A 243,793-nucleotide genomic window follows, 5' to 3' on the forward strand; every position below is an offset into this window, starting at 1 on the left:
TACTAATTTGCAACTATCTGCCTATCTGACTTACTGAACCTGAACTTTTAGTCTCCTGGACTTTACTGCCTGGGCTGGCTTTGAACCATGATCCCCAGATCTCACCCTCCTGAGTAGCTAGGATTATAGGCATGAGCCACTGTACTCAGCTTGGACTTCAGATTTTCGAGGACAGAATCTTGCTTACTTGCTCTCCTAGCACCTAGCATAGTCTCAGTCAAGGAGTATTTGTTGAATAAATAAGAGCCATCTGCTTTGCTCTAAGGAGACATGGACTCTCACATGGACTCTCAATTCCTTCCTTCATATCAATGCCTCTGAGTTGTCTTTTGATTTAGATGAACTTCGTGAACTCCTTCCCCTCCCCCAACTCCAAATGCCTATACGAAAGGGGGAATCACTTCTCTTGGCCTGTCCTGCACTGCCCTAAGCCTGGGCTGAAGCTTCCTGAGAGGGAAGGGATGCCCTAAAATGTCTCCATTCTTCACTCCCCACCCCATGTATGGCTGCCTGGTTACTACTGGGACCAGGAACCGGAAAGGGAAAATGTACAGGACAGCGTCAGAGCACAGCTGTCTCCGATTCTCCAGCCTGGGCTCTGTTCAGATTGTGACCTCCTCCTCCTGTAGAACCCCAGGGGACCCACAGTCTCCATACTTACAAAGATGATCATATTGAAGAGGGTCATCATGGTCTTGATGAAGCTGAAGCACTGCATGGTGGCTCCTGGGAGGCAGACATGTTCTAGTTAGGGTCCTGTGCCCCCCCACCAATCCTGGGCTGCCCCTCCCTCCCTTCTGGAGCCTGATTCACCAGGTTCTAGCATCCTGGCTCCATGTCTCACCAAGCTTTCCCTCCACCTGCACTCTGACACCTGAGGACTTTATCAGTTCACATCCTGTTATCTGTGCTCACCACTACAGCTCACACCCTCACTAGCACCTAACGCTCAGATCCTGACACCTGAGGTTCCTGCAGGGTACCCCAAGTCTGTCTCCCACACAACAGATTACTTCATGTCCTTCCCTAACACCTGTCTGTCCTGGGTTCCCTCTCTAGACCACCTCCATACCCTTCTTGTTACCTAAGCCCCTTTCTGGATAGATGTTGCTTTATAAGATCATCTCTATCCCATGCCATCACCTGTTCAGTCAAGACTCTTGGCAGAAAGTTCTGAGAAGAATCTGCTGAGGTTCCAGAAGGGACAAACGCTGCTCCAGGAAGCTGCCACTCAGTGGCCTGGCACAAGGACAGGCTGGCTCTCACACACCACTGCTTACCCCCAGGTAGGGCAGGAGCTTTACAAGCCAGCTTTGGCACGCCCAACCTGCTGGCCCCACCCATGACTGCCCGTCAGCCTCCCGTGGCCCCTGCTGCCCTCTACTGCCTGAAGATAGGTACCCACCACTACCACAGTAGGGCTCCACTGAGAGATGCCACCCCTGGGCTAGGTCTCTCCTGATATCAAGAAGGGGAAGAAGCACAGGGGTGGGACAAATACCCCCACAGAACTTCTGTGTGCCCTACGCAGGATAATGTACTTTGCTTCTGACTCTGTGTCTACTAAACCCTCCCCCATACCCTGTGTGCTTGCTGGTATATACATTTTCCCAGGCTGCCATTCATATATCCACACAGCAAATACACAGTAATATCTACAAACATCTACTCTTGCTCCTAAATGTATACATGCATGTACAAGCAAACACACACACACACACACACACACACACACACACACACACACACTTTGGAGGAAATAACTAGGTAAGCTTTAGCAGCAACTTCTGCTCTTACCTCTGAATCACAAAAGATTCCTAGTCCTCAACTTCCCCATTTTTGTCCTCCTTTCTTTCTTTCTTTTTTTTTTTTTTTTCAGGTAAGGGGTAGGTTTATTCATCCATCTGGCTGGCACCAGGCCATGTTGGCCCTCCACGTGGCTGGGAAAGGCCTGGGAAAGAGAGAGAGCTGGAAAAGAGAGAAAAGAGCTAGAAAAAAGAGCATCTGGGAAAGGTGGGAAAGAGAGAGCTGGGAAAGAGAAGAGAAGGAAAGAGCTGAGAAAGAGCTAGAAAAGAGCAGAGAGAGCCTCCCTCCTTTCTTTCTTGCTCTATCTTTTCCCCTTTCCACCTTTATTTTCCCCCTTAATGTCTCCTAACACTTACATACTTTCCCTTGCTGCCAGCAGGTGTCACCATGGTCCTACAAAGGAGTCACCTGTTCCAAGGCTGTATAATCCCCCATCACCATCAGTCCTGGTGTGTGTGTGTGTGTGTGTGTGTGTGTGTGTGTGTGTGTGTGTGTAATCCCCCATCACCATCAGTCCTGGTGTGTGTGTGTGTGTTCACGCACATGCTTGTTTCTGTAAGAAAGCCTCAACTTTCTAGCCACTCAGACCATATGCTCCTTTCCTGGTTTTGTCATTTCTCAGCTGTGTGATCCTAGGGACATAGACTTGTTTCTAAGTCTCTGTTGGTTGGTCTGTATAACAGAACAGTTATGGTTTTGTTTTTTGTGTTTATTTTTATTTTATTTTTTTTAGGGGGTGAAGGTGGTGATTGTGATGCTTGAACTGAGGCCTGGGTGCTATCGCTGAGCTTTTATGCTCAAGGCTAGTACCACTTGAGCCACAGCTCCACTTCCGGCTTTTTTGGTGGTTAATTGGTGATAAGAGTCTCACAGACTTTCCTGCCTGAGCTGGTTTCAAACCACAGTCCTCAAGATCTCAGCCTCTGAGTAGCTAGGATTACATGCATGAGTCACCAGCACCTGGCTGTTACAGAGTATTTTATTGAGATTTTTTTTTCCCCATTCTGTAACGTAAAGGATTGAGCTCAGAGCAAACACAGAAGGGAGCAACCATTGCTCAAGGGGCTGTAGGATGTAGAAGTGGATTTTAGAGCGTGTATGTGCATAGTATGCATGCTCGCCTGTATATGGTTGGAGATTGAGCCCTGGCCTATCACGTGCTAGGTGAATGCTCTACCACTGAGCCTTCTGCCTAGAGGAAGTAGAAGGTTTTTGTGTGTGTGTGTTTTAATTTTTTTATTATTATAAAAGTGATGTACAGAGAGATTCCAGTTACATAAGGAAGCAGATTTTTAAATATATATGTCATTTTTGTGTGGCAGGAGGCAGCTAAAAAGACACAAGAAGGGAGATAATATTAAAAACCATAAGCTAGGTACAGTAGTACATGGCTATAGTGCCAGTTATTTAAAGGCTGAGCCAAGAGGATCACTTGAGTTCATAACTTTAAGACCAATCTGGCCCCTATAGTGGTATACCATCTAAAAAGAAAAAAAGATTACAGATGATACTAATAGTACAAAGCATTTTTAAAGTCTTGTGTGTGTGTGTGTGTGATGACAATCTTTTGAAATAAACTTCCTTTGTAATCTTCATTTTAATAGTGAGGAAAGAGAGGCACAGAAAGGTGAAGACCATGTCACAATTCAGTCCATCAGTCTATCATGTCTACCGTGATGGAGGCTCTAAGAAGTCAGGTGGATCTGGCTCCTATAAATCACTGGGAGAGGGACCTGGTGAGAAACTGAGGAAGAAGAAAAGCAGGGGCAAGGACACTCGTGGGTATAGTGACTAAAGGTTGATAGGGGCAAAGTCATATATATATATATATATATATATATATTTTTTTTTTTTTCCCCCTGTTGTTTGTGGGTCCGAAATCTGGGCCTGGGCGCTGTCTCTCAGCTCTTCAGCTCAAGGCAAGCGCTCTACCACTTGAGCCACAGCGCCACCTCCAGCTTTTAAGGCTTATGTGGTGCTGAGGAATGCAACCCAGGGTTGTATGCATGCAAGGCAAGCACTCTACTACTCTACCACCTACCCAACTCTTTTTTTTGTTGTTGTTGTTGTCAGTCCTGGGGTTTGAACTCTGGATCTGGGCACTGTTCCTCAGCTCTTCAGCTCAAGGCAAGAGCTCTACCATTTGAGCCACAGTGCCACTTCCAGTTTTCTGGTGCTTTATTGGAGATAAGAGTCTCATGGACTAGGCTGGCTTTGAAATATTGTCCTTAGGGGGCTGGGAAGGTGGCTCAGTGGTAGAGCACTTGCCTTGCATGCCTGAGGCCCTGGGTTCGATTCCTCAGCACCACATAAGAAAAAAGAAAAAAGCTGGAAGTGGCACTGTGACTCAAGTGGTAGAGCGCTAGCCGTGAGCTGAAGAGCTGAGGGACAGTGCCCAGGCCCAGAGTTCAGGTCCCACGACCGGACCCAAAAAAAAAAAAAAGAAATATTGTCCTTAGATCTCAGCCTCTTAAGTAGCTAGGATTACAGACATGAGCCACCCAGAAAGGTCATATTTATTTATTTGTTTGTTTGTTTGTTTTATTGGTCATGGGACTTGAACTCTGGGCCTGGGTGCTGTCCCTGAGCTCTTCAGCTCAAGGAGAGCACTCTACCACTTGAGCCACAGCGCCACTTCCTGCAAGCTCATATTCTAAGACTGAGAATGGCAAGAGACTAGAGAAAAGAAGGGAGAGGTCTGCCAAGGGATGCTAAGGGTGCCCCATCTCCAGGAAACTCCTGAAGGATGGAAGGTGGGGGCTGTAAAGGGAACTGGAGGGAGAGGAAAAGAAGACTGAGATGCTTCAGGACAAAGGGCAAGTCCAAAGTTCATCAACTCAGTGCAGTAAAGACCAGAGCCCCTAAATCTCCCACCTCTACAAAGAAGGGAAAACCCCAGGGTTAGTCCTCCATCTGCATAACTTTCTCTTTCTTCTCAGAAAGAATGTGGACCAGATTACATTTATCTATGTCCCTGGTCCCCAGTGCATATAAAATTGGTAGCAAGCATCCTGAATAAACAAATGAACTAATGAATGAATGTAGGTAGAATAACAAGAGATAAATCCTCTGGGATTTGGACCTTGGCTATTATGGGTTGAAGCCCCATCTGCTTCTGTATGAAATCACTGAGCTTGTTTCTGTAGACAGTTGGTCCTCATTATTCATGGATTCCATATCTATAAATTCAACTACTCAGTAAAATTTATTTAGTTATTTTATAAAAGTGTATTTGTAGCATAAAAATCAATGCTTATGGCACTTTTGTAATTCATTATCCATGGATGTAAAAATTCATACACAGAAAGGTACAAGTTTGGAGGTACATAACATACATATTTTCAGTTGGGGTCTGTTGAACAGAGTACTCTGCCTTCTTCCAACTCTCTCTATATATACTGGTACTGGGCTTGAACTCAGGGATTGGCTGCTGTCTACCACTTGAACCACAGCTGCACTTCTGTTTGTACCTGTGTAAAACTGAAGATAAGCATGCTGGCTTCCAACTGTAATCCTCAGATCTCAGCCTCTTCAGTAGCTAGGATTACAGGCATGAGCCACCAGCACCCAGCCCAGATGTGCTTTGTTAGTTTATTTATGCCATATATTTTCAACATTTTTGTGTTTTTTATTGGTCTTACTGGCTCAAATGGCCCCCAGGAGTAATGCTGAGGTAATGTTTTGTGTTCCTAAGCACAAGAAGGCTGTAGGATTGCTTTAAAGGAAATGCATGTAGTTTAGAGAAAATGCATTTATTAGATAAACTTGCTTCAGGATAATACTGTTGGTCATGAGTCAATGTTAATGACTGAACCCTACATATTATACATGTCTCCACATATGAAACCACATTATGTGTTGATCAGCTGGCATAGTGTTGTGAACAGAGGATGACAGGAACTTGGGGAGTTCCCCTAAAAGTAATGGTGCAGTGTTTCTTTGTTTAAATAGTATTGGTACTGGGGCTTGAACTCAGGGTCTGGCACTCTCCTTTGGCATTTCCAGCTTTTTGCCTGATCACTGGAGATGAGTTTAGCAGAGGATGGTTTCAATCCATCAACCTCTGGGTTATGGGCCCAGCATGCTTCCGCTGCACCACTCTGCTCACTGGAGATGAGTTTCACAGCCTTTTCTGCCCAGAGTTGGTTTAGAACTGGGATCCTCAGATCTCAGTCTCTGAATAGTTAGGATTTTAGGCGTGAACCACCAAGACTCAGCTGGTTCAATATTTTGTGTGTATATGTGCAGGTACTGGGTCTTGAACTTAGGGCCTGGGTGCTGCTGTTCTTTTTTTTTGCTTAAAGCTAGCTCTCTACCACTTGAGCCACAGCTCCACTTCTGGCTTTTTTGCTGCTTAATTGGAGATAAGAATCTTGAAGACTTTCCTGCCTTGGCTGGCTTTGAACCAAGATCCTTAGATCTCAGGCCCCTGAGTAGCTAGAATTTTAAGTGTGAGCCACCAGCACCCAGCCCATATATATATATATAAATTATATATATATATATATATATATATATAATATATATAATATATGTATAATATATATAAAATTTGGGGGGAGGCATTCCTGTGGCTTGAACTCAGGGCCTGGGCACTGTTCCTGAGCTCCTTAGCTCAAGGTTAGCACTCTACACTTGAGCCACAGGATCATTTCTAGCCTTTTCTGTTTATGTAGAACTGAGGAATTGAACCTAGGGCTTCATGTATGCTAGGCAAGCACTCTACCACTAAGCCACATTCCCAGACCCCCAGCCAGTATTTTTTAATTAACATACATTACCTGTACAGGGAGATTGCATTGTGACATTTCCTGCATGTATACAATGTATTCCAGTAAATCTTTCCCCCTCTATCTGTCTTCTTCCTTATTACCTTTTTTGTTTTTGCCGGTCATGAGGTTTGAACTCTAGGCCTGGGCACTGTCCTTGAGCTGAAGAACTCAAGGAGAGCACTCTAGAACTTGAGCCACAGTGCCACTTCTGGCTTTCTGGTGGCGGTTAATGGAAATCAGAGTCTTACAGATTTGCCTGGCCTGGCTGGCTTTGAACTGCAATCTTCAAATCTGAACCTCCTGAGTAGCTAGGATTACAGACACAAGCCACCAGCACCCAGCTCTTATTCCCATCTTTGTTCAGTATTTTTTTGGGGGGTGGGGGGCCCTTGAACTCTGGACCTGGATGCTGTCCCTCAGCTCTTGATCTCTTCAGCTCAAGGTGAACGCTCTACCACTTGGGCCACAGTGCCACTTCCTGTTTTCTGGTGGTTAATTGGAGATGAGTCTCATAGACTTTCCTGCCTGCTTTGAACTTCAATCCTCAGATCTCAGCCTCTGGAGTAGCTAGGAATACAGGTGTAACCCACGGGCACCCGGCTTTTCAGTATTTTTTTTTAATTTAATATCTGTGGTGATTTTATAAAACATAACTCCTGGGAACCATGAGAACTGACTTATATAAAGAGGGATAATGGTAGAATCTCCTTGTAGGATTGTGGTGAGATCAAATAAAATACTATGTACAGTGTCTAGTTCATAGTAAGTGCTCAATAAACCTGTTAATCTTGTCAAAATAGCTGAGTGAAAAAAGGGATTTCTTTCCTAGGAGCCAGAGTCCCATTCTCAAGGGGCCAAACTGAGGTTGTGTGGCTCTTGGGCTCAACACAAAGGGAGCATTTTGAGGGGTCTTGACCTGGGTGTGTGTGTAGGGGCACCTGTAATAAAGGGCAGGCTCCTTATGTCACAGAGGCCTCACTGCCCTGACCAGCAGCATGCCTCAAGCACACTGCAGCAGCAGTTAACATTCATGGGGCCCTCTAGGCTTCTTCGTGCCCCTCGGCCCCGGGGCATGAGTTCCCCCTACCCCAGGCCTGGTATGGGCTGTCCTCGGCCCCGGGTCCCTAAGATGTTCAAGCGTAGCTACAGAACATACCAGCAGAAACCTCCAGCTCCAGCTACCACCAATCTTGCCACCATGTCCACAAACGTCAGGAATACCCGCACTGCTACCACCAGAGTGTGGATCCTCTCACCTAGAGGTTAGTGGAGGGGTAGAGGGGATGGAAAGTCCTGTGGCTCAAGGGGCAGGAGGTAGGGTGGGGTGGGACAGCAGAAATGTTGCTAAACAAAGCCACTGAAGTTTCCCCTGGTCCTGCTCAAGCCCTGTAAGGGGAAGTGTGGGAAATAGCACCCTAAAGGCATGAGATTGTTGGGGCTGGGAAGGTGGCTCAGTGGTAGAGCGCTTGCCTTGTATGCATGAGACCCTGGGTTTGATTCCTCAGCACCACATAAGCAGAAAAAGCCGGAAGTGGCGCCATGGCTCAAATGGTAGAGTGCTAGCCTTGAGCTGAATTGCTGAGGGATAGCGCCCAGGCCCCAAGTTCAGGCCCCACAACTGACAAAAACAAGCAAACAAAAAGGCATGGGATTGTTGAAGGTAGGTATCCTCAAATGCTTCAGCATTGAGGGAGGATGGGGTGGCTAGAAGCCGAAGGCTTGGGGAAGTGAGTGAATCCAAGGGGTAGTAGAGTTTCCAGAAACACTATTTCCTCATACACTTCTTTCTCTCCTTAGTTCTCAGATACCTCTGTCAACCTGGGAGCTTTCTGATCCTCTAGAAATGCTCAGAAGCTTGGCTTGCTTTGAACCTGCTGCTCCAATGGGCCTTGAGTGGTAAACCACAAATACAATCATTCTGTTCAAGCTACCTTGCTCCATCCTGAGGGGTTGGTTTCCAGCCAAATATTCAGGGAGTGAGGGCTGGGCTGGGGGTTGAATACTCCAAGGTAGAGGACTGAATGAGAGGAGCAGAGGACCACAGTCAGTCACTGCAAGCATAGGACAAGGTCAGCTAGTAACGTGCCATCTTTGGCTTCAGCTTGTGTATGTTTGTGTTTGTGTGTGTGCTAGTACTAGGGCCTAAGCACTGTCCCAGGCTTTTTTTGTTCAAGGCTAGTGCTATACCACTTTAAGCCACAGTAGCACTTCCAGTTTTCTGGTGGTTAATTGGAGATAAGAGTCTCCTGGACTTTCCTGTCTGTGCTGCCTTTGAACTGAAATCCTCAGATCTCAGCCTCCTGAGTATCTAGGAGTACAGGTGTGAGCCATTGGCACCTAACTGGCCTTAGTTCTTTATCTCCCCAGTGAGGTAGGGGCTCTTCTGTACCAAGAGAAGGCTCTTTATGGACATCTGGGGACGTATAGGGAGGCACAAAACAGAGGAGGATAGGATTAAGAAAACAACCCCAAACCTCAAGAAACTGGGCACCAGTGTCAAGCCTATCATCCTAGCTTCTCAAGAGGCTGAGATCATGGTTTGGAGCTAGCCACAACGGGAAAATCCCAGAGACTCCAGTCTCCCAGCCAATCAAGGGGCTTAAACTGAGGGCTTGGCACTGTCCCTGAGTTTTCTCACTCAAGGCTAGCACTCTATTACTTTGAACCACAGTGGTACTTCCTGTTTTCTGGTAGTTAATTGGAGATAAAAGTCTCACCAACTTTCCTGCCCAGGCTGGTTTCAAATTGTAATCCTCAGATCTCAGCCTCCTGAGTAACTAGGATTACAGGGATGAACCCAGGGTCTGGAGATTTTCATCTCCGATTAACTACCAAAACAGCCCGAAGTGGAACTGTGTCTCAAGGGGTAGAGCACTAGCCTTGAGCAAGCAAAGAAATTCAGGATAGTGTCTAGTCCCTGAGTTCAAGCCCTGGGACTGGCACAAAAACATAAACAAAACAAATAAACAACAAAAAAAACCTCTCATGCCGGTTGCCAGTGGCTCACTCCTGTAATCCTAGCTACACAGGAGGCTGAGATCTGAGGATCACGGTTCAAAGCCAGCCCAGGCAGGAAGGACTGTGAGACTTATCTTCAATTATCCACCAGAAACCCAGAAGTGGCGCTGTAGCTCAAGCGGTAGAGCACTTGCCTTCAGCTGAAGAGCTCAAGGACAGTGTCCAGGCCCAGAAATTCAAGCCCCACAACCGAACAACAACAATAAAAAAGAACAAACCCACAAAGCCCCTCATGAGTGTCCCAGCATAAGGTATGTCTCTGTTAGCCTGTGATGGAGATGCAGGTGTGGTTGCTGTGGTGTGTGTGTGTGTAACAAGAGAATGGGAGACAGATACAGATGACTGACTGTGCCTCTGTCACCCGCTGTGTATCAGGGATTGCTTGGGAGGGCACTGGCATCTGCACACCATAGCTTCCACTCTGCCAAGAAGAATGAAGGTCAGGAGGGGGAGGGGAGGAGCTCGGAGGAGGGGGTGGGCAGTACTGAATGGATAATTTCCAAAGAGGCTCTATCACCTTCAGCCCCCCAGCCATGCTTTGAGGTCAGTGTTTTCCAGGACTGGCAGCTGAGCTGGGGCTGCTCAGGGGTGGGGGTGGGGGGGCAAGACTGAGTTTGAGCCCAGAAAGTAGGGAGGGTGTGAAGCTCTCTGACCTGGGGATTTTCCATTTGGATTTCTGAGTGTGTGTCCATGTGTGCCCGGGTGTAACTGGGTTACTGTGGAGTGTCTGCATGGGACTAGGACTTACTGGCTGGGAATGTTGTGAGGGTCTCTCTGTCTTTAACAGGATGCTTTGTGCATGGGTCAGTGTGGAGTGAACTCTGACGCTTTGGTGGTCTGACCCCCCCCGGAGTTCCAGATGCTTGGCTAGTGTCCTGTGCAGGCTGTGAGAGAAAAATGAATAATGTTTCAGGGCAACCACTCCAAGGCTTGGCCCAGACTAGGACCCTGAGAGGAGGGGTGGAGTGGAGAATTCACTGAACTACCTGTGCCTGGACAATGCTGGGGTGGGGTGGGGGTGGGGCTCCCTGGGGCATGGGAAAAGGTGGCTCAACACTAGTCAGAGCTGGAAGGTGGCTGGGCCAGTGTGCACCGCTCACAAAAGGGTCTATACATACACAATCCACAATGCAGACACACAATGCAGCAAACACACACTTGCATGCAGACACCTGATGTAGACAGGAATGCACAGAGTCCCCTCAAACACCCCTTTCAGGATACATGTAACAATGCATGTGCATTCCTTCAAATGAGCAGACACAGACAAGCATGCACCCAGACACAAGTACACAAACACACACACACACACAAACACGTACTCACTCATGCAAACTCAGGCTCTCACACCACCACACATACTTACCAGACTTCCCTGCCCTTGCAGCCCTGGGACTCAGAGGTCCCTGAGAGTGTGTGTGTGTGTGTGTGTGTGTGTGTGTGTGTGTGTGTGTGTGTGTGTGTGTGTGTGTGTGTGTGTGTGTACTTGTGTCTGTATGCATTTGTCTTGGAGCCTGTGTGTGTGTGTGTGTGTGTGTGTGTATGTGTGTGTGTGTGTGTGCACGCGCGCGCAAGAGGGGGGTGCTAAGCTGTGGGAACTCGATGACATCATCTCTTTCAGCTATTTTTATCTCCATCTGCAAAGATGGTTCCTTCACGATCCCTCCCCCTCCAGGTTCCGAATTCTCCTTTCCCTCCAGACTCTCAGAGACAGACAGCAGCAGTCAGAGGGGACTTACTGCCACAGTTGAAGATGACTGCCCACACTCAGTCGCTCCCACCTTGCCAGAGTTCCTTGGAGCTGAGGACACAGGGTTCTCAGGCCCCAAGGGGAGCCTCAGGGCTCTCGAGCAGGAGCCTTGTGATGCCTCTGCCTTTCAGTCTGCAGCTTGCCTCACAAAGGTGCTAAGTGCTGGAGATAAGATAGACTGGTGAGCCAGACAATGGGAGTTCTTCCTTATGGAGCTTTCCAACTCTGAGGGAGACTAGACTTTAAACAATCACATAGGCAGTTCCCAAAACTGTGGGCTCTGAACACTGGTAATCAATCGTGTCTGGGGCATTAAGTCTGGGATGGTATTCCAATCGGGAAGCATACCCCCTTACCTTGCCCCCTTCATCCCAGCAACCACACCTCCAGATTTCTACAAGCACCCCTTCTGATCTCCAGGACACTACACCAACCCTCCAAGCCATTCATACTCTCATTTTCTTTGAACAGAAATCACCCCCCCTCCCAGTCTATTCAAGGGAAGGAGGCCACCTTCCTTCTACAGATGAGCTAACAGGCCTGGAGAGAAACACCACTCACTGGACCACACCTTATGGTGTTGGGAGGGGGCAGCCCAGGGGAGAGGGCAGGCAGGTGGAGGAGGAAGGGGTAGTGTGCTGGACTGCTGGAACAGGTGCAGGAAGCACAAACCTGGAGGCTGTGGAACCAGAAGGGGAGGGGGAGGAGAATGGTGGCCCAAGGGGTCCAATGCCAGGAAAGAGGGCTTCCTGCTTCAGCCAGCCACAGGCAGACACCGGAAAATCGGGTTTGGCAGCTTCAGCCACAACTGCAAGGCTGGAGGAAGGGGTTCAGACTACTCCTGGGAGGTGGCCTGGAACCAATCAAATCTTCTACCCTCACCTATATTTTATAATTCTGGGACTCTTTAGAATGTAGGAAAATCAATTCTGGGTTAGAGTGTGCCAGGATTCTACAGTTCCAGTTCCAGTTCTATCTCAACCCTCGGGTGTGATCCTTGGGGAAATTCTAGCCCCTTTCTTGGCCTCAGTCCAGGAAGGAATTCAGGTTCCCCACCCTGCAGCTCCTGCCCTCCAGTTTTTTGTTTTGTTGTGTTGTGTGTGTGTTTTTTTTTTTTCTGGGAGTCTGACTCAGGACAGACTGAGTCTGAACTGACTCTGAACACAGTCCCAGTCCCAGACCAGACAGTCCCTGGGGCGCCAGGCTGGAGGTCCCTTGTCACTAATAATGGGTCAATAACCGGAAGCCCAGCTCTAACTCTACAATGCAATACTGGTCACCCCACCCTTACTAGTGCCCTCACCCACAACCGCACTTCCGGCCTCTGTTCCTTCCTCACCTCTGAAGGAGGCAACTGCGCTCCCTAGGGATTCTCCAGGTCTCCTTCACTGGCTTCTTGCCCAGTGCTTAACCCTTCCTCCTGGGCTATGCCGCCATTCAGTCTCCCAGTACATTTTCTTCCCCTGGTTCCTGTGGCTGGCCAAGGAGGAATGACAGTAAAGGAGCCTGCTTTTTCTGCTACCTTCAGATACTGCAGCTCAAATGAGAGGGTAGATAAAGGTGGTGGTCTGAATGCTGGGGCTAGTATTGGATTGCCCTATAGCCCTAGAAAAAATGGGGGAACCCCTCTCTTACCTGGCCATTCTCTGCCTTTCTGAAACTCATAGACGAAGGATCAGAGCTGAGAAGTGCAACTTGTAGCAAATACAAAAACCCAGATGTGAATGCCATTGTTATCATGTTAACAAAATTAAACATAATTAAAAAAAAACAAGACATGAAATTCTAGATTCAGAGTCCACAGGCATCGAATCTTAGTATCACAGATCTCTAGTCTGGTGAAATCTGAAGTTTAGGAGTCCAGAATGGTAGCATCACCAAATCCCAGATTGAAAAGAGTTATCCTCAAACTGGAAGCCTTAAGAAGTCAAATAATGAAGCTGCGCGTGGGTGGTTCATGCCTGTAATCCTAGCTACTCAGGAGGCTGAGATCTGAGGAACAGTTCAAAGCCAGACCAGGCAGGAAAGTCTGTGAGACTATTATCTAACTGGAACAGGCCGCTGTGGCTCAAGTGGTAGAGTGTTAGCCTTGAACACAAAGAGACTCAGCACCCAGGCCCTGAGTTTAAGCCCTACAACCAACAATCAATCAATAAATAAAACAACCTAAAAAAGAATCACAGCCAGGCATGGTAATGGACTTAGGTGGTTGAAGATCATTTGAGATTGTGAGTTCATGACCAACTTGGGCAACATGAAGAAAAAGAATCTCCAAGTAGCTTATAGACCAGCCCTAACATCTGTAGCTTCTGGTGTTTGGGGTTAACATCTGCAAGTACATTTCTGAAGATTGGTGGGACTCCTCATTATATTGGAGAGCAACAATCTAGGTTTGGTTATGTTAAATACCTTGAGGTGAATAAGAAGAGCAGACACTGAGGGAAACCTTGTTGAGGGAACCTATCTGGGGTGATACCTTGGAGGAGACCAATGGTATTTAAGGAGGAGCCAACTTGGGACCTTGGGGTGTAGCTCAATGGTGGTAGAAGAGTTAGGGCTCTGAGTTCAATCCTCAGTACCACCATCAAAAAAAAAAAAAAAAACATAGAAGCAAAATTTGTATGGCAACCTTTGACTGATCTGGAGTTGGTTACTGGGAAAACAGTGGAGATGTTTACTTAAGAGTCTGGGAAACTACTACTGCAAATGCAGTAGTTCCAAAGAGAAGCAAATGCCAGGCCCTGCTGGGCATGGGAAATAGGGCAATGTCAGCTGAAGGTTCTCTTGCTTAGCTACCTGTCTCTGGATCCAGCTCTGCCTCTGCCCTAAACTCTTTTTGACTCTCTCTCTTCACTTGCCTGCTGTTCGATCTGCTTATACCTGCTGTGTGACCTTTGGCAAACCCTGTCCCCTCTCTGGGCCTCAAACCTTCTTTGCTCTCTTCTGAAGTCTATAATTGGGTCCTAAGGGCATCGTTTAGTGTCTTGCTCTCCAGGTTTTGTTCAAGAAGTTCTCGTATGTCTATACTTGTCTTTCAGAGAGGGTTAGGCAGCTTCCTTTTGGGCAGAGTGCAGGAAATAGAAATATTCACATTTGACACTTTTGATTTTAAAAAAATCTTATTTTTGTCAGTTGTGGGGCTTGAATTTGGAGCCTGGGCTGCTGATCCTGAGCTATTTTGCTCAAGGATAGCATGCTACCACTTTGAGCCACAGCACCACTTTTGGTTTTCTTGGGGTTAATTGGAGATAAGAGTCTCATGGACTTTCTGGCCCAGGCTGCTTTGAACCATGATCCTCAGATCTCAGCCTCCTAAGCAGCTTGGATTACAGGTGTGAGACACCTGCACCCAGCTTCAATTTTTTTTTTTTTTTTTTGGTTGGTTGTAGGGCTTGAATTCTGGGCTTGGGCACTGTCCCTGCGCTTTTCAGCTCAAGGCGAGCGCTCTACCACTTGAGCTACAGCACCACTTCCGTTTTTCTAGTGGTTTTTATTGGAGATAGGAGTCTCACGGACTTTCCTGCCCGGGCTGGCTTTGAACTGCAATCCTCAGATCTCAGCGTACTGAGTAGCTAGGATTACAGGAGTGAGCCACCAGCGCCCAGCTTCAGCTTCAACTTTTAAAATTTAATTTTTATTATTATCAAGGTGATATACAAAGGTGTTACAGTTATATAAGTCAAGTAAAGAGTACATTTCTTTTTGGACAATATCATTCCTTCCCTCACTCTCTTCCAGGTTTTCCCTCCCATCTGTTTTTGTTTTTAGTGCACTAGACCTTGGCCTGCATGCTGTCCCTGTGTTGTTGTTGTTGTTTTCCCTCTGTTGGTCATGGGGCTTGAACACAGAGCCTGGGCACTGTCCCTGAGCTTTTGTGCTCAAGGCTAGTGCTCTACTTCTTGAGCCACAGTTCTGTTCTAGCTTTTTTGGTGCTTAATTGGAGATAAGAATCTCACTTTCCTTCCCCAGGCTGGCTTCAAATTGTGGTCTTCAGAGCTCAGCCTCCTGACTAGCTTGGATTACATGCATGAGCTGTTGGAGCCCAGCTAATATATTCATAAATTTGTATAAAATGCCCATAACCACCACCACTGTCTGTCAACAGGCACCATCTGGGTAAAGGGGAACCAGCCCCTCCCAGACAGAAAGGGAGAGCCCCTTCCCAACAGATAGACAGATACTCTTTCTTCATGATTCTTATACATCATTATTTTATTGATTGATTGATGCTGGAGATCAAACCCGGTACTTCTCAAACATGCTAAATGTGCATTTTGCCAAGAAGCTACACCCTAATTCCTCCTGACTCTGAGTTGATAAATGAACTGAAGATCAGGGAGGGTAAATAACTTGCCTGAGGTTATCCAGCTCTGAAGTAACAGAACTGGAATGGCAAGCTGGTCTGTCTGTCTGAGGGTGGTTTCAAATTCATATTATTCCATGTGGCTTTATGGTAACATGAGTGCCCATGAATGGGAGTTTCAGCTTCAGGAAAAAGGTGGTTTATATGGGCAGACCCTGAGAGGTGGTGACTTCCATCCATTCGGGGTAGTGTGCAATGGGCACTGGTAGCTTCTTGTATTGTGAAAACCAAATCGACAAACTGAACTGATACTCCTGTAGGGGACTGCGTAGTCTCAGTCCACGTGGATGCTCACTGGGCTGGGTTGGAGTCCTGAGGTAGACAGGCTGCTGCTTCTGCTTGAGGACACAGTGTCTATCTTTTGGGAAGAGTATCTTTCTGTCTGGGAGGAGCTGGTTCCACTTCACCCAGTTAGTGCCTGTTGATGAGTCTTAGGTCTCATAAGCCTGGGGCGGTGGGACTTTCCCCTTGGGACAGAATCGTGATGAGTTGACCCTGGACACCGCTGCTTTCAGATTCCCAGCAACTTTGCACAATTGCCTCTATTAACTGATCCAAAAGAGGTAGGAGGATTTCAGATGTATTCCTGAACCCTGTCCAAGGTTGGGTCATCAGAGGAGGCTGGGAGATTCAGGAAGTTACTGGCTCACAGGACTGGAGGTAGCCCTGGGGGAGGAAGGGGGTTTCATCTTATCCAGATCTTTTACTCAAAGGGGTAAGGTTCAGAGTGGGAAATGGACTGGCCAAAGATCACACTACAGCCGCTACTGTGTCCATAATGGTGCCATACCTTCCTTGGCGCTGAGGACAGAGTTGAATCTCCTGCTCTTTGTTCTGGAAAGCTTGAAATCTAACAGAGAAAAGACAGTAGATGTCAAAGGCTAAAAATAGAACTTTAGACTTTGCAAGCTGGGAGCTTAGGGAGGAAGCATAGGTAGTTTTATTTTATTTTTTGTTGGTCATGGGGCTTGAACTCTGAGCCTGAACATTGTCCTTCAGCGCAAGGCTAGTGCTCTACCACTTGAGCCACTGCACCACTCCCGGTTTTCTGAGTGGTTTATTGGAGATAAGAGTCTCATGGAGGGCTGGGAAGTGGTAGAGAGCTTGCCTTGCATGCCTGAGGCCCTGGGTTTGATTCCTCAGCACCACATACGCAAAAAGAAAATGGCCGGAAGTGGTGCTATGGCTCAAGTGGTAGAGCGCTAGCCTTGAGCTGAAGAGCTGAGGGACAGTGCCCAGGCCCAGAGTTCAGGCCCCACAACCGGACCCAAAAAAAAAGAAAAGAAAAGAAAAGAGTCTCATGGACTTTCCTGCTTAGGCTGGCTTTGAATGTCGATCATCAGATCTTAGTCTCCTGAGTAGCTAGGATAACGGGTGGGTGTGAGGGCCTGGGAAGGTAGCTCAGAGGCAGAGTGCTTGCCTTGCATGCATGAGGCCCTGGGTTCAATTCCTCAGCACCACATAAAGCAGAAAAGCTGGAAGTGGCCCTGTGGATCAGCCTTGAGCTGAAGAGCTGAGGAACAGCACTCAGGCCCAGAGTTCAGGCTGCACAACCGACCAGGATTACAGGTGTGAGCCACCAGCGCCCAGCCTAGTTTTTGGTTTTGTTTTTGTTGGTCATGGGGCTTGAGCTCTGGGCCTGGGCACTGTCCCTGAGCTCTTCAGCTCAAGGCAAGTGCTCTACCACTTGAGCCACAGCACCACTTTCCCAGACTAGTTTTTAAAATATACTTTAAGAACTGGCAAAAGTTTAGCTAAATAGCCTGGTACTTGTAATCCTAGCTATTCTGGGGGCTTGGATCTTAGGATCTTGGTTCGTAGCCAGCCTTGGCAGCAAAGTCCATGAGATTCTATTTTCAATTAATCACTAAAAAGCAGGAAGTGGAGCTGTGGCTCAAATGGTAGAACACTAGCTTTGAACAAAAAACCCTAGCAATGGTGTGGGTGTGTGTGCGTGGGCGCGCGCGCGCGCCCACACACACACACACACACACACACTCACCTTAGCTAATGCCAGGGGGGAAAGGACTTTCCTGACAGAAGCAGCCAGAGTGGAGACCCAGAGACTGCACCCACTGGCTTGGGGGGGTGGGGCAGGGCGGGGGAAGTGAATGAATTTCCCTGCAAGGCTGACCTGTGGGGCTCAGAGTGGAAATCTGAAAGGTAATAGATGAGCCAGGGCCAAGATTTAAGGTCGGGCTGCCCGCACTTTTGAGAGCACAGGGTTCAGTGCAGACTCAGGGATAGGAGACCGTGGCTGTCACTGGGGGGGGGGGGGGAAGGAAAGGGGGGCGTTTACGGCTGGATGATGCTGAACGGACTCACCATTTCCCAGGCTGGCAATTTCCTTTCATTCAAGACCCACAGGCACCCGAAACCTCCATTCCCAGATCTCTTTGGGAGGACCCAACTTGAGATCTGGCCCAGGCAAAGACAAGGAGACTACCAGCTGCCACCCCATCCGACGTTTCCAGGCCAGTGTCTCGCCCCCGCCCCGCCCCCGCCCCCGGTCAGGCTGTCCGGCCTCCTCCTGGAGGTCGGGAAGGGATGGAGGTGGTCTGGGCTTCTGAGCTTTGGCGTCTGCTCGGCCTGCCCGGCCTTCTGTGATGCAAATCCGCTCTGGATCTATTCTCGTGCCCGCCCGCGCTCTTTCCGCGAAGCCCCGCGCGCCCGGCGCCGACGCCCGCGGGCTGGAAGTGACTCTCCCGGCGCTGGCCGGAGCTCCCGGGCCAGGATGCTGTTGGGGATCCCGTGGCCGCCAGGCATCAGGCTTTGGGGGTGGGATTGAAGGTGGGAATCCGGAGATGGGGCTGCAATGAACAAGAAGGCAGTGACGTTGGGAAGACCCGCCGGAGCCGACACCCCCTCCCCCAGGAGGGGTGGGGTGGGTTGGGGGGGGGCTCGGCGGGCATCTTGATCAGGCAAGGACCCTTGTTTTGAGGTCTGTGACTGAGGTTCTGGTACAGAGAGTTGAAGGCTTGGATCTGGTCGGTGGGCCGAGAGCTGACGAGGCGGTGCCGGAATGGAGCTCCCAGGCTGGGGTACTGGTGTGGTTCGGGCACCGAGGCCTCCAGGTGTCGGGAAACAGCTGCAGAACGTGAGCGGTGGTGTGTGCAGACGCCGTGCGCAGGGCGTGCCAGATCCGAGCACCACAGTGTTCACATGTAGTCCCAGCTGCTGGGAAGGCTAAAGCTGGGGGACGGCTGGAGCTTGAGTTTGCCAGTTTAGGCAAGAGTAAAACTTTGTTCTTGTTCGCTGCTTCCCTCCCTCCCTCCCTCCTTCCCTGTCTTTCTCTCCCTCCCTCTCCCCCTCCCATCTCCCTTCCTTTCTCTCTTTTCTTTTCTTTTTTTGGTCGGTTGTGGGGCTTGAACTCTGGGCCTGGGCACTGTCCCTCAGCTCTTCAGCTCAAGGCGAGTGCTCTACCACTTGAGCCACAGCGCCACTTCCGGTTTTCTGGTGGTTTATTGGAGATAGGAGTCTCACGGTCTCTCCTGCCCGGGCTGGCTTTGAACCGAGATCCTCAAATCTCAGCCTCCTGAGTAGCTAGGATTACAGGCGTGAGCCACCAGCGCCCGGCTACTTGTGGCTTTTTTCTGCTTATGTGGTACTGAGGAATCCAACCCAGGGCCTCTTGCATGCAAGGCAAGCACTCTACCACTGAGCCACCTTCCCCACCCCACCATAAAACTCTTAAAACAAAAACAAAACATGAGATAGACCCGAGTGTCAGCCCTGCTGAGCCATTATTTGGTCTTGGAAAACTTCCCCCAAGCCTCCATTTTCTTATCTGTAAAAGAAAAATAATAGGAATATCTAGGTATAGACTTTGTGGCAAAAATTGAGCCAGTTAAGGGCTGGGAATGTGGCTTAGTGGTCAGAGTGCTTGCCTAGCATGCTTGAAGCCCTGGGTTCGATTCCTCAGTATCACATAAACAGAAGTGGTTCTGTGGCTCAAGTGGTAGAGTGCTAGCCTTGAGCAAAAGAAGCTCAGGGACAGTGCCCAGGTTCTGAGTTCAAGTTCCAGGACTGGCAAAAAAAAAGAATCAGTTAAGACAATTAATGGTGGCTTGGCGCTGGGCTTATACCTGTAATCCTAGCTACTCAGGAGCAGTAACATCCCTTTCAAGGGTATGCCTGCAATCAGGCCCCATCTCTTCAAGTTTCTACCACCTCCCAATAGTGGCATAGGCTGAGGGCTAAACTTTCAACATATGGGTGTCTGGGATGGGAAGGCATTCAAAAGCAAAAGCTCCAGACAGAAGTATAGAGATGATATCTTTATTTCATTCTTATTTCCAGCTTAGGTACTCAGGTGGTGCTATTTGCTGAGACAGGAAACAGAAAGAGTAACACATTTAGGGGAAAGCTGAGTTCAGTTGGAACATACCTGTGACTGCACCTGTAGAACGATCCTTAATAACTCGGGGGGTCCAACCTGGCAGTTACTCTGTGCAAAGATGGAGAGTTATCATTAGTCACTCCTAGCTGGCTGTTCCCTGGCTTTGGCTGTTTGGAGGTCTGGGTAGGAAGGCTACTGCCACTGGGCAGGGCCTGGCATGCTGGGAATTTCTTTGGTCATAGTCATGTCATCTGAGTTTAAGGGTTGTATTACATAGCCAGACTGTTCCTAAAGGGAATCCTGGAGGTTTGGGGGGACAGATCTCTGTGCTGCTGAGACTGCCTTTTCCAACTTTATATGTGTGTGAAGAAAACTGAGGCTCAGGAATGGAGTGCCACAACAAGAGATGGGCAAAGGTCTGTGTGTGATGTAGTCTCCCAGTAACAGCCTCCCAGTACCAACTGCGCATCATCAATGGTGATCTTTTGTCTGAAAGGACAGGAAAAGTACCAAGACCAAAGCCACTCAGGGGAGCACTAAAGTCAGGAGGGGTAGTCAGGGAAAAAGACAGAAATCTTTCTGGAGTTAGCCATTTGTGTTGTCCTAGAAGTATAATCTTGTTTTCTCTCTCTCTAGTCAGCAATCATTGGCCATAAGCTCTTGCCTGTAGTGAAGGAGACCTTGCCATCTAAGGGTTGATAGGCAGAATGCACTCAGTCCCAAACGTAACAGGCTGGGATGCCTGCCCTCAGCTCCCACAGGCTTTAGTCTCTGGCACTGGGCAGCACGGGCACTGGCACTGTGTTACTAGACTGGCAGTGGAAAACTCAGTGCATAGTCATTTGCCAGAGTTCAGCACAAGTTCATGTTCTGTCCCCAGGTTTACTTAAAAAAGAAAAAAAAAGCATCATGTGATGAAGTGATAGATTCTGTCTAAAAAAGATCAGCAATAATAAGTAAAAATGATGTTTTTGGTGGATGATTGGAAAAAAGTTATAAGCCATAAAGCATGTTGAGAATCTTAGCCTGGCACTGGTGCTGCCTTGTGGTCCTAGCTACTATAGAAGGCTGAGGCAAGAGGATCATGAGTTCAAGGCCAGCCTGAATATATTTTTTCTTTTTTTTTGGGGGGGGGGTCCAGTCGTGGGGCCTGAACTCTGGGCCTGGGCACTGTCCCTCAGCTCTTCAGCTCAGGGCTAGCGCTCTACCACTTGAGCCACAGCGCCACTTCTGGCTTTTTTCTTTTTGCTTATGTGGTGTTGAGGAATCGAACCCAGGGCCTCAGGCATGCAAGGCAAGCACTCTACCACTGAGCCACCTTCCCAGCCCTCTGAATATATTTTTTAAATATTTATTTTTTTATTGTGAAAATACTGTACAGAGGGGTACAATTATATGGGCAAGATAATGAGTACATTTCTTATCAAGCATTGTAGCCTCCTCCTTTGTTTCCCCTTCCCATCCCTTCCCATCCTCCCCCACCAGCCTGAATATATTCAAAACCCATTTTAAAACAAAAATATTGCTAGCCCTCATCTGTCATCCACCAATGTTTTCCTCATATCCTAATGGCTTAGACAGACTGATATGGAAAGGGAGTGAATATATTCTTATTAACTAAGAAGGATAACTTTATACTTTTCTGTCCAGGCTGGCTTCAAAACTTTATTCTCCAAGTTTCAGCCTCTTGAGTATCTAGGATTACAGTTTGTGAGCCATCAGCACTTGGTGAACTTTCCTAACTTAAACATACTTCTGAAAAGTTTATGGCTGGGAATGTGGCTTAGTAGTAGAGTGCTTGCCTATCATGCATGAAGCCCTGGGTTTGATTCCTCAGTACCACATAAACAGAAAAAGCTGGAAGTGGCACTGTGGCTCAAGTGATAGAGTGCTAGCCTTGAGCAAAGGAGGCTGAGAGACAGTGTCCAGGCCTGAGTCCAAGCCCCAGGACTGGTTAAAAAAAAAAAAAAGAGTTTAAATGGTTTACATGGTATTCTACTATGTTATATTTGTTTCACCAAACTCTTATCATTAGTCATATAAGTTGTTTCTATTTTTGCTATGATGAAGAGGCAGTCATGGTGGCATATGCCAGTCTAAGGCAGGAGGCCTCAGGCATAGGGCCCAGGAAGTCTAGTGTCCAGGAGTTCAAGACCAGCCTTAGAAATATAGTTAAACCCATTAAAAAAAAAATCCCAATCTGGGTGCCAAAGACTCATGCCTGTAATACTAGATACTCAGGAAGCTGAGATCTGAGGACTGTGGTTTGAAGCCAGCCAAGTGAAGAAAGTTAGAGACTCTTATCCACAATTTGACTCTTATCTCCAATTAACCATCAAAAAAGTCAAAAGTGAAGCAGTAGCTCTCAAGTAAGAGAGCACCAGCCTTGAGTAAAAAAGTTATAGGAATGGCTGGGAAGATGGCTCAGTGGTAGAGCGCTTGCCTTGCATGCATGAGGCCCTGGGTTCGATTCCTCAACACCACATAAGCAAAATGAAAAAAGCCGGAAGTGGCGCTGTGGCTCAAGTGGTAGCGTGCTAGCCTTGAGCTGAAGAGCTGAGGGACAGTGCCCAGGCCCAGAGTTCAGGCCCCACGACTGGACCAAAAAAAAAAAAAAAGTTATAGGAAGCTGGGTGCCGCTGGCTCACACCTGTAATCCTAGCTACTAAGGAGGCTGAAATCTGAGGATCAAGGTTCAAAGCCAGCCTGGGCAGGAAAGGCCATGAGATTTATTTCCAATAAACCACTCAGAAAACTGGAAATGGCGCTGTGGCTCAAGTGGTAGAGTGCTAGCCTTGAACTGAAGAGCTGAGGGACAGTGACCAGGCCGAGTTCAAGCCCCAGGACCCACCAAAAAAAAAAAAAAAATAGCTAAAGGACAGTATTCAGGCTCTCAGTTCAAACTCCAAAACTAGTATGCACTTGTGGGTGCATGTGCAGACACACACACACACACACACACACACACACACACTACCTCTGTAAAAACCTTTGCACATATATCTTTGCCCAGATTTTTTTTTATTATTTCTTACAAATTTTTCTAGAAGTAAAATTACTGGCTCAGAGGATCAAAATATTTTTAAGGATCTTGATAATTATTGCCAAAATGCTTTCCAGAAAGGTTGTGCCAATTACACTCCACCACACTGCTATAAATGTAACTGTTTTACTGCAGAACACTGAGTATTAGTATTTCCAATTCATACTAATTTTGTATAGGGGAAAACAATCTCTTTTTCTATGCTGAGTAGTTTCTTGGAGATGCAAGAGACAGGGTTGATCAGGCTGGTGATTTAGCCTAATCTGACTGTGAATTCCTCTATTGATCTGGCTGTCTCTCTCAAGCAATGAATGTAGTCTGGGTAGCGTTGTTTTTTTTACCTGCTTGGAAATCTCAGTTTGCTATAGTCTCAATGCTTCTTTGAGGAATATCGGTTCCTCATTTTGGTTCAGGTGGTTCAAGAGGTCCCAAGTACACCCTGGGAAGTGAAATTCTGGCTTGGCCAGTCATTCCAGAGTTTAGTGGATTTTTCCAAGTGAGGTAAATGAGAAGCCTTTTCAGGAACAAATAGGACAGAGGTTCTGTTCTGATTCCGGTGCTGGGGCTAAGGGAGGGAAGGTGGAGATTGTGGTCCGGTGCCCGTTGGTGTGGTCTTCACCGCTTAAGGAAAGAACCAACCAAGACTGAAGTGAGCAATAGGTGAGGGTGCCGAGAAATGAAAATAAATAGCTGGACATTTCATTTGAGATCCTGGATTTAGTAGCCTGGGTTTTTCATTTTTTTTCTTTCTAGCTACATGAGGCACACATTCCCCTCTTTTGTTTAATGCAGCTTGAACTGGGTCTCTTATTGAAAGATTCCTATGATTTTGCATGGTGTTCAGAAAAGGCAAATGCACTTGATTTGTCACAGAACTACAGGTTCTAGAAATTTCAGGATCTCAACCACTGCTTATCCATGTTTATGGGGTTTTTTGGTCAGTTGTGGGGCTTGAACTCTGGGCCTGGGAGCTGTCCCTCAGCTCTTCAGCTCAAGGCTAGCGCTCTACCACTTGAGCCACAGTGTCACTTCCAGTTTTCTGAGTAGTTTATTGGAAATAAGAGTCTCACAAACTTTCTTGCCCTGGCTGACTTTGAACCATGATCTCAGATCTCAGCCTCCTGAGTAGCTAGGATTACAGGCATGAGCCACGGGCACCCGGCCCTTACCCATGTTTTTTTTTTTTTTGGTCCAGTCGTGGGGCCTGAACTCTGGGCTTGGGTGCTGTCCCTCAGCTCTTCAGTTCAACACTAGTGCTCTACCACTTAAGCCACAGTGCCACTTTTTTTTTTTTGCTTATGTGGTGCTGAGGAATCGAACCCAGGGCCTCATGCATGCAAGGCAAGTGCTCTACCAATGAGCCACCTTCCCAGCCTGTTACCCATGTTTTATCCATAAATTTGAATGCATTTTGGTCAGATATCAGTCCACTAACTCCTGACCTAATTCCAAGAATGAGGTCCCATCCCACCATTGGAGAGTCAGTGAAATGATGTTTTTCTCACAGGCTGGGAGAATGAAACTGCCCTCCATATGCAAGACTAGACAAAGGATGGCAACTGCCTCAGCTGATGATCCAAGTGCTTTAGTCAAGTCCTTAGCTATACACAGGGAGAGGTTGAAGAGCTAAGCTTTGGGTAAGACATAACTCAGCAGTTTGAATGAGTGGATGAGTGTTTCATTGATTTGGTTTTTGCTATTGAGAATTTAGGAGCCAGCGAATAGCCTAGAATAGTGATCCTGTCAAATTCAGCTTATCCAATAGCTATGATTACAGGTGTGAGCTACCACTCCTAGCTCTTATCTTGTTCTTAAGAGGCAGAACTCCAGTTAACAATAGGATTGTGCTTATATTAAAGCAAAATTCACCACCCTAATGCATTCCCTATGATCAAAAGGATTTGTTGTTGGTACTGAAGCCCAAGTTCACTCCCTTTGTCTCACATGAATATAACTTAATTATCTGGCTTTGGAGTCTGAGTTGGGTTTGAATCTGGGCATTGCCCTTGACTGGGGAATCGTGGATCTACTAGTAGGAAGAGACTAGAAATAAATACTTAGCATAACAGAGATAAATGCTATGGAGATAAATCAATAAGGGGAAGAGTGCCACCGAGATCATTTGCCATTTTGCATCAGGTGGACAGCAGAGGTTTAGAGACCTGCAGGTTTGTGAGAGGGAACAAGCCCTGTCTAATTTGCAGGAAAGATGTTTAGGCAGAGGTAAGACTCTGAAATTGTAGCATAGATGTATTAAAACCAACAAAGAAGCCAGGTGAGGAGAAACATGCTTATGATCCTAGCACTAAGGGAGATTGAGGCAGAAGAATACCAAGTTCAAAGCCAGTTTGGGCAATATATATATATATTTTTATTAATTTTTTTGGGTCCAATCACGGGGCCTGAACCCTGGGCCTGGGCGCTGTCCCTCAGCTCTTCAGATCAAGGCTAGCGCTCTACCACTTGAGCCACAGCGCCACTTCTGGCTTTTTTTCTTTTTGCTTATGTGATGCTGAGGAATCAAACCCAGGGCCTCAGGCATGCAAGGCAAGTGCTCTACCACTGAGCCACCTTCCCAGCCACCTAGGCAATATAGAGACATTGTATGGACTTTGTCTGTCTGTGATGGAGAACCATCAAACACTTTTAGGTGAGTCCAGCCTGTAATCCTAGCTATTCAGGAGGCCGAGATCTGAGGATCGCAGTTCAAAGTCAGCCTGAGCAGGAAAGTATGTGAGATTCTTTTTTTTTTTGGGTCCGGTTGTGGTGCCTAAACTCTGGGCCTGGGCACTGTCCCTCAGCTCTTCAGCTCAAGGCTAGCACTCTACCACTTGAGCCACAGCGCCACTTTGGCTTTTTTTTTTTCTTATGTGGTGCTGAGGAATCGAACCCAGGGCCTCGAGCATGCAAGGCAAGTGCTCTACCACTGAGCCACCTTCCCAGCCCAGTATGTGATTCTTTTTTTTTTTTTTTGTCGGTCGTGGGGCTTGAACTCTGGGCCTGGGCGCTGTCCCTCAGCTCTTCAGCTCAAAGCGAGCGCTCTACCACTTGAGCTACAGCGCCACTTCCGGTTTTTTCTGGTGGTTTATTGGAGATAGGAGTCTCACAGTCTTTCCTGCCCGGGCTGGCTTTGAACCGCGATCCTCAGATCTCGCCTCCTGAGTAGCTAGGATTACAGGCGTAAGCCACCAGCGCCTGGCTGTGAGATTCTTATCTCCAATTAACTACCAAAAAGCCAGAAATGGTGCTGTGGCTAAAAGTGATAAAGCACCTGCCTAGCACAAAAGTTCAAGGATGGTCAGGCAGTGGTAGCTCATGCCTGTAATCCTAGCTACTGAGGAGACTGAGATCTGAGGATTATGGTTCAAAGCCAGCCTGGGCAGGAAAGTCTGTGAGACTCCAGAAAACCAGAAGAGGCACTGTAGACCAAGTGGTAGAGCAATTGCCTTGAGCTGAAGAGCTGAGGAACAGCAGCCAGGCCCAGAGGAATGAGGCTTAGCGGTAGAGTGCTTGGCTAGCATGCATGAAGCCCTGGGTTCAATTCTTCAGTACCATATAAACAGAAAAAGCCGGGAGTGGCTCTGTGGCTCAAGCAGTAGAATACTAGCCTTGAGCAAAAAAGCTCAGGGACAGTGCCCAGGCTCTGAGTCCAAACCCCAGGACTGGCAAAAAAAAAAAAAAATCACAGTTATGTTTTAAAATGATTGCTCTACTGCAGTGGAGGAGAACTGAGTCAGCAGGTATGGGGAGGGGTTGGAGTGGGGTGAATAATCTAGGAGTCTGTAAGAGCTGGCCTCGACCTTAGGAATGGAAATTGGGAGGGAAGGATGACAGCAATGCAGGAAGAATCAGAAGATGTTCCAATTAATCCCTAAAGATTAGCAGGGAACATAGAAAAATTACCCAAATATGGCCACAATGAGACTATGCTGTAAAGCCTTCTGAAATTGTTCTTTGAGGTTAATTATTCTAAGTCCAACTCCATGGACATACCTTTTAGAGAGGAGAAATGGACAGGACAGGTGTCCAACCTGGACCCCCTGTATTGACATGTGACAGACTACATGAAACTTCAGCATCTTTGAGCAGGTTAGCCATCATTCTTCCCTTTGGAAATAAACAGCTTTTGAATGGTGATTCCTCAAGCTTCTGAAGAAACTTGGAAGAGGGAGGATTGAATGTTAGCTGGAGAAATATAAGGTTTAAGTCTCTGTAAACTTGCTGCAGGGGGCTGGGAAGGTGGCTCAGTGGTAGAGTGCTTGCCTTGCACATCTGAGGCCCTGGGTTTGATTTCTTAGCACCACATAAGCAGAAAAAAACAGAAGTGGTGCTGTGGCTCAAGTGGTAGAACACTAGCCTTGAGCTGAAGAGCTAAGGGACAGTGCCCAGGCTCAGAGTTCAGGCCCCAAGGCTGACCAAAAAAAAAAAAAAAGCAAACAAAACTTGGGGCAGATAAGGCTATTACACATACATAATCATTACAAAAGGATGTCTAACTGTAAATGATATAAGCACCTAAACAAAGAATCTAAGACCAGCTAACATATGATAATTTTTGGGAACTCTGGATCTGTTAAACTACCAGTTCTTTTCAAAGAAGAAAGCCAATCCAGATCGATCTCCCAAGCTTCTGGATTTATGAGTAGTTGACTAAACCCATAGCACCTGTACCAGGTGGCTGGAAGGCAGAGTGGCTCTAGCCTTGAACACTCATGGCCATTCAGTCACTTTCTATGTAGTTTTCTGATGGGCAGGAATCTCCTGGGTAGACTGTCAATGGAGGGAGTTGTAGGGCAGTGGTCCAGTAGCCTATTATTATAATACCCCAGCTGAGCATTTTTCAGCTTCAAGCATTTCTACCCACATTAGCTAATTAACTGACAGTTTGTTCAAGTGGAGATGAGGGATGGTAGGAGACAGCAAGCTCATGCCTGATCACGCTTCCAGGGTCTGGAGGGAACTGATAGTGTGACTGCAGTACCAGGACCAGAGTGTTTGTGTGTTTGGACAAGGGCTAATGGACAGGAGCTAATTGACAGGCTCTTGGGGCCCTGTGCATGATGGTCAGCTGGTTTGTCCTTGCCAGTGTGATAAATGGCCCATTCAGTCATGGCTCAGAGAGACCCTGTTACTGATCTGATGACAAGTGCGTGGGGTATTAACTGCTTCACCGCAGATGTCTCCTCTGGAGAGTGGGCTCTGTGGCTTAAGGACAACAATGAGATTCTTCATGTTCAGGAACGTTGCACGTGATTTTTTTTAATGCAGGAATTATTGAAACTCAGCAATGAATTCTTACTAGTCACTATCTTCTATAAGAAAAAAGCACAAAAGCTATACATTTATAGAAATCTATGAGTCAAGGCTATACTAAAGCTACCAGCACAACTATGTTTATCACAGCATTATTTACCATATGTAAGATATGGAACCAACCCAGATGCCCCTCAGTAGATAAATGGATCAAGAAAAAGTGGCACTTGCGCGCGCGCATGCGCGCGCACACACACACACACATACACACAATGGAATGCTATGCCTCCATCAGAAAGAATGACATTGTCCCATTTGTTAGGAAATGGAAAGACCTGGAAAAATTATATTAAGTGAAGTAAGCCAGGCCCAAAGAAACATAGGTCCCATGGTTTCCCTTACTTGCAATAACTAGTATAAGTCTAGGACAAGCAGAAAAGGTCAAAAGCTATGTACGTATGCCCATATAAAATAAGTGAAATGAACCCCAAGATAGATTTGTTCTTTCTTGCTATTGTTTTTTAACATATTTAAAATGTACTATGATTTTTTTGTTTCTTTTGTATGTTCTTCCCCCACAGTATAACCCCTGTTTTCACTGTATTTGACGTTGGTGCTCTGAATTTTGTATATACATTTTTTCTGATTTGGGGAGGGGAAGGGAAATAACAAAATGCTTAAATAAGGATACAGGTTGACCCATTGTAACAATGAGATGTACAAGACAATATGTTGAAAATGAACTTTACAACTTGGGGGGGGGAGGGAAGGGATGGTAGGGGAAAAACAAAGGAGGTACCAATGCTTGACAGGAAATGTACTCATTACCTTATGTAACTGTAACCCCTCTGTTTTTTTTTGGGGGGGGGTCCGGTCATGGGGCCTGAATTCTGGGCCTGGGCGCTGTCCCTCAGCTCTTCAGCTCAAGGCTAGCGCTCTACCACTTGAGCCACAGCACCACTTCCGGCTTTTTTCTTTTTGCTTATGTGGTGCTGAGGAATCGAACCCAGGGCCTCAGGCATGCAAGGCAAGCGCTCTACCACTGAGCCACCTTCCCAGCCCACTGTAACCCCTCTGTACAGTATTTCTACAATAAAAACATATATAAAAGAAATCTATGAGTCAATGTCGCTTATAATAGTATAACTATATAGGCATTTAAAGTTTGGTATTTTAAAATTTGCTTTTGGGCTGGAAAGGTGGCTCAGTGGTAGAGTGCATACATGAGGCCCTGGGTTCGATTTGTCAGCACCACATAAGCAGAAAAAGCTGGAAGTGGTGCTGTGGCTCAAGTGGTAGAGTGATAGCTTTGAGCTGAAGAGCTGAGGGACAGTGCCCAGGCCCAGAGTTCAGACCCCATGACCGACAAAAATAAAATAAAATAAAATTTGCTTTTTATTCACGTAAATTTTTGTGGATAAATAATATCTTTTCTTTTTTGTGTGTGTCAGTCTTGGGGCTTAACTCAAAAGAGTGGGTATGAGGGCTGGGAAGGTGGCTCAGTGGTAGAGAGCTTGCCTTGCATGCTTGAGACCCTGGGTTCGATTCCTCAGCACCACATAAGCAGAAGAAAAAAAGCCGGAAGTGGCGCTGTGGCTCAAGTGGTAGAGCACTAGCCTTGAGCTGAAGAGCTGAGGGACAGCGCCCAGGCCCAGAGTTCAGGCCCCATGACCGGACCCCAAAAAAACAAAAAAACAAAAAAAACCCCAAAAGAGTGGGTATGACCTTTTTTGCACAAGATTAGCACTCTACCACTTGAGCCACAGCTCCACTTTTTGGCTTTTTGGTGGTTAAGTTGGAGTTTCATGGACTTTCCTGCATAAGCAGGCTTTGAACCATGATCCTCAGAACTTAGCCTCCTGAATAGCTAGATTACAGGCCAGGATTGGGGCTGGGAACGTGGCTCAGTGGTAGAGCGCATGAGGATCTGGGTTCGATTCCTCAGCACCACATAAGCAAAAAGAAAAAAAGCCAGAAGTGGCACTGTGGCTCAAGTGGTAGAGTGCTAGCCTTGAGCTGAAGAGCCGAGGGACAGTGCCCAGGCCCAGAGTTCAGGCCCCATAACCAACCAAAAAAATAAAAATAAAAATAAAATTTACTGAGGCAGAAACTCATGAAAAAAACCTGTCTCCTTGCTTCCTAGGATCATTCAGGAAGGGAAGTCGAGGATTCAAAATACTGAGCATGGTCTAGAAAAGAGAGGTGAGGGGTTTGGGGGTCAGTAAGTTCCTTTGGCTCCATGGATTTCTCATCTTAAGAAGGTGGGCTCAGCAAGACTAGGTCTGGTGTTTTAGAAGGCAGAAGAGGATGCCGTCCAGAGGCCAGATCTGGTGATTAGCTTTCAGCTGGAAGAAAGACATGCTTCCTCAGGGGAGAAGGAAAGGAAGCAAGGGTAGGTACAGGTTTATAGGCTCTGAAGAGACAGAAAGGGTGCTGTGTCTGTTGGTCTCTGTGAAGTAAGCAGAGAGGTCGTGTGGACTGCCCTGAAGGTGGAAGGTAAGGATCTGAGAGAAGTGGAGAAGGTTTGGAATGCCAGAAGAAGCTAAGCCAGGGTGAGCCAAGGGAATTTCAGTTATGGTCAGAGACCAGCCCAGAGCTAAACTGGTTTTTTCTTTAACTAAGCCCAGCTGTCTGGGTGTAAGGCAGGAGATTATTGTTTGGGGATCCAATATGGCTTTGGCAAGGTGAATATTTTGGAAGGATGGGGGGGGGGAGGGGAAGGGGGGAGGGAGGGGGGGAAAGAGATTTTTTTTTGTCAGTCCTGGGGGCTGAACTCTGGGCCTGGGCGCTGTCCCTCAGCTCTTCAGCTGAAGGCTGAAGGCACCACTTCCAGCTTTTTTCTGCTTATGTGGTGCTGAGGAATCGAACCCAGAGCCTCATGCATGCGAGGCCAGCGCTATACCACTGAGCTAATTTCCCAGCCCCGAGATTTTTTTTTTTCTCTTTAAGAAAACTCGGGGGGTGGGGTGGGCTGGGAAGGTGGCTCAGTGGTAGAGCGCTTGCCTTGCATGCTCAAGACCCTGGGTTCGATTCCTCAGCACCATATAAGCAAAAAGAAAAAAGCCAGAAGTGGCGCTGTGGCTCAAGTGGTAGAGCACTAGCCTTGAGCTGAAGAGCTGAGGGACAGTGCCCAGGCCCAGAGTTCAGGCCCCACGACCGGACCCAAAAAAAAAAAAAAAGAAAAAAGCCGGAAGTGGTGCTGTGGCTCACGTGGTAGAGTGCTAGCGTTAAGCTGAAGAGCTGAGGGACAGCGCCCAGGCCCAGAGTTCAGGCCCTACGACTGGACCCAAAAATAAAATAAAATAAATAAAAAAATAAATAAATTAGCCGGGCACCAGTGGCTCATGCCTATAATCCTTGCTACTCAGGAGGCTGAGATCTGAGGATCTCTGTTCAAAGCCAGCCCCGGCAGAAAAGTCCGTGAGACTCTTATCTCCAATTAACCACCAGGAAACCAGAAGCGGCACTGTGGCTCAAATGGTAGAATGCTTGCCTTGAGCTGAGGAGCTCAGGGACGATGCTCAGGCCCAGACTTCAAGCCCCATGATTGACCAAAATAAATAAATTATAAGGAGCACACTACTTTTGTAGGGCTACTGCATAATTTTGGAGGGTAGAATTCCATAGTCAAGATGTTGGTGGCTAGGAATGTGAGTTAGTGCTAGAGTGTTTGCCTACCATTCATGAAGCCCTAGGTTCGATTCCTTAGTACCACATAAACAGAAAAAAACAGAAGTGGAGCTGTGGCTCAAGTGGTAGAGTGCTAGCCTTGAGTAAAAGCAGCTCAGGGACAGTTCCTAGACAGAGGATTCAAGCCCCAGGACTGGCACACACACACACACAAAATTCTGGCAGGATTGGTTCTAGAGACTTCTGTTACCTTCTGGTGATTACACATAATTCTTGAGACTCCTTGGCTTAGAGATGCACTTTCCCCCAATCTCTGTCATTGTCTCCAAAGTGCTTTCTGTGTCTGTGTTTTTAATCTCCCTCTACATTTCTCAAATGATACCTGTTCATCTACAGCCTACCTTAAGTCCAAAAAGGCCTCATTTTAAGATAATTATATCTTCCAAGGCCCTTTTCCTAAACTTAAGCTTACATTCAAAGCTCCTAATACTTGAAGCTAGGTGCTGGTAGCTCATGTCTCCTAGCTACTCAGGAAGCTGAGATCTGAGGATCAAGGTTTGAAACTAGCAGAAAAGTTCAAGAGAAATGAACTTTACATAAAACAGAAACAGAAAAGGCAGAAACAGAAAAAGGCAGAAGTAGCCGGGCGCTGGTGGCTCACGCCTGTAATCCTAGCTACTCAGGAGGCTGAGATCTGAGGATCGCAGTTCAAAGCCAGCCCGGGCAGGAGAGACCGTGAGACTCCTATCTCCAATAAACCACCAGAAAACCGGAAGTGGCGCTGTAGCTCAAGTGGTAGAGCACTCGCCTTGAGCTGAAGAGCTGAGGGACAGCGCCCAGGCCCAGAGTTCAAGCCCCATGACCGACAAAAAAAAAAAAAAAAAAAAAAAAAAAAAAAGAAAAAGGCAGAAGTGGAAGTGGTGCTGTGGCTCAAGCAGTAGAGTGCTAGCCTTGAACACAAAGAAGCTCAGGGACAGTGTGCAGGCCCTGAGTTCAAGCCCCAGAACTGGAAAAAAAAAAAAAAGAATACTGGACTCCATTCCTCCTTTGTCTTGCTAAAGAAGATAGGATCTGGGGCTAGGAAGGTGGCTCAGTGGTAAAGTGCTTGCCTTGCACGCATGAGACCCTGGGTTTGATTCCTCAACACTACGTAAGCAGAAAAAGCCGGAAGTGCTGCTATGGCTCAAGTGGTAGAGAACTAGCCTTGAGCTGAATTGTTCAGGGACAGTGCCCAGGCCCAGGCCCCACAACCAACAACAACAAAAAAAAGAGACAAGATCTGGCAGGTAAGTTTGAGTTGTGGTTAGGGAACATAGCCAGAACACAAGAACAAAATCATGTTAAGATTTAGCCATCCAGCAGGTCAGGAAGAAGCTGGGAGTCAGGCTTAAGGAAAGAAGAGGACTAACAAAGGATGGTATCTTGTCCTGATCTTAGGGTCTTAGGGAGAGTTCGTTTGAAGGTGTAGGGTCAGTGAAACTGTTATTGCTGTTCACTTAAGGCAAACTCAGCCAAAATGGTGTCTTCTGAGTGCTTATAACAACATCTGGCCCATGAATGGAACTTAGTTGAACTGAATGAAAAGAGTTATCAATTTCAGCTCTTCTCCCCTCATCATTAACGCTTAAAAAGTCCACTTTAAGAGTCTGGAAAGGTGGCTCAGTGGTGGAGTGTTTACCTCACATGCATGAAGCCCTGGGTTCTATTCCTTAGTACCACATAAGCAGAAAAAGCTGGAAGTGGTGCTGTGGCTCAAGTGAGTGCTAGCTAGAGCTAAATTGTTCAGGGACAGTGCCCAGGCCCAGAATTCAAGCTCCATGACCAACCAAAAAAAAAAAAAAGTCCACTTTAAGTTGAAAAATCATATTTCATATTTGATAGAAGTGATGACTAATTAAATTTGTTCACAATATGCAAATATATACTTTTGCATATTTAAATTTTGCCAGATTTCTTAATTAAATATAGGCTAACTAGTTTTTTTTTTGTGGTGGTGTTTGTTTTTTAAGGTATTAGAGTTTTGAACTTGAAGCTCCTTGCTTATTGTTAAGCAAATGCTCTCCTACGTAAACCATGCTTCCAATGCCTCCTACTTTAAAAAAAAAATTTCTTTATTGAGATTAAATAATTACATAAATTTCACAGTATTGTGGCATAGTGATACTTAGCTAAAGTCACTAACACATTTTAACCTTCACAATGCAAATTATCTTGATCTACAAAGCTTATGAATTCTACAGACTTTAACAATAAAACTATTTCTTCAAAATCAGGTGATCTTTTTTTTTTTTTTTTTTGGGTCCGGTCATGGGGCCTGAACTCTGGGCCTGGGCACTATCCCTCAGCTCTTCAGCTCAAGGCTAGCGCTCTACCACTTGAACCACAGCACCACTTCCGGCTTTTTTCTTTTTTCTTATGTGATGCTGAGGAATCGAACCCAGGGCCTCAGGCATGCAAGGCAAGCGTTCTACCACTGAGCCACCTCCCAGCCCCTAAAATCGGGTGATCTGTACATTTCTTTCCTTTTGCAGTGTGTCAGCTGTTTGCTCTCTCTCATTCGTCCCTCCCACCACCACCCTTGAGTTGCTTAGTTGATCGCTTTCATCAATGTCCAGTGCAGCTGATGAGCCTCTCTGCTGTATTTTTTTCACCTGTTTTCCTCTAGTTCTGTGCCCTCCTCCTAGCTTCCCTCAGTTGTGCATGTGTATACACATATTGGGTCAAGAACATAGAGTCATCTAGAAACTATATGACAAATTAAGAAGAAGTCCTTTGTTTCTTGGGTCCTGTTTACTTTGTCACATCTTGTTGCGTTTTGAAACTAACACCCACATATCAGGGAGACCATGTGCCATTTGTCTCTCTGATCTTGGCTTCTCTCTCTCAGCATGATTTGTTCTAGTTCCATCCATTCCCTGCAAATGCCTTTATTTTGTCCTTTCTAATGGCCGTGTAATTGTATATAGGTACCACGATTTTTGGATCCATTCATTTGTGGTGGGGCATCTGGGTTGTTTCTGTATTTTGGCTATTGTGAACAGTGCCAATACCTCCTACTTTTCTGAAAGAGAGTTTCACTATATAGTCCAAGCTGTCCTTGAACTCACAATCCTGCCTAAGCCACCTCAGTGCTAGGATTACAAGTGATTACCATCATGCCTGGCTCAGTTTATTGCTATTGAACATATACTCCTAGTAGCCTTACATTTATTTACTTCCTAGGGCTTGAACTCAGGGCACTGTCCTGGAGCTTCTTTTACTTAAGGCTAGCACTCTACCACCTGAGCCATAGTGCCATTTCCAGTTTTTTCCGCTTATGTGGTACTGAGGAATTGAACTCAGGGTTTCAGGAATGCTAGCTAAGCACCCTACCATTAAGCCACATTCTAGCCTTCACCTCAACTTTAAAAATGACATAATTACCTGGGGTGCCAGTGGCTCATGCTTATAATCCTAGCTACTCAGGAGGCTGAGATCTGAGGATCACAGTTCAAAGCCAGCTCAGATAGGAAAGTCCATGAGACTCTTATCTCCAATTAACCACCAGAAAACCGGAAGTGGCTCTGTAGCTCAAGTGGTAGAGAGCTCGCCTTGAGCTGAAGAGCTGAGGGACAGTGCTCAGGCCCAGTTCAAGCCCCATGACCAACAACAACAAAAAATAATTTCACACATTAGCCCTGAAAGGGGAGAAACAGGATTCTGAATGAAGTTTGGGAAATATAGTGATGTTTATTGAGTGTCTGTTTTGCAAAAAAAGGCTAAAGATGGATAAAAGACAAGTTTATCTCTATCCTTGAAAAGAATCACCGAGTATTATCACTTTTCTGTTGAATGTTAGCTCTAAAGAGCTAAGGCTTTTCTATTACATGCTTTTTTTTTTTTTTCCTTAAATGGTGGTCTTTCAATCCTACAAGCTACAGCATTTCCCCAGATCTCAAGGCTGATGCCTCTGCAGAGGTGTCTGGAGAGTCTAAGGCAGGAGGACTTAATATATGTACATATATATATATATATATATATATATATATGTATATATAACACTTCTAAATCATATTTGAGGTTTTATTAATTGCAAAGAAAGTCATTACTTTTTTCATTTCCCAACCATAATTGTTCACTCAGAGAACTGGACTAATTTTTATCTTTTAACATTGAAACATACAAAATAGATTTTAGATTTGAGAGCTTTGGAACTATGGAGTGATTATTCTAGAAAGGAACATAAACTTCAAATTGCTCAGAACTATTGAAATAATGACCACAGGAAATAAGCATAATTTAGAGCCCTATATGGTGTTACATTTCAGAAATGAGCCAGACAGAAAAAAATGAAACCAGTTCCTCTTGTAGCTGCTGAGTTTTTCCTGAATTTCCTACCAACTGCTTGGAATTTTGCAAACAATTCACAGCTGATAAAATACAAGGGCAGTGGAACTGAGTTTCTGTGCTGAAGACCCTAAAGACAGCAGCAAGAGGGAAGGTCACTGTCTGCCCCTTCTGGTTCCTGTAACCAAAGAACTGTACAGTTGTGTGTGTGTGTGTGTGTGTGTGTGTGTGTGTGTGTGTGTGTGTGTGTGTTCTTTTTGTCCTTTTAAATAAACTGAGTCAGCTGAGGATCTACAGAAGGGATTACTAGAGTAATCTGAATTTAGATTGCCCCAACAGCCTTCCTGGGAAGTATAACCTTTACTTATTCATTCAAAGCATATTCACCGGGCCATTCACTGTGTGCCAGGTCCTATGCTGGGCAAACTCTACCCATGAGGAACTTTGAGTGGTGTGAGAAATAGACCTAGCAATAGACATGTAGATGCACAGGGCTGTGCAGAGACCAGCAGAGGCGTGGTATGAGCTCATTCTGAGATCCTACGTAGAGAAATAGTAGCTTGTCACTTTAAATTGTAGTGTGTTGTGTAGAGGAGAAATTTCCCACTGTTTTGAGAACCATAAGTGTGTCAGTACAGCTAGTTCCCAGGCATGACAAGGGAAAACCTCAAGAAGAGACTAGAGAGGTAGACAAAGCCCTGAATACCAGGCTGGGAGACTTAATCCTTATCCTTAGGAAAGGAATGGCATGTTCAGATTATTTTTTCCAATCCTGGCAATGAACCTAGGATTTTGCACGTTAGGCAAGCACTTTACCATTAAGAATATATATATATATATATATATATATATATATATATATATATATATATAAAAATATATATATATATATATTTATTTATTTATTTATTTATTTCCTTCCTTCCTTCCTTTCCCTCCCTCCTTCCCTCTCTCTCTCTCTCTTTCCGTACAGCCATGACCTGGAGAAAGCAAGGCAGGATTAGGCCATGTGAATGAAGGGGAGAGAGCAACTGTGTAGTGTCATAGGATAGTTAGTGAACCTGCAGTGAAGACCTGGGGCTCTAGTCTTGGCTCTGTTACTAAGGAACTGCGTGACTTTGAACAAGTCCCGGCATTGCTTTGGGTCTCAGTTTCCTCATCTGTAAAATTAGAATAAAAATACAATCCTCCTCTTCAGGGTTATAGAGATTAAATGAGGTAAAAGAACTCACCAGCTGCTTACCCTGTTTGTGCCCTTTCTTCGTGAAACAGCCTGGACTATTGTTTGGATTTCATTTGCTCTCCTTGTGAGAGCCAAGCTGAAATCTGTTGCCTTGTTGGAAGGGAAGTTTGTGGCAGGTGGCCCCTGTGTGGCTAGGACAGACATCAAAAGAGGGCAGCATGTCAAGGAGAACTGCTTTTGTGACCCCCCCTAAAACTGGAGGACCCAAAGTGGGGAGAATGAAGCAGAACAGGTCCACATCATGTGCTGATGTGGAAGGCTTCTTTTAAAAAACCCCTAAATAATGCCCTCTGGCCCCAGGAATTTAGCAGCACCTGCAAATGCCTTATATGAAGCCCTCTCATTCTACCTCAGTGCCTTGGATTAATATTATTAACTGTATCATAAGTATGGGAGGTTCTCTTATGTGTATGTATATGTGACAGGACTGGGGCTTGAACTCAGGGACTTGTGTTCTCCCTTGGCATTTTTGCTCAAGGCTGGCAGTCTACCACTTGCTCCACATATCCACTTCTGGATTTCTTGCTGGTTAATTAGAAATAAAGAGTCTCATGGACTTTTCTTCCCAGGCTGACTTTGAACAGTGATTGCAGACTCCTGAGTAGCTAGAATTATAAGTAGGAGCAATATGTGCTTGGCTTTAGTATTTGAGTCTTAAGAAAGATGATAGGGGCTGATGGCTCATGCCTATAATCCTAGCCACTCGGGAGGCTGAGATCTGAGGATCACATTTCAAAACCAGCCCGGGCAGGAAAGTCCATGAGACTCTAATCTCCAATAACCACTTGAAATCCAGAAGTGGCATTCTGGCTCAATTGGTAGAATACTAGCCTTGAGCTGAAGAGCTGAGGGACAGTGCCTAGGCCCAGAGTTCAAGCCCCATGACCTACAAAAAAAAAAAAAAAGAAAGAAAGATGATAGGAAGGAAAATATAATGCCAAATATAATGAATGTTGTTCAGGAAAACAATGTTTTTTTTTAGGCAGTTATCTTAAGAAATGAATCTCACGGGGTTGGGAAGGTGGCTCAGTGGTAGAGCGCTTGCCTTGCATGCATGAGGCCCTGGGTTCAATTCCTCAGCACCACATAAGCAAAAGAAAAAAAGCCGAAAGTGGCACTGTGGTTCAAGTGGTAGAGCGTTAACCTTGAGTTGAAGAGCTGAGGGACAGCGCCCAGGCCCAGAGTTCAGGCCCCACGACCGGACCCCCCCCCCAAAAAAAAGAAAAAAAAGGAATGAATCTCACGTCCTAAGTAAAATGTCTTAGCAGAAGATGCACTAACAGCCTTTTTATACTATAAAGGCAGATTTTTCCATCAAACATAGTCTGAGGTTGCCTGGTATCTGCAAAAGATAATTTGTAGCTTTCTGGGATCCCATTTATTAAGTGAATTTATTTAGCTATGTTGACAAGTGGTCAATGGAAGATAATGAGAGGAGAAAAAGGGTATTGGAGCCAGTAGAATTCCTCCCCAAAGGTTAAAGTCAGTCCTGATGTTAAAACTAGAGACCTCAGAGAAAAGAGTATGTTTCCATTTTGCAAGCTTTTAAAAAAATATTGTGTGCTCAGATGGCACCTTTAATCACGAAGAACTTTTGGATGAGTTCCAGGCTGATTCTGCTGGCACAGAGAACTCTGAGATCATACCCTATATTCAGAGCACAGAAGACATATTGCATCCATCTCTGAAATAAAGAGGGGGAAATGGAGCATATTCAAACAGTTTCATAATAAAACCATACCTGAGTTTAAAAAAAGGCTATCTTATCTATTTGGAATTATAGAAAGGTACTACTCTAAATACTTAAATGACATTTTTTTTCATTCTCAATGTTATACAATAAGCTAAGTTACTTGCATAAATCCAAAGGCAATCTCCTATTTCACAGATATATAAATGAAGGCAGACAATTGTGTGATTTACCTAAGGCCAATTTAAATTAAAAAAAAAAAAAAAAAAAGGAGAGACACAAAGAAAAATAAGCACCTCTCAAAGTAGAAGGTTTTGACCCAGAAGTTTGAGCTGAATTTAATCCACACACAGGGAAATGGCTCAGGACACCAGAGCTGATATTTTCCTCCTTTGCTAAAGAGCCTGAAGCACCTTGATGACAAGTGATCAGAGCCTTACTTTTGTTCCTTTTTTTTTTGTGGTCATGGGCCTTGAACTCTGGGCTTGGGTGCTGACCCTAAACATTTAAGCTCAAGGTGAGCGGTCTACCACTTGAACCACAGTGCCACTTCCCTTTTTCTAGTGGTTTATTGGAGGTAAGAATCTCAGACTTTCCTGTCCTCGCTGGTTTTGAACAGTGATCCTCAGATCTCAGCCTCCTGAGTAGATAGGATTACAGGCATGAGCCACAGGCGCCCGGCTTGCTTTAGTTTCTTTTTTGTTGGCCATGGGGCCTGGGCACTGTCCCTCAGCTCTTCTACCACTTGAGCCTCAGCTCCACTTCCAGGTTTTTCTGCTTACGTGGTACTAAGGAATTGAACCCAGGGCCTCATGCATGCAAGGCAAACACTCTACCACTGAGCCACCTTTAGTTTCTTAACCAAAAGTAAGACCAGCATCATCCGACAGGTACTTTCCACATGGCAGGGCATGGATTCAAGCCTATCTGAAGGAAGTGTGTGTTCCCTTGACTCATCATGGCCTTTGGCATCACTGTTATTCTTTGGAGGTTTCCTATTTAAAGACCTATGTAAGTTGGAGAATTAGGTCATACAATTTTTAGGTGGCAAGGTTAAACTATCGTTTTATTCCACGTGTCAATCTTTTTTGTAGTTGTTGTTGGTTGTGGGGCCTGAATTCTGGGCCTGGGCACTGTCCCTCAGCTCTTTGGCTGAAGGCTAGCACTCTACCACTTGAGCCACAGTGCCACTTCTGGCTTTTTCTGCTTATGTGGTGCTGAGGAATCGAACCCAGGGCCTTATGCATGCAAAGCAAGCACTCTACCACTGAGCCAACTTCCCAGCCCCGCATGTGTCAGTCTTGAGCATTTGATTATATCTTGTATTTTCTTTTCCTTTTTTTTTTTTTTTTTTTTGGTTGCGGGGCTTGAACTCGGCGCTGTCCCTCAGCTCTTCAGCTCAAGGCAAGCGCTCTACTTGAGCCACAGTGTCACTTCCAGTTTTCTGGTGGTTAATGGGAGATAAGAGTTTCACACTTTTCCTGCCTAGGCTGGCTTTGAATTATGATCCTCAGATCTCAGCCTCCTGAGTAGCTAGGATTATAGGTGTGAGCCATGGGTGCCCAGCTTACTGTGTTACTTTCTCATTCCATTTCCTAAACTCTTAGGTGTGGAAAAGGCCTGGGTATAAAAGACTCTATATTAAAAATTGAAACCCCACTAGTAACTGATATAATCTAGGCAAAAGCTGCTGTAGAAATATGAAAGCCATTATCTCTCCTGCACTTTGTCTATTCACCCTCATTTTGTTTGGGAATGTACAGGGACACCAGTGAATAAAAATAAAACAACCTGCTATTGAATGATTGTTCTGCCTTTTGAGTTATCAACTGTGAGTTATTCTGGCTCCCAGATAGGATGAATTAAAGACTGCTGAGAAGCCAGACACAAATTAGAGTTGACTTTCTAGGACCTTCTACCTGAACAGTTCAGGAGACTAAAATTAATGAGCCCAGTCCCAAGTTGATCTAGGTTTTGAATTGTATTTGTACTTCAGAAATGTAAGAAAGCATTTCCAGGTAAAATCTTTTCTTTTTTCTTTCCTAGCTCAATCTTGTTCATCCATATTTTTTTTCCACTTCTTTTTATCCCGTTTGCCTACATTTTAACGGTTCCCAGGAATGGTCTTAAGTCCACTACCTTTAAGGAAGGCAGATCCACCATAGGAGGTAGAGAATGAGACGTGGCCACTCTTCCAGAGGCAAATCAATTAGCAGAGCTGCTCAGGGTAGGTTTTGCTAGGGCTTAAATCAGGTTGTCAACTCAAACACAATGGGCTTTGTTACTCCTGTATAAAGAGGAAATGGAGTAATTTTTGGCCTCCTCAGATTGTATTGTAGGACAGGATAACAATTCCAGGCACAAATCTGCTTTTCACTATTTAATGTTTCCCTGCAAGTTAATTAGATGTTTCTGAAATGCATGGAAATAGTTCATATTTTCATCCAGAAGCAGGTGGTACAGGCTTTAAGTCTGGGGTGGGGGAAGGACTGAGTGTGTGAGAAAGGGGGTTTGTCAGGAAAATAATTAGAGCCCTTTTAGCGATTCCAACACCTGGGGTTTATCTCAGAAATGACACCCGCACTGTAATTCCAAGACTTTTTTGGGGGGAGGGGAGGGGGGAGTTGAGTACTGAAATCAAGGGGCTGGCTGAATGAGGGGACTGACCTCAGGGTTCAGAAGTCCCAGGGTGGGAAGGAGAAGGCCGCCTTAAGAAATGCTTCAAAACTGCTCAAGGGCAGATGCAGGTGGGGCTCAGGTAGTGGCTGGAAAGGTAGGTGTGTGTGTGTGTGTGTGTGTGTGTGTGTGTGTGTGTGTGTGTGTGTGTGTGTGTGTGTGTGTGTGTGTGTGTGTGTGTGTGTGTGTGTGTGTGTGTGTGTGTGTGTGTGTGTGTGTGTGTGTGTGTCGAGCGGGCACGGGGCTTCACAGGGAAGGAACTGTCCTGCAGGTGGGTTTGGCGACCTTTGCTGTGTGTGTGTGTGTGTGTGTGTGTGTGTGTCGAGCGGGCACGGGGCTTCACAGGGAAGGAACTGTCCTGCAGGTGGGTTTGGCGACCTTTGCTGTATTTAATAACTTACAGCGGGGTGGGGAGGGAGGAGGGGGAGAGCAGTCTCAGCCCCGTGAGGAGGGGGGCGGGAAGGGACTCTGCCTGGATACCACGTAAGGACGAGAGAGCTCCGCCAAGTGACAGCACGACCCCCCCGCCATTTCCCTCTTCCCTCCCCTCCCCCGCGGCCAGTCTCCGGGCAGCGACGTCTTCTCGTCCCCCCCCCCCCCCACCTCCCGCTTGTTCCCCCCCCCCCCCGCTGCCCTCACTCCATTGGGCAGAGAGAGCCTCAGCGGGAACCTCGCCGGTCTCCGGGCAGCTGGACTCCACGAGTGTTCGCCCAGCCTGTCACTAACCGCCGTTTGCGCTTTCTTTCATTTCTTTTTCTTTCTTTCTTTCTTTTTTTCCTCCTTCCTCCTCTTCTTTTCTTTCCCTCTTCTGCCTTTGTCCCGCTTAGTAACTAGGTTCTGACCAATCGCCGGCTCACCGGCCGGCACCGGCTGTCTCCTGATTGGCTCGCGAGGGGCGCGCAGCCGTCTCCCGCTCCTCCGGTGGAGCAAGGCAGACAAAAGACGCAGGCTCCCGGCTCCGGCAACCGGGAGCAGCCAATCACCAACAGCTTGCCTCCCCCCGCCACCCCCCCCCCCCGCCTCCACTCCCTCCACCCCCTCTCTTTCTCCTCAATCCTCCCCCCCCCCCCCCCCAGCTTGGCTCACCAGCTCCAGGCACTGACTCCTGGCGAGCAGCCAGCGCCCGGACTGTACCATCCGGTTAAGGTTAGAAGGGGGAGAGGGAGAATGGCTGATGGAAGAAAGGAGCCGGGCAGAACGGTTGGGAGAGATAAAAGTCAAGGTGAAGGACGTCCTCTTCGTCGTGTTTGTGGACCCTGAGAATTCTCGTACACCGGGGTAGGATACAGCAGGAGGGACGGCGGTGATGCTGTCCCCCCCCCCCGCTCCGCACGGATGGGTGGCGCCCCAGCGGGGAGGCGTGGGGTGGGGTGTGTGGGGAGGAGGTCCCCTCCGCGCTGTTAAAATGGAACTCTAGTGGCTGGCGCGGGGCAGAGCGTGAGGGGCGCCGGTGCTGGTGGGCTGCTCTCCCCCGGCGGGAGCGCCCAGCCGAGCCCAGCTCCGGACTCCCCGTTTTCCGCGGGACGCCCCGTTTCGAGGCCGCGGCAGCTTGGTTTCCGAGCCCCACGGGAGCAGCTACGAGTCCCAGCCCCTGAGGGAATCTCTCAGCACACCAGTGGGACCCCGAAACTTGAACGCAATTCCCAACCCCCCTTTTTAAATCCTTTTCTTTGTCACTTCCCCAGCGTTCTCCCAACGCATTTTTTTTTTTTCCTTTTTCTTCTCCGCATTTCCTTCTCGCTCCGCGAAGGACATCGGAGTGGCTTCCGCGGGAAGATCGGAAGGCGCTGGGAGCTTTTCCCTTTGGAGAGAGATCGTGTGGAAAGGATCCGGGGGAAGCTGCCTCCCCCCCCCCCTTTTCCCTTTTTCTTTTTAGAAACACTTCTGCCCTCTGCCCCCCAGTCCTCTCTGTAACGCTTTGAGGATAAAACACCGTAGCTTGAAAGTTTGGGGGGCGTTTTTGTTGAGTGCTGGGAGAGCAGCGACCTAGGGAGGACCCCGGCCCTCGTCCTGGCTGTTGGCTGGACTTGTCCTGGCCGTTGGAAAACCAGAAGTACATTTTTGTGTGGAACTTTTACAGATATATACATAGATGATATATTCAGATTTTTTTTAGAAGAGCAGATTAAAAAAAAAAAGATCTATATGCTTTCTATATATTTCCTGACGCCCTGCCCCTGACAGCGCCATGTACAATACGGTGTGGAGTATGGACCGCGATGACGCAGACTGGAGGGAGGTGATGATGCCCTATTCGACAGAACTGATATTTTATATTGAAATGGATCCTCCAGGTATTTGGGAGAAAAAAAAAATCTTGTGATGGGTCTGATTTGTGCTTAACAAGACGTTGGTGATGGTATTCAGGGCATAAGTATTCGTGGGTGCGCTAGGTTTGGGATTAGGGGCAGGTTTGCAGTGAGGGTTGCAGTAAACCGGCTTCTGGTTTTACACGTTTAAAGTTTGCAGTTAGAACCTTGATTCCATTGTCCTGCGTAGGGGGGGTGGAAGCGGGAGGGGGGGAGAAAAGACCCTTTTTGGTTTTGCCATGTGGTTTTTGTGGGCCTTCCAGGTGTGTGTGTGTGTGTGTGTGTGTGTGTGTGTGTGTGTGTGTGTGTGTGTGTGTGTGTGTGTGTGTGTGTGTGTGTGTGTGTGTGTGTGCGCGCCTTCCAGGTGTGTGTGTGTGTGTGTGTGTGTGTGTGTGTGTTCATTTTCATTGAAAGATTTCTACCTGCAAGTGATGTTTTATAATTCACTCCTGAAGTCAGTCTTTCCTTTGAGGGGATTCTTTGAAACATTATTTCATACTTTTGTCTGATTTGGTTCGTTGTGTTTTACCTTGGTTAACTTAAGAAACTGAGTTGCCTATGTGTGATTATTCGTTTTTTTTTTAGGACTCCCTTTTTCTCTTATAGAAACCAAATGCTGGTTGGTGATTTTCAGGAATTGGGGGTTCTTTCTCAGTCATGGCCTTAGCCTGAGGTTTTCTTTCTCCGAATATAGTCACTGTGATGTACAGGCAATATTATATGTCTCTTTTTTGATTTAACTTAATTTATGGGATAGAGTTTGATTTAACATCAGCTCTTAGAGAACCTTCCTCTGAAGGCTATATGTACATGTATGTGATAGGTTCCTATATACATATGAAGTATGCATACACTGTATTTTTATTTTAGAGCTTTGTCTGAGGCCATTACAGACATTTTGTGTATCTTGTATAAAGGACAAGAAAGGAAAATGAAAAGTTTCTTGTTTTTCTTTCAAGTCTACCTTATCTTATGGTTATAAGCTGTCAGGTTTTCAAACCCTCTTTACAATTACAGTCAGTGCTTTATGTAATGATTTTCAGTAAGTACTAGGTCTTTGTGATTCCTTGCTTTTTGTTGAAGATGAATTTGGTAGCTCTTTTAAAAATGTATTATAGCCAAACCTACAGAATAAATCATGTGTCATTGGGGAAACCTCACTTATTGTAAGACTATGTATTTTTGGAGATGTTTGAAAGAAATGGAGCCTATGCAAGTGTAATGAGTATAAATGTCTTATAGGTATGCAGAAATTATTTCCTGTGCCTTTGTGAACAGTAAATTATAATTTTTTTCTTCAAATTAGTGATTGTGTTAAATGATGCTGTGTAAAAAAACTAACACCAATATTAAATGAATCTTTTTCACTTTTAATGATCACTAAAGATTTTTCCTTTTCCCTTTATTTTAGAGAGTTCTTGACTTGCTTTTATAATTGTGACTACAATCCAAATGCAGCTTTTCAGTGTTTCCTAAAGTTTCTAAGATATGCCATCCATCTATTGTGTGTGTTTCCCCCTTTGTTTCCCCCTAATGGTAAAGCATCATTTCTGTTAGATACATTTTGTCATTCATGTGTTCAAAATTTAGGATATCACTGGTACCCTTCTTGTACAAAGTAAGGATACTCATTCTACATTTCTGTAATGTAAGAATTATATATTCAAACTGCGTTAGAATCATATAACTGTATCCTATGGTATCTTGCCTTGCAGACATACAAAGGGAATTTGTTGGGCGGGGAGTTGCGCGTAGGGAGGAGGGGAGAAAATGAAGAAGGCACTAATGGTTGAAAAATACTGGCCTAATAGAAAAATATTGTCCAAGTTAAACTGAGTTGTCCAAAAATAATTTTAAGAAAAGTTGACTTAAATTATGTAAAGATGTGGGTCGTATAAGGTAGCATAGAAAATTATAATCTAAACTATTTTACATGGGGATAAACTTTTGAGTTTAAAATGTCATCATTAAATGAAATTTTATATATTGAGTTTCTACTCAGAATATTGAAAATATGTATAAGCTATTTTTTATTATCTTTCTATTCTTACTGCATAGAATATGATTAGTTAATAGCTTTTCAAAAAGAGACCACACTTGAATATGCTGAAGCATTGCTTATGAAATGAATTTTTTAAAATGGAAATAATGTGAATGCCAGCCTTTTCTTGTGTGATAAATTAGTCTGAAATCTTTAAAACAGTAAATTATCAGTGAAGTGGTTACAGCATGTTTTTTATCTAACTTTTCCCATCTCAAGCTTTTTATTGTCTTCTGCCTAGACTGGTGTAATAGTTCACTAAGTTTTCCTATTTCTGCTCTGTCCAGTCTACAGAAATGTTAAAGTACCGGGGCTAGGAAGGTGGCTCAGTGGTAGAGTGCTTGCCTTGCATGCCTGAGGCCCTGGGTTCGATTCCTCAGCACCACATAAGCAAAAAGAAAAAAGCCGGAAGTGGCATTGTGGCTCAAGTGGTAGAGTGCTAGCCTTGAGCTGAAGAGCTGAGGGACAGTGCCCAGGCCCAGAGTTCAGGCCCACGACTGGACCCCTCCCCCCCCCAAAATGTTAAAGTACCATTTGGTTATTTATCTTTCAATGGTAAAGCTTTTTTTTTTTTTTTTTTGCCAGTCAGTCCTGGGGCTTAACTCAGGGCCTGGGCACTCAAGGCTAGTGCTCTACCACTTTGAGCCAACACACTACTTTCAGTTTTCTGTAGGTTAATTGGAGATTAGAAAGTCTCATTTTCTTGTCCAGGGTGGCTTCCAAACAATCCTCAAATCTCAGCCTCCTGAGTAGCTAGGATTATAGGTATGAGCCACTGACATCTGACTTTCTCTTTCATTCTTTATTCCTCTTTCTCTCTCTCCCCTCTGTCTCTCTCTCTTTGTTGGTCATGGGGCTTGATCTCTGGGCCTGAATGCTGTCCCTCAGTTCTTCAGCTCAATGCTAGTGTTCTACCACTTGAGCCACAACACCACTTCCCATTTTCTGGTGGTTTATTGGAGATAAGAGTCTCACAGACTTTTCCTGCCTTGGCTGGCTTTGAACCTTGATCCTCAGATCTCAGCCTCCTGAGTAGCTAGAATTACAGGCGTGAGCCACCGGTACGTAGCTTCTCTCTCTCTCTTTTCTTTCTTTTTTGTGCTGTTACTGGGCCTTGAACTCAGGATATGGCACGTGTGTGTGCATGTGCGCACACACACTTTTTCTTTCTTTCTTTTTGGTTCTAGTCCTGGGGCTTGAACTCAGGCCTGGGCATTGTCCCTGAGCTTCTTTTGCTCAAGGCTAGCACTCTGGCTTTAATTGGAGATAAAAGTCTCATAGACTTAACCGTCCAGGTTGGCTTTGAACCACAATCCTTAGATCTCAGCCTCCAGAATAGCTAGGATTGTAAGTGTGAGACACTAACCCTCTGCTTACTTGATGCTTCTTAACTTTCTCATCAATGTTTTGAGGCTAAATACCTTATAATTTTTTCTTAGAATGTAGGTAGAAAAGATAGGACATGTTATGGTTGCCATAGGTGTGTAGAAAAGTAATTACAAATATGTCGATGTAATATGACATGATTTTGTATTAGTCTTAAAAGAGGAAGCAGCCTGAGTGAGTAGAAAGAACAAAAAACAGGTGATATGAAGCTGAGTATAGTGGTACACAGTTTTAGTCTCAGCACTCAGGAAATTGGGGCAGGAGGATCAAAACTATAAGGCCATCCTGAGCTATACATTGAGACCCTATCTCAAAAACAAAGCCAATAAAATCAAATAAAATGAAAGAAATAGATGATACAGGTTCTAATACTAGCTTTGCTTTTTCCATGCCCAAGATTATATGGCCAGTACCTAACTTCTTTGAGCATCTTTTCTTTTCAGTAAAATCAAGCTAATACCTGCCTTACAAATGTACTATGCCAGTAACTAGCAGAGTATTTGGCATAAGACATGTGCCTAATATATTGTCACCTACTTTAAAATTATTATTGATAACATATAATTATCTCATGTTTACCTCTCTGAGTATTAGTATTCTTACAGTCAAAACTTCTGTTTTTTTATTTTTTTGTCGGTCATGGGGCTTGTACTCTGGGCCTGGGCATTGTCCCTCAGCTCTTCAGCTCAAGGCTAGCATTCTGTCACTTGAGCCACAGTGCCACTTCTGGTTTTCTGGTAGTTTACTGGAGATAAGAGTCTCACAGCCTTTCCTGCCAGGCTGGCTTTGAACCCTGATCCTCAGCTCTCAGCCTCCTTAGTAGCTTAAGATTACAGGTGTGAGCCACTGGTGCCCTGCCAGTCAAAACTTTTGAGCTACTTTTATTCCATTGTTTTCTTAATTGCCAATTTTCAAACTTGGGGCTTTGCATTTTGTTTTTGTTAAGTGTTGCCTAGGACTTTTCCTATTTATTTCATGAGTTCATGGAGGTACCATTGAAAGTTGTCTTTCCTTCTAAGTTTCTGTTGCTCTTATTTAGTTCTTACCTCACATTTGAAATTATCTGTAATGAAGGTAATAGTCACTAATATTTGTTGAGTAATTATTACAGACCAACCACTGTGTTATATTTTCATATGCACTATTCCTTTGAGCTGCACAACCACCTTATAAAGTAGACACTATTATTATCTCACTTTTTAAGTAATGGTTCACAGCTAGCAAGTAGCAAAGTAGGGCTGATTGCCTGAATATAAAGCCCAGGCTTTTAGCCACTACTTCATGGGCTGCTGTGTTTTTTATTTTTTCTTTCTCTTCCCCATAGCTTTATCCTGAATTCTTCAGCCAGGCTAATCTCACTAAATTTTTGTTTCATTGTGTTACTGTCCTAATAAAAACGAATGAATATGTCTCTATTTCTTTTTTCTTTTTCTTTTTTTGTAGCCATCTTGGGGGCTTGAACTAAGGATCTAGGATCTAGGCACTATTTTGCTCAAGGCTAGCACTCTACCACTTGAACCACAGTGCCACTTCTGCCTTTTTACTGTTTATGTGGTACTGAGGAATCAAACCCAGGGCTTCATGCATGCTAGGCTAGCACTCTACCACTAAGCTACATTCCCAACCCCTCTCTGAGCTTTTTGGTCAAGACTAGTGCTCTACCACTTGAGCCATAGCTCTACCTCTGGCTTTTTTGCTGGTTAATTGGAGATGAGAGTCTCATGGATTTTCCTGCTCTTGCTGGGTTTAAACAGGGATCCTCAGATCACAGCCTTCTAAGTAGCTAGGATTACAGGTGTGAGCCACTGGATCCTGGCTCTCCATTTCTTTTAAGCAGAGGACACACTTGTGAGACACTAAAACATACTCCTAAACTTGGCATACATGATCTCTGGGGCACCAACTTACATTTATAACCATTACTAATCTTCTATTCACATTTCTCTTCTGGCCCAATTCCCTGTAACCCAATATCTTGAACTTTGCTTATTCCTCCTATCTCTAGGCTTTTTTTTTTTTTTTTTTTGTGGGTTGTGGGGCTTGAACCCTGGGCCTGGGCACTGTCCTTCAGCTCTTCAGCTCACAGTAAGTGCTCTACCATTTAAGCCACAGCAACACTTCTGGTTTCTGGTGGTTAATTGGAGATAAGAGTCTCACGGACTTTCCTGCCCAGGCTGGCTTTGAATCATGCTCCTCAGATCTCAGCCTCTTAAGTAGCTAGGATTACAGGCCTGAGCCATCGGTGCCCAGATAGGCTTTTGTTTTTATTGCTTCCTATGCAGCCAGCCTCTGTCTTCAAATTAGGATCCTGTGCTAATCCCCTTTCCATTTAAAACTTATCTACAAAGATTCTAGTACTGTACTACTGTCTATATACAACTGTTCTTTATTATTTTTACATGAAATCACATTATGGCATTTAATTATTTCATGAAAATTATTTATCTCTCCAATAAGATAAACTTTTTGAGGCCTAGTCACATTTTTTTCTTTTTGGCAGTTCTGGGGTTTGAACACTTAGGCTTTATGCTTGCTAGACAGGCACTCTACCACTTGAGCCATGTCCCTAGTCTTTTTATGTTACAGTTATTTTTCTGATAAAGTCTCTGGTTTTTGCCCTGAGCTGGGACTATCATAGTCCTATCTGTGCCTCTCCCACAGAGTTTTGATCACAAACACACAGCACTACACTCAACTTATCACTTGAGTTGAGTTCTTGCTTTTTGTTTGGGCTGGGTTGGAACTAATCTTGCTGATTTTTGTTTCCTTGGTTGGGATTATGGGGGTACACTACCCTGTCACATTTTTTAAATTGGTTCTGGGGTGTTGAATTCAGAGCCTTGTGATTGGTAGGCAGGTTCTCTGCCTCTGAGCCATGCCTCCAGCATTCACATTTCTTTTGCATTTTTCCCCCTCTTAAATGTCGAGTGCTGAAGTAGTTTGTTAAATTTTAGGTCTATAGAACCAACCAGTTTCATTTTGTGACTTAAAATGTTGATGTTAGCCGGGTGCCGGTGGCTCACGCCTGTAATCCTAGCTACTCAGGAGGCTGAGATCTGAGGATCTTGCTTCAAAGCCAGCCCTCAAAGCCAGCCCTAAAGTCCGTAAAACTCTTATCTCCAGTAAATCACCAGAAAACTGGAAGTGGCATTGTAGTTCAAGTGGTAGAGTGCTAGCCTTAAGCTGAAGAGCTGAGGGACAGTCCTAGGCCCAGAGTTCAAGCCCCATGACCGACAAAAAAAAAAAAAAAAAAAAAGCGTGTGCCAGTGGCTCATGCCTGTAATACTAGCTACTCAGGAGGCTGAGATCTGAGGATTGTGGTTCAAAGCCAGCTGGGGCAGGAAAGTCCGTGAGACTCTTATTTCCAATAAACCACTAGAAAACTGGAAGTGGTGCTATGGCTCCAGCAGTACAGCGCTCACCTTGAGCTGAAGAGTATAGGTACAGCACTCAAGCTCAGAGTTCAAGCCCCGTGACCAACCAAAAAAAAAGTTTTAGTTTAGATTTATAAAGCACAAGGTCAAATGGAAATGTAAGCTACCCAATGTATTATTAAACCATTTAACTTTAGAATAGGCAGAGCTTGACGTGATAACAAGGTAAAGTCAGATTAGTCTTATTGAAGATAAGTTTCCAAATTGCTTGCTCATATATGGCCTATTTATTGTTGTTCCATGTAAGTTCATCTAAAATAACAATCTCTGTCTTTCTCTCTCTTTTTTTTTTTGTCAGTCATGGTAGCCTGGGCACCATTCCTCAGATTTTTAGCTCAAGGCAAGCACTCTACCACTTGAGCCACAGCACCACTTCTGATTTTCTAAGTGGTTTATTGGAGATAAGAATCTCATAGCTGGGGCTGGGAAGGTGGCTCAGTGGTAGAGGGCTTGCCTTGCATGCATGAGGCCCCGGGTTCAATACCTCAGCACCACATAAGCAAAAAGAAAAAAAGCCAGAAGTGACGCTGTGGCTCAGGTGGTAGAGCGCTAGCCTTGAGCTGAAGAGCTGAGGGACAGCGCCCAGGCCCAGAGTTTAGGCCCCACGACCGGACCCCCCAAACCCCCCCCCAAAAAAAAGAATCTCATGGCCTTTCCTGCCCCGGCTGGCTTTGAACACCTCATTAGATTTCAGCCTCATGAGTAGCTAGGATTACAGGTGTGAGCCACCAGTGCCTGGCCTGGCTCTCTTTTTTTTTTTTTTTTGTCTATTGTGGGTCTTGAACTCGGGGCCTGGAGCTGTCCCTGAACTCTTCAGCTCAAGGTGAGTGCTCTCCCACTTGAGCCACAATACAACTTCCGGTTTTCTGGTGGTTAATTGGTGATAATAAAAGTCTTGTGGACATTCCTGCCCAGGCTGGCTTTGAGCTGCAATCCTCAGATCTCAGCCCCCTGAGTAGCTAGGATTACAAGCATGAGCCACCAGCGCCTGTCTAGTATCTCATTTTTTTTTGGGGGGGGGTGGTCCAGTTGTAGGGCCTGAACTCTGGGCCTGGGTGCTGTCCCTCAGCTCTTCAGCTTCAGCTCAAGGTTAGCACTCTACCACTTGAGACACAGAGCCACTTCCAGCTTTTTTCTTTTTGCTTATGTGGTGCTAAGGAATCAAACCCAGGGCCTCATGCATGCAAGGCAAGCACTCTACCACTGAGCCACCTTCCCAGCCCTAGTATCTCATTTTTTTTAAGACAGTAGTCTAGATCCAGCATGCCTGATCATATTCTGTGTGTGTGTGTGTGTGTGTGTGTGTGTGTGTGTGTGTGTGTGTGTGTGTGTGTGTGTGTGTGTGTGTGTGTGTACTGGTGGTGGGACATGACTCAAGGCTTCACACAAGAGTGTGCTTATTACCTTTTTCCACTCAAAGCTGGCATTCTATCACTTGAGCTATACCTCTACTTCCAGCTTTTTTGTTCATTAATTGGAGATAGTCTCTCAAATTTCTCTGTCCTGGCTGGCTTTCAACCGTGATCCTCAGATCTCAGCTTCCTGAGTAGCTAGGATTACTGGAGTGAGCCACCAGCACTTAATGAGATCATACTCTTTTGCACATACTGTGTCAAAGTGAAAGCTACCCTGTGAACTGATGTTGATGAACCAACACAAAGCCAGAGTCAATGTTATCTACTATTATGTAGCCTTGGGTATCTAGTATGAGTTTGTGTCCCAGAGGGCCTACTCTTCTCTGAGGGTACAGAGAAACAAAGTTCAGAGAATGTGACTGCATAATCTTAAACAGTTACAATTTTTGTTATTTAAGTTAAGAAAATGAGTGCAAGTGTAAAATCTGAATATAAATTATATAGAAAAAAGCCTTAATGAAAGGAATTATGCTAGAAATATGTTGCTTTAGAGTCTGTTCTTAGGCTTTCTGATTTTCAGTCTATAGCAGGGTCACTATAGCAGGTACCCTTACTGGGGCTTGAATTCAGGGCCTCACTTGGCATTTTTGCTTAAAGCTGGTACTCTACCATACCTTGAACCATACCTCCACTTCCAGATTTTTGCTGGTTATTTGGAGATAACAGTTTCATGGGCTTTTTTGCCCAGACTGGCTAGAAACCATGATCCTTAGATCTCATCCTCCTGAGTAGCTAGGATTACAGGTGGGAGCCACTGGTCCCCGGCTTATACTAAAGTTCCAATAAGCATTTATAGAACTAACCACAAAATTTTTTTCTGGTATTAGTTCTCGGATATGTTTCATTAAAAAAAAAAAAACAACGAAAAAAAAAACCTTATTTAGTATGTTTTCAGCTGCAAGCAGCAAAACTTAATTCAAAATGGCTTAAGAAATATGAATTCAAATAATTATTCAAAAATTTTTCTCATATAATAGGACTCTGTTGATTGATTCCAGTGGTACAACAATATCAGTTAAAGCTCATAAAAATGAGGTGTGTGCCAGTGGCTCATGTCTGTAATCCTAGCTATTTAGGAGACTGAGATCTGAGGATCAGGGATCACACTTTGAAGCCAGCCCAGCTAAGGAAGTCTATAAGACTCTTATGTCCAATTAAATCACAGAAAAAGTTGAAAGTGGCTCTGTGAGCTGGGAAGGTGGCTCAGTGGTAGAGTGCTTGCCTTGCATGCCTGAGGCCCTGGGTTCGATTCCTCAGCACCATATAAGAAAAAAGCCGGAAGTGGCGCTGTGGTTCAAGTGGTAGAGCGCTAGCCTTGAGCTGAAGAGCTGAGGGACAGTGCCCAGGCCCAGAGTTCAGGCCCCACGACTGGACCCCAAAAAAAAAGAAGAAAGTGGCTCTGTGGCTCAAGTGGTAGAGTGCTAGCCTTGAGCAAAAGGAGCTCAGAGGACACACACAAAAAAGGGGATGGGGAGGCGGGGGGAGGATGGGAAGGGATGGGAAGGGGAAACAAAGGAGGAGGCTACAATGCTTGATAAGAAATGTACTCATTATCTTGCCGATGTAATTGTAACCTCTCTGTACAGTATTTTCACAATAAAAAAATGTAAAAAAAAAAAAAAAAAGGGGGCTGCGGGACCCAGATCTATTTCTCTAATATATATATATATATATATATATATATACATACATATATATATATATATGTGTATATATATATATATAATTTAAAAGTTTCTTTTTCCTGGTTCTAGGGGTTGTACTCAGGGCCTCTCAGTGTTGCTAATCAGTTGGTGCTGGCTTCAAACTGAAGTCTTCCAGGTCTCATCTTTCTGAATTGCTAGGATTACAGGAGTGACATACGTGTGTCTGGCTGCTTTAATTCTTCCTTGTCTTCCTTACTAGAAAAAGAGGGCACTCCTTTTCTTGTTTTTACTTTTCTCATTGGAGGAATATTGGCACAAAATAGAGTATGTTAGTATACCAAGTAAGGAAATGTGAGAGAACATTTTGAAAAAATAAACTTTAAATTCTAAAGTTCAGTAAATTAAAAAACTTGAGAACTGTAGAATGATTTATAATTTGAGTACTAGCCTTAAGTATTAGGATACTACAGTTTAAAGGTGTGGCTCCAGCAGTAAGAAAACCTGCCTAACAAGTTGAGGCCCACAGTTGAAACCCCAATACTGTCAAAAAATTTAGGGTGATATAATAAAATAACCTAGAGATTATATCTTTCAATTAAAACATACAGTACCTAAATATTGATCTTTTTTTGTTGTTGGTGGTTGTGGGGCCTGAACTCTGGGGCCGGGTGCCGTCCCAGAGCTCTTCAGCTCAAGGCTAGAGCTCCAACACTTGAGCCACAGCGCTGCTTCTGGCTTTTTCTGCTTATGTGGTCTGAGGAATCGAACCCAGGGCCTCATACCTGCAAGGCAAGCACTCTACCACTGAGCCACTTTCGAAGTCCCCTAAATACTGATTTTTTATCTCACTATGTTGGAAGTCTAAAGACTCAATAGTGGTGTGGTTAAGATTGGGAATTCTGGCTAGGCACCAGTAGTTCATGCCACCAATCCTAGCTACTTAGGAGGCTAAGGTCTGAGAATCATAGTTGGGAGCCAGGTGGGGCAGGAAAGTCCATGAGATTCTTATCTCTAAATAATAAGCACAAAGCCAGAAGTGACAAAGTGCTATCAATGAGCAAAAAAACTGAGGAAGTGTGTGAGTTTAAGTCCTACTAGTGGGGGTTAGGGCCAAGAAGGAGTCTCAACTGCCTGAGTTCAGACTGTAGATCTGTCACTTCCTTTTTTTTTTTTTTTATTTTTTTTGTTACTTGTGGGGCTTGAATTTAGGGCCAGGGTGCTGTCTATGAGCTTCTCTGCTCAAGGCTAGCATTGTACCACTTTGAGCCACAGTTCCACTTCTGGTTTTCTGGTGGTTAATTGGAGATAAGAGTCTAGTGGGAGCCTGACTCTGTTGGTTCACGCCTGTAATCCTAGCTACTCAGGAGGCTGAGATCTGAGGATCTGGGTTCAAAGCCAGCCCTGGTAAGAAAGAAAGTCCAGGAGACTCTTATCTCTAATAAACCACTAGAAAACCAGAAGTGGCGCTGTGGCTCAAGCGGTAGAGTGCTTGCCTTGAGCTGAAGAACGCAGGGACAGCGCCCAAGCCCAGAGTTCAAGCCCCACGACTGACCAAAAAAAAAAGAAAAAAGAGTCTTCCTTAAGTAGGCTCCTTAGGATTACAGGTATGAGCCACAAGTACCTTGCAATCTATCACTTCTTAAGAGGTGTGTGTCCCTGGTCAATTTACTTAATCTTTCCTGTGTTGTGGTTTTCTCACTTAAAAACTGAGGTTATATTGATCCTCAGTAGGGTTCTGAGTGAATTAAGTCAGTAAAACAAAATTAATGTTTTGCTGCCAAACACTCTTCTAGGTATAGCAAACACTCTTCTAGGTGTAGCAGTGAACCAAACAGTAAAGCCTCTGCCTTCATGGAGTGTACATTTCTTTGTGAGTGATATGAGTAGAGAATACGCAAATTCATAAGTAAAATGCCTAATGATGGTGTTAAATGCTGTACAAAAAAAAGCAAGGATTAAGGGCGAGGCTCAAGTGGCAGGGGGTTTGTGTACCATGGATGAGGACCTGGGTTTAGGTCCTCATATATGGTGAATATGCTGAAGCTTAGCTATTCAGTAGGCTGAGATGTGAGGATCAAGGTTCAGAGCTAGTTAAGGCGGGAAGGTCTGTGAAACTTATCTCCAGTTAACCACTGGGTCAAGTGGTAGAACGCTAGCCTTGAACATAAAATCTCGGACATGGCTGGGAATGTAGCTTAGTGGTAGAGTGTTTGCCTAGCATGCATGAAGCCCTGGGTTTGATTTCTCAGTACTACATAAACAGAAAAAGCTGGAAGTGGCACTGTGGCTCAAGTTATAGAGTGCTATTCTTAAGCAAAAGAAGTTCAGGGACAGTGTCCAGGCCCAGAGTTCAAGCCCCAGGACTGTCAAAAGAAAAAGAAAAGTTCAGGGACAGTGCTCAGGTCCTGAGTTTAAGATCCAGGACAGTAGCCGGGCACCTGTGGCTCAAACCTGTAATCCTAGCTATTTAGGAGGCTGAGATCTGAGGATCACAGTTCAAAGCCAGCCAGGGAAGGAAAGTCCATGAGACTCTTATCTCCAATAAACCACCAGAAAACTGGAAGTGGCACTGTGGCTTAAGCACTAAAGTGCTAGCCTTGAGCTGAAGAGCTGAGGGACAGCACCCAGGCCCAGAATTCAAGTCCTAGGACTTGAACAACAACAAAAATGAACAGATAGCCAGAGAAGACTTAATCTAAAGGAAGTGCCAGAACAATCCATGTAGATATATGGCAGGTCTTAGGGCAGAGGGTACTACATAGATAGCATATTATTTGACTTAACCTGAGGTGGAACTATTTTTATGGTATATTCAGCTAGCAGTGCATGAAGCTTTGGTTGAAATAGGGAATGAGTAAGATATGAATACATATAAAGGTATGGGTGGAGGGGCTGGGAAGGTGGCTCAGTGGTAGAGCGCTTGCCTTGCATGCTTGAGGCCCTGGGTTTGATTCCTCGGCATCACATAAGCAAAAAAAAAAAAAAAAGCTGGAAGTGGCGTTGTGGCTCAAGTGGTAGAATGCTAGCCTTGAGCTGAAGAGCTGAGGGACAGGGCCCAGAGTTCAGGCCCCATGACTGGATTCCACCCCCCCAAAAAAAATAAATAAAGGTATGGGTGGTGTAGCTTTTGTACCCTGTGGGCCATTGTAATTCATTGTGAGAACTTAGGCTTTAAAACTTAGGTGAGATGAGAAGCCATCAAAATGCACTGAACAGGGTTGTACTAGGACTCTTGGCTTGAAAGAATCATCTACATAGAGAAACTGATTACAAGGCTATTGCATCCAACAAGCCCAGGGCTGGTGGTGGCTTGGACAAGGGTTTTTTTTTTGTCATCGGCCTTGAACTCTGGGCCTGAGTTCTGTCCCTGAGCTCTTTTTGTTCAAGGCTAGCATTCTACCACTTGAGCCATAGGACCACTTCTGGCTTTTGGTGATTAATGGGAGATTAGAGTCTCACAGACTTTCCTTACCAGGCTGGCTTTGAACTGTGATCCCCAGATCTCAGCCTCCTGAGTAGCTAGGATTACAAGTGTGAGCCACTGGTTCCTGGTTCATGACTTACTTTTATAACAAATTCTGTAAAACCTAGACTATATTATAATTTCAAAAGTAACTTTGAAAAGAAAAAAAAAATAAAGTTCTCAGTTTCTTTGGTGAGCCACGAGGGGAAAAGGTGTTAAAAAAACCATGTCAGGTGGCTGGGAAGGTGGCTCAGTGGTAGAGTGCTTGCCTTGCATGCATGAGGCCCTGAATTCGATTCCTCAGCACCACATAAGCAAAAAAATCCAGAAGTGGCACTGTGGCTTAAGTGGTAGAGCGCTAGCCTTGAGCTGAAGAGCCCAGAGAGAGTGCCAGCCCCAGAGTTCAGGCCCCACGACCGACCAAAAAACCAACACAATAACAACAAAAGAAACCATGTTATACAGGTGATAAAGTTGTTGGCATTAAAAAAATTACTATAGATTTATTTTTTTTGTGTGTGTATTTTTTGCAGTATAATGCAAGTATAGATACTGGTATAAAATGGAGTTGATATCTGTTGTTCAGTGTTTAATAATTCTAGACTTAAGTTGCTGAGGCTTTCAGTTCTATCACTGCCTTATTTCTAGTTTGGGACTCCTAAAACTGTATAGTAGGGATAAGAATATTAACCCAATTGTAGGCTTATTATGAAAATTATATGAATTAGCACATGTACTATTGAATAGTACACTTAGGGAAATCATCTCTTATTGTTATTTTCATTATTTTTTTTGTTAAATTTTTTGATTGATATTAGATGATTATATAAATTTCACATATTTCACAGTATTGTGGAATAGTGATACTTAGCTAAAGTCACAAACATATTTTAACCTTCACAAGGCAAATTGTCATTATCATGGTCTATAAAGTTTGTGAATTCAATGAGCTTTGACAATACAATTATTTCTTCCACATCAGGTAATATTTACATTTCTTTCCTTTTGGCTAATGTAAGCTGTTCCCTCTTTCCCTCTCATTCCTCCCTTCCCAGGCTCATGCCTGTAATCCTAGTTACTCAGGAGGCTGAGATCTGATGATTGAGATTCAAAGCTATCCTGGGCAGGAAAGTTCATGAGACTATCTATCTACAGTTATCTACAATTAACCACCAGAAAACCAGAAGTGGAACTGTGACTTGAAGTGGTAGAGCATTAGTCTTGAGCAAAAGAGTGCCCAGGCCTTGGGTTCAAGACCTATAACCAACCAGAAAGAAAAAGTATTTAAAATCTTTATTTCTTCCTCTAAAAAATGCCAAAGGGATTAGGCTCACAACATACTGCAATACATTTTATTTCTTTTCTTTTTTTTTTTTTTTGGGTCTGCTTGTGGGGCCTGAACTCTGGGCCTGGGCACTGTCCCTCAGCTCTTCAGCTCAAGGCTAGCACTCTACCACTTGAGCCACAGCGCCACTTCCGGCTTTTTTCTTTTTGCTTATGTGGTGCTGAGGAATCGAACCCAGGGCCTCAGGCATGCAAGGCAAGCACTCTACCACTGAGCCATCTTCCCAGCCCTACATTTTATTTCTTATCTTTGATAAGTGTCTTTGCTTGGTTAGTCCCAAACTTCCTTCTCTCTCCTAAAACTTGCCAATTTCTCTCATAATAAGTAGACTCATTATTATTATTATTTTTTGCTTCTTTTCTTTCTCAGCTGTTTGTTTCTTGTCTAGAAGCACCTGCCTTTCATTAAAATTTCTCTGTTGCCAATTTTATTTCTTTGATGTCCACAGTAAGAATGGGAACCAAGTATGGGTGGCTCATGCATGAATCCTAGCTATTCTGGAGGCTGAGATCTGATGCTCATGGTTCAGAGCCACTCTGTGTGGGCAAGTCTTGTGAGACTCTTATCTCTACTAATCTACCAAAAAAAGCTGGAAGTAGCTCTGTGGCTCAAGTGGCAGAGCACAAAAGCTCAGGGACAGTACCCAGCCCCTGCGGAGTTCAAGCCCCAAGACACACACACACACACACACACACACACACACACACACACACACACACACACACACACACACACACACACACACACACACACACACACACACACACACACACACACACACACACACACACACACACACACACACACACACACACACACACACACACACACACACACACCTATTTGACTGGCATGCTTTGACCAAGGCTGTCAGGTTTTGGCCCTGTTTTTTTTAGTTCTCTGAGATTTGCCCTTTAGAGACTTTTTTTTCTCAGTCTGGCTTTCCTGATGGTACAGAATGGCTACCATTGGCTCCTGCTCCATGTTTCCTTATGCTTAGGAGAGAAAGATGATGTTTCCTGTAAATATAACACACAAAAAAGCTGAGTTTGACAGTAATTCTACCATATCTATGTTCCAAAGGATCACTGCCTTAAAATCTGGGTATCTTTCTCTGTCTAGACCAATGGCTCTTAAACCTGAGTACAAGCCGGGTGCTGGTGGCTCATGCCTGTAATCCTAGCTGCTCAGGAGCCTGAGATCTGAGGATCACAGTTGAAAGCCAGCCTGAGGAAAGCACTAGAGACTCCTATCTCTAATTAACTACCAAAAAAACTGAAAGTGGTGAAGTGGCTCAAGTGGTAGAGTTCTTGCCTTCAGCTGAAGAGCTCAGGGACAGTGCCCAGGCTCAGAGTTCAAGCCCCACAAACAACAACAACAACAAAAAACCCCCAAAAACCTGAGTACACATTAGAGCTACTTTTAGGGGGCTGTTAAAAATGCAGATTGCTAGGCCTTACCCCCAAAGTTTCTCATTAAGAGGATCTGGGTTGAATTGCAGGATTTGGCAGCAGGGGCAGTGTTGAAGATACTGAATCTAGGGGCTTGTTTTTGCTAGAGAAGTACTTTACCATTGAGACACAGCTTAAGACAGTTTAGGCTGGTTTTGAACTCACTGTATGGCCAAGGCTGGCCTCAAACTTGAATCTAGGTGTGTACCTCCATGTTCAGCCAAGAATTTGTATTCATAACAAGTGCCCAGATTACTATGGCTTTGCAGTTACAAACCTTACTTGAGAAATACTGCTGTGTCAAATCAGGGCCTACTTCTGGAACATAGTCAATCTCATCTAAGTTCTTACCAGATTGGGAGGGAACAAGGTATGTTTTGGGGCAATAATGACAATGTCTGTTAAAATGAAGGCTAAAGAGAGGTCTCTAGGTTTTTTTGTTGTTGGTTTGTTGTTGTTTTTCCTTCCTTGTTTCCCTTTTATTTATTTAGGGAACAGCTTCTTGATTTTTTTTCCATTGGAGCAACTCTTCTACTTTCAATGTATGCGACTTGGGTACGGATGACATATCCCATTGGCTTACAGATGGGCACATGATCTAGGCCTGGTCAATAAGAGATCTTGCCTGGTCATAACAATTAGCCTATGGGTGATTAGGGCAGTGATCTTTGTGGTATAGTTAATGTACATTACTGTTTACTGATCTGACTCGTAATGTGATGACATAATCGCTGTCTTCAAGGAACTCAGACTATAATTAAGGAAGACACACATGTAAACAACTTCTTACAAGACTTCTCTTTATAATTCCCTCCCTTTCTCCTGGCTATCACTTAATACACATTTTTATTATACTACATACTGTATTACCTCCTTTATAATTCTTTACACTTATCATTAGTTCAGTCTCCAGCAAGATAAGGATTGAGTTCATAATTAATTGCTGGATCTCCAATACCTAACCCTGTCTCTGGCATGTAGAAAGTACTTAGTAAATATTGGTTAAATGAATGTTAAGAGTTGTAATAAAAGACGAGTGTATAAACAGAAGAGGGAATGATTGGTTTACTTAGGGTGTACAAGAAGAGTTGACAAACTCAGTAAATGCCCTTGCCTGAAGTGCTTTGAATTTTGTTGAAGGTAATATGTGATGTGGAAAGTAGTGTTAGGATTGGTAGGTAGGGTTCAAATCATGAAAGTCTCTGAATGCATTTAGGGGACTTTATCCCAATGGCTGTGGGTAGAACAATTTAACTGGTTTGTTTGTTTATTTGTTTCCATAGTGAGGCTTGATCTGAGTGCCTCCTGATCTCACTTGTTTTGTTTTTGCTCAATACCAGCCCTCTGCTACTTGAGGCACACCTCAGCTTCTGACATTTTTTTCTGGTTAATTGGAGATTAGAGTCTTAGGGACTCTCCAGTCTGGCTTTGAACTGTGATCTATAGATCTCAGCCTCTTGAGCCACCAGGGTTAAAGGCATGAGCCACCAGCACCTGACCAGTAGGGAAGAGAATACCTTGGCCTCAAGGTGAAAAATATGTGTAGGAGAGTAAGACTAAGAAAAAACCTCCACAAAATTAGTTAGGAAGTTACTTTAATATAGATAAAAGATGTTATGGGGGGGCTGGGAAGTTGGCTCAGTGGTAGAGTGCTTGCCTTGCATGCCTGAGGCCCTGGGTTCGATTCCTCAGCACCACATAAGAAAAAAGAAAAAAGCCGGAAGTGGCGCTGTGGCTTAAGTGGTAGGGCACTAGCCTTGAGCTGAAGAGCTGAGGGACAGCGCCCAGGCCCAGAGTTCAGGCCCCACAACCGGACCAAAAAAAAAAGATGTTATAGGGGCTGGGATGTAGCTCAGTGGCAAAGCGCTTGCCTAGCAAGTGCAACGTCCTGGATTCGATCCCCAGTACCAAAAAAGAAAAGACAAAAAAAAAGGTGCTATAAAAGCTAAAAGTTAATGTAGTAGGGGTGAGAATGAATTAAAAAATTATAAAAGATAGTTGATGGGACTACTTACTATTGGTGAGACTCTCAGTGATTTTCCTGAGGAATATGAAGGAATCTAGAATGACTTGTTTTTCTTTTCTTTTTTTTTTTTTTTTTTTTTTGGGTCCCATCATGGGGCTTGAACTCTGGGCCTGGGCGCTGTCCCTCAACTCTTCAGCTCAAGGCTAGCGCTCTACCACTTGAGCCACAGTGCCACTTCCAGCCTTTTTCTTTTTGCTTATGTGGTGCTGAGGAATAGAACCCAGGGCCTCATGCATGCAAGGCAAGCGCTCTACCACTGAGCCACCTTCCCAGCTCCGTCTTGTTTTCCTTGTTTGTGGAGATAGAGGCAATTTAAAAGGATGGACAAGGGGCTGGGAAGGTGGCTCAGTGGTAGAGTGCTTGCCTAGCATGCATGAGGTCCTGGGTTTGATTCTTCAGCACCACATAAGCAGAAAAAGCTGGAAGTGGCACTGTGGCTCAAGTGGTAGAGTGCTAGCCTTGAGCTGAAGAACTGAGGGACAGTGAGTGCCTAGGCCCAGAGTTCAGGCCCCATAACTGACAACAACAACAACAACAACAACAAAAGGAAGGACGAATTTGAATTATATGAATTCAAAAATGAAGCAGAGGGGAAGCGGTTCAGGTGTTTTTCCTTTTGGTGAGGTTCTTTTTTCTCTTAGGTTTTATTTGGAAAAAAGGGAAGAATAATTCCTACTATGTGGACATTTGGGAGTGAGAGTAAGTGGTAGGAAGTTGTATTAAGTAATAAGTTATAGTTCTGAGTTTCTGTGGATGAGGGCAACATTATAGTGGACCTGAATGCTTTTAGGTATTAGTTGTTTTTAGGTTTTATGTGTTTAAACTTTCTTGGCCTTTTCAAAGCAAGTATAAATTATAAGAAAAATTAAAGATTTATTAATTAGGTCCAGTACTGGTGATATGAGCTGCTGAATCCATTTTGGATAATTTGACCTTATCTACTAAAATTGCTTTTCAGGAAACCTGTAGAAATTAAAGTACTAGCAGGTATATGTATTAGGTATTTTTGTAATTTTTTTTTTGTCCTAGGGCTTGAACTCAGGGCCTATGAGCTGTCCCTGAGCTTCTTTTGCTTAAGGCTAGTGCTGTATCACTTGAGTCAGAGCTCTACTTCTGGCTTTTTAGTGACTAATTGGAGATAAGAGTCTCATAGATTTTCCTGCCTAGGTTGACTTTTGAACTGCAATCCTTAGATCTCAGCCTCCTGAATAGCTCAGGTTACAGGTGTGAGCCACCAGTGCTTGACTAGATCTCTTTTTTTGTTTTGTTTTTTTGTTGTTGTTTTTTGGCGGTCATGGGGCCTGAACTCTGGGCCAGGGCACTGTCCCTCAGCTCTTCAGTTCAAGGCTAGCGCTCTACCACTTGAGCCACAGCGCCACTTCCAGCTTTTTTTTTTCTGCTTATGTGGTGCTGAGGAATCGAACCCAGGGCCTCATGCATGCAAGGCAAGAGCTCTACCACTGAGCCACCTTCCCAGCCCCAAGATCTCATGTTTATAATACAAACAAAAACTATATTTTACAGGATAATATGAACATGAAGAAAGATGTATAGGTGAATTTTAGTTCAGGTACTCTTTCATTTTTTTTAATTTTTTTTATTTTGTTAGTCATGGGGTTCAGGTACTCTTTCAATGTAATATAATAGTGAGCATAGCTGAGCACCAGTGGCTGATGCCTATAATCCTAGCTACTCAGGAGGCTGAGATCTGAGGATCACGGTTCAAAGCCAGCCTGGGCAAGAAAGTCTGTATTTCCAATAAACCACCAGAAAACCGGAAGTGTTGCTGTGCCTAAACTGGTAGAATGCTCACCTTAAGCTGAAGAGCTGAGGGATAGCGAGCGCCCAAGCCCAGAGTTCAAGCCCCATGACCAACAAAACCAAAACAAAAAACACACAACAACCAAAAACAGTGAGCATAAGTCTTTGCCTTATATGGAAGGAAATTGGACACTACACACATTAAAGAAGCAAATATATATCATCATAGGTGGAAATAAATAATACAAAGAAAACTACTACAGGCCAAGGGAGATAGAGGGCAGAGAGGAATTGCTACCTTTTTTTTTTTTGCCAGTTCTGGGGCTTGAACTCAGGGCCTGGGTACTGTCCCTGAGCTTCTTTTGATCAAGGCTATAGTGTTCTACCACTTGAGCTACAGCACCACTTCCGGCCTTTTCTGTTTATGTGGTACTGAGGAATCAAACACAAGGCTTCATGCGTACTAGGCGAGCACTCTACCACTAAGCCACATTCACAGCCCACTACCTTATTTTGAATAGAGAAGGCTTATTGCTGTGGTTTTAACTGTATTGAAAAATAGAATACACACTGAAAGGTATATAAAACAAATGTATAGCTTACTCACTTCATATAAAGTGAACAACCATATAACCACCACCTAGATAAAGATGTGGAAGATAGTCTAGAAGCCCAAAAGCATACTCATTTCTAATTAAATCCTCCTCCTACTCCTCATCAGAGGTAACTATTAACTTGATCTTTTGTGATAATTACTTCCTTGTTTTTCTTTATAGTTGCATCCCTAAATGACATGTATTATTTTTGCCTTCTTTTGAGTTTAATATATGTGGAATTATGCAGTATATATATTGTGTTTTTTACTCAGCACTATATTATCTATTAACTTCATATAGCAGTTGGGAATTTCTCCTTCCCCCCCTTCCTCCTCCTTTTCCTTCCCCTTCCTTTCCTCTTTCTCCTTCCTTCCTTTCTTTTGCTTTTCCTTTTTTTTTTTTTTGTCCATCATGGGGCTTGAACTGTGGGCCTGGGCGCTGTCCCTCAGCTCTTCAGCTCAAGGCTAGTGCTCTACCACTTCTACAACGCCACTTCCAGTTTTTTGAGTGGTTTATTGGAGATAAGACTTTCCTGCTCTGGCTGGCTTTGAACTGCAATCCTCAGATCTCAGCCTCCTGAGTAGCTAGGATTACAGGCGTGAGCCACCAGCACCTGACTGTGCTTCCCTTTCTTTTGACAGGGTCTCACTATATAGTTTAGACTGGCCTTTGAACTCTCACTCCTCCTGCCTTGGACCCCTAAATGCAGAGGTTAGAGATAGGTGCTAGCATACCAGCTTTTTTTTTTTTTTTTTTTTGGTCCAGTTGTGGGGCCTGAACTCTGGGCCTGAGCACTGTCCCTCAGCTCTTCAGCTCAAGGCTAGTGCCCTACCACTTAAGCCACAGGCCACTTCCGTCTTTTTTCTTTTTGCTTATGTGGTGCTGAGGAATCGAACCCAGGGCCTCAGGCATGCAAGGCAAGCGCTCTACCACTGAGCCAACTTCCCAGCCCCAGCTTTTTTTTTTTTTTTTTGCCAGTCCTGAGGCTTGAACTCGGCCTGGGCACTGTCCCTGAGCTTCTTTTGCTCAAGGCTGGTACTCTACGACTTGAGCCACAGTGCCACTTCCATTTTTTTTTTTTTTTTTTTCTGTTTATGTGATACTGAGGAACTGAACCCAGGGCTTCATGCATACTAGGCAAGCGCTCTATCACTAAGCCACATTCCCAGCCCCCTAGCTTTTTTTTGAGACAGGATCTAACTATGTAGCTCAGGTTGGCTTGGAATTGGTCATCTTCCTGCCTCTGCCTCCTCTGTTTTTGGATTTACAGACATTCACTACTATACCCAGCCCATTTTAATAACTTTAATCACATAGGCAGAATCCTTTTTACTAGATGATAGAACATATTTATAGATTCCAGAAATCGGGGCATGTGTGCATACCAATTGTGCTGTCTACCCAAGACACTAAATTTGGAACTAAAACTTCAACCATCTTGTTTCTTAGGGTGGGATGAAATGGAGAATTGAAAGTATAAATAAAAGAGTATGTACCAGCATAGAAATATGCCTGTCAAGTATAAAACCTTTGAATGTTCTATGATATCTGTCATAAAGAGCTACTTTAGGGTTGATGTGAGAGGTGTTTGAAAACTCATACCTTTGTGTGTTTGCTGCCTTGAGAAGATGCCCAGCAAAATAATTTTTAAAAATTATAAAATGGGGCCAGGAAGGTGGCTCAGTGGTAGAGTGCTTGCCTTGCATGCATGAGGCCCTGGGTTCGATTCCTCAGCACCACATAAGCAAAAAGAAAAAAAGCCAGAAGTGGCACTGTGGCTCAAGTGGTAGAGCGCCAGCCTTGAGCTGAAAAGCTGAAGGACAGCGCCCAGGCCCAGAGTTCAGGCCCCACGACTGGCAAAAAAAAAAACCCTATAATCCTATTTGCTAGAGGCTAGTGGGCTATAAATGCATTTGACTCTAAGATCAGGAAAGGTAAAATTTTGGGGTAAGAGGAGCAATAGTTTATATTTGTAGAAAGTATGGCTGATCATTCTTTTTTCTTTCTTTTTTTTTTTGTCGGTCGTGGGGCTTGAACTCGGCCTGAGCACTGTCCCTGCTCTCTTCAGCTCAAGGTTAGCACTCTATGGCTTGAGCCACAGCACCACTTCTGGTTTTCTAGTGGTTTATTGGAGATAAGAATCTCACGGACTTTCCTGCCCAGGCTGGCTTTGAACCACGATCCTCAGATCTCAGCCTCCTGCATAGTTAGGATTACAGGCATGAGCTACCAGCACCCAGCTCATTCTTTTTTCCATGGTTCTTTTTTTTTTTTTTTTTGGTCAGTTATGGGACTGGGCACTGTCTCTGAGCTTTTCTGTTAAAGGCCAGGGCTCTACCACTTGGAGCAACGGCTCTACCACTTGGAGCCACAGCTCTACTTCTGATTTTTGGATGGTTAAATTGGAGAAAAAAAGCCTTATGGACTTTCTTGTCCTGGCTGGCTTTGAACAGTGATCTCTAGATCTCTGCCTCCTGAATAGCTAGGATTACAGGCGTGAGCCATCAGTGCCCATCCATATGGTTCATTTTAACTTTCTCTATGGTTTTTTTTTTTTTGCCTTCAGCAAAATTCCATTGCTGTTTTCTAAAAAGTCATTATTATTTTTTTTTTTTTTTTGGGTCCGGTCGTGGGGCCTGAACTCTGGGCCTGGGCGCTGTCCTCAGCTCTTCAGCTCAAGGCTAGCACTCCACCACTTGAGCCATAGCGCCACTTCCGGCTTCTTTCTTTTTGCTTATGTGGTGCTGAGGAATTGAACCCAGGGCCTCATGCATGCAAGGCAAGCGCTCTAACACTGAGCCACCTTCCCAGCCCTAAAAAGTTATTCTTAAATCTTTGCTTTTTCTCTTTGGTAAACTTAAATGCTGATCATCTTATGCAATAATTGAGCAAATATTTGTGAGATGTCTTCTATCTGTGAGATACTTCAGGATTGGAGATATAAAGCTACACAAGAAGGCTGGGAATGTGGCTTAGTGGTAGAGTGCTCACCTAGCATGCATGAAGCCCTGAGTTCAATTCCTCAAGTATTACATAAACAGAAAAAGCCGGAAGTGTCACTGTGGCTCAAGTGGTAGAACATTAGCCTTGAGCAAAAGAAGCTCAGGGACAGTGCCCAGGCCTTGAGTTCAAGCCCAGGACTGGGGGGGGGGGGGGGGGGAAGGGGAGAAAGCTACACAAGAAAATGTATACCCTCAGTGAGCTTCAGTCTTACTACAAAAGTAGGAGTTAAAAGCTAACCTATAATCAATATTGAGAAAAGCTCTTGTGGAATCTAAAGAGTAAACAGTCCTCACTTAACAAGGCCTGATGATAAGAGATTTCATGAAACAAACTACGCATGAGTCTTTAAAAACTGGCTGGAAGCTGGGTACCCATGGCTCTTGTCTATAATCCTAGCTACTCAGGAGACTGCGATCTGAGGATTGAGGTTCAAAGCCAGCCTAGGCAGGAAAGTCCATGAGATTCTTAGCTCCAGTGTACCAGCAAAAAAGCTAGAAGTAGAGGTGTGGTTGGAGTGATAGAGTGCCAGCTTTGAACAAAAAAGCCAGTTAGATTGCAAAGATTGAGTTCTAGCCCTAGGACTGCCCTATTTTTGCATACCCACACACCCACCTAAAGTAACTGGAAAAGGGAAGGTGGTTAAAGGTAGTGGTAGCATTTGTTGAAGTGTAGAGAGTTGTACATGTGAAGGCACAGAAAGCGTTGTATGGTTAGATGAGCTGTTTTGGTGAATATAAGATGGAAAAGCAATAGGAAAATTGGTTTGAAAGGGGTAGCAGAGACCATGTCAGGTAAAACCTTACATACAATGCTAAGGAGTTCAGACTTTAGCTTATATGTAGTAGGAACTCTAGAAGCATAGTTTGCTAAACTGGGCTGATTAGTAGGTGTTGTTGTTTTTGTTTTTGGCGGTTGTGGGGCTTGAACCTTGGGTCTGGGTGCTATCCCTCAGCTCAAGGCTCAAGGCTAGTGCTCTACCACTTGAGCCACAGCGCCACTTTTGGCTTTTACTGCTTATGTGGTGCTGAGGAATCAAGCCCAGGGCCTCATGCATGCAAGGCAAGCACTCTACCACTGAGCCACCTTCCCAGCCCTGGAATGTTGGGTTTGAGTGATGCAGATCACTGTGTAGGATGGAGGTAACTGGGCAGAGACATGGAGAAATTACAAACAGGATAGTAATTTCAGTTTAGATTAGAAACTGCAAAGATGTAATGGCATGCATTCCCAAACTGTTGTGCTTTTCTCAGCAGGACTCAGCACTTGTGGTGGAATAGGGGAAGCAGATGGTCAGGTGATTCCCCATGGTTGAGTGATTTACTGCACTGCTGTGGCAAAGAACATAGCATGGTAGATATTGGCAAGAGAGAGGCTGAGAGCCAAGACTGAGGGAATATTTAAGTTATTATACATTCATATAAAACCTTTTTGTGGCTTTAAAATGTATATTTATCAGAGTTTATATAAGCACTAAAATAATGTTAGGGAATAAAAGACAATATTTACAAAGGGTTAGTAGTTGACTGTCTTAAAGTTATAAGTTTAGTAAAGTATCAAAAAAAGAGAAGAAGAGGGCTGGGAAGGTGGCTCAGTGGTAGAGTGCTTGCCTTGCATGCTTGAGGCCCTGGGTTCGTTTCCTCAGCACCATATAAGCAAAAAGAAAAAAGCCGGAAGTGGCGCTGTGGCTCAAGTGGTAGAGCGCTAGCCTCGAGCTGAAGAGCTGAGGGACAGTGCCCAGGCCCAGAGTTCAGGCCCCATGCATGGACCACCCCCCAAAAAAAAAAAAAAAGAGAGAAGAAGAAAATTATAATATTTCTTGAACAGTAGATGGTATTTTATCTATGTAGCTTTTTCCCCCTCCCCTCCGCCCCGGCCTGTTTCGGAGCTTGAACTCAGGGCCTCTTGCTCAGATTGTATACTCATCATGTCTGGCACTCTACCACTCCAGTCACCCAGTGTGGTATTTTTGCCACATAATTTCAGATAGAATCTCAGATAGAATCTCAAGGGCTTTTCTTGTTTTTAAATTTTTTTTTTGGATCCGGTCGTGGGGCCTGAACTCTGGGCCTGGAAGCTGTCCCTCAGCTCTTCAGCTCAAGGCTAGCGCTCTACCACTTGAGCCATAGCACCACTTCCGGCTTTTTTATTTTCTGCTTATGTGGTACTGAGGAATCGAACCCAGGGCCTCATGCATGTAAGGCAAGCGCTCTACCACTGAACCACCTTCCCAGCCCCTCAAGGGCTTTTCTATCTGGGCTGATTTTTCAATATAATTATCAGATCTCAGCCTCCTGAGTAGCTGTGATTACAGGCTTGAGCCACCAGAACCTGGCAAAATTTGGGAGTCTTTAACTCCCATTTCTTGGGAAGGAAGCAAGAAATGTTTCTCTTTTTCTCTTACTTTATTCTCTAACATTAAAATAATAATAAATCCTTGGTAAAATAAAGACATAATTTGTAGAATATTTAGTTAATGTTAGAGAGTAGTGGAACAATAAAACATATTAATATAAATGTATCTTAAAAACATAATGCAGACGAGAGAAAAATTGGGAGAAAGAAAAGAGAAGGGGTGACATTGTCCAAAAAGAAATGTACTCATTACCTGACTTATGTAACTGTAACCCCTCTCTGCATCACCTTTATAATAACAAAAAATAACAATGCAGAGTGAAATGCTACAGGTGATTCCTGCTCTAGCATAATGCTCATAATGATACAAAGTAGTTGCTGGGTGCCAGTGGCTTGTGCCTATAATCCTAGGTATTCAGAGGCTGAGATCTGAGGGTTGCATGTGGAGGCTTGCCTGTGTAGGAAAGCCCATGAGACTCTATTTTTAATAAACCACCAAAAAGTTAAAATGGCAGAGTTAAAGCTCTGAGTTAAAGATCCAGGACTGGCACATACATGTGCATGCATGTGTACTTGCACATACATTCACGTGTGTGTATGCACGTGTGTGTATGCGCGCACACACACACACCATGGTTAATGCTATTTTTTTGTTCTGGTTACTACTTTTGGAAACATGTAAATAATTTGTAATATTTATAATTTAGCTTATCAGTTGGGAATATTACAGTTGGTATACTAGCAACATATTAATGAAATTTCTGATATTCTGGTGAAATCTATCTATGCTGCTGTTGTCTTGAGTGACTAAATACAAAGGCCAAAAAAAAAAAACCCAAAACAAAAAATTAGAAATGGGAGAGACTATGGAGAGACTGTACAACCAAACAATAGGTAGATAAGTAGACAAGAGTTTAAGATGGGGGTAGGGATTTAGCTCAGTGGAAAGGTACTTGCCTAGCAAGTGCAAGGCCCTCAGCTCTGAAAAAAATAAATTTCAGTATTGTACCAAGTTACATTTCTAGGTTATTGCTGAGATACAGAGGATTTTATTTTAAGTAGCAGTTTACTAATTAGTAATCTGTGAAAAGGGTCTTTTAAAAAATGTTTCAGGAAGCCGGGCGCTGGTGGCTCATGCCTGTAATCCTAGCTACTCAGGAGGCTGAGATCTGAGGATCGCGGTTCAAAGCCAGCCCGGGCAAGAAAGACTGTGAGACTCCTATCTCCAATAAACCACCTGAAAACCGGAAGTGGCGCTGTAGCTCAAGTGGTAGAGCGCTCGCCTTGAGTGGAAGAGCTGAGGGACAGCACCCAGGCCCAGAGTTCAAGCCCCACGACCGACAAAAAAAAATGTTTCAGGAGTCTGGGAATGTGGCTTAGTGGTAGAGTGCTTGCCTTGCCTGCAAGAAGCCCTTGGTTCAATTACATATGCAAAAAAGCCAGAAGTGGTTCCATGGTTTAAGTGATACAGTGCTGGCCTTGAGCAAAAGAAGCTCTGGGACAGTGCCCAGGCCCTGAGTTCAAGCCTCAGGACTGGCAAAAAAAAAAAAAAAAAGTTTCATTTCCATCTATGTGTTTGTGAGCAATGCTAGAAAGTAATGTTTTGTTTATTTGAATAGTGTCATGCTTTATCATTCTGTACTCTTTATTTTTTGGTCGGTTGTGGGGCCTGAACTCTGGGCCTGGGTGCTGTCCCTCAGCTCTTCAGCTCAAGGCTAGCACTCTACCACTTGAGCCACAATTCCACTTCTGGCTATCATTCTGTACTCTTAGGGAAGTTATTCAACATATATTAGCATGTAATCAATTTGTTTTTATCAGGAAATTATCATTAGTATTGAGTCTCTAGGTAGTCAACTTTAACTGAAGAAACTGTTTGCCCACATTATAATAATATGAACGGCCAAAAAAGCAGTACCAAAGTAATTGAAATCTGAAGGAAGAGGTTCAAAAGGAGACAAAAATCACATTAATATATCAACCTTTACCCACCACCCCTCCTCTTCTGGGAATCAAACCCAGGGCCATTGCCCATGCTAGGCAAGTACTCTTCTAATAAACTACTTTTTGTTTTTTTATTTTATTTTTGTCGGTCGTGGGGCCTGAACTCTGGGCCTGGGTGCTGTCCCTCAGCTCTTCAGCTCAAGGCAAGCGCTCTTCCACTCGAGCTACAGCGCTACTTCCAGCCTTTTTTTTTTTTTTTTTTTTTTTTTGGGTCCGGTCGTGGGTCCTGAACTCTGGGCCTGGGCACTGTCCCTCAGCTCTTCAGCTGAAGGCTAGTGCTCTACCACTTGAGCCACAGCGCCACTTCCAGCTTTTTGCTTATGTGGTGCTGAGGAATTGAACCCAGGGCCTCAGGCATGCAAGGCAAGCACTCTACCACTGAGCCACCTTCCTAGCCCTACTTCCAGCCTTTTTTGCTTATGTGGTGCTGAGGAATGGAACCCAAGGCTTCATGCATGCAAGGCAAGCGCTCTACTACTGAGCCACCTTCCTAGTCTCCCCAATAAACTTTTAAAGCCATAAAATTTTCCTCTGAATTGTTGAAGTCATTGTTAATTTTATGAAAGTCTTTTAGAAAAGCATATTTCATAGAAAAAAGCTGTATAATTTAAATAAAATATGTCTCCAGAGATAAAATCATACTTGAATTCTTTTGTGAGCCAAGAGCCTCAATGAAAACTACCTGCCAGAAAACTGCAGTTTTCTAACTGTGTCAGTAATGTATGATCCAGATTGCAAGTAATGATTGGCTGTTGTTCTGTTTTCATTCAAAGATGAGTTTTGCCAACAACTTTTGATTGGGGATTGGGATTTAGCTCACAAAGCAGATTGGTTTTGGGGACATAGGAGAGGGTTAGTGTTACTAATGAGTACTCCACAGAGAAATCATTTCAGTGAGGCAAAATCGAATTTGTCCATGCATGAGCAAAATTGTTCTGTAATTCACTGTTGCATGCCAGCTAGTCAGTGAAGGCTGGGATTTGAATGTAGCAGCTCACTGCTGCTGGGGAGAAATTATTTAATCATTGCCTTTTTAAAAGAAGTTGGTTAAAGCTGTCCACTTTTTCCCCTTTCTAAAATGTTTCTAAAATATTGTTTCTTTCCTTCTGTTTCTGCAAGTTTATTTTTAGGCTTTCAAAAAGTTGAAGATTTAATTAAAATTACATTTCTTTTCCTTCTCCTGAAATAGTTATCTCATTGTCCCTTAGGTAGTTTGAGGAACCAGTCAATTTTTTTTTCTTTTTTAATGTAGTCTACATGAGCAATTATATAATATCCTGAGTAGTTCTAACTTGTATTTTTCCCCTTTTGAAATGGAATAGTTTGTGAGTTTTAGGAAATAATTTTAAATTTTGTTTTGTATTATTACTTTTATTTATTATTAATTTTATCTGGTTATTCACAATTATATGTAGTCTGAATTTTTTTTCCTTCTTTTTTGGTTCCTTAACAGTGATTAGTAAAACCTGGTTTAATGATCTCAGAAATTCAGGCTACCATTCACTAATTGGGTCATAATATCATGGCTAAAACTTTCTGTTTAAGATAGTTAGAATTTATAATCTGAAAAAGATTTCAGGCTTATTGTGTCTTTCTTTGATAACACAATTTGATTTTGACAACACTTAACTGGATAGTATTTTTATGTTCTTAGTATTTAAATACCCTCAGCTCTAACTACAAAGGATTTTTTTTTTTTTGATCAGTCATGGGGCTTGAACTCTGGCTTGGGCGCTGTCCCTGACCTCTTCACTTAAAGGCGAGTGCTCTACCACTTGAGCCATAGCTCCACTTCGGGTTTCTGGTGGTTAATTGGAGATAAGAGTCTCACGGACATTCCTGCCTGGGCTGGCTTTGAACTGCCATCTTCAGATCTCAGCCTCTTGAGCAGCTAGGATTACAGGCATGAGGCAATGGTGTCCTGCGTTTTAACAGATTGTGTGTGTGTGTGTGTGTGTGCGTGTGTGCGCATGCACGCGTATGCATATACAGTGCCTTGAACTCCGGGCATCTGGCTCTTGTTTTGGTTTTTTTTGTTCCTTGCTCATAGCTTGTCCTTTACTACTTGAACTACATTCCTACTTCCAGTTTTTTCTGGTTAAATGGAAACAAGAATATGTCAGATTTTTCTGCCCAGGCTGGCTTTGAACTGCACTCCTCAGATTTCTACCTCTTAGGTAGCTAGGATTACAGGCATGAGCCACCAGCCTCCCTCCCTCTCTCCCTCCCTCCCTTTCCCTCTCTCCCTCCCTTCCTTCCTTCCTTCCTTCCTTCCTTCCTTCCTTCCTTCCTTCCTTCCTTCCTTCCTTCCTTCCTTCCTTCCTTCCTTCCGCTTGAACTCAGGGCCTGGGCACTGTCCCTGAGCTTCCTTTTAGCTCAAGGCTAGCACTCTACCACTTGAGCCTTAGCACCACTTCCAGCATTTTCTGTTATGTGATACTGAGGAATCAAACCCAGGGCTTCATGCGGGGTAGGCAAGCATTCTACCACTAAGCCACATTCCCAGCCACAAACTTTTCACTCTGTTTAAGTTAGGAAAGTTTGCCAGATGCTGGTGGCTAGCGCTCTACCACTTGAGCCATAGCGCCACTTCTGGCCTTTTCTGTTTCTGGTTGTTTATATTTTATTTTTTAATTTTATTTTTTTTAATGTGAAAATACTGTATAGAGTGGTTACAATTACATGGGCAAGATAATGCGTACATTTCTTTTTTTTTTTTTTTTTTGGTTAGTCGTGGGGCTTGAACTCTGGGCTTGGGCGCTGTCCCTGCGCTCTTCAGCTCAAGGCGAGCGCCACTTCCGGTTTTCTAGTGGTTTTTTGGAGATAAGAGTCTCACAGACTTTCCTTCCTGGGCTGGCTTTGAATCATGATCCTCAGCTCTCAGCCTCCTGAGTAGCTAGGATTACAGGAATGAGCCACCAGTGCCCGGCTAAGTACATTTCTTATCAAGCATTGTTGCCTCCTCCTTTGTTTCCCCTTCCCATCCTCCCCCCCCCCCATTTAAACAATTTGTTTTTTCCCTTCCCCTCCACAAATTATACCAATATCAAATACAATTGGGGTTATACCATGGGGGGAGGGACATACAAAGCAACAAAGAAATCATCTTATAAATATGTTAGAAACATCGCATGAAAAATATTTGAATACTTATCTTGGGGTTCATTTCACCTAACATCAACTTATCTGACCTTTTCCACTTGTCTCAGACATATATTAGTTATTGCAAATAAGGGAAACCATGGGTTCTATGTTTCTTTGGGCCTATTGGAGATAAGAGCCTCACAGACTTTTCCTGCCTGGGCTGGCTTTGAACTGTGATCCTTAGATCTCAGCCTCCTGAGTAGCTAGGATTATAGTTGTGAGCCACCAGCACTGGGCTCTTCCTACTTCTTTTGAATTCCTTTTCTTTATTTTTCTTGCCTTATTGCTCTGGCTAGGAATATATTGTAACTATATTGAATAAGAATAGGGAGATTACCCTTGTCTTAGTCCTGACTTCAGAGGAAATGATTTTAGTTTTTCTCTGGTCAGTATAATGTTGGCTGTAGGTTTGTCATATATAGTCTTCATTATGTTGAGGTGTACATTCTTTCTATTCTTAGTTAATTAAAAGCTTTTGTCATTAAAGTGTGTGGAATTTTGTCAAGCCCCCCCTTTTTTTTGCACTAATTGAGATGTTCAATGTGATTTTTTAAAAATGTTTTTTATTGTGAAAATACTATACAGAGGGGTTACAGTTACATGAGCAAGGTAATGAGTACATTTCTTTTTCTTTTTTTTTTTTTTTTTTTGTCTGGTCGTGGGGCCTGAACTCTGGGCCTGGGCGCTGTCCCTCAGCTCTTCAGCTCAAGGCTAGCGCTCTACCACTTGAACCACAATGCCACTTCCGGCTTTTTCTGCTTATGTGGTACTGAGGAATCAAACCCAGGGCCTCAGGCATGCAAGGCAAGCACTCTACTACTGAGCCACATTCCCAGCCCATGAGTACATTTCTTATCAAGCATTGTTGCCTCCTCCTTTGTTTTTTTTTTCCTACCATCCCTTCCCTCCCCACCTCCACAACTACACTCTTTCCTCTTCCCCCCCCAACTTGTAAAGTTCATTTTTCAACCTAGTGTCTTGTACATCTCAATGTGATTTTTTGCCCTTGATTCTATCTTCTTTTTTCCTTCCTTCCTTCCTTCCTTCCTTCCTTCCTTCCTTCCTTCCTTCCTTCCTTTCTTTCTTTCTTTCTTTCTTTCTTTCTTTCTTTCTTTCTTTCTTTCTCTCTCTCTCTCTCTCTCTCTCTCTCTCTCTCTCTCTCTCTCTCTCTCTCTTTCTTTCTTTTTCTTTCGTGCTGTCTCTGAGCTTCTTTGTGCTCAAGGCTCAAGTGTTCTACCACTTGAGCCACAGTTTTCTGAGTGGTTTATTGGAGCTAAGAGTCTCACAGGAGTTTTTGCCTAGGCTGGCTTTGAGCTGGGATTCTTAGATCTCAGCCTCCTGAGTAGCTAGGATTACAGGCTGGTTGATCTTAGTTCTTTTTGTGACACAGTCTAGAATAGGTCAAATTGGTCTTGACCTCAGGACCTCTCTCCCTCTCTTTCATTCCTTTCCTCTAGTCTCTGTCCTTCCCTCTTTCCTTTCTTCTTTCTTGTCTTGCTATGTAGCCTGTACTGACCTGGACCTCTGATCTTCTATCCTTAGCTGCCTGAGGGCTATGATCACAGGCACATGCTAGAAGGTCCAGCTCTGGTGATAGTTTCTTAAAAGTCTTGGCTTATTTTCATTAAAAATGTCTGCCAAAAATTAATATGAATATAGTTTTTAGTCTTTCAAATAAGAAGAGTTCAGTGAAGAAGCAGCTCATAAGTCAGTTGCGCAGTGTTTCTTTTTTTTTTTTTTTTGGTCCGGTTGTGGGGCCTGAACTCTGGGCCTGGGCGCTGTCCCTCAGCTCTTCAGCTCAAGGCTAGCGCTCTACCACTTGAGCCACAGCGCCACTTCCGGCTTTTTTTCTTTTTGCTTATGTGGTGCTGGGGAATCGAACCCAGGGCCTCATGCATGCAAGGCAAGCACTCTACCACTGAGCCACCTTCCCAGCCCGCGCAGTGTTTTTTGTAGTGCTTTTTTCTTCCCTTTGGTACTGGGATTTTGAATTCAGGAACTTACACTTGTGAGGCAAGCACTTTACCACTTGAGCCATGCCTCCAGTCCTGCATGGTTCTTCTTAAGATAACCATTGTATTGCATGATACAGTAGAACTACTTTATAAGTGCCTTTTCAAAAGTCTGTCACATTGACTATTAAAAGATATGTCCCAAATGTCTATTTTAAAAGTTTCAGTTTATTAAAATTTTAGTAATATGGAAGCTAGAGATAAATTAATTTTTTTACTGTCTTTTTCTAACCAGTCCTGAGGCTTGAACTCGGGCCCTATGTACTGTCTCTGAGCTTCTTTTGCTCAAGGCTAACGCTCTACCACTTGAGTCATAGTGTCACTTCTGGCTTTTTCTGTTTATGTAGTACTGAGGAACCAAACCCAGGGCTTCATGCATGCTAGGCAAGCACTCAATCACTGAGCCACCTTCCCAGCCCGCTTTTTACTATCTTATATTGGATCCCACCCCACCCCCACCCCCTCTAGGGCTAGAACTCAGGACCTGGGCTCTGTCCTTAACCTTTTAATTTTTTTTTTGTCAGTTGTGGGCTTGAACTCTGGGCCTGGGCACTGTCCCTCCCTCAGCTCTTCAGCTCAAGGCAAGCACTCTACCACTTGAGCCACAGCCCCACTTCTAGTTTTCTGGTGGTTAATTGGAGATAAGAATCTCATGGGCTTTCCTTGCCCGGGCTGGCTTTGAACCGTGATCCTCAGATCTCAGCCTCCTGAGTAGCTAGGATTACAGGCGTGAGCACTGGCTGGCGTCCAGCTTCCTTGACCTTTTTTTTTTGCTGAAGTCTAGTGCTGTATCACTTTAGTCTCTGGCTTACTTCTGACCTTTTTTTTTTTTTTTTTTTTTGCTAAAGTCTAGTGCTGTATCACTTTAGTCTCTGGCTTACTTCTGACCTTTTTTTTTTTTTTAATAGTTAATTGGAGATTATAGTCTTACAGGCGTTCCTGCCTGAGCTGGCTTTGAACTGCGATCCTCAGATCTTAGCTTCCTGAATAGCTAGGATTACAGGCGTGAGCCACTAGTGCCTGGCCCATATTGGATTTTTAAAATGATACATATGGAGGATATTTTTAGATTTCTTTTCATCACCATTCTGCCTGCATGTCTCACTTTAAATCAAATGTTAGAAATGATTAAATTTAGTGAAGAAGGCTTGTCAAGAAAGCTGGGCTAGGCTAAAAACGAAATTTCTTGTGTTAAGCACTTAGCCAAGTTGTGAATACAATGGAAAAATTGCTTTAAGAAATTAAAAGTCTTCTCAACTGTACACATGACTAAGAATGCAAAAAAGCCTTATTGTTGATACATAGAAAGTTTTAGTAGTCTGGATGGAAGATCAAACTGGCCACATGCTCCAGAACCCAATGCCTAAGCCAGAACAAGTTCCTATCACTCTCTTCAGTTCTCTGAAGGGTGAGAAGTAAGGAATGTACAGAAGGAATGTTGGTTCATGAGGTTTAAGAAAAGAAGCTGTCAGGCTGGGAAGGTGGCTCAGGGTAGAGTGCCTGCCTTGCATGCATGAGGCCCTGGGTTCGATTCCTCAGCACCTCATAAGCAGAAAAAGCCGGAAGTGGAAGTGGCGCTGTGGCTCAAGTACTAGAGCACTAGCCTTGAGCTGGAGTTGAGGGACAGTGCCCAGGCCCAGAGTTCAGGCCCCACAACCAAACAACGACAACAACAACAAAAATAAAAAAAGGAAAAAGAAAAGACGCTGTCTTTTATAAAAGGTGAAGCCTTATATAAAAGGCTGGGAAGATGGCTCAGTGTAGAGTGCTTGCCTTGCATGCATGAAGCCCTGGGTTCGATTCCTCAGCACCACATAAACAGAAAAAGCTGAAAGTGGCACTGTGGCTCAAGTGGTAGAGCGCTAGCCTTGAGCTGAAGAGCTGAGGAACAGTGCCCCGGCCCAGAGTTCAGGCCCCATGACTGGCCAAAAAAAAAAAAAAAAAAGGTGAAGCAGCAAATGCCGATGAAGAAGCTGTAAGTTATCTAAATCAACTAGCCAAGATAAATGATAGAGTCACAAATTTCTATTGGAAGCAAATGACACGAAGGACTTTGATAGGAACAAAGTCAGAGGACAAGTCAGTTCCAATCTTCAAAGGACAAACTAATGCTATGATTAGGGGCTAATGTAGCTAATGAGTATTCATTTGTTCTTCCATCCCAATGTGAATAATTTTAAATTTCTTTTTCTTGCCTGATTAATTGGTCTAGCTAGAACTAACTGTCCTGTCCCATCACTTACACTATTTTGCTTAGAATTCAAAGTCCTTTTAATAAAGATTGAGTTTGTTTTGTTTAGATTATGTACCAGTCCCTCAGTTTAGGGGATAGCAGGAGGCTTTGATTTACTGAGATATATACCTAGGGGATGAGTCAATCTACCTGATGAAATTGAAGTACTGTTACCAAAGAAAGGGAGGTGCACATTAATATCTAGCAAACAAAACAAGCTCAGCTACCATTTGTTTCAAATCCCTATTTGGTTATAATTGGTTATTGCAAATCTAGAACTAGAAATAGAGTGATTCATAGGTCCCAATTCATAGTCCAACATTTTTGTCCAGTGTTTTAGCAGTTCATTCTTATATTTATTTTTAGTCTTATATTTTCTAGTTCAATAAGCTTGATTTTTTTTTTTTTTGTCAGTCATGGGGCTTGAACTCCTGGCCTAGGTGCTGCCTCTGAGCTCTTCAGCTCAAGGTGTGTACTCTACTACTTTAGCCACACTGCTACTTCTGGTTTCCTGGTGGTTAATTGGAGATAAGAGTCTCAGTGACTTTCCTGCCCAGGCTGGCTTTGAAACTGTGATCCTCAGATCTCAGCCTCCAGAGTAGCTAGGATTACAGGCATGAGCCACCGGCACCCAGCAATAAGTTTGATTTTTTTCAGTGTTCTAGTTTCCACAGTTTAATAAGGTTTTAAAGTAGCATTGTCTACTGTATACAAACATTGATTGGATAATGCTTACTTATCTCAAACACTATGCTAAAATGAGGGGACTGTTTGGAGATGAAAACCAGTGGGGAAAGGTAAAAGGAGCGTTTGGTAAAGGAGGACAGAATATGATTCAAGTTCTTCATATGCATGTAAGGAAAATCATAATGAACCTGTGAAAACTGTTTAAAGAAAAGAGGGGCATATAGAAGGAGAAGGAGGAATAATTGAGAGGACAAATTTCATCAAAGTACATATATACATATATGGATTATCACAGTGAACTCCCTTTGTACAACTAATCTATGCTAATAAAAATAAAGATTCCTAAGTCTAAAAATTGAATATGTATACACTGTATTTCATGTTTTTTACTTTTCATCCAAATAAGAATTACTTAAGTCTGTACTTGTGGTATCTGTGTTTATTATAATAGTCATGCTTAAATATATATTTAGTTTTTTTTCAGGATGTTGAGTTATAATTAGTTTCATTCAAAAACATCTCCCCAAACATGTAAATTATTTGCTTAGAAAAAATCATATGCCAGGTGCTGGTGACTCATGCCTGTAATCCTAGATTCTCAGGAGCCTCCAATCTGAGGATCACAGTTCAAAGCCAAGCTAGGCAGGAAAGTCCTTAAGACTCTTATCTCCAAATAATCACCAGAAAGCTGGAAGTGGAGCTGTGACTCAAGGGGTAGAGTGCTAGCCTTGAGCAAAAAAAGCTCAGGGACAGTGCCCAGGGCCTGAGTTCAAGCCCCAGGACCTGAATCCTCCTACACCCCCCAAAAAAAGAACAACCAACAGTAGGAAATTCTACAGATGAAGATTTAAAAGTATCTACAGAATTTAGCAACAAGGACACTGACCTTAGCAAGAGTAGTTTTAGTGAAGTTAGGATAGGATTACAGTGAATTCAAGAGAGAATTCAGGTGTAATAAGACAGTATTCAGCTCCAATAAAATGCTTGGATATTAATTTTTTGTAGTGCTGAGGATTGAACCCAAGACCTTGTGCATACTAGGCAGATGCTCTCACTGAGTTTCACCCTAATTCTGCATAGTGTGTGTGTGTGCCAGTCCTGGGGCTTGAACTCAAGAGTCAGGCCACTGTTCCTGAATTTTTGTGTTCAAAGCTGAGGATCTACCACTTGAGCCATAGTTCTACTTCTAGCTGTGTGTGTGTGTGTGTGTGTGTGTGTGTGTGTGTGTGTGTGTGTGTGTGTGTGTGTGTGTGTGTGTGTGTGTGTGTGTGAGTGTGTGTGTGTGTTTAACTGGAGATAATAGTCTTATAGACTTTCCTTTCTAGGCTGATTTAGAATGATGAACCTCAGATCTCAGCCTCTTTGAGTAGCTAGAATTGTAGGCATGAGCCACAGGCAATATTCCTTTCTCTCTCTCCTTTCTTTTTCTCTCCCCTCCCTCCCTCCCTCCCTTCCTTCCTTCCTCCCTCCCTTCCTCCCTCCCTCCCTCCCTGTCTGTTTGTTGTAGAGCTTGAACCCAGGGCCTGGGTGTTGTCCCTGAGCTTTTTCAGCTCAAGGTTAGTGCTTTATCACTTTGAGCCACAGCACCACTTCCAGTTTTCCTGGTAGTTAATTGGAGATAAAAGTCTCAGTCTCCTGGACTTTCCTGCCCAGGCTGGCTTTGAACCTCATTTCTCAGATCTCAGCCTCCTAAGTAGCAAGGATTACAGGAGTAAGGCACTGGTGCCCAGTTTTAATACCTTTTTTTTTTTTTTTTTTTTTTTGGTCTTGGGGCTTGAACTCTGGGCCTGGACGCTGTCCCTCACCTCTTCAGCTCAAGGATAGCATTCTACCACTTGAGCTACAGCGCCACTTCCAGTTTTCTGGTAGTTTATTGGAGATAAGAGTCTCAAGGACTTTCCTGCCTGGGCTGGCTTTGAACCACGATCCTCAGATCTCAGCCTCCTGAGTAGCTAGGATTACAGGCGTGAGCCACCAGCGCCCGGCTACTTTTTTTTGGGGGGGGGTCCAGTTGTGGGGCCTGAACTCTGGGCCTGGGTGCTGTCCCTCAGTTCTTCGGTCAAGGCTAGCACTCTACCACTTGAGTCACAGCACCACTTTTGGCTTTTTTTTTTTTCTGCTGAGGAATCGAACCCAGGGCCTCATGCATGCGAGGCAAGCGCTATACCACGGAGCCACCTTCCCAGCCCCATACTTTTTTTAATTAAAAAAAAATTAAAAATGAGCCAGGCACCGGTGCTTCTAGCCTGTAATCCTAGTTACTCAGGAGCCAACCTGGGCAGGAAAGTCTGTAAGACTCTTATCTCTAATAACCACCAGAAAACTGGAAGTGGCACTGTAGCTCAAGTGGTAGAGGGCTAGCCTTTAGCTGAAGAGCTGAGGGACAGTGCCCAGGCCCAGAGTTCAAGCCCCACGACTGACAAAAAAAAATAATAATAAATTAATTAAAAATGAAGTGGTCTGGGCTGGGAAGGTGGCTCAGTGGTAGAGCACTTGCCTTGCATGCATGAGGCCCTGGGTTGAATTCCTCAGCACCACATAAGCAAAAAAGAAAAAAAAAAATGAAGTGGTCTGGGGGTGGGGGGAAGAAGGTTAGGAGGGGAAAATGGAGAAAATGAGGGAGTAGGTGACACTGTTCAGAAAGAAGTGTACTCATTTCCTGGTTTATGTAACTGTAGCCCCTCTGAACATCACTTTTACATAAGAGAAAGTGACCTGGTATGGTGGCACACAACTGTAGTCTTAGCACTCAGAGGCGGAGGCAGGAGATCTTTGAGCACCCTCGGCTCCATAGCAAGACCTTGAATGAACACCAACCCAAATGAAATCAAACCAAGGAATATAAAAATAGGCCATAACTCAATTCAGTTTTGAACTTCTAGGTCATTGTTATTCTATAGGCAGACTTTAGGCATGAGCTTCTCAGAAGACCTGAGGATCGTGATTCTAACTCAGTTTGGGCAGAAGAAGTCTACAAAACTCTATGTTCAATAAACCAGAAAAATATTAGACAGAGGTATGGCTCAAGTAGTTGAGTGCCAGCCGTGAGCAGGAGGTGTAGCCGTAGATTGGTTTCTTGATCAGTTTTGCTAGTTATAACATTCTCTTTAGTAAGGACTGAGCTTGAGAATCTTAGAATTTGAACTTAAAATTTCCCCAGAGGTCATCTGTAGTTCTTTTGGAAGGGTCCATTACATTTGCTTTTATCTTTATTATGGCTATTACTTCATTTGGCAGTCTTATGGTTATGTTTTTCTATGTATTATTCCCTCTAGATTTGTTCTTTTTGTGTGTGTATATATGTGTGCAATTCCTGGGACTTGAACTTAGGGTCTGGGCAGTGTCCCTGTGCTTTTTGCTTGTCTGCCACTTGGGTCATAGCTTCATTTCCAGATTTTTTTTTTTTGTCAGTTGTGGGGCTTGAACTCTGAGCCTGAATGCTGTCCCTCAGCTTTTCAACTCAAGGCTAGCACTCTACCACTTGAGCAACTGCACCACTTCCGGTTTTCTGGTCGTTAATTGGAGATAAGAGTCTCACAGACTTTCCTGTCTGGGCTGGCTTTGAACTGTGATCCTCAGATATCAGCCTCCTGAGTAGCTAGGCATGAGCGACTGGTGCCCAGCTCCGCTTCCAGCTTTTTGCTGGTTAATTGAAGATAAGCATCTCATGACTTTCCTACTCAGGCTGGCTTCTGCCCACCAGATCTCAGCCTCTTGAGCAGCTAGGATTACAGGCATGAATTCCCGGTGCCCAGCTAGATTTGTTCTTTTTGAGTGCTAGGAACACCTTGTCTTTTTACCTTTCCTGGCTATAGCATAACAATTTGTACAGCACGTATTTAAACTGTTGATCCTATGTTACATGGATAATGTAGAAAATTTTTAAATTTGAAAAGTTATGGTTCCAAGTAGGTTTCATCAGCCACATCAATTTTTTTTCAACCAACTAGGTATTCAACCACTTTAAAGAAATATATCTATATCCATATCTATATATCTGTCTCCATTCTTAGATCCGTGTGTGTGTGTGTGTGTGTGTGTTTATGTATCAGTAGTGCTTGCCTAACATGCACAGAACTTGGAGTTCAATCCAGGGAGCAGTACTAGGGTTTAAACTGGTTTAAACTGAGGGTTTCCTCCTTGTTAAGCAAGTACACCACTGTTAAACTACATCGCCAGTCCTTTTTTGCATTTCTTATTTCTGAGATGGATTGCGTTTCTTACGTGCCTGGACCTTGCTCCTATTTTATGCTTCCCACTACAGTTGGGGGTGACAAGTTATTACCATGCCTAGCTTTTAATGTGACTGAGTCTTCCAGACTTTCCTGCTCAGAGTGGCGGGGAACCAAGATCCTCCTGATCTCAGCCTCCCAAATAGGGATGGGACTTCTCTCAAAAGAAAGACAAAAATGTTTTGCTGAATTAAAAGTCAGTATTTATAAGGAGCTAATAAAATAATAAGCTTAAAAATTTTGCTTTTCAAGTAATTATTGGTAAAATTCTAAAGGATTCTTTTGACTAAGATTAAACCTTAAATTGGATTGGCAGTTATTTGAATCTTAGTATACATTGGTTAATGACCTGCTCCTAGCGAAGCAAATAAGTAAATGCTAATTTACATATATAAAGTAATGTTCATTTCTTTTCTAGCTCTTCCACCAAAGCCACCTAAGCCAATGACTTCAGCAGTTACAAATGGGATGAAAGACAGTTCCGTTTCTCTTCAGGATGCAGAATGGTACTGGGGGGATATTTCCAGGTAATTACACAACTATAACTGAATTCAATTAATTTTTTGAATAGTTAATTTATTTTAATGCTGTACTACTTGGCATTTGAAGATTATCACTTTAAAATTTGTGTGTGAATTTTGTGAATTCAAGTTTCCTTAACTCTTTTCTTCCTGTGACAAGAAATGTCATCTCCTGTTTACGAAGTTGCAAGAAAATCTTTAAATTATGGGTATGATTATTACTTTCAATACTATATTGAAGGTGGATTTCAGCATATATGAAATTTACACATTTAAGATAGTTACATATGGTTCAGACTGAAAGAGACTTTTAGGTATTTTTTTCCCTCAAAGGTAATATTTCCAAAATCTTTGTTTTTATGGAAGTCAGTTTAGGTACAGCCCAGGAATCTACCTTTAACAACATCCCACAAAATTTTTTTTGTTTGAGACAGAATCTTGCTATGTAGCCAAAGCTGTCCTGGAACTAACTTATAGCCCAGGAAGGGCTCAAAATTGGGATCTTTCTGCCTTAGTCTCCTGAGTGCTAGGATTATAGGCATGTGCTGCTACACCTAGCCCTAAATGATTTTGATGCAGACTCTTTTTTGTTGTTGTTGTTGGTCATGGGGCTTGAACTCTGGGCCTGGGTGCTGTTCCTGAGTCCTTCAGCTCAAGGGGAGTGCTCTACTGCTTGAGCCACAGCGCCACTTCAGTTTTCTGGTGGTTAATTGGAGATAAGGGTCTCATGGACTTTCCTGCCCAAGCTGGCTTTGAACTGTGATTCTCAGATTTCAGCCTTCTGAGTAGCTAAGATTACAGGTGTAAGCCACTGGTGCCTGGCTATGATACAGACTCTTTACACATGGGTTGGAGAAACAGAACTCTAGGACATAGGTTTTTTTTGGTGAGGAGCAGGGTAGAGGTAAAAGGTAGTTTTGAAACCAGAGAGAGAATTTATGTATGTATATATTTTTATTTAAACATTTTATATTTTTTCGGGGGCTGGGAAGGTGGCTCAGTGGTAGAGCGCTTGCCTTGCATGCATGAGGCCCTGGGTTCCATTCCTCAGCACCACATAAGCAAAAAGAAAAAAGCCAGAAGTGGCGCTGTGGCTCAAGTGGTAGAGTGCTAGCCTTGAGCTAGAGAACCCAAGGACAGCAGCACCCAGGCCCAGAGTTCAAGCCCCATGACTGACAAAAATAAATAAATAATATATATATATATATATATATATATATATATATATACACACACACACATACACATATACATAAAAATATATACATATATGTGTATATATAAATAATATATATACATATATATATACATATGTATATATGTATATATACACATGTGTATATGTATATATTTTTTCTTATTAAACTTTGTAATTTTTAATGTTTAAACTGAGTTTGTGATTTTTCATAGTTTGTTTTTTTTTTTTTGCCAGTCATGGTGCCTGAACTCTGGGCCTGGGCACTGTCCCTCAGCTCTTCAGCTCAAGGCTAGCGCTCTACCACTTGAGCCACAGCACCACTTCAGCTTTTTCTGCTTATGTGGTGCTGAAGAATGGAACCCAGGGCCTCATGCATGCAAGGCAAGCACTCTACCACTGAGCCGCCTTCCCAGCCCCATAGTTTGGGTTTTTTGCTTTGTTTTTCTGAGACAGGATCTTGATATGTAGCTTAGGTTGGCTTGAAACTTGCTATAACTGGGCTGGCTTTGAACTCATAGACCTCTTGCCTCAAACTCCCAAATGCTGGGATTATAGCATGCTGTGTCACCAAGCTTGATATCTAACGTATTTGCTTTTCAGAAAATTTCTGTTGAAGGTAGGCACACCTGTAAGCCTAGTTACTCAGGGAGCTGAGATTTGGAGGATCTGGGCTTAAAGCCAGGTTCTAGGTTGATGCTGAATTCTTCAATACACTCATTCTTCCCTCTCTTGTCTGTGTTTTCTCCCATTCCCAAAGTACTACTCATTTCACTTTTTTTTGGTCCTGGGGCTTGAAATCTGGGCCTGGGCGCTGTCCCTGCGCTCTTCAGCTCAAGGCAAGTGCTCTACCATTTGAGTCACAGCACCACTTCCCTTTTTCTAGTGGTTTATTGGAGATAAGAGTCTCATGGACTTTCCTGCCTGGGCTGGCTCTGAACTGTGATCCTCACATCTCAGCGTCCTGAGTAGCTAGGATTACAGGCATGAGCCACCAGCACCTGGCTCATTGCACTTTTTTTTTTAAAACTTGTATCATTTCAGCCATTTTATGTACACAGTACATTCACACTACTATGCAGCCATCACTACCATCAATTTATGTGCTCTAACCTAGTAAAGCAGAAACTTCCGTCTTCTTCCTCAGCCCCTATCAACTACCCTTCTACTTTCTGTTTCTATGAATTCAACTATTCTAGGTATAAATGAAGTCTTATAATACTTTTGCATTTGTGACTGGAATATTTCACTTATTTCAGTCTTTAAGGATGATTCATGTTATAGCATATGTCAGGACTTCACTCTTTTATAAGGGTGGATAATATCCCATTTTGTGACTATATCACATTTTTGTTTATCTATTCATCTGGATTTGTGAATTTGATGAATGTTTGGATTATTTTTAGCTTTGGCTATTATGAATAATGCTAATATGATCTCTGGTTTAAAAATGTCTGAGTCTACTGGGTGCTGGTGGCTCATGCTTGTAATCCTAGCTACTCAGGAGGCTGAGATCTGAGGATTGTGTGGTTCAAAGTCAGCCCAGGCCCAGAAGTCTGTGAGACTTTTATCTCCAAATAAGCATAGATAATGCTGGAAGTGGCACTGTAGTGCCACTCTAGTGGTAGAATGCTAGCCTTGAGCAAAAGGAGCTCAGGGATAGCATTCAGGCACAGAGTTTAAGCCCCAGGGCTAGCAAAAAAAAAGTCTTGAGTCCTTGCTTTAGATGATGATGATGATGTTATTATTATTATTATTATTGGCAGTCCTGGGGCTTGAACTCAGGGCCTGGGCACTGTCCCTGAGCTTCTTTTGCTCAATGCTAACACTCTACCATGTGAGCCACAGTGCCACTTCTGGATTGTTCTGTTTATGTGGTACTGAGAATTGAATTTAGGGCTTCATGCATGCTAGGCAAGCACTGTACCACTAAGCACTGTGCCACTAAGCTACATTCCCAGCCTCTTGCTTTAGATTATTTTGGATATATATGCAGAAGTGAAATTGTTGGGTCATTTATTTATTTTGTATTTAACTTCTGAAGAGGTCTTAGTATATTTTATATTAAAAATTACTAGAATATTTTATTTTGGTAGTCTGACAAAAGGGTCCTTTATAATTAAACACTATTTAAATCTTGTGGTTCTTACTGTAATTCAAGGCTTTGTGTGTGTGTGTGTGTATGTGCCAGTCCTGGGACTTGAACTCAGGATCTGGATACTGTCCCTAGACTTTTGTGCTCTACTTAGGTTACACCTCCACTTTTTGCTTTATTTTTTAGTGGTTAAAGAGTCTCATAAACTTTCCTGCCCAGGCTGGCTTCAAACCATGATCCTCAGATCTCAGCCTCCTGAGTAGCTAGGATTATAGTTGTGAGCCATTGGTACCTAGTTCAAAGATCTTTTGTGTCCTGCCATTTCCTTTTAGTGTTATAGTGTTGTCCGTTAAATTGTGAAACAAGCTCTGAAGAATAAATTCGTTGTTAGTGTAAATTCAAATTAGTGAATATCTACTGAAAGTTGTGAATTTAAGTGCGTTTTCCTCGTTCTGTTTAGGAACAGCTGCCACTGTTGCTTAAATATAAGCTTCTTTCAAAACACCTGCGAGGTTTTTCTGAAACTAGTTTTCCTGCAAGTTCAGACCTGCCTAAGAAAGCCTTAAAGGCTTAATAGAAACATTATCTTCATCAGTCACTTGGAATCTGGATGAGTTTAAAAATCAAATAGTCTTTCCATAAATTACATAACACCCAAAATCAAAACAGAAAGAGTGTATCTAGAGGGAGGAACTAAATGACCTCTGAGAGCCCCCATGACTATAACACATACACACCCACCTTCTACCTCAGCAGTAACATGTGAAGACAACCATGCGTAAGCTTTTTCATGCTTCCTATAATTGTGTTTTTCAGGGAGGAGGTAAATGACAAATTACGGGACATGCCAGATGGTACCTTCTTGGTTCGAGATGCCTCAACAAAAATGCAGGGAGATTATACTTTGACTTTGAGGTGAGTATTCCGTCCTTTGGCTCCTGCCCCCTTATTTAGGTTCTGAATATATAGGGGGTTCTGCATCTTATTTAAATCTTTATATGCATATTTTTCATATTCTTGCCCAATCTAGATATGTAATTTTTAATTTGGCTTTGTGTGTGTGTGTGTGAGAGTCATGGGGCTGAACTCTGGGCCTAGACACTCACCCTCAGTTCTTCAGCTCAAGCAAGCGCTCTGCCACTTGAGCCATAGCACTACTCCTGGCCTTTTCAGCTTATGTGGTGCTGAGGAATGGAACCCAGGGCTTCATGCATGCAAGGCAAGCACTCTACTACTGAGCCACCTTCCCAGCCCCTTGGCTAACTTAAAAAAATTTTTTTCCCACATAGTAAATAATCAAACATCTTATAAAAATGTCAACTGTTTTCTTTTATGTAGAAATAAAATGCAAAGGCTAAAATCCCTAAGTATAAAAGAGTTAAGTATACATTTTAATGGGAAGAGAAAACAAAGGAGGAGGCAACAATGCTTGATAAGAAATGTACTCATTACCTTGCCCATGTAATTGTAACCCCTCTGTATGGTATTTTCACAATTAAAAAAAAAGTATACATTTTATTTGACTTAATCAGTGAAATAGAAGTCAAAGGAATGTGTTTTATTTTGTTTTTGGTCTTGGGGCTTGAACTCAGGGTCTGGGTGCTGTCCCTGAGCTTTTTTGCACAAGGCTGGTGCTTTACCACTTTGAGCGATAGCCCACGTTTGGTTTTCTGATGGTTCATTGGAGATAAGCATCTCACAGACTTTCCTGCCTGGGCTGGCTTTGAACCATGATCCTCAGATATCAGCCTCCTAAGTAGCTAGAATTACAGGCATGAGCCACCAGTGTCTGGCTTCAAGGTTATATCTTCAGGTTACTAATAAATCTATCCCACTAAAAACTCTTTTTCCTTTATACAGATTTCAAGAAGTAGAACATAATTTTGACTGCTGAGAATATGTGGATAGAGCAGTTCTCAGCCTGTGCCAGAGGAATTTTACTATTTCCTAAGTGGTAGATGTGTGATTTTTTTATACTTACAAAAGATTAAAAATAGGTTAAAAACACTGCATTAGATATTTTCAGATACAATTTTAATGATTAAAATAACTCAGTTATGGAAAGGTTTTTCATCTGTTTATATAATACCATTTTATTTATTTTGTGGTGGTGATGCTTGAACCCAGAGCCTCATGTATGTTACGCAAGTGCTCTGCCGCTGATCTATACTTCCAGTTCCTCTTCCTTCTTGATGTTTTTGTTTCTTTTTGAGTTGAGGTCTTTCTTTCTTGCCCAGATTGGCCTCAATAATTTCTGGGCTAAAACAACTCTCCTGCCTTAGCCTCCTGAGTAGCTGGGATTTCAGGCACATACCATCATGCTGGGTTTTGAAAATGGTATTAATCCTACATTAAGATGCTATACTTTTTGTGTGTATGTGTGTGTGGGGGGGGGTCCTGGGCTTTGAACTCTGGGCCTAAGCTAGTCCCTGAGCTTTTATGTTCAAGGCTACCACTCTACCACTTGAGCCATGCCTCCACTTCCCACTTTATTATTTTTTTTTGGTGGTTAATTAGAGATAAAAATTTCACAGACTTTCCTGCCCGGCCTGGCTTTGAGCCGTGATCCTCAGAAATTAGCCTCCTGGCCAGGCACTGGAGGCTTATGCCTAGCTACTCAGGAGGCTGAGATCTGAGGATCGCAGCTCAAAGCCCAGGCAGGAAAGTCCATGAGACTGATTTCCAGCTAACCACCAGAAAACTGGTACTCTGGCTCAAGTGGTAGAGTGTTATCTCTGAGCTGAAGAGCTCAGGGATAGTGCTCAGGCCCAGAGTTCAAGCTCCACAACTGGAAAAATAAAATAAAACCAAAACAAAACAGAAATTAGCCTCCTGAGTAGCTAGGATTACAGGCAAGAGCCACTGGTACCTAGCTTATAACTTGATTCTTAATTGCACTTAGCTAAATGGAGCAATTATATTATCTTTTATCTTATGGATGGTAGGAATAGGCTTATAAGGTTTTTTAACAGCTGAAGTTGCAGTATACTTAAGGAACAAAGATAAACAAGAGGTCTCCTTTGCTGTTTCTTAGGCTTGGGCCTCCTTTAGATTTTTATATTGGAGTCCTACAACTGGAAGGGATCTATAATTTCTTGGTTCAACTGGGTTTCTCTAGATGTAGAAATTCCATGAGTAGTATTTTTTTTTTGGGGGGGTGGTCCGGTTGTGGGGCCTGAACTCTGGCCTGGGCGATGTCCCTCAGCTCTTCAGCTCAAGGCTAGCGCTCTACCACTTGAGTCACAGCGCCACTTCTGGCTTTTTTTTCTTTTTGCTTATGTGGTGCTGAGGAATCGAACCCAGGGCCTCAAGCATGCAAGGCAAGTGCTCTACCACGGAGCCACCTTCCCAGCCCCATGAGTAGTATTTTTAAAAAGGCTTTTGTAACCTTCTGGACATAGGCAACTGGCCTCTTCCTTTTGATGTAGTCTATTTTGTTACCCATATCATGTAATGTTTAGAGACTTCTTCTTCATATAAGTACTGTGATAGGATTAAAAATATGGATATGCATAAGGCATAATTTTACTTTTGTAAGTTTATAACCCAAATATGTATATGCTGAAATAGGAAACATGCACACATTATACCTTAATGAACTGTGCCATGTCATTAGCATTCTCCCAATTTTCCCTTCTTTCTAACCCTGGGTAATCAGTTCTGTCTCTATGAATTTGACTATCCTAGGTACTTCATGTAAATAGAATCATATAGCATCTATGCTGGCTTATGTTTTTAGCATAGTATTTTCAGGGTTCATTTGTGTTGTAGCAGAGGTCAGAATTTAATTAATTAATTAATTAATTAATTAATTAATTAATGTTGGTCGTGGGGCCTGAACTCTGGGCCTGGGCTGTCCTTGAGCTCTTCAGCTCAAGGCTAGCACTTTACCACTTGAACCACAGCGACACTTCCAGCTTTTTCGGCTTTTGTGGTGCTGAGGAATGGACCCCAGGGCCTCATGCATGCAAGGCAAGCACTCTACCACTGAGCAACCCTCCCAACCCTCATTCCTTTTAAAGTTGAATAATACAGGTGCGTGCGCGCGCGCGCACACACACACACACGATATGATTTTTTTTTTGGTCAGTCATAGGGCTTGAACTCTGGGCCTGGGGTGCTATCCCTCAGCTCTTCAGCTCAAGGCTAGCATTGTACCACTTGAGCCACAGCACCACTTCTGGTTTTCTTAGTGGTTAATTAGAAATTAGAGTCTCACAGAGTTTCTTGCCTAGGCTGGCTTTGAGCCAGTGATCCTCAGATCTTAGCCTCCTGAGTAGCTAGGGTTACAGGTGTGAGCCAACCGATGCCCAGCTACAATTTATTTATTTTTTATTCATTGGTTGCTAGACATTGGCAAGAATATTTTCAGATTTTTGTCTGTTTAGCATAAGATCTGACACGTAGTATGTGCTCGGTAAATATCTGAATGAAGGATGGATTACATGAGAAAAAGACCAAGAACATTATTCAGGAAATGACAGTTGAACTGGCCTTGATTTTGTAGAGATGTGTTTTTAATTTACTAAATGCTTGTAACTCAGTTGAATTATTCTGAAGGGCAGCTAACAGTGAATTAAAACTTTATTTGAAGCTGTGCACCGGTGGCTCATGCCTATAATCCTAGTTATGCAGGAGGCTGAGATCTGAGGATCTTGGTTCAAAGCCAGCCCAGGCAGGAAAGTCCGTGAGACTCTGATCTCCAATAAAACCACTAGAAAACCGGAAGTGGCTCTATGGCTCAAGCTGTAGAGTGCTCCCCTTGAGCTGAAGAACGCAGGGACAGCGCCCAGGTCCAGAGGTCAAGCCTCACAACTGACACCCCCCCCCAAAAAAAAAAACTTTATCTGAAAGATTGTATAAGTAATGAAGACAAATGGAATAAGAAAATTGCTAAGAGGGCTGGGAAGGTGGCTCAGTGGTAGAGCACTTGCCTTGCAATGCATGAGGCCCTGGGTTCGATTCCTCAGCACCACATAAGCAGAAAAAGCTGGAAGTGGCCCTGTGACTCAAGTGGTAGAGTGCTAGCCTTGAGCTGAAGAGCTGAGGGACAGTGCCAAGGCCCAGAGTTCAGGCCCCACAACCGGCAAAAAAAAAAAAAAAAAAAAAAGAAAATTGCTAAGAGGGGCTGGGAAGGTGGTAGAGCGCTTGCCTTGCATGCATGAGGCCCTGGGTTCGATTCCCCAGCACCACATAAGCTAAAAGAAAAAAGCCGGAAGTGGCACTGTGGCTCAAGTGGTAGAGCGCTAGTCTTGAGCTGAAGAGCTCAGGGACAGCGCCCAGGCCCAGAGTTCAGGCCCCACAACTGGACCCCCCCCCCCAAAAAAAAAAAAAAGAAAAGAAAAGAAAATTGCTAAGAGTAAGAGTGAATAAGAGGAGAGAGATTCAAACAATGTGCTTTGGAGGCTGAAAGGAGATTAAGTTGTCAGGTGGATATATAAGGTGGCTTCCATAGAAGATACTTCATTTGCAATGTATTCTGAAGGAGGTGATAGGGTTGCAAATGTGGAAGCTTGGAAAAAATTGTAGAAATAGATAACAGTAGGAGGAAAGATGAAGAGGTGAGAAATGACAGCCATGTTTTGTTGGATGCAATCTCTTGGCTAGGGTAAAGTTCCGGCTCTAAAGAGGAGGAAGTAGGGGATAGAAGATTTGGAAAAGGAACACTGTTTGAAAAGAAATGCATCATTACCTTACTTATGTAACTGTAACCACTGTGAATATCACCTCTGCAATACAAATTAAAAAATAAAAACAAAAAAGGGGGAAGTAGTAGGGATAGAAGATTTAGAAAAGGATAATGTTGCAGAAGTTTTTGTTTTTTTCTTTTTTGTCGGTCATGGGGCTTGAACTCTGGGCCTACTGTCCCTGCGCTTTTCAGTTCAAGGCGAGCGCTCTACCACTTGAGCTACAGTGTCACTTTGGGTTTTTTTTGTTTTTGTTTTTTTTTGGGTCCGGTCGTGGGGCTCAGCTCTTCAGCTCAAAGCTAGTGTTCTACCACTTGAGCCACAGCTCCACTTCTGGTTTTCTGGTAATTAATTGAAGATGGAGAGTCTCATGGACTCTGTGATTTTCAGATCTCAGCCTTCTTTGTAGCTAGGATTACAGGTATGAATCACTGGCACCTGGCTTACGTTCTTTTTTAAGTTATTTTGAGGTGGGGGGCAGATTTGCTTATACAGAATGCTATATATATATATGTTCACCTTTGCTAAGATGTTTAGGAAAGCTTTTGTGTTTTTTGTTTTTTTTTGGTCTGGTCGTGGAGCCTGAACTCTGGGCCTGGGCGCTGTCCCTCAGCTCTTCAGCTCAAGGCTAGCACTCTACCACTGTGAGCGCCACTTCTGGCTTTTTTCTTTTTGCTTATGTGGTGCTGAGGAATCGAACCCAGGGTCTCAGGCATGCAAGGCAAGTGCTCTACTACTGAGCCACCTTCCCAGCCCCTAGCTGTTTTATGGGCAAAAGATAAAAATGATTTTATGTGTACTTTCACACACACGTGCGTATATCCATATATATGCATGTATTTATTTATCTATTCATTTATTTTTGTCCCTTGTGGGGCCTGAACTCAAGGCTAGCGCTCTACCACTTGAGCCACAGCACCACTTCCAGCTTTTTCTGCTTATGTGGTGCTGAGGAATTGAACCCAGGGCCTCACTCATGCAAAGCAAGCACTCTACCACTGAGCCACCTTCCCAGCCCCATGTATGTATCTATATATATATGCATTCCTAGTCCTATTAGCAGAGTAAAACTTGTTTATTATGTGAATCACCATATAAGACTAATACTTTTAAGCAGAATTTTTGGGAAAAACTACAGTTGTTTTTGTTTTTCACAGGAAAGGAGGCAATAATAAGTTAATAAAGATCTATCATCGGGATGGTAAATATGGCTTTTCTGATCCTTTGACATTTAATTCTGTGGTGGAGCTCATTAACCACTATCATCATGAATCTCTTGCTCAGTACAATCCCAAACTTGACGTGAAGCTGATGTACCCAGTGTCCAGATATCAACAGGTATGGTCCTAGTTCTTCATAGCTGTTGAGCAAGTCATTGTTTAACATAATAATGTGACTTTAGAAAATCAGGCTCATTAATTGAAAAGAAATGTACTCATTTTGTTTTTTGGGTTTTTTTTGTGTGTGTGTGTGTGTCCGTTCGTGGGGCCTGAACTCTGGGCTTGGGTGCTGTCCCTCAGCTCCTCAGCTCAAGGCTAGCGCTCTACCACTTGAGCCACAGTGCCACTTCTGGCTTTTTACTTTTTGCTTATGTGGTGCTGAGGAATGGAACCCAGGGCCTCATGCATGCAAGGCAAGCGTTCTACCACTGAGCCACCTTCCCAGCCCAAATGTACTCATTTTGAAAAAAATTTAGATCTTTCAAAGATTTTTTTTGAAACTTACAGCATACTATTTTATAATAGCTAATTTGTATATTTATTAACTGTATACAAAATATTTGTGTTTATGCACCCACTTACACTGTGGTTCTCCTCCTCTCCTCTGTCCTCACCCATCTTTTCCTCTCATCTCCAACAGGGGCTCACTCTGTAGCCCAGTTTGGCCTTGAACTCCTGATTTTTCTGCCTCAGCCTCCCGAGTGCTGGAATTATAGGCATGCATCATCATTCTTTGCTTTCATTTCTTAGTTTTAAAGTATTAGTTATTTTTATATGATTTAAAGATCAGTATTCATTTTAACACAAGGGATTTAGTGCTTTTGCATCATTACAGTGGCTTGAACATATAAATTTGAAATAGAATTTAAAAATAGACATGGAAAAGCATGTCTGAATTACTAATATTCTCTACTTCTTTTTTGTGCCTGTATAGGATCAGTTGGTAAAAGAAGATAATATTGATGCAGTAGGCAAAAAACTTCAAGAGTACCACTCTCAGTATCAGGAAAAGAGTAAAGAATATGACAGACTATATGAAGAATATACCAGAACATCCCAGGTCAGTATATTTTTGTGTTTGGTTTAATAAGTATGCAATGCTACCAGATTTTCTACAGTTCCTTTGATGATCTTCAGTTGCCTTAATATCTTGAACAACATTTTTTTTTTTGGGTCCTGTCGTGGGGCCTGAACTCTGGGCCTGGGCGCTGTCCCTCAGCTCTTCAGCTCAAGGCTAGCACTCTACCACTTGAGCCACAGCGCCACTTCCAGCTTTTTTCTTTTTGCTTATGTGGTGCTGAGGAATCGAACCCAGGGCCTCATGCATGCAAGGCAAGCGCTCTACTACTGAGCCACCTTCCCAGCCCTTTTTTTTTTTTTTTTGTCTGTTGTGCGGCTTGAACTCAGGACCTGGCCAGTGTTCTGAGCCCTTTTCTCAATGCTAGCACTCTACTACTTGAGGTACAGCTTTACTTCTGGCTTTTTTGGTGCTTAATTGGTGATTAGAATCTCATAGACTTTCCTGCCCTGGCTGACTGAACCATGATCCTCAGATCTTACCCTTCACCTTAGCTAGGATTTCAGGTGTGAGCCACTAGCACCCAGCTTATTGGATGTTTTATCATGAAAGAATGCTGGATTTTGTCAAGGGTTTTCTTGTATCAGTTAAGGTAATCAAATATTTTTTCATCCTATTAATGTAGTATATGACCTTGATACCTGTTTGTTGAATTACCCTTGTATTCTTGGGCAGTATCTTACTTGATCATGGTATACATCCTTATTAATTTGCTAAGAATTCAGCTAATACTTTGTTGAGAATTTAAAAATTTGCATTATAAAATTAGTATAATCTGTAGGGTTTTGTTTTTGTTTTTGTTTTTTTTTTTTGTCAGTCATGGGGCTTGAACTCTGGGCCTGGACACTGTCCCTCAGCTCTTCGGCTGAAGGCTAGCGCTCTACCACTTGAGCCACAGCTCCACTTCCGATTTCCTGAGTGGTTTATTGGAGATGAGAATCTCACGGCCTTTCCTGGCCAGGCTGGCTTTGAACCAGGATCCTCAGATCTCAGCCTCCAGAGTTTTTAATGTAGTGTCTTGGTCTGACTTTAGTACTTGAGTAATGATGGTCTCCTAGAATGTTCAGAAGTGTCCTATTTTTTTTGGACAAGTTTGAGAAGGATTGCTATTCTATAAATAGTTGGCTAAGTTCACTAGTGGAGCCATCTGGTTCTGGGCTTCTCTTTGTTAAGAAGGCTTTGGTTTCTGATTAAATCTTCTTACTTTCTAGCCCAGAGGCTAGAAAAATATGGCCATTGTTGCATGTGGCTTTGATGGCTATAGAGCTGCATTTTTTGCTTTCTTGCCTTGGCTGTAGAAAGCAGAGAACGTTGCCCAAATGTTCAATAATACTGGATAATTAAACTGTAGAAAAGGAATCCTGAAGTCAGCTGATTTGAGATTTACGATCCTCAGGTTGGGTAGGGGGTCAGGTAGAGGCAACCAAAAAGCCACTAGTGTCTAAGGAAGGATACATTTCTGAATATGGGAATTGGAGTAAGACTTGAACAGATGGGCAGAGAAAAGCCACAATAGAGGTTTAAAGCTTTGGGAAGCGAGAGGCAAGGAGAAAGAGGGACCCAGTGATTAGCAGCAGGAGACATGCTATTCAGATGTGTTAAAGAAGGTTGAAAGAGTTGGTGTTGATATGTGTTAGGACTTCCTCAGTTTTTCTTGTAAAGTTAGGTAAAATCTACATTGCTTTGCTGTACATGAATTCTTCTTAGAGAGTGGGAAGAGATTATGTGTCTTTAGCCTGAGTTGGTTCCGGGATGGGAATAAACTAATAAGATAACCAAAATGATAACATGTGGGGATATCTGACATCAAGATTATGTATAATCAAGCCGGGTGCCGGGTGGCTCACATGCTTGTAATCCTAGCGACTCAGAAGGCTGAGATCTGAGGATCACTGGTTCAAAGCCAGCCAAGGCAGGAAAGTCTGAGAGACTCTTATCTCCAATAAACCACTAGAAAACCGGAAGTGGTGATGTGGCTCAAGCGGTAGAGCACTCACCTTGAGCTGAAGAGCTGAGGGACAGCGCCCAGGCCCAGAGTTCAGCCCCCAGGACCTACCAAAAAAAAAAAAATAAGAGAGAGAGAGATTTTCCCCCAAAGTGGTGTAACCAGTATTTACTTGTATGCCGCTGAGAAAAGCTGTTGGACTGGGAAGCTGATGATATATGAGGGGCTGGCTAATGTGGCAGAGGAGCTGAGAACTACAAACCTATAGATAAAGGAAGGGGAAAGTAAAGGAAGGGTGCGCATAGCAGTGGCTTTATAATTTGGCGGTAGGTGTAAGGCACTGTTAATGGGGAAACTGCAAATTTGGCAGTGATAATAAATAATACATCAAATACTTTTCCCTATACTTGTGTGAGTAGAATCTAAAATTGTTGGTGTGTTTAAAGAACTAGGCCAGAGCTAAATAGGTAACTTTTAACTTGAAAGACAGTCAAGACTCTCCACTGTAATTTGAGTTAACTATAAGAGTTGTAGAGTTTGTTTCTTTGGTCAAGACAAAAGAGAAATAATTCATGTCATTTGTTTACCTCTACCATGATGTAAATAAAACCTTATTAGAGGTCAGAAATCTGTTCTGTGTATCTTCACAGATCTCTTTAACTATAAACAGATTACTGTCTAATGGGACTTGCTGGTTTTTGTTGTTGTTTTCTTGCCAGTCTTGGGCCTTGAACTCAGGGCCTAGGTACTGTCACTGAGCTTCTTTTGTTTAAGGCTAGCACTCTATCACTTGAGTCACAGTGCCAATTCGGGCCTTTTCTGTGTATGTGGTACTGAGGAATGGAACCCAGGGCTTCATGCATGTTAGGCAGGCATGCTACCACTAAGCCACATTCCCAGCCTGAGTCTTGCTGTTGAACATATGCTCAGTAATCATTAGTTGAAATGAATAAATACTGGATAGTTGAAGAATTATCCCACCAACATAAAAACTTCTAAAATTGCATATATTCAGGTTGGCAGCCTTTTTAGGTCTTCATGCATTTTTATTATATCCCTAAAAAGTAAACCAAACAAAATTTAGCCCTTTTTGAAGATTTTAGAGGAATATGTTAAAGTCTACTGATACTCACAGAGTTCACTAAAATATATAGAACTATTTAGTTTGGTGCTTATGGCTTAACCTAACTGGGCTTTTGGAGTTCTTAGTCTGTTTTGCGGAGTTTTGAGGATTAAAAAAAAATTATTTTTTTTTTTTTTTGGTGTTGGTCCTGGGACTTGAACTCAGGGCCTGGGTGCTGTTTCTAAGCTTCTTTTTTGCTCTAGGCTAGGGTTCTACCACTTGAACTACAGTGTTACTTAAACAGCTTTTTCTGAGTATTTTCTTGGAGAGAAGAGTCTCATGGACTTTTCTTCCCCAGGCTGGCTTTGTACCCTGATCCTCAGATCTCAACCCCCTTAGCTAGGATTATAGGCGGTGAGTCACCAGCACCTGGTGTTAGTTTTTTGTTTGTTTTTGTCAGTCTTGGGGCTTGAACTCTGGGTGTGGGCGCTGTCCCTGTCCCACAGCTCTTCAGCTCCAGGGGAGCTCTACTGCTTGAGCCACAGTGCCACTTCCGGTTTTCTAGTGGTTTATTGGAAATAAGAGTCTCACAGACTTTCCTGCCCGGGCTGGCTTTGAAAGATCCTCAGATCTCAGCCTCCTGAGTAGCTAGGATTACAGGCGTGAGCCACCAGCGCCGGCTGGTATTAGTTTTAAATTGTTGGTACATCTAACTTACAGACAGGTTTTTCTCTCTCCTTTTAATTTCTTCCTTCTAATCACATTGATCTACTGAGTTTGGAAAACTCATCATGTACTGTAAAAATAAAATTAAAAATAAATAGACTCTATAGGGCTCTTTTGGGGATAAGACTTTGCCCTTTGGCTCCATCTTATCCATTCATTTTTTCATTTCTGCTGGGGTCAGCATTGTGATCCTTATTATCAGTGTGTTCAGGGTCAGCCTTTCTTGGCAGCTCAGAGGCTTTTCTGTGGTAGAGTAGAGGTTAAGTCTTCTTTGGGTCTCTCTTTCTGTCTCTGTCTCTGTCCCTTTCCCCTCTTTCCCTCCTTTATCTCGATCCTCCTTCCCCCCTACCCCATGAACCTAGGACCTTGAATGTACCAGGAAAGTTTTCTACAATTGAGCTACATCTCCAGGCCAATCAATTAGTTTATATCTAGAATTAAAATTTGTTTTAGGATCAAGTTTACAAAAAAAAGAAGTAATGAAGTGTATATTGTTACTTTCCCACTCCTTTAGGAAATACAAATGAAGAGGACTGCAATTGAAGCTTTTAATGAAACAATTAAAATATTTGAGGAGCAATGTCACACACAAGAACAATATAGCAAAGAATATATTGAGCGATTTCGCAGAGAAGGAAATGAAAAGGAAATTGAACGGTAAGTCTACTTAATACTTCCAAGTAAATTAGACAAGATTTCTTTTTCTCTAATAATTCCTATCTTGCCTGTTTTTGTTGTTGTTATTGTGTTGTCAGTGGTGGTGGTGGTCTTGGGGATTAAACTCAGGGCCTGGACACTGCCTCTGAGCTTCTCAGGCTCAAGGCTAGCACTCTACCACTTGAGCCACAGTGTCATTCCAGCTTTTTCTGAGTAGTTTATTGGAAATAATAGTCTCACAAACTTTCCTGCCTAGGCTGGCTTTGAACTGTGATCCTCAGATCTCAACCTCCTGAGTAGCTGCTGGTACCCATTTTATCCTATTTTTTATCTCCTCAGATTGCATGGTTCTGCTCTGTGGATCACTTGCTGTTTGTACTAATGGCACTACACAGAATCTCTTCTCATCTGTGTTCTTTTTCTGTCCCAAACTAAGTTGTTCCTAAATTTTGCTCATCATTTAGCACTCAAGTTACACACTAGTTTTTCTTTTCTTTTCCTTCTCTTCCCTCCCTCCCTCCCTCTCTCTCTCTCTGTCTCTCTCTCTCTTTCTTTTTTTGTCAGTCATGGGACTTAAACGCTGGGCCTGGGGGCTGTCCCTCAACTCTTCAGCTCAAGGCAAGCACTCTACCACTTGAGCCACATCCGGTTTTCTGGTGGTTTATTGGAGATAAGAATCTTAGGGCCTTTCCTGCCCGGGCTGGCTTTGAACTGCATTCCTCAGATCTTAGCCTCCTGAGTAGCTACAGGTGTGAGCCACCATGCCTAGCTTAGTTTTTCTTTTTTTCTTTTCTTTCCTTTTTCTTTCTTTCTTTCTTTCTTTTTTTTTTTTTGGTCAGTCATGGGGCTTGAACTCGGCCTGGGCACTGTCCCTGAGCTCTTCAGCTCAAGGCGAGCACTCTACCACTTGGGCCACAATGCCACTTCCAGTTTCTGGTGATAAGTTGGAGTAAGAGTCTCAGGCTGGCTTTGAACCATGATTCTCAGATCTCAGCCTCCTGAGTGACTAGGATTACAGGCATGAGTCACCAAGTGCCTAGCTACACATTAGTTTTTCTAAAAAAAGAAAAATCTTTCCTGATTCCCCAAAATATTTTAAGGGCCTTTTGACCCTAGAGTGTTTGGTCATAATCCCTGAATGCTCTGTCACTCAACTACAAACTCAGTGAGAGCAGGAATGATGGCTCATTTTCCCTGATACACTTGAGTCACCACTTGATACTTGGGAGTATGTAGAGTAGACCGAGGCTGGGAATGTGGCTCAGTGGTAGATACTTGCTTGCATGGTAGGCAAGCCCTGGATTCGATTCCTCAGTACCACATAAACAGAAAAGGCTGGAAGTGATGTTGTGGTTCATGATAGAGTGCTAGCCTTGAGCACAGAGAGGCTCAGGGACAGTGCTCGAGTACCCAGGCCCTAGTTCAAGCTCCAGGACTAGCCAAAAAAAAAAAAAAAAAAGAAAAAAAAGAAAACTAAAAAAGAAGGAAATATTGATTCCTGACCAGATACGGCAGGTGTAAGAGAAGTAAAAAATTTTCCCTAGGGGCTGGGAAGGTGGCTCAGTGGTAGAGCGCTTGCCTTGCATGCATGAGGCCCTGGGTTCGATTCCTCAGCACCACATAAGCAAAAAGAAAAAAGCCGGAAGTGACACTGTGGCTCAACTGGTAGAGCGCTAGCCTTGAGCTGAAGAGCTGAGGGACAGTGCCCAGGCCCAGAGTTCGGGCCCCACGACTGGACCCCCCCCCCCCGCAAAAATTTTGTTTTCCCTAGATTTCTAGTGTGGTATTTATTTATTCACTGTGCTAGGGATTGCATGAGAAACATCCAAAGATGGAAGCAACAAGTTTGATGCTCCCATGAGAACACAAATGGAACTGTCGGAAGCAGGTGGCAGCAGGATATTTAGATAATGAATAGAGCATACAGAAAGGATTTGAAAGGAGGCATAAGTACTTTGATGATGATAGATACTAAAACATGTGTGGTGTTTAGAGTAGCAGGTGGTGGGACATACCTGCAATGCCAGGCCTGTGGTCAAGGCAAGAAGACTGAAAGTTCAAGACCAGCACGGCTGTATAGCAAGGCAAGACCCTGTCTCAAAAAAGTCAAAAAGCAGGGAGACCATCAGACACATAGACAAACCTGGAACAAAGAAGCTATACATATATTTGTATATATGTATATATATGGCTGGATCCAGGGCCACAATAAGGTCAATGGGATTGTTTCTCACTTTGCTTTTTGGCCCAGCTTTCCCTGGAATAGCCTTATCCTAAAGCTGGCTTTATGTGTGAGGTGACATTGTAGTTTCTAACAGTCCCAGAATCTCATATTCATAATTTAGCAACCCCAGTGGAAAGAGAGAATTATTTTTAATAACATTTCTAGCAAAAGTTATAGAATTGAGCCTCATTTCGTCAGTTGGGGTCTTATTCTTATTACTGAGCGGAACCGGTCACTATGTCCTGAGGGTAAGAAGGAAATGAAATAGGAAGTGGCACTGTAGCTCAAGTGGTAGAGCGCTCGCCTTGAGCTGAAGAGCTGAGGGATAGTGCCCAGGCCCAGAGTTCAAGCCCCATGACCGACAAAAAAAAAAAAAAAAGAAGGAAATGAAATAGAATATTCTTATTGGCCACTCTAGGCTATGTATGTATATACCTCTGGATCTGAGATGGAGGCAGAGAATTCTTAACCTACAGGGAACATCTGGGTGCCATTATCAGAATAGAAAAGGAGTAGGCATAAATAACAAATGTCTATCACTGTTTTGATATTAGAACCCAAGGTAGGTACAGTGGTTTGTCCTCATTTCCTCAGGAGGCTGAGTCAGGAAGATTGCTTGAGCCCAGGAGTGCAATGCCTATACAACATAGATACCCAAAATACATTCATACTTTAAGATCCTTCTACCTTTTTGCTATTTTAGCCTTAATATTGTCAAACATTTTCACAGAATTATGATGAATTTTGACAAATTGAAATCACGTCTTGGTGAGATTCATGATAGCAAAATGCGTCTGGAGCAGGATTTGAAGAAACAAGCTTTGGACAACCGGGAAATAGATAAAAAAATGAACAGCATCAAACCCGACCTGATCCAGCTGCGCAAGATACGAGATCAGCATCTTGTGTAAGTAGTCTGGGAGTGTGTGGGGATTTGAAACAATGGCATCGGGTTACCACTGGAGCTAGAGACATTGTAGGTAGAATTGATTTGTAACTGAGTGCTGGCCAACAAGCCTGTAAGAACTCAGGAATTATCTCAATTAGTAGTAGGGGGTCCCAAAATGAGGCAAGCAAAAATGTAGGCCTCTGTTTCATACAGACAAATGCCTGAAAAATGTCAGAAGGAGGCTGTCGGAAGAGCAAAGTGATACATACAGATTAAAAAGTACAGATTACTGTTTGACTAAACTGCAAAAATTGGATTATTTAAGAACCACAGAGGGGGCTGGGAAAGTAGCTCAGTGGTTAAGGCTTGCCTTGTACGCATGAGGCCCTGGGTTCGATTCCTCAGTACCACATAAGCAGAAAAAAAAGGAAGTGGTGCTGTGGCTCACATGTTAGAGCGCTAGCCTAAAGCTGAAGAGCTGAGAGATAGCGCCCAGGCCCAGAGTTCAGGCCCCGCGACTGAAAAAAAAAAAAAAACAAAACCCACAGAATGTCGGGCGCTGGTGGCTCACGCCTATAATCCTAGCTACTCAGGAGGCTGAGATCTGAGGATCGTGGTTCAAAGCCAATAAAACCACCAGAAAACCAGAAGTGGCACTGTGGCTCAAGTGGTAGAGTGTTTGCCTTGAGCTGAAGAGCGCAGGGACAGCACCCAAGCCCAGAGTTCAAGCCCCAGAACCAAAAAAAAAAAGAACCACAGAAATAGAAATTACCCTCAGAGGCACTAATACAAAAAAAAAGTCTGAATTTACTTTGTGCAGGCAGTTTGCTTAGATTCTGACATGGTGTCTTCCCTCTTGGCAGGTGGCTTAATCACAAAGGAGTGAGACAGAAGCGCCTCAATACCTGGCTGGGAATAAAAAATGAGGACGTTGATGAGTAAGTTCCAAACCTTCTGTCAGTGAGCTTTGTTCTGGCTTTACACATGCTCAGAGTTGGTTCTCATTGTCATTAGAAGGTATTGAATCTGGAACTTTGCATCTCTTTATTTGAATTACCGTAAGAAGATAGGTCCTTGAGCTCAGAAACCTGCTCAGCCACATGAATCTGGATATTACTATTCAGATGTTCATATTCTAGTTTAGTCAGTGAGACATGTGAATTCGGTGATTTTTGCACCATAGTAAGTCATGACGTTGTTTAATAAAACAAAACAAAACACTGAAATAGTTCTGATTTTATGGTTAAAGAGAATAAGATTTCATTAATTTTTAGCTCTTAGATATAAGTAAACTATCAAAATAATATTTTAAATATTTAATTTTTAGGTCCTATTATATCAATGAGGAAGATGAAAACCTGCCACATTATGATGAGAAAACTTGGTTTGTTGAGGATATCAATCGAGTACAAGCCGAGGACTTGCTCTATGGGAAGCCTGATGGTTCATTCTTAATTCGTGAGAGCAGCAAGAAAGGATGCTATGCTTGTTCTGTAGTGTAAGTCTTCTCTAGGGACATGGCTTTTTGCTTGTACATGGATTAATAGAAAATCAGCCCCTGATACAATTGCTTGAAGTACAGCAATGAGGATCTATGGCTTACTTAGACCATCAATATTTGTATAAAAAAGCAGTTTTAAGATATACTACAGTTGGGCACCAGTGGCTCACACTTGTAATTCTAGCTACTCAGGAGGTTGAGATCTGAGGATGAAGGTTTGAAGCTAGCCCAGGTAGCAAAGTGTGTGAAACTCCTATGTCCACTATCTCAGAAGTGGAGCTGTGGCTCGAGGGGTAGAATGCTAGCTTTGAACAAAAAGAAAGTAAGAGACAGAACCTAGGCCCTGAGTTCAAGCCCCAGGACCAGCAACCGACACCACACTCTGCTTCCCTCCTCCCCACTCCCTCCCCCTGTCCCCCAAAAAAGATATACTAGGTTTAAATCTTGGCTTTACTGCTTGTCAACTGTGAAAATTACTTAAACATTCTTTGTCCAGTTTCTCACCTAAAAAATAAGAGTAATAATATCTACTTTTTTTGTGAGGTATTACCTACTAATATTATGATAATAATGCTACTGACAGACATGGCAGAGGGCAAACAAAGAAGACAGTGATTATGCCCTTGAAGAGGGCAAGGTAGAGAGTGTAGATGTAAGGCATTCATATGCAGAATACTCAGCGCCTTACACAATCACCTTGCCTTCAGTAGTCTATTTGTCTTGGACTCAGAGGTTGAATCTAAGTTTATTAAGTTTCAAAGCCCACATTTTAAAAATTGCACCAGGCTTTCTTCATTTCCTAAAACATTTAAGATGAACAGAATCACTGTGAAATAGGTACTGTTAGTGGGTTGTTCATCTGCAGAACTGCTCATTTTGATGGGGGAAGAGAAAGGTTAGGAGGTTTTGTGCAAGAAGCATTAGAACTAGACCTTTAAAGGATGAATGGAGTCTGGGGGAAAAGTTAGAAAATGAATCATATTGCCATCATCTAAAGATAGAACTAACAGCAAGATTTCATTTCTCTCTGACCTGGTCAAGTTGTCTGAGAGGAAATCATAAGAAAATAGTTATTGTAAGACTTAGAATCTAGGAAGGAAGAGAGGGAGGGAGGGAGGGAGGGCTTGACTAGACTCAAGTCTATAGCAATGCCTATGAAAACAACCACTAACTGCAGTCACACTTCATTAGAATGAGGATGGTTGGAGACAAAAGAGGGGCTGGCATCACAAATATTTCCTGTTTGCTAGCTACTCTGTCCATACAAAACCTGTCTATAGTGATCTCACATTATACTTTGAACATTTGCTGAAGTGAGAGTCTGAATAAGTCGTTTTTAAGAAGAATTTTGGAGTTAATCACTGTGGTTCACACCTATAATCCTAGATATTCAGAAGGTTGAGATGAGGAGGCTTGTGGTTCCAGGCCAGCCCAGGCAAAAAAATATTCATGAAACTTCCCCATCTCAGCCAATAAAGAGCTGGGTGCAGTGGGTCATGCCTATCATCTCAGCACCAAGGGAAAATAAGTAGGATTGTGGTCCAGGCAGGGTAGGCAAAAAATGAGACTCTGATGGAAAAGTAACAAGCAAAAAAAAAAAAAAATGGGATTATGGCTCAAGTGATAGAGCACTCACTTCCCAAGCAAGCGCAAACGCCAGTACTGAGTTCCAACTCCAGTAATGCACAAAAAAGAAAACATACAAAAGAAACTTGGAACAGGAAAGAATTTCTGCTACCTAATAAAAGGTACCAGTGAAAAACCTACAGCTAGTATTATGGGTAGTAATGTAAGACTGATTGCCTTTCCCTTGATCAGAAAGAGGAACAAGATGTGTACTCCAAATAACCACTGCTATTCATCATTATGAAGGAAGTCTAACTGGAGAAATTAGGCAAGAAAAAGAAAAAAAAGCTATCAAGATTGGAAAGTAAGAAGTAAAAAAATGGGTTCAAGGTTGCAAGTAACATGACACAAAGATATATTTATTTTTTCTTTTTTCTTTGGCTGGTCATGGGGCCTGAACTCTGGACCTAGGCGCTGTCCCTGAGCTCTTCAACTCAAGATGAACGCTATACCACTAGCGCCACATTGCCATTTCTGGCCTTTTCTTCTTACGTGGTGCTAAGGAATTGAACCCAGGGCCTCATGAATGTGAGGCAAGCGCTCTACCACTGAGCCACCTTCCCAGCCCATAAAGATACATTTCTATATACTAGCAATGACTAATCCAAAAATAAATGCCATCAAAATGATGAAATTCCTAGGAATAAAGTATGAGTTGTCCAGTAGAGCCTATAAAATACCTTTAAAGATTTTACTAAAAGGCGGGTGCCAGTGGCTCATGTCTGTAATCCTAGCTACTCAGGAGGCTGAGATCTGAGGATCAAGGTTCAAAGCCAGCCTGAGCAGGAAAGTCCGTGAAACTCTTATTTCCAATAATAAAACCACTAGAAAACTGGAAGTGGCACTGTGGCTTAAGTGGTAGAGTGCTAGCCTTGAGCTGTAGAGCCTGAGGGACAATGTTCAGGCCCAGAGTTCAAGCCCCAGGACCGACCCAAAAAAAAAAAAAAGATTTTACTAAAAAAGGTAGATCACTTTTTCTAAAGTGATCTACATATTCAGCATAATCCTATCAGTATCTCAGGTGAATTTGCCGAAATTGACCAGATGCTCCTATGATTGATATGAAAATGGAAGTGATCCAGAATAGCCAAAACAGTCTTGAAAAAAATAGAAACAAATTTTGATTCAAAAATTTACTTAAGCTATAGTAATCAAGAATTTGAGGAGGTAACAACGAAAGGATAAACACACACACACACATACACACACACACACACACACACACACACACACACACACACACACACACACACACACGTGTGTTATAAGGAAACTCAATGGAGACAAACAGAGAAGCCATCATGGAAGAGGCCCAAGTATGAGTCTTTATTGGAGGTGGGAGGACTGCTGGTAGACCATGTCTCAATGACCAGCAGCCCTTTGTGGCTAGCACAAAGCTTATATAGGCCAAAACCACACAAGGTGAGTGGAATCAAATCCAACAAAAGGTTTATACATAAGCAAAGCAAACCAGATGAGGCCACTTAAACCTAATAGAAAAGCAAACCACCTAGGGAAACAGAGGAAATCAAGAGCCAATTATCTAGGCGAAGCATAGACCCAGTCTCCTTATTTCATTCCCCCATTGGTTTTCTGAACACATGAAATCGAATCATTAATTTTGGAGGCCTAGGCTGCATTTTGGGGCCTTAGAATTCCATTCATATAAATGTATGAATGAAATGGAGAATTAAGAAATAAGGTCTACATTCAGGCTAGGAAGGTAGCACAGTGGTAGAGTGCTTGCTTCCCATGCATGAGACCCTGGGTTCATTTCCTTAGCACCACATAAACAGAAAAGGCCAGAAGTGGTGCTGTGGCTCAAGTGGTAGAGCCCTAGCCTTGAGCTGAAGAGCTGAGGGACAGCGCCCCGCCCAGAGTTCAAGCCCCATGACCGACAAAAAAAAAAAAAAGGGTCAACATTCATGATGGTTTTCATGTATTTGTATCTGTGGCCCAATCTCTAAGGTGATTGAAAGCAACACAGTTTCACAAGCTTTGTCTGACTAATGACTTTTTTTTGTCCTTGGGCTTGAACTCAGGGCCTGGGTGCTGTCCCTGAGTTTTTTTGCTCAAGGCTAGTGCTCTACCACTTTGAGCCACAGCTCCACTTCTGGTTTTGGGGTGGTTAACTGGAGAGAAGAGTCTCATTGACTTTCGCATCTGGACTGGCTTTGAACCGTGATCCTCAGATCGCAGCCTCCTGAGTAGCTAGAATTATAGGTTTGGGCCACCAGTGGCTGGGTAGAATAGTGACCATTTAATAGCTATTATATCTCCTTTAGCATTTTTCCTGTTGTGTATCTTTGCAGTGCCGATGGGGAGGTGAAGCACTGTGTGATCTACAGTACGGCACGAGGATATGGCTTCGCAGAGCCCTACAACCTGTACAGCTCTCTGAAGGAGCTGGTGCTCCACTACCAGCAGACATCCCTGGTTCAGCACAACGACTCCCTCAATGTCAGGCTTGCCTACCCTGTCCATGCACAGATGCCTTCACTCTGCAGATAAAGAGGGAGTGGGAAGAGTTGGCTCTCCAGCATTTTTTTCTACAGTTTTTATTAGACTATGATGAGGGCATTCTTTCTACGTAGACTGCTTGTTTTGCACAAGAAGTGATTCTGTGAATGTGAAGTGGAGAGGCCGACCAGTAGCCGGCCGGGATGGGGGAATAAATAAAGGGGCCTGGGGTTTCTGGGACTCAGCTGTACTGCTGCACTGAAAAAGTAAGCAGATGTTGTTTTTGGGAAGTTTGTTTTGTTGGGGTTTTTGTTTTTGTTTACCAGGCACCCTCCACAGAACACACTAGGCTCCATGGAGGCAGGGTGGGAGTTACATTTGGAAGCCTCTGAAGAGTCCATATTCTCTTTTGGTCTTCAGCTCTGAGAATGTAACAGGGGCTTGGCTCTGTTGGGAATTGTTTTGCTCCTATAATCTCTTCATTCCAAAAGTAAACACTTTTTTTTTTTCTTCTGTGGTAGAATGGGAGTTGTTTTTTGGGGGGGGGACAAAAAAAAAAAACAACCAAAGGAAAATAGGGAGGCTTGGGGTTTCATGAAAGAATCTAAGGCAAGAGGGTACAAAAAAACCCTTCAGTGGGTGGTTTTACTTACCAACATAATTTAGGCTTCAGCGTACTCTCTTAAGAAACATCGTTTTCAGAAACCAGTAAAATTATGTTTGTTTCACAACGAGGGAGAAGGTGACATGAGTAGCTGAATGCACATTTTTGTACCCAAATTTGAAAATAAGAAAACTAGATGTGAGTTTTTTGCAAACAAATTGGTCGATGTATTTCCTTTTGCCCTGCCCGTTTCTCAGACATGAGGAATAGCATTGTTTTTGTGGGGATAGTGAGATTTGAATCATACAATGAAGTTGGTGCTTTCGTGGTGTTTCCTTAGCCTAAAGAATGATGTTTGAAACTTTTGTAACTTGTTTGTATGAGAAAAGAAAAGGTGCAATCCAGTGCTTTTAGATGGCTTGATATACCAAATAATGATAGAACAACATTGTTATATGTGCTTCCCCAAGTTTAAAGGGCCCTACAAAAACATGATATATGGTTTGCTTTTCCTTCATCTCCCCCCCCCTTTTTTTTTTGCTGGATAGTGTTAAGGGAGTCCTTAAGTGGCTAAGGAGGGAATCAGATTGTGGTCAGAGGCCTAAGAAATCAGATTCAGGGCCCCTGGTGTCCAGGGTGAGGGTCATACCACATTATAACATGCTTCCATACAGTGGTTTCTGAAGCTTTTGCAGGGAGAAAACATGGCTTGGAGTTCAGATTGTTAATAGAAATCATCTGGAAGCTTTTCTCTACCTTTTCTTTTTTTTTGAGCCTGCCATTAAAGCAATGTGCAGCCTGCCCTCATGCTTCAGTGGCTGTGATTTTATGCCAGGAATCTTCTGCCCCATGTAGTTTGAACCTTCTAGCTGAGTGAAGCCAGGCAAATGAAGTGGAGGGAAGGCCATCTACTCCTGCCTTCATTATGCTCCACAGTCATCAGTCAACACTCATTTGACAAATAGTCCAGCTTGCCTCCAAGCCAATCCTGGAACTATAATAGGCTGAGTGTGACTCAGCTGTTTGAGCCCAGAGATGTGCAGTCAGGCATCCTAGCTGAGCTAGAGGAGCAGCCAGTATCTGGGTCTTGGTTCATAAAGTTTATAGCTAGGAAAACTAGTTTGGGGGATAAAAGAAAAACAGTACTTTCCCTGAATGCTTACTTCAGTGAAAGTGTCTAGAATGGACCATGATGTAGACATGGACATTGATTAAATAAAAAAACAAAATTTCCCAAGTTACTTCCTATCCAGGATAGGAAGAAAAAGCGTCTTTGGCTTTTGTTACACTGGTTTAATTGGGTGAGAAGAGACAAATGAGCCCCCTCCCCTGCTGTGTTGGTGATTTAAGCCCTTAATGATAGCCAGAACATGCTTTCCCCAAGCTGCTAGATTGAAGCTTTGCTCAGCGTTTTACTGAGTTGTTAGGCTGATTGCTGCTGGGTACAGAGGTAGCTTTGCATCCCTTCTATCTGGTACTAAAATTTTTTATTGAGTCCTGAGTCTTTTTTTTAAAAGTAAGCCAAAATGGAATATGATAAACACCTGTAGTGTTGAACAAGTGTCAGACAAGGAGGGTGTAGAGGGAGCAAACAAGTACCATTTAGCCTATACATGGGCTAGCTTGTGGAGAAGGACTGGTTTTCAGTTTTATATTTATTTTCTTTCCTTTTGCCTTGTGGTCTCTAAGATTAGAGATCATTTGATATATTTTCTGATCAGTTTCCACATAATTTACTTGTTCCTGAATCAGTGCTCAGAGATGTACACTGTCCATGCACCAGTCAACTAACCACTGCATTTGGAGTGTGTGGAGGGACGGTATACTGCTCCCTTGTTAGGTCCGAGCCTCCTTCATGAGTCTAGTTGTGTCCTATCCCATAATTTGGGTTCTGGGACTATCTCCTGACATCTTAATTGTGCCTCACAGAAGCAGAGGGTCAAGAGATAGGTCCAACTAGAGGAATTGATTCTCTTGGCTAGATGAGTCTGCCACAAACATGAAAGCAGCTTGGAAGACACACAAAGCCTAGGCCCATCTTTTCCAAGTGGAGCACTCATCATAAAACAATGCCATTTGCACCTAGCTGTAGATGTCAAACCTTGGCCTTGGCTAGGTATCCTGTGTCCTCCTTATCTGGGCCAAGGCTTTAAAATAGGGACTCCTAATACCTCTCCAAGACTTGGTGGGACCCCTCATTTACTTTAGACCTCATTTCTGGAAGCTTTTGAGAACCAATGTGGTGTCTTCCTTGGGTCTCTTCTTGCTCCATGTATTCTCTTGAGCCAAGAAATGCATCTGGGCAACTCCTGGTTACTAGGATGATCTCTGCTGACAGTTAAGACCCAGAGTGGGTCTCTGTGAGGTTTCAATAGTCCTAGAAACCAGACAGTCTATATGAGGACCTGTTTGGGTCCTCTGCTGCCAACTGCTCAGCCTTGCTAAAGTTAGCTCCAGCCACTTGTTACAACCAACATTGTTTCCTTACAAATTCCAGCATGTGACTTTGGTGCCCTGTTGTTACTTGTGAAAAACCTATTCTGTTGTCTTTGATGTAGTCAAAAAAAATTCTGTAGTTTATGTAAAAATCTGATTCACAAGGAAGTCACCTGTACGTCTTGTGTTGGGACAATTCATAATGTAGTTCCTAGACCAATTTTGCAAATTGTTATTGTCACCAGACGTGTTCAGACATTGCTGTGCAGTTGTGGGGAAGGGTGGAGGGAAGGTAAGGGAGATACTTTTCTGTTTTTACCTTCCCCAAGAGGGGATAGTCTGGCCAACTTGCTCCAGTAATGCAATAAAAACATTGCAATAAAACCTTTGTTTTCATGGTATGGAGGGCTGGGCTTTGGACAGGGTAAGGAGGAAGCAAGGTAAGGAAACTGGGCATTGATCTCTTAGACCTTTCCAGTGAACACCAAGAGAACAGTAAGTCTCTTAGGACTGAACTGGAGCCACACTGGAAGCCCTCCTCCTCCCATGAAGGGGAGATAAAATCTAACGGACATGATATGAATCCTATCCATCCCCAAGAGAAACTCAGGTATTGAGAAAACTAAATCTGACAGCCACTTTGTCACCTCCTAATAAAGTTTATTGGTTCTCATGACATTATTTCTGCCTGGAAATAAAAGTGTATCCATTTTCTATCCTGGAGGCAGGAAATGGGCTTGCAGTCTTTCCTGCTGTCACATTTCTTCAAGGCACATTGTTGAGGTTGCTATGTGTTGACAACATAAACAGCAAACATGACAACCACCTTGGCAGAACATTGTACCTCTTGTATCTCTCAGACTTTGCCCACTTATACTCAATTACAAAACTCTCATTGGGCAAGGAAATGGCCTATTAGTCTAAATAATGCCTATTTTCCTCCACTATACATTAGCTACTCAAGCACCCGCAAAACTGTAGATGATGTCACTTAACCCCAAGATACTCTTACTTCTGTGCTTGGGATACTCAGAATTCTTTTCTCCTGTCGTGTGTTTTTGAATGCCACTGGATGGCTTGACATCTCCACAGACATATCTGTTGCCCACAGGCACTGCATACTTCATTTCAGAGTAAATACATAGTGGACTATCAACTTCCAACCATGGTTATAGTTGACCCTAAAACTTGCCAATATCCTCATAACTCCTCTCCTTCCCACTTGCTCTCTCCAGCTAAAGCCAGTTCTTCTAAATGTATTTTGGATTCTTTGCTCTTCAGTTTCTCAGCATCTCAATTATGATTTTTTTCTCATTTCATATCAACTGGATCATGACCATTGGCATTTAAACATGGTTGCTATCTTCTATTTTCTTATTAATTACTGGAGTTTGAACTCGGAGCCTCACAATTGCTCAGCTAGCACCATTTTTTTTTTTTTTTTAAGGGTCTTATGCTATAGCTCAGGCTGGCCTTGAACTCAGTCTCCTAACTGCTGGAATTTTAGATCAATGTGTCTTATCATCCTGGCTGGTTGTCCTCACTGTACCTCCCCAATTTTTACTTATTCCCATACACTTCCTCCACTCTTGTCCCCTCTTCACAACTAAGCCTTTTGAAACAGTGGTCTACATATTTCCTGACCCGAAGCATTTTATTTAGTACAAATGCCATCATTACCTCGAACCACTTGCTTCAGTAATCAGCTGTTGACCATACTCTCCATGGAACTGTTCCATTATACCTCATTCACCTAATTTTCTACCATCTCTGTTCTGTTGATGTCTTTTGGACTTATCCAGGAGCCTTATCATTTAGACATTTTTACCTGACAGTTTTATCCTTATCTTTGAATCCACCTATCATTTCTAGGCCAATCACCTATTTCTTTTTTTTTTTTTTTTGTCGGTCGTGGGGCTTGAACTCTGGGCCTGGGAGCTGTCAGCTCTTCAGCTCAAGGCGAGCGCTCTACCACTTGAGCTACAGCGCCACTTCCGGTTTTCTGGTGGTTTATTGGAGATAGGAGTCTCACGGTCTCTCCTGCCCGGGCTGGCTTTGAACCGTGATCCTCAGATCTCAGCCTCCTGAGTAGCTAGGATTACAGGCGTGAGCCACCAGCGCCCGGCTATCACCTATTTCTATTACTTTTTTTTTTTTTTTTTTTTGGGGTCTGGTCGTGGGGCCTGAACTCTGGGCCTGGGCGCTGTCCCTCAGCTCTTCAGCTCAAGGCTAGCGCTCTACCACTTGAGCCACAGCACCCCTTCCGGCTTTTTTCTTTTTGCTTATGTGGTGCTGAGGAATCGAACCCAGGGCCTCAGGCATGCAAGGCAAGCGCTTTACCACTGAGCCAACTTCCCAGCCCTCTATTACTTTTTTTTGCCTAAATGTTTATTGTAAAATATCTCATATTCAGCACATTGAATCTATCTCTGAATGCAGGGCCACTTATCTGGCTCTGGTTCTTCTCTATTTTATATTTTTCTGAATGGAAATAGAATTCACTAGTTATGTAAGTCAGAAATGTAGTCATCATCCTTAATACTTAAACCATTCACTAACCCCTATTAATTTTACCTTCCAAATATCAATTAAAATACCTTTTCCCTAATTTTGCAGCTTTACGACCATGTCTAATTCTGCCCTCCTCCAAATCTATTCTATTCTATCTATTATAGCAACCAGTTACCTTTTCAAGATACAAACCCAGACCTGTGTTAAACATTAACTTTCAATTGCTCCACGGGTAAGTCAATTTCCTTTCCTTTCTTTTTAAAGAGAAAAGGTTTTAGCTGAGTGCCAGTGGCTCACACTTGTAATCCTACCTACTAAGAAGGCTGAGAACTGAGTACCAGTGGCTCATGCCTGTAATCCTAGCTACTCAAGAGGCTGAGATGTGAGGATCGAGGTTCAGGCAGGAAAGTCCGTGAGACTCAGCTCCAATAAACCACCAGAAAATCGGAAGTGGTGCTGTGGCTCAAGTGGTAGGGCACTAGCCTTGAGCTGAAGAGCTGAGGGACAGCGCCCAGGCCCAGAGTTCAAGCCCCACCACCACCAACAAACAAAACAAAAAACAAAACAAAGACGCTGAGATGATGGTTCAAAATCAGTCTAGGCAGAAAGTTCATGGGACTCTTATTTCCAATTAACAAGCAAAAAGCCAGATGTAGAGTTGTGGTTCAAGTGGTAGAATGAAAGCCTTGGGAGGAAAAGCTCAGGGACGTGCTGCACCTAGGACCTGAGTTGAAGCCCCAGACCAGCACACTCCCCCCCCCCCAAAAAAAAAGGACTTACTTAGGCTGTGTTGCCTAGGCTGACCCTGAACACCTGGGCTCAAGTGAGCCTCCTGCCTTGGTCTCCTAAGTAGCTGGGACTACAGGTGTGCATCATAGTAACTGGCTAAGGTACAAAATTCTTAAAATGGTCTGTCTTCTTCCTGAGGGTCTCATTTCCCCTCTTTTTATTGGCTCTGTCCATTAATTCCAGTGTCTTTGGCCTTTTTCCTCATTCTCATTCTTGGCAGTCCTTTTATTGCTTTAATTCCAATCCCAATCTATTTCCTGATGGCTCCCAACTCTGTATTCAGCTTCCTTTCCCTCATTCTCTCCACTCTTGACTGGTTCCTGTATTATTCTCTCTAGCCTGTGTCTCCACTCTAGCCTTTCCACATCATGCAGAGTGATCCTTCTAAAATATAAGCCTGATATCACTTCCCTAAAGTTGCCTTTCAGAAACAATACAGCAGTGTTCCCCAAAAGGAGCAGTTGTGGTACTTGGGGAAGGTGCCCTGTGCATCTGCATTACAGGATGCTTGGCATCTCTGTGCTCCTTCCTGTTCCTACTTTACATAGTGCTTGCAGATCCTCTTTACCATGGTATTTTCTTTTGCCTAGATCCTGCTATTACACATAGGACACTCAAACTATTAGTCAACCTTCCTCCCCTCTGTCCTCCCTCCCTGCTCCCCCCACCAAGATCCTCAAGGAAACAGCTTGTCTTTAAAGCATCCAGTGCCTGAAGCCAAAGTCTGCTGTTAATGAATAACTGAAGGAAGGAGGAAGTGAAATAAAGAGTACTGGAAGACTGCAGGATCAACTGTTCCCATAGATGGGCTCTGCTACCATGGGCAACACACGCCCTCTGGTGGCCACTGCATTCTCAGTCCAAGATGACAAAGGTTCAAGAACCACTCTACCGGTGGTTCATAGGTACTTACGTCCCATTCTCCAGATGTAGCATCTCTTCTAACCTAGAAGTCGGGTTATGGGAAAATTAGTGCTACAAGCAATGCAAGTTTTTTTTTTTAAGTCTAACCTACAGATGCATGACTGTGCATATGATCTAGACTACTGTTCCACCCATTGAGAGACATATGAACAATGTCCGTCTCCAGCGAAAGGGTCTACTTGACATTAGCCCAGAAAGGAATCAATGACTACAAACACTAAGGAGATAATTAGTAATTTTGTGTTTTCATCTCACCTGATCTTCCAACCTTTTATCAAGTAACTATTTCTTTCATTTGAAGCTCTTTCTCTCTCTGAATTTGATTTTCTTCTTGCTGCAGCTGCTTTTATTTTTTTTGGGGGGGGGGTAAGGTGGGGGATTGACCCAAGCATCTTGTATATGCCAGGCAATCGTTCTACCACTGAGCTGTGCTCCCGGCTCTGGCAATTGTTTGAGTGTCCTGAGTGTGTTGATACATGGATGGCTCTCCTATCTAGTCTAGATTTCCAGACCCATGTATCCAATTACCTGCTGGATGTTCTACAAACAGCTCCAATTAGATATATCCAAAGTTAGTCTCCTCACTCCCTTATATCTTTCATCCTCATTTACTGGCTAAGAGACAGTCCAAGTTAGGTGATGAATGTTGGTTCTAAAAGTAAGAGACCTAAGTCCTGGGGCTTGAATTCTGGGTCTGGGTACTGCCCTTAGGCTTCTTTTGTTCAAGGCTAGAGCCACAGTGCTACTTCTGGCCTTTTCTGTTTATGTGGTACTGAGAATCCAACCCAGGGCTTCATGCATGTGAGGCAAGCACCCTGCCACTAAGCCACATTCTCAGCCAGAGACCTAGGTTCTAATGCCAGGTTGTTACCCCAGGGAGAAAAATCTCAGTGTTCCTTATTTATAAGGAAGGAATATTAGTCACTCTATGTTTTTTTGTTTCTTCATATATCTATGAAGTCTAAACTCCTGAAGGACCATTAGATAATGACATTTGTTTTAACTTGCCAGACCCATTACCACTCTGATTTTTAGTTTCTTGAACACACCAGGTACACTGTATATGCTGTGTTTTTGTAGAACATTCTTTTTCCTTAAGGCGCTAACCTCCATTCTTCCCTACCTAGCAAATTGCTACCTGTGTCTATTCTTCATACTTGAGCTCATATATCTCATGGTTGATTAGGGAAGTCAAATTAGGTGTCTCTTCCCTGAGGGTGGCACCTGTCTTGGTCACCACTTTATTCCTGCCCAGTGGCAACATAGGATCTGGATCTAGAGTTTGTGATGACTGAAGAAAGAAACAAGCAAAGACAAAAGATGGTTTCCAGGAGGGTATATTACACAGGTCTGAGTGCAAGAAATGGTAAACTGCTATGTTTGCTTTAAAAACTCATCTGATGCCAGTGCCAAGTCCTGATGCTTTTGAAGGACCCCTGGGTCTTGGCCCCTCCAAAGCAGGCTGGGCCTCGTTTCTTGGGTGAGGGGGAAGGCTTTGCATGGAACATCTTGCCTCCTGTCACCCGAGGCATCAGGCACTTTGGTAATGCTCAGCAATTTCTCTTCTTGTGCACATTCAGACTCCCATAGCCAGCTTGGGCTGGGGACATCACAAGATGGATGATGGGTCAGCCCGGGTGCACTGAGTGGCTGTGGCTGTTTCTCTGGCCCAGAAGGTAGGTTCTTAGGGTGGGCTGTGGCTTCCAGATCCTGGGGGTTGGCTTGTCCACTTGTCACTGCTGTCTTTCTTCTTGGGGATGCACTGTCTGGCCCCTCAATAAGGAATTTCCAGGACCATGTGCCTTGCTTCCCAGAGGTGGAGAAAGCAGTGGGGACAAGTCCTGAAGAGCTGGGACAAAGTGCTGTTAGTGCCTGGGTGTGGAGGTGCTGGGCCTTCCAGCAGCCTTCAGCAGGGGCAGAGCTGGTAGCTCCAGACCCACTCAGAGTGGAATCTGGTAAGCATAAGCTGGTGCCCTCCTCAAAGGCTTGTGAGTTTCCAGGCCTCCTCTGAGGGACATCAGGACCTTCTGTTTTGGGAGGCGCCAGTATGACCCCTGTCAACAGGGCTGGGACCATTGGACCCTGGTTCCTCAGGTCCTGGGCCAAGAAGGTGTCCTCTTCTCCATGCTCTCCTGCTGCTCCGGGGGATGGATTCTGGCCCATTTCTGCACAGGATGCCAATCCTGGCTCCTGTCCACCTCGGCTGTTCTCAGGCTCCTCATCAGTATCATCCTCTGACGAGTCTACCTCACGAATAGCTTCTTGCTTCTGCAGTGACTCTCGTCGCTCAGCTCGGTCTTGCCGAAGGGTGCCTAGGGCTCGTGAAGGCGCAGGCTGCAGCACTCCCTTGCCTGGCAGTGCTTTTCCAGACAGCACACCCCTGGTCCCAGCTACGTCCAGAGGACTGGCCTCCCTGGGTGGCAACTCCTTCTTTAGCTCACAGTGGGGCAGGTCAAGACTATGCTTTCGAGAAGGTGCTAACTTTTTCTCAGAAGCAGCCAGTGCAGCTGCCAGTTTCTCAGCAGACTGAACCCTCTTAAGTAGTGGGGAGCGGGGTGGTTCTGCACTCTTGGGCCGAGACAGTTGCCTGCCTAGTGGAGGAGACAAGTGAAGTTTTGTGGGAAAGGCCTGGGCTCCATGACCAGACAGGGGTGATGGAGATCGCTGAGGTGAAGCTGCTTGTGGTGGTGGAGAAGGGGTGTGGGCCAGTGGTGACAGAGGGATGCTGCCTGCTGACTTGCGCCGTGGAGAGCGGTACTGGCGTTGGAGCTTGGGTGCCAGACCATGGAGGGAGCTGGGCCGTGTGTGCCCAGAGCCAGCTGGGGAGCCAGGGACGCTGGAGCTGGGGGAGCTGCTCTGTGATGAATTCCCTCCCACTTTTGGCAGACAGACAGAGACAAACAGACAAAGGCAGAGCCGTGTTAGCTGTTAGAAATGACTGAGGGGGCAAAACAGGGCTTAGTCTGGGAATGTCCCAGGACTGTCTGTGTTACCCCGCCACTGGGCCAGAGACCAGAAACAATAAAGTAAACTACTCTTCCCATCAGTCCCTTCTAGGATTACTGATCTTACTGGAGAGTTGGAAAGTGGGACCTGAGGAAAGCCCAGGCACTTTTCTACTTCCCAGAAAATGGTCTCAGATCTACAAGGGGCCCAGCATACCTGAGTGCACAGCATCAGGGGTTACCCGGTATCCCTGAGTGGGAGATCGAGGAGAAAGACTGTGGCCATGCGTGGGAGAGCCCGGCCCACTCTCCCCGGATGACAAGGAGCGGTTAAGGGAAGAAAGGCTGCGGCTGGTGTGCAGCAGAGAGGCTTGCTTGGTGATCTTCCGGAATAGGGAGCTTCTTTTCCTGATGCAGAGGTTAAGGTTTAAGGTGGAGTTGGGGCACAGCACACAGCACACTCTAGGTACAGGACTCACACAAAGCACTTACAAGCACCCAGTTACTCAGAGAAGACCTTTGTACCAAACCCAGCTCACCTTTCTTGTCCCTCCTTGCCTCGGCTCCGCTTGCTCCTTCGGGCCATCTTGGCCTTGTAGCTGCCTTTCCGAGCTGGCCCCACTTTAATGGATGTGTTCTCCAGGGGAGTTGTTGAAATAGACACCTTGTTTCCACTCTGGAGTAGAGCAAAGCAGAGTATGAGGCTAGGCTGAGGTGATGGCTGTATTTTTGCCCTGCCCCTACCCTCGGGTATGGAGGCACCGTAGCCAGATTTTGCCTGTGCACCAACATGTCTGATTAAGACCTGTATTCTCTCTCACAGGCTCAGAAATGGTTCCCATTAATGGCTCACAATGTTTAGTGCTGGGAAGACATTGTTCTCCAGTCCTATCTGCAGCTCAGAAGGGCCTGGCAGATGAGGTGCTATCTTTTGAAGAAAATCTCCTGCTGTGCCATGCCCAAGTTTTGCATATCCCTGTACCTGCCTTCAGTGCTAAGATATAGGCCTGATCCTCCCATACCCCACAGCAGGCAATATTCCAGCACTAACCTTAAGGATCAGCTCCACTACCTCTGTATGTACCAGCCCATGTACAGGCTCCCCGTTGACATGGGTGATGAGGTCACCCTGACGAAGCCCCGCCTCGCTGGCTGGACCACCATCTTCCACATGCTGTCCCAGAAAGAGAACATTTAATCTGGAGCTTAACAAAGAAGGTAGGGGCTGGTTCTGCCCATTAAATTGAGAGCTTCTTCACCACCGCCCTTGGCCCCTTAAGAAGTATGGGCAGTTGGGCTACAGGAAGGGAAAGGTGAAAGAGTGACAAAGCTAGGACACACAGCTTTGTCTGGCCAAACATACCCACACCATGTGGTGCACAGTGTAGACATCTGAGTCACCCATGTAGACACGAATGGCTCTCAGGGTAAAGCCATACTTCTTGCCAGCTCGGTGGATGATGATGGGAGGCCTCAAACTGCCAAGGACCGGCAAGAAGTCCCTGCTTGGAGAAGAGTCTCTAGATGATGGATTTGATGACTGGGAGTGTGGGGACATGGGGCTGGCCAATGGAGAACAGGTGTGGTGTTCTGGAGGAGGAGAAACCAGGACTTAGTGGATCACAAACCTTGGCCTGGCAATGCTCCCAGCCTATTCATCTCAGCACAACTGTAGTCACACACAGAGCCAGAGCTAAGATATATCTTCCTCACAGCCCCTGACTGCCACATCCTCATCGGCTTAGAACTTCCCAAGCCTCAGATGGGGGTACAGGTGATAGGGAATGGTATGTATGTATATGGTATATATGTATGTATGGGCACTATATAAACTCTTCATATACAATCAAACATCACAACTATGCAATGAGCTAGCCACTATTAATTAGTTAAACTATTAATAGACATTATTAAAAGATCAAGAGCTTTGAGTGATAGAGATTAGATATTAGCATTTTGCCTCAAAGCCTGCGCTTGTTATACCATACTACCTTCTGGTTTGTTTTCCTCTCTCCCCATTTGCCTCTCCCCTCCCCTACCTCCCACTCCAGACAACACAATACATCTTCAGAGACTCCACTTGCATAACCAAGGGACCCAGGTCTCTCAGACACCTGCTCTTCAACAGGTATCTGTTGGGGATTCTACATAGAGACCCTTGGGCCTGCCCCACAGATTCCCAATATCCTTCCTATGAGTTTTATCCTAGCTCCTATGGCCTTACCTGCAGGAATGAGGAGGGAAAGGGCTGTTGCTGAGGCAGACTTGATCACTTTGTTGACAGGGCGAGTGGTACGCTTCTCTATAGAGTCCCCAGAAAGCAGCCGGTGGCGGGCCCTACGCACAGCTAGGTCACTGATGGCTTTGGCTGTGGCCCCCTCAGCCAATGGGCTCCCATGACTTCGAATCTCCACAGCTGTGGGCCCAAGTAAACAGTGAGACCTGCAATGTAACTGGGCCTTCCTTTCTGAAATAACTTCCAGCCCAGACTGTTGGCCACCCATTGGTTCCTACCTGGACTGGAACCTCTGCTCTGGCCAACAGGCTCCTCATCCAGCTTCAGCCGCCGTTCCACTGGCCGTTCAGGGACAGGCCCAGATGCCCCCTCTCCAGATGGGGGTGTCAAAAGCCATATACCCTCCTGCTGTTGCCTCCTAGGGGTGCTACTGGCTTCCTCAGGGCCCTCAGGGAAGCGAGGCACATCTAAGAGGCCTGAGCAACGGTGTCGCACTGTCATTGGAGGGCTTGAGTCACTCTCTGTGTGGGATGATTCAGACATCGATAGCCGCTTTCGCAATCTGTGAGACACAAGGCCAGAGGTGGGGTGGTAAGAGAGCCAAAAGCTCCTTGGAGGCACAGAGGAACTGTCCTCCTCAGACACTCCTTCAGGGCTGCCCTTAAGAATGCCACATCAGTGCCACCTCCCCAGCATCTCCATTTCTTTTGTATCTGTAACAACCAAGGGATGGCTGTGCTGCCCACCCCGGTGAGCCCTGCATGCTCACATCTCAGGGGAGCCAATCACCCAGCTCCGGTCTCGGCCCTTCAGCCCTGCCAGGCCATCGGAGCGATCCTCCTTCTCCTCACTTAGGCTGCGCTTGGTTGGGGGTGGTGTTCGACGTTCCTCAAGCAGTGAGAGCCGCTCCATGCTACTGTATACCTGTGGGCAAGGGAAAGCTTGGGAGAACGGTGACAGACCTGCCTCTCAGGGGACAGAAGGCATCCTTGAGACCTGAAACCCAAGAATTTGGATAAGTCCTTTCCTTTCATTGCTAGCAGCACCCCCAGGAATCAACAGCAGGAGGTTAGACTGTTCCTGACACACCCATCTAGAGAGGAGGCATCTGGGCTTGTCCCATTTGAATATCTGGAGCTAGTCTGACTGACCTGGCCTAACCCTGGACATCTCTGATGTCAGAGACTAGAACGGCTCTAGAAGCATCTGCTGTATGTAGCAGCCCAGCTCTCTGCTCTTCTTCTTCTGGAAATGGTTCTATCACCATCATCACCATCTGAACCTGCCCCGGGTGTGTTCTTCGTTAGGGCTTTTTCCCCAACCTTCCACCTGCGCCATCACAGTCGCACCTTGCTAAATCTTGGAGAGCAAGAAGAGAACTGGCGGATCTCAAGGCAGCCATCTTCACTCACTTCCTCTTCGTCCTCTGAGTCCATATGATGATATCGCTCTGAACGGGCTGGGCAGATATACAGAACAGTTCCTTTCAGAGCTCCTGTTAGTGGTATCCTTGGGACCCTATCAGACCTCTGAAGGGCCCTGAGAAGTTGCTCCCGATGCCAGTATGCATAGCTATTTCCAGGCACCAGAAATACCCCACCCATGGCCTTACTGTCAAAGTAGCTGGTATCATCCTCTGACTCCAGTTGAGGAATAAATTCAGCCTTCTGGCGAAGAAGTCCTGTCCAGTCCAGACCCATGAAAAATGGGTGCTGCTTTACCTCATAGGCACCACCTGTAGGTAGGAAGGGCAGAGTGAGAGCATAAGCTGTGTGGAAAGAAGTTTCAGCAAGTCAAGTGATATGCCAGACTTGGGAGATACTAGGCCTGGAAGCAGCATTACATGATCCAGAGGGACTATCTTAGGGTGAATGGACTCAGCTCCTTTTTCTAGTCATAAGAAAGAGGAGTGGGACTGGACTTACCTGTTCCCAGTCTCTCCAGAGGGTTCTGGTGGAGCAGTTTGGAGGTGAGGTCCTGGGCATCTGGGGGCAGTGCATCGTCACCCTCAGGCCACACAATCTCATCTGAGGACATTGTGGGTAAGAAGTGGAAATTATGGGTAGAGCTAGGAGACGGTCCCAGGATAGTAAAAGGAAGGGAGGGATAAAGGAAGCCCAGAGTCACAGCCTTGCCTGGGACCCCAATTCTTTGCATTCTATAGGTTCCTCCCCTTCTAGGAAAATCTCTTACTTCCTAGACCATGGCTTTCTCTTTCACCCAGAATAGGCATTGCACAACAGTGACTTCCCCTGTCCTAAAGCTCCAGTTCACCTGTCTTTATATTCTAGACATATGAAGAACTCAAATCCACAGGGTAAATACATATAAAACAAAGGACTGAGAGCCAGAGATGTGGCTTAAGTAGTAAAGCACTTGCCTACCATGTGCAGAGTCACACCCCCAGAATTAAAAAAAAAAAAAAACCCACACACAAAAAGATAAAAAAAACAGGAATGCATCTACACATAGGACATGAAGTACATATGTGCGCGCGCGCACACACACCACACACACACACACACACACACACACACACACACACACACACACACACACACACACACACACACACACACACACACACACACACACACACACACACACACACACACACACACACTCCCTATACCTCCAAGAAGCAAGCATACCAAACACATTCAAATTCAGAACAAGAGCTTAAGAGCCTCAAAGGTTGTATGCATCTATCCTATTTGTGGATCGGGACTCTTGACTCCAAATTAGCCCAGGGTATGGTACCTACCACTGATCACTTGCCCAAAGAGTTCCTCCGGAGTATCTCCAAAGAAAGGGACGCAACCCACCAGAAACTCATACAGGATTACGCCCATGGCCCACCAGTCCACTGGCTTTCCATAGCCCTGACGCAGGATCACCTCAGGTGCTATGTACTCCGGGGTCCCGCACACCTGGGTAGAGAAGTCAGACTAACTCAGCATCCTGAGCCAGCTCACTGGCACAATGGCTAGGGGTAGCAATATTCCTTCCCTTAGAACAAAAAAGTCTCTGAATGAAGACTCAACTCACTTCAGTTAATAAACAAGATCAACAGGAAACCCAGGGAACCAGAGGTGGAACTTTTAGTGTGGTAGATTAATATATTTCCTAATTAACCAAAGTGTCTAATTTTTTTTTTGCCAGTCTTGGGCTTGAACTCAGGGCCTACGCACTGTCTCTGAGCTTCGTTTGCTTAAGGCTAGCACTCTACCACTTGAGCCACAGTGCCACTTCTGGCTTTTTCTATTTATGTGGTAACTGAGGAATCGAACCCAGGATGGTTCATGGATGCTAGGCAAGTACTTTTTCACTAAGCACATTCCCATCACCCAAGTATCTAATTCTAACCAGGAACTACTCTTCCTTGAGTTCTCAACAACCCACTTCTGGCATCTGGTCTTACAATTAGCTTCTTCCCACCAGCCTCCCAAGGACTATCACAAGGACTTTTTGAGTATCAGGGAACATCCAGAGGCTAACTCAGGAAACTGGGTTATAGCTCAATGGAAATTTAGGATATTGTTCCAAGAAAAATAGGCTCCAGAAGATTTGCCCTTGACTCAGGCTGGAGTTTCAAGACTGATCTCATATGAAATTCTGCATTAACAGTTATATAGCTTATTTTCTCCAAGCACTGAAAAAAAGATAACTTTGAGGTTTATATTCATGATTCTTATGCCTATCATTTTCCAAATGTGCTACCTATTTCAATGAAAATTTGCATATTCTGAGGTCTAGAGTTCAATTTCCATGGTCTGACCTATCCTTTCCTTACCTGTTTATCTAGGAATTCCCGAGCATCCTTTTCAATGTGACCCTCATACAAGTTGGTTGTCAGACTCATGAGGCCAATTTTAGAAAGTCCAAAGTCAGTGAGTTTGATGTGTCCCATAGATGTGATCAGAAGGCTGAGAGATCATAGAGACAAAAGGATTCAGTTATTTTCTAGTTTTCCATAAGTGTTGATTTTAGTATTTTCTAAAATTTCCCATTTAGGTCTATATAGGGTCCTGTGGGACATAAACAGGAAGATAGGAAGCTGTGAAAAATAAATAGCTTTGGCTTTGTATTATCTTCTACCCTTTGTCATAACTCTACTTCTCTTTGTTGTCCCACCTGAATTCTACACCGGGAGTGGGGGACAGCTATCAATCAGTGGATGAAGAGACCTTCTTCTATAGAGATCAGCTTGTCCTAGGGCTGTTGCTTTAGTCATCCCTGGTCCCTCTCTTTAACTTGGGTGGCTCACAATACTCCTATTTGAGGGAAAGGAGAAATGGATGCAAAATCTTATCCCATGTACATGGCTGTCTTTATAAGGAAGATTAATTGGGAAAAACTAAAAATCAAGATTCCTTTATATATTCTGCTTGAGCCATTTCATTTTGTGCCAACAGTTTCACTTTGCTACCCATTATTCTAATGATTCCCAAGTCACTATCTTTGGTTTGGACTTCTTTCGTGAGTTACAAACCTACACAAGTGCCACACATTATAAACAAAATCTGTCTAAAACAGTCATGCATTCCAAGTGGTTCCTCTTCTCAGCACAAAACAATGTTTCTGTCTTCTATTGAACTCTGTAATGTTTGCTTTAAAAATATTCTTGGCCTAGGGGTTCAGCATGTGTGAGGCCCTTAGGTTCAATCCCTAGAACACACACACACACACACACGCACGCACGCACGCACGCACGCACGCACGCACGCACGCATGCACGCACACACACACACCTGGCTCCTAAAGGTTTTCTACAGTAACTAACACAACAAACATAGGTATTCTTGTTTTAGAGTATAGAACAGGGGAACATGATGTTCATATATATTTAACAGTTAGTAAGCATGAGTAGCCAATTGAACTCAAGTTTGTAATAGCAAAGCTATCATAGAAGCTCAACACCCTATATTAGTCCAAGCTAGAAATCCGGTAGGTATTCCAGCCTCCTTTAGTTCCTTTGCTTTCTTTTTCACTCTACTCCAACCTCACAGCTTAGGTCCTATGTTTGATTTTGAACACAAAACCAAGCCAAAAGCAAAAAAAAAAAAAAAAAAGTTGTCCTTGAAAGGTTTCTAGAATAGCTAACATACCAAATGTAAGGAGTATTATCTCATTTAAGAAAGGAAGAACACTGAGGCTATGAAGGTGGCTCAGTGGTAGAGTGCTTGCCTTGCATATATGAGGCCCTGGGTTCGATTCCTCAGCACCACATAAGCAAAAAAAGCAAGAAGTGGCGCTGTGGCTCAAGTGGTAGAGCACTAGCCTTGAGCTGAAGAGCTGAAGAGCGCCCAGACCAGAGCCATGACCGTCAAAAAAAAAAAAAAAAAAGAAAGAAACACTGAGAAAGCAGCAAAGGATGCTTATATCCCTTTCTATTTTCCCACACTATTTCATCTTTTCTCTAGCCTGTATGGACCTGAGATCTGGAGTATCATCTAAACTGCATTTATACTGTACTACCTATATTTCTTTTTCTTTTTTAATGCTGATCCTGCGGCTTGAGCTCAGGGCCTGGGTACTATTCCTGAGCTTCTTTGCTCAAGGCTAGTGCTCTACAGCTTGAGCCAACAGCTCCACTTCCAGCTTTTTGTTGGTTAATTAGAAATAAGAGTGTCACTGACTTTCCTGCACAGACTGGCTTTGAATCACAATCCTCAGATCTCAGTCTCTGGAGTTAGCTAGGATTACAAGGCTTGAGTTATGGGTTATTTAAAATCTATAATATCTTCCATCTGTCCATCTATCTGTCTATCTGTCCATCTGTCCTTCCATCTATCTGTCTGTCCATCCATCTGTCCATCTGTTCATCCATCATGCTGAGTAAGTTGACCCTAGGCTTATTGCACTGTGCTCATAATTTGAGAACAAGACTTCAGGATTCTTTGACCAGACACATTTATGGAAGCTGACTGGAAATATCAGCCTCTAAATACTGCACCTGTGTTGTTAGCTGAACGACCTCTTCCATACACACTGGGAGTAAGAGTTCTGAGCTATGGGAACATAACAGCATTTCAATGGTTTCAATGCTTCTTAGAAAGAATTCCGGATTCTTAGACCTAGTATGCCCACTGACGCTCCCTGGAAATACCTGCTTCTGAATACTACATGGTTTCTTCTACCCACTTGAATTTTGGCAAAGCAATTCAATTTGAGGTGCTGAGCAATTTGAAACCACAAGCTCTCAACTGGCTACAAGGCTTCAGACCCAGATTTCAGGTTACCTTTACCCTCTAGAATTACTGACACTGATTGGGATCACCTGCTTCTAAATGCTTAAGCTTTTCCTTTTAGGATTTCCTTTTCTTTCCTCCCTGGAAATAACTGCTTCTAAGTACCATAAGGTTACACATACCAGCTTGACTTTTGACTTTTGAGTTGCTGAACAAGTTGAACGTAAGAGCTCTATAGTGGCTGTAAGAGTTTAAAAGAGGCATTTAGGTTTGCTTTACCCCATATTCCTATGGAGATTGGGAACATCTGCTTCTAAATCTTGAAAAGTGGATGTGGATGACACAGTCACTCATTTGTCATACGAAGTAAGGTAAACCTGAAGTCATTGCACTGTGTTTAAGATTTCAGAATGAGAATTCAGCTTTCATTAGCCAGGTATGTTTATGGAAGCTGACTGGAAACATCAGCCTGTAAATACTGAATGGTTCACGTTAGCCGAATGAACTCTTGCATACATGCTGGGTTTGAGTTTCTAAGCCATGGGAACCTAACAGCATTTCCCTGACATCAAGGCTTCCTAGGAAGAATTCCAGCTTTGACACAGTATGCCTATGGAAGCTCCTTGGATGTATTATCTGCTTCTAAATACTATGGACTTGAATTTTGAAAAGGAAATCAGGTTAAATTGCTTAACAATTTGACTCTAAGAACTCTGTGGTGGCTACAAGCGTTCAGACTATGGCTCAAAATTGTAGAACACTGGGGGCTGGGAAGGTGGCTCAGTGGTAGAGTGCTTGCCTTGCATACCTGAGGCCCTGGGTTCTATTCCTCAGCACCACATAAGCAAAAAGAAAAAAGCCAGAAGTGGTGCTGTGGCTCAAGTGGTAGAGCGCTAGCCTTGAGCCGAAGAGCTGAGGGACAGCGCCCAGGCCCACCCCAAAAAAATTGTTGAACACTAGCCATGAGCAAAAGTGCTCTAAGCCCAGGGCTTTGAGTTCAAGCCCCATTACCCATTATTGTTGTTACAATAAAAAAAAAAGAAAAGAGGGAGAACTAGACAATGAATCCTGATTATAGGCATACTTATCAGGCTTGAGGTCACGGTGCACAATGCCATAATTGTGTAGGTACTCCAGGGCCAGCACAGTTTCTGCAAAGTATAGACGCACCATGTCCACAGGAAGGGCCCCGATGTTTTTCAGCAGAGTAGCACAGTCTCCTCCTATAACAAAGCCCAGACTATCATGAGGGAGAGATCCAGTTTTCTGCTCTAGCTAGCTCTTAGGTTAGCACTCCCTAAGGACAGCTGTTAGATAACACTGCTAACTCTTAGCACACATTCACTGAATCAAAAAGGTAGTTTTGTTCAGCATCAACTTAAGCGATATACTACAGTGAGAGGGTAAGAGAAGGACCACTGCAAAATCTGCTGCCCCTTGGTAGAGCTCTGACCTAGCTGTTCTTCTAATCCATTCCCCCCAAACATTTTGAGTGGATTTAGGGGATGTTCCCTTCTCAGGCCATCAGTCAGAGCAATTGCTTCCCTTCCCTTTCTTCTGAGGCCAAGATACAATCTGCCAAGTACCCCAACTTGGGCTTTTGTGGCTCAGCTTCCTAACCTTTTGTTCCTGTCTGATGCCAAGGGTAGAGGGAATGGAGGCTTTCTATAGCTGCTGGGCTGCTATATCCTGTCCAAGAGTGCTTCTCATACAGCATAGTAAAGCAATAATCTCTGAGATCCTGAAAATCAATGCCAGAGAGGGCTGGGATCTGAAACTTTACTCCTGTTTAGGTCTAAGTCTTGGATTGCACCACAGCCCCTACACAAGGTCACCTTTCCCCCAATACCTTCAGTACCTTCAACATATTCCATCACCATGCACAAGTGACGCTTAGTCTCAAAAGAGCAGAACATGCTGACCACAAAGGGGTTCTCAGCGAAAGTCAATATGTCACGTTCCACAAAGGCCTGCTGGATCTGGTTTCGTAGGATGAGATTCTGCTTGTTGATCTTCTTCATGGCAAACCGCTGCCGAGTGGACTTGTGCCGCACCAGGAATACGGCCCTGGGAAATACAGCCCAGACCAGCCCCCACAGACTCTCAGCACCTGTGCTGTGCATTCCTTTACCCACCTGCTTCCTTATACCTTTCAAGTCACCTTGTAAGTCCACAGAACAAGGGAACAGGGATATACATATTAAAGAGAGGATATGGGCCCCATGGCTCACACAAGTCTTAAATTTTGTGACAGAAAATTTCTTAAGGATCCAGTTCAATGCTTTCAGAACTCAGACAGAGGAGGAGTACCAAGAGAGGTCAAATCTTGCCTTGGAAAAATAACAATGTTCAGATATGATAAGAAACTGAACTGTTGCTTCTCCAGGAGACTTTAGAGAGGGACAGAGTCTACTCTGAGCTATCTGCTGCCTAGGATTGGGCAGTAGATCTACTCCCAGAAGGAAGAAACCAAGTGCTGACTCAGCTCCAGTCCTGGCTATACTCTGACCCGCCTTTACCCATAAGCGCCATTGCTGATGAGCTTTATGGTTTCAAAGTCCTCTTCAGAGGGTGTCTTTTTAGATGTTAGGGATGCTCCACGGCCCTAAAAGACAAGGGAAAAGGCAGGAGACAGTGCTTCTCAGAGTTCATATGCTTAGTAAAGCAATGGTCCTAGCAACTAGCTCAGTTTTCAGCCTTGCTACAGGTACCTGTCCATTCCTTCCCATTAACCACATGACTCCAGTGTCTGCAGTCACCAACTTCCCCATCTCTCCTTCAGATGTACTTTTTTTTTTTTTTAATGGGGGGGGGGGTAAGGAGTGCAGGTCTTGGGGCTTGAACTCAGGGTGCTGTCCCTGAGCTTTCTTGCTCAAGACTAACACTATACCACTTAAGACACGCATCCATTACTTTTCAGCTTTTTGGTGGTTAATTGGAGGTAAGAATCTCATGACCTTCCTGTCCAGGTTGGCTTTGACCCTTGATCCTCAGATCTCAGCCTCCTGAGTAGCTAGGATTACAGGCATGAGCCCAGCATTCAGATGTTTTTTTTTTGTTTTTGTTTTTTTTTGGCCAGTCCTGGGGCTTGAACTCGGAGCCTGGGCACTGTCCCTGAGCTTCTTTTGATCAAGGCTAGCACTCTACCACTTGAGCCACAGTGCTATATCTGGCTTTTTCTATGTATCAAACCCAGGATTTCATGCATGTGAGGCAAGCACTCTATTACTAAGCCACATTTCTAGTCCCTAGGTGTATTCCTAAAGTGAACTGAAGGGCCTTTGCTTCACAGGTATCAGGCTCCAAGATTGAGGCAGGAACTCAAGAGACTTACGTCAACTGAATCATCTGTCTCCGGAGTGTTGGGGCTGTCGTAACTGCTCAGCTGGGCCATTTCTAGAAAATGCCAAGGACACAAGAAAAAAGTATGTGCAGCAATGTCAAGCACATCAGTAGTAGCCTCAGGTCATATAAAGATGTATGTGTGGTAGGCATTCTTTCTTATTCAGCCTGGGATGCAAATCTAGTTCTGTGGCTCTACTCTCGGTATAGTCACAGATCAGGAAACAAGCCAAATGTTACTGTACCATTTTTACAAGTCCAGGCTTGGCACAGTCTAGCTTTTTTAAATTTTGGATGTTTTCTAGGTGACACAGCCTAAGACAGGCCACTAATATTGGTCTGCTGTTCAATAATGCTTTACTAGATGGGGTAAGAATTCAAGAAGGGATACAGAAGCAGAACAAATGCCCATGGTTCATGTGGCTCAGTGAGAAGCCCAGAAGAATGGAGATATCCTCTGAAGCACTAAGCTACACCATCTCCCGAAGAAAGATTTGCAAGGGGACCATCAGGAGAGGCAAATGTGTAGAGGAAGTGACCATTTTTGAAAACGTGATTATAGTCCTTTGTGGTTGACTTCATTTGAACTGAAGCTCTAAATCTAACCCAACTGGGCCCAAGACAAGGAGACACAAGGTACTTCTGAGGCCCCTGATGCCAAGTTCAGTCCATGTGCAGGTGAAATCTCTTCTTTGCAGCCAACAGGCAGTATGCTCACCTTCTAGGGGATCCCGTGTGAGGCCCAGCTGGCTGATGATGTAGCGGGGAATGTCACATTTAATTCCATGTCCCTCTTTGGCATGGCCTTCGGCTGCTTCTAAAAGGTGATAGAACTCTTCAGGGTCAAACTCCTGTACCAGAGAGATGTAATGAGTGTGAGAGATACAAGTGAATGCTGCTGGCCTCTGGTTCATAGCATATAGCAGAGGCAGGAGTGAATAAGACGACTTGTCCTTGCAGGGCACTGGTGGCTCACGCCTGTAATCCTAGCTACTCAGGAGGCTGAGATCTGAGGATCCCAGTTTAAAGCCAGCCCAGGCAGGAAAGTCCGTGAGACTCTTGTCTCCAGTAAACCACAAGAAAACTGGAAGTGGCGCTGTAGCTCAAGTGGTAGAGTGCTAGCCTTGAGCTGAAGAGCTGAGGGACAGTGCTCAGGCCCAGAGTTCAAGCCCCATGACTGGATTAAAAAAAAAAAAGAAAGACTTGTCCTTGTGATAAGATCACCTCAACCCCTAAATACATGGAATTTAGGGATTATGAAAATAGGGACAGGTCTTTTATTTATTTATTTATTTATTTTTTAGACAGTCATGAGGCTTGAACTCTGGGCTTGGGTGCTGTCCCTCAGCTCTTCAGCTCAAAATAAGCACTTTATCACTTGAGCCACAGAGCCACTTCCGGTTTTCTGGTGGTTAATTGGAGATAAAAGTCTCATGGACTTTTCTGCCCAGGCTGACTTTGAACTGCAATCCTCAGATCTCAGCCTCCTGAGTAGCTAGGATTACAGGTATGAGCCACCAGTACCTGTCTAAGGACAGAGTTTTTTTTTTATAGGTCATCTCTGGTGACATCCTAAGCCTATGCTGTCTTTCTAGCAATAAGGACAAGGGCTTTTGGTTTCAAGAGAGCTTAGCCTATTCACCCAGCCAAGTCTTTCTTCAACCAGATGCCACTGTTAAATATGTTCAGGTAATCAGTCCAGAGCAGACCCGGTTCATACTTACAGTTCCCAAGAGCTTCAGCTCACAGCTCTCAAGCTGTATGCATACTTTTGAATATTTACTGACCACCTGTATGCAAGGGCCTGGGCTCTACTGCTGACTACACAAAATAATGAGGGTCTTACTTATCTGGGCTGCACAACTTGTTTTTTAAATTATATTTAAGTAGTTTGTGAATTTCAGTTTAGCAAATCAAACTATAAGTACAATGCATTTTGTACTTTGTGACTTCAGTGCAGAAATCAAGGTTCAAAGGGATGAACTGACCTTTGAGAAATCAGGGAGAAAGAAATAGAAAACAAGTGAACTCTGCCTCCAAGCCCTTGCTTCACCACAGATCTCAAAAGGACATAGGTCTCTAGCCTCTGCATTGCCCCTGGCTTTTATACCTCTGGTCCCAATTTTGGAGAACTACACTACTATCTATCCAGATATTATAAGCCAGACTTTAAAGTCCTTTTTTTTTTTCTTAATTCCCATCTGGTCAGAACTTTTACCTCAAAATACTCCTGTATCCAGATGATGGTGGTTCATGCCTGTAATCCTAGCTATTCAAAAGGCTGAGATCTGAGGACTGCAGTTCGAAGCCAGTCTAGCCAGTGAGGCAGCAATGTCCAAGAGAGACTTATCTTTACTTAACCATCAAAAAGCCAGAAGTGGAGTTGTGGCTCAAGTGGTAGAATGCTATCTTTGAGCAAAAAAGCTTATGGACAGCACCCAAACTGAGTTCAAGTCCCAGGACTAGCACAAAGAACAAACAAACAAACAAACAAAAAACACCTTCACAGTCATCTCTTTTCTTTTCTCTAACTGCTGCCACTCCATTTCACAGACATTGCTTTAGGTATCTCTGTGCTGATTTCTCTGGTTTATTTGCCATCCATGTAGAGACCAAAGTAATTTTTCTTAGAACTAAATCTCACGGAGTATTTATTCAGAAATAAATAGAAACCACATACTAATACACGCAACATATATAAATCACAAAGAAACACTATGCTGAGTGAAAACTCAGAACATTGCCATATGGTTTCAGTACATGAAACTGTACAAAGACAAATGTATTAATGGTAAAAAACAAAACAGGTAAGTGTTCTTGGCAGAAGAACTGACCACAAAGGGCACAAAGGAACTTTTTAAAGATACAGAAACATTTTCAAATTTCAATTATAGAAGTGAATACATAGGTATGTATTTGTTGAAATTAAACAAACTATTGTATGTTTCAAAGGAATGTATTTTTTCACCAGTCCTAGGGCTTGAACTCAAGGTCTAGATGCTTGTCCCAGAGTATCTTCACTCAAGACTAACACTCAGGGGCTGGGAAGGTGGCTCAGTGGTAGAGTGCTTACCTTGCATGCATGAGGCCCTGGGTTTGATTCCTCAGCACCACATAAACAGAAAAAGCTGGAAGTGGCGCTGTGGCTCAAGTGTAGAACACTAGCCTTGAGCTGAAGGGCTGAGGGACAGTGCCCAGGCCCAGAGTTCAGGCCCACGACCCACCAAAAAAAAAAAAAAAAGACTAACACTCAGGCCCACTTATGGCTTCTTGCTGGTTAAATGGAGATAAAAATCTCACAGACATTCTTGCATTGGCTGGCTCTGAACCAAGATCCTCAGATCTCAGCCTCCTGAGTAGCTATTAAGCATGAGCCATCAGTACCTAGCTATATGTGAATTATCCTAAATACAGGAGATTAAGAGAAGAGTATATGTAACCACGTCACATTCTAGCTTAAACTTTTTAGAAGATCCAACTTGTCTAAGAGTGTATGTGTGTGCGTGAGCATGTGCGCGTGCACTCAGGGCCTGGCAACTATCCCTGAGCTACCAAGACTAGTGCTCTACCACTTGAGCCACATCTCTACTTCTGGCTTTTTAAATAACTAATTGGAGGAAGAGTCTCACTGATTTTCCTGCCTGAGCTGTATTCGATTCATGATCCTCACATCTCAGCCTCCTGAGTAATTAGGATTACAGATGTGAGCCACAGATGCCTGGCCCCTCGTCGTCTTAATGCAAACTCCTGAGTTGATACATACTATGTCTTCTAGCTTCGTCCCTTGCCATTTCTACTTTATTTGCTTACATTAGTTAAATGAAGGGGTGTTAAACTTTCATATGTTTAGAATATCTCAATCTCACTCCCTCTAACCCTGTCTCTTCCTCCCTTCCCCAAACAATTACAACAGGTTTTGTTATTCTATTTTCTTCGATATAATACATGGATACACAGATATATACATCATCTTCTTTCATCCTCCTCCTTTTCCAATCTTTATTCCAAACTCTCCTGCTAATACTAACCCTCTAACAGAGCCTGTTATACTTTCCTCACCACTTCTTTAAATACAACCTGTGGGGTAACTCTGATGCATTGTAACAAGATGCATTGTATTCATGAACTGTTTTGTTATATGTCACTTCTTTTGTATAACTTCTTGAAGATAATATATAAAATAACCTTTGTTTGCTGGCATCAGTGGCTCATGCCAGTAATCCTAGCTACTCAGGAGGCTGAGATCTGAGGACACCATTCAAAGCCAGCCAGGGCAGGAAATACCATGAGACTCTTATCTCCAATAAACCACTAGAAAACTGGAAGTGGCGCTGTGGCTCAAGTGGTAGAGCGCTTGCCTTGATCTGAAGAGTGCAGAGACAGTACCCAAGCCCATAGTTCAAGCCCCACAACTGACCAAAACAAAACAAAAACAAACAACAACAACAAAAAAACCACCTTTGTTCCACTGAATGTTCTAGTTCCATGTCCCTTACATGGCAAACTTTACTCATCCTTGAAGTCCCCCCTCCTGGTTACCAGACTTTTCATTGCATCTTCACTCCAAGGAGAATTAAAATGTTTATTCCCTTCACCAGGTTCCCATGATAACCAGTACAGACCATAACTGTGTCTCCTGTAATATTGTAATTGCCATTTATACATATACATACTTTATACTTCCAAACACCACAGGAGACATCTTGAAATCAGTGACTTTGCTTTATTCATGCTTGTATCTCTTATGTCTAACATGATGTAAGTATTCAGTAACATACCTGAATGGTTAAATGAAGGACTCCACTTGTACAAACCAAACTGGCCTAGGTTACATGACACTCCTGGCTTCCAAAGTTCCCACTAATCTAGGACTGGCTCAGCATGTCAGACTAATTATCTATCTATCTATCTATGTATCTATCTATCTTTATTTTTTGCAAATCATATTTAAATATGGAGCTCAGCAACAAAAATGGCAGTGGTACTGTCAATTTTTTGTTGGCAAAATACTTCCTCTGATGTTACCACTCCCTACCTCCCCAGCCAGCCTTTCCAGAGTTCACTCACCAGGCATTCTAGGAGACGAGCTGGGCGGGCAATGACAATCATCAGCTTTTTTACCAGCTGTATTACAAAGGCTACTTCGGAACTCTCTGAGCGCTCATGAGCCTACAGAGAACACAAAGGTTGCTTAAACAATTTGATTTTAGACAAACTGGATAATGGAAAAGATAAGTTCAGTTTGAGACTTGAATAGTTTAGGGATTTGCACAGATGCTCCTTCAGAAAGGACTACATCTCTAAAAATGAATTAAGAGAACTTCTTACCATGTTAATGGAACATGAGAAAATGGATAAACCTAGAGGGTAAGCCCTGCTATGTTTCTCCTGGGTTAAGGACAAATAACGGGAAGGCACTATTTAAGCCAATTATTTCTGGTGGAAGAGAGTCTACCATATCCATTGAGGCTACTTTTTTGACTTTGGTAACAAGTCAAATACTTAAGAATGCTACTTATGTTGGTATCTCAGACACAGTAATATAGCTTTGGATTAAGAAAGAACTCACAGGGCTGGGAAGATGGCTCAGTGGTAGAGCGCTTGGCTTGCATGCCTGAGGCCCTGGGTTTGATTCCTCAGCACCACATAAGCAAAAAGAAAAAAGCCAGAAGTGGCGCTGTGGCTCAAGTGGTAGAGCACTAGCCTTGAGCTGAAGAGCTGAGGGACAGCGCCCAGGCCCAGAGTTCAGGCCCCACGACCGGACCGCCCCCCCCAAAAAAAAAAAAAAAAAAAAAAGAAAGAAAGAACTCACAGAACCAAGTTTTCTTTGATACAAAATAAACTACTTTTAGTGATACAGGAGACTGGGAAGGGGTCTGAGTTCATCAGTGCCACATTTGAAAGTAGTTGCTGAACAATGGTGAGACTCATTTCTGATGCAAGCCTGAGACTACCACAGAGAAATTTCATTATAGCCCTGAGGACACTCACATCTTGTAAAAGTTTCTCCAAATTCTCTTGAAGTTCGTAGAAGTAGTGCGATGTAATGAGTCCACTCCGAGATTTATCCAGGCAGTCTCGGGCCATCTCAATCACTTGATGATGAATGAAGCTCAGGGCTCCATCTGCCAAAGGCAACACACTATCTGGAGTGTTGGAAGAAATGAACTCTGCTAGTCGTTCTTCCATTTGTGCAGTGGCCTGTGAATAAAAGCAAGAAAATTTGACACTTCTCTTCAAATCTCAGTTTGCTACAGCTAAGCTTGAAGGACTTAGCAAAGAGCCTAAAAGATGGGCTCATTCTGTAGTTTGCATCTGGGAAACATGATAATGGAAAAAAAATATGACAAGAGATCACATTCAAATCAGGATGCCCAGAACTGTACAAGGCTCTCTCTTGTCTGACTCTGCATGTGTTCCAGCACTCCTTGAAGCACAAACTCTTTTATTCTGAGGACATGATGGTTTGCTGTTTTCTTTTACCATGTGTTATTTCAGCCTTCGCTTTATACTGTTCCATGAGTGTGGTTTTCTCACCCCTCCAGCTCTTCTGTGGAAGCTCCTGTTTATTCCTTTTCATCTCATTCAAGCATTCACCTCTCCTTGGGGAAGCTTTTACTCCCTAGCAAACCAGGTTTCTCTTTCCTTTGTGCTACCAGTGGGCCTCCTTACTGGATATACTAAATATCCAGACGTGGCTGGTTTCTAAACCTTTCTTTGTCCTAGGAAGTTCTACAAATCAGAGTTTTGTTTGTTTGTTTTGGTTGGTCGTGGAGCCTGAACTCTAGGCCTGGGCACTATCCCTCAGCTCTTCAGCTCAAGGCTAGCACTCTACCACTTGAGCCATAGCACCATTTCCAGCTTTTTCTGCTTATGTGGTGCTGAGGAATCGAACCCAAGGCCTCATGCATGCAAGGTAAGCACTCTACCACTGAGCCACCTTCCTAGCCCTACAAATCAGAGTTTTATCACCTAAGTGTTCTCTTATTTAAACCTGAGGATTTGCTTATTAAATCTACTGAACATAGCTAAACAGTTTCTCAGCGGTTACTAAAGGCATGAATTTCTTTGATCTCTGGAGCCAAAATGTGATGGGAGACTGTGAATAGGAACATGACTAGATTCCTAGAAGGCAAGAAAGGCATCTAGTACAGTATATCATGTCAAAATGACAGATACATATCAGTGAACAAGTTTTGTTTTTGTTTTGTTTTTTTGTCAATCATGGGGCCTGAATTCTGGGCCTGGGCACTGTCCCTCAGCTCTTCAGCTCATGGCTAGCACTCTACCACTTGAGCCACAGCACTGCTTCCAGCCTTTTCTGCTTATATGGTGCTGAGGAATTGAACCCAGGGCCTCATGCATGCAAGGCAAGCACTCCACCACTGAGCCATCTTCCCAGCCCCAGTGAACAAGTTTGTAGATGCCTTTCCAGGAGTCTGACATTTTCCCTTTGCTACTAGGTGGTGAATTCTGATTTCCAGTACTTTGTGATAAACTTATGCATGCACATACACACTGGGAAAAAGAGAATGGGAGTTATAGGTAGGAGGATGTAGGTCCAAGACTGGCTTAGGGAAAAAACAGGCCAAGGCAAAAAGACTGTACCCAAATACAAAACAAAAACAGGCTAGAGGTGTGGTTCAGGTGGTAGAGCACCTGCCTAGCAATTTCAAAAAAAAAAGGAAGGGGGATAGGAAGGGAGCTTAGTGGTAGAGTGCTTGTTAGCATTCATGAAGCCTTGGGTTCAATTCCTCAGTATCACATAAACAGAAAAAGCCAGAAATGGCACTATGACTCAAGTGCTAAGCCTTGAGCAAAAGAAAATCAGGGACCATGCCCAGACTATGAATAAAAGCCCCACGATCTGGGGGGCGGGGGGGGGGAAGGAGGCAGCTTGAGCACCTTAGGCTCCTGTGGTCATGGACAGTGGCCCACTGTTCTATCTCAATATGATGCTGGCTTCTTTCTTTCTTCAGGAACAAGGCCTATCTCCCAAGTTTAGGCCAGAATGCACAACAAGTGGCACCTAATCAGAATGCAGAGCAAGCTCCAGAAGGTTTGTAGCATAAGTGTATATGCTATTTCTTAGCTATGTTAGGTAGCAATCTACCTCTCCCCCTCAGCATTTTCCTGCTTGGAAATGCAAATACAAACATTAGTAAGTAACTCCTGAAACATCATTTGTTTCTCTTCCTATTGTCCATTCTAGCCTCTTCATGCTAGCTCACATCCCTCTGACTATATACTCTCTAGGGGACATCTTGAGATATTTGTACCAAATGAAGGTATGATCTGAGGGCAAATCCTGCTATGAGGGAAACCTACAGACACATATCCTGATGTTCATGGTGACTAAAGGGGATGTCACTAGAAAGATATACCCTTCTAGTCACCTCTCCCTCTGGGAAATAGAGAAGCAGGGGTTTTGTAAATTCATAGTCCCTGCAGTTACTTCCAGCTTCTCCTGCAGTCTGGAAGCTCCTCTTTCTCCTCCTCTGGGTGCCTTTCTGTTCTTTTTTGGTGTTCTCTCTCTCTCTCTCTCTCTCTCTCTCTCTCTCTCTCTCTCTCTCTCTCTCTCTCTCTCTCTCTCTCTCTCTCTCTCTCTCTCTCTCTCTCTCTCTCTCTCTCTCTCCTCTCTTTCTCTTTGCTTGAACTCACGGCCTGGACACTGTCCCTGAGCTTCTTTTGCTCAAGGCTAGCACTCTACCACTGAGCCACAGTGCCACTTCTGGCTTTTTCTGTTTATGTGGTACTGAGGAATCAAACTCAGGGTTTCATGCATGCTAGGCAAGCACTATACTAGTATGCCACATTCTTAGTCCCTTTGGTTACCTCTGGAGGCAGCACTCCACCCCACTCCACTCTTCCAACTGAGTTGCATAAGCAGCCATCTTTACACATTACCATTTCCTTTAAAATAGATGCTTACCTTGGGGAATCTTTCTTTGTACACATGATTCATCATTATTATCTCACTGTCAAATGAAACTGGGGACCGTCCAGGGCTAAGTAAGAAAAGAAATAATTGTGTTACTTTAGTGCTATGAAACTACCAAAAAGATAGCTTCCCAACTGTCTTCAGTACCCTGTATACTCCCATCTTCATGAGACCTCAAATTCCAGAGCATTCCTTATTCTGAGATTCACCCAGAATACCTTGTTCATTTCAAAATGTGGCCATCTTGAGACAGGCTATCTTCCTGCAAGGAGCCTAGCCTCACCTCTGTTACAGTCTGAAAAGGCTGAGCAAGGAGAGCCCATTGGTGGCTTTCCTAGTATGATCACCACCAATATAGGACTCTGTTTTTATGGCTTTGTCCAGTGGGATTTGGTATATGCCACCATGTTCTAGGAATACAATCAAACACCCCACAACAGCCAAAGAAAGACTATATTATTTATTTTTCCAAACAAGCTGTAGACAATGGGGCTAACTAGTTCACATGAGAGAACCAGGAAACCATTCATCTGCACGATCAATGAGTTCAATCAACCTTACAGTAAGTTGTAAGTCTGGGTCATTTACTGAAAGGAATCAGTATGATTGGTTTTTTTGTTGGTCGTGGGGCTTGAACTCTAGGGTTGGGCACTATCCCTCAGCTCTTCAGCTCAAGACTAGCATGCTACCACCTGATCAGCGCTACTTCCGGTTTTCTAGTGGTATATTGGAGATAAGAGTCTCATGGACTTTCCTGCTCGGGCTGGCTTTGAATTGTGATCCTCAGATCTCAGCCTCCTGAATAGCTAGGATTACAGGCACCGGCGCCCAGCAGGAATCAGTATGTTTTATCCTTAATTTATTATCATCCTTTAGAACTTGGATCTTTCCTCTAGTCAAAGATATAACCATATATCTTCTTAAACATTTCAAATTTTTGCTGGGCGCCAGTGGCTCATGCCTGCAATCCTAGCTACTCAGAAGGCTGAGATTTGAGGATTATAATTCATAGCCAGCCCAAGCAGGAAAGTCCGTGAGACTCGGTCTCCAATAAACTACCAGAAAATCGGAAGTGGCACTATGGCTCAAGTGGTAGAGTGCTAGCCTTGAAGTAAAATGCTGAAGGATAGTGCCCAGGCCCAGAGTTCAAGCCCGACCAACAAAAAACCAAAAACAACAAATTCAAATTCTGAGCCACATAGTTGAATGGATATTTGGGTTCTGCCCAGTTTAATGCCACATCTGATATCAACTAGGCTAGGTCCAGATTTGTTCCTCTCTGCCTTTCTCTATGGAATGTTACCTGTTTTATCCAAGGACTTCTCTGAGTTTCACTATGGACCTCTTAATTTCAATTGGCCTAAAAGCTACTCTTTATGTGAGTTTCTGAAACCAAAAAGTCTCTGTGAGATCAAGAAAGACACTAGGATCTATACTCATTATTGCATTTTTGTTGCTGTTGTTGTTGTTGGTTGTGGGGACTGAACTCTGGGCCTAGACGCTGTCCCTCAGCTCTTCAGCTCAAAGCTAGTGTTCTACCACTACAGCCACAGTGCCACTTCCAGCTTTTTCTGCTTATCTGGAGCTAAGGAGCCGAACCCAGGACCTCATGCATGCAAGGCAAGCACTCTACCACTGAGCCATCTTCCTAGCCCTCATTGTTGTATGCTAATCAGTCTTCCTGTTCTGGTCCAGCTCACTCTGCTATTCATGGTGCCAATATCATCAGAGAGATTCTTCTTGGGAGACACTGATGCCCCAGAATCCTATCCTTCATATTAGCCAATGTATTACTTCCCAGGAACTCTGGAAAGCTAATTTCAGTCATTAAAACCACCCTCATTTTCATTTCTATCCTTTTCCTTAGACTGGAATGTTGAGATGGAGTTACCAGCTAATGCCAAAGAAAAAGAACAGTTAATCAGAAGAATTTGACTAGCTGTATGCCTTAGTGGCTGAGTACATGTGAGGCCCTTGATTTGATTTCCCAGCCCCCAATTGAACAAAACAAACAAGAACTCAGAGAATTCACAGATGAATCAGGTATTAAAATTTGTTTGGCTTGATGAAGGTGGGCCCAGGTGGTTCAAAGAAATGAGATAGATCCAGGTGTTTAATTCTGCTTCTCCCACTCCATACTTAAAAAAAAAAATAGCACTAACTAGTTGTACAAGCAGGTTTCATTTTGACAGACCCATATATGCAAACAAATGCACCTTAATTAGGCTCACTCTTTGTGTTCTGTTTTGGAATTGGGGTTCTTCCCCAAGTCAGACACCTGAAGAAGTCTGAGACTTTTTTTTTTGGGGGGGGGGTCTGGTTGTGGGCCTGAACTCTGGGCCTGGGTGCTGTCCCTCAGCTCTTCAGCTCAAGGCTAGCGCTCTACCACTTGAGCCACAGTGCCACTTCCGGCCTTTTTTTCCCCTGCTTATGTGGTGCTGAGGAATCGAACCCAGGTCCTCATGCATTCAAGGCTAGAGTTCTACCACTGAGCTACCTTCCCAGCCCCTGAGACTTTTTCAGCTGGTTTAACTCAAGTGCCCTGGGCCCACAGTTGTGCAACTAGGTAACCACCAGAGCTGATGATATTATTGTTCTCTTTTACTGAATGGAGTTTGAAAGGAAAAAAGTGAGAGATCACTTGACAGCATCAGCATATTGTTCTTGGGATGATGAGCTGAGCTAAACCTAAAGCTAAAAAGCTTAAATACCACTGTACTTGACTTACTCAAGTAGTGAATGTGCTTAGCCCAGTATTAGCAAACTATGGTCTACAGATCAAATCTGACCTAATACTTCTTATTTTTTTGGCAAAGATTCTTAATTACCTGTAGATGTTTTTATACTATAATGGCAGAGTTAAACATGTGTGACAGATGAATGGCCTGAAAGCCTAAGATATTTACCATCTTGGCTCTTTATAGGACACATGCACTGACCCCTATGCTATGCAAACAAGCTGAAGCCCAAAGGTACAGGAACAGTGGACAACAAACAGCATCCTTCACCTGAGGCTGCGGGAGCGGGGCCGCATGGCTGGAGACTGCCGTCCCTCCTCATCTGGCACACTCTCTGTACTGAAGTGTTTTGTCAGAAAGTGCAGCTCATCAGCTGTAGGCTGGAAAGGCAACTGATGCAGTTTTTCTTGTGAGGAACATGATGACTAGAGGGGAAAACATTAAAGCCAGCATTAAAGATAAGTACAAGGGCATCGAAGCATGGAAAAGACAATCTGCTCATGGATTTCTTGGTCAACATAAACCCTAAGTAGGCCTTCTTTCCCAGCACCCTCTAGTCTAAACTAGCCACGGAAGCTCTCACAGCCCACCGGCCTGAGGAAGCCAAGACACAGAGTCCTTTAGATACCACACTGGGAGCTGAACCCACACTTCCTGAGATCTAACAACTCCATTACACCAAGTTGCTGCCTTAGATGGCAAACAGCAGATACTTCTGCCTGAACCTTTTGCCTTCAATAAAGCTTCTGACTCATTGGAATGGTAAGGTAATGGATGAATGTTTCCTGGCTTGGAAAATATTCTAGATATGATCATATGCAACCGATATCTCCCTGTGTTCTCTTTTGCCACTTGAGAGTACCACCCGAAGAACAGCTCAGCAATGTTTTCTTTTGGCCAGAGAGCTGGCTTTGCTGATATTAAGAGGGCTATAGCTAGAAGCCAGGACCATCATGTGGCAAGAAAATCCAGCAGAGAAGAAAATTACTTTTTACTCTAGAGCTGAATTTAGACTTGATCTGTAAACAATCATGAATTCTAAACATGGCTCAATACTTGAGAATTTCTGACAAGAACCCACCATTCACAGAAGGCCATTCAGAGCGCAAGCAAGTGCCACTGAAGGAATCTGCAGATGCATCTGTTGCTGTGACAACCCAAGTGGCTCCTGGATCAGGGAACAACCCCCTTTCCTATCAAGACTGACTGACAGCAGGCAAAAAAAAAAAAAAAAATCACTTGTTTGATAAGGGATATAGCAAAAGAGGTATTTATCTGAAAAAGGTCTTAAGTTTTGCTGCCAAAGACCAAGGAGACCTTTGGATTAATTTAAGAGTAGTATCTATGTCAAAGGAGGAAATGGTACTATTTTTCCTTGTTTGGAATTTATGTCTATAGACAGACTAAGCAGGAAGGACTGGGAGAGTGCTGGAAGAAATGAGGACAGGATCATTAAGTCTATGGCCTAAAAATCCTAAAACAACCATGTGGCTGGCTCTTCACAGAGTAAGTTTGCTAACCCTGCCACCCTGGCTTTTTGTTGTTATTGTTGTTGGTCGTGGGGCTTGAACTCTGGGCTTGGGGGCTATACATCAGCTCTTCAGCTCAAGGCGAGTGCTCTACCCCTTGAGCCACAGTGCCACTCCCAGTTTTCTGGTGGTTTATTGGAGGTAAGAGTCTCACAGACTTTCCTGCCCGGGCTGGCTTTGAACTGTGACCCTCAGATCTTAGCCTCCTGAATAGTTAGGATTATAGGCGTGAGCCACCGGCACCCAGCCTTTCTTTGTTTTTTGTCAGTTGTGGGGCTTGATCTCTGGGTCTGGCTAGGTTTCTACCACTTGAGCCATAGTGCCACTTCCAGTTTTCAGGTGTTTTATTGGAGATAAGAGTCTCACAGACTTTCCTGCCCAGGCTGGCTTTGAACCGCGATCCTCAGCCTCCTGAATAGCTAGGATTACAGCTAGCACCCGGCCCACCCTGGCTTTAACAAAAAGTTGCTCAAAGAGGAAGGTTTACTTTAGGGTTAATTGTGCATACTAGCAATTAGCACATTTGTTGTGTCTTGGGCTAAAACCATCTCTGAAAGAAATAAAAATTTCAGAGACAGGCCCAGCCTTTTATTGATACACATCAAATGTAGACACCAAATAACAATCATTATTCTCTTCTTTTTTGAAGGAAGAAGATAAAAAAGGGTCTACCAGGCTTTGGGATAAGAGAGGGATTGATTATCTGTTCTAGAAATAAAGCTGGGGATGGTGGTGTTAAGGGAACCTGCTTAGGAACTCCCATGCTTGGTCTTACAGGAGGAGGGAAAGTCTATCCTCAAGTCCTCTAACTTCACTAGGAAGACTGACTCCCAGGGAGGGTTCTGGTTAATTATTCTGAAGGTACTTATAGATCTGGCTATGTCTGTGAAGGACCACCAACCCCATTCCCCACTTAGCCCTATACTTTAGCAACTTCATTGAATTTGGAGGAAAAGCTGAAAACCATTTTGCACTATGGCTGGAAAGCAACAATCCATAAGGAAATAAGGAAGTACTTTCTTGGGGTGAAGGACAATGGCCAGAGCTGTCTACTTACTGAGACAGTAGAGCTAGGAGTGTTGGTTCCATAGCCTGACGAAGGCAAAGAGGCCAAAGACCAGCGTCGTCCATCAGTCCTATGAAGAAAAAGAAATTTAGGCATTTCTCCAGGTTCCTACCCTGCCTGTCTGTATCCATTAGCATCTGTTTTGCAATTGATTCATTGGTGAACTCCTCTTTGTCTCTAAACAGTACTGTTCTGTCCAGATGTGCTCTCATGTCTCTCCTTGTGTGATTTCTACTGCAGAGCTAGACCTCACTGACTACAGAGTCCATTACTTTGAATAAGAACAAAGTCTTATAATATTGTGGTTGAGGAACAAGTATTTTAACACTTTCAACTTTTTTAATTTCAGAGAAGCAATGGCAGAGGACTCTAGCTATAGGCATCAGTACAAAAGCAGAACTTCTGCTGAAATGCAGCTGTTTCCTTTTTTTGTGTGTGAGATGGGAGAGATGTCTCATTATGTTGCCCAGGATGGCCTTGAAGTTCTGGGTTCAAGTGATTTCCTGTTGTAGTCTCCTGAGTGCTGGAATTACAGATGTGTACCTCAAAGCCCAGTCTTTTATTTCCTTTTTGTTGCTGGTACTAGGGCTTGAACTTGTGCCTGAAGTGGTGCTCTTGCTTTGTTTTTTGTTTTTGTTTTTTTTTCTCAAGGCTACTGCTCTATTACTTGAACCACACCTCCACGTCCAGCATTTTACTGGTTAATTAAAGATTAAGAGTCTCAGATTTATTTACCGGGCTGGCTTTGAACCAGGATGCTTAGATCCCTATGGGATAACTAGGATAACAGATTTGAGCCACCAGTTTCTGGCTTATTTCCTTTTTTGAAGGCTCTATATAAAGTTTTCTCAGGCTATGGGTTCACAATCAGAAAGAAGTAAATCACCATCTGGGTCTAGATGGAACATCAATTGATGGCAAATATTTACAGGTCGCTTAGGACCCACTAGGATCCATGAAGCCAGTCTTTGAGAATACTTGCCAAAGAATGACAGTAACTTTATGTAAGATGAGGGATGTGACATACTTTGGGTAGATATGAGACTTTGAAGGCTGCTTCCTTCTGTTCTCAAAAGGATGTTCTCCAAAGCTCTTATTACAAAGAACCACAATTATGTGGTGGAGAAGATTAAGCACAGGTATCTAATTTGAAGTTTTTGTAATATGGACATGCAATTCTCTGCCTAGACTGTGGAATATAGCATAAAACATTCTTTCTCTTCCAACTTGGTAGTAGAGCCAGCTCAGATTGAAGGAAGATGGATTAAAAAATGTCTTTGCTGCTACTCATGAAGAATCTTAGCACTCAATGATGGAGGATCTTTAAAAGTTAAGTTCTTATCACAATTCACAGAGAAAATTACAAGGTAAAGAGATCTGGATAATTTATTCAAGGCTTCACAGTTATGGTAGGGGGCAGGAAGGAGGGTGAAAGGAAGAAATCTTGATAGGGCTTCTCCTTTTGAAGCACTCCTTCCTACCCTCACCAGTGCTGAGTGGTTTTCCTACTGAATTCTGTAAGCAAAGAATTGGGGATTCCATGCCACATGCACATGACTTAACTTACATGCCACCTGACAGTTAGCACATGTAACTTACAACTCTGCTGGAACCAGTCTCAGAGAAATGGGCTCATTCTGTCTGTCTGATCTATTCTGAATTCTAGAACTCTATACAAGAAAACCACTTAAATTCAGGAAAACAGAGCCAGTAAAGATGAGCTCTGGGATAGAGTTCCTAAGCTCTTGTCAAATGCATTTTTTCAAATGTTATTTTCAGTCTTTTTAGGTAGATATGGAAGCCAACTGCATCACCATCATTTATCCGCATATACTGAAGATCAGAGGCTACCAGAGTCAGTATGAAATGCCACCATTAGTTGTAATGGCCTCTTCACTGGGAGACCGAGGAAAGTTTTCAGAATGAGGGCAACATAGCCGTAGGCTCTGAAAATCCTGGCTCCAAACTCATGGGCTCTAAGCCTCGGTTCCAGCAAGTAGTAAGATATCTCTTTGATAGATATGAAAGGCCCAACGTTCATAACCACAATCAGAAAAGAATCATCACAAACAGTTCTCTCACCAAGCACAGAAACATAAGGCATACTGTCAGGCCATGCATAGCAGTGGCCCAACCTCTTTCCCCATTACATCTACTATTACCTGTCTGCTCTGTGGCCATGGCTGTAGTAAAAGACATATGTTATCATGAGAACCAAGAGAACAATAAAGAATGACTGATCTGTTTTACTTCCAACATTTGGCTAGTTTGGCAGAGGCAACCTTTCTTATTTAGGAATGTGTGGCAATTTGAAGTGAAACTATATGACTGGGTCTATCCTTAGCGTTTAATTAAATCTACCTTTTGCATGATATTTGAAACCAATATGATCCTATTGGGTTCCAAGCCAGACCTCAGTGACACAGGCACCAACAATTTCTTCAGCAATAACTAGCAGTTTTTCCTACTACGTATATAAAAGGATAGCCCAGGGATCCATGTTCCATGCAAATGACTCAAATATTATGCTTTCTAGCAGAGCTCTGTTTGGGTCTCATTGGCAATTCCCCAAACCTCTTAGTTGTTCTTACTCCTGAAGCCTAAATAAAGTGAGTTAAAGGGCATCAATGAATCCCATATTTCCTTCTGCCCAGAATACTCTCCATGCCTGTATTCTCACAACCAACACAGAAGCTGCTTCTCATCCTTCAATCTTATAGGACCACTCACTCGGTAGGACACTTAGAGCCCACTTCTTTCTTATTCATATATATATATATATATATATAGTACAGAGGGTTACAGTTACGTAAGTAAGGTAATGAGTACATTTCCTATCGAGCATTGTTACCTCCTCCTTTGTTTTTCCCCTACCGTCCCTTCCCTTCCCTCCCTTCCCTTCTTATTCTTTTATGCATCATTATGTTCTTTCTCTTGATGTTTTCATCACAGCTTATGACTATATGTTTGCTTGTTAATTTATTGTCCTTTCCCTATAATGCTCACTTACTCAATAAGCACTGTTTATTATGTACCAGGAGATAATTTTCAATAGCCTAAGGTATCTATTAAGTGGTCTAAAGTGTCTATTAAAGGTAATCTGATTATGGTTGAGGTGACACAGAAAACGTATAAGTAAGAAAAAAACAGGTATTAGAAAGTACTAGTTTAGGGGGGCGGAGGGGGATGATGGGAAGGGATGGAAAGGGGAAACAAAGGAGGAGGTTACAATGCTTGATAAGAAATGTACTCATTATCTTGCCCATGTAATTGTAACCCCTCTGTACAGTATTTTCACAATTAAAAAAAAAAAAGAAAGTACTAGTTTAAAAACTGACAGGGGGGCTAGGAAGGTGGTTCAGTGGTAGAGTGCTTGCCTTGCATGTTTTGAGGCCCTGGATTTGATTCCTCAGCACCACATAAGCAGAAAAGGCCAGATGTGGTGCTGTGGCTCAAGTGGTAGAGTGCTAGCCTTGAGCTGAAGAGCTGAGGGACAGCGCCCAGGCCCAGAGTTAGGCCCCATAACCGACAAAACAACAACAACAACAAAAAACACAAAACAAAACCTGACGGGGGGGGGGGGGAGGCAGGGAAGGGGGACTGGGCTGGGAAGGTTGCTCAGTGGTAGAGTGCTTGCCTTGCATGTATGAGGCCGTAGGTTGGATTCCTCAGCACCACATAAGCAGAAAAAGCCAGAAGTGGCGCTGTGGCTCAAGTGGTAGAGGACTAGCCTTGAGCTAAAGAGCTGAGGGACAGTGCCCAGGCCCAGAGTTCAAGCCCCACGACCGACCAAAAACCAAACAAATAAACAAAAACAACTGACAAGGTTAGAGATGTAACTCGGGTAGTAGAGTGCCATCCATGAGCGAAAGCATCAGATACTGACTTTGAGCCCTGTTTCTCTCTCTCTCTCTCTCTCTCTCTCTCTCTCTCTCTCTCTCTCTCTCTCTCTCTCTCTCTCACACACACACACACACACACACACACACACACACACGCACACACACACACACACACCCTATATTATTTGATACAGAAGGTTTAGATTATATGGTTAGGGAAGGTCTCTCTAGGGAGACAACATTTAAGATGAGATTTGAGCCGGGCGCTGGTGGCTCACGCCTGTAATCCTAGCTACTCAGGAGGCTGAGATCTGAGGATCTCGGTTCAAAGCCAGCCCGGGCAGGAGAGACCGTGAGACTCCTATCTCCAATAAACCATCAAAAAACCGGAAGTGGCGCTGTAGCTCAAGTGGTAGAGCGCTCGCCTTGAGCTGAAGAGCTGAGGGACAGCGCCCAGGCCCAGAGTTCAAGCCCCACGACCGACAAAAAAAAAAAAAAAAAAGATGAGATTTGAATGAAAAGAATGAATTAATGAAATGAAGTGCTGAGGGAACAGCTTTCTTTACAAAGGGGATGAGTACATAGACTCTAGTACGTCTCTCAGTTTCAAGAAAATAGGGGCTGGGGCTGGGAATGTGGCTTAGTGGTAGAATGCTTGCCTAGCATGCACGAGGCCTTGGGTTCTATTCTTCAGTACCACATAAACATAAAAAGCCAGAAGTGGTATTGTGGCTCAAGCAGTTGAGTGCTAGCCTTGAGCAAAGAAGCTGAAAGACAGTGCCAAGGCCCTGAGTTCAAGCCCCAGGACTGGCAAAAAAAAAAAATAGGGACTATGTCTATTTTGTTAGCACTAGATAAGAAAGCACCCAACATAGTACATGGCTGAAAGTTTGATTCTGAGTAAATATTTATTTATTTACCAGTAAATATTTACTAATATTTACCAGTATATTCTTTTCTTTTTGGGATACTGTGATTTGAACTCAGGACCTCATGCTTGCTAGGCAAATGTTCTATCCCTTGAGCCACATGCCTAGTCCTTTTTGCTTTAGTTACTTTTCAGGCAGGGTCTTGCATCTTTGCCCTAGCCAACCTGAACTCCAATACACCTACTTATACCACCCACATAGCTAGGATAACAGGTATTTACCACCATACGCTGATTTTTGGTTGGGATGAGGTCTGTAACTTTTTTGCTCAGGCTAGCCTCAAAACACAATCTTCCCAATCTCTACCTCCTAAGTAGCTAGGATGACAGATTTGAGCCTATGTAGGCTGGCCAATCCAGAATATTCTTTTTGTTGTTGTTGTTGGTCATGGGGCCTGAACTATGGGCCTGGGCATTGTCCCTCAGCAATTCAGCTCAAGGCTAGTGCTCTACCACTTGAGCCACAGCACCACTTTTGGCCTTTTCTGCTTATGTGGTGCTAAGGAATCCAACCCAGGGCCTCATGCATGCGAGGCAAGCACTCTACCACTGAGCTGCCTTCCCAGCCCCTTCTACCTGGGCTTTGAACCACAATCTTCAGATCTCAGGTCTCAGATCTCAGCCTCCTGAGAGCCAGGATTTCAGGCCTAAGCCACCAGCACCCAACTTCCAGCATATTCTTACACTGTAAGTAATCCTATTTGAACCCTCAGTTGACTAACTGGGAGTTACACAACAGAGGAATCCATGGAACAAACCTGAATGATATTTCTTATAAGCAAGGCAACTGGGTCAGGAGGGGTACCCAAGTCAGTCATCAGACCTCCCTACCTTTCTAAGTCTTTTTCTGAAACATAGAATCTGGAGAGAAATGGGATAACTTGAATAGTGAGTAAATACTCTTTCTAGGAGTCTGTTCTTTTTTGTTTTTGTTTTTTTGTATTTTCTTTTAGGTGCTTGAACTCAGGGCCTGGCATTGTCCTTGAGTTCTTTTTTTGCTTAAGGCTAACACTTTACCACTTTAAGCCACAGTACCACTTCTGGTTTTCTGGGGGTTAATTGGAGATAAGTCTCACAGACTTTCTTGGCCTGAGCTGGCTTTAAACTGCCATACTCAGATCTCGGTGTCCTGAGTAGCTAAGATTACAGGTGTAAGCCACCAGCACCTGGCTACCCTGAGCTTTTTAGTTCCAAATTCAAGGCCAGCACCATACCATTTGAGTCACAGCTCCACCTCCAGATTTTTGGTGGCTAACTGGAGATAAAGAGTTTCACAGACTTTCCTGCCCAGGTTGGATCACAGATCCTCTGATCTTAGCTTCTGAGTTGCTAGGAGTATAGGCATGGGCCACTGGCATCCAGCTTATTGTGTCTTTTTTTTTTTTTTTTAAGTAAGTATACATTAGGTATACATGGGTGAGAGAGGTATTTCATTGTGACATTTTCACAATGTATTCCCATCAGTCTCTATGGTGTAGTTTTAACAAGTAGCCTGAGCCAGGCACCTCTAAAATTTTTAGTGGAAAATAACTGAACACCTGGTAGTCTTTCTATGCCCACACTTGGGTGAAGCCCTTGGAACTAGATGGATTAAGAGCATCATTTTGGGAAATGCTGGGAGGAGAGACCATTTTTTCATTGGTCACTGTAAGGCAGCTCCTATTTGGAATGTACTCTTAGGACATCAGGGACTTGTACTTAGTATTATAAAAATACTTCTTATTTGTGTTTACTTTTCCTTTCAAACACTCAACTAGGAAGCAAAATTTCAATAAGGTGATTATAATCTGGAAGCAGAAAGCAGGAAAGGAGTTTTATGATTAGTAGATGAAGGTAATCCAACCCACTTGAAAGAACACTGACTTGAAGGATGAATTTGACACTCAACTAACATTCATGCAAGTGCCACATATATTAGTCACAGAAGAAATTTTCTCACAACTTACCTACGGGCAGGAACAAAGGAAAAGTGAGCAGGTGCATTTGGAGAGAAATTCCGGGGGCTGTCCAAAGGACTGTTACCTGTGATGGGGAAAAGAAAGACACTCCGTGAGATCTGATTCTGAAAAGGGCTAATGGGACTTCTAGGCAAGGCGCCTTCCTATATCATTGGCACAGTATACTTGTTTATTTTCTCGGGCCCATTATTGTTTTAACTTTCTCTTTGTAAAAGTTTAGTAGGTCATAGTCATCTCTCATTCCCATGGTACCTAAAACAGATCACGCCTCTCAGATATCCATTCTAGATCTAGCAGGAACATACTTGGTTCCTGCCCTCCAGTCTGTTTTGTTAGTGCAACTCAGCTTTCCAAAGCCTTAAAGATTTCTCCAAAGGCTACTAGCCTAAATGTCCCTTGCACATCTTTCACTGCATACTGCATTCAACGGACTAAGCCAGAAATGTTTGTGCTGTAAGAGAAACAGTTATCAGATGAGGACTCAGGATAGCAGTATACATTAAAGTAGTTCATACTTAGGGCCCCCAAGAATATAAAACATGCCCAGTCTTCTCATAGTATAGGACTTGCTGCCATCTCTTAGTTTTCATGTGTCCCATAATTTAAAAATAAGTTAAAATTAAATAATTTAAAATTAGCGTCCCACTAATTTAAGCTCAGAAGCTTTGAATCAAACAGTGAGCAAACATTTATATTAATCATATCAATTCTTGAACCTAATCCTGTCCATACTTCTCTGGTGCTATCTTCCAGCTGAGGTTGGTACTTCCGAGTCCCAACTTAGCAGAAATTGTCAATTTGTCCCACCCCAAAAGGCCATGTGGAAACATTCCATATTGTGCTGACAACCCCCCAAACCTTGCCCACCTCCCCACTTCTAGGCTAACCTCTGTAAACTAACTTCAAGTATAAGGAGTCTAAGTACCCTGGAGCCTGGTAGGTCAGTGTGCCCTACATTTTCTTACATAGCCTATTCCCTGCAAGGGGTATGCATATTCCAAGGGGCCATGAAGGTGCTCCTATTGTTGCCCCGTTATCTCAATCTAACATAGCCTGATTAGCAACACTTCTGTGTTTATTGGTAATATGAAGACATTCTTTTTGATTGAACTAATTAGGAAGAAGCATCCTCAGCTTCCTCTCATCTCCACATCTTATCTAGTAGATCTGCACTCAATCCTAGTAATTCTGAATTTTCCATGTGTCTAGATTATTCTTTTTTTTGGAGGGGGGGTCCGGTCGTGGGGCCTGAATTCTGGGCCTGGGCGCTGTCCCTCAGCTCTTCAGCTCCAGGCTAGTGCTCTACCACTTGAGCCACAGTGCCACTTCCGGCTTTTTTCTTTTTGCTTATGTGGTGCTGAGGAATCGAACCCAGGGCCTCATGCATGCAAGGCAAGCGCTCTACCACTGAGCCACCTTCCCAGCCCCATCTAGATTATTCTTTATAGTTTATTTCCATCTATTAGCTGTACTAATAGGCCAGATAGGCTCCAAGAGAAATGATCAAGTATCAAAACTTTGATGATACTGGGACTTGCCAGACAGGCTCTTTAGTACTTGCGTCAAAACCCTAGCCCTTTTGGCTCTGGCTATTTTCGAATGAGGTCTTGCTCTTGCCTAGGATGGCCTAGACTACACTCCTCCAATTTATGCTTCCTGAATAGCTGGGATGACAGGTGTACCCCATCACACCTAGCTTTTGTTTTTAATTCATTGAAATAGGCTCTTATGAACCTTTTGCCTGGGCTAGCCTTTAATTGTGATCCTCCCAATCTCTCTGCCTCTTGAGTAGGTTGAATTACAGCCATGCATTGTACCTGGCTAAACTCCTCTCCCTCTTTTAAAATTCTATTCTTAAACCAGTCATGGTAGTTTGTGCACATAATCTCAGCACTCAGGATACTAAGGTAGAAGGATTTTGAATTCATAGCTAGTATGTTCAACCAAGACAAAAAGTTTTTGAGACTCCATTTCAAACAATAAAAAAGTATGGTGTGTGTGTCTGTCATCCCAGCTGTAGGAAGCAAAAATAGGAGGAGTATATGATTAAGGCTAGAGCAGGAATAAATGTGAGTCTTTACTTGAAAAATAACTAAAGTAAAAAGATCAGAGGATATAGCTCAAGATGTAGAGTACATGCCTAACAAGCACAAGGTCCTGAGTTCAAATGCAATATTATTCCCACAAAAAAAGAAGTTTTAATGTTTCTCATACAGTTACATGGATAATCTTCTGAAACATTTTGGAAAATGTGATCAGCAAATTCTAAGTAGTGGAATGACAGGCACAGAGCACAACATTATTAAAAAGTGTCCAGCTCCAAAAATACAATGGACTGAACACAAGTAAAAAAAGGAGAAGTTTTCTTCAATAACCTAAATGAAAAGTGACTAGGAAGAGCTGGGCACTGGTGGCTCATGCCTGTAACCCTCACTACTTAGGAGGCTGAGATCTGAGGATCGAGGCTCACAGCCAGCCTAATCAGGAAAATCCATGTGACTCTTATCTCCAATTAACTTAGAAAACCAGAAGCAGATCTGTGGCTCAAAAGGACAGAGTACTAAGCCTGGAGCAAAAGAGCTCAGGGACAGGCCCTAAATTCAAGCCCCACAACCACCACCACCACCAACAAAAGTGATTAGGGGCTCCATAAGAACATGTCCACCTAGAGTTAGTAACAGCATCTGTATCAAACACCTATCAGAACTAAAGGCACTGTACAGTATATCTTCATTTCAGTGTCAATAAGTAGTTACCAATTTATCAATATCTAGGTTTAGAGATTTGCTTGCTAGAATTTTTAGAGCTGGCCACAGTTTAACCTTTTATGCACCAAAGATACCTCAGCTTGGAAGTGGCGCTGTAGCTCAAGTGGTAGAACGCTGGCCTTGAGTTGAAGAGCTGAGGGACCACGCCCAGACCCAGAGTTCAAGCCCCACGACTGACAAAAAAAAAAAAACCAAAAAAAAACTATATAGAGCACCAAAGATACCTAAGCTTGAAGAAAAGAAATGGCTCACAAGTTACAAAGTTGTTGCCAGGACATACACAAAACAAACACTTTGTATGTGACTGAAATCATAGAGGCAAAAAGCCTCTATAAGCCAGGCGCCAGTGGCTCATGCCTGTAATCTAAGTTACTAGGGAGGCTGAGATCTGAGGATCACCATTCAAAGCCAGCCTAGGCAGGAAAGTCCATGAGATTCTTATCTCCAATTAACCACCAGAAAATCGGAAGTGGTGCTGTGGTTCAAGTGGTAGAACACTTGTCTTAAGCTGAAGAGCTGAGGGACAGTGCCCAGGCAGAGTTCAACCCCCACAACCGACAAAAAACAAAAACAAAACAAAACAGCCTCTGTAACCGGGGAAATAATAATGAATTCCTTCCCAGGGGCCAGGATCCAAAATCCTTTCTAGGAGAAGCTATTCTGACACCAAGTCCAGGGTCCTAGCACAGAACCACAGGGTAAGAGCAAAGTCTATAACAAGACAGCAATACTTTTCACATCAGCTTTGTCTTGGTGTTGACTCAGACTACTTATGTTTCTCACTGGGTATGAATAAGAGAGCTCTCCAGAGTTCTTCCAGGTTCAATAATGCATAAATAATAACTCATAAATTCAAGAAAGCAATCTCTCTCTATATAATATCTATCTATCTATCTATCTATCTATCTATCTATCTCTATCTATCTATCTATCTATCTATCTATCTATCTATCTATCTATCTATCTATCTATCTATCTATCTATCTATCTATCTATTACCAGTCTTGGGGCTTGAACTCAGGGCCTGAGTGTTATACCTTAGCTTCTGTGCTCAAGGCTAGTACTCTACCACTTCAGCCACATCTCCACTTCCAGCTTTTTCATGGTTGGAGATAAAAGTCTCATGAACTTTCCTGTCCCAGCTGTTTTCAAATCATGATTCTCGGATCTCAGCCTCCTGAGTAGCTAGGATTATAGATACAAGCCACTGTCACCTGGTAAGAAGGCAATATATTTATTCCAGTTCTTTTTGAAAGTCCCCTTTCAGGACAAAGAGTTTTCTATTATTCCAGATTTAATACAAATGAAGTATACACCTAGAAAGGGTGTGCTTTTACACAGCCTTATGACCCTAGACCCAGAGACAGACAGTGCTTATGTCCTCCTGGCTCTTCATTTAATTTTCCAGGCATTCTATCTCCTTTCTCCATAAAAGCACCCAGGTCTGAAGTCATGTCTTTAGGTTGTAACAATTACTGTATTGTTCCTATTTGCTCAAGTTACCAACACATTTGAAATGCTCTCCTCATTTTTTTTTGGTCGGTCGTGAGTCTTGAACTCTGGGCTTGGGCGCTGTCCCTGTGCTCTTCAGCTCAAGGCAAGCATTCTACCACTTGAGCCACAGCGCCACTTCCAGTTTTCTGATGGTTTATTGGGGATAAGAGTCTCCTGGACTTTCCTGCCCGGGCTGGCTTTGACCCGGGATACTCAGATCTCAGCCTCCTGAGTAGCTAGGATTACAGGTGTGAGCCACTGGCACTGCCTACTCTCTTCATTTTTAAGAAGTGTTTTCTTTGTTGTCTTTGTTTTTACTGGTCCTGGGGCTTGAACTCAGGATCTTGGCGCTGTCCCTGAGCTTCTTTTGCTCAAAGCTAGTGTTCTACCACTAGCACCACTTCCAGCTTTTTCTGAGTTGTTTATTGGAGATTAGAGTCTCATGGACTTTTCTGCCTGGGCTGGCTTCAAACTGTAATCCTCAGATCTCAGCCTCTTGAGTAGCTAGAATTACAGGTGTGAGCCAAGAGCACCTGGCTTTAAAAGATTTTACTCCTACATTCATGATATTCTCTTTTATCATGACTTCTGTCAATGTCCTCAGAGATGACCTTTTCAATGACTTTGCTTCTAGAGAAGTTTCTAAAGAATGTCACACAACAAAACCAAGTAGTCTTATCTTACACATGATCATTACTCCTAGCTCTGCATTACTCCTAACATACAGCTGGAAATCAGATCACATTCCCTATTTAAGTGACCATTTTCATTCTCACCTCTCTCCTCAGGCTCTCAACAAATCATTTCATTTCCGTTTCAGTGAGAAAACAGGTACTGAGAAAACTTCAATAAGTTCTCATCATTACACATATCATTTATGCCACATCCCCCACTTCCTTTCCTACTACCATGGAAGAACTGAGTACCAGATTATATCCAATCTTCTGCTTATTTACTAGATACAATTCTTTCCCTCATAGCCCCAAAAGTCAATTTTTGCCAACCATCTTCCCACCTCTTGAGTAACAATTTTTTTTTTCAAATAAGAAACAATCATGACCCTTCTATGCATTTTCATATTTCATTCCAGCCTTTTTTGAGATGCTGAGGAATCAAACTCTTACATAATACAGGCAAGTGCTCTACCACTAAGCTACATCCCCCATCTCTGATTTGTGCTCTTTACCTTAAAAGCAAATACATCTATTATCTCCATTTAAAAGAAAACAAAACAAAACTTTTCTCTCGTAACTTACCAGCTAGGTTTCACTCCTACCATTCCATCAAATCAATGTCAACATTGATGTGACTCCTATATCCAAATGGCAGTTCTCAGACTTCATTTCACTTGACTGTACATAGCTCTTGGCACAGGGAATAACTCTCTATTCATTGAAATGCTCTTTTTTAATGTGGCCTGCAGAACACCACAGGTTCTAACTTTTCCTCTTTCCTTTTTGCTCTTTCTCTATTCCCCTAACCTCAAAAAACTGGAACATCCCAAGGGTAAATTCTTGTACTTTAGCCCTTTTTGTTTAGGCTTTATGTTCATTCCCTAGGTGATCTCTAGACACACAGCTTTAAAATTTTTTTATATGCTGAAAGTCCACCATTTCTATCTCCTGCCCTTACTTCCTGGAAATTAAGACAAATATATTGAGTTAGTCACACAAATGTACAGAAGACATCTCAATAGAGCTAAGGACCAGAAGGATCAGAAATCATAGGATCAAATTACTGTTTTTTTCAAGGTGGAGTTTCTAGATGACAAGGGCTAGAAAGATTGGAAGTGTTACCAAGGAAGCAGGAAGAAGGAAAGTGAAATTATGGGGACAAGTATAAATAATAGGTCTAGGACAAAAGTGTTTGAAGTAGCATGGAGGACAAGCTCACTGGAAGTTAGGAGGTCCTGGAATCTCAAAGGCCTAAGAACTAGAAAAATCATCTATGACTGTGCTTAAATCACTGAGAATGGGGCTGGGAAGGTGGCTCAGTGGTAGAGCACTTGCCTTGCATGCATGAGGCCCCGGGGTCGATTCCTCAGCACCACATACGCAAAAAGAAAAAAGTCAGAAGTGGTGCTATGGCTCAAGTGGTAGAGCGGTAGCCTTGAGCTGAAGAGCTGAGTCTGGAAAGCACCCAGGCTCAGAGTTCAGGCCCCACAACCGGACCCCAAAAAAAAAAAAATCACTGAGAATAACAAAGGACTATGAATCAGGAGCTAATTATTTCATTTAACAAACTGAAAAACAACCTTCATAGACATGTCAGAAAATGAGGTGATAGGACAAACCACTGTCCCATAAACTCTATAGAGATATACAGAGGAGTAAGTTGCAGAAATCAGAATTTATGAATTATTACTCACAAGCAGAAGCCTCCACAGTAACCAGTGCCAGCATACTACACTCTAAACTACAACTGAATTGCTAGACTATCAGTGTAATATGCTGAGAGTTAAAAATTTAAGGAACTTAGTGGGAGGAGTCCCTCGCATTTTTGTGATTTTAAACCATAAAAACCCTATCAACAAATACTTTCACCGTGAATATTAAGGGGAAATTCTCTTTTGATTCCACCAGGGGGAAGAAAACAACCATTCTGAAAGAATCATAGTATTCTGTTCTCAATCCTCAGAGAAACTATTTTATTGGAGGTTATAATCTGTTGGGAAAGGAAATAACCAATTCCAGATGCTTGTGGACCTCCTATACCAACTAAAAGGAAACAGGGAATATAAAACAGGCAAACTAGTTCCCAACCCAGACTAATTATAAGACTAATTATAGAACTAAAGAATGCCTCTCCTCTTCCTACATATCACCATTACATTACTTAAGACTTATTTACAATGGTTAAATAATACACTACATTGTATCCACAAAAAATTATAAGGCATGCTAAAGACAAAAATAGAATTTCATGCTGGGTGCCAGTGGCTCATGCCTGTAATCCTAGCTAGTCAGGAGGCTGAGATCTGAGGATCATGGCTCAAAGCCCACCTGGGCAGGAAAGTCTGTCCAGAAAGTCTGTCCGTGAGACTCTTATCTCCAATAAACCACTCAGAAAACCAGAAGTGGCACTGTAACTCAAGTGGTAGAGTACTGGCCTTGAGCTAAAGAACTGAGGGAGAGGGCTGGGAAGGTGTCTCAGTGGTAGAGCGCTTGCCTTGCATGCTTAAGGCCCTGGGTTCAATTCCTCAGCACCACATAAGCAAAAAGAAAAAAGCTGGAAGTGGCACTGTGGCTCAAGTGGTAGAGCGCTAGCCTTGAGCTGAAGAGCTGAGGGACAGTGCCCAGGCCCAGAGTTCAAGCCCCATGACCAACAAAAAAAGGAATTTCATGAGACATAGCAAGCACCAGGTCCAGAGTCATATGTAGTAGGAAGGTTGGAATTATTAGATTCGAATTTTTTTAAATGTATGACTAATTCTAAGAGTATTAATGAAAAAAATAGACATCTTATAAGAAGATGGACAATGGAAGAGGTCAAGTAGAAACTAAATAAATCCTAAGAATCAAAAGGAAATGCTTAATATATAAAAAGGCTGTGGCTCATGCCTATAAAGCTACTCAGAAGGCCAAGATCTAAGGATTGCACTTTGAAGCCAGCCTGGGCAGAAAAATCCCTGTAAGACTCTTATCTCCAATTAACCATTCAAAAATTGGAAGTTGAGCTGTGTGTGGCTCAAGTGGCAGTATACTAGCCTTGAGCACAACGAGGCTCAGAGACATTGCCCAGACCCAGAGTTCAAGTCCCAGGACCGGGAAAGAAAGACACTAAGCTCTAACCCTGGTTTTAGCTAACATAAATAAACAAATGAATAAACAAATCTTGTTCAAAATCTAGGTAAGCAAGACAACAGTGGAGTGACATATTAAGAGAAAAACACCAACTTAGAATTCTTTACCTTGTGAAATTATTCTTCAAAAGTAAAAGAGAAGACCTTTTCAAACCAAAAAGTAGGGAACTAAAGGCCAACAAACTTCCTTGCAAGAAATGTTAAAAGAAGTTCAGAAAGAAGGATTAAATGTGGGCTGGAAGGTGGTAGAGTGCTTGCCTCGCATGTGTGAGGCCCTGGGTTCAATTCCTCAGCACCACATAAGCAGAAAAAGCCAGAAGTGGCGCTGTGGCTCAAGTGGTAGAGCGCTAGCCTTGAGCTGAAGAGCTGAGGGACAGCGCCCAGGCCCAGAGTTCAAGCCCCATGACCAACAAAAAAAAAAAAAAAGAAGGATAAACGGATAAACGTAGAGATGAGAAACCAAATGCCACGTAAAGAAAAAAGGGATGAGTGAAGAGAAAATAAACTGTATTATTATTCTAAATGCATGGGTAAGTTTGTTCAAAATAATAGTAGCAACAATGTATATATAAATAAATATGTACATCTAAGTGAAATGAGTAACAAAAGTGATATAGAGGTCCAGAGGAGGACTATATATTAAGCATAAGTGGTATAGTGGTAGTTGATCCCAGGTGCTCATGGCTCCTGCCTATAATCCTAGTTCCTCAGGAGGCTGAGATCTGAGGATCACAGTATAATGCCAGCCCAGGCTGGAAAGTCCATGAGACTCTAATCTCCAATTAACAACTAGAAAAACAAGCCGGGCGCAGGTGGCTCACGCCTGTAATCCTAGCTACTCAAGAGGCTGAGATCTGAGGATTGCGGTTCAAATCCAGCCAGGGGAAGGAAACTCCGTGAAACTCTTATCTCCAATAAACCACCAGAAAACTGGAAGTGGTGCTGTAGCTCAAGTGGTAGAGCGCTAGCCTTGAGCTGAAGAGCTGAGGGACAGCGCTAAGGCCCAGAGTTCATGGCCCACAACTGACCAAAAAAAAACCCAAAAAACCAACAACTAGAAAAACAGAAGTGGAGCTGTGGTTCAAGGGGAAGAATGTTAGCCTTGAGCAAATCAGGGACAATGCCAAGGCCAGGGTCAAACCCTAAGACCAGAACAAAAAAGAGGTGAGAGGAATATAGTGATAGCTGAAAACAGATTTAGACTTTTAGACTTTTTTTTTTTTTTGGGGGGGGGGGTGGTTCCGGTCGTGGGGCCTGAACTCTGGGCCTGAGCGCTGTCCCTCAGCTCTTCAGCTCAAAGCTAACACTCTACCACTTGAGCTACAGCGCCACTTCCGGCTTTTTTTTTTTTTTTTTTTTTTTGCTTATGTGGTGCTAAGGAATCAAATCCAGGGCCTCACGCATGCAAGGCAAGCACTCTACCACTGAGCCACCTTCCCAGCCCCAGATTTAGACTTTTGTAAATTTATGTAACAAATTCTAGGTCTCTCTCCTTTCTGTCTTTCATACACACACACACACACATACACACACTCTCTCTCTCTCTCTCTCTCTCTCTCTCTGTAACAAATGTATGACTCTGGTGAAGATTCTGATAATGAAGCCAAGAAGCTCACAGTGTATCTATTCCTCATTCAGTTTTTTTTTTGTTTTGGTTTTTTTTTGGTCAGTTGTGGAGCTTGAATTCAGGGCCTAGGTGCTATCCTTGAGCTTTTTCACTCAAGGCTATTGCTCTACCACTTTGAGCCACAATGCCACTCCGGTCTTCCGGTGGTTAATTGGAGATAAGTGTCATGCACTTTCCTGCCTGGGTTGGCTTTGAACCATGATCCTCATATCTCAGCCTCCTGAGTAGCTAGGATTACGGATGTGAGCTACGCGGAGCCCAGTCCTTTTTCAGTTTAGCTGTTAAAATAAAACTCACCTAAAAAACATATATCTGTGTGTGTGTGTGTGTGTGTGTGTGTGTGTGTGTGTGTGTGTGTGTGTGTGTGTGTGTGTGTGTGTGTGTGTGTGTATGCATGTATACATATATGCATGTATATATATGCAAAAATATAAACATACATAAGTTTTATATATATATATATATATATATATATACATATACACACACACACACATATACACACACACATACAGAGACAGACAGAAAGCACCTCAGTGCCCCCCCCCACCTCTCTACCAACTCATAGCTGGGTGCTGGTACTCATATCTATAATCTTAACTGAGGATCTGAGGAGGCTGAGATCTGGGGATCATGGTTCAAAGGCAGCCCAGGCAGGAAAGTCAGTGAAACTCTTTTTTTCTTTTGGGTTGGTTGTGGGGCCTGAACGCTGGCCCTGGGCGCTGTCGCTCAGCTCTTCAACTCAAGGGTAGAGCTCTACCACTTGAGCCACAATACCACTTCGGGCTTTTTCTGCTTATGTGGTGCTAAGGAATCGAACCCAGGGCCTCATGCGTGCAAGGCAAGCACTCTACCACTGAGCTACCTTCCCAGCCCAAGTCAGTGAGACTCTTATCTCCAATAAACCACCAGAAAACCAGAAGTGGTGCTATTAAAAAAAAAATCAATTCAAAAGGTCTAGGAAATTTTCATTTACAGAATAGTTGACTAAATGCCTAATGGACTAATCTTACTGATGCTGTAATCTGTTTATATAGCTATTTAATAGGGCTTTGAGCTATATGAAATAAATAAACCTATTTTCAAATTACCAAACCTTATATTATTCAACAGATTCAACACTTAAAACTGAAGACAAAAAGAAAAAAGAAAAAAGAAAACAACTGAAGCTGACAGGTCTTTACTTTTTTGGTCAGTCATAGGCCTTGAACTCTGGACCTGGGTACTGTCCCTCAGTTCTTCAGCTCAAGGCGAAAGCTCTACCACTTGAGCCACAGCGCCACTTCCTGTTTTCTGGTGGTCTATTGGGGTTAAGATTTGTCTCACACACTTTTCCTACCCAGGCTGGCTTTGGACCACGATCCTCAGATCTCAGCCTCTTGAGTAGCTAGGATTACAGGGGTGAGCCACCAACGCCCAGAGCTTAGCTGATAGATCTTAAAATAACTTACAGATACAAATTTCAGAATGTGAAGTTTTGAGAATGTAATATAATGTCAAGTTTGAACTATATAGGACAATTGGTGCTGCTTTTCTCATCAGTTGAAGTATTGTCTACAGAAACAGACTGGGCTTTTATTTTAATTCTTCCCATTTGGATTTTCTGCAGTGATTTGGTGACAGATGATGATTATTATAATATTTATGAAGTACAAACTATGCTACACATATTAGCTCAAAAAGTTGAAGTCCAGGGGCTGGGAAGGTGGCTCAGTGGTAGAGCGCTTGCTTTGCAATATATGAGGTCCTGGGTTCGATTCCCCAGCACCACATAAGCAAAAAAGAAAAAAGCCGGAAGTGGCGCTGTGGCTCAGGTGGTAGAATGCTAGCCTTGAGCTGAAGAGCTGAGGAACAGCACCCAGGCCCAGAGTTCAGGCCCCACAACCGGACCCAAAAAAAAAAAAAAAAAAAGTTGAAGTCCAGAGATTTAGAAAGGCTGAAAAGGCCAGGTGGTATTCTCAATCAAAGCCACTTTAGTCCCAAACTCTGCCAAGAATCTAGAGAGATAATCATCTGACTTAGAAGCAGCCAGTAGTAATTACTGCCTAGTACTCACATTACAGTTGTGAAACTATATACAAAGCCTAAACAAGCTAAATTTATTTCTATATTACGAAAAGTCAGGGTTAGACATATGCTAATCTAACAAAATGGCAGTATTAGCGTTTGAATTCAGACCTCAAGCTTGCTAAGAAGGCGCTCTTACTGCTGAGCCATACCTCAAGCCCTTTTTGGCCTGGGTTAGGTTGAAATAGGGTCTTGCTTCAGCATGTCCTAAACCCTGATCTGCCTATTTTATGCTTCCCCCTGTAGCTTAGATGACAAATGCATACCATGGCACCTAGCTATTGGTTAAAAAGGGGTCATATGAATCTTTTCCTTAGGCTGGCCTTGAACCATCATCCTCTAGGCTTAGCCTCCTGAATAGCTAGGATTACTGTCATAAGCTATTGTATCTAACTCTTAGAAGTTTTAGGGTAGGAGGAGCTATCTGAACTAAGTCAGAACCCCAGTCAACTTTTCAGAAGAAAGCATGTATGCATGCAAGACCTTTGCTTTAAAGGCCAAATAGGTCTTTAAATTCCTGGATGTCCTGTGTTATTGGTGGGGTTTTCTTACTTTGTCTTTTTTTTTTTTTGCAATACTGGGGATTGAATGCAGGGCAAGCACTCTACCACTTGAGGTATGCCCACAGCCCTTGGGGATTGCTGCTAATATGACAGCTAATGTCTGAGATGAAACTCTTCTCCCAAAGACAGCTAAGTTTCAGAGTCTACAGACTTTTAGGGTCATGAAAAAACTCACATGACTTTACTCCATTCCTTCAAATACTAAGTAAAATGAGCAAAAACACAAATCCAAGAGGGCCAAACCTGTCTTAATCAGCTTGATGCATACCTATTTCCCAGCTTTGATAAACCCTTTTTATAGCCAAAAAAATCAATAAGACAGATCTAGGCCTAGTACAATAGTATCTATGGATTACCAATCTCTGGTTTATAATTACTGCTGTGCACATTGTAGCAATGAACAGTGTGGTAGTGGCAGTCCTTCAGTAAAACTGTCTTGCTCCCATGGAATGCAAGGATATGTATACAGACTAAAATACATGGCTAACTCAAATGAGAACACTATTCCTTCTTTGGGAAGTAGTCCATGCCTGGGTCAATGCAAATCCCATAATTTGTATATGTTCCTGTCAGAAAAAAACATTTCAGTCCTTATCCTGTCTGTAGAAGCCTATTCTATATGGAACAAGTCTGAAGTCATGAAGTCATGAGCTTCAATCCCAATATGTAAAATGTCAATATAAACAATGATTCCACTTATTTTTGTTTCTATGAGTCTTGTGAAACTGAAAATTCTGTGAGCCCTGATCCTTGGACATGGTAGAACAAAATATATAAGGCCCAAGGCAATGAGCACTAGAACACACTACAATCAAGGCCAGGGTCTAGGATATACACCTGACCTCAAGCTATATTAAAAGGATCACTGAGGGCCTAGGAAGATGGCTCAGTGGTAGAGTGCTTGCCTAGCATGCATGTGGCCCTGGGTTCAATTCCTTAGCACCACATAAGCAGAAAAAGCCGGAAGTGGTGCTGTGGCTCAAGTGGCAGGGTGCTAGCCTTGCACTGAAGAGCTGAGGGACAGTGCCCAGGCCCAGAGTTCAGTCCCCACAACCAACAGGAAAAAAAAAAAAAAAAAAAGGAACGTTGAGAGGGCAAGGAAAGAAATAACTAAGAGTCAAAAGTATGCTGAGCTGGGCACCTTGGTTCATGCCTGTAATCCTAACTACTCAGGAGGCTGAGATCTGAGGATCGCAGTTCAAAGCCAGCCTGGGCAGGAAAGTCCATGAGACGCTTATCTCCAATAAACCACTCAGAAAACCAGAAGTGGTGCTGTGGCTCAAGTAGTAGAGAGCTCACCTTGAGCTGAAGAGCTGAGGGACAGCACCCAGGCCCAGAGTTTAAGTCCCTCCACCAACCAAAAAAAAAAAAAAGTATGCTAAACACAATCTCATATAGAAAGCAAGAAAGCCCATGAACTATGTATGCTTCAGTCAGACCAGTGATATGACAATATAATACTAAATCCACATAAAGTGAGAAGGAGCAAAGAAATTTGTACTCTGTGTACACTCTTTCATTCAACCTTAATTGGCAAACACTCACCTGTGTGGCCATGGAGTGGGGAGTGCGGTCGTGGTAGTGTAGGTGATGTATTAGAGGTCATAATCAAGCTCTTGCGGTTACTTGTCCGACAACTGCAATAAAATAACATCAATTAAAAATAAAAGGCCACATCACAGGTCCAGAGACAGTGACTAGTTATGGAAGAATGAAGGGACATTGTTCTTTGGGCTAAGTAGTATAAGCTTAATTGAATCACCAACTACTGTTTGCACAAGTTAAGATTCCACAATTTAGTATGTTCTACTTTGGAATAACTTTTGTAGCTGCCTTGACATTTGTATGTCATTACATGCTTCCAATGTTTAGGTTTACTGTCTAGAGAAAAATAAGGATCTTTGCTTGTCACCATGCACTAACATCAATTCAAGGTGTATCAAAGACCTCAACATCAGACCCAAAACTCTAAAATTACTGTGAGAGAGTAGGAGAATTAATTTATAGGTACAGGCAGGAACTTCCTGAATACAGTCCTAGGAGCACAACAGATATGAGAGAGACTTGACAAGTGGGACTACATTAAAGTAAAAAGTTTCTGTACATGGGGCTGGGAAGGTGGCTCAGTGGTAGAGCGCTTGCCTTGCATGCCTGAGGCCCTGGGTTCGATCCCTCAGCACCACATAAGCAAAAAGAAAAAAGCCGGAAGTGGCACTGTGGCTCAAGTGGTAGAGCACTAGCCTTGAGCTGAAGAGCTGAGGGACAGCACCCAGGCCCAGAGTTCAGGCCCCACGACCAGACCTCCCCCCCCAAAAAAAGTTTCTGTACAGCTAAGGACATAGTTACTAAACTATAAAGCCAACTAGTTGAGAAAAAGATCTTTACCAGCAATACATCAGATAAAGGCCTAATATCCAATAGACAGAAGGAGCTCAAAAAACTAACCCCTCCCAAATGTAAGTACTTAGCTCAATAATCTGAGGATTACATACAATTACATGCATCTATATAACATCCCAAATAACAAACAGAACATTTCTATTTCTATTTTTATTATTAGAAATAAAAGAAAAGGGACACCCTTATGTCCCTTTCTAGGCATCATCCTACATTCAATTACTTCTTCTATTAACATATAATTGTTTGTTGTTGGGTTTTATAAACACAATTAATTATACATTATGTACTTGGCTTCTTTTGTTCAATCCAAGGTCTGTATAAGCCTTCTTCTTCTTTTTTTTTTTTGTCGATCATGGGGCTTGAACTCTGGGCTTGGGCGCTGTCCTTGCACTCTTCAGCTCAAGACCAGGTCTCTACCACTTGAGCCACAGCGCCACTTTCCTAGTGGTTTATTGGAGATAAGAGTCTCATGGACTTTTCTGTCTTGGCTGGCTTTGAACCGTGATCCTCAGATCTCAGCCTCCTGAGTAGCTAGGATTACAGGCATGAGCCACCAGTGGTGCCCAGCTTGTATGAGCCTTCTTGAGATGTTTATTTACTTAATTTTATGACAAGGTAAAGTTTCCCTGTGTTTCCTCCTGTCACCAGCTACTCATTTTCTACTCTTTTTACCTAGTTGGTTCCTTCTTTCCTGATATCTATCTGAAACATTATTTCTTACACACCTCTGCTCCTTAAATGATATTTTTTTTAATAGTTTCACAGTTTAAAGAGCCTGTAGAGTTGATAAAACCCAGCTCTTTATTGCTAGCTCTGTGTTCTGTCCTGTTTTCGTTTTTCCGGCCAGTCCTGGGACTTGTACTCAGAGCCTGGGCACTGTCCCTGAGCTTCTTTTTTTTTGGGGGGGGGGGGGTCCGGTCGTGGGGCCTGAACTCTGGGCCTGGGCGCTGTCCCTCAGCTCTTCAGCACAAGGCTAGCACTCTACCACTTGAGCCACAGCGCCACTTACGGCTTTTTTCTTTTTTTGCTTATGTGGTGCTGAGGAATCGAACCCAGGGCCTCATGCATGCAAGGCAAGCGCTCCACCACTGAGCCAACTTCCCAGCCCCTTCCCTGAGCTTCATTTTGCTCAAGGCTAGCACTCTAGTACTTGAGTCATAGTGCCACTTCCGGCTCTTTCTGTTTATGTGCTACTGAGGAATCAAACCTAGAGCCTCATGCATGCTAGGCAAGCACTCTACCACTAAGGCACATTCTCAGCCCTGTGTTCTATCCTTTGAGTGCAAGACTCATACCCAAGTGACTGTTTGACATCTCCACTTGAATATTGAAATGGCTCCTTAAATATGACATTTCAAAAACAAAGTTTTTCCATTTTCTCCAAAGTCTGTTTCCAGTCTTGTCCCCTGTACAAGCTATCTGCAACAAAGTACCCTTCAAAATATAAACCAGGCCAGGCGCTGGTGGCTCACACCTGTAATCCTAATTACTCAGGAAACTGGATTCTGAGGATTATGATTCGAAGTGAGCCTGGTCCATAAGACTCTTATCTCCAATTAACCACCTAAAAACCAGAACTGGGGCTTTGGCTCATAGCTGTAGAACACCAGCCTTGAGCAAGAAAGTTCAGGGACAAAGCCCAGGTTGTGAGTTCAAGCCCATGACCTACAAAACAACAACAAAAAAGTTAAAGCAGCATGATAAGACACACTTGTAATTTCATCATTTGGGAGGCTAAAGCAAGAAGATTACAAGTTTGAGGCTGGTCTAGGTGACAAAGTAAGACCTTGTTTCAAAAATACATCTGGATGAATATAAACTAAAGAAAAACATTAGACATGGTAAAGACATTAAACATAAATCTCATGTTTCTATTCCTTAAAAAAAATTTTTTTTGTATGTGTGCCAGTCTTGAGGCTTAAACTCAGGGTCTTGGTGCTGTCTCAGGGGTATTTTTCCCCCTCAAGAACAGTGCCTAGCTCTGGGAAGGTGGTTCAGTGGTACAGTGCTTGCCTTGCATGCATGAGGCCCTGGGTTCGATTCCTCAGAACCAGATAAACAGAAAAAGCCGGAAGTGGCACTGTGGCTCAAGTGATAGAGCACTTGCCTTGAGCTGAAGAGCTGAGGGAGACAGCACCCAGGCCCAGAGTTCAAGCCCCACAACCAAAAAAAGAAAGAACAGTGCTTAGGCCCTAAGTTCAACTGTAGAATCTACACAAAAAACAAAAACAAAAACTTTTTAATGGTAAAATCATTTGAAAAATCCTTATATGATCCTAACACTCAGGAAGCTGAGGTAGGAAGACATGTGTGAGTTTAAAGGCCAGCCTGGGCTATAAAGCAAGATTCTCTCTCAAAAAACACAAACACAACAAAAGCACAACAAAAAGGCTCTTATATTAAATATGACATTATCTGAAGGTAAACTGTAACAACTTAAATTTTTATTGTACTACAAACTTAAACAACTTCACAGGGCTATTGTTGAGCCCCGTGAATTAACTGAAAGTCCCCAACTCTGAATCTGTGCCCTTTGATCTGAGCTATTCTCTACTGCAGTAAACTTCGCAATAATCATGGGCTCCAAGAAAGACTAGAGTCACAGATAAGCAATCTTGTGTAGAAGTCAAAGACATTGCTCAAACAAGCAATGTCTTATCATCTTAAAGTAAACAGCCAAAAAATCCAGAAGACTACTTTGTTCCTGTTCTGTTCTAGTAATAAAGTAATAATTTCTCAGACTCCCTCCAAAGACAGAGTGGGCTAATGATCAATCATACCATCTAATGACTTGGGAATGGTTCAACTATGCATACCTTTCTTACTTATCACTGCCCCAATTCTCCCTATTTAACCTGAAGCCAATGTCTGTACCTCTGAAGACAGCTGAAAATATACTGAAGTGCTGTCTTTCCTTGGTTGCCATTTAAATCTCCTTTACTATGTCTCTTTATTTAGCATACAGGGGAAAGTGGCTGAACCTAACGTGGGACTACTGGACTTCAGGCCTGGAATCTAAAGACTGGGTTTTATTATTATTTGGTTTGGATTTCTATCACCTCTCCAGCCATACTGGCCCCACTTTTCTAACCACAAGCCAAGCATGTCACTGCCTGAGGGTTACTACAATGGATGTTGCTTTTGCCTATGTCTCCCCTAGAGAGAATCAGGGCTTGCTCCCTTCCTTCTTTCATGTCTTTGCTCAATGCAATCTCTGTGAATTTTCTGCTGACTATTCTTTTTTTTTTTGTCAGTTGTGGGGTTTGAACTCTGGGCCTGGCCACTGTCCTTGAGCTCTTCAGCACAAGGCAAGCGTTCCCATTACTTGAACCACAGTGACACTTCTGGTTTTCTGGTGGTTAAGGGAAGATAAGAGTCTCATGGACTTTCCTGCCTGGGTTGGTTTTGAACTGCGATCCTCAGATCTCAGCCTCCTGAGTAGTTAGGATTACAGATGTGAGCCACTGGTGCCTGACTTTCCCCTAACCACTCTACTTAAAACTAACCCACTCCTAGCCTCTATATCCTCTTCTTTCCACAGAATTTACTATCCTAACACAATAAATATTTTGTACATCCCTTTTTCTTTCTTTCTTTGTCTCTCTTACTGTTAGAATCTACTCCAAGATGGTTAAGATTCTTAAAAAGCTCTGTCTGCCCTTTTTTCCCCCATTTCCCCCCTTCCCCTCCCCCCCCAAAAAAAGGTTGTGGGGCTTTAACTCAGGGCCTGGGCATTGTCCTTGAACTTCTTTGTGCTCAAGGTTAGCATTCTACTACCTGAGCCACAGAGCAACTTACTTTATCTGCTTTTTTTACTCTTGCATTCCACGAAGTCTAGAATACTGCCAAGTTCTCGATAAATTTTTATTTTAAAAAATGAATGGATGAGTATAATTAGCTATAAGGACAGATGTCTGTGTGCCATATGTAAGATATACCAAACTATTATACCTATAGTTATTGTGTACGAAAGTGAAAATCCCTTGAAACATTAGAGACAGCTAACTGATTGTTGACAGATTAATCTATCTTAAACTTTATTTTAAACTTCATTTGCCATGATCTCACTTAAAATTTAAAATAAAATGCAAAAGACTAAATAAAGATCATATTTCTAGGCCACATGCTTTTTTTACAAAGGTACACATAATCTCACTTGGCAATCTGTAACAGCTGCCAGGAGGAGATAAAAGGTCAGACACTGTGGTGCAGATGACATGACTCAGCTGAGGTCCAAAACAAGGAACTGGCTAATTTTCCCCTTTCAACAGGCTCCAGTCATTTCTCCCAGCATCTAATTGTGTGTATGCATGATTTTTTTTTTTCTGGTACTAGGGTTTGAACTCAAGAGTTTTACTGTTGCTAGGCAAGTATTCTACCCTCCAACATATCTTAATTCTTTCATATTTTTCATCTGAAAGCACTGAGTGCCTGCAGAGTCAAGTATACTAACTCAGCTTATGGGAAATAAAACGGGGTACCCCAAGTTGATGTTCCAGTGCCAATTGTCAAGACTGTCAGAGTGAAATGTGGTATTTCCTTTTACATGCCTCACAGTGGCCATAGCAGGAGCAAGTGCTCAGACATACTGTGCAATCGCCACAACACTGAACTGTGGCCATATTTGGAGAGCATTGTTTCTCAGACTTCAAAAATTTCTTCCTCCAATAACTAACAGGCACTCAGAAAATCTAATCCCTTTAAGAACTATTTTAAATTTATTTAGGAACTGTGCTTTCCAGTTTGAAACAGGGTCTGATTGCAGATCCCTTAAGCCTTTCCAATTTCCCAGTGCCAAAGGACCAACTGCTTTTCCTACTTTGTGCCTTCGGTGACTGACTAGCACTTGGCAACTTCTAAAATTTAGAATGATTAAGAGGCCACTTCTGTCTCATTAAGTTAGAGAATCTAGTGCAATTTAAGGTCAAGCATTTCTAAATATTACTTCAAAAAATAACCATAAAAAATAACCAAGATGATGCCTGTGTTAAGACCAAGAGGTGAGGGGTTTGGCATGGTAGTTTACATTTGAAATCCTAAATACTTGGGAAGTTGAGATTGAGAAGACTGCAGATCAAGACCACCTCAGGCAAAAAGTTATTGCCCTCATCTCAATCAATAAGCCAGGTGTGGTGGCATGTACCTATAGTCTCAGCTATTGCACGAAGAATATATAGGAAGATTTCAGGTCTGAAGCTGGAACTGGACAAAAACTTGAGACCCTATCAAAAAAGTAGCTAAACCAAATGAGAAATGGCTCAAGCGGTAGACCACCGACAAAGTGAAGTAGAAGGACTTGAGTTCAAACCATAGTCATAAAAAGGAAAAATAAAAAAAGAGATGTTAATATGGGAAAAATACACATTTCCTTATTCTTTTAAAATGTACAGTTCAGTAGGTCTTTTAGCATATGCACAAGATTGTGTAATCATCACCACTATCTAATTCCAGTTGATTTCCATTCCATCCTATAAAAACCAACCACTAAAGCACTTGCTGTGTCCATGGATTTACCTGCTCTGGGTATTTCACAGAAGTGGAATCATACATTATATGACTTTTATGTCTGTTCTCTTTCACTTAATATACACTTTCAGTTTCATTCATGTTATACTATAGCATACATCAGTATTTCATTCCTCTCAACAGCCAAATTACTCCATTATATGGATATATTGTCTCTAACCAAAGACATAAGACTCTCATAAGTTGATTAAACATCTTAATCACTACTATATTTCGGTTATTATAGATGCTTCTGCTATGAACATTGTATACGATATTGGACTTTCTAGCCAGTGCAATATGAAAAAGAAAATAAAGGCATCTGATAAGAAAATAAAAAGTTTAATTGGCTGGGTACAGGTAGCTCATAACTGTAATCCTAGCTACTAAAGAGACTGAGATCTGAGAATCACGGTTCAAAGCCAGCCTGGGCAGTTAAGTCCGAGACTCTTATCTCCAATAAACCACCAGAAAACTGGAAGTGGCACGTGGCTCAAGTGGTAGAGCACTTGCCTTGAGCTGAAGAGCTGAGGGACAATGCCCAGGCCCAGAGTTCAAGCCCCATAATTTAAAAAAAAAAAAAAAAAAAAAAGGCTGGATGCCAGTGACTCACTCCTGTAATCCTAGCTACTCGGGAGGCTGAGATCTGGGAAATGTAGTTCAAAGCCAGCCTGGGCAGGAAAGTCTGTGAGACCTTATCTCCAATAAACTTCTAGAAAACAGGAAGTAGTGCTATGGCTCAAGAGGTAGACCACTTGCCTTGCAGCTGAAGAGTGCAGGGACAGCGGCCAAGCCCAGAGATCAAGCCTCAACACACACACACACACACACACACACACACACACACACACACACACACACACACACACACACACACACACACACACACACACACACACACACACACACACACACACACACATTGTTATTAACAGGCACAATGATCTCATATTAAAAAGTTGCAAGAAGTACAAGTTGTCATGTCGAAAACGAACTTTACAACTTTGGTGGTGGGGGGGGATTAGGTGAGAGGGTAGGGGGAGGCTGGGAAGGGATGGGAAGGGGAAACAAAGGAGGAGGCTACAATGCTTGATAAGAAATGTACTCATTACCTTGCCCATGTAATTGTAACCCCTCTGTACAGTATTTTCACAATTAAAAAAAAAAAAGTTGCAAGGAATTTTTTTTTCTTTTTTGTGGGTTGTGGGGCTTGAACTCTGGACCTGGGCGTTATCCCTGCACTCTTCAGCTCAAGATGAGCGATCTACCGCTTGAGCCACAGCGCCACTTCCAGTTTTTGAGTGGTTTATTGGCGATAGAGTCTCACGGACATTCCTGCCCTTTCCTGCCCGGGCTGACTTTGAACTGTGATCCTCAGATCTCAGCATCCTGAGTAGCTAGGATTACAGGCGTAAGCACAATTTAAAAAGTTTAAGCATCAATTTACTTCTCCATGCCAGGTACAAACAACTAAAAAATGAGATTAAAGCTAGGTGCCAGTGGCTCTTGCCTGTAATCCCAGCTACTCAGGAAGATCTGAGGATCACAGTTCAAAGCCAACATGGGTAAAAAAAAGTCCATGAGACACTTATCAGAAGTGGAGCTGTGGCTCAAGACGTAAAGGGATAACCTTGAGGAAAGGAAAAAAAGAAAAGCTCAAGGACAGCGCCCAGGCTCTAAGTTCAAGTGCCAGGACCAGAAAAAAAAAAAAAAAAAAAAAGAATGAATGAATGAATGAATTCAATCTCAGGCACCCAGGCTCTAAGTTCAAGTGCCAGGACCAGAAAAAAAAAATAAATGAATGAATGAATGAATGAATTCAATCTCAGGAGAAAATATAGTGGTTTGTGTCAATAATACTAGATATTCCAAAAGTAGAGATGGTATAGGATACTGGTTCAAGGCCAGCCCAGGAAAAGTTTTAAAAAAAAAATCCAGTTAGGGCTTACGCACAGTGGTTCATCCCTATAATCCTAGCTACTTGGAAACTGGAGATCAAGAACACTGGGATTCCAAGTTAACTCAGGCAAAAAGTTTGCAAGACTTCCATCTCAATCATAAGCCAGACCATGTATAGTACAGGACTATGGTCTCAGCTACAAGGGAAGACCATAGGTAGGAAGATAAAAGTCTGAGGCCAGTCCAGGCAAAAATGCAAGACCTTACCTTAAAAGAGCTGAGAGTAGCTCACACCGGTAATCCTAGCTATTCAGGAGGCTGAGATCTGAGGATCGCTGTTCAAAGCCAGCCTGGGCAGGAGAGATCGTGAGACTCCTATCTCCAATAAACCACCAGAAAACCGGAAGTGGCGCTGTAGCTCAAGTGGTAGAGGGCTCGCCTGGAGCTGAAGAGCTGAGGGACAGCGCCCAGGCCCAGAGTTCAAGCCCCACGACCGACAAAAAAAAAAAAAAAGATCCAAGACAGTGCAAGCAAAAAAGCACATTTGTTTGCAGACCATCCAGTAAAAGGCCCATGACTGTCTCCCAACTACCTAGAGAAGCACAAATAGGAGGATGGAGGTGAAGGCTGGCCCAGGCATAAAGTAAAATCTTATCTCAAAAATAACCAATGCTGGGCGCTGGTGGCTCACGCCTGTAATCCTAGCTACTCAGGAGGCTGAGATCTAAGGATCTCGGTTCAAAGCCAGCCTGGGCAGGAAAGTCAGTGGTCTGTGAAACTCTTTTTTTTTTTGGTCGGCCGTGAGGCTTGAACTCTGGGCCTGGGCACTGTCCCTCAGCTCTTCAGCTCCAGGCGAGCCCTCTACCACTTGAGCTACAGCGCCACTTCCGGTTTTCTGGTGGTTTATTGGAGATAGGAGTCTCATGATCTCTCCTGCCCAGGCTGGCTTTGAACCGCGATCCTCAGATCTCAGCCTCCTGAGTAGCTAGGATTACTGGCGTGAGCCACCAGCGCCCGGCTGTCTGTGAGACTCTTATCTCCAATAAACCACTCGAAAACCGAAAGTGGCGCTGTGGCTCAAGTAGTAGAGCGCTGGCCTTGAGCTGAAGAGCACAGGGACAACACACAAGCCTAGAGTTCCAGCCCCATGACGGACCAAAAAAAAAACAAAATAATAATAATAATAACCAATGCAGGGGCTGGGAAGTTGGCTCAGTGGTAGAGCGCTTGCCTTGCATGCATGAGGCCCTGGGTTCAATTCCTTAGCACTACCTAAGCAGAAAAAAGCCAGTAGTGGCACTGTAGCTCAAGTGATAGAATGCTAGCCTTGAGCTGAAGAGCTGAGGGACAGCATCCAGGTCCAGAGTTCAGGCCCCACAGCTGACCAAAAAAAAAAAAAAAAAAAAAAATTAGAAAATGCTTGGAACTAGGCACTGGTGGATTATGCCTACAACTCTAGCTATTAAGGAGGCTAATGGAGGATCATGGTTCAAAGTTAGTAGAGCAAAATGTCTCCAAAGTTGCCAGCAGGAAGGTAGGCTAGAAGTGTGGTTCAAGTGCCAGGGTACAGGTTGATCAAGCAAGCTGAACAAGCACGGGTCCTGAGTTCAAACTCCGCTACTAGCAAAAGAATAAGAAAAAGGAGGAGGAAAAAAATGCTTGGTGTACAGTAAATGCTCAGTAGATGCTACCTATTTTATTCTTTATTTCATTTCTAAAACTTCTCTAAAACAAAGTAATTCTTATTATGTTGTGTTCCACTAGGTTTATTTAACATGTTAATTAGCCAACTAATGATCTCTGAGAACAGTAAAATGAGCTCAAATATTAGGAATAGTGACTTCTCTACTCCCCATCATGAAAGAGAAAAAAGAGGCTAGATTTACTCTTATGCCTTTAAGACCAACAAAAATCAGCCAGGAGTGGAACATGATTGTAGTTCCAACTAGTTGGGAGGCTGAGACAGAAGGATCACTTGAACCTAGGAGTTTAAATTCCACCTAGGCAACACAGCAAGATATTATGTAAAATAATTAGGCACTGCTGGGTGCTGGTGGTTTATGCCCATAATCCTAGCTACTCAAGAAGATAGAAGTTCAAAGCCAGCCGGGCGCTGGTGGCTCATGCCTGTAATCCTAGCTACTCAGGAGGCTGAGATCTGAGGATCTCGGTTCAAAGCCAGCCCGGGCAGGAGAGACCATGAGACTCCTATCTCTAATAAACCACCAGAAAACCAGAAGTGGCGCTGTAGCACAAGTGGTAGAGCACTCGCCTTGAGCTGAAGAGCTAAGGGACAGCGCCCAGGCCCAGAGTTCAAGCCCCATGACCGACCAAAAAAAAAAAAAAAAGAAGTTCAAAGCCAGTCCAGGCAGACAAATCTGAGAAACTTTTTTTTTCTTTTTCTCATTTCCTTCCTTCCTTCTTTATTATAAAGGTGATGTACAAATGGGTTACAGTTACATAAGTCAGGTAAAGAATACATTTCCTTTTTGCCCCAATAGTGGTATTAAAAAAAAAAATGTTGGCTGGGAATGTGGCTTAGTGGTAAAGTGCTTGCCTAGCATACATGAAGCCCCAGGTTTGATTCCTCAGTACCATCTCAACAAAAAAGCCCAAAGTGGCGCTGTGGCTCAAGTAGTAGAGCACTAGCTTTGAGTAAAAGAAGCTCAAGGGCAGTGCTCAGGCCCTGAGTTCAAGCCCCAGGACTGATGGGGGGCGGGGAGGGAAATTAGAGCATGCACACAGCAGGACCCCAAGCTCAAAACCTAGGATCACCCGGAAAAAAAAAAAAAAAAAGGAATGTTAGAAAGAAAACATATAAAATAAAAAATAAGCCCTTAAGATGACACCAGCTTACTGTGTTGCCTAGGAAGCAACACAAAAAGAGGGCTTACAAGAAAAGCCCATCAGCCTCAGTTGAGAGGCCAGAATGGAGAATTTGAGGCTAAGGCGGCTAAAGTTTGCAAGGGAGAATACTAGAGAAAAGAAGGCTATACAGGAAGAACTCCAAATAACCCTCAGGGATTACTCAAAGTACCAATCAGCACATATGGATAAGGAAATTGTCAAAGGAACAAGCAAGTGGTACACTCGCCAGAACAGTTCATTTTCTCAACACCCGGACTGGAAAAAATACCCAAGCATCAAGTAGAGTATTGAAAAGTACTGCCTTAGTAAAAAGGTTCTGGTGACCAGACAAATGCTAAAACTAATCCTCGAGGATCAAACTGCTTCCAAATAATATTAAGACTGCTTCCCATAATATTAAGACTCTTAAGGATATGAAAATATTCTGCAAACAGGCTACTACTGAACTAGTATTTTACATAGGGCAGATAGAGAAAAAGAAAGGAGTGAAACATTAATGCAGTGACCAAATATGTGAACTACAGAAAAGGAAATAAAAAAGATAAAAATTTAACAAGTTTTCCTGCTTGATGCTGCAAGACATTGCTCCAAAACCACAGACATGAAGAGACACTACTACTTCAAGACATGTACCAAAACTGGACACACTTTAGGCTGTGTGTAATACTCAATTCACTACTTTCCTCAGCCTCGTACACCAAGGCTGATACTTCTGGAAGGGAGCCTTCAGCTAAGAGTTAGCCTCTGACATTTTCCTATGTTGCTCTAACACTGTCTCAAGCTGTCTGTAGAATTTCAGCTATCACATCTAATTATGTTACCTAAATCTGAATTCTACAAGAGGCAACTTAAAAGATGCTTTTGAGCAGGGTGATGAGGGCTTATGCCTATAATCCTAGCTACTCAGGAGGCTGAGATCTAAGAATCACAATTCGAAGCCAGCATGGGCAGGAAAGTCCATGAGATTCATATCTCCAATAAACTACCAAAAATCGGGTAGTTCTATAGCTCAAGTGGTAGAGCATTAGCCTTGCACAAGAAAAGCTCTAGGATAGTACCCAAACCCTGAGCTCAAGCCCCATAACTAGAGAAAGAAAAAGAAAAAAGAAGAAAAAAAGAAAAGAAAGATACTTTTGCTGGGCCCATGAATTAAGAAAAAGCTAGAAATGCCCCCAATTTGTATTTGTGTTCTTTAAGTTACTTTACATCACTTTGGGATGTAAAAGATTGAATAGGAACATATCCAATAAACATCCTGGGACAGAAGGCAAACTACCCCTCCAACAGGCAATATCGAACAGGCAATATTTTCTTTTTTTTTAATTTTTATTTATTTTTTATTGTGAAAATACTGTACAATTACAATTACAATTACATGGGCAAGATAATGAGTACATTTCTTATCAAGCATTGTAGCCTCCTCCTTTGTTTCCCCTTCCCATCCCTTCCCATCCTCCCCCCAACCCCCCATGAACAGGCAGTATGTTCTGTGGCAAAAAACAAAACTGCTCCTTCCCTTGCTGGACACCAGCAGCTCACGCCTGTAATCCTAGCTAGTCAGGAGGCTGAGATTTGAGGATCGAGATTCAAAGCCAGCCTGGGCAGGAAAGTCCATGAGATTCTTTTTTTTTTTTTTTTTTTTGGGGGGGGGGGGTCCGGTCGTGGGGCCTGAACTCTGGGCCTGGGCGCTGTCTCTCAGCTCTTCAGCTGTAGACTAGTGCTCTACCACTTGAGCCACAGCACCACTTCCGGCTTTTTGCTTTTTGTTTATGTGGTGCTGAGGAATCGAACCCAGGGCCTCAGGCATGCAAGGCAAGTGCTCTACCACTGAGCCACCTTCCCAGCCCCCTCTTTTTTTTTTGGCGGGGGGGGGGGGGGTCCGGTCATGGGGCCTGAACTCTGGGCCTGGGCGCTGTCCCTCAGCTCTTCATTTCAAGGCTAGCGCTCTACCACTTGAGCCTGAGCCACAGTGCCACTTCCGGCTTTTATCTTATGTGGTGCTGAGGAATTGAACCCAGGGCCTCATGCATGCAAGGCAAGCGCTCTGCCACTGAGCCACCTTCCCAGCCCAAGTCCATGAGATTTTTTTTTTTTTTTTTTTTTGTCGGTCGTGGGGCTTGAACTCTGGGCCTGGGCGTTGTCCCTCAGCTCTTCAGCTCAAGGCGAGCGCTCTACCACTTGAGCTACAGCGCCACTTCCAGTTTTCTGGTGGTTTATTGGAGATAGGAGTCTCACGGTCTCTCCTGCCCAGGCTGGCTTTGAACCGCGATCCTCAGATCTCAGCCTCCTGAGTAGCTAGGATTACAGGCATGAGCCACCAGCGCCCGGCAGTCCATGAGATTTTTATCTCCCATAAACCACCAGAAAACTGGAAGTGGTGCTGTGGCTCAAGTGGTAGAGCTGAAGAGCTCAAGGACAGTGGTCAGGCCCATAGTTCAAGCCCCCAAACTGACAAAACAACAACAATAACAACAAAACCTGCTCTTTTCCTCAAGTAAAAGTAGTAACTTCCTTCAGAACTCTCCCAGAGTCTAAGACTCAATTAATGATCAACCAAGCCATACCAGAGACCAGGGACAGTTTTAATTATGTACCTCCTTTCACTCTTTCTGAAGATGATTCAAGTGCTGTCCTCCCATGGCCATGACTGCCATGTAATAAATCTCCTATCTCTGCCTTTCACCATGTCTCTTTATTTTGGAATATGGTAGGACCTAACAGGAGATTCTTGGAGTTTGGCCTGATGTACAAAAACCTGGTTTCAATTCTACTTAACTAAAGTTTTCCAACTCCCCCAGTCCTGGGCCTTGAACTCAGGGCTTGGGCACTGTCCCTGAGCATTCTATCACTTTGAGCCACAGCACCACTTCCCATTTTCTGGTGGTTGACTGGAGATAAGATCTCACAGACTTTACTGTCTGGGCTGTCTTTGAACCACAATCCTCAGATCTCTGCCTCCTGTGTAGCTAGGATTTCAGGGGTGAGCCATTTTGTTCAGTACTTTACCACTTGAGCTAGAGCTCCACTTCTAGCTTTTTGGGTAGCTAACTGAAAACAAGAGTCTCACAGACTTTCCTACTTAGACCAGCTTTGAACTCATAATCCTCTGATCCCAGGCTCCTGAAGAGCTAGGATTACAAGCATGAGTCTCTAGCACCTGGCCACACCTTCCTTGTCTACAAAACCATTTTTTAAAATTGGATTCTGAGGTATGTTAGTTCTTCCTGAACAAACACTTCAGTCTAATCTCTGCTTATTATCTCCTTCATTCTCAACCTCTGAAAGTTGGGTTGCCCCAGAACTCAATTCTTTGATACTTCTTCCCTTCTATCATTAGTCACTCACTGCATGAACAGATAAATCTATATCATTTATATGATCTTAACTCCTAATTATGTATCTGTAACCCAGACATATATGTATCTCACTCCATGGATTACTATCTCTTGCAGTTTTCCCATTTCTGTTAGGGTTACTCAAATTTTCTAGCTGTTCAACCACAAATCTTTAGCCATCTTAAATCTTATTCTCAAACCCTATATATAATTCACCAACACATCCTATCAACTCTACTTCATTCAACTCTACTACATTCCCAAACCCAATCACTTCTTACACTTGTACCACCAGAGGTTCAAACAATCATTGTCTCTAACCTAGATTATGCCAGTAGACTTCTAACTTCAACCAGAGTGACCTATTAGTGATTACATTCATTCTTCTGCATTAAGTCCTCCAAAAGCTATTCATCCTACCCTTCATAAAAACTAAAATCTTTATAATGGCTTTTCAAGTTCTACTTAATGTAGCTCTACACTAACTCATCAGACATTATTTCCTACTACTCACCACCTAACTTATTACACTAGTTTTAGAGAACTTTACAGTTGTACAAATGACATCTGAAAAAAGATACTAGATCAGACCCTTGGCACCAAATGATACCTCCACTTGGAATACTCTTTCTCCAAATATCTTTGTGATGGGCCTTCAAGTATTTTCAAATTTGTCAACTTACCACTGAGGACTTCTCTGGCTACCTCGTATGAAATGTCAACTCCTGGCCCTCACACTCACTTCCCCTACTTCCCCTTTGGTATTTTTCTCAGTAGTACTGCTGGCCATCTGTTCTACTTTTACTCATTGTTTGTCTCCCTCCACTAAACCTAAGTTCCATGAGGACAGGAATCACTTTGTGGTTCCTACTTGTCTCCCACAAATAAAACCACGCATAGAAAATAGTACATAGACAATGTTGAATATATGAAAAGGAAAGCAGATAGAAATAGAACTATTTAATCAATTGAAACAAATCACTTAAGCCTGCTTGGATTCAAATTTGCATGTATAAAATGTGGAGTCTGAACTTAATTAACCTTTACATATCTGTGTCACACTATGAGTAGTCACAGGTCACAGGGTTGTCCAGTAGTTAAGATGGGCACACAATTATTTTAGTATTAGTATGCTACTGTATGTGCTCCCAAAATTTTGAATAAAGCAAAGATCTATTAATTTAATATACTCTTCTCTGTGACAGGACTGACTCCTAATTATTTCTCTCCATTATTAAGGACTTGAGATATAAACTTTATGCATGAAGCCAGAAGCAATTGTCAACATACATTCACTTCATATCAGGATTCCTTACCTCCACTGCAGTGTACGGCTGGAACAGGGACTGCCAGGACTGCTGTGGGCTTGTGGGTTCAAGAAAAAGACAAGAGGAGAGGTAGCCAGAACACAATCAGCACTAAATGGGACTTTAGTGAAGGAGAGAGCTGGAGCAGATGAGGGTAAGAACATGTGCTGGTTTACATCGGCTCCTCGACAAAGAGCAGAGATTCTGACAAGGTACCACAGTAGGAAAGAAATAGGAGATCAGTGATCATTTCTCAATTCAAAAGCAACATTTAAAATGGGTTAGTTTAGGCAAAAGCTCAAGAAACATTAAGTGGTCAAAAACCATTCAGTATTTTAATACTCAATATTCCACATCTGTACCCTTGTTCGTAAAAAAAATAAGTATAGAGAATGAACTATCCACCCAATTAATTTTTTTTTTAAATTAAGTTTTGGCTAGTCTAAGTTTGTTTGTTTGGGTTTTTTTTGTTAGTCGTGGGGCTTGAGCTCTGGGCTTGAGTGCTGTCCCTGCATTCTTCAGCTCAAGGCGGGTGCTCTACTGCTTGAGCCACAGAACCACTTCCAGTTTTCTAGTGGTTTATTGGAGATAAGAGTCTCATGGACTTTCCTGCCTGGGCTGGCTTTGAACTGGGATCCTCAGCTCTCATCCTCCTGAGTAGCTAGAATTACAGGTGTGATAGTCTAAGGATTTAGAATTGGCTCTGAGGCAAACTATTTTTAAATTTTATTTTATTGTAAAGATGCTGGGGGGGGGGTTATAATTACATGAGTAGGGTAATGAGTAATTTCTTGTCAAGCATTGTTACCCCTCCTTTGTTTTTCTCCTACTATCCCTTCCCTTCCTTGCCTCTCTGACTTTTCCCCGCCCCAAGCCAAAAATGTTATTACAACAATATTATTACTGTAGTAACCAACAGGTAGTATTTCATGTTTGATAAATAAAACTGCCTAAAGACAGACATGAGGCCACAAAAGGCTAACTGTCCTCAAAAGTTTACAAATTATTGGGGCTGGGAAGGTGGCTCAGTGGTAGAGCGCTTGCCTTGTATGCCTGAGGCCCTGGGTTTGATTCCTCAGCACCACATAAGCAAAAAGAAAAAAGCCGGAAGTGGCGCTGTGGCTCAAGTGGTAGAGTGCTAGCCTTGAGTGAAGAGCTGAGGGACAGCGCCCAGGCCCAGAGTTCAGGCCCTACGACCAGACCCCAAAAAAAAAAAAAAAAAAAAAAGTTTGCAAATTATTATTTCAACAATGACTAATATAGTTTACTTTCCCCTAATGAGTATGTGAAACAATGTCTTTTAATTTGTGTGATAAATTTTGTTTTTAAATTTTTGAGACAGGTTCTCACTAAGTTGCGAAAGCTAGCTTCAAATTTGTGATCTTCTAACTATCTCAGCCTCCTGAATAGCTGGAACACAACATTAAACTTGCCAGGCTTAAATTTTAACATATTAACATAAGGTTTAGCCAATTTGAGAAATATATTATTAGGATTATAAAAGTCTGTGAAAACCAAATCTCACCTTCCTATTGTTCCTAATTACCACTGGGAAAACTAGTTATACAATGGGGTAGAATCTAAAAGGATTCTTTGAAAAACAAAAGGTGATTAATAAACTCTTTACAAGTGTCTCAGGGGTACTTTCCAAATTCAGTCACTAAAACAGATATAAGGTTTTTCAATACAATATACTAACATTCAAAGAATATGATTGTTGACCACTTAGATTTTCTTAAGCTTACAAACACCACTACAATTTTTAAAAATATCTTTCATAGTTTGTACACTAAGGGATTTCAATTCAACATGTCAATTTATGTGTATAATGCATCTTGATCACTGTCACCACTTTCACAAACTCTATTTTAAAATTCCAACTTTGCTAACAACTCATGTTTAATGATTACTTTCATTGATGAGGCTTCTTTTTCATGGTCTTTTATCTTTTTTGTTTGGAAATAAATAAAATGTTTTAAAAGTATGCCGGTAGGCCATTTATACTTCAAACAAATACTATTTTTCACTGTTGGGTAGAATTAGTACAGTGAGAATTGAAGCTCCTGAAGGGCGTCAACCCAAGGGAAGCCACTGTTTAAGTTAGAATAAGCTGTGTTATCTGGGTAAGAACTGATAACCAGGAAAAACATCTGAAGTGCACTCCTTATTGCTCGGGTAGTTAAGTAAAGGCAGATAACAAGGTAGAAGGGATTCTAGGACTTTTCTTTCTCTGATCTCTAATTTTCTGATCAGTTATCTCAGTACTTCTTCATTAAATAAATCTGAGCTGTTCTTGGAAGAGATGACCAGGAGGAAGCTTTCTCTTAGAAATCCGCACCTAATAAAGCATGTTTCTGTCTTAGTCAATACAGAAACAAAATTTAAGGCACATCCTAAATCACCCTAGCTTGGAACTGCAAGGGAGGTCTGAGGTTCTAAGCTGAAATATAAAAGGCTGAAGTGCAATACCTTTTCCCATCAAAGAAGAAGGTATTTTTTCATTTCCATCTCTTTCTCACATTCCTGGATTCTAGCTGCAGCTTTGACACTAACTTTAAAATTTGCTTTCAAGGCAAGGGAAAAACTATCTTCATTGTTAACCCAGTATCCCAAGCACCTAGGAATTCCTAAAATTACATCCAACTCAGTTTCCAGAATTGGAAACCACAGGTCCCTGGCAGGGACAAATGTTGTGACCTTGAATTACTAAAGTCAGATCAGTCTTCTTCCTGCCAAGAATCTCAAGACACTGAGGCCAAGCAAATGAAGTTGTTAATTGGCATTAGTTTGTTTCCTGGCATCTGCCAGTTTCAAGTCAGAGACCCCAGCCTCCTTACTGAATCCGCAGGCACGGTGCTCCCAGTCTTTCTCTCCTTCGTTTCATCATTCTCCTGGCTATTCAAGTCTGTCCTTTCACACTGCAGTCTTGCCAAGAACTCTCTCACACAAGGGGCATATAAGCCAAAAAAAAAAAAATTACAAAGGCTCCCCAAACTTATGGGGAGCATTACGGAACTTTTTTTCAAAAAAGATGATATTCAGAATCCCCCCCCAAAGAGACCTGGAGGCAGCAGTGAGGACAGTGAGAAGTTCCAGATCCCAAGTGAATCAGCTGTCCTCTGATCTGCTTGACATCATTCACACTCTGCCTGCAACAAATCAGAGGCCCAGAGAGCACCTTGTTCTCTCATCAGTGACAAGCACCAAACTCCCTCCCCCACAAATCAGTTGCAACCTCCCACTCAAGAGAGTTGGCAAGCAGAGAAGGCTCTGGCAGAAAATGAACATACCAACTTGAAAACTCACACTGTGTCAGAAATACTACTAACCCAGGAGACTTGGGCTAGGCTTTAGCAGCTGTTTCAGTTGAGCAGAGGATTGGAAGAAAGCCTCCTACAGATGCCAAATTGGTAAATTAATGAGCTAAGAATAAGTGGGTATTTCTACATTATTTGTTTTCAAACCTAGGCCCAGTGGGAGATGACAGGACTTTATTTAGCTAGGGTTCAAAGCATAGTCATTATTGAAATTCTGATTCTGATCAGTTTAAGTAATCTTCAAAGTTGGCATCATTTTGATTCAATGTCTATTATTCAATAATTGAAATTACTTCAATAATCAATAAGCACTCAATAATCTCATGGGAGAAAAGTTATAAAAAGAAAGCTAAGAAAACAAGCCATGCCAGGCGCTGTTGGCTCACGCCTGTATGCCTAGCTACTCAGGAGGCTGAGATCTGAGGGTCATGGTTCAAAGCCAGCCTGGGCAGGAAACTCCGTGAGACTCTTTTATCTCCAATAAACCACCAGAAAACTGGAAGTGGTGCTATGGCTCAAGTGGTAGAGCGCCTTGAGCTGAAGAGCTGAGGGACAGCGCCCAAGCCCAGAGTTCAAGCCCCACAACTGACAAAAAACAAACAAGCACCAAACTAGTTTACTATCAACCACTAATCATTAAAAATCAATTTATATGGCAGGCTTTATATGACTTTAAGAACAACTCTATTGAAGTAAGATTAGGTGTGTATGCTTTGGTGGTGGTATGCTATAGAAACAGAAAGTACCTAGGCACAGAGACAGTACTATGAAACTGTTCGCTAGGGCTGGGATGGTGGATCAGTGGTAGAGTGCTTGCCTTGCATGCATGAGGCCCTGAGTTCGATTCCTCAGCACCACATAAGCAGAAAAAGCCAGAAGTGGCACTGTGGCTCAAGTGGTAGAGTGCTAGCCTTGAGCTGAAGAGCTGAGGGATAGTGCCCAGGGCCAGAGTTTAGGCCCCAGGACTGGCAAAAAAACAAAACAAAACAAAAAGAAACTGTTTGCTAGTATTATAGATCTTGTCCTCTAAGTGCTATCTCCCAAACTAAGAAAACTATCTGAGAAAAAACAGCCTGGCCTGGTGAAAGCCAAGTGATCAAAGTAAACTATAAGCTAAACACTAGCAGACAAGGGAAGCAAAAGCTAAGCAGAAGTCTCATCCATGCTACAAAACAACAGCCAATTCTTGCTGGGCTCTTCATATTCATCTAGATGGCAAAGTATGATAAACAATTTCAGGGCAATATCAAAAAATGTATTCAGGGCTGGGAACGTGGCTCAGTGGTAGAGAGCTTGCCTTGCATGCATGAGGCCTTGGGTTCGATTCCTCAGCACCACATAAGCAGAAAAAAAAAAAGCCTGAAGTGGCGCTGTGGCTTAAGTGGTAGAGCCTTAGCCTTGAGCTGAAGAGCTGAGGGACAGTGCCCAGGCCTAGAATTCAGGCCCATGACCAGACCCCCCCCCCCCAAAATGTATTCATATTTCAACAAGCTCTGTTTCAACTACAGAAAGTCATAAAACCAGTTTAGGAAGTCAGGATCAACTTCTATTTTGTACCTGTCCTGGGTTCAAACTGAGGGCCTAGACACTTGTCCCTAAGCTTTTATACTAACGGCTTGTGCTCTACCACTCAAACCATAGCTCCATTTTTGGCTTTTGGGTGGGTAATTGAAGATAGGAGTCTCATGGACTTTCCTGCCTGGACTTGCTTCTAACTGTGAACCTCAGATCTCAGCCTCTTGAGTAGCTCGGATTACAGGCATGACTGGTTCTTGGTGAGGATCAACATTTTTAAAAAGAGAAAATAGTGAGCTGGGAATGTGGCTCAGTGGTAGAGTGCTTGCCCAGCATGCATGAAGCCCTGGATTCGAATCCTTAGCACCACATATACAGAAGAAGCCAGAAGTGGCACTGTGGCTCAAGTGGTAGAGTGCTAGCCTTGAGCCCAAAGAGGCTCAGGGATAGTGTCCAGGACTTGAGTACAAGCCCCAGGTGGCCAAAAAAAGAAAGGAGGGGGGAAGTATAGAAAAAGATATATCATAGTACTTCACACCATACTAAAGGTAAGCACTGTTTTGTGAAACTTGTGGATCTGAAACAACTATTACTGAAATACATACATATATATGAATAAACATGTGTAATGAGTTGCAAAGTAAAGTCTATTTGTTACTACGGCCAAAGTCTAAAATGTTCAAAAGTCATTGTTCTGTTTTAATTACCCAAACAAATCTATATTATCTAGACAATCACTTTTCTTCTCCATCTAGTTTCTAGCATTTCTTTTTTTTTTGGGGGGGGGGTCCAGTCATGGGGCCTGAACTCTGGGCCTGGGCGCTGTCCCTCAGCTCTTCAGCTCAAGGCTAGCACTCTCTACCACTTGAGCCACAGCGCCACTTCCGGCTTTTTTCTTTTTGCTTATGTGGTGCTGAGGAATCGAACCCAGGGCCTCTGGTATGCAAGGCATGTACTCTACCACTGAGCCACCTTCCTAGCCCCTCTAGCATTTCTTTACAAGTATCAGGTCCCATTTTAGAAAGCCTTGAGGGGAAGGGGGGAGATGAAAAGGGATAGGAAGGGGAAACAAAGGAGGGGGGGAGATGGGAAGGGGAAACAAAGGAGGAGGCAACAATGCTTGATAAGAAATGTACTCATTATCTTGCCCATGTAATTGTAACCCTTCTATAAGGTATTTTCACAATTTAAAAAAGAAAAAAAAGAAAGAAAGCCTTGAGATAATATACAGAAGTCACAAAATTTCAGCTGAGGCTGGGACTGTGGCTTAGTGGTAGAGTGCTTGCCTAGCATGTATAAAGCCCTGAACTCAATTCCTCAATACCAATACACAGAAAAAGTGGAAAGTGCTGCTGTGCTCAAGTGGTAGAGTGCTAGCCTTGAATAAAAGAAGTTCAGGGAGCGGGGTGCCAGTGGCTCATGCCTGTAATCCTAGCTACTCAGGAGGCTAAGATCTGAGGATTACAGTTCAAAGCCAGCCTGGGCAGGAAAGTCCGTGAAACTCTTATCTCCAATAAACCACCAGAAAACCAGAAGTGGCGCTGTGGCTCAAGTGGTAGAGGGCTAGCCTTGAATGAAGAGCTGAGGGACAGCACCCAGACCCAGAGTTCAAGGCCCATGACTGACCAAAAAAAAAAAAAGAAGTTCAGGGACAGTGCCCAGGCCCTGAGTTCAAGTCCCAGGACTGGGGAAAGAAAAATCTCAGCTGAGGCTTGCAGGTGGGACAAGGTCTTAATTTGCTATTCAATGTTCTTCAATCTTCTAATACCTCAAAGTAGGCTACTAAATTAGTAATAGTAATAATAATAAAATAACAACACAATGATCAACAATTATGAAGTGCTTACTACTTACTGGGCTATATTCTAAGCACTTTAAAGGTAATACGTATGTAGCCCTCATCAGTTTGATGACTATCACATTATTTGAAAAATAAAAGACTAAGAGAGACCAAGACCATGCCAATGCTAACTAAGAAAGCCTTCTCTCCTAAATGCTGGCACATGGCTGCCCTACAAAAATTTTAATAGCTCAGCCGGGCACCAGTGGCTCACGCCTGTAATCCTAGCTACTCAAGAAGCTGAGATCAGGGCTGGGAAGGTGGCTCAGTGGTAGAGCGCTTGCCTTGTATGCATGAGGCCCTGGGTTTGATTCCTCAGCAAAAAGAAAAAAGCTGGAAGTGGAGCTGTGGCTCAAGTGGTAGAGTGCTAGCCTTGAGCTGAAGAGCTAAGGGAGAGCGCCCAGGCCCAGAGTTCAGGCCCCACGATCAGAGCCACCCCCCCCCCCAAAAAAGAGGCTGAGATCTGAGGATCACAGTTCAAAGCCAGCCAGGACAGCAAAGTCAGTGAGACTCTTATCTCAAATAAACCACCAGAAAACCGGAAGTGGAGCTGTAGCTCAAGTGGTAGAGTGCTAGCCTTGAGCTGAAGAGCTGAGGGACAGTGCCCAGGCTCAGAGTTCAAGTCCCATGACTGACAAAAAATTAAATCAATAGCTCAAAGTATTACAGTTTTCATCCAAGTTGATGACAGCCAAGATAATGAGGAAGTATTTTCTAGAATCAATTTAGAAACCACTGGGCTATCTATAGCATTCATTAAAAGAGTCTGACAAGAGCAAATATATTTCCCTAGCATGCTATGCAATATTAAGTTGAGGAAAGAAAAACTTAGAGCTTCTTAAATAATAAGTGAAATCAGAAAATATTTGTTCAATTTTTATATTGAGTCCTATGCCCTTCATCTAACCAAAGACAGTATTAGTTTTACTTCTAGGACTTAATACTTCCCAGAGTACTTTATTTAAATGTGCTGGTATTAGAATCCATTTGGGCCAAGACTCCTGTGGCTTTGCCAACAGTGAGAAGGCCTAACCTTTCCCTGGTCTGGTGACAGAGTACAATAATCTGTAATACAGCAAATGAAATACCCATCTTGTCTTATTACTTGCTAATTATACCATCAACCTTAGAGCCAAAGGGAAAAGTCCATAGACTATTCACCTTAGAATTCCTGCAAAAAAAAAAAAAAACTATGATAACAATATTAAAATGATACTGCTTCTCTGTCATGAGAATTTGCATTTTGTACTAGCAAAATGGAATCCTAAAAATGCATTATAAATTTATTATTCTGACTCCAGGAGAAAACATCTGATCTTATCTTTCTTTCTTCCTTTTTTTTTTTTTTTGTTTTTTGATTGTTGTTTTTGTTGGTCATGAGGCTTGAACTCTAGGCCTGGGCGCTGTTCCTCAGCTCTTCAGCTCAAAGCTAGTGCTCTACAACTTGAGCCACAGCGCCACTTCCAGTTTTCTGGTGGTTAATTGGAGATAAAGAGAGTCTCAAAGACTTTTCCTGCCTAGGCTGGCTTTGAACTGTGATCCTTAGATCTCAGCCTCCTGAGTAGCTAGAATTACAGGCAGGAGTCACTGGCTCCCAGCATTATCTTTCTTTCTATATCCTTAAGCAAATGAGTAAGAAACACAACTATATCAGAAGCCTTTGTAAGCTGCAAAATTGCAAGCTTAAGAGAGAATTCCATGCTGGGAATGTGGCTTAGTGGTAGAGTGCTTGTCTAGCATGCACGACCTGGGTTCAATTCCTCAGTACCATATTAACAGAAAAAGCTGGAAGTGGCACTGTGGCTCAAGTGGTAGAATACTAGCCTTGAGCAAAAGAAGCTCAGAGACAGTACCCAGGCCCTGAGTTCAAGCCCCAGGACTGGAGGGGGAGAGAGAGGGAGAAGGAGAGAGAGGTACATCTGACAGTAAAAAAAAAAAAAAAAAAGAAGCCGGGCGCTGGTGGCTCACGCCTGTAATCCTAGCTACTCAGGAGGCTAAGATCTGAGGATCGCGGTTCAAAGCCAGCCCAGGCAGGAGAGACCGTGAGACTCCTATCTCCAATAAACCACCAGAAAACCGGAAGTGGTGCTGTAGCTCAAGTGGTAGAGCGCTCGCCTTGAGCTGAAGAGCTGAAGGACAGCGCCCAGGCCCAGAGTTCAAGCCCCACGACCGACCAAAAAAAAAATTAAAAAAGGGCACAGTCTTATACATAAACAGAAGAAAATTTAATCCCTCAGATAACATGAGAAAATCACTATCTCCTAGGAATAAACAGAAAAGGGGAGAAAAAAAGGCGGATACTAGGGAGACTAAAGCATGTATATGCATACACACACATTCCTATATACACATACATGTATGCATATATAATGAAGCCCATCACATATTGTTTGGAAAAGAGGAGGGGAATTAAGAGAATATTATAGGAGTGAACTAGTTCAAAAGACACCATATATGTCTGTGGAATGATCACAATGAGACCTCCTCATATTATTACTGTATGATAATTTAACAAAAAAGTTATCTCCTAGCAGAGTCAAACTTCTTTCTGTACCAACTCATAGTTCTAATGGTACTAAAGTTCAGTAGTCATAGCAGTTACACACAGTGGTTGAGAAGCATTTTGCAGAATTAAGCAATTCATATTACTAAAATAAGTGCTTATGTGCTAGACCTAATAGGTAAGAAACCAGTATTTTATACTGGTGAACAGTTAAACAGCTGTTATAGAATTTAACTCATTTTAGAAAAAGTATATATTAGAATTAAAAATTATAAGCCAGGCACCTGTGGCTCACACCTGTAATCCTAGCTACTGAGGAGGCTGAGATCTAAGGATCATGGTTCAAAGCCAGCCCATGCAGGAAAGTCTGTGAGACTCTTATCTCCAATTAACCACCAGAAAACTGGACATGGCACTACGGCTTAAGTGGTAAAGTGCTCGCCTTGAGCTGAATTGTTAAGAGACAGCACCCATGCTCAGAGTTCAAGCCCCATGACTGACAAAAAAAAAAAAATTTTTTTTTAATTAAACTTATGTAAATGATTTTGGTTTTTGTTGTTGTTGGTGGTGGTGGTCGTGGGGCTTGAACTCTGGGCTTGGGCGCTGTCCTTGTGCTCTTCAGCTCAAGCCAAGCGCTCTACCACTTGAGCCACAGCACCACTTCCGGTTTTCTAGCGGTTTATTGGAGTTGAGCGTCTCATGAACTTTCCTGCCCAGGCTGGCTTTGAACTGTGATCCTCAGATCTCAGCCTCCTGAGTAGCTAGGATTACAGGTGTAAGCCACCGGCACCCGGCTATGTAAATGATTTTGAATGTGACTCTTATTGATCACATACAGCCAAATACAAAGATCCCTTCCAACTCCCTGTACCATGGTTTTAAGTTAAATAATCATAGAAAACAATGAAAACTATAGATTTAATGTAAATGATTTTTAAATTTAATATTAAATGGCTAAATCACTGTATTAGGATAAACTATATGAAATTATTAACTAAAATAAAGGAAATCATGCCATTTTTGAAGTAAAAATTGCTCATTTAGACAGCATACTAAACAACAAATTTCATTATATATACATTGTTGAGTTACCTTAATATGAAAACAATAGAGTATAAATGAAAGAACTTCACTAGGTTCATATTGATGATATACAGATTTTTGACTTAAAGGGGGAAAAAAAAAAAAAAAAAAAACACTTGGGAACAACTCCCAGGCCCTCAGTTCAAGCCCTGAGATCACTGTCCTCCTCCCTGCCACACCCCCACAAAATCCAAAAAGTGCACTAGCTGTGGAAGGCAGCAACAAGGCTGCCTCTCCTCCCTGGGTCCCCACACTGTCTCACCCTCCAGGGGCCAGCTGTGGTGAATGTTTGTGTCCCATTCACCCAGCAGACTCACAAGGAGGGAGCTAAGGCCTCCATCCTCCAGTTTTTGTGCCCTGGTCTCTTAAATAAAGCTCTTTGAAACATTAAAAAATATCCAAAAAGTACAAGGTAGTTTAATTTATGCTTTTTGGTGTGTGTATGCCATTCTGAGGCTTGAACTCAAGGTTTAGATGCTGTCCTTTGAGCTTTTTTCCTCCAGGCTACTGCTCTACCACTTGAGCCATAGCTCCACTTTTGGCTTCTTGGTGGTTAGGTCTCTTAGGTTTGTCTACCTGGGCTGGCTTCAAACCATCATTCTCAGATCTGAGTCTCCTGCTTAGCTAGGATTACAGGTATGAGTCACTGGCACCTGGCAACTTCATTGTTTATTAAGAATTTGTCAGACTTCCATATTTGAAAATTATCAATAAAATTAACAATAGTTATGTTAAGTCTCTGTCATCTTGTTCATGTTCCATGATGATGCTTGTTTTAAGCCTCTATAATTAACCAGAGTTAATTAACCTCTATATTTTTATATATAATTAACCTCTATAATTAGCCAAAATGTATTTTTTTCTTGGTCAGTCATGGGGCTTTAACTCTGGGCCTGGGCACTGTCCTCAGCTCTGCAGCTCAAAGCTACCACTCTACCACCTGAGGCACAATACCACCTCCAGTTTTCTAATGGTTTATTGGAGATAAGAGTCTCACAGACTTTCCTGCCCAGGCTGGCTTTGAACTATGATCCTCAAATCTCAATCTCCTGAGTAGCTAAGAGATTACAGGTATGAGCCACTGGCACCTGGCTTAGAATGTGTTTTCAACAAAGAAACTGTCTCAGAGCTCCATAGAAAAGGACTTCAGCAGGTATTTAAAACTACTGACATCTCAAAGAATAGATTCTTGCACACACATTCCCAATGGCATTGCTTGGATAAGTGGAGAGCTTCCAGACCATTCCAGTGGACTGAGTCAGAATTTCCAGAGCTCTTTCCGGTCAAGATGCAAACTGCGAACCTACAGTCTAGGGAAGTGAGAATTAATACAGAGGAATATTGAATGAACTAAGGAAGAATTATCTGTTTGAAATACTGTTTTAGCACCTATTCTTGAGATATATCAGGAAATATATTATTTGTCTTAAGATATTTATAACTCTTAAGTTGGCAGCCTTCCTCTTGTAAAATGAAACATAATCATATCTGGGCCAGGTGTTAGCAGCTCACACCTATAATCCTAGCTACTCAGGAGTCTGAGAAGTTGCTAGGTTCCAGGTCCAAAATAATCAACAAAAGCAGGCCTGGAAGTGTGGCTCAAGTGGTAGAACACTTGTTTAGCAAGCCTTACTTAGTACGCCCCACCCCCCCAAAAAAATCACATCTGATTGTCACTGATCCTCCTCCAACTCAGAAGAGAGAGGAAGGGAGGGACAGAGGGAGACTGACTCACTGTACAGCTCAAACTGGCCTCAAACTCATGATTCTCATACCTCAACCTTCCCAAGGCATGGGATTACATGTATGCATTGCCACACCCAAGGTCCACTCATTTTTACCAGAATATGATTTTGTTGTTGGTGGTAGTGGTTGTGGAGCTTTAACTCTGGGCCTGGGCGCTGGCCCTCAGCTCTTCAGCTCAAGGCAAGCATTCTACCGCTTGAGCCACAGGGCCACTTCTGGTTTTCTAGTGGTTTATTGACTTTCCTGCCTGGTCTGGCTTTGAACCATGATCCTCAGATCTCAGCCTCCTGAGTAGCTAGGATTACAAGCATGAGCCACAGGCGCCCGGCAGAATATGATTTTTTAAAAAACTGGTTATGCAACCAAGAATTGCCTCAAATTTTTTTATTGTTAATAACATCTAATATGTCTTTTTTGCTTCGTGTGTGTGTATGTGTGTTTGGGTGTGCATGAGTGTATGTGTATAGTGTTGAGGGCCAAACTCAGGGCCTTGCACTTGCTAAAGCTACTGATCTTCCATTAAATTAAATTCCCAACCCCTTAATATGTGTCTTTTTAAAAAATCAATAGCCTTTCAATATTTTAAGTTTTTTATTATGAAACTTTATTTCTAGAGGTATCTGGAACATGTTTTATTTTACAGTTTGTTAAGCCAAATTTAAAACTTTTAACTTACAACTTATAACTCTATATTCTTTTCTCCTACTACAGCAATTTTAGAAAGACAGAGATTGTCTACTATTTATTAAGCATTAACTATCATTTATTAACCATTAACTACCACCATCTTGACCTCACAGAGCATACCATCTTTGGACTAAATTGCACCTCCCATAAAATCCATATTTTGAGGAATTAATTACCAAAGTGACCATTTTTTTAATATAAGCCTTTAGGAAGTAATTACGGCTAAATAAGTTTGAGAGTGGGGTCCTAATCCTGTTAAGACTAGTAGATTTATAAGAAGAGAGAGCCAACCTTTCATCCCTCAGCATCCATACCAAAGAAAAGCCAAGTGAGCACATTGTTAAAGATGTCTGCTTACAAGCCAGAAAGTCTTTACCAAAAACTGACCACTGTGGCACCTTGATTGTGGATTGCAGTTCAAAGCCAGCCTGGGCAGGAAACTCCATGAGACTCTTATCTCCAATAAACCACTCAGAAAACCTGAAGTGGCGCTGTGACTCAAGTGGTAGAGTGCTAGAGTGCTCGCCCTGAGCTGAGGGACAGCACTGAGACCCAGAGTTCAAGCCCCATGACTGATTTAAAAAAAAAAAAAAAAAAGTCTCACGAACTTTCCTGTTCTGGCTGGCTTCAAATCTCAGTCCTCAGATATCAGCCTTCTGAGTAGCTAGGATAAAGAAGAGGTGTGAGTCACCAGTGCCCAGCTCAGTAACATCTTTATAGGTACTGAAACTACCCATAAGGAACAACAGAGCTTCCTTAGGACAAACTACCACCAAACAAGAAGAGCCATAAACTTCCCATGTTGAAGAAGTTAGCAAACTGGAGAATAATAAAGAAACTGGTTTCTGTGAAAGACAATGTCTTCAGTTTTATAAATGTTGAAGAAGAGAAACCTGAGACACCCACACAGATTATAATGAACTGCAGTTGTAAGGTCTAGAGATAATAAATGTGGGAATATGAAAATAACAATAGCTACTCTCAATAATAACAACAAGCTCTCAAGGATTTATAGGTTTTGTGTCCACATATTTACAATTCACTGACAAACATGATTATTTCCTAACAAAATAGTTCTTGTAAGGAAATTAATGACTGTTGCAACATCCCTGCCAACTTTTAACAACTCTTGTTTTCTCACAAAATACATCAAGAACTTCCATGAAATCATTTACTATAGAACATCATTTTTTTTTTTTTTTTGGGTCCGGTCGTGGGGCCTGAACTCTTGGCCTGGGCGCTGTCCCTCAGCTCTTCAGCTCAAGGCTAGCGCTCTACCACTTGAGCCACAGCGCCACTTCCGGCTTTTTTTTTTCTGCTTATGTGGTGCTGAGGAATCGAACCCAGGGCGTTAAGCATGCAAGGCGAGCGTATAGAACATCATTTTTAAAGACACACTTTTACAAACTAACACAACGCTATCACTCTTAAGTTCACGGTGCCAAAAGTTTCCTAATTTTCAAAATCCCACCAAAAAAACTAAAGCCTTTGTCAGGTACCACTGACATCTCACAAAAAATTTATAAGGTATATCTAGCAGGTGGTATCTCTTTTTAGCACATAATCCAGCGCAATAATCTATATATCAAATCACATCAGAGTGGGAAAGTTCATGGCAATGAATCTGTTTCACGGAGGCAAATTTTGACACCTTGAATCCTTGAGCTCAGGATTACTTCCTTGTTAGCTCTCTATCAATATAGACATTATGTTTATTTTTATCCATTATCTGTGTCCTAGACCATGATCAAATTAGTAGACTAATAGTGCAAAAGTATAACTATTTCCATAGGCTCTTAGAGGCCAGACACACACACACACACACACACACACACACACACACACACACTGATGAATAATTTCTTTTCACTTCTAAAGTCTTTTTTAGCTCTACTGACTGCAGATTGCTTATAAAGATGCTTCACAGAATCAGTCATTTTGCTATAACAGGAAGCCAAAAATAAGACAGACAGGAAGTACGATTATCTGAAAATAATCAGTATAAAAAAAAAAAAAAAAGAAGGGCACAGGGCATCACTGGCTAATACTGGAGGAGGCTAAAATTTTAGGATCACTACTCAAAGCTAACCTAGGTAGAAAAATCCTAGAGACTCTTATTTCCAATTAACCACCAAAGAGGTGTAAGTGGAGCTGTGTCTCAAGAGGTACAGCACCTGCCTTGAGCAAAAGGGCTCAGAGACAGCACCTAGGTCAGGCAGGAAAAAAAAGGGAGGGAGGCTGGTGGCATGGTTCAGTGTAGAGCACCTGTGAACTCCAGGACTAAAAAGAAAAAAAAAAAAATTTTTTTTTTTGGGTCCGGTCGTGGGGCCTGAACTCTGGGCCTGGGGGCTGTCCCTCAGCTCTTCAGCTCAAGGCTAGCACTCTACCACTTGAGCCACAGCGCCACTTCCGGCTTTTTCCTTACGTGGTGCTGAGGAATCGAACCCAGGACCTTGAAACATGCAAGGCAAGTGCTCTACCACTGAGCCACCTTCCCAGCCCCTAAAAAGAAAATTTTTAAAGTATAAGAAAATGATCAGAGTATTTCAATAAAACATGTAGAATTACTTCATATATGATATGTACACAAAGCATATATAATAAATAAATATACATGGAATTGTGTCCTCCTCTAAAATTATGTTTCATGTTTCCTTAAGGAAAAGATTCAAGCTAATTGTTTTATTATAGTTTTATTTCCTTAAATATTTCAAAAATTTGTCCTTTAATTAAATCATGACAGGTTTGGGTCTGAGAGTAAGGTACAAGTATATAAAATACTGTCTTGGGACCTTTACATGGGGATTTAATTTAATAAGTACATATTCTACTTCCAGCATCCCCACCTCCAAAATTCCTCAATTTTAGCCGGGCAACTGTGGCTCACGCCTGTAATCCTAGCTACTCAGGAGGCTGAGATCTGAGGATTGTGGTTCAAAGCCAGCCGGGGCAGGAAAGCCCATGAAACTCTTTTCTCCAATAAACTACTAGAAAACCAGAAGCGGCGCTGTAGCTCCAGTGGTAGAGCGCTCGCCTTGAGCTGAAGAGCTGAGGGACAGCGCTCAGGCCCCACAACCAAAAAAAAAAAAAATCCTCAATTCTGCTTTTAACATTCCAGATGATTATAATTAGCCAAATAAGCAATACTTATTCAAAAGAACTCTTTCTTATTATACTGAGGCATGCCTCCAACTCCTCAAAAGGATTTTTAAAGAGAAAAAGGTATCCCAAGAAAATATAAAAAGTTAAAATCTAGGAAAAATGCCAGAATAAAATTTCGCTACTCTTGTTTGCCCCAACTTGTCAGAAAAATATGGTCTCTCTCCAGTATCCATGTTATAGGACAGAAACATATACAGTTTCAATCTGCTTTTAGCTTCAGCCTACTAAAATTCAGTGAATTCCAAAACACAAAAATAAGATTGTGATGATATTTAAATGGCAGCTACTTCAATGCTAGGCAAAAATTGAGGCAAAGAAGGAGATTTGGGTGGAGAGGGACAGGATAAAGAGGAGACTTTGACCTGAGAGAAACCATCTAATCCAGTGGCTTCTCTGGTTCAGATGGTAGTCATAGAGAAAGTTCTTGAATAGAATTTCTCTAATGAATACTGAGAAATGATTCTCTCAAGAGAATGTCTAAAGAGGAAGACCATCATAAGAATAATCATAATGATAATCATCATCTACTTACAAGCTGCCTCTTCTTGGAAGGCTCAACTCCTTCTGAAAAACAAAATAAACACAACCAAGTTAGAAAGACCTAAGAGCCCATCTGAGTTCTCTAAGAATTCTTAAATGGTTTAGAAGATTTAAAGCATTGTTTTACAATTTAAGTCACAAAGACTTAACGCTAAATGATAACTTACTTTACCTTTAAATGTTTAAAGAAATAAACAGCAGACAAGAACTCTGGGTCTGGGTGCTGTCCCTCAGCTCCTCAGTTCAAGGCTAGCCCTCTACCACTTGAGCTACAGCTCTACTTCCGGTTTTTTGGTGGTTTATTGGAGATAAGAGTCTCACGGACTTTCCTGCCCAGGCTGGCTTTGAACCGAGATATCAGATCTGAGCCTCCTGAGTGCTAGGATTACAGGCATGAGCCACTGGTGCCCGGCAACCTGTGAGACTCTTATCTCTAATTAACTATCCAAAAGCTGTGGTTCAAGTAGTAGAACACTAGTCTTCAGCAAAAAACTCAAGGGCAGCACCCAAGCCCTGACTGGCACCAACCCAGGACTGGCACAAAAAAATAAACAACAAGCCTGGCACCGGTGACTCACACCTGTAATCCTAGCTACTCAGGAGGCTGAGTCTGAGGATCACGGTCCAAAGTCAGCCAGGGCAGGAATGTCTGAGAGACTTATCTCCACTCAGAAACCACTCAGAAAATCAGAAGTGACACTGTGGCTCAAGTGGTAGAGCACTAGCCTTAAGCTGAAGAGCTGAGGGGACATCGCTCAGGCTCAGAGTTCAAGCTCTACAACCAACAAAATAAAAATAACAAAAAAAATTATCTCTTTATTCTTCCTTCTGAAAAGAATGACTCATAAAATAGTTACAGTATTTCTCCCACTAGATGGAACCATCGCTGCAGTAGATCCTAGACACTCCTTATTTATTTATTTTTTGGGTCCGGTCGTGGGGCCTGAACTCTGGGCCTGGGCACTGTCCCTCAGCTCTTCAGCTCAAGGCTAGTGCTCTACCACTTGAGCCACAGCACCACTTTGGGCTTTTTTCTTTTTGCTTATGTGGTGCTGAAGAAACCCAGGGCCTCAGGCATGCAAGGCAAGCACTCTACCACTGAACCACCTTCCCAGCCCCTTGAACTAGCCTTTAATTGCTAATTAATTTAGGGGATTCACATCCTTAGAGCTAGGAAATTTTAAAAAATATATGGGACTGGGGGAAGGACTAATCAGAAAATATCTGAGACAAGTAAAAAGTACAGAAAATATATAACAAAAAGAATACTTTCACTACTGGCATGAGAAACCCTTAAAGTAATATTTGGGGCCCCTGTGACTTTCACTCAGTATGTACAGTTCTAATTCTCATCAGTCCTTTGTTAAAAATGATTCTTTACATAAACATGTGTGAAACTTCTCTCTGTATAACTAAAGTTAGTAAAAACAATTCTTAATTTTTATGTACCTTCCATTATTTATATGTAAATACTTATTAATATTATTTTACATGTTTTAAAATTACATGCACATGATTTCATAACTACAGACACTGGTACATTCATCATGTGAATACATACTTTAGTTCATTAGTCTTTAGACAGTAAGTAGTCTAGTCTATAAATGTACCAATATTTTTTAAATTTATTCATCCTGCAATAAATGGAGATTTAATTTTTCTTTGTTGTTTTTCTTCTCTATCAAAAATAATACTCCTATATGCATTCTTATGCTTTTTGGAATTAATAAAATATCAGCATTTCTAACTGATCCCAAAACCACTGTGCCAACTTACCATCCACTTGAGAGTTTTGAAAGTTTTGACAGTGTTTTCTTTCTCAGACCTACCACTCACATTCCACATACTTAAAAGCTAACTGGTACTGAATACCTCAAGGCCAACATGTACAAAAAATGAACTAGCTGGGAGATGGTGGCTCATGCCTGTAATCCTAGCTACTCAGGAGGCTGAGATCTGAGGATCGCAGTTCAAAGCCAGCCCGGGCAGGAGAGACCGTAAGACTCCTATCTCCAATAAACCACCAGAAAACCAGAAGTGGCACTATAGCTCAAGTGGTAGAGCGCTCACCTTGAGCTGAAGAGCTGAGAGACAACGCCCAGGCCCAGAGTTCAAGCCCCACGGCCGACAAAAAAAAAAAAAAAAGAACTACTATTTATATGAAAAATAACTCCTCATCCACAGCCTTTCTCTATCTCAGATGATGGTAACTCTATCCTGACTGATCAGACCAAAACTCTGGACACTTGATTCCTCTTTTTTATATACCCCACATCCTGCTCATCAGTAATTCCTTTTTTTTCCCGTGTCTACCACTTGAGCCACAGCTCCATTTTTCGGGCTCTATTTGGTGGTCAATTGGAGATAAGAGTCTCAAGGAAGCTGGACACTGGTGGCTCATGCCTGTAATTCCAGCTACTTAGGAGGCTGAGATCTGAGGATCTCGGTTCAAAGCCAGCCCAGGCAGGAGAGACTGTGAGACTTCCTATCTCCAATAAACCACCAGAAAACTGGAAGTGGCACTGTAGCTCAAATGGTAGAGCACTGGCCTTGAGCTTAAGAGCTGAGGGACAGCACCCAGGCCCAGAGTTCAAACCCCACGACCGACCAAAAAACAAAAACAAAAACAAAAACAAAAAAAAGAGTCTCAAGGACTTTCCTACTCAGGCTGGCTTCAAACCTCAATTCTCAGAACTCAGCAGGTGGCATGAGCCACCTGTGATCTGCTCCCATCAATAATTCTTAAATATATTTAAGTTTAAAACAGATCCAGGGCTGGGAAGGTGGCTCAGTGGTAGAATGCTTGCCTTGCATGCATGAGGCCCTGGGTTCGATTCCTCAGCACCACATAAGCAAAAAGAAAAAAGCCGGAAGTGGCGCTGTGGCTCAAGTGGTAGAGCACTAGCCTTGAGCTGAAGAGCTGAGGGACAGTGCCCAGGCCCAGAGTTCAGGTCCCACGACCGGACCCAAAATAAATAAATAAATAAAAATAAAAATAAAACAGATCCAGAGCTGGGCCCCAATGGCTCATGCCTGTAATCCTATCCACTCAGGAGTCTGAGCTTTGAGAACATGGCTCGAAGCCAGCCCAGGCAGAAAAATCCCTATGAGACTTTTACCTCCAATTAATCACTCAATAACTGGAAGTTGCACTGTGCCTCAAAGTGGTAGAGAACTTGCCTTAAGCAAAATGAGCTCAGGGATGATGAGTTCAATCCCCATGACCAACAAAAATTAATTAAATACATCCAGAATCCAACCATCTCTCCCTATCTCCACAGCCATATACTTCTAATTTCTGTAACAAAAACCCTGGATACAGTCATTATTTCAGAAATTAAAAAATTTTTGGAGGGTGTTACTGAAGTGATTGTGTGTGTGTATGCAACACTAATACCAAGGACTGAGACAGCAACAAAGTAAGAAAAGTACATTAAAACTTCTGGGGGAAAATGCATGCTAGTCACAACAAATGTGATAAAACTCTTAAGTATAAGAAGTACAAGTCGGGGCTGGGAAGTTGGCTCAGTGGTAGAGCGCTTGCCTTGCATGCCTGAGGCCCTGGGTTCGATTCCTCAGCACCACATAAGCAAAAAGAAAAAAAAGTGGTGCTGTGGCTCAAGTGGTAGAGCGCTAGATTTGAGCTGAAGAGCTGAGGGACAGCGCCCAGACCCAGAGTTCAGGCCCCACAACCGGACCCCCCCCCCAAAAAAAAAAAAGAAGTACAAGTCGTTATGTCGAAAACGAACTTTACAACTTTGGTGGGGGGGCGGGGGGGGGGGTGGGAAGGGATGGGAAACAAAGGAGGAGGCTACAAAGCTTGATAAGAAATGTACTCATTATCTTGCCCATGTAATTGTAACCCCTCTGTACAGTATTTTCACAATAAAAAAAAACAACTCTTAAATATAATTCAGTATAGTTCAACTCTAATTCCAGATGAGTTCAAAGTAAGTTTTACTGCTAAAGGAGCTATGAAAAAACCTGTTATTTTGTATTGTAATCTAAACCACCATAGTCTCCTCCACGCCATTAAAAATCTCTTAAGTGGTATCCCCATTTTAGCTCTACTCTTGGCCCTTTATAGTCTATTCTCAACATAGAATTTTTTTTTTTCACAGTGCTAGGGATCTCACACCTTTTCCTAGACTGCCCTCAAACAGCAATTTTCCTACCTCTGCCTCTTTTGAGTTGCTGGGATTCTACAAAATTGAATCACCATGCCTCGTTTGGTGAGATAGGGTCTCCTTAGTTTTGTTTTTAAGCTGTTTATTTAGCTTTTTCCTTTTTTTGAGGTGGAGGCTGGCTTGTCCAGAAACCACTATCCTTTCATCTCTTCCAGTAGATATGCTTACAGGTCATACCATCCTACCTGTATGAGAAAGATCCTTTTTTTTCCCCTGTGCCAATGCTGAGGCTTACACTCAGGGCCTGGGTGCTGTTACTGAGCTTTTATGCTCAAGGCTAACACTCTACCAGCTGAGGCACAGCTCCATTTCCAGCTTTCCCTTTTTGTTTTAATCTTTCAAACTTTTATTTAAATGTAATGCTCTGAGGTGATTTTAGATCTTGTTAAAAGCAGCCACATCCATGGGCTGCATATAGTCCTCAAAAGCAGTGATCTGCTCCTCTAGCATGTCTGTTCCTACTTTATCATCTCCCACTACACATTGTATTTAAAGTTTCTTAACTCTATATCCCACTAGAACCAGTTTAGAGGACCCCCAGACCACGCGATCTTCTTGAATGCTTTGGATGCACTCCTCTAATTTTGCCATATCTGTCTCATCAACCCAAGGCTTCACATCTAGTAAGATGGAAGACTTGGCAACAAGCACTGTATTTTTGGCCTTCCTTGATTCCTACTGTGCAAGATGTTCTTCCCTTAGCTTCTTTGCTTCTTCACTTTCTTCCTTCTTATCACACCCAAAGAGGTCAATGTCATCATTATCTTTACTATCCACAGCTCTGCTTCCAGTGATGTCTTCTACAATGGCAGGGCTATACTTGCCAAAAGATTTCTTCACTCCTGGCAAGCTGCCCTTTTCCTTTTCATAGGACCCAATATTTTTTTTTCATTATTTAGAGAATACTTATTAGCTTCCGTACTCAAACCCACATAGATAAGACCTTACATATTTAATACAATGAGATTACCCCTGTACAAATGGAAAAAAATAGGTATAACATTTCCAGACCAATATGGCTATTAATTTCTGTACAATACCAACTTAACACGGTAAACTGGGATACTTTTTCCAAAGTTGACAGCACAGCTAAAGTTTCCAAAAATTCAAATTATATATATATATGTATATATATTTATATAAAAAGACCAATAATAGCAGTATGTTATGCATCAATAGCAGCAACAGCTTCTCCAGGTTCTGCAGTCATCTGAACAAAATTAGCCATCCAGCACATCCATTAATAAAAAGAAAAAAAAGATTAAAAAACAAAACCCCAGAAAAATGAGAAGTTCTGTTACTGTTGTGGTACCTGGAACCATTTTTTTTTATTAACTTCTCAATTATCATCTGGAAAGAAAACATTCTTGAGTAACATCATTAAAAACAGCTCTGATAAAGCACAGTCACTACTACGTATCATAAAGCACAAGGTATTTATATTCACAGAAAGATGATATAGTACTGTCCTACATCTGTAATACTAGAGGGTATTATAGATTAAAATGGCATAATTGAGACTTGATTCTACTTTTCCAGCAGAGGGCCAAAGGACGGTATGACACAGCTCTGTAAAGAAATGCACTTTCTTAGATAGGATTTCCTTCCATCAGTGGGACAGTTCTAAGTACTCAGTCTCTTAGTGAACATCAGTTACAAACCATTTGAAAATGGAGGTGCGGGAGCAGGAAGGGAAAAAAAAAACAAACAACAAAACAAAAAACATATCCTACTACCACTGGATTCATACCAAGAAGAATAAATGAAGGTAAGCAAGACTCAACCTAACTATATTTTACCAAATCTGTTATGTTTGAATGGTGAGAGCCCCACATAGCAAGATGCCAAAGTAGCCAGGCACTGCACATTTGGATATGTTCAAGGATGCTGTCATTAATATTTTTTTACATGTTAAAAGTTTTATTAGGTTTCAATACAAAAACATTCCAAAAAGTGACCTATAATACCTAAGTTCTATGTTTAAACTACTAACCAAGGAAAACACTTTTATAATTCTTTTACAACCAGCAAAAATAATAAGGACCAATTATTTTCCCAATGGGAGCATTAAGCATACTGGGTCAGTAAACCACTGATCAGTTGTATTTAAGCATATTCCTTACTTTAAATTTAGTATTCATATTTACTACAGTTAGTTTATCTATTTTATACTATAATTTCTCTATTTTATACTATAACTAAGAAATCTAATCTAAATCTAAATAAAATCTCAAGAGCCAAAAGATCCTCATAGAAGCACCTAACTCAAAGTAGTTAAGATTATAGAAGGCTTGAGCTAAAATAACTTTTCAAGTGCAACTACTGAAATTTGGTCAATACCCTCACAGTCTGATTATGAGTATGACATTAATATTTAAGGACCCAATATGATTATACCAGTGCAGGGCAAGACACAAATCAGCAGGCAGTGGGCCAGAGACTACTTCAAAAACTGCCACATCTGCTTGCAATAGCACATACCCCTGGATGTAACTCCTGTCTGCAAGGTAATCATTGAGCACCTGGAGACCCACAGGGCTCTTGAGGCCTCTGAAACCAGTAACCTCTCAGCTGTATCCAGGAACTGGGTAGCAACAAAGAGAAAGCTACTCCCAGCTTTTTGATAGCTGATTAGAGCGTCTCATGGACTTTCCTTCCCCTGGCTGGTTTTAAACCGTGATCCATCAGATCTCAGACTCCCTAGTAGCTAGGATTATGAGCACCAACAAAGGATCCTTTTTAAAGATAAGTTAGATCACATCATTCTGCTAAAAACCCTGATAGTTTTTACTCAAGAATACAAGTTTTAGCCGGGCGCCAGTGGCTCACACCTGTAACCCTAGCTACTCAGGAGGTTGAGATATGAGGATCATGGTTCAAAGCCAGCCCATGCAGGAAAGTCCATGAGACTCTTATCTCCAATAAACCACTAGAAAAGTGGAAGTGGTGCTGTGGCTTGGAGCTGTCCCTCAGTCCTCAGCTCAAGGCTAGCACTCTACCTACCACTTGAGCCACAGTGCCACTTCCAGCTTTTTCTGCTTATTTGGTGTTGAGGGCTTCGTGCATGCAAGGCAAGCACTCTACCACTGAGCCACCTTCCCAGCCCCAGTTCATTCATTGTAATTAAAGACTCTAAGTACTTTGTACAAAAAAAGGAAAGGGACTTGGAATGTGGCTTAGTGGTAGAGTTCTTGCCTAGCATACATGAAGCCCTGAGTTTGATTCTTCAGTACCACATAAACAGAAAAAGCCAGAAGTAGTGCCATGGCTCAAGTGGTAGAGTATTAGCCTTGAGCAAAAGAAGTTCAGGATAGTGCCCAGGCCCTGAGTTCAAGCCCCCAGGAATGGGAAAAGAAGAAAGGAAAGGGGAAGGGGACCGGGAAGGGGAAGGAAAGGAAGAGAAGCTAGGTGCTGGTAGCTCACATGTGTAATCCTAGCTACTCAGGAGGCTGAGATCTGATGCTCATGGTTCAAAGCCAGCCTGGGCTGGAAAAGTTCATGAGACTCTTATCTCCAATTAACCACCCCAAAACTGGAAGTGGCGCTGTGGCTCAAAGTGGTAGAGCATGAGCCTTGAGCAAAACTGCTCAGAGACAGTGCCTAGGCCCTGAGTTCAAGCCCCATGACAGACAGACAGACAGACAGACAGACAGACAAGGAGGGAAGGAGGGAAGGAGGAAAAGAGGGAAGGAGGAAAGGAGGGAAGGAGAGAGGAAAGGAGGGAGAGAAAAGCAAAACAAGAAAAATAGTTACATTTCATTAATAGACATTCACAGACTGGTTGACTAGCTAGTGTTTTATAGTGAAACCTTCATTGTATCAATTCTCAAAAATACTGATGAGTTGACTTCTTATTTACAAGTAAAATTAAGGCAGACTGTCTTAATTTACAAAACAATCACTACATTTAAAAGACTATTAGTGATGTTTTAGTGCTAAGTGCCTCCACATTAAAATTCAGTTAAGAGGGGCTGGGAAGGTGGCTCAGTGGTAAAGCACTTGCCTTGCATGCTTGAGGCCCTGGGTTCAATTCCTCAGCACCACATAAGAAAAAAGCCGGAAGTGGCGCTGTGGCTCAAGTGGTAGAGTGCTAGCCTTGAGCTGAAGAGCTGAGGGACAGCGCCCATGCCCAGAGTTCAGGCCCCACGACCGGACCCAAAAAAAAAAAAAAAAAAAAAAAAAAAAAAAAAAAATTCAGTTAAGAACTGGGAATGTGGCTTATTGGTAGAGTGGTTGCCTAGCATGCATGAAGCCCTGGGTTCAATTCTTCAGTACCATATACACAGAAAAAGCCAGAAGTGGCACTGTGGCTCAAATAGTAGAGTGCTAGCCTTGAGCAAAAGAAGCTCAAGGACATTGCCCAGGCCCAGAGTTCAAGGCCAAGGACTGGCAAAAAAAAAAAAAAAAAAAAAAAGTTATCTATCAGTTTACTTCCCCTCCCCTCTTTGTTACACCTTACTTACCTCTTCACTTGCCAAAAAAACCTGAGATTTAAGATGATGACATATGACATATAAATATGAATGAATATACATCACATAGTAGTAATATACATCAAAGTTGTAATTCAGAAAAGTTCTGTCAAATGCCACATACATATGTGACTTTATGATAGGGTGGTTAGAAAAAGGATCTGTTTATTGTAAACAATCTATCAGCAGTAATACCTAGGGTCCAAATTAGGTTTGTATCTTACATAGGTCAGATTTAATTGATCCACTCACCTAATACAAGTGAGCCCAGACAGCATTTTTCTATCAAAGTAGAAAGATCTAAGGTAAGTGTGATAGTGCATGCCTACAGATTCAAGGCACTGTACTTGGGAAGATCATGCAAACCCAGAAGTTCTGACAACAAAGCAAGACTACCATCTCAAAACAAAAGAGAAAAAGAAACAAAATAGTGATATCTTAAATAAATTCTTTAAGTATTCCTGATAGAATAAAGAGAAAATTAATAGTATTCTACAAGTCCTCCTGACTCAAATAAATTAAATAAAACTGCAACCATCTATTCAGTAAGTTTGCAAAGGACACTAAAGGAAGGTGATTTGTAAAAATACTTTCTTTTACTCACCTGTAACCCTCTCCTTCCTAGGATACTGGAATTATCCATAGCAGATAACAGTCAAAAGAAAAAACAAAAAGCTGGTGCCAGTGGCTCATACTTCTAATCCTAGCTACTCAGGAGGCTAAGATCTGAGGATCATGGTTCAAAGCCAGCCAGGGCAGGAAAGTCTATGAGACTCTTATCTCCAATAAACCACTAGAAAACCGGAAGTGGCATTATAGCTTAATCGGTAGAGTGCTTGCCTTGAGCTGAAGAGCGCAGGGACAGAGTTCAAGCCCCATGACCGACAGAAAGAAAGAAAGAAAGAAAGAAAGAAAGAAAGAAAGAAAGAAAGAAAGAAAGAAAGAAAGAAAGAAAGAAAGAAAGAAAGGAAGAAAGGAAGGAAGAAAGGAAGAAAGGAAGAAAGGAAGAAAGGAAGGAAGGAAGAAAGGAAGAAAGGAAGAAAGGAAGGAAGGAAGGAAGGAAGGAAGGAAGGAAGGAAGGAAGGAAGGAAGGAAGGAAGGAAGGAAGAGAAAAACAAAAAAGCTACTACCAAAACAGTTAACAACTAGTGCTTACTTAATGGTGAATAAAGAAGCATAAGATTCATTCAGCATACCAAACTCTGCCCACTAACCCATTGCTCCACTAAACCATGCAGGAAGACAGGCAGGCACAACAACACAATCACTGCCTTATACCAAGATCTTTCCTCACAGGAGATACACAAAGATCTCACCAAAATTACATACAAAATAGGAGAAATACTTTATTATTTGTTTTTATTCTCCATACTTATACCATGAGTTGAAATTATCTGTAATACCAAGAAAAAAACAAAGGTTACAGAAAAACATAATTTTAATCTTTGATATCCTATCTTCACTGCTTATTATGGTTTGGCAAACAAAACAACAATCTCCACCTGCAGCTACTAAGCTTGTAAAATCCATGTCATGTTTTTCTTTCCCAAAACAAAACCATTTCACACACATTAAAAAAAAAACATTTCAGAAATCAAAAAATTACTTATATTATTTTATGCCTGTCTCTAGGTTCAAACCAATATAAAATCAGTTATTATTTTCACTAAATCGGCAAAATTCCTTTCATCCTTTGTATAGACAAAGCAAATGTCAGATACTTTCCATACTGTCACAGGCTCTTTTGTTTCTTTATCGCTAGATACGCAGGTCTTCAATTCTTGAGCAATCCCAAAAGCCTCTTTTTTCAGTAGCACGGATCACTGCTAAGGTCAGTTTCACTGCTCTTTTATGTCCTTGGAGGGGGCTAGTACATGTGTTGTGAGTTCTGAGCATGCACGAATCCACTCATCTCTATTCATCCCCGGCAATGCTGTCACAAGAAACACTCCCTATTCCTCCAGACTTCTAAAAGGGCACAGCACACAAAAGACTCATCTCATTCAAGCTTTATTAGACTCATAACTGCTTCTTTAGTCTCTAGGCTGCCATTTTAAAAATAGGACTCCACTCAAGTTTAAACATGTTTCTCAATTTATGGCTTAAAATATATACTTTTTTAAAGTTAAAGAGTAAAAGTTTGGCTTTCACAATATGATTCTGTACATAACGATCCATAAGCAACACTTAATTTTTCCAGTTTTATACTAATTGCCAGAATCCTAGTAAACACAAAGGCAAATTGAGAAAAGTCAATGACCTCTCTAATAAATCAAAGAAAAACTGTTATTAAGGCAAATTATAAGACATGCTGCAAAAATTGTCTCTAAAGGATTTTAGGAAATATTAACCCAATTTTTCTATTTTGACAGATAAAGTTACATACAAAGCACTCTGAATCTGCCTTCCATATTCCCTAAGAAGTAAAAAATTAGTAACTATAAGACAGACTCAGTCTACAGCCCACAAGGAAGAAAAATTGCCTTTCTTATCATTATGATAGCTGCAGGATTATGATAGCTGCAGCCAACAGTCTGAGGCTTGGAGGAAAGTCTATTAACAAGATTTTTTTAATCCTCTTACATACATCTGACTAGTTGCAAGAGCTATTCATATTACTGAAAATACCTCAGAAAGCAAGACACATCTCCCTCTCATTCAGCAGAAATTTTCTAATCCTTAGCACAACCAGTGTGGTCTTTTATTGTGAAAACTAATAAATCCACATCCCCTTGGACTCCTTTTTCCATCTGCTACTTTAAATAACTAATGGCTGGATTATGTCTCTGGGGAAAACAAACAGATCACATGAACAGACAGCTGATTTGCATAGGATATGCTATATAGTACATTAATGTCTGCAAAATCACAGGTTTTTAAAGCCGTAGATCTCTTTATCAAATAATCTTATGGAAAAAAACTTATAGGCAGGAAAGGTGGCTCAAAGCGCTTGCTTTGCATGCATGAAGCCCTGGGTTCGATTCCTCAGCACCACATAAGCAAAAAGAAAAAAAGCCAGAAGCGGCGCTGTGGCTCAAGTGGTAGAGCACTAGCCTTGAGCTGAAGAGCTGAGGGACAGCGCCCAGGCCCAGAGTTCAGGCCCACGACCGGACCCAAAAAAAACAAACAAACAAAAAAAATATGTACCAGCAGAGAGGAAATCAGGAATGGTTCCTAATCAGTAAAAATATTTAAAAAGGTATATCTGCTAAGCTATTCAGATCAAAAAGTCATAATTCTAATTTCTTTTACATTTATTTATGCTAGTTTTAGGGCCTTCAGTGTTCTCCCTGAGCTTTTTTTGCTCTCCATGAACGTGCGTGTGTGCGTGTGTGTCTCAAGTTCTCTATCACTTGAGCCAACTCTGGGCCTGGGAGCTGTTCCTGAGCTCTTCAGTTTAAGGCAAGCACTCTAACACTTGAGCCAAAGCTCCACTTCTGGTTTTTCTGGTGGTTAAGTTCAGATTAAGAGTCTCACAAAGGTTTCTGCCCAGGCTGGCTTTAAACTGTGATCCTCAGATCTCAGCCTCCTGAGTAGCTAGGGTTATAGACGTGAGCAACCGGCACCCTGCTTGCCTGGCTCTAATTCTTAATCCATTTATTAATTCAAGAATCACTTACTGGGGCTGGGAAGGTGGCTCAGTGGTAGAGTGCTTGCCTTGCATGCATGAAGCCCTGGGTTCGATTCCTCAGCACCACATAAGCAGAAAAACCCGGAAGTGGCACTGTGGCTCAAGTAGAGCACTTGCCTTGAGCTGAAAAGCTAAGGGACAGCGCCCAGGCCCAGAGTTCAGGCCCCACAACCAACCAAAAAAAAAAAAAAAAAAGAATCATTTACTTCCAGGCCCTGGTGGCTCACGCCTGTAATCCTAGCTACTCAGGAGGCTGAGATCTGAAGATCACAGTTCAAAGCCAGCCAGCTAGTCCCAGCAAGAAAGTCCATGAGACTTTTATCTCCAATTAACCACCAGAAAACTGGAGGTGGCGCTATGGCTCAAGTGGTAGAGTACTTGCCTTGAGTGAAGAGCTCAGGGACAGTGCCCAGGCCCAGAGTTCAAGCAAAAAAGGATTGCTTACTATGCCAATCACTGAAATGGAGATGATAAAAATTACAAAGACCATATTACTAATAAGTGAATAAGTCTTTTACCAAAAAGCTCAAATCCAATGAGGAAGCCAAATATAAACAGTGGCACAGTATGAGAAATTCTATCTCAGAGCTATGACAAAGTGCTACAAGAGTATCAAAGAAGCCTCATTTTATTACACTGGGAAGGCAAGTGATTTGGGGGAGACGCCAAGTGGTCACTAAAATTAATGTTATGAATTAGCCTTCAGACAAGACAGGGTTTCTTTCCTAAAGTGTTGTGTGCATTAAAAATAATTTTAAAAAATCATTTAAAGTTGAGTACAAGTGCCTCATACCTGTAATCCTAGCTATTCAGCAGGCTGTCATCTGAGAATTGCTGTTCAAAGCAAGGAAAGTCCATGGGTAAGAATCTTCTCTTCAATTAACCACCAAAAAGCCATATGTAGAGCTGTGGCTCAAGTGCTAAAGTGTCAGTCTTGAGTAAAATGCTTAGGGACAGAACCCTCAGCCCTGAATTCAAGCTTAGCTTCAGGACCAAAAACCTTTAAACTCTTCAACTAGTCCTTATTACCAATAATGAAGAAGGAGGAGGAGGAGAAGGGGAGGAGAAGAAGGGGAGGAGGAGAGAGGGAGAGGAGGAGAAGGAAAAGGAAGGAAGGAAGGAGGAAGAAAGAGAAGGAAGAAGGAATAAGAAGGAGAAGGGGAGGAGAAGAAGGGGAGGAGGAGAGAGGGAGAGGAGGAGAAGGAAAAGGAAGGAAGGAAGGAGGAAGAAAGAGAAGGAAGAAGGAATAAGAAGGAGAAGGAAGAAGGAGGAGGAAGAAGAAGGAAGAAGGAGAAAGAAGGAGGAAGGAAGAGGAAGGAGAGAGGAGGAGGAGGAATGAGGAGGAGGAGGAGGAATTATTTCTCCCCTTGGCATTCAAAACATCCTATTTGCACAGAAACAATAGATTTGATCTCTAAAATCTGTCAATTAGCTTTCCAATCAGAAAGAACGATGCAGTTTTCAGAGCACATTTCATCCTTCTCAACCTCCAATCCTTTGTGGTTTAAGCAGGAATACAACCATCTACCTTATAAAGTTTAAACTTTTTTGAGTATCTCTGATAGGGAAGTGGGGCATCCTGCCCAAAATTCCCTGCCACAACCAGTATTATTATTTTTTTCTTTTTTTTGGTCAATCGTGAGCCTTGAACTCTGGGCTTAGGCGTTGTCCTTGAGCTCTTCAGCTAAAGCTAGTACTCTACCACTTGAGCCATAGCGATACTTCCAGTTTTCTGGTGGTAAATTGGAGATAAGAGTCTCATGAGCTTTCCTGGCCAGGCTGGCTTTGAACTGTGATCCTCAGATCTCAGCCTCCTAAGTAATATTACATGTGTGAGTCACCAGTGCCCAGTTACAACCTGGATTCTTTAAAGCCTCATATTTTATTCTTTAAATTCAAACACATTTTACATTCTAAGATAAATTTTTAATATTAAGATAATATTTGAAATTACTGAAGGATACTGAAAAGGAGTACCAGAGAGGGGAAAGGAAAATCAAGACTACAAATACTACGTGAGGAGCTGGGAAGGTGGCTCAGTGGTAGAGTGCATGCATGAGGCCCTGGGTTCGATTCCTCAGCACCACATAAGCAAAAAGAAAAAAGCCAGAAGTGGCACTGTGGCTCAAGTGGTAGAGCGCTAACCTTGAGCTAAAGAGCTGAGGGACAGAACCCAGGCCAAAAGTTCAGGCCCCATGACCAGACCCCCCAAAAAAAAGGAATACTATGGGAAGGCCAAGAAAAGAGTGATAAGAAAGTTCTGAACAAATGTTGCCTGGAGGCCCATCACTAAAATACACTCTTTCAGTTTACTGACTTGGAAGTAACCTGTGCCCTACGTCAGAAGGACAGTTTCGGGGGAGGACTGATAGGAACAGCCAAAGTCCAGAGGCAACAGGTTACAAAATGACTGGATGGTGAGGAAATAAAGACAGTGAATCTAATGGTATGACAACTCTTCCAACTTCCGCTTCACTCTTTCCCTACTCTTCACAGCTAAACTTCCCTCTTCCCTCTCTTTTCCCTACCAAAATAAAAGTTGAGGGCTGAGAACATAGATCAAGAGGTAGAGCACTTGCCTAGCATGTTTGAGGCCATGAATTCAAACCTTCTACTAAAAAAAAAAAAAATAGCAGGTATGCGTTACAAAAGAGTTATAATTTTAGAGATAGAGGAGTTTTAAAAGCACAAATATTTGCTCTATGAAATCAGTGAAAGGAGAAGGGGAAACAAAGGAGGAGGCAACAATGCTTGGTAAGGGGGCTGGGAAGGTGGCTCAGCGGTAGAGTGCTTGCCTTGCATGTATGAGGCCCTGGGTTCGATTCCTCAGCACCACATAAGCAGAAAAAGCTGGAAGTGGCGCTGTGGCTCAAGTGGAAGAGCGCTAGCCTTGAGCTGAAGAGCTGAGGGACAGCGCCCAGGCTCAGAGTTCAGGTCCCACGACCGGACCCAAGAAAAAAAAAAAAAAAAAAAACAATGCTTGATAAGAAATGTACTCATTACCTTGCCCATGTAATTGTAACCCCTCTGTATGGTATTTTCACAATAAAAAAAGAAAAAAGAAAGAAGAAATCAGTGAAAGGATCCATCAGAACCATCCCAGGGGACCACGCAGAGGCAAGGCAGGCACAGGAGAAAGATTAATACAAGGTTTATTAGAGGAGCCATATTTTCCCCGGAGAGAGAGCACACGGTGGCCTCCACTACCTAGGTAGCAGCAGGGTCTGGGGTAGGAAGTAAGGTATATGGGAGTTCAGGTGAGTCTGGGCAGAGAGAGGGAGGGGCCAACTGTATGGTGGGAACTCCAGAGCAAAGAGGGGCTCAGGTCTGGGTGGAGCTGAGGACCAAAGGCAGGCGTAATGCTTACAATCAGCAGAGAGCAAGGTTACTAGAGATGAAGAATAAAGAAGTAAGAAAACTAGAAGATTTAACGCTAAAAGAGAACAAGAAAATATGTAACCCTAGCTATTCAAGAAGTTGAGATCTTCTGGTGCCAGTGGCTCATGCCTGTAATCCTAGCTACTTGGGAGGCTGGGATCTGAGGATTACGGTTTGAGGCCAGCCCTGGGAGGAAAGCCTTTGAGAGTCTTATCTCCAATTAATCACCAGAATACCAGAAATTACACTGGCTCAAAGTGGTAGAGTACTGGCCTTGAGTTGAACAGCACAGAGACAGCACTACAAGAGTTCAAGTCCTACAGCCAACAACAACAACAAAAGAGAACCATGATCTCAGGATCATGGCTCAAAACAAGCCCAGGCAAGAAAATCCCTGAGACTCATATCTCCAAAGCCAGAAGTAGAGCTGTGGCTAACCTTGAGCGTGTGCGTGCACGCGCATGCGCGCGCACACACACACACACAGAGCTAGGGCTATGGGACAGGAATGTGGCTAACCTTGAGCACACACACACACACACACACACACACACATGGCTAGGGCTATGGGACAGGAATGTGGCTAACCTTGAGCACGCGCACACACACACACACACACACACACACACACACACACACACACACACACACACACACACACACACACACACACACACACACACACACACACACACACACACACACACACACACACACAGAGCTAGGGCTATGGGACAGGAATGTGGCTTGGCTTAGTGGTACAGCACTTGCCTAGCTTGCATGAAGCCCTGGGTTAGATTCCTTATTACCACATAAGCAGAAAAACGCTGGAAGTGGTGCCGTAGCTCAAGTGGTAGAGCAATAACCAGCAAAAGAAGCTCAGAAACAGTGTCCAGGTCCTGAGTTCAAGCCCCAGGACTGGCAAAAACAAAACAAAACGGTGAGGAAGTGGCCCAGGCCTATAACCCCATCTAGAAAGGGAATGAAGGAAAGTGTAGGAAGGGAAGGATGAAGATGAGAACTGGTGAGCACTATTAAGACTGACATTATTCATCATAATTTTAAGGGCTAACAATCTGCCCCACTGTGTGACTTTCTTCTTTCTTCAATAGGTCACAAGGGCAAAAAGTTTTACCAGAAATTTAAAAGATGACCAAAACATGGGGCAAAAGATTTAGAACAGGGGCTGGGAAGGTGGCTCAGTGGTAGAGTGCTTGCCTTGCATGCCTGAGGCCCTGGGTTCAATTCCTCAGCACCACATAAGAAAAAAGCCGGAAGTGGGGCTGTGGCTCAAGTGGTAGAGCGCTAGCCTTGAGCTAAAGAGCTGAGGGACAGTGCCCAGGCCCAGAGTTCAGGCCCCACGACCGACCCCCCCCCCAAAAAAAAAAAAAAGATTTAGAACAATCTCTATAAAGTGTGAGAGTTAATTAGTCATGGGATCTATCCTTAAAAGGGGAAAGAATAAAGATTAAAGGAGAGAAAAAACATAGAAAGGTATTTAGAGGTTCTGATAAGCTGATAGCTATTATACTTTAAGAATTAGATGAAGAGTGGGGGATGGGAAGGGATGAGAAGGGGAAACAAAGGAGGAGGCTACAATGCTTGATAAGAAATGTACTCATTATCTTGCCCATGTAATTGTAACCCCTCTGTAAAGTATTTTCACAATAAAAAAATAAAAAAAAATTTTTTTAAAGAATTAGATGAAGAAACCAAAATTGTCAGATTATAGGAAAGTTATCGAAAGTTATAATTTTATGTAAGAACACTTCAGAGCTATGACAAAGCACAGAGATTCAGGGCTGGGAAGTGGCTCAGTGGTAAAGTGCTTGCCTTGCTTGCATGAGGCCCTGGGTTCGATTCCTCAGCACCACATAAGCAGAAAAAGCCACTAGTGGAGTTGTGGGTCAAGTGGTACAGCACTAGCCTTGAGCTGAAGAGCTGAGGAACAGCACAAGCACAGAGCTTCAGAAGAAATGATAATGAGGTTCACTAACTGTGACAGGACATTGCTGGGTAATAATGAAGACACTGGCAGGAGAGTAGCCAGATATTTTTCTTTTTTTTTTTTTATTTTTTTTTTGCCAGTCGTAGGGCTTGAATTCAGGGCCTAGGCACTGTCCCTGAGCTTCTTTTGCTCAAGGCTAGCACTCTACCACTAAGCCACATTCCCAGCCTGATTTTTTTCTTTTTTTGTCAGTCACGGGACTTGAACTCAGGGCCTGAGCTTTTTCACTCAAGGCTCTCTTGTACTCTACCACTCTGAACTACAGCACCACTTCTGGTTTTCTGGCAGTTAACTGGAGATAAGAGTCTCATGAACTTTCCTGCCAGGGCTGGCTTTGAACTGCCTCCTGAGTAGACAGGAATACAGGCGTGAGCCACCCGTGTTAGACTTCCAGATTTATTCCTGATGACAAAATCTAAGGTGAAATAAGGAGAATAATTAAGGGTTAATGAGAGCAGCAGGGGAGAGGTTTTAGATAAAAGGACTGAAAAAGATAGATAAAAATAGAAAAAACAGATCAGCTCTTAAATCTTCAAATAAATTTGTCTATAAGTGAATTTACTTCTTTTTCCCCCCCAGTCCTGCGGCTTGAACTCAAGGCCTGGGCACTGTACCTGAGCTTCTTTTGCTCAAGGCTAGAGCTCTAACACTTGAGCCACAGCACCACTTTCAGCTTTTTCTTTTTATGTGGTACTGAGGAATTGAACCCAGGGCTTCATACATGCTAAGCAAGCACTTTACCACTAAGCCACATTCCCAACCCTTATCTCATATTTTTTTGTTTTTTTGTTTTGTTTTTTTGTCAGTGGTGGGGCATAAACTCTGGGCCTGGGCACTGTCCCTCAGCTCTTCAGCTCAAGGCTAGCACTCTACCACTTGAACCACAGCACCACTTCCGGCTTTTTCTGCTTATGTGGTGCTGAGGCGCAGGGGCTCATGCAAGCAAAGCAAGTACTCTATCACTGAGGCACCTTCCTAGCCCCTTATCTCACATTTTATAAGTACATAAATTAAGACCCTGGAAGAGATAGGATATATTCAGGTCAGCATTGTAGACACCTGAATCCAAATTTTGGGGTAGAAAATGTAGCTTTAAATACAACAGGCAGAGCCAGGCACCAGTGGCTCACACCTGTAATCCTAGCTACTCAGGAGGCTGAGATCTGAGGATCACGGTTCAAAGCCAGCCCAGGCAGGAGAGACCATGAGACTCCTATCTCTAATAAACCACCAGAAAACCGGAAGTGGCGCTGTAGCTCAAGTGGTAGAGCGCTTGCCTTGAGCTGAAGAGCACAGGGACAGCGCCCAGGCCCAGAGTTCAAACCCCACAACAGACCAAAAAATACATACATACATACATACAGGCTTTTCTATCCCAAAAAGGCATTTTCATGAACCTTATTTTTTTTTTTTTGTCGGTCATGGGGCTTGAACTCTGGGCCTGGGCGCTGTCCCTCAGCTCTTCAGCTCAAAGCGAGCGCTCTACCACTTGAGCTACAGCGCCACTTCCGGTTTTCTGGTGGTTTATTGGAGATAGGAGTCTCACGGTCTCTCCTGCCAGGGCTGGCTTTGAACCGCGATCCTCAGATCTAAGCCTCCTGGGTAGCTAGGATTACAGGCGTGAGCCACCGGCGCCCGGCTCTTATTTTTTTTTTTATTATTTTATTTATTTATTTTGCCAGTCCTAGGGTTTGAACTTAGGCCTGGGCATTGTCTCTGAGCTGCTTCTGCTCAAAGCTAGTGCTCTACCACTTGAGCCACAGAGCCACTTCTGGCTCTTTCTGTTTATGTGGTACTGAGGGATCAAACCCAGGACTTCAGGCATGCTAGGCAAGCACTCTACCACTAAGCCACATTCCCAGCCCTCTTTTTTTTTTTTTTTTTTTGCTAGTCATGGTGCCTGAACTCTAGGCCTGGGCACTGTCCCTCAGCTCTTCAGCTCAAGGCTAGTGCTCTACCACTTGAGCCACAGGACCACTTCCAGCTTTTTCTGCTTATGTGGTACTGAGGAATCGAACCCAGGGCTTCATGCATGCAAGGCAAGCACTCTACCACTGAGCCACCTTCCCAGCCCCTCTTTTTTTCTTTTTTTTTTAATTTTTGTTGTTGGTTGTGGGGTTTGAACTCTGGGTCTAGGCACTGTCCCTCAGCTCTTCAGTTCAAGGCCAGCACTCTACCACTTCAGCCACAGAGCCACTTCTGGTTTTCTGAGTGGTTTATTGGAGATAAGAGTCTCACAGACTTTCCAGCTGGTGCTGGCTTTGAACCGTGATCCTCAGATCTCAGCCTCCTGAATAGCTAGGATCAGGCGTGAGACACTGGTGCTCGGCTACATTTCTTTTTGGATAATGTTACTCCTTCCCTCCCTCTCTCCCAGGATCCTTTTTACTATATGCCTATTTAGTATTAAGAGGACTGTTTTGCAATGATTTATTAAAAACTAGGAGACTCTCTGCAGAAAAAATAAAATTAAGTGCATAAATCTCAGAATCACTTGCAATTATACATTGTCTCAAAACAAATTAACTTTTCAGGCATTAGAAAATAAATAAAATACTTTATAACCTTAGATAAAAAGCTATGAATCTTTATCCAGCAAATACACCATACTAAGTATCATGAGAGGACTAATTTTTGTTAAAAAACTTAAATACCAAGGCAGACTCAAGACTTCCCCCAGTTTAGGGTGGCTACATACTACAACAAAGTACAGAAACTAGAACCTATAGTTTCCCAACAAAGATTCTCTGGCGATTCAGTTAAGCAAAATTCCATACAAATTGAAAAGCCTTTCATATGAAACAAATTCCTCAGATTAAAGACATAATGATTTTCCTGATAAGCCACAGGATCATTTTTTATCATTTGCATAAGTTTTTGGTTAATATTCTTTTTTTTGAGGGAGGGGGTCCAGTCGTGGGCCTGTACTCTGGGCCTGGGTGCTGTCCCTCAGCTCTTCAGCTCAAGGCTAGCACTCTACCACTTGAGCCACAGCACCACTCCCGGCTTTTTTCTTTTTGCTTATGTGGTGTTGAGGAATTGAACACAGGGCCTCGTGCATGCAAGGCAAGCACTCTACCACTGAGCCACCTTCCCGGCCCTTGGTTAATATTCTTTACAATCTTATAGGAAGTTAGATCACTATTTTTAACAGTAATCATTCTTTCATCATTTGTTTCCACAAATCAGGTTTCCTCAATGATATTATAGTTATATAGTTATATAAGATGACATAATTAGGGAAAATGGAGTGAAGAGTTCAAGGAATTCTATGTACCATTTCTCCAACTTGCCCTGAGTCTATAATTGTTTCAAAATAAAAAGTAAATAAACAAGCTTAGATTCTTACATTTTCATTTTATTGTCTCCCTATAAATGCACTTTGCATTACTTTCAAGATGCCCACATATCTGAGAGATTCTTTTTGTTTGAGGTTTTGTGCCTCGTGGAAAATAATCCATTCATGTTGTTTACTTGTAGCAAACTCAGTCCCTCAGGTCAAGAAGTTCATTTCCAGTGGGGCTGAAAAGTAGGAGAGGCCAAATGGAAGAAAGGGAATGAGATAAAGCTATAAAAATATCTGACATTTTAAAAAACCTAGACCAAAAAAATATGCAATCACAGATAGAAAAATCAATAGAAATTTTAAACTACTTATGTAATTCTTTGTGTCCTCTTTTAGAATAGGTTTGTTTTCCCTATTGTTCTTAAAAAGTTTTTAAAATTACTAAAAATATGCACATTCCACAGGCTTACCCAAAAAGGCAAGGGATGCTTGTGATCCAATCAGTGACATAATTTAAATCTTTATGTATCACCTAAGCATCGCATCATTAAATTCTAGCATAAGTTCTGCGTCTCAAAAACAACTTAAAATTAAAACTGACTTCCCTGTAAAAACTGCAAGTAATGAAGTACAAACACAAGACCAGAAAATCAATAACTGGGCTGGGTGCCAGTGGCTCAAGTCTTTATAATCCTAGCTATTTATAAGGCTGAGATCTGAGGATCAAGGATTAAAGCCAGTTGGGTTGGAAATCCATGAAACTCTTACCTGCAATTAACCACCAAAAAAGCCAGAAGTAGAGCTGTAGCCCAAGTAGGAGTGGGCTAGCCTTAATGGAAAAAGTTAACTAATAGCACCCAGCCACTGAGTTTAAGCCCAAATTCCAGGGGGGAAAAAAAAATTCATGACTAAAAAATATATATATAATACACAAGAACATGCAGTATCTCCTGATACTCCAAAATCCTTTCAGACAAATAACAAAGTAAACAGAAAATCAGTAAAGGGCTTAGAATGTGACTTAGTGATAGAGTTCTTGTCTAGCATGCTTGAAGCCCTTGGGTTCAATTCCTCAGTACCACATAAACAAAAAAAGCCAGAAGTAGCACTGTGGCTTAAGTGGTAGAGTGCTAGCTTTGAGCAAAAGAAGCTCAAGTACAGTGCGTAGGCTGAGTTCAAGCCCAGGACTGGCAGAAAAGAAGAAAAGAAAATCAGCAAAGATAAAAAAAACCCTAACCAACACTATAGCCACTTAAATGTTAAAGAATACTCACATAGTGATAGCACTCTTTTGTTCCTTTAGTTGTTCGTGTGTGTGTGTGTGTGTGTGTGTGTGTGTGTGTGTATGTGTGTGTGTGTGTGTGTGGCAGTCAGTCCTGGGGACTGAACTCAGGGCCTGGGCACTGTCCCTAAGCATCTTTTGCTCAATGCTAGCCTCTACCATTTGAGCAACAGAGCCACTTCCGGCTTTTACTGCTTATGTGGTACTGAGGAATTGAACCCAGGGCCTCATGCATGCAAGGCAAGCACTCTACCACTGAGCCACCTTCCCAGCCCCTGCTGCACTATTTATGATAGCCAAAATAGCTCAGATGCCCTACAACACATTAATGGATCTTAGAAATGTAACACACACATACACACACATACACACACACACACACACACACACACACAATGGAATTTTACTCTTATCAGAAAAAATAATATGTCATTTGCAGGCAAATGGATGGACCTAGAAAAAATTATGCTAAGTAAAATAAGGCTCAAAGTGACAGTGCCTGTTTTATTTCATATGTAGAAGCCAGATCTAAAAATATAAATATACATGATAATTTACACAGGGTTTCATATATACACAAACAAATTGACTAAATGGTTATATACTTAGGGAAGGAATCCAATGATATAACTCCTCTGAACAACTAACAAATTATTTAACAAAATGAATCCCAGGAAGGTAAAACACTTTCAGGGGGAGGAGTGCAAGGAAGAGGGGCATACAGATGGAGAAAGGAATAATGAGCAAATACAATCATTTTATTCAACATATATAAAAATTGAACAACATAACTTGAGGATAGAGATGGAATGGGGAAAGGATGAGGAGAATGATGGAAGGGGTGACATGGACCACAACGTATTATACTCTTAACTTATAGAATTGAAACCTCTTTATACCACTAATTATTAAAAATAATAGTAAAATCAGTTTCTTCAAATTACTAAATGGAGTAATAATTTAGCAATACTACTTCTAGATATATAAATAAGCATTACCACAACAACATTATTTATAATAGATAAAAGGTAGAAACAACCTAAATATCTATCAACTGGTAGACAACAAAATGTGTTATATTTATATAAGAGTATTTAGCAATAAAAAAGAATTAAATATTGACATATCCAACATGTATACCCCTTGAAAATTTTAGCTAAATGAAAACTAGTCCTAAAAGACTACATATTGCCGGCTGCCAGTGGCTCATGCCTGTATTCATAGCTACTCAGGAGGCTGAGATCTGAGTTCAAAGCCAGCCCAGGTAGGAAAGTCCATGAGACTTTCCTAGAAAGTCGCTAGAAACCCACTAGAAAACCAGAAGTGGCGCTGTGGCTCAAGCAGTAGAGCGCGTGCCTTAAGCTGAAGGGCGCAAGGACAGCACCCAAGCCCAGAGTTCAAGCCCCACGACTGACCAAAAAAAAAAAAAAAACTTACATGTTATACGATTCAATTTGGTTTTGTTTTGTTTTGTTTTTTTTTGGGGGGGGTCCGGTCATGGGGCCTGAACTCTGGGCTTGGGCATTGTCCCTCAGCTGTTCAGCTCAAGGCTAGCGCTCTACCACTTGAGCCACAGAGCCACTTCCAGCTTTTTTCTTTTTGCTTATGTGGTGCCGAGGAATTGAACCCAGGGCCTCAGGCATGCAAGGCAAGCACTCTACCACTGAGCCACCTTCCCAGCCCCTGATTTTTTGCCGGTCTTGGGGACTGAACTTAGGGCCTGGGCACTGTCCCTGAGTTTCTTTTGTTCAAGGCTAGCACTCTAGCACTTGAGTCACAGTGCCACTTCTGGCTTTTTCTGTTTATGCAATACTGAGGAATCAAACCCAGGGCTTCAAGCATGCTAGGCAAGAACTCTACAACTAAGCCACACTCCCAGACCATCTGTGACATTCTTATCTCCAATTAACCACAAAAAGCTTGACGTCGAGCTGAGGCTCAAAGTGGTAAAACTAAGGGACAGCATCCAGGCTCTAAGTTCAAGTCCAACTTAAACTACAGCACAAAAATAAATAAAATTTTTAGAGAACCAAATGCCAGTGGCTCCAACAGGTAATCCTAGTTACTCAAAAGACTGAGATCAGGATTAAGATCCAAGTTCAAAGAGCCCAGGTAAAAAAATTGCAAAACTCCATCTCCAATTACCAACTAAAAAAAGCCATGTTGGAGACATGGCTGAAGTGGTAGAACACCAGACGTGAACAGACAATAAGCATGAGGCCATGAGTTCAAGCCCTAGTATCAGAGAAAAAAAAAAAATTACAGGAAAAATTTGCTTCTATACTGAACCTGCACAATTTTTTTTTGTCTCAGCAAGGCCAAATGGGCTCATAATCAGCCAAAAATCTGGCCATCACTAACACAGAACAGGCTGCTCTCCTATTTATCCCTATAATGCAGAGGCCCAGCTCCTCTGCTCAGATTCATTGAGTTCAGATTTACAATCTACTCACCAATCGCTAGTTTGAATAGGGTAAAATTTACAGAAGGTAACCATTAAAAGACTTTGAAATAAGATCAACAGTTGAACATGTATCAATTTTTTCTCCCTAAACAGAACACTATAACAGCAATTCACATTGTATTAGGTCATATAAGTAATCTAAAGATGATTTAATATATAAAGAAAAATCAAAGCCGGGCGCTGGTGGCTCACGCCTGTAATCCTAGCTACTCAGGAGGCTGAGATCTGAGGATCACGGTTCAAAGCCAGCCCAGGCAGGAGAGACCATGAGACTCCTATCTCTAATAAACCACCAGAAAACCGGAAGTGGCGCTGTAGCTCAAGTGGTAGAGCGCTAGCCTTGAGCTGAAGAGCTGAGGGACAGCGCCCAGGCCCAGAGTTCAAGCCCCACGACCGACAAAAAAAAAAAAAAAAGAAAAATCATAGCTGGGTGCCAGTGGCCTGCAATACTAGCTACTCAGGAGGATCTGAGGATCATGGATCAAAGCCAGCCCAGGCAGGGAAGTCCGTGAGATTCTTATATCCAATAAACCACCAGAAAAACAGAAGTGGCGTTGTAGCTCAAGTGGTAGAGCAGTAGCCTTGAGCTGAAGAGCTGAGGGACAGCCTGCTCAGGCCCAGAGTTCAAACCCCATGACTGACAAAAAGAAAGAAAAAAATAATAAATGTGGCAAAGACAAATGAAAATCAAGGATTTGTTCCCCAGAGCAAGTCATCATTTTACTATCTTACCAAGCCAGCAGTAAGAGAAGGTGCAGACTGTCCAAGGGATTGGTTTCTCATTCGAACAAGGTTTGATGCTTCTCCTGAAGACTGCCAAGAGGCCTGTCCCACACTGCTGTGTACACTGCTGGACAAAGGAAGTAGCTGCTTACCTTCAAACACAAGAGTCAGAAAACATACATGTGACTATTCAAGAATAAATGATGAAATACAAATGCAATAATGTCAAAGTGGTACAACCATGTTGATACAAACAAGGTAAAGTTCTTCCTTCTTCCATTTTAGAATCTATAGTTTTTATAAGTTTTTATAATGTCTTGGTTGTGATGAGAATTTTAAGTTAGATATTAAAATGAGTTAACTATTTTCAGTTTTCTGTAATATTTACCATCATGCCAGCCTTCCCACCCTGAAATCCAGTTTAGCAGTTTTCCAATCCCTTCCAGCCTACCTAGTTTCTTACCAATTCAGTGCAAAAGTCCTGATATGAACAAATACTCCTAGACCCTTAAGAGTTAAGACCCTTAAGAGTTGGAAGGCAGGGGCTGGGAAGGTGGCTCAGTGGTAGAGCGCTTGCCTTGCATGCCTGAGGCCCTGGGTTCGATTCCTCAGCACCATATAAGCAAAAAGAAAAAAGCCAGAAGTGGCGCTGTGGCTCAAGTGGTAGAGCGCTAGCCTTGAGCTGAAGAGCTGAGGGACAGCGCCCAGGCCCAGAGTTCAGGCCCCACAACCGGACCCAAAAAAAAAAAAAAAAAAAAAGAGTTTAGAAGGCAACTAACTGCTTTCACCAGACTGTGTGTGTAGTCAGGTTTACTGACAGTCTTCATCTCACACAGAGACATCAAAATCACCAAAAAAGACAAAGCATCTAGAACTAACTACAATGACTTTCTAGATGAGGTGCAAGTTCCATCTCTTATTCACAACATTTTTTCACACTGCTAGTGATCTAACCAAAATGATTGTGTCTTTGTCACTTCCTTGTCCAATGTTTAAAGAATTAAATCAAACATTTTGACATTCTAAAAAAAGATTCCCAACATATGGAGGTGTGCCTTCCAGTGGTATAGTAACTGCCTATTAAGCATAAAACTGAGTTCAAACTTCATCACAGAAAAAAAAAAGAGAGAACTAATGTCAAAAAAAATAATAAAGTTTAAAAATAAGCTGAGCACCTCAAAACAGTAATCCAAGCTACACATGAGGCTGAGATTTGAGAATTGTGATTTGAAGCCAGACCAGGCAAGAAAGTCTCTAAGGCTCTATCTCCAACTAACCACCACAAGGCTAGAATTGGAGGTGTGGCTCAAGTGGTAGAGTGCTAGCCCTGAGAAAAAAAGCTCAAAGACAGCCCTAAATTCAAACCTCAGGGCTGGCACAAAATAAGTAAATAACTCCCCCAAATCCAGACTATCATTGCTGGCTTCAACTCTTTCCATTCTTTTTTTTTTTTTTTTTTTTTTTAATTTTTTATTTTTGGTCGGTCGTGAGGCTTGAACTCTGGGCCTGGGCATTGTCCCTCAGCTCTTCAGCTCAAGGCGAGCGCTCTACCACTTGAGCTACAGCGCCACTTCCGGTTTTCTGGTGGTTTATTGGAGATAGGAGTCTCACGGTCTCTCCTGCCCGGGCTGGCTTTGAACAGCAATCCTCAGATCTCAGCCTCCTGAGTAGCTAGGATTACAGGCGTGAGCCACCAGCGCCCGGCTTCCATTCTTTTTCATATCCATTCACTCACTAAACTTGAATATTATGCCTTGACTCTTGGTTACACAATGTACTTCCATAACAGACTTATTTGAACAGAAATTTGACGAAACTAAACAAGAAAACTAAGATGTAAGAGAAAGTAAAGATTAAAAATGAGGGGCTGCGAAGGTGGCTCAGTGGTAGAGCGTTTGCTTTGCATGCATGAGGCCCTGGGTTCGATTGCTCAGCACCACATAAGCAGAAAAAAAAGCCGGAAGTGGCGCTGAGGCTTAAGTGGTAGAGCGCTAGCGTTGAGCTGAAGAGCTGAGGGACAGAGCCCAGGCCCAGAGTTCAGGCCCCACGACCAGACCCAAAAAATAAAAAAATAAAATTAAAAAATTAAAAAAAAAGATTAAGAATATAATTGGGCCTGGGAAGGTGGCTCAGTGGTAGAGTGCTTGCCTTGCATACATGAGGTCCTGGGTTCGATTCCTCAGCACCACATAAGCAGAAAAAAGTCAGAAGTGGTGCTATGGCTCAAATGGTAGAGCTCTAGCTTTAAGCACGGAGAGACTGAGGGACAAAGCCCAGACCTTGAGTTCAAGCCCTAGGACTGGTAAAATAATAATAATAATAAATAACAATAAGCCAAGCATCAGTGGCTCATTCTTATAATCTTAGCCAATGAAAAGTTGACATCCAGAGAATAGCAATTAGAGAATAGCCTGGACAGAAAAGCTCGCTAGACTCCATCTCCGAAATCACTTGCAAAAAAGCAGAACTGGAGATATCAGGCAAGTGGAAGAGCACTAGCCTAGCATGAGGCCCTCATTGCAAACTCTAGGAGCACCAAAAATTGTTTAAATATAAATGAAGTCAGGTGCGGGTGGCTAACACCTGTAAATCTTAGCCACTTAGGAGACAGCTCTGAGGATCCCAGTTTGAAGCCAGCCCAAGCAGAAAGTCCATGAGACTTTTATCTCCAATTAACCACACACACACACAAAAAAAAAAGCCAGTAGTAAAGCTGTGGCTTTAGTGGCAGAGTGCTAGCCTTGAACAAAAGAAGCTACAGGACAGTGCCCAGGCTCTGAGTTCAAGCCCCACGACTGGCCCTGGATTTGATCCCCAGCATCATTTCCCTCCAAAAATATAGGAGTGGGGAGGTTTGAATCTAGAAAGATAGTCTGTTCCTATCATAAGCATAAAGAAAGCTTCATTTAGCAAAGGTATCAGGTTATTCTCTGCAAAATCTTTAGTAAGTTTAGTACCCAGATACAAAAACATCTAAGCAAGTAGAAAGCAAGACTTAAAGTTGAAATCCAATTAACTGAAAATTCTATAGAAAGAACGATCAAATACAACCACATTTCCACATTTCACAACCCAGTTGTCATGGACTTACCTCATAGGATGTAAAGAAAGAATTTAGCATTTTAGAGCAAAGCACTGGATTTTGTTTGTTGAATACTCAAAAGAAAAATAGCTAATCCAAATAATTTTTCAAGTCCAAGACCTGGACTCAAACTCAAACTTGGTACCTGCTGCTTTCCCTTAACTGAGTCACACCTCCAGAACCCTCCCCTATGGTTCTTTAAATCAAAATTTAAAATTTGAAAAAAAAAAAAAAAAACATAGATATTTACCTGACAGAGAACTGGCCAGACTTCCTCTTCGTAACTTACAGTCATCCTGACTAAGTTGTCGCTGGAGTTTAGCTTTTCCAGTAGATGAAAATATGTCAGGATTACTGAGCTTCCTAAAGAGCAGGGGACTAAGTCCAGTTACCACATCCTTGAAAGAATAAAGAATAAAACATCAATTTTCAGTATATTTCCCGAAGCATAAGAACTTTATAGTAAACATTCATTAAGTACCAATATTTTATATTTCCTACTTAACAGCTAAAGCTTGAACCATAATTCTTAGTAAAACCTTGGTATACTATGTAATGACACAGAATAGTGATTGTGAAATGCCAAAGGAAAAATAAGAGAAGGCTCACAGATGACTAAAGCCACAGAGTACCAGCGTTGAGTGAAAAAAGATGATTAAAGTCGCCACACACACCTTTTTATTTAGTCTGCTTATTTATTCATTTATTTTCTGAGACAAGACTGGCCTCAAACTTCTGGATAAGTGATCTTCCTGCCTGAGCAGCGAGGACTATAGACAGGAACCAATGTGCCTAGCTGCAGGATTTTTAATCCTTAAATAACAGACCTGCTAGCCAGGTTCGGTGGCTCACGTCTGTAATCCTAGCTATTCTAGGGGCTGAGATCTGAGGATCATGGCTCAAAGCCAGCTTGGGCAGAAAAGTCTATAAGACTCTTATCGCCAATAAACCACTCAGAAAACCAGAAGTAGTGTCGTGGCTCAAATTGTAGAGTGCTAGCTGAGGGACAGCGCCCAGGCCCAGAGTTCAAGCCCCACAACCGACAAAAAAAAAAAAAGCCTGGGCAGGAAAGTCTGAGAGACTCTTATCACCAATAGGCCCAGAGTTCAAGCCCCACAACCAATAAAAATAAATAACAGACCTGCTGCTATCTGTCATACAAAGTCAGAAATACCTCTAATATTCAACAAGTCCAATATTAAAGTTTTGTTTATATGCCTATAATAGAAGCCAAATACATATTTTCAAAGAGAAATTACGAAGATATAAACATTTTAGGCAAATATTCACCTCATTATGCTAATGAGACATATTTCATTTTTTATTTTATTTTTTGGGTCCGGTCGTGGGGCCTGAACTCTGGGCCTGAGTGCTGTCCCTCAGCTCTTCAGCTCAAGGCTAGCTCTATACCACTTGAGCCACAGCGCCACTTCTGGCTTTTTTTCTTTTTGTGTATGTGGTGCTGGGGAATCGAACCCAGGGCCTCATGCATGCAAGGCAAGAGCTCTACCACTGAGCCACCTTCCCAGCCCTAATGAGACATATTTCAATGAAGGCAACTGCTATATAGTCTGTTCCACGAAGGTTCATGTACTGAAAGTACAGTCATCAGTGTAGCAATGTTGAGAGGTGGTAGAACTTTTAACAGGTGGAGTCTAGTAGGAAGTACTTTAGGTTACTGAGCAGAAGGGATTAATGTAGTTCTTGAAGGATCCTACTTAGTTCTCTCAATACTGAGTTATAAAAACAGTAAGCCTGGGGCTGGGAAGGTGGCTCAGTGGTGCTTCCTTGCATGCTTGAGGCCCTGGGTTTGATTCCTCAGCATCACATAAGCAGAAAAAGCCGGAAGTGACGCTGTGGCTCAAGTGGTAGAGCGCTAGCCTTGAGCTGAAAAGCTGAAGGACAGCGCCCAGGCCCAGAGTTCAGGACCCACAACTGACAAAAAACAAAAAACAGTAAGCCTGGCTCCTGAATCTCTCTGGCTTCCTGTATTACCATGTGATGTCTCCCTCTTCCATTCATTCTCATCATGAAGCCATCCAGCACATTATGATATAGATTTTTTTGTTTGTTTTTTGCTCAAGTCTAGTGCTCTGTCATTTTGGTTCTCTGGTGGCTAACTGGAGATAAGAGCCTCACAGGAACCTTTCTGCCCCAGCTGGCTTTAAACAGTGATCCTCAGAGCTCAGCTTCCTGAGTAGCTAGGATTATAACTGTGAGTCACCAGTGTCAAGCTGAGTTAAAACGCTGTTCTTCATAAAGTATCTAACTTCATATATTTTGTTATAGCAATATATTAACATAGAAGTTAAAATAAACATAAACAGTACATCAGGCTGGGAATGTGACTTAGTGGTCAAGCGCTTGCGAAGCATGCATGAAGTCCTGGTTCAAGTCCTCCATACCACATACACAGAAAAAGCCAGAAGTACCATTGTGGTTCAAGTGGTAAGAGTGCTAGCCTTGAGCAAAAGAAGCTCAGGGAAAATGTCCAGGCCCTGAGTTCAGTCTTCACAACTGGCAAAAACAAAACAAACAACAAAAAAAACAGTACATCAAACTAACCTGGACATCACAGATAGAATAGAAAGCGTAAGGGGAAATAAATGACACCTATGCCACTTAGCATTTACAAAATAAGACCTGAAGCCAGGCACCAGTGGCTCACACCTGCGATCCTAGATACTCAGGAGGCTGAGACCTGAGGATGAAAGTTCAAATCCAGTGCTGGCAGAAAATCCATGAGACTCTTATCTCCAATTAAACACCAAAAAAGCCAGAAGAGGGGCTCTGGCTGTGGGAGAGAGGCAGTCTTGACGAAAAAAGGTTAGGGACTGGGCCCAAGGCCCGAATTCAAGCCCCAGAACTGGCACAAAAATAAAATAAGTAAGACTTGAGACTAGGAGTGTGGTCCCATGTCAGAACACTTACTTGCCTAGTGGGCAAGAAGTCCAGGGTTTTAATGTCTAGTTCTAGGGAAAGGAAGAAAATAACAAGTTTGAAGTAACTTGAACTATGGAAATACTAAGAGCCATAAGGGAAAACACAGTAAAATGCTTGATTCTCTGAGAAAAGTTGAAAGAAAGAAAACAGGTCTCCAAGGTCAATATATTTTGATTGATTAGTTCACAAACACACAAAGTGCTAATAGTGGTTGGTGGTAACTATCTAGAATATAATTGATAAATGCAAAGCATAAAAATGAATGAAATAAGCCGGGCGCTGGTGGCTCACGCCTGTAATCCTAGCTACTCAGGAGGCTGAGATCTGAGGATCGCGGTTCAAAGCCAGCCCGGGCAGGAGAGACCGTGAGACTCCTATCTCCAATAAACCACCAGAAAACCGGAAGTGGCGCTGTAGCTCAAGTGGTAGAGCGCTCGCTTTGAGCTGAAGAGCTGAGGGACAGCGCCCAGGCCCAGAGTTCAAGCCCCACGACCGACAAAAAAAAAAAAAAAAAAAGAAATGTACTCATAATCTTGCCCATGTAATTGTAACCCCTCTGTACAGTATTTTCACAATAAAAAAATAAAAATAAATGGATGAAAGGGAAAAGGGGGAGATTGAGGCACCGAAGTAACAGAGCAAATGACAAGAGCGCAGGCAACTGTAGTAAGTGTCTATAGTGAGAAAGATAAATTAGAAACAGTAAATAATTATGCAAAAAGAGAGGGCTGGGGCTGGGAAGGTGGTTCAGTGGTAGAGTGCTTCTTGCCTTGCATGCATGAGCCCCTGGGTTCCATTCCTCAGCATCACATAAGCAGAAAAAGCCAGAAGTGGCGCTGTGGCTCAAGTTGTAGAGCGCTAGCTTTACACTGAAGAGCTCAGGGACAGCGCCCAGGCCGAGTTCAGGCCCCACGACCAACCAAAAGAGAGAGGGGGTGGGGGGGCTACAATAGCCTGTATTTCAATCATTTTTGTGGGAAGGATAGAAAAGTACCTATGACCATGGAAAGAACTAATTCTTGGGCACTAATTCTGGTAACTCATACAGAGGATTGGCTACTCACAGAGAAAACATCTACAGCAGGAAGCTGTAGATAGGGGGAAGTAAAGAGGCCTTGGGAGAAATTAAACAACAGTGGATACTCTGTATACAATGTGAAGAGGGAATATCCATTCCAAAAAAACTTACAAGGGCTGGGAAGGTGGCTCAGTGGTAGAGCGCTTGCCTTGCATGCTCGAGGCCCTGGGTTCGATTCCTCAGCACCACATAAGCAAAAAGAAAAAAGCCGGAAGTGGCGCTGTGGCTCAAGTGGTAGAGCGCTAGCCTTGAGCTGAAGAGCTGAGGGACAGCGCCCAGGCCCAGAGTTCAGGCCCCACGACCGGACCCAAAAAAAAAAAACTTACAAATAGGGCTGGGAAGGTGGCTCAGTAGTAGAGTGCTTGCCTTGCATGCATGAAGCCCTGGGTTTGATACCTCAGCACCACATAAACAGAAAAGGCTGAATGTGGTGTTGTAGCTGAAGTGGTAGAGCACTAGAGTTGAGCAAAAGAAGTTTCAGGGACGGGCCCTGAGTTCAGGACTGGCAAAAAAAAAAGTCTCACAAACTTCCTAAGTCTTCATTATTCCACATAAATAATGGAGATAATACTATGTATTTCACAGGGCTATCATTAGCATTAAAGAAACTAATCTCTGTAAATACATTGTTTTACATGGTAACAAGAAGTACTCAGTAATAACTTATTATCATGTTTTCAAGGTACATGCACAGATTAGGTGATTATAGAAATATTTCTTTTTTTTACAGTTCTTTGTTTTAGGGAAAAAAAACTTTTTAAAGACATCTTGACTTTTTTTTTGGTATTATCAATCTATTCTTACTTTGTTCAGCTTCAAAGAGAAGCTTTAATTTGTGCATTTCTTTTCCCTTCAGGGAAAAAAAAAGTAACTGGCTCAGGATAAAGTATGGTTTCTTTAGGTTTTGAAACATAATTAAGAACAAATTCAGCCTGAGGGGCCCACATTTTAAAGTTCTGCAGTATCATCCCAGCTGTGCCAGCTTTAATGTAGCAATGTTCCCTAAGGGAGAAGTTGAGTAGCAGATGCACATCTCCTTTAACCCTTAATTTGTTGGAGATTAGCTCACTGTGTAGTTAGTTTTCTGCTTGTATTTCATCAAAGCAGGGGTAGTATATAGTATTACACTTGCTAGACTGGAGTGATATTGTTGAACCATACCTTTAGTCCAGTTTTTTACTATTTGAAGGACAGGGTTCTCTGCTCCTTGCCTAGGCAAGGGCTTGAGTTGCAGTTTACCTGCTTTAGTCATCCCATAGTTTTTAGCCTCACAGACACATGCCACTGCACCCAGGCTTCCCTCCATGGAGATGGAAACTCTTGGAGTTTGCTGCCTATGCTGACCTGGAAGTACAATCTTAGCCTTTGACATAGTTTGGGATAACAGGCATATGTCTTTCAATCTGAAGCACTTCCAGTGAAATAGAAAAAAAACAAGAGTGTGATCTCAGCAGCCACAGCATAGAAAGATCAAACATATCAAGTGCACTGAACATCAGTCAACTGAGATGAAAGACCGTTGTCTACTTTATACTACTATAATCTCAACAGTACTATGAAAAAAAGTGTGAACCAAATGAAAAATGAGGAAATTACAGTGTTATTTTTGTTTGTGGAGGTGGTACAAATTAAGCACAGTGGCAGAATTCTACATTTTAATCACACCTTTAATTATTTGTGTGTGTGTGTGTGTGTGTGTGTGTGTGTGTGTGTGTGTGTGTGTGTGTCTGAACGCATGTGCACATGCTGATAAATAGGCTTGAATTCAGAAACTAGGCACTGTTCCTTAGCTTTTTTGTTCCAGGTTGGCACACTACCACTTGAGCCACAACTCTACTTCCTACTTTTTGATGGTTAATTGAAGTGTCACTAAGACTTTTCTGACTGGGCTGGATTCAAACCATAATCTTCAGATCTCAGCCTCCTAAGTAGAATTATAGGCTAAGAGTTATCAGCACATAAATCCTTTCTTTATCTTGAGTGGGATCTCACATTTATGCTGGGCCAATTAGGACTGTGATCCTCCTATTTACACTTTATAGCTAGGTGGCACATAACTACCACATCCAAGTTATTTGTTTTTGTGCTGATCCTGATGCTTAAACTCAGGGACTATGCAGTGCCCAAGCCTTTGGTGCTCAAGGCTAACTGCCACATGACCACACTCCACTTCTGGCTTTTTGGTGTTTAATTGGAGGTAAGAGTCCCATGGCTTTCCTGCCCAGGCTGGCTTCAAACTGCAACCCTCAGATCTCAGCCTCCTGAGTAGCTAGTATTACAGGCTTGAGCCACCAGTGCCCAGCCCAATTTTCTTTTTTTTTTAAGTGGCAACAAGGTCTCCAGTTTTTGCCAGGATTAGCAACAAACCATAATCCTCCTGATCTCAGCTGCACCCACCCCCTACCCAAGTAGAGTTATACATGTGAGCCACCACCACATCCAGCCTTCCTAAAATTCTTTTTTTTCCCCTGAAGTTTTATCAAGGATTTAATATAACAGGATAAAATAGGGAGAAATGAAAACAAAAACAAAAGGGAAAAGATTCCTTGCAGGAAATGGGAATAAAAGACTCCTTTTCTAGAATGTCTGATTAAACATTTCAAAGTTAATGGGTTTTCAGAAGCTAGCCTTTACCCATACCCTGATTAAGAGAGGAATGGAAGTTAATAAATTTATACTGTATTTTCACAATAATAAAAAATAGAGAAAAAAAATAAATTTATACTGAAAACTCAGGTTTTTCAAAATGCCCATGTCTCAACCACTATGTTCTACTCTGTACCCTCCACACAGTTACCAAAGTAATCCAGATAAAGCACAAGAATATACAGCTTCTCTACTTACTACCTTTTTACACTGTACTAAAATCCTACAATTTTTAGTCTCTTACTTTAGCACCTATACTTTAATTCCAAACTCAAAATATATCAAATTACAGCTCATTACAAAAATTCAGCTTCCTGGGCTGGGAAGGTAGCTCAGTGGTAGAGCGCTTGCCTTGCATGCCTGAGGCCTTCCTTGGGTTCGATTCCTCAGCACCACATAAGCAAAAAGAAAAATGCCGGGAGTGGGGCTGTGGCTCAAGTGGTAGAGTGCTAGCCTTAAGCTGAAGAGCTGAGGGACAGCGCCCAGGCCCAGAGTTCAGGCCCCACGACCGGACCCAAAAAAAAAAAAAAAAAAACTAGTAAGAGAGAGAAAACTAGTAAGAGAGAGAAGCCAGCCGCCCCGTGGCTCACGCCTGTAATCCTAACTACTCAGGAGGCTAAGATCTGAGAATCGCCATTCAAAGCCAGCCTGGGCAGGAAAGTCCATGAGACTCTTATCTCCAATAAACCACTAGAAAACCGGAAGAAGTGCTGTGGCTCAAGCGGTAGAGTGCTTGCCTTGAGCTGAGGGACAGCGCCCAAGTCCAGAATTCAAGCCCCATGACCCACAAAAAGAGAGAGAGAGAAAGAGAGAATTTCAGTAATCAATGCTATGATAGAGAAAAGCAAAGCCAGGCACCGGTGGCTCACGCCTGTAATCCTAGCTACTCAGAAGGCTGAGATCTGAGGATCGCGGTTCAAAGCCAGCCCGAGCAGCAGAGACCGTGAGACTCCAATCTCCAATAACCACCAGAAAAACCGGAAGTGGCGCTGTGGTTCAAGTGGTAGAGCACTAGCCTTGAGCTGAAGAGCTGAGGGACAGTGCCCAGGCCCAGAGTTCAGGCCCCACGACCAGACCCCACCCCCCCACCCAAAAAAAAGCCTCTAGACTCTGCTTTTTAGATAGTCATTTTTCTATGTGTGCAAGACAGTACCTGGGCCTAAACTCAGACCTAGATGCTTTTCCTGAGCACAGTCTTGAATGAACCACTTCTGGATGTTTGGTGGTTAATTGGAGGTAAGGTTCATGGACTTTTCTGCTCAGACTGAGTTTAAACTGTGATCCTCAGATCTCAACCTCCTGAGCAGAGAGTTGGCTGGTTATTTTTTTTTTTAACCCAAATCAAATTATTTTATTTATTTATTTATTTATTTATTTTTTGGTCTGGTTGTGAGGCCTGAACTCTGGGCCTGAGCACTGTCCCTCAGCTCTTCAGCTCAAGGCTAGTGCCCTACCACTTGAGCCACAGCGCCACTTCCAGCTTTTTTCTTTTTGCTTATGTGGTGCTGAGGAATCGAACCCAGGGCCTCAGGCATGCAAGGCAAGCGCTCTACCACTGAGCCAACTTCCCAGCCCTTGGCTGGTTATTTTTTAATTAAGGTCTCACTAACTTTTCTGCTCAAGCTGGCCTGAAGCCTCAATCTTTCTGCTCTCAGATTCCCAAGTTGCTAGGATCATAGACATAAGCCTTACACTCCAGTCTTTGGCTTTGTTTCTGTGGTGGTACTGGGGCTTGTATTCAGCTAGTGTTCTACCAGTCTGACATTTTGTTAGTTAACTGGAAATTTTCTGCCCAGGCTGGCTTCAAATCACAGGCATGAGCCTCCAGTACTCCAGGTTTTTCTTCTTGTTTTTGGTTTTGAAATAGGATTAAACTAGGTAGATCAGGCCACTCTAAAACTCACATGAAACCCAGGCTTGCTTGAAACTCCCAATCTTCCTGTCTCATGCTCCTGATTGCTGGGATTACAAAGCTATCCACACCACACCTTGTTTATACGATATCAACTGTTTCACCACACAGAAATAAATGTTTGCTGCAACAGATATGTTAATTGCCTTGACTGGATCACTACACAATATACATTATGACATACCATAAATATGGATATTATATACCAATTTAAAAAAAAAATTCTGATGTGATGGAAAAATGTATGTCTATTCAAAATCAGCCAAACCAGACAAATCCAAGAGATTCTTATCTCTTTTAACCAATAAAAATGTGCACTAAAGATCTGGCTCAAGTTGCAGGGCTCCAGTCTCAAGCAATAATGCCAAGTAAGAACAAGAGGTCTGAGTTCAAGTCTCACTAGTGGTACAAGTAAATAAGCAATAAAGCAAACCTGGTACTGGTAACTCACACCTGTGTTTCTACCTAATTAGGAAACTGAGATCCAGAGGATCACAGTTTGAAGCCAGCCTAGGCAAAAAAGTTCTTGAGACTCCATCTTCAATTAACCAGCAAAAAGCCAGGCTGAAGGAATAGCTCAAGTGATAAGAGTGCCAGATGAACAAGGCAAGAAAACACAAGTCCTTGATTTCAAACACCAGTACCACCGAAATAAACAAATTTTAAATTTTACTTATTAAAATTTTCTAAAGAGAGAAATTAATCACTTAACAAATATATTTTCAGCACATTATTCAAGTAGGCAATAAGTTCTAATCTTTTTTTAATAGAATGCAGATTACATTAGAGAAAAAAAAGACTAAGTAAATGTCATTAAGGTATTACAACAACCAAGACTAAATTTTATAAATCTAAATTAAGATACTGACAGTGGGAATACAGGTTTTTATTTTACTTTGTTTTATTTTGCCGGTCCTGGGGCTTGAACTGTGGACCTGGGCACTGTCCCTAAACTTCTTTTTGCTCAAGGAGAGTACTCTTCCACTTGAGGCCTTTTTTTTGTCTGTCATGGGTCTTGAACTCTTGACCTGGGCCCTGTCCCTCGGCAATTCAGCACTCTACCACTTGAGATAGGAGTCTCAGACTTTCCTGCCCGGGATGGATTTGAACCACAATTCTCAGATCTCAGCCTCCTGAGTAGCTGGGATTACAGGCATAAGCCATCAGCACCAGGCCCGGCTATTTTTGAGTAGTTTATAGTGATACAAGTCTCACAGAGGGCTGGGAATGTGGCTCGGTTCAATTCCTCAGTACCACAGAAACAGAAAAAGCCAAAAGTGGCACTACTAGCCTTGAGCAAAAAAAAAGAGCTTAGAAACAGGCCCAAGCCCTGAGTTCAAGCCCCAGAACTGGCAAAAAAAAAAAAGTATCAGAGTTCCCTGCCAGGGGCTGGCTTCAACCGCAATTCTCAGATCTCAGCCTCCTGAATAGCTAGGATTACAGACATGAGCCACCAGCACCTAGGCAGGAATAAAGTTTAAAAAATGCTGTGACGGGGCTGGGAAGGTGGCTCAGTGGTAGAGCGCTTGCCTTGCATGCTCGAGGCCCTGGGTTCGATTCCTCAGCACCACATAAGCAAAAAAGAAAAAAGCCGGAAGTGGCGCTGTGGCTCATAGTGGTAGAGCGCTAGCCTTGAGCTGAAGAGCTGAGGGACAGCGCCCAGGCCCAGAGTTCAGGCCCCACGACCGGACCCAAAAAAAAAAAAAAAAAAAATGCTGTGACGGTAAAGGAGATCAAGGGAACAGAAAAAAAGACCATAAATACATTTTCCAATCTGGTAATAAAACAAAAAGATAAAAGGAAAAACATATTTCAAAAGAAAAACAATAGGGCCAGGCACCGGTGGCTCACTCCTATAATCCTAGCTACTCAGGAGGCTGAGATCTGAGGATCACAGTTCAAAGTCAGCCCAGGCAGGAAAGTCCGGAGATTCTTATCTCCAATAAACCACTAGAAAACCGGAAGTGGCGCTGTGGCTCAAGCAGTAGAGCACTCACCTTGACCTGAAGAACTGAGGGACAGCGCCCAGGCCCAGAGTTCAAACCCCAAGACCCACCAAAAAAAAAAGGGCCGGGCGCTGGTGGCTCACGCCTGTAATCCTAGCTACTCAGGAGGCTGAGATCTGAGGATCGCGGTTCAAAGCCAGCCCGGGCAGGAGAGACCGTGAGACTCCTATCTCCAATAAACCACCAGAAAACCGGAAGCGGCGCTGTAGCTCAAGTGGTAGAGCGCTCGCCTTGAGCTGAAGAGCTGAGGGACAGCGCCCAGGCCCAGAGTTCAAGCCCCACGACCGACAAAAAAAAAAAAAGGGTTCTATTTTAATTGCATGATAATCCACTGATCTCTGGAGATCAGCATCCTGCATCCTGGTAAGAACTTATTCCTAAACATAGATAGTTAATAATATAATATAAAATATAATAAGTACTACTCCATGTCATAAGCAATGGAGACGTCATTAACTACCTCAATAATAGACTATACAAAATCATAGTGTATCCAACTGAAACTTTTTGTCTTTTCAAAAATCATAAATCATAACTAACTATAAACTTTCAAGATTACTATCAAATTAGAAAGGTCACAAATGTTAAAACACAAATGATGAAGGATTTGGTGAAAAAATGTAAATACAGGTAGGAAAAATGTAGATAAGGAAAGAGGTCCAGACAAAGTTTCAGATGACTCTAGAGGGGTTCTGTAACACAATGTCATGAATATAAGCATACAGACCCCTCGCTCCAATCCTAAGAACTTGCCATGAATAAAGTAAGCCTGCTACAGGACACAGAACAATAAAAGAACAAGCTAGGGCTGGGAAGGTAGCTCAGTGGTAGAGCGCTTGCCTTGCATGCATGAGACCCTAAGTTCAATTCCTCAGCACCACATAAGCAGAAAAAGTCAGAAGTGGCGCTGTGGCTCAAGTGGTGGAATGCTAGCCTTGAGCTGAAGAGCTGAGGAACAGCGTCCAGGCCCAGAGTTCAGGCCCATGACAAACAACAACAACAACAACAAAAAGCTGAAAACCAAGGACATATCCTAAAGGAACATTTTCAGTAACAGGAAAGCAAATACACAAAAGGAAGAAGTCAGCAAAAGTAGTAAAATGGATACTATGAGAAAAAAACACAAAGTATTCCATAAGGAACATAGAGGAACCACACAAACATGATCAGAATGAAAGAATTTAGTAACAAAAAGTACAAACTGTATGATTTCATTTATATGAAGTAGTAGTTTAAAACTAATTATAATGAAGAGGTCATGAGAATACCTTTGGAGGAGTGTAATAATTGGAAGAAAGCACGTAAGAGTACTTTAGGATACTTAAGAATATACTCCATCTTGATCTGCATAATGTCCATATAAGTGCATTGTTCAATACAATTTATGAGTTGAATATATCTTTTATTTGTATACTGTACATAAGTCAAACCTCAATTTAAAAAAAATTACTAGCCAGGCACCAGTGGCTCACACCTGTAATCCTAGCTACTCAGGAGGCTGAGATCTGAGGATCACTGTCCAAAGCCAGCGCAGGCCATAAAGTCCAGGAGACTCATCTCCAATTAACCACCAAAAAACCAGAAATGGCGCTGTAGCTGGTAGAGTGCTGGCCTTGCCGAAGAGCTCAGGGACAGCACCCAGGCCAAGTTCAAGTCCCACAACCAACTAAAAAAAAAAAAAAATTACTGAAGCCCAGTGCTGGTGGCTCACACTTGTAATCCTAGTAATCCTAGCTACTCAGGAGGCTGAGATCTGAGGACTGTGGTACAAAGCCAGCCTAGGAAGAAAGGCCATGAGACTCTAATCTCCAATTAACCACCTAAAAACCACAAGTAGAGCTGTGGCTCAATATGGTAGCGCACTAGCCTTGAGCAAAAAAGCTCAAGTTTCATGCCCAGGCCCTGAGTTCAAATCTCATGACCAAAAAAAAAAAAAATACTGGGGCTGGGAAGGTAGCTCAGTGGTAGAGCACTTGCCTTGCATGCCTGAGGCCCGGGGTTCGATTCCTCAGCACCACATAAGCAAAAAGAAAAAAGCCGGAGGTGGCGCTGTGGCTCAAGTGGTAGAGTGCTAGCCTTGAGCTGAAGAGCTGAGGGACAGTGCCCAGGCCCAAAGTTCAGGCCCCACAACCGGACCAAAAAAAAAAAAAAAAAAAACAACTGATAACCTTGAAGACATTGGTTTAGGAAAAGTATTAGTGTACAAGACAAACTATAGGGCTGGGAAGTTGGCTCAGTGGTAGAGTGTTTGGCTCACATGCATGAGGCCCTGGGTTCGATTCCTCAGCACCATATAAGCAGAAAAAAGACAGAAAATGGCGCTGTGGCTCAAGTGGTAGAGTGCTAGCCTTGAGCTGAAGAGCTGAGGGACAGCGCCCAGGCCCAGAGTTCAGGCCCCACGACCGGACCCAAAAAAAAGAAAAAAAAAAGATAAACTATATTAGGATTGTATATAAGTGAATAAAATTAAAATAGTGAACACAACTCATTTTTTTTTTTTTTTTGGTCCAGTCATGGGGCCTGAACTCTGAGCCTGGGCACTGTCCCTCAGCTTTTCAGCTCAAGGCTAACGCTCTACCACTTGAGCCACAGCGCCACTTCCGGCTTTTTATTTTCTGCTTATGTGGTACTGAGGAATCGAACCCAGGGCCTCAGGCATGCAAGGCAAGCGCTCTACCACTGAGCCACCTTCCCAGCCCCACAAACTCATTTTTCAAGAAGAGTACTGGTGAAAAAAAGTGATAAAGCAGCTTGGATGGTATAGACAACTCAAAGAAGTTACATTTTTGTTTTGTTTTTACTTGAAATATAAGAACATAGGACTTGGAGGCATGGCTGAGGTCTTAAGAGCACCAAGCAATGAACAAAAGTAAGCCTCAGATACCAAGTTCAGGTCTCCAACAACAACAACAAAAAAGAAAATATAAGAACAAGAGAAAAATGTAACTAAAAACATATCTAACAAGACTCAACAGATAAGAGGGGATGAAATCAATTATACCAGACAGTAATTAATTCCACAACAAAGGAAGACTACCACTTACTCTGAGGTTGAAACTAAGGATGAATACAAATCCTAAGACAGAAAAAAAAAATCAAAATAATCTTGAACTTCTCACTGAAGCATGCAATAAGGACAACTATAGCAGGTAAACCAAGTCATGAAAGACTCTGGACTTAAAGTACATATTTAAAGGTTTTTGAAGCTGGTGCCAGTGACTCACACCTGCAATTCTAGCTACTCAGGAGGCTGTGATCTGAGAATCCTAGTTCAAACCCAGCCCAGCAGAAAAAGTTAACCATCAAAAGCCATAAGTGGAGCTGGACTCAAGTGGTAGAGTGCCAGTTGAGTGAAAAGCTAAGGGACAATACCCAGGTCCTTATTCAAGTCCCAGTACCAGCACAAAAAAATAAAATAAAGGGCTGGGAAGGTAGCTCAGTGGTAGAGTGCTTGCCTTGCATACATGAGGCCCTGGGTTCAATTCTTCAGCACCACATAAGCAGAAAAAACCGGAAGTGGCACTGTGGCTCAAGTGGTAGAGGGCTAACCTTGAGCTGAAGAGCTGAGGGACAGTGCCCAGGCCCAGAGTTCAGGCCCACAACCAACAAAAAATATAAATTATTTAATTAGTTAATTAATTTAATTTTTAAATAGCCAAGTGTAGCTGGGCACCGGAGGTTCATGCCTATAATCCTAGCTACTCAGGAGGCTGAGATCTGAGGATCAAGGTTCAAAGCCAGCCCGGGCAGGAAAGTCCATGAGACTCATATCCCCAATAAACCACTAGAAAACCAGAAGTGGCGCTGTGGCTCAAGCAGTAGAGCGCTGGCCTTGAGCTGAAGAGTGCGGGGACAGTGCCCAGGCCCAGAGTTCAAGCCCCACGACCAACAACAACAACAAAAAAAGCCAGCAGAAAGCCAGAAGTGGAAATGCGGTTCAAATGGGAGAGCTCCAGATACCATCTCCAGAACATGAGGCACAAAACCAGGTTAGTTTGTTTACTTGGTCTAGTTCGTGTTTTCCTTTCTGGAGTTTGAACCCTGGGCCTTGACCTTGTCACTCTTACCACCTGAGCACCAATCCCATCCCATGTTTTAAAAGTTTTGAATAGAAGCTGCCTAGGTATCCATGGCTCACAACTGTAATGATAGCTATTCAAGAGACTGAGAGCTCAGGATTACTGTTTGAAGCTAGCCCAGGCAGGAAAGTCCATCAGACTCCTATCTCTAACTAACACTAAAGAGCCAGAAGTACAGCTGTGGCTCAAACGGTAGAACATTAGCCTTAAGTAAAAGAGCTCAGGGACAACACCCAGGCCCTGAGGTCAAGACCCAGGACCAGCACCAAAAAAAAAAAAAAAAAAAAAGTTGGAAACTTAGGGTTATTGGACAGGGTACTGGGATTACAGTAACTGGATATTGCCCAGCAGCCTGGAAGCAACAGGAGAGATAGCCAGTGGTTCAGTTTACTCAGGGATCAATGAATAAAAGATGGAGGAAGAAAAAAAAAAGAATTAAAAGAAAAAACATGGGCTAACAGATGCATCACTAAAACTATATAATAATGATGTTCAATGAAGATAATTTATTTAACTAAGAGGAAAGAGCCTGGAGACCTATATGAAGTCCTGATGCAGGGATGAAAATAGAATCTGAAGAGATGTGTGCAAAAGAAAAGCTGTCACTAAGAGATCCTTACCTCAGAACATTTTTCTGCAAACCCAACCAAGATCAAGGATCATGTATCTCCTTTCACTGAACTTCCTACTGCTACTGACCTTTATCCCCTACTCATAAATAAACCTACTATTGTCTAATAAATTATATAAACTCACCCTGTCGACTGAGAAGCCAGAGGAAGATTTTTACACTGCTTTCTATCTTTCTCATTAAGGTGTTTTCAGTGGCAAACTGAAAAGCAGAGCCTTGATCTATGAATTCTCGATTGACAACACTGGGCTTGGGATCTTATTCATGAAGTGTTTTTGTTTGTTGTGGGGTTCGTTTGTTTGTTTTGAATGCTCATAAAGTAGATGGTTAAGAAGAATGTCAAAAGATTCTGAATACACTAGTACAAAATTAGAGATGACCAGATCAGAGAACAATTAGAAATGTCCCCTTATGATTGATGGTAGGGACATCTCTAAACACCATTCTATTGACATGCCTCCCCTTACGCTACATATTCTTCTGCATAATTCAATAAATACCCGCTTTAGTAAGCCTACACTTTGCAGCTTATTCACCCAGCCCACATTCCATCGCCCCTTCTCATCCGGACAGCCAGAACCCCTGGCTCCTCAAGACCTTTTTTATTTTCTGTTTAATTCTCCTACTGCATTTCCAGTTTAACCCCAAGCCACCACATTCATTTCCACTCCACAATGTCTCTCACACCTCCTCCCAAACTCCCCAGTCCCCACCCCACCCCCGAAGCTTCAGTCGGGGTCCCCCAGCCCGAGGTCCCCTCCCCCACTCTCCCATTCAGATCCCTCATCCCAGCCCGGATCCCGGCCCGACCCCGGCACGACCTACCTGCTCCCTGCCCTCAGGCCCGGTGGGCCCGGTCCTCTCCTCCAGCCGCTGCCTCCCAGGCGGCGCTCGCCGGCGCGGGGCTAAGGGCTGAGGCAGCTCGGCCGCCCGCGGAGCCCCATCCTCCAGGCGGGCGGGAGGCGGTGGTGGCTGCGGTCGGTCGCGGCAGCGGCTCCGCTTCATAGCTAAGGCTGGGCCCCGCGGGGGTTAGCACCGCGACTGTCCCGGCCTCGTACGGCCCCGGGCCGCGGCGATGCCGCGCCAACCACCGCCCGCGGCCACCATGGCCCGGCGGGTCGCCCGAAAGCCACCGACCCTAGCAGCCCGCAGTGTCTCAGCGCTTCCTGCGGGCTCACGCGCCGAGACCTCCCCGGCGTTCCTCACCGAGGAGGCAGCATCGCCGCCGCCCAGGCTTCTGCCTCCCGGCACACGCTCGGCCGGCCACCCGCCGCCGGCCCCGCAGCCAGCCAGCCGCCCGCCCACCAGCCCGCCAGCCTCCCGCCCGCCCCGCCCCTCGAGCGCGCGCACGGGAAGCCCGCCCGCCGCCGCCGGACGCGCGCAGCTTCCCGCGCACGCGCCAGCGAACGGTCACGAAAGACCCGCCCGTGGCCCCTGCCGCGAGGCTCCGGCAGCGGAAGGGGGCGGAGCTGGCCCGGCGAGTCGCCGGCGGCTGCGGCTGCGGCTGCGGCCGGACGCTCATTGATTCTTCCATTCATCTCTTCCAGAGAGTGTCTGCCCTGCTTGCTGGGGATCAAAAAAAAATTGAGTGCCAACAATAAAGAAAGAGAGGGAGAAAGGGAGACGATGGGGCAGCTGGGA

The 243,793-nt window shown here is 43.1% G+C and overlaps 4 protein-coding genes and 1 pseudogene across 11 annotated transcripts in view; 2 read left to right on the forward strand and 3 right to left on the reverse strand.

Annotated features, from left to right (window-relative positions):
- Window positions 1-1,281, reverse strand: part of Tspan1 (tetraspanin 1) — a 5,969-nt gene extending 4,688 nt beyond the window's left edge. The window contains exons 1-2 of the mRNA XM_069987333.1: window positions 1,144-1,281; window positions 662-726 (exon numbers count right to left, since the gene is read on the reverse strand). Of these exons, the coding sequence (XP_069843434.1) occupies window positions 662-718 (57 nt within the window). The 5' untranslated portion in view covers window positions 719-726; window positions 1,144-1,281. The remainder of the gene's footprint in view (window positions 1-661; window positions 727-1,143) is intronic.
- A 6,283-nt stretch (window positions 1,282-7,564) lies between these two features.
- On the forward strand, window positions 7,565-8,508 carry P3r3urf (PIK3R3 upstream open reading frame). Its single transcript, XM_069987341.1, has 2 exons — window positions 7,565-7,840; window positions 8,376-8,508. Exons 1-2 carry the CDS (start codon window positions 7,609-7,611, stop codon window positions 8,417-8,419), a joined length of 276 nt encoding a protein of 91 aa, XP_069843442.1. The 5' UTR covers window positions 7,565-7,608; the 3' UTR covers window positions 8,420-8,508.
- Window positions 8,509-9,797: 1,289 nt separating this feature from the next.
- Window positions 9,798-112,760, forward strand: Pik3r3 (phosphoinositide-3-kinase regulatory subunit 3). Of its 6 annotated transcripts, none has more exons than XM_069987336.1 (11): window positions 41,960-41,980; window positions 44,094-44,203; window positions 84,868-84,976; window positions 89,077-89,175; window positions 95,105-95,285; window positions 96,102-96,227; window positions 100,494-100,636; window positions 103,591-103,767; window positions 104,613-104,687; window positions 105,077-105,247; window positions 109,189-112,760. In XM_069987336.1, the coding sequence occupies exons 2-11, from the start codon at window positions 44,098-44,100 to the stop codon at window positions 109,385-109,387; spliced, it is 1,386 nt and encodes a 461-aa protein (XP_069843437.1). In that variant the 5' UTR covers window positions 41,960-41,980; window positions 44,094-44,097; the 3' UTR covers window positions 109,388-112,760. The 6 variants fall into 6 exon arrangements, with proteins under 6 accessions (XP_069843440.1, XP_069843441.1, XP_069843437.1 ...); XM_069987337.1 differs by lacking the exon at window positions 41,960-41,980 and adding an exon at window positions 43,037-43,055; XM_069987338.1 differs by lacking the exon at window positions 41,960-41,980 and adding an exon at window positions 43,110-43,131.
- Window positions 112,761-117,921: 5,161 nt separating this feature from the next.
- Window positions 117,922-243,422, reverse strand: Mast2 (microtubule associated serine/threonine kinase 2). 3 transcript variants are annotated; one of them, XM_069987342.1, is made up of 30 exons: window positions 242,978-243,422; window positions 227,108-227,255; window positions 223,785-223,927; window positions 198,337-198,368; window positions 166,183-166,274; window positions 152,305-152,380; window positions 147,751-147,771; window positions 145,580-145,658; window positions 143,264-143,418; window positions 140,247-140,322; window positions 137,306-137,515; window positions 136,382-136,483; window positions 132,033-132,165; window positions 131,307-131,368; window positions 130,492-130,577; window positions 129,831-130,039; window positions 129,057-129,195; window positions 125,575-125,707; window positions 124,546-124,711; window positions 123,707-123,808; window positions 123,394-123,516; window positions 123,131-123,240; window positions 122,551-122,705; window positions 122,060-122,343; window positions 121,770-121,961; window positions 120,909-121,135; window positions 120,597-120,719; window positions 120,085-120,221; window positions 119,763-119,953; window positions 117,922-119,476 (listed from the first exon to the last, which is right to left on the reverse strand). In XM_069987342.1, exons 1-30 carry the CDS (start codon window positions 243,155-243,157, stop codon window positions 117,975-117,977), a joined length of 5,388 nt encoding a protein of 1,795 aa, XP_069843443.1. In that variant the 5' UTR covers window positions 243,158-243,422; the 3' UTR covers window positions 117,922-117,974. The 3 variants fall into 3 exon arrangements, with proteins under 3 accessions (XP_069843443.1, XP_069843445.1, XP_069843446.1); XM_069987344.1 differs by lacking the exon at window positions 147,751-147,771; XM_069987345.1 differs by lacking the exons at window positions 198,337-198,368; window positions 223,785-223,927; window positions 227,108-227,255; window positions 242,978-243,422 and adding exons at window positions 181,961-182,155; window positions 184,789-185,035.
- Window positions 202,729-207,326, reverse strand: LOC138803497 (elongation factor 1-beta pseudogene; annotated as a pseudogene).
- Window positions 243,423-243,793: the final 371 nt, after the last annotated feature.

Source organism: Dipodomys merriami, unplaced genomic scaffold (genome assembly GCF_024711535.1).
Source record: "Dipodomys merriami isolate MVZ:Mamm:240054 unplaced genomic scaffold, mDipMer1.0.p SCAF_34, whole genome shotgun sequence".
Classification (NCBI taxonomy): Eukaryota; Metazoa; Chordata; class Mammalia; order Rodentia; family Heteromyidae; genus Dipodomys; species Dipodomys merriami.

Coding starts and splice junctions, on each gene's coding strand:
- P3r3urf (XM_069987341.1), top strand. CDS start 7,609: ATGGGGCCCTCTAGGCTTCTTCGTGCCCCTCGGCCCCGGGGCATGAGT. Junction 7,841..8,375: donor GTGGATCCTCTCACCTAGAG/GTTAGTGGAGGG, acceptor TTCTCTCCTTAG/TTCTCAGATACCTCTGTCAA.
- Pik3r3 (XM_069987336.1), top strand. CDS start 44,098: ATGTACAATACGGTGTGGAGTATGGACCGCGATGACGCAGACTGGAGG. Junction 44,204..84,867: donor TATTGAAATGGATCCTCCAG/GTATTTGGGAGA, acceptor TTTCTTTTCTAG/CTCTTCCACCAAAGCCACCT. Junction 103,768..104,612: donor ATACGAGATCAGCATCTTGT/GTAAGTAGTCTG, acceptor CCCTCTTGGCAG/GTGGCTTAATCACAAAGGAG.
- Mast2 (XM_069987342.1), bottom strand. CDS start 243,157: ATGAAGCGGAGCCGCTGCCGCGACCGACCGCAGCCACCACCGCCTCCC. Junction 125,708..129,056: donor CGTGACCTCAAGCCTGATAA/GTATGCCTATAA, acceptor ATGATCTCTCAG/CCTTCTGATCACATCTATGG. Junction 122,706..123,130: donor GCTCTCCAAGATTTAGCAAG/GTGCGACTGTGA, acceptor CCTTGCCCACAG/GTATACAGTAGCATGGAGCG.